The sequence below is a fragment of the Pan troglodytes genome, chromosome 3 (genome assembly GCF_028858775.2).
Source record: "Pan troglodytes isolate AG18354 chromosome 3, NHGRI_mPanTro3-v2.0_pri, whole genome shotgun sequence".
Lineage (NCBI taxonomy): Eukaryota > Metazoa > Chordata > Mammalia > Primates > Hominidae > Pan > Pan troglodytes.
In genome coordinates, this window is record NC_072401.2 from 36,795,472 (window position 1) to 37,083,829 (window position 288,358).

Sequence of the window (288,358 nt, forward strand, 5' to 3'; positions counted from 1 at the left end):
AGCGCACTACTGCACCCCAGCCTGGGAAACAAGAGTGAAGCTCCTTCTAAGAAAAAAAAAAAAAACTCCATATACAGCACAGTGGAACATGTTGCAATTTTGTTGAATGCATTACTTCCACACTAACAATATTTCTTAATTGACAGAAATTTTCATCAGAACTAAAAATGGAGCTAGAAAAAACCACCATGAAATCAATGTGAAAAATTATTTTGCTGTTTGGAATTAAAATTAGCCATTTCTGACTCATTATAGCTAATAAGTAAGAGTGTGACTATCAATTGATTGCAAATCAGTAAGGCAAAAATGGTTTATTTAAATCAGTATCATTGAATCAATCAAAGTTAATCACATCTCAACCAATATGAAAGAGCAGCACCAGAAATGGCCCATTGTAAAGAAGGGCAAATTCGGAATCCTCCTAACTCAAGATCAAATCATGACAAATGACTTTTATCCCTAATACTGCAATTTTAGGGTCTGATTAGAGGACCAAGTAAAAAAAGGGTTAGTGAAGCAGAGAAGTGACACCTAATTCACTGAGTAACTCAACTACAACAAGGCACTATCTCCAGATCATCGGTGCTGCAAGCATTTGCCCTTGGGATAGCACAAAGGTCAAATCTTCTTTTGAAAATGTGTACAGCAGAGGATTCCTTAATGGGAAATATTATTTTGCTCTGAGTGAAGAAGAAAGTAATGTATGCTATTAAAAAGACATTTTTAAAATGGACATTTAGATTATATTTTAAAATCTATATTTTTATAAACAGTGGAATTATACTATTTGCCAATCTAGCCCCAACCTCCTTTCCAGGATTATATACCTAGTCTGATCCTAGTTCTTCCTAAACACACTTTACCTGATTGGTTCATTTTTGTTCCTTTTGTCATATCTGGCCTTTTCATGCACCACCTAAAGATCATGTTTAACACCTGTTCCAGATGTTTGTTGAAGGCCAACTTTCAGCTCCTCAAATTCCAATTCTTCCAGAAAGTCTCCTTAGAAAATGAGTTTAGCTTCAAAAGAACTCTCTTCTCCTGTGATGACCAGTTGGTATCACTTTAACCATATTTATCACATACATAATGTATAGCAATTTAGGGCTGCATCTCATCTCCCACAATAGATAGTAATCTATTAGAAAACAAGGGTGAACTCTTAATTTCCTTTGTTTAACCCATGATGCCTAGGCAGAGGACGTACATAGCTGAATAGTAATGTTGATGTTACTAATTGATCTGTCAGCATCATTACAATCTAATTCACTTTCAAATTATTGAAACTTTTATTACTCTCTCTAAATTTAGCCATAGGAGAAATCCAGTTGGGACAGTAAATTGTGAGGCACAAACTTGGAGAATGGTAGGATGGTCGTAAATTTGTTCGGTATATGTCTTAGTCGATTTCTGCTTCTATGACAAAATACTACAGCCTGGGTAGTTTATAAATAAGAGAAATCTATTCCTCACCATCCTGGAGGCTGGGAAGTCCAAGATCATGGCACCAGGTGAGGGTTTGCATCTACTTGCTGCATCCTCACATGGGCAAAATGAATGATTTCTGTGTCCTCATATGGCAGAGGACATAGAAGGACAAAAGATACAAAGGTGCCCTTGCACCTCTTTCATAAGGTCACTAATCCAATTTATGAGGCTCTGCCCTTATGAGTTAATCATCTTTAAAGTCCTCACCTCTTCAGACTATCACATTGGTAATTAAGTTGCAACCCAAAAAATGTGAAAGTACACAGACCTTCTAACCACAGCAGAGGTTTAAAGGCTAGTTTGTGCTGTGTCCAAGTAATTGAAATGGTTTCCAGGGGGATCTGGATTGCAATATTGCCTTTGCTGGCAATTAGCTGTATAATAATTGACAAGTTCCATATCACTGACAGTATCCCAAATTTTAATTTTCACATGAAATCACTAATTTATCATTTTCATGTACAAGATGCCATACTAGGTCACTTAAATTAAAAGAATAATAAGGCACTATCCTTAAGCTAAAGGAGCTTGAAGAGTAATAAATGTATAACTATATACATCAATAATCAACATCAACTAAGTTAAGAGCATTGACATTAGCTCTTAATTAACTAGTGAAAAGTGCATGAGAACAGAGGGAAGAGAGTGATTTGCCTAAAAGAGGGTTAATAAAGGCTTTACAGAGATGTTATGTACTAGTTCTGGATTCTTTTCTGACAGAGAAAAATGTGTGGTGGTAACACTTTCTATGCAATGGAAATAGCACCTACAAATCCACAATGGTAGGAAACTGCCTGGGCTAATCAGGGACCGCATGTTGTCTGGAATTGTTTGAACCACAGGTATGAAGGGGAAAGATCAGAAATAGGGCCATAGGAACTCAATGAGTTTCCTGCATCTTGCTGAGAAGTTCAGACACTTAGTTTTAGATCATTAGCTTTCAAATGGTACTTCTTGGAGTCTTAATGATCTTTGGAGGATCTCCAGGGCCACTGATAATTCAAGGATGTGAGCCAGGGCAAAAGGAAGTTAGAAGTGAAACTGATAGGGATGGGTTTTTACTTAAACCATTTTCACTTTTCTTTTACCTGTCTTTACTTTGGGGGTCTGCATAAAAATTAAATTTGACCACCAATCTTATTTTTAAAAGTATAAAGGATAAAAAAGTTCTGTTATAAAATATGAGGAATAATAGATGGAGCCCACACATGAATGAGATTGGATGTGTCCTACAGAAAGTGGCCTGGAAGGCAGTGATGGATTCTACAGAAACTGAAGTGATATTAAAGAGGTTGCTGGACACAGTGGCTCAGGCCGGTAATCCCAGCACTTTGGGAGGCCAAGGGCGGATTGCCTGAGGTCAGGGGTTCAAGACCAGTCTGGCCAACATGGTGAAACCCCATCTCTACTAAAAATACAAAAAAATTAGCCGGGCGTACTGGCATGCGCTTGTAATCCCAGCTACTCGCAAGGCTGATGCAGAGGAATTGCTTGAACCAGGGAGGTGGAGGTTGCAGTGAGCTGAGATCACACCACTGCACTCCTACAAGAGAACTTTGACTGACATTATCCTGGAACATCAGAGTTCCTAATAATTTTAATCATCTAAAGAGAAAGAGTCATGGGCTTTATCTTATTCTGGGTGACAGAGCGAAACTCCATCTCAGAAAAAAAAAAAAAAAAAAAAAAAACGAAGGGGTTGGGATGAATACTCACTATTCTCTGACATGGTCTACTCTGTGCTCAGAGACTCAAAGTGATTTTCAGCATTTATTTATCCTCTTTTTGGCCATTTTCACATGCCATTAATTCCTCTCCACTGCTGTTAATGTCCTTGTCTCTGCAGTGTGGCTGTCTAATTGTTGCAGCTGGAAAGTGCTTCAAAGAGAGGCCCGTACTCTGGCTAATTCTTACCCACCAGCCTACATTGGCTTATTCTCTAGGGCACTCTAGGTCTCGCAACATTGATATGAAAAAGTTGCCAGGATTCTTCCTTATAGAACCCCTTTTAGTACAGGTTTCTGTGGCTCTAAGTGAATCTCCAGCCTGCAGATAGAAAGCAATTGTATAATTGATCCTGTAGAGAACCCTTTGGCGTCTCAAAATCTCTACCTGATATTTTCTTAGTTCTCACTCTAGGAACATTTGAATGCTCATACATTTGAATGCTAAAAGTTTTGGCAGCATATTTGAAGGAATACAACTTCACAGGATGAGTCATCAATCATTATTACATAATTACTACTTAACTATAGCAATGTCTTGCAAAAACTCTAAAAGCATCCACAGACCGCCTGGATCTAAACTTAGTCTTCACTATTCACTAGCTGAGTAATTTTGGTCAAGGTCCATGACTTTTTACACTTTTGGCATTCTTTGAAATTTATATGAGATAATCTATGTAACATAGTTTGTACAATGCCCAGTACAATTCGATGTTCAATAAAAATTAGCTACTTTATTATTATTTTCAGATTCTCACATCATTATTATTTTCTTAACCCAACAATTCGCATTGTTTTACCTTTTGAATATAATGGTTTTCTGCTCATATTTTCTCCCTTGCATATTCATGAGGAAAAGGTTTTATGAAGTCTGTAACACACAAACTTAATTCTGTTTTTTTTTTCTTGTAAGATTTTAATTAAGAAAACAACACACACACACACATTAAACAATTCTATCTTACAGAATCTGCTCAGGAAACTCCTCTGTTACAGTGAGACTTTCTCACACTGAGAGATGTGTCCAGCAGGCTTGTCTTGTAAGGTAGTAAGCTCCCCATCATGATCAGTAATTAAGCACACGAGGCTTGCACAGGCCAGGAAGTTTGAGCTCTTGGGGTCATTTTAGGTGTGTCTTCCAGCATTTCAGAGGATCCAGATGAAGCGGGCATTCTTCATGAAAACCCTGCTGCACTGTGCCAGGAGGGGCCTTTTGGAACTGGCATCAGAGCTGGTACTGGATCTTCCTCTGGTCACCTCAGGCCTCTCCAGCCTTGGGGTCTGGAAACCTTTCAGGGACCATTGAGGCAGTATCTATAGCAGACAAACTTAATTCTTATTCATTGCCAGCGACCTTGCCTTACACAACACTTCATGGCCTACACAGCTAGTTTTCTGTTTGATGACATTCCATATGCATGTATGCTTAGTGTGTTAAGACTACCTTTTATACATCAGCTAAAATTAGGAGGCAAACCAACAAAGTTTTATACAATATCACATATTATGACAGTGGGAGAAGCATACTGGGCTACGCTATAAAAGCTCTGAATAAAAGTAATAGCAAGCATTGTTGATAAGCATTGCCGTGACATTTAGGAAACTAGAATTCTATCTTAACTTTCAGTTTTCTGATTTATATAAAGAGTGGGCTTAAGACACTTAACAACTGTAAGTGCTAGTCCAGTCACAGGCCAATGAGAAGAAGAAAACAGAGATCACAACATATGCTGGCATGTACTATGTGCAGGGTACCCTCTGATAGTGAATATTCCTTTAATTCTTACATCAATTATGTGAGGTATTTCTTATTCCAAGTTTATCCATCTGACAAATAGATCTGAGGCAAAGAGTGAAAATAAAGAGTGACGATAATTCAGAGTTAAAAATAACTCTCATAGAAAAGTAATAGAATTACAATTTAAAAACTCACCCAAGAATGAGTTCCAAATTTATATAATCATATTAAATTACATTGCAAATAAACTGGATATCTCATCAATAAAGTTGTATTACTGACTTTTATCTACACATGATAAAAGTAGACAAGCGCCTGGCACAGCATTTACAATATAATCACTCAGTGAGTGTTGAAAGAATGAATGAACCTATGACTAACTCTATTGAACTCGGTACTTTTTTGTTATTTCATTATTTTAGGTGAACAGATGGATAAAGAGGAATTGGCAGGAAGGCAAGTTAGAGTCTCAAGATTACTGAAAATCTCAGTAACAAGCTATGGCCAAAGAGGGAGGAAAGAAGAACCATTTTATGCCTAAATCCATTTGTTCTTGATTATTGGAATGCAGCCATGGTTTTGTTTCCAAGGCACAAATGTGTGTATGTAAAAGCTGAATCCAACTTGAATAAGGTTTTTAATAATGTGCTAGCATAAGGCATTATCCAGGCTCAGCATTCAGTCATGGCTTCTGACTATCGACTTATCAAATCAAAGTAATTTTTGATATTTATTTCATAGAGCAAAACACCTCCATCATGAACTTGTAGAAGCATGTGAGCTACAAATGATTATAATTTCTGACTTATCAGCATTAGTTGGTATTGAATGCCACTCTTTAGTCCCTAATAAGGTTAGACAAATTTCAGAGAAAGGTTGCTAGAGATCAAGGAACAACAGATATCAATAAACTTTAACAATCAATGTATAAATGTTGCTATGATCTGAATGTTGATGTCCCCCGCCCCAAATTCATATGTTAAAATCCTAACCTCCAACGCGATGATATTAGAAGGTGGGGCCTTTAGAAAGTGATTAGGTAGGGGGCAAAGCCCTCATGAATAGGATTAGTGTCCTTATAAGAAGCTGGGGAGAGCTTGCTTGCCTCTTCTGCCATGTGAGGTAAGAGGAAGAAGATGGCAGTCTATGAGGAAGCGAACTGCTGGTGCTTTGGTCTTGGACTTTCCAGCCTCCTGACCGTGAAAAATAAATTTATGTTATTTATAAGCCCCCTGGTCTATGGTATTTTGCCGTAGCCTCACAAGCAGACTAAGACAAATGGTTAAGTTGAAAAAAAAATACCCTACTCTGAGACTCAGACTTAAGAGTGACAAAATAAGAAATAGATGGATTTTTTAGATGTCAGCATGAGGAAATAAATAAATAAACAGATAAATAAATAAAATCCTGAGTTTAAATTCCAGTTCCATCATTTCCTAGCTGTGTGACATTGAATAAGTCATTTGTTATTAATTTCCCCAACTCCAAGATGGGAATGGTAATACCGACATCAAAATGTCATTGTAGGAATTAAATAAATTAAAATATAGTTAAAGCACTTACAATAAAAGCATGTTACAGAAAATAATGGTTGCTGTTATTTCTATTTTTCTAATTATTATGAAAATTCTGTCCACTTCATATTACCCACTGCTTTGTGGATCAAGTATAAGCACTTATTCTGGGAGTAGAGTGTCATGTTGATTTAATTAAATACGGCTAGTTTTCAACTACCGTGGGATTGAGATACAAGTTCCAGGTTTGGAGGACTTTTTGATTCTCATTCTATTCCAGAAAGCCTCTTTAAAAAGGTTAATTTCTCCTTTATATTCCACAGAAAGGTAGTCAGATAACAGAGATGAAACAGATGTCAAACCAATCCTTTGTTAATTAATTACATAATTAATTTTAAAAATAAACTTATTTTTTGAGCAGTTATATTAATAGGCTTATAGCAAAATTGAGCAGAAAACACAGATTTCCCATAAAGCACTTGCCTCTACACATGCATAGCTTCTTCCATTATCAACATCCCATACTAGAGTAGCACATTTGTTATAATTGATAAACCTACATTGATATGGCTTTATCACTGAAATCCACCATTTACATTAGAGTTCACTGTTGGTGGTGTACCTTCTATGAGTTTTGACATTAGAGTTCACTCTTTGGTTCTACCTTCTATAAGTTTTTTAGGACAGTGTCCTAAAAACCCTCTGTATTTGGTCTATTCGTCCCTCCTTCTCTCCAGCCCCTGGCAATCACTGATCTTTTCATTGTCTACACAGTTCTGCCTTTTCCAGAATGTCATGTATGTAGTTGGAATCATGTAGAATAGAGCTTTTTCAGAATAATATCCCCTTATCAGCATGTATCACAATTTATTTATCCACTCACCTATAGAAGGACATACTTGTTGCTTCCAAGTATTGGCAATGAATAAAGCTGCTGTATAAACATCATCTGCAGGTTATTGTATGGACATGTTTTGAACTCCTTTACATAAGTACCAAGGAGTGTTATTGATTGCTGGATTGCATGGTAAAAGTATATTTAGTTTGGAAAGAAATTGCTAAGCTGTCTTTCTATGTTGCTGCACCAGTGTTCATTCCCACCAGCAATGAATGAGAGTTCCTAAAGTTGCTCCATATTCTCATTAGCATTGGTGTTAACCAGTGTTTTGGATATTGGCCATTCTAATCGGTTGTAGTGGTAGTTTACTGCTGTTTAATTATTTACAATTCTCTAATGATATATAGTGTTGAGCATCTTTTCATGTGCTTATTTGACATCTGTGTATCTTCTTTGGTGAGGCAGTTGTTCAAGTCTTTTTCCCATTTTTAAATCATGTTGTTTGTTTCCTTATTGTTGAATTTTAAGAGTTCTTTGTATATTTTGGATAATAGTTCTTTACCAAATGTCTTTTGCAAATATTTTCTACTAGTCTGTGGCTTGTCTTCTCATTCTCTTAATCTTTTGTTAAGTTTTAATAGCTCAAGTAGTGTTGGCAGAGGTAAAACACTGGTACTAAGAACCCAGGAGTTTATTAAGCAGAATGAACTTTAATTTGGAGATTGTTTTCACAAATTCATTTAAAATATCAATGGTTTTTAGGAATTGCCTCTCTCCTAAAAAAAAAATTCTGCTAAACATTTTGATGAAGAGGAAAATCTAGTCAGCTGCATTCTGGCTCAATTAACTTTATCACCATTCATAAAATACTTATTTTATGAAAGACATTCTATGTAGCCATTTAGGATTTAAATATTCTTAGTCATGTGCATGAATAAAACTTGATTGGGTATAGAATTGTTGGATCACAAATTTTTCTTTCAGTATTCTTCAGAGTTTAATACTTTCCTTCTTGAATTTAACATTCATGAAAATCATGCAATTAACCATATTATTACATCATTTTTATCTGCCTGGATGAAGGGATATTTATCCCTTAAATAACAACAGAAGACAAGATGTAGGATGGATTTAGACATTAATCTCTTCCATTGATTTTGCTTTGTGAATGGTAAGAAATTTTGATCAGTAGACTAGGATATTTTGATTTTAAAAGTTGCTACTTTTTCATTTGTTCTGTTTTCTCCTTCAGAAATGCCCATCATACCTATATCTTTTTTTCTCCACCCTTATCATAATTCTCATAGTTTTCTTCTTTGTTTTTGCCTCAATGTGATATGCATCACTGACTTGGATTTCTAGATGCCATTTTGTTTTTTACCACCACTGCAAGTTTTACTTCTTGATATTTCATTTTATTTCATTATTTTATTTTTCTCTTTAAGTTTTCTCCTCCCATCTCTGTCTGTTTCTCTTTCTTTTAATCATCTATCTGTTAGTTTGGAGTCCAAGTTTACTTTAAATGTTTTCCAAAATTTTGTTTGTTTTTAAATAATATATACTTTAAAACTGTGTCTTTTCTTTTGCATAGTTGAGACCACAATTCCTTAAGATATTGCTAGTCAATTATTTGCAGACCTATGCAAGATTATGTCCATTTAAAAATTCTTGTCAGAAAGACCTACTCTTATCCAATGTTTGGAAATAGGGTAAACACAGTGCTCTAGAGCCCTTCACTATCCATTTAAGTTCAAGCAGAATCCATCTCTCCATACCCACCTTTGAATCTTGTATCTTCATAGATGCCCATTTCTGAGCCAAATCACCAATGTAGACCAGTCTTTCTACTCAGGATCTAAACCATACCAGAAAATTCCATGAAGACTCTTTTTCATCTCTCTACATGTGCAACCTCGTAAACCATTTTAGACAAGATTGGGCAGGGTGGTATGCCCGTAGAACTCATAAACCACTTTAAAGTAAATAATGAGTTCTAAATGGCAGTTACAAGATGCTAACTGTTGTTGTTGGATCAGTTATTTAACCTATTGAAATCCCAATTTTCTTCTTTCTAAAATGCGGATAATAATTTTTATGCTAGGGGCTGGTTAAGTAATTTAAGTGAGTTCATATTTGTAAAGCATTTATCCCAGAGTCTGGTATAGAATATGCACTCAAAAATCATTCACTATTTATCATACATATTATTTTACAACATTTAGTTTTGCAACTTACAGAAAGATCATGGATTTCAATACATGCTCCCTCTTGAATTTTATAATTATAAAAATATCTACATTATATGTTGTTAAATATAGCTATAATGAACATTCTTGCTGCATCTATTTCACATGATAAGCTACCACTGATGGAAAAATGGATAATGCAAATGATATTGGTACAATAAAATTAGAGAGTACAAAATCAAGTTAAAATACATAAAGTTATTCAGAAGAACTTAAAAACATAATTTAATATATTAGTTTCAGATCACGATTTTACATATAAATTAAGGACAAGAAAAATTGTGCCTAGATCCATATTCAGGGAAAAAAGTCCACTGCATAGATCAGGTCTGATGTAGTGTATTTCACATCCAAGATGACATATAATAGTATTTTAAAGTCCCATTACTTGTTAGGCTGTAAGTCATAGATACATTTACTCTGCAGTGAAAGAAATGTGTTTTTTAATGGCATGTTGAATTAATTCATAGTGCTGGTTGACTTAGCGATATGACTAAATATGTTTGTGTATCATCCCAATTTTATGGGCTAAGTCTGCCCATAAATTTAAACTTCAATGACTTTCTTAGAGATTTAATACGCTTCTTTGCTAGAGCAGATACTTGGAGAATACATAATAAACATCCACGCTCTAGTTTCTCATAACTATGTGAAGAGCACTGTGCTAGACCACTTTTACTACATTCTATGACAAAAAATCATGGGGAAGTAAGGCTTATAATCTATTTTTAATTCAATTTCAGTTGTGATTTCAACCTACCTGATACATATCAGCAAAAATTGTAGGACGGCTGTCTCTTCAAAGAAAAAAAAAAGTTAAACCCAACATAAGAAATAAATAAAAGGAGAACTATTTTGATGACCTCTGAGTAGACAATTTCAGAATCCTTTTCTGCTTGCCTCACCCAGAAAGCCCAGAGAGAGCTATGCAGAGGAGCTGAAATACAAATTCGTGTTTCTCAATTGAAAATGGGGCAAAGAAAATCACAGAATGCCATTTCCCACTACGATTCTATGTCTCTGGAGTAATTTCAGCTAACATTTATTCAATATCTATTAAAAAATATAATTTACTTACTCTCTAATAATACAAACTCTTTTATCTTTTTTCTTCTTATTAAAAAAACTCATAAAAAGATCATATGTCACTGGTAGACATTAAAATATATTAGTCTTATTTATTTCTTTAGGTAGTTTTTAAAGTTTTCCAATTTTACTGTTGGTGATTTGATTTATTATTTTAAGTCAATTCATGCTAGTTTAATTCATTTAGTAATTCTCACAATTTTTTAACCCGTTAAACTATTGGGCAGGCATTCACTTTTCATTACCAAATTTTCCTTATTCTTTCTAGCACAAAAAACTTAAAAGAAGATTCGATTTACTTATGACCTGATGAATTGCAACCCAGGGCTGAAATATATATGCTGTTTGATACATCAGCTCCAAAAGGTACCAATTATGTTATAAACTATGTACAAACAGAAATGGCAACTTGGCAGCCTCATTTTTCTGTTTTTGTTTGTTTGTCTCTTTGTTACTGGTAATACTGCCTATCTGGAAGGCAGGGAGCCCTCTCTAACCTGTCTCCATATGACTTGTAGTGCATATTCTCTTTTTGTTTGAGCATGTAGTGAGCCACTCAAATGTCCTTTGGCATGGCTGCAGGACATGCTTTTAATTCTTTTTTCAAAAGAAAACAGACAAAAAAAAAACCCCAGATAAATATAGGGTTTAACATAAGTAGAATATCTCAATGAAAAGAATTTGTTACACTAATTTAATGCCATATACAATTGGGAGATATGATATCCTTTGAGTTTTAGGGTCAATATGAGAAGAGGAATGGAAGAGAACCTCAAACACAATGGTGTGGAGGACAGTGATTCTAAGGTAACCAACAGTGGTGATGGTACCAGTAATGAAGGAAGAATAATAACTGTAGCTACCTAGAGGAAACATTTTAAAAAATCACAGCAAAGAAAAGAACATGCAATTGTATTCTAAGTAACAAAGCCAGGTGAGAAGAATCAAAAAATGAGATTGTCATTCAAATCCTTGACTGTCTTTAAATTATGTGTATTCTATGATGAAAGATGACTAACTTGAGTCTATATTAACACACAATTATACGCATACCAATTTACCATATTCCCCATGAATATAAAGATCCCTGAAAAATCTAAGCAAATGTAATTGAGCAATGTATATAAAAAATATATACCATTGGCCGGGCACGGTGGCTCACACCTGTAATCCCAGCACTTTGGGAGGCTGAGGCGGGTGGATCACCAGAGGTCAGGAGTTCGAGAGCAGCCTGGCCAACATAGTGAAACCCCGTCTCTACTAAAAATACAAAAATTAGCAGGGCATATTCCCAGCTCCTCGGGAGGCTCAGGCAGAAGAATGGCGTGAACACGGGAGGCGGAGCTTGTAGTGAGCCAAGATCACGCCACTGCACTCCAGCCTGGGCGACAGAGTAAGACTCCGTCTCATTAAAAAAAAAAAAAATTAGCCAGGCATGATGGCAGGCACCTGTAATCCCAGCTACTTGGGAGGCTGAGGCAGGAGAATTGCTTGAACCCGGAAGGCAGAGATTGCAGTGAGCTGAGATCACGCCATTGCACTCCAGCCTGAGTGACAAGAGTGAGACTCTGTCACACACACACACACAATATATATATTATATATATATTAGTTTATATATAATATATATATTAGTTTATATATATATTATATATATTAGTTTATATATATAACATATATTAGTTTATAAATATAATATATATATTAGTTTATATATTATATAAATTAGTTTATATATATAATATATATATATTGGTTTATATATATATATATTATATATATATTAGCTAAATGGAGTTTATCCCAGGGATGCAAGCCTGGATTAATATTTGAAAATTTATCAGTGTAGTTAACTATATTAATGGCTAAGAAGAAAATATTACTACTGACCTGATGCATGATAATTATATATGATCATATCAATGAATGCAGAAAAAAGATCTGAGAAAATTTACCACTCATTCATTTAATTATGACCTGAGGAAAAAAACCTTAATGACAATATCGCAATATAATCATAATTATAATATGATTATATTTGCAAAGGACTATTATACAGAAAATATAAAGAACTTACTCATCTTAACAGTAAGAATTAAAGAACACAATTAGAAAATGGAAAGAAGACATGACCAGACAATTTACTGAAGAGGATATACAGATATCAAATAAGCAAATGTAAAGGCATTTGATATCATCAGAAAAGTGAAAACTCAAACCATTGAATTCTCATTACACACATATCAGTTTGACTAAAATAAGAAATAGTGACAGAAGCAAATGGTGGTCAGGATCTGGAGAAACTGGATCACTCATGCATTGCTGGTAGGAATGTAAATGGTACAGCTCCTCTGGAAAACAGTTGGCAATTTCTTAATAAACTAAACATACAACTACCATATGATTTAGCAATTATGCTCTTGGGAATTTATCCCAGAGAAATTAAGACTTATGTTCATGCAAAAACCTGTATGCATATGTTTAGCTTTATGCAACCCAGATGTCCTTCAGCAGGTGAAAGTTTGAAAACACAGTAGTATATTCATATGGAATACTTACTCAGCAGAAAAAGAAAGAAACAAACTATTTGATATACTCAACAACTTGGATGAGTCTCGAAAGAATTATGCTGAGTGAAAAATGCCAATATCGAAAGGTTACATACTGCATGAGTCCATTTATATAACTTTCTTAAAATGACAATATACAGGAATGAAAACGTATTAGTGACTTTCAGGGGTTAATAATGGAAAAGGGGTGTGGGAGGGAAGTGGTTGTGGTTATTAAAAGGTGACTGGAAGAATACTTGGGTGATGAGATTGTTCTGTATCTTGACTACATTAGTATCAATGTCAGTATCCTGGTTGTGATATTATACTACAGTTTTGCAGGATGTCACCACTTTGAGAATCTAGGCATAGGGTACACAGTATCTCTCTGTATGATTTATTACAACTTCATGTAAATGTGTAATCACTTCCAAATGAAAAGCTTAATTTTAAAAAGCTTACCAGTTACTAGTTGCATGCCAGGAATATATTTTATGCATAATTTATTTATTTTAAAAATGATTTTGGCATTAAAAATTTTTATATAGTTTGGAAAACTTTGGAGCCCTTACATAAATTAGATGCTTTGAAACTGTGCTTGTGAAAATATTCCTCCTCCTTTTTTTCACCCACCAAGAAAATGTGATGATAGTTTGAGAATGGACTACAGACAATATCCCAATTTTGTATCCTTTTGTTTTATGTATAAAATATAAAATTAAGGTGTTGCAAACAAACTTAAGAGAGTTTGGCCTTCACAACACACGTTATTTTTGGCAGATAATGACAAACCCCCAAAGATGTTTAAGGAAAGGATTAGCTTCTTCCTCCAAACCTCATTCCAGGTATAACAGCAAGGTACAAGAGCAAATGCATCAATCACTAAGCCATTTAATACACAAAATGCATCAATCACAAAGCCATGTATTACACATTTTATTGGTAAGCAAACATTCAACCTGGTCATTCAAACTGTTCTGTGAGTTCAGTGAAGTCTTAACACACACACACTCTCTCTCTCTCTTTCTCTCTCTGTGTCTTCCTTTTTAGGTCTTCTAATGATGGATTATATAGAATTGTTCAATTGGGGCAAACCCAATAACATCCTACAGGCAGGATTTTAAATTCCTTAATTGGTAATCACGCTATTAGAAAGCCTCCTAAACCAATGTTGGTCACGGACCCAATTAAGGATCAAACCTCCTTAAAAATCCAGGTTATAGACCTCACTGTTTTTAAAAACAATATGTTTATTAAAGGGTTTGTAGTATCTCCATACTATCTTAGTTAATCTACCTATCTTGAATATTTTTAATTTTACTAATGCAATTTTTAATTTCAGTATGTCAATTAGCTAAATGTCAGTTGCAGATCAAGAGACATATAGAAGAATTTATAGTTGCTGCTTCTAAAAGGTAACATATTGCAGATCTTTTTCCATAGGATACTTATTGATGTCAACAAATATAAAGGCAGGAGAAATGATACTCTTAACATGCAAATATGTACTTATATAAATTCCATATTGTAATGAGGAAAAGGATCTATATGAGACGTTCTACCAAATAGCATTTTATTGATGCCAATAGAAAAGAGTATATTTTATATTCAAATTATGAAATATTAAAAGGAACAAAAAGGGTAGATAAGGGATTGGAATGCATGAAGTCATAAATCAGTGATTCAGATTTGGTGCTGGGGGAAGAGTCCTTTCAAAACAAAGACATTCTTAAATACAGTGACAAAGACAAAAGAATCCTGAATGTTAGAACTGGGGAAAAATAGGAAACAAAAGGTTAAGAATAGTAGATTTAAGGCTGTACAAAGTCACTGCAAACTTTCTAAAGCAAGAGTCCAGAGGGATAGCCACTTGAGGGATGGTGGATGTAGCTGCAAAGATAATCCTTATTTATAGGCGCTGAAAAAAGCTAAATCTAGGACCAGAAAAAATACTCAATCTGAGACTAGAAAGGTACAAAGTAATGATGTTGGCCTTGTACCAGGGGTTGGAAGCAATAAGCCCTCTTGGGAAAAAAGGCTGTAATTCTGAGAGTCAAATATTAGCAATTTAATGGGTAAATAAGAAAACGAGGCCGGGCGCGGTGGCTCAAGCCTGTAATCCCAGCACTTTGGGAGGCCGAGGCAGGCGGATCACGAGGTCAGGAGATCAAGACCATCCTGGCCAACATGGTGAAACCCTGTCTCTACTAAAAATACAAAAAAATTAGCTGGGCATGGTGGCGGGCGTCTGTAGTCCCAGCTACTCAGAAGGCTGAGGCAGGAGAACGGTGTGAACCCAGGAGGCGGAGCTTGCAGTGAGCCGAGATCGCACCACTGCACTCCAGTCTGGGCAGCAGAGTGAGACTCCATCTCAAAAAAAAAAAAAAAAAAGAAAAGAAAACGAGCCTTCCGGAAGGGTGCATGTAATTAACATCATCTGTACATAATCAGTTTTCTTAAACTTTGCCCATTTCTATTTAGTTCAGTAACTCACCAAAGTTGCTAAGTAATATTCCTTTGAACCAGATGATATTACATAAGTGAAAAAGTTGACTTGGGGTACTTAGCTCAACAGGTGTGGTTTTGGCAGTGTAATCTCTTCCACTTTTATAATGAAGTGATGATAATAAAAAGTTCACCTTAGACTCACCAGGGTGAAACACGACATTTTTGTCTTATAATGTGGCTTCCTGAATGTTGCTTGTATGAAGTATTATGATACTAAATCTTTGAACATGCTTTTGTTGCACTGACAATAGACAGGGAAGATATGTTCTCCTATTGTCTTCATCAGTTTGTACTTCTATAAAAATACCACAGAACATGATAAAGGACAGAAATTTATGTTATCTCAGATCTTGAGGCCATGAGTTTAAGATAAAGGCACTAGTTGGTTTGGTGTCTGATGAGGGTCTGGTCTCTGCTTCTAGGGTGATGACTTATTGCTGCATCCTCTGGAGGGGTGGAATGCTGTGTCCTTACATGGCTGAAGAGACAGAAGGGGTGGAAAATGGTGAACTCCATCCACCAAGCCCTTTTATAAGAGGACCTTATTCCATTCATGAGGGCAGACCAATAAATGTCTCTTAATACTGTTGCATTGGGGGCTATGTTTCAATATGAATTTTTCAGAGAACGAATACATTCCAATTATAGCACCTATTTTTATGAGCATTCTCTCAGTCTACCTGGAGCTTTCAGGCAACCAGCTCTAACTTGACACCCAAAGCATCTGTCCTATTGACTTGAGCAGGAGGAGATCTCTAAATACCCTAGAGTCACTTGGTGTCCAGATAAATATGCCTTCCCTGGACCTGCACTGGAGTTAAGTGCTTGGCCTGCTTCTGCTTTTAATTTTAGACATGCTGTACAATTCCATCATGAGGAATCTTGGAATCTCATGTTTCTCTCGGTTCCTCTAGCTCAGCCAGCAGCAGTTATGGACAGCAACCATTTGGTATCTATTTATTTGAAGTAGACACTGATATTTCCCCTTAAAAAGCATTCTAGGAAGTTGCACATAAGCCTGCTAGATCTCATCCCTATGTCAGGCCTGGACAGCTTGCCTAAACATTCAAAGGAAAGATTTGAATGACAGCATTTAACTAGGCCTCTGTTTAGTGCAGGGGATTTTCCCTTTAGGTCTTTATCTTTTTACATAGGTTTAAGTAGATTAGAGAAACATCTCCAAAAACTATCAGAAAAAATACTAGTTTTAATAATGTGCTAATAGACATTATGCAAAAAAGTGTTCCATTGTTGAATAACTGGAAAACTCTAGATAAAACAACTTTACTGAAAGATTGTCAGAAACTGAGATTGTGAACCTCAAAGAGGGGACTATTCTATATGTGCCACCTGTTACATACTTGAATGACTATAAAATATTTTTGGTGGGAGAGGCTCATAGGATTATATTTCTGAGGAACACATTTTGAGAAAATCAAAGTAAGACTATTGTTGTAATGATGCCATGATATGTGTTGGATCTTTATTTTGTGTGGCTAGAGATCCTCTAATCTTGGCAAGCAATAATGTTAGGGCATGCCATTGTTAAGAATAGCAGTTTGATCATCAAACAATCTATCTCAAATAATGTTGAACAAAATTAAATTCCAACATTGTAAGTCATGCTTCCCATCTTCATGAATCACCGATTCTAATAGGAGAAAGATATAAACAAATTATGGTATAAGATGATAGTGATGTGTGAATAATAAGATGGCTAAAAGAATGGAGTAACTATATGTGTCTGGAACAACTATGAAAACATTTTGGAAGGCTGCAAGAGGGAGTGGAGTTTGTGGGATAATAAATATTCAGTTTTGAACATGTTATGCCTGAAGATGCTCATACATCATTCAAGTGGAGATGTAGAGAAGACAGCAGTATTAATGGGTCTGTAGTTCAGAGAAGAATCAGATACAGAATAAATTAGAAAGCACTTATATGGCTTTAAAGCCTTCAGACTGAATGAGATTACCAACAGAGCAGATGCATTCCAAAAAGGGATACGTCCAAGTACTGTAGCTCTTCAGTATTGAGCAGTTAAGAAAATGAGGCAAGAGCAAAGGAGAACATGAAGGAGCAGCTGGTGACATTGCAGTAAAACTGAGACAACATCGCATGTTAGGAGTCAATCAAAGAAGAAATATTTATAATTATTTACCCTGCTGTGCATTCTAATCCAACTATATTTGGCAATTTCTGCCAATATTGCCCATGTAGGCCATAGGTACCTGTATCTGTTCCTACTGTTCCTAATCTGGAGGTCAGAATGGAGTTCTTATAATTCTCAATTATCTTCAGACATAACAGATAAAGCAACACAGGTGCTTTATCTGCTATCTCTGCTGCAATTACTTCTCTGCCACAATCACTTATCTCCTTTTCCAAAATCCTAAAAGTTTTGAAAACCAAAAAGAGATTTGCCATTAACTTGTTAACAACTTCATCTGTCCTTTACTCTTTTGGCAGCAAAGCCTGTTTGAAATGATATGAGACCATTTATAATCTTCATTTCCTGCTTAAAGGAGATAGTCATACATTTTGCTTCCAAAAAATATTTCTGGATTTGATTTTGGCATTGCTATCTTAGACCGTTCAGCAGGTACCATGTATCTTTGATGTATGAACCTTATTATTTTTTTCCAAACCTGAAAATTTTACATTCTGAATGACATCTGATTTCAGGGGTATTAGAAAAGTAATTGCCATTTTCTATAAAATTATTCTAGCTCTGTGTACATTTCATATAAAACAATGTAGTCTTCCTGGAAATACATTAAGATTGTAATAGGCTGCTGGGTAATAAAATAATTCCATTTCCCACCCTCAACTGGATTTAATCTACTTTCTCTAGGAAGAATAATTTTATAATTGCGAACCCAGAGAAAAAATTTCTTAACTTACAAGGATATTTCCTGAATTTTCTGGCTCCCAGAAGATCATTTGGAAAAAACATCAAACCTTATCCATAATTTGTGTGAGGTCATGTTTGATCAACCTTCTGCATCATTTTTTCAATAGATATTTTGAACCTACTCTATATTAGAACTGGAGGGAAAAAGATTTTCCTGATCCCAATCTGGATGCCTTAATTTACACTTCCTCCTCCATGGGTGTAGGAAAAAAATATAGGGCTCTTGAGAGAAAATCCTGACAGACAAGTTAAGACTTTTGGAAGCAGGTTCATTGCTGCAATACTATAGGGCTTAAGGGCACTATTTCTGTGTAAATGTAGGGCATTTCTTGGTCACCAATTACCCAAACCTGCTCTATACCCTCCTGTTAAGATGGAGGGTGCCTATGATTTATTACTTGAATGAATGAATAATTTTTTATTTTAAAAAGTCTATTTGGGAAGAAATTGTGTTTAAATTATTTAATATTTTATACATATGAAGACATTTGTCAAGGGTCTTTGCCCATAATGCTGATTGAAAGTATTAAATGATGCATGGTTATGAAAATGCCAGAAAACTAAAGCCAGGAGACTTGTATTCTCATTTCAACCTTGTCACTAGCACTGTGAACTATAGCACTCTCATTCTAAATGTCATCCTTTACAAAACAAGAATAAAACCATTCTTTGCTTCTGCACAAAGTAATTAGAAAATGTACATGATAAGATACAGATAAAAGGAGTGAAGTATAAAACAATGCAAAAATAAAATCACAAAACAATTTTTATTAGAATTAAGCAAGAAGTTGGATATATGTTTGATATATTTCTATATTCTTTTAATGTATGAATTCTAATATAAATAAAAGGTCTTGCTTATAGAAGGCTAGAGACAAAGCAGAAAAGCTTTTTCCCCAGATGGATAGCAGAGCACTAGATCACTGGAGATGACAGTCTAGAGGTCATGTCTCTTTTGATGGAGATGGCAGCAGCCTGGGCAATGCATTGACACCACACAGCAAAGCAGAAAAGACAGCAGAGGGGTGACAAGAGCAGTGATCCTGGAGAAAAGGACTGCAGTTCAGCAGGAGGTAGCTCTGATTCTATGAGACATTCTCAATGCCCATCTCTGACCCAGCAATTTTAACAGAGAAAATGATTTTACCTAGGATCTTCTACTGGGAGGGTTTAAAGTCTCTTAATTTAATTAATTTATCTAAGTATCACTGAGGATTCTCAGGAGTATTTGGGATAAAGAACATTAGAAGTTAGGGGGATCTTTTAGTCAAATTGAGTTTTAGATTGTAAATCTATAGGGTTGTACTCAACAATAGGCAGGGTCTGTGACACCCTAGTTATACTGTAATCCATAATAAATTGATAAGCAATTTTGGATTCTGATCATTTATATATGCATTTTCTCCCTTTCTTTTATGAATATAATGTGTTCTTATGTATTTTTTATTTACATTTCTAGCAATTGTAAACTCAATGGCAAAGAACATGGATGTATTTAACTTTCCATCCAAATTACTCATAATAATGCTGACTCATAATATAACTAAATATTTTTCTGGTAGATAAGGCAATGAATCAATTAGTTCTGTATTTGAAATGATGAAAAACAAGTGACTTTAATAAACTCTTTTGTGTGTAAAAAAACACTGACCTAGTTATTACATAGCTGTGGTAAACTCTTAGGATTTTGGTTGTTTATTTGTTTACTAATTATGTGACCTTTAGCAATTCATTTAACTTCTAGATCATCTTCAATTGTCCATGTATAGTAAAAAAATGCAAGCTGGACTAGATATTTTCTAAAATTTTTTTATACCATGAACATTATTTGTTTGTATTTTAAAACCAAATAAGCCTCTGTTAAGATGGATGTGTGTTTGTGTGTGTGTTTATGTGTAGATGTAAGATACTGATATGATAAAATGAAGAGTATAAGAAAAAATCTGCGACCAAATGCTGGGATGTTAGTCTAATCAAAAACTAAATTTCTTACTAGTGCTGTCTCTCTTTTAAGTCTCCCCTTTTGTTGTTTTCAAGATAGCATTGGGTATTTTCATGGTGGCAGGAAGAATCCTGGAACCATATTTAAGTCTCTTGTGTGGTTGAATGACTTTGGTCTCTACTGCCAAAGTTGGTCATCCCTCAATTAGCTTCAGAGACTTCCTTGTTTTGACACTGTACTTACTCAGCCCATTGGTTTATTATGTCATTTCTAAATGTATCATTAGGCATATGAGAATGCATTACATCATATGTAGGTTGTAGGGAATCTGGGACACTCTCTCAGCCACTGTGAAGCTAACGCAGGATGGATACCAGGGGGACTGTGGCATCATGCTGAGTAAATAAGTTTTCCAAACGTTTAGCAACTTTCCCAGGATATGGGAAATAAAGCAAGGAGCAAGCCTGGAAGTTTTTTTTTCTTTTTTTTTTTCACCTCAAAACACACATGCATTAGTTTTTTATATTAAACCTATTTGGCTATGTCTACCATTCTCTCCCATCAGGTTGACCACCAGGTGAGGTTGACACCAGGGATACCCATGTCTGACCTTTTGTTCTGCCAATTTTTACTCTTCTTTTCAACAATAGAAGAGCTTTCAATCATGAATTCACGTTTCATAGAATCTTCATTTACATTATCTTCCTTATCCATCCGTATAGTTAAAGTAAATAGATAAATTAGTCTTGAAAATGGAATAGTATTGAAAGTAAAAAGAAGGGCAAATGGTAAACTGGATGAATGAATGAACAAAATTTTGGCTGAAATCAAGACTGTCCTTGTCATCACACTACCTATGGTGAGATTGTATGATTAAAGTAAACTATGTTTGACTAATATTAAAGAGGAACTTTTAGAGTTTAGAAGACTTCTTTCTTAAGAAAGTATGACTTTCAAAAGTATTGTTTTGCTAGAGACTCTATGAGGTCAGCGTTCAGGCACCAAAATAAGCAATGATGACTTCAGTCTGGGCAGGAGCCACGTTTCCCTGAAGCAACACTCGCCTTTGGTAGTACTGATTGGGTGCCAGTGGGGGTGATAATTATGAGACTGTCATCATAGAAATATCAAAAGGCCTTCATCTGATATTTTAGAATATTTTTCCTTTACATGTAATAAGAGTCTAGGGTAAAAGGCAAGATTTAAACGTAAATTGTATCAATTTTATTGACTGAGAGATTGACCTGTAGTAGATCTTTCTTTTTCTACTTCATTTACTACTTATGTTACAACTTTATCATAATGATTTTGAAACTTTAGAAAATGAGAATGATGCATTTAATTGCACATGTACAGTGAGTTAACTGCGCTCTAAGTAAAGATGAAACCTTAATACTGGAGGTGGTGTACAAAAATATTTTACTCGTGCAAAATGAGGGGTTCTGTTATTTTAATATTAAAGAAAGTAGATGGCCAAATTGCTAATTGCTAACCCATGTTATATTCTGAATTCATGTTTTTGAGAAATGTATTACCAAGAAGTTTTATTTTCTTTCTAATATTAGCAGCCAGAACAATCTGGAATGTAGAATTATAAAGAACACAATTATTTTTCAGTTGCATACACGGAAAGCCTCTAGTGCTCCCAATAGAAGGAAATGCCATAGGTCATTTTAACAATGTTATTTATAGCTATCTAGGTGAGTAAGTTACCAGAGGATGTGACAGGACATTTTAGCTTTCATTATGCAGTTTTCTCATTTGTAAGGTTATGTCATTAGTTTCTAGATGTATGTAGACTGTGTAGGAAGAATATAAACGGGTTGAAATGAGTGGACTCTAAATTCTGAAGTGTCTAAAATGTACTTTAGAATGGGTGAATGGCAAAGGCAGAGGGAAATGGAGGTCAAATGAATAATTAAATAGGGCTTTGATGGTTAACAATATCTAGGTTATTACAATTTTGTTAAGCATTTGGAGTTGGGGAGGATTAAAAAACATTAATGGAAAAATCAAAAGGTACAATTAAAAGCAGTTCAAAGCCCAAGTTTATTTTTTTAGAGTAAGCAAATTAGACTACCAAAAGGTCAAAATAATTTTAAATTAGGAAAAAAAAAAAAACCACAAGTGTTAAAGGAAGAGAATATGAAACGAGCAGTCATCTGGAAGGTACCCTGACAAGCAAAAGATAGGAATATCCAGCTTCCATTTGGACATCTACCAGAAGGGGTACAAGTTTTGTATAATGAACATGCACGGTTACTCATTTAAACAGGCTAAGGCTAAGAAAACCCAGAGAAACAAAAATGTTTGGGATGGGGATGTAGGTTCGGGTGTGTTAAGTTAAAAATTTCGGCCAGGCGCGGTGGCTCATGCCTGTAATCCCAGCACTTTGGGAGGCTGAGGTGGGTGGATCAAGGGGTCAGGAGTTCAAGACCAGCCTAGCCAAGATGGTGAAACCCCATCTCTACTAAAAAATACAAAAAATTAGCCCAGCGCAGTGGCAGGCACCTGTAATCCCAGCTACTTGGGAGGCTGAGGCAGGAGAATTGACTCAGAGGGTGGAGGTTGCAGTGAGCTGAGATCATGCCACTGCACTCCAGCCTGGGTGACAGAGACTCCGTCTCAAAAAAAAAGAAAAAAAAATTCATGAGTTAAAATGGAAGGAAGCTTTGGCAAAAGAAAGTACAAAATTAGATTCTTAATTGCCAGCTTCCTCTATCAAATTGAGGAAAAGATAGATTATACCATTAACAAAAAATAGGCACAAGATGCATACACAAAAAACATCATCCACTTAGAAATGAAGCATTTTGATATAAAGCCCCAGTAGAATTAATTCTTGTCTCCTGTGCAATTATAAAGCCACTTTCTAAAGAAAATTTGAATCATAAAACAAAACTACATTATTAATAAATAAGAAAAAGAGACAATGTTTATTTTTAAGTTTAATAAGATGTTTCAAATTTGCATGAAGGCAGGTTCACCAAGACAGTTTCCACATACATCTGGTGACAAATTTTCAGACCTGATAAGATGTTTGTGAGTCTTTCTTCATTACTGTGAAATGTACAAGGCTTAACTGTTTTCTTTTTAATCAGCAAAGTTAGAACAAGATATTTATCTACTTCTTTAGGCATTTCAGTGTCATCATAAGGTAATAAAAGACAGAAAATGAAAATAAGAAAATGGAAAATAAAATTTACCATGAAATAGCAACACAGGCAAAATGTATACTTAATTTGGATTGTGTATGCCAAGTGATTTTTGTTTGTAACAGTGCTATGTGACTTGTGAAGACAGATTCTCAATAGTAGAATGGAAAATAACTAAATTCAAATGTTTCCCAAGGAGTTTGAGATAAGATATATGGTGCATTAAATTAACTACTGCATATAAAGAAGAATTGATGCACATAAAGCTGGAAACCAAATGATGCTACTAGCCAAGGTCATTGACTAGATCTATGCAGATAGTACTCTGCATAACTTTACAGGATACCATTTAGGCCTCTTTATCCAGGGACTACAAAATAGTAGACTGTTAACTTTTTATTTCATAATTGTATTGGCTGAGCTAAACAGGTTAAATTCAAGACAGCTTAACCCCAAGTTGTCAGCTGGTTATTTGAACAAGTATTCCAGGGCTTTAGTTGAATTCAGGATGAAGTTTCCTCACATCACTTCACTTTTCATCTCTTGCCACAATATCCTAACCTCAGCTTCTGATGTGGCGGATAAGATGACCCCTCCACTCTCTCCAGTCACAATTGCCATGCCCCCACCTGGTGTCTGGAGCAGAAACTCAGGGCATGGGAATCATCGCATTTCCAGCTTTCCACAAATTGAAACTAGTATTGACTTTAAGGAAACAGAAGGTAGGTAAAATGATATGGGAGAATAATAAGTTAAGCAAAAACTACTGCCAATTCCAGATCTGTCTTGGGATCTCTTACTAGACCAGTTCTTTGGTTTATATCAGTTCTATGTCACTTAGGGAAGATCACAGTATCCCTCCCACCCCTTAACATCTAAAACCACTTAGAGTCTGGAAGGTTTCCTTTCTCTTCTCTATCTCCCGCTTCCACCAAGACCCATAGAGCAAGTTTACTCTCCAGCTTTTAAAAAAGCTTGCCAGCTCAAGGTCTTAGTTGTCTAGGATGAATGACAGCAGGAACATCAAATCTCTTAGGGAAAAATATCAGCAACCTAACTTATAAGGATGTGCTCTGGCTCCAGTGCCCCTAAAGACAATTTTAAAGATATTACAACATAAGCACAGTGTCAAATATATCAGCCTTATTCATAGTCTCTTAATGTGGGTTTATGTGTTTATAATCACCCATTTGTTTTTTAATCACCATATCTGTTAATGCAAAATTGTACAAAAGAACAGTTACTTTTATTATCTTTGGGTAGATTTGTACCTCTATTTTACTGAGTACATTATGGTGAATAATATTAACTTGAAAAAATAAAAGTCCAGTTGGCCAAGTTAAGTCCCATTAGTTCAGGAGTCTATGAACACCTAGAGGCTTAAATATCCTATTTCAACATCGTGAAGTTTAGGGAGAAATATTATGTAGGCACAGGAAATAGAAAATAGAAGAAAACCCAATTTGATCTTTGGGTACAAAAATCACACATATGTTTTCTATGCTTTATCAATTATCTAGAAGAGATTCACTTTCTAGCTGAAACAACAGTTTATGAATCTCCCATCATAAATGTTAATTTCCAAAATAATACCTTCAACACTTGGCACTCACTAAACATCTGTTAAATGCAAATGCAGTATGTTTTTAAAGTAATGGCTGTTAATGACCACATCTACTAAGTATCTATTTAACTGAAGGAACATAATGTGGGTTGTGGGGAAATATGATTTGATTTATTTCATGATTATAATATCAAATATGACTTTTATGCAAGGATTAAAGAAATATTTCTGAATTTATTATTTTTGTTTTTAGTTTATTCTAATCTCTATTGTTAATGACTTCTTTATATTCACTTTGAGAGCCTGCAGTATTAGACAATTAAGTGTCTTCATTGAATAAAGACGGTAGTTGCGCACAGGAAAGAGAAGCTTTTGTAGCTCTTTTGTTTCCATATAGGAAAATCTGAATCCATCCACAAAGCCTGGTTTATGGCTCTTCCAGGTTGTGGCAGCAATTTTTTCATAGTTCTTTATTAGAAATGATTGTATTGAGCTCTTTGTAGTTAAGTACTTACCTTCTTTGTTGTTGTAGTGTCTAGGGTGGTGATAATATGTAGAAGATGTTCAATCAATGCTTCTAGGAAAGTAAGAATAAGTGAATAAATGGTTGAATGGATGAAACCTTAATGAGGCAAAAAAAGATGCATTCAATTTTCAAGAAACAAGAGGTTAAGGTACAAAATTCTTTAACGTTTAACCTTTTATTCTTCCATTCCCCAGCACCACCAACCTATTTACAATGATTTAAAATTATGTTATAATATTGTGATGAAACATTAGTTTCATCTTTTATCCTATGAGAAAATGTGTCTATGGAGTAACAAAGGCTTCTGAGGGAATGGACTGAACTGATAGCTTTTACAAGAAAAACATATAGATTCTTTCCTATGGCAAGCATCAGGGACTTGGCAGAACTAATATAAAAAGAAAAAATGAGTTTGAGCTTCTGTTTCTGTTTGTGAAATCCATATTTTATATTACAGTGATTGCCAGGAGAATTCAGAAAAGCTGAGATGTATTAAAAAATAATACATGTAACCTTCGGAAGAGCACTTCTCTAAGAATCTTTTCTTCTACCCAAAGATGTTATTAACTGTAGAGTTAATCTGAAATTGCAGAGATTTCAATAAGAAAGATCATTGTCAACATTTCCATTGCAGAAATAATGTTTCATTTTTCTAGATTTAATCACAACATTTTAAAACCATATGATACATGAAAAGTAAGGATGGAGATTGGGTGGAGATTTGCTCTTTGAAATGTAATTTAGAGACCACATTGGGGTAGATTTTGCCATAAATGTCCCCAATCATATATATTGCATACCAGGCCCTTAATGCAATAAAATTCCTGAATGTTTATCATTATTATGTAGGTAACAAAATAATGCTTGTTATAAATGATATAAATAAGACATATCACTGGATATTGAATGTAAAATTTCCGGAGTGGTTGAAAGAGAAAATCCTGCAAAGTGAAAATGGCCATATGTAAATTGATGTTTAAAGGACTTGTGACCTCATCTGCCAAACCAGGACTTTAGCCCCGTGATGATACTGGGAATGCCCATATGGCAGGGTCTCAATGCATGCTGGGCATCTACGTTTTTCTTCTCACTTTGTTTTCTTGGTAAGGATCTTAGTTTCCTGCTGTTACCATAACTACCCAGTGATAGAGCCAGCTGCTACTAATAAAAATCCCTCTTCAACCCATCAGGTGTATGTTCTCCTAGACCTAAGTTTCCCCAAAGATAGGCTGTGTCTAGTATAAATAAAGAGAATATCCTCTACTTAAGCTTTTTATTGTTTTAATTTAAAAAATTATTATAGTGGACATACAATAATTATACATACTTGTGGAGTACAGTATGATATTTTGTTACATGTATACAATATGTAAAATCAAATCAGAGTATTTAGCATATCTTTCGCCTCATAGATTTATTTCTTTGTGGTGAGAATATTCAAAATTCTCTCTTCTAGCTATTTTGAAATACACAATATAATATTGTTAACCCTAGTCAACCTACTCTGCAATAGAACACCAAACTTATTTTTCCTATCTGTAATGCTGTACCCACTGACCAATCCCTATCCTCTCATCTCTCCTCCTCTCCCCAGGTCCCAGTAGCTACTATTCCACTCCCTACTACTATGAGATCAACTTTTAGATACCACATATGAATGAGATCATCCAGTTTTGTCTTTTGGTGCCTGGCTTATTTCACCTAACCTAATGTCCTTCAGGTTCACCCATGTTGCCACAGATGACCGGATTTTATTGTTTTCTATGGATGAATAGTATTCCATTGTATGAATATACCACATTTTCTTTATTCATTCATCTATTGATGGATACTTGATTCCATTTCTTGTCTATTGTGAAGAGTGTGGCAATAAACATGAGAGTGTAGATATCTTTTCAGCATACTGATTGCATTTCCTTTGGATATGAACCCAGTTGTGGGATTGCTAGAATATATGGTAGTTCTATTTATATATTTTGTGGAATCTGCATACTGTTTCCCATAATGGCTGGACTAATTTATGTTCCCACCTGTGTGTAAGTCCCTCTTTCTCCACATTCTTGCCAACATTTGTTATTTTATATGTTTTCGATAATAGCCATTCTAACAGGTGTGGGGTGATTTTTTCTCTAAAGTTTTGATTTGTATTTTACTACTGATTAATACTGCTGAACATTTCTTAGGTCAGGCACAGTGGCTCACGCCTGTAATCCCAGCACTTTGGGAGGCCGAGGAGGGTGGATCACGAGGTCAAGAAATGGAGACCATCCTGGCCAACACGGTGAAACCCCGTCTCTACTAAAAATACAAAAATTAACTGGGTGTGGGGATGTGCGCCTGTAGTCCCAGTTACTCAGGACGCTGAGGCAGGAGAATCGCTTGAACCTGGGAGGCGGAAGTTGCAGTGAGCTGAGATGGCGCCACTGCACTCCAGCCTGGCGACAGAGCAAGACTCCGTCTCAAATAAATAAATAAATAAATAAATAAAGCTGGACATTTCTTCATATACCTTATGGCCATTTGTAAGTCTCCTATTGAGAAATGTCTATTCAGGTCTTTTATCCATTTTTAAATTGGATTATTATTATATTTTTTTTCCTGTTGAGTTTCTTATTAATGATGAATATTAACCCTTTGTCAGATACATAGTTTATAATTTTTTTACCATTTTGTAAGTTGTCTTTTTACTCTATTGGTTATTTCCTTTGCTGTGCAAAAGCTTTTTGGTTTGATATAATTCTATTTCTCTATATTTGCTTTCATTGCTTGTGCTTTTATCTCATCCAAAAATTCCTTGCCCAGACCAATATGATAAAGTGTTTCCTCTATGTTTTATTCTAATACTTGTATCATTTCAGGTGTTACATTTACGTCTTTAATTCATTTTGAGTTGACTTTTTTTTTTTTTTTTTTTGAGATGGAATCTTGCTCCGTCGCCCAGGTTGGAGTGCAGTGGCGTGATCTTGGCTCCCTGCAGCCTCCACCTCCCAGGTTCCAGCGATTCTCCTGCCTTAGCCTCCTGGGTAGCTGGGATTACAGGCATGCAACAATATGCCTGGCTAATTTTTGTATTTTCAGTAGAGACAGGGTTTCACCATGTTGACCAGGCTGGTCTCAAACACCTGACCTCAGGTGATCTGCCCCCTTCAGCCTCCCAAAGTGCTAGGATTACAGGCATGAGCCATGGTGCCTGGTCGAGTTGATTTTTTTAATATGGTGAGAGATAAAAATCTAGCTTTATTCTTCTGATTCTTCTGCATGTGGATATCCAGCTTTCCCAACACGATTTATAGAAGAGATTGTCCTTTCTCCATTGTGCATGCTTGGCAACTTTGTCAAAAATCAGTTAGCTATAAGGTCATGGATTTATTTCTGTGTTCTCTATTCTCTTCCTTTGGTCTATTTGTCTATTTTTATTGCGACTACCATGCTATTCTGTTTATTATTGCTTTGTAGTATGTTTTGAAGTCAGGAAGTGTAATGCATCAAGCTTTGGTCTTTTTGCTCAAGATTGCTTTGGCTATTTGAAGTCTTTTGTGGTTCCATACAAATTTTAGGATTGTACTTTTCTATTTCTGTGGAAGAATATCATTGTTATTTTGATATTGCTTACACCAAATCTGCAGATCACTTTAGACATTTTAACAATATGAATTCTTCCAATCTATGAGCAAAATTGCCCTATTTGCAGATGACATGATCATGTATATAGAAAACCCTAAATATTTTACTAAAAAAACTCTTGGAACTAATAATCAAATTCAGTAAAGTTTTAAGATACAAAATAAACATACAAAAATCTATAGCATTTCTATACATGAATAGAAAACTATCTGAAAAATAAGACAGCCTCATTTACAATAGCTACAAAAAACACTTAGAAATAAATTTAATCAAGCAGGTAAAAGATCTCTACACTGAAAACTATAACATTGATGAAAGAAATTGAATAAGACACAAAGAAATGGAAATATATTCTATAGTCAATCTCTCTTAAATTTAGCTTTTGTCACAAAGACATAAAAGTAATGCTTCTTATGACTCACAATTGAACTTTCAGTGAATCACATTTAGTGAAAGGAGTTTCTCCATGTTCTTGCTACGGGTGGGTCTCCTTCAGGTCTCAGGCTCAGTTAAGAGGCTTATCAGAGTTCTAATCTCTGAGACATACATTCTGTAGTACTATGTATTTCTCTCCACCTTCTTTCAACCTTATTTTTCTTCCTTACTGTATGGTCAGTCATTCATCAGGGCCTAGAGTTATACTATGTTTTCCAATGCCCACAGTAAGGTTTAGGTTTCACTTTGAAGCTTTTGCTATTAATATTTACATATTGACCTAGTAAATATGGTCTGGTCTAAGTAGAAACTAACATTTGGGCTGGGATTGGCTGGGAGAAATGAGTATATCAGACCTAGGGTACTATTATGATATATTTATTTCCTCAAATTTTTGTCCAAAAATATAATTTTTTTTTCCAGATAGAAGCCTTCTGATTGAATGTACATAGATCTGTATCAGGAAACTCAAGAAATAAAAGTATTATGCTTAATTGTTAATGTGTCAAATGCTTATTCTTTCATATATTTAATGTGTTCTTCCTAATTTTATTAATAAACTATAGAAGATCTTGTCAAAATAAAAGTAAATTTACTAGTCTGTGAAAAGAAAGGCCCAGGCCACATGCTTTGAGTGTTTTCCAGACCTCTCCTAAGGGGTCCTGAGTCCCCTAGTCTCTATTCTATTACGCATTAATTTTGTGGCCATTGTTGATCACACAATTGTTTTGACTCAGTGGCTTCATGCGTAAAACAAAGATACTCATGCAGTATAATCTGACCTGAATGATTATTAGAAATGTCTAAGATCATCACAGATGAACATAAGATGTTACATAAATCTAAGATTTTGAATACTTCTCATTTTCCTAGGCAAGAAAGGACATTTTAAGACACTTATTGTTGTATATGCTTGTATATATGTAAAATGGGTTAATAGTAAAGAGACCCTAGAGTCATTGAAAGGCTTAAATGAGTTAGAACATAGAGAGTGTTGAGAACAGTATTTAGTGCCCAGTACATGGTCAACAAACATTAGCTGTAATTACCAGGCCACATGTTTCACTCTGTGACCCCACCCCAAGACAAGAGTTGACTGACTGAGATGTGGACATCTCAATAATGTGGACCATTCAAATCTCCATCTCTTTCTGTCTCTCTGTCTGTCTTTCCCTCTTTCTTTTGAATGTTCATGTGCATATGGATGTGCTCACAAATTTCAACTTAGAGGAAGGGGAAAAGGCAATGCTACGAATTGGGAGCTAACTTACGTCAATAAAGGTCCAGTTGGAAGTTTCAGAAGTTCTGCTGTTGAGGTCTTGGGAGCTCCTATTACAATACCATCACAGTTTAATTTTTTACTTGGCTTTAATGGTATTCCCCCAGCATGATTCAAATAAATTCTCAGTTTTGGGGATTGTGTGTTAGTTAGCTCAGTGAAATTGCTGTCCTTTGCAATTAAAAGAAACAATGCACACAGATTATATGTGCTATTTAACTGATTCAGTAATTACTCTTTATAGTTTGGTGTACAAGATATAGTCATATGGCAGTACTTTTACCTCATGAGCTACCAATTAGTTCCATTTGGAATACTTCAAAATACTTTTGAAATTGTCCAAGTTAGAAATATGTTCTAACAGTCATATTAATGAATATAGGAAAATACTTGTGTTGCAGAAAACCAGGCCAAGTGACATTTGTGAAATGTAGGAAAGAAACAAATAAGGGACCAGATCATAGATTTCTTCACTCATTATAAGGGCAATTTGATTAAATCTTAATAATTAGTAATTATTTTGTAAAATATCAAACTTGATTTTTAAATTGTAAAGTTTGAATTTGGAATTACATTTTTGCATGGAAATTTAGATTTTTTTCCAGGAAATAAGTGGCTATTTATAATTAACTAAAATTATTCATAAATTATTTTTATGAGTTATTTTGTATATTTCTTGCAGACATTTTCATTTTTGTCAAGTAGGATAATCGTGTCAAGTTGAAGTACTTATAAAGAAATAAACTCTATTGTGGGTTAAGAAGACATTTTCTTCTCAGTGGCTGCATGTCTAGTTATTCTTCTTATAAATACGTTTACTCAAAACAAGGATTATGTGTGATTTCATCTGTGCCAATTCTAAATAGAAATATCATTATAAACCTAATGTCCTTTCATTCTAATCACATTTGAAAATTTTTAGAACAGCTTCATTTGTTTGAAGAAATACAAGGAAAAAATCCATCCCCCCATTCTCTCAAATGCATAGTATTGACAAATTAAAAAAAAAAAAACTTTTGAAAAGGATACAAAATAAAACAAAGGGAATATTAGAGGATTTCTCTAAATGAAAGGAAGGATGACTGATTCTGGTAGTCTTTGTCCTCCAAAGATACACTTCTTATTACTTAGTTCAACTATATTTATGAATTGTCTACCACAATCCAGGTGCTGGGCTTGGCACTGGAGATTAGGGTAGAAAAGAAAGGCTCAGTGTCTGCTTTTACGGCTTCTAAAAGAGATTTTAGGACAGCAAAGATCATTACTGACATTGCCAGAAATGTTTGCTGAGAACATCAAGAATTGGTATCTAAGATTCTATACAAAGGGATAAAACTAAACAGACAGACAAAATCTCAAATATAAAAGATAAAATATCGCAAGTTGGCACCATTGAATGTAGGACGAAATTCTCCTACATCCCAAACACTTTAAGCAAGACTGCTTTCTGGCTAAATACTATAGTGGCATTCATAATAATTCCAAGTCATCACTTTTAAAAAATGACTCTAAGTCATTATCCAGCAACTCTATTCCCTTGGCGAACATTTGTGTAACTAATATGTATTAAGTGACTACTGAATGCCAGAAACTGGTCTAGCAATGAGAATTAGCAATAAACTAGACAGATGAAATCTATGTTCATGGAGTAAATGTTCTAATGCATGTAAAATGTATATAAAGCTTATTTAAGAAGAAAAAATAGAGTCTAATATAACTGTTATCATGAGAACCTGGAATTTTGTGTTGGTTATTTAAAAATTTGCTATTAATTTTCTCCCCCAAATATTGAAAATATGCCCAATTTCTTTTAAGAACATCTTAGCACAGATTGTTAGTGGCTTAAATGACTTAAAATGAATTTTAGAACCAAATTTACACACAATATTTGAAGAGACATGTTTTATGATAGCAATGAAACATTTTGTTTGAAACATTCTTGTAAATATAGGTAAGAAAAAGGGAAGTATTTTGAAAATTTACTCCTTTAACCAATCCAATCTTTTTTCTAAAATACTGCCCTCCACAGTTGTCTGCATAGATTTATTCTTTGTCAAAATTACTTATTGCTAGTCCTTAAAAATTATGTGCCTTCTAATTGTATTAGATTTTCCAATCCCTGGAGCCAAGGTGGTGAGTACTACCAGAAGTGTCTGTCACATTTCTCCCTCCCTCTCAACCACAGTAACAGACTGTGAAGGCCAGTGTAAGTGTTTTGAACTCAAGTAACCAAGAGAGAAGATGTGCTCTTTGATACTACAGACAAGGCAGCAATAGGGCCATGAAAGAAGAGTGTTAAAAGGTGTTTCATGAATAATGAAATCCCCCTGGAAATAATATCAGATGAACTAAGGGACTATGTAAATCAACTTTCACCTGATGTGCATTGCCTTATTTTTAATTACCTCCTTCTGTAGGATATCATGTGTATGGAATGTTTTCAGAAAGCTAAAGGAAGCAATGTCCTTGTATCTGAGAGTTGTGAAGGTTGTGAGTCCTGTGCAGAGTGGTGGTGAAAATACATCCCAAGTGGCTTTACAGATTTCCAGTTTTCCAACACTTTAATAAGATGTCAGACATCAAACAACTACATGGCCTTCACCCTAGATACCTTGAGAGATGGAGAGTACAAGACCATGAGACATTTAGCATTCTAGGAGTCCTAGAAGCTTTGCAAGCATATCCAAAGTTACTAGATGTGGAAACCTCTCATTTGTAGTTGGCAGAGTCCATTTGGACAAATATGGCACATGTTCTGTAGGTTACCTACAGCATAACCTACTGCTGCTGTGGGTTATATTTTAGGGAAATTCTTGTAATGAATGATGAATCATTTCTGACTCCTCCTGAAAATAAACTGAAAATTTCTATGAGATCCAGAATAAAAACTTCATGTTTAGTAGGGGTAAATGTTCCTGAAATTCTTTATAGTTCAACCCTCAGACACCTCTATTTGGAGTAGTTAAAAGTTACTAAACCACTACTGTTTAAAAGCTTTCTGTGCATCAGCTTAAGATCTTTCATCATGAGGAAATGTAAAGGACCCTTAAATTCCTGAAAATACATCTTTTTAGTAACATATTTAGCCTCTTCCTGAAACTAGGAACACCTAGAAATGGTTCCAGTTCCTTTCATTGTAGGTCTCATCTGATATGTAATTGGAGGCAGTTAGAGATCACATGATTTTAGAAATTTGTGCAGTATTGTTTGGGGAGTTTGCAAAAATGCTCTTAAAAAAAGATCTTAGTTCTTCACCCTCACTGCCCTGTAGCTTACATAAAGTTTGAATCCAGCATTCCTGAACCTACAGTTATGTCTTTTTTTTTTCATTAAGATGTCAGAGTTGAAGTTCTACAAGTGTGAAACCCACCATCTGGGATATGTAGATGAGTGAGCTGCAGAGCAGAATGGCTGATGCAGATCTGGTAAAGTATGGTTTGACTGATGTGGTAGAATATCCTGGTATCATCATCATTATAGGAATAAAGGTAATCAATGAAGTTTTTCCTATATCAAATATCTGTAATTTATAACTGTCTTATCTATATAAACCATACTATTGGATCTCAGACCACTCGAGATGGAATTGATTGGTTAATATCAGCCTAGTTCAGTGCCATATACTGAAGCCTGATTCCTTCGGCCAGTTTATTGAATTGTTGCCCAGTTGGAGTTTATTTGACTGGACTATATTGTTTCGTCAGTGCAGGCATAGGAATTTGGGTTTCCTTGGCCCTTGTTAGCAAATAGATCTCCAACAGTAACAATGATAATAATGCCCAGAATAACAATGCCAACATCCCAAGACAACAATCGCCATCACAAAGATAACTCAAATGAGGACAATGACTTTCAGCAAGACCTGCAACCAGGACAGCAGCAGTTTGCACCTGACACGTTGAATGAGATGGAAGACAAGTACAAGAAGATGGAGAGGTGGTGGCTGAGAGTGGAAGTAATACTCCAGCTAATAGGCAATTATTTTTGTGAATACTAATGAGAAATAAGCAGGACCCAGTAGTCTTCAGTATGGAGTAAAACCAACACCAGTTACTGTTCATTATTCAGAGTGATGATGAAAAAGACAACCTAGAACTTCAAGAAGTCTGGACTCTTAAGAAGGGTGCTTATCAATTACTCTGAGCTTAAATTACAAATCAGAGAGTCAGTATAGTCCATAGCATTGTCAGATGTTGCCAAAACAAAGTCACACCATGCCATGAAGCCGAAGTAGATGGCAGATAACCCCATCGGTGTCAGTGATCCTGTGATAAAGGGTGACCATGTGCATGTCTTTGTATTAAAATCCAAAAATCTTGTGGAAATAATTATGACAAACTATGAAGTCACAGATCTAGTGCTGAAAAACTGTTTCAAGATGAGATTCATTCATATTATGAGGCACAAGTTACTGAAACATCTAAAAATAGAAAATGCACAAATTGTAAATTAATTTGACTATGTACAATACAAAAAACTAAATATGTATTACACATTAGACTAGATACTAAGGATGCCTCCTGAAAGAAATCATATCATATACCTATGCCCAATGTAGCAGGTAAACGCACTACCTTTGGAGCAGAAGTTATTCAGTTGTCTCTACCCCTGTCTATCATATCTGTATTATCCATGAATTCAGTAACCTTCCCAATATCTGGAACAAAGAGTGGATTTGCAGCTGAATAGGCACAATAGAAAACATCAATCAAGCATTTGTTAAGTATGAACACTTCCATGAAGCCACTTAAAATGAAGATCACTTCCCTTTCACTGCTCCTGAGTACCCCTAGGAATGAAAAATATATATTTAGTAAGTGCTGTGGTTGGAGCTTCCTGGCTGAGGTCACTATAGCTGCAGAGTCCAACAGCTTTGCCTAATATGAATTTGAAAATAGTGAAGCGAACACCGTCCATGCTCCTTGAAGGAAACTATCTGTAGATTTTTGTATTAAAATAATAGAAGAAGAAATTCCTAAGACCCAGCCCATGAAAATGGTCATGAGCAAGTGGTGGCAATTTGCATCCAATATTGTGTTAATGCAGAGCCAATTGAAATGACTACATTTGATTGGTTCCTTCTGCTTTCCAGCAATTCTGGCAGAAAGCAGATGCCAGCCAGGGTTATCCAGCAGCCAGAGTACAGTAAATCCTCACTTACTGTCTTGATAAGTTCTTGGAAACTGTAACTTTAATCAAAACGAGGTGCAATGAAGCAAATTTTAACATAGACTAATTGATGTAAACAAGAGTTAAGTTCCTACAGCATATTTCTGGTCACAAAAACATCACCAACTTCTAAATGAAGAGCAAAACACTTCTAATATTAAACATTAAAGTAAGCATGTGCTATATAGACATTTAAGACAGATTAATAAAAACAAGCAAGGTAATTATTGCACCCACTTACTCCAGTTTAGAGGTGCAGGTGGCTGGAGTCTCTCTCTATAGCTCAGGGTACAAAGTGGGAACTTACCCTGGACAAGATGCCGTCTTATCACAGGGTGCACTCACACACACCCATATTCACTCAGACAGGGACCACTGAGACACACTAATTATTGTAACGTGTATAGCTTTGAGATGTAGGAGGAAACTAGAGTACTCAGAGAAAATCCTTCAGACATGGGAAGAATGTGCACACCACACAGACAGTGGCCTCAATGCTAATCGATTTATTTAGGTTTATCATCAATGTTATAAGGAAGCAACACTCAACAAAACAGTGTTATTTGAGGATCTGCTGTGTTCCACAGGGACTCGAGTCATGCAGCTTGGAGGTCCTGCCTCAGTTTGTTATACAGAAGATGCATAAGGAGCATTGAAATTGTATGCAAAGGTTTATACATAGAGGAAATAAAATGACATTTCCTAAAGGAATAACCTTATACCATATGTTTATATAATTTAATTTAAAAATTGATTTTAATGAAGGCAGATAATTTGAAAGATTCCTCATATTTTCTGACAGTTGATAAAATGCCATTTTTTGACTGAGTCTGCATTTACTCTGTTCTTAATAAGCATTCCGTTAAATCTGTATATTTTTCTTATAGAGTGAAGCTCAGTAAATCTGATGAAGAGTGAAAGATAAATAAATCATTAAATTTGACAATCCCTATAGACATATAGAGGATTGGATATATTCTTCTTAGCAACTGTTTATGCTTTTTGATGTTTTCAAAGATGATGTAACTGGAAGAAACAATGCTTGAGATATAGCAGAATATTTCATCATTTTCACCTTACAGCACAGAAGCAATTTGTCAATGACTCTATACTACGTACCCTGAATTCAGCGTGACCTCCAATAACAATCAGTGTTTATTGCCAGAAAGCAGATTTGAAATATGGTTGAAAGCAGAAAAGCAGAGATGTTCAGGGTTTAATCTCTTGTGTCCTCTGAATGCAGAAACTTCGTTTTGAATATTCTTTAGCTGTAAGACCTACTTTCCATAGTCTTTCTGCTCCTATGATTCCAATTGTGCAACCTGCATTTTATAAGCATGCTTTAAAAATATGTGTTAAACATTTGGTTAGATATTCAATATGACTTTTATTTAATTATTAGAAGTATCTACCCATCTTTATGGACTGAGTTGCATCTCCCCAAAATTTGTATACTAAAGTCATAACTCCCATTATCTCTGAATGTGACCACATCTGGAGATAAGATCTTTAAATAAGTAAATTAGAATGAGGTTACTAGGAATATGACTAATGACCTAATATGAAAAATATCCTTATAAGAAGAGGAAATGTGGACACAGCATGTGTAGAGGTAAGACTATGAGAAGACACTAGGACAAGATGGCCATCTATAAGTCAAGGAGAAAGGCCACAGAAGAGAGCAACACTGCCCAAACCTTATGGACTTCTAGCATCCAGAATGAAAATAGAAATTTCTATTGTTTAAGCCATTCAGTTAATTATACTTCGGTATGGCAGCCCTAGCAAACAAATACATCATCTTTATTCTATTTTATCCAGTCCCAGAGATGGGTTTTTTCCTCCAGTCACGACCGTGATCTCATTTTCTCCTGTCTCCACCTAGAACATTGCTAATCAGTTATGCCTTCATTCATCTGTCTTCACTTTCTCTCTACTTACATGTTCCTCTCAATTTGCTTAACTTTTCTGCCACCATCTTTTGACTCTATCTTTACTTTCTTTATTATCTCCACTTTTCAGAATAGTAATCTGTACTGAGTAAAACCACTCTCATCACCCATCTACCAGTCAACCTGGTGGAGTCAGGATTATACAACAGCCCTCTATTTATAATAATTTATTCTTGTTAAGGTCTCCAATGATCTAATGGATAAATACAGTGGTTACTTTTTAGTCATTAATTTATTTTATCTTCTTGAAGTTTAGCTTGATCTCCTTAAAACTCTCCAATGGTTACCATATTTTCTTTTCACTGTTTAATCAAGTAATCTATTCTCTTCCGGAAGCCCATCACCTTTGAAGTGTTGGTATCATTCGTGTTTCTCTCTCTGGCCATCTTCTCTACCTTCTTAATACTGTATTCTTAGGTAGTCTCAGCCATTCTAATGACTTTATTGATGGCCTGATCACCAATATGTTAATGATCTAGAACCAGAAATACCATTTGACCCAGCAATCCCATTACTGAGTATACACCCAAAGGATTATAAATCATTCTACTATAAAGACACATGCACATGTATGTTTATTGCAGCACTATTCACAATAGCAAAGACTTGGAGCCAACCCAAATGCCCATCAATGATAGACTGGATAAAGAAAATGTGACATATACACACCATAGAATACTATGCAGCCATAAAAAAGGATGAGTTCATGTCCTTTGCAGGGACATGGACGGAGCTGGAAACCATCATTCTCAGCAGACTAACACAGGAACAGAAAACCAAACACCACATGTTCTCACTCATGAGTGGGAGTTGAACAATGAGTACGCATGGACACAGGGAAGGGAACATCACACTCCAGGGCCTGTCGGGGGGTGGGGGGCCAGGGGAGGGATAGCATTAGGAGAAATACCTAATGTAGATGATGGGTTGTTGGGTGCAGCAAGCCACCATGGCACATGTATACACATAAACCTGCACATTCTGCACATGTATCCCAATACTTAAAGTATAATAATAATAAAAAAAGAAATTTCAAGAGATCTGAATTTTTTTTTTGGTGACTTGAGGAATTAGACATTCTGAACATTGTGGATAATAAATGCTTATCTTCTCAATTTCAGAACATGTTAGAAAAAGTAGAGAAGATTAAAAAACATTTTAAATAATTACACGGAGCAAACATGAGTTAATGTTTCTAATTTCATTTTATTGTTACTGCTATTACAGTAAGAAAGACCACAGTGTAGCAGTGCAACATAATTCTACTAAAAGGTCAAAGTCTTCCCTTTTAAAGTTTGTAATACCTGATATACACTAAATATCTAGTACACTAAAAGATTTCAGGTATGTGTTTGCTCAAAATATATTTAGTAACAGCTTAATATAAATTAAATACTTTTCAGATTGATCCTATTTGTAGTATATTAATTGTATTTCTATAGCAGTTGGAGGAATTGTTCCTCTTTCTAAGGAAATTCTACAGTTAATAAACCATGAAACTGTGAGTTGTTTAAGTACTAATAAGCTCACTAAACAGGGTTTTATGAACAGCTGTTATCTATGTTGTGCCAGATGATACCAAGTAACTTTCTGAGGAATACATTTTTTTATGTAATGAGGCTTAATATATTAAATTACAATTCAGAATGTATAATTATTGTTTTTCCTTTCCCCTGGACAGTACCCTACATCACTACATAGCCCCCTGAGGCGGTTGGGGAGGGGGCGGGGGTGGTATGAGGAAAACGTTTACACAGAAGGAAACATTTGAAGACAATTTTTTAATAAACAGAATAACATGAAGCATGGGCATTAGAATTAGGTGGAACAAGGTCCAATAATTATATCTAGAACATATTCACTCTTTCAACTAATGAAAGCCATTCTCAAGAGGTTTCAGATGGAAATGAGGAACATATTGAAAACTTAAGGAAAGGTCATTCTTGTTATGAATTGTCAAAGAACTTGGCTGAACTGTGTTTATGTTGTAATGTTTTATGAAAAGAATAACTTGTGAGAGACAGAATACTTGCCTGAAGAAACTTCTTTTTTTTTTTTTTTTTTTGGAGACAGTCTTTCTCTGTCAGCCAGGCTGGAGTGCAGTGGCACGATCTTGGCTCACTGCAACCTGCGCCTCCCAGGCTGAAGCAATACTCCTCCCTTAGCCTCCCAAGTAGCTGGGATTACAGGCGTGTGCCACCACACCCAGCTAGTAGAGACGAGGTTTCACCATGTTGGCCAGGCTGGTCTGGAACTCCTGACTTCAGGTAATCTGCCCGCCTTGGCCTCCCAAAGTGCTGGGATTACAGGCGTGAGCCACCGCACCTGGTCTGATTGAAGAAACTTCTAAGCAAATTATTGAAGGTGCAGTTTGGCTTCTATTGAATGCTAACAGTAAAGTATGAGAGAGAGAAAAGCACTTAAAGATGGATTTCTTAATCAAAAGGGAAAGGAGGAAAATATCACCTTTATCAATGAGAAAGGCTATATTGGAGAACGTTCCTTCACATCTGTGATAGAAGTGGATTCAACACCACATGTCAGTCTAAGGACAACTTTCCCCTCAGTCTCAGGCAGCATTAAACAATGGATGCCTCTTACGTGGAAGCTGGATGCTATGAAAGTTATGTTGGCTGGACGTGGTGGCTTAGGACTTTAATTCTAGCACTTTGAGAGGCCGAGGTGGGTGGATTGCCTGAGCTCAGGAGTTTGACACCAGCCTGGGCAACATGGTGAAACCCTGTTTCTACTAAAATACTAAAAATTAGCCAGGAGCGGAGGCACTCACCTGTCGTTCCAGCTACTGGGGAGGCTGGGGCAGGAGAATCGCTTGAACCCAGGAGGTGGAGGTTGCAGTGAGCCGTGAGCCAAGATGGTGCCACTGCATTCTAGCCTGGGCAACAGAACAAGACCCCGTCTCAAAAAAAGAAAAAAAAGTTATGTCATGGAGATGCTGACAACACCACTATGTTCAGGTAGGCAGGGTCCCCAAAAAAGAAGAGTATGAGCTACGCATCCACATTTCCTCTCCCAAACTTACTAATAAAATAAGCTACTTCTCAACTTCTAAAGCAAGGAAGCTACTCCTGTCTCTGAAGCATAGAGAGGCCAAGAATATTACTCCAGGTGGTGTACCTTCAGGTAGAAGTATCTCAGGGGAAAGGCAGCTCCCCTTCCTCCCAAAAGGTTCATACTTTGGTATATTCTGTTATTACAGCTACTAGGCAGCATTCTGGGGTTTTTCTGCCTATTTAAAATGCTGTAGTAGTGAGCTCTTTCTATAACTTCCATAACTTCATTTGGAAAACCCTTTTCATCCCTTTTTGTTCATTGAAACTTGATCAATGTTTAATGTTCTGTCCTCTAAATTGCATGAGACTCTCTCTCCTTTCTCCTGCCCCCAAGAATCTCTGTTTCACCAAAACAAATGCCTATAGCTTAGTCAAGGGCATGGAGCAAGAAGTGGGTGAGCAGATTTTGGCATCAGGCAAACAGGACTGCAAATCCTGGCCCTGCCACTCATTAGCTATGAAAAATGAGGTAAAGAAATAAAAATTTTAAGTTCTGTTTTCCTCATCTGTAAAATAGAGTTGTATTAGTTTTCTTTGATCCTATAACAAATAGTCACAAATTTAGGGGCTTAAGACAATACAATTTATTGTCTTAGCAGTTCCAGATGTCAGAAATCTAAAATGAATCTCACATACAGAAATCAAGGAATGGACAGGGCTGTATTTCTTCCAGAGGCTCTAGGGGATGATTTGTTTCCTTGCTTTTTCCAGATTTTGGAGACCATCTGTCTTCCTTTACTACTGGCCCCTTCCTCCTTCAAAGTTCATTATTCCAACCTCCACTTTTATTATCATCTCCTTTTTTAAACTTTGACCTTCCCTCTTATAAGGACCCTTATGATTACCTTAGACCCATCTGGATAATTCAGGAAAATCTCCCCATTTTTTGATTCTTAACTTAATCACACTAACAATGTTCCTTTTTGCCATGGGGGGGTAACACCGTATTTACAGATTTTGGTGATGAGACTGTGGGCTTCTTTAGGGGTTAGCCTAAAATGAGGATTATAATAGTATCATTTATATGCTTATTACAAAGATTAAATGAGATAGTGCCTAAAAGAAGTGTATAATATGGTAATCTTTCAATTAATATTATTATTTTAACTTTCTTAATTTATTTTTAATTGATAAGTAAAATTGTATAAATTTATTGTGCACAACATATTGTTTTGAAATATGTATACATTGTGGAATGGGTAAATTGAGCTAATTAACTTACATTACTTTGCATACTTATTTTCTGGTAGTAAGAAGAATTAAAATCTACTCTCTTAGCAAAAACTTTGAAGACTACAGTATGTTGTTATTAACGGTAGTCACCACGCTTTACAGTAGATCTCTTGAACTTCTTCCTCCTATCTAACTAAAATTTTGACCAATATCTCCCACCACCCTGACTCCAGTCCCTGGTAACTGACATTCTACTCTATACTTCCCTGAGTTCAACATTATCAGATTCCTTATATAAGTGAGATCATACAGTATGTGTCTTTCTGTGTCTGGTTTATTTCAGTCATTGCAATCTCCTCCAAGTTCATTCATGTTTCAAAAGTGACTGGGTTTCCTTCTTTTTTAAGGTAATATTACTATTTTTAAGAGTCTTGCTGCTGCTGTTGTTTGAAACCACAAAGAATAAATAATTTGAGTCACATAATTCAACATTTCATTTTATACTGTAATATACTGCGTGATTACATTTAATTTGCTTTAGTGTTGTCCAGCGAATATTAGTCATTCCTCTTCAGAAACTCTTTTCCAGAATTTTAGGGAATACCTGGACTTCCATAGTAGGAAGTGGCCATGGAAGGAATTCTACCGAGAGGAATTTCTACGTGAAATTTCCAGTCTCTTTTTTCTGCTAAGGTGAAGGCACATAGTTTAGGCTCTGCCAATCAGATGCATCTGTGCTGAATGTTGAATCAGAAGATAATGAGGTCCAAATGGAAGCTCTGTGTGGGAACCATTTCGGTGAAGCTGATGGCAACCCATTTAGTTTCCAGAGAAACAGTGCAAGAGGTTCAGGCTGGAGAATCCACAGCGCATCACCCTCAGGACTCTAGCCACAAGCCACAGTGTCTGGCCCTGTGGTAGCAGTAGCATCTCCCCACAAACAATACTTCAGTGTGATCTGTGGCACAGTTTCTGGTTTCACAGCCCCCAACCTTGGCATCTCAGGAAATTAGGAAGGGTATCTGATATCCTGCTTAAAACAGATAAACATTGTTTCTTCAAAAACTACAAACTCAGACATTTTAATCTTTACTATTAACGTGATTTATCTCTGAGGGAAGAGATTCTACATTTTTCTTTGTATCTTCTGTATAGCCTAAAAGGTGATTATATAGAATATTAATGGAAATTAAATGCTGGGAGCTTGGAAGTGGATAATATAAAATTGGATCTTCTCTTGGTACCAGTAAGCAAATATAACCCAAATTACAACAAGACACTTTTCTAGATGGCAATATCAGAGTATGACCAAGTCAAGGTCATATTAACAAAAATCAATATGAACATACGATTGTCAAGGTTAGACTCAAAGCCAAGTGAAACTTGATTATGTCTGGGCTTGCAATACAGAAATGGGTTCAAAAGTGTAAAGTAAACGGGTTCCAGAAAGAGAAAAGATACATTACGATGTGGCATTCCCTAAAGCCAGTGCTTTTCCTCTGCATGGCAATCAAATCCTACCTTAGCTGAAGTAGGAAGGGACTATTGAGTGCTTCGGATAAAGTGGCCCCACTTGTGTTATTTTGAGAAATAATCAGTTAAGTGTCCTTTCTTATGATGTTACAAGTTAAGAGGTTCAAGTTATTGATTTAGGGTATTTCAAATTGCACAATATGAAAGCAGGAAATTTCTTTCTACTTTCGCTAGAACATATTTTTCAAAATGTCACTATAAGGTGACATCACCTAACGGCCTACTTCTTACTTTGCTGAATAACATAGAAGTGCTTAAAATACATTCAGTAGAATATGGCTTTTAAACATAGAAGTGTTTAAAATACATTCAGTGAAAGTCCTGATGTTATGCCTATTTTATGCTGCATCATTCAGATCTTTTCTGCTCCCATTTAACACTGGCTTCTGGTTTATTAACACACCTTAATTTTAAGAGAATGGACATTATAACCTGTGTACTAATTAGGAAAAAAATTATGCAACAGAGTTGGTTAGAAATATTATTTAAACTTGGAGAGAAAAGACTTATTTTGAAGAATAACATACCAACTTTGTCCTGACCAGACTTACTTATAAAAATTTGCTAAATTGACCTACCATTAGACCTTAAATTATATCTATAGGTAGACACCTGAAATTAACTTTCAATATCAACTTCTCCTTAACCAGAGTGTTGAGGAAAATGGGTTCAAATAGGTGACTTGGTTAATGTTCCATTTCTGCTGTTTTCCTTTTTTCTTTACATCTTTTCCATCTTTTTTTACAGTTTTGTTTCCTGTTTTTGTGCATTAGGGGAGGAAGGGAAAAAGGATGAGCGAGGACTTTCATACTGTTTCTGCAACAAGCCATGCAAATTAGTTATTGTTTCTAATATGGAGGCTTTAAGCAAATCTTTGTATAAGCCAAAAATTTGAACACCTACCCAGAGGCTTTATGGAAGGAATATATACAAGTCTCCTTAAGAGTTGAAGGAGTTACATTCTGAAAAGAAGGAGTAAATATAACTATCATCTGGGGAAAAGGCACGTCAAGGTCATGAACAAACACCTTGGGATTATTTGCCTGCGTATTTCTGGGTGATGTGGCTGAAGAAATGAGTTGATTATGGGGATTAAGGCATTGAAATTACTTTCCCTCATCCCTTTCCCCATTTTCTTAACCAGAAGACTAGGTTATGTGTAGAAGACACAGAATACATAATAAGGCATGAAGATTCAGTATGCACGAAGTCGAGAACTAAGGCTGTAAATTCAGATAAGCCTGGGTTAGAATATTAGACATAACACTTCCTAGTTAAGAAATTTGGGATACATAATTTCACCTCTGTGCCTCACTTTTAATATCTATAAAATGAGGATGATAATAGTAACTTTAGACTGCTTAATCACTACTTAACATTTTAAATAAATATATGGAAGGTATTATCTTGCTAAAGAAGTAACAATCATAAAAGACACTCAAGTATGAGCAAATGGTGTTGGAGTAACTCCCAGTGCATCTTCTGTTTCAGTAATCCAGTTTTGTTCTTTTCCTTCTTCAGCAGCCCCTTTGCAATAAAGCAAGACCATGAGGATTATTGACCAACGAAAGGGACAAAAGCATCATAGAGTAGAAGAGAGTACCACATGGAGAAACATTCAACCATCATGAAGAGGAAGTTGACAGCCTTTCCTCTACTGCTTACAGATACCCATGGAGAAATCAATAGTGTAGTGAAAAAAACAGACACTAGTTAACTGGTTTCTTTCTTTGAGTAAAAGGCTGGAATTCTTTAAGGTATGTTACAAATAAAAGGAATCATAGGCTTACATTTTTTGAAGAAAAAACTCCAGGGTGACAAACTTGCTATTCATTCATTGAGGGTATTTACCTGGAAAGTCCACCATTAAGCTACATGCTCAGCCTGGTGCCAAACCCAAAAAGACACAGGAAAGTAGGTTAGAAATGGCTGAAGGAGGTGACTACATAGGTGTTGAGTGCCAGTCTTCTCAGATACTTCATGGAATGAGAGTATCCAGAAGTTACTGAGTCCTCCCTAGTGGGCTTTAGTGAGCTGGCTGGAAAACTCGTCAGAGATAACCACCATGAAATATGAAGTGACCCTGGAGCAAAGGCCATTACACTTTCCAAACTTGGATTGCAAGAGAGTCATTGCCGTAACTTGGGGCATCCGAAGTACCAGTCAAAGCAAAAATGGGGTGCCTAGTCAGAGAGAGATGGCCAAGTTCCCTGGAAAAGCACCATGTCTTGCCCTTCTCAAAGAGAACAGACCATGAGTAAATGACTCATGGACGCTTCAGCAGAAAGTGCGTTAACAACAGAGGCTAAATCACAGAGACATGCCAAGTCTCCTGAGGTAGAAGAAGATGGCACACACAGGTCAGCCCCGTACCCAATGCTATGAAGTTATACATACTTCTCCCTATATTCAGACACAGGATTTTGTAAATGAGGATAAGATGAGGCAGCCCTCAAGTGAGGAAAAATAAGCTTGATAAGGAGTTTAAATTTTGAGATGACTGAATATTTACTGGAAAGAAACTGTTGTAAACTGCATGTGATAAAGTCATGTTTAGTTAGAAATTTTAAGTACATTTTGTCTATTAAGAAATTGAAGTTCTAGCACAAAAGGAGATGGATGATGAAAAGTCAATAAAACTGCATTCAATTCTAGTTTATCTTATTCATTTTGATGATAAATGTTTTAAAAAATACCCAATATAGGGCTGGGTGCAGTGGCTCACGCCTGTAATCCCACCACTTTGGGAGGCCGAGGCTGGAGGATCACGAGGTCAGAAGATTGAGACCATCCTGGCTAACATGGTGAAATCCCATCTCTAATAAAAACACCAAAAATTAGTCGAGCGTGATGGCAGGCACCTGTAGTCCCAGCTACTTGGGAGGCTGAGGCAGGAGAATGGCGTGAACCCGGGAGGCGGAGCTTGCAGTGAGCCGAGATCGTGCCACTGCACTCCAGCCTGGGCAACAGAGCGAGACTCTGTCTCAAAAACAAATAAATAAATAAATAAAAATAAAAATACCCAATATGGAAAGAGGAGTCTATTGGTCAGGAACTTAGAGTGCAGGAGATTGGCACAAAGTCACACTTTGGAGGACTGGCTGGGCTCTCCAGCTGCACTGGTCACTGCAGCAAGCACCAGTGAGGTGGAACGAGAATCTCTGGGTGCTTCCTGAGTGTCTTACATATTGTTAATGAGATGATGGAGCACCTTGAAGAAATCTAGCACACAAAGATCAGGACTGCACCTCCTCTAGCAGAGAAGCAAGGATTTCAGATTGGACAGACTTCTGTGGTGACAGGGTACAACAGGTACTATCTTAGTGTACTTTATATTGCTTATAACATGATATCTGAAACTGGGTAATTTATAAAGAAAATGAATTAATTTTTTACATTTTTGGAGGCCATGAAGTCCAAGGTTGAGGATGTGCATCTGGTGAGAGTCTTCTTGCTGGTAGGGATTTTTTTTTTCCTTTTTTTTTTTTTTTTTTTTGTGTGTGTGTGAGACAGAGTCTCGCTCTGTCGCCCAGGCGCTATCTCAGCTCACTGCAAGCTCCGCCTCCGGGGTTCACGCCATGCTCCTGTCTCAGCCTCCCGATTAGCTGGGACTACAGGCATCCGCCACCACACCCAGCTAATTTTTTGTATTTTCTAGTAGAGACAGGGTTTCACCGTGTTAGCCAGGATGGTCTCGATCTCTTCACCTTGTGATCCACCCGCCTCAGCCTCCCAAAGTGCTGGGATTACAGGCGTGAGCCACCGCACCAGGCCCTGTTAGGGACTTTTTGCAGCACCCCCTGGTAGCACAGGGCATTACATGCGAAGGGGGCTGAGTATGCTAACATTCTAGCTCAGGTCTCTCTTCCATTCCTCATAAAGCCATCAGTTCTACTCCCATAGTAAGCCATTAATTTATTAATCCATTAACTATGAATGAATTAATTTATTCATGAGGGCAAAGACCTCATAACCCAATTATCTCTTAAAAGCCCTAATGCTCAATCTTACTACATGGGAGACTAAGTTTCAACATGAGTGTGGGAGAGGGCATTTAAACCATAGCATGCACATGCTAGGAATCAGTTAAGAGTCTAGCTCTCACTATTTCTTGGGGAAAGAAGACACACAAGAATCCAAGAGATAGTCTCCATTGTTTGATTTTTGTCTCACTTCCCTCGAAGTCCTCAACTTATTTAATATATTTCATATGTATTTTTCATTTTCTTCCAAATACAAAATCAAATAATAACATACTCCATTTAGCAAACCTAGAATATAATAAAAGAATAGTAAACAGAGTAAAAACACCTAGTATGATTCACTACCTTATGCTATGGTTTGGATGTTAAACCATTTGGATGTTAGAATTTGATCCCCAATATTGGAGGTGGGGATTAATGGGAGGTGTTTGGTCATGGAGCTGGATCCCTCATGGATAGGTTAATGTCCTCCCTCAGGGGTGACTATTACTTTCTGCAAAAGCTTGTTGTTAGAAAGAGCCTGGCACCTCCCTGATTTCTCTTTTGCTTCCTTTCTCATCATGTGGTCTCTTGCACACACACACCAGCTGCTCTTCACCTTTGGCCATGAGTGGAAGAAGCTTGAAGCCCTCACCAAATGCAGATGCCAATCTTGAACTTTTCAATTATTAGAACTATGAGTCAAATAAGCCTTTTTTCTTTATACATTGCTTGGCCTCAGGTATTCCTTTATGACAACACTAAGTGGATCAGGGCATCCTCATTCCTCATTCCATGAATTCTATTTTACATAACTGAGATCATAATTTGTAGTAATTGTTATGCCATTTAAAAGTCTCATTTCACTGCAAATCAAAATCACAATGCAATACCACCTTACTCCTGCAATAATGGCCTTAATCAAAAAATAAAATAATAGATATTGGTGTGAATGTGGTGAAGAGAGAACACTTTTACACTGTTGGTCAGAATGTAAACTAGTACAACCACTGTGGAAAACACTATGGAGTTTCCTTAAAGAACTAAAAGTAGATCTACCATTTGATCCAGCAATCCCACTGCTAGATATCTACCCAGAGAAAAAAGAAGTCATTTTACAAAAAAGATACTTGCACATGCATGTTTATAGTAGCACAATTTGCAATTGCAAGAATATGGAACCAGCCCAAATGCCCATCAATCAATGAGTAGATAAAGAAAATGTGGTATATATTTATATACCATGGAATACTACTCAGCTATAAAAAGGAACAAAATAATGGCATTTGCAACAACCTGGATGGAATTGAAGACTAATCTTGTAAGTGAAGTATCTCAAGAATGGAAAACAAACATTGTATGGTCTCATTTATAAGTGGGAGCTAAGCTGTGAGAACTCAAAGACCTAAGAATGATACAATGGGCTTTGGGGACTTAGGGGGAAGTGAGGGAGGGGGTGAGAGATAAAAGACTACACATTGGGTACAGTGTATGCTCCCTGGGTGATGGGTGCACCAAAATCTCAGAAATCACCACTAAAGAACTTTTCCATGTAACCAAACACCACCTGTTCCCTAAAAGCCTATAGAAATAAAAAATAAATTTAAAAAAAGTCATATTTCACTTAACAATATATTATAAACATTTTGTCTTTTTATTTCATTTTATAGGAGGCTTTCCCTTGAGGAGAATTTTTAGAAACAAATTCTAAGACAGAATTTTCCTAGGGTATCAGTGCTTGGGTTTTCCCTAGAATTTCAGAAGCATCAAGCCATGAAGCTGAAGAATAAGTTTAAGAATAGGTTTAAGAATAGGTTCTTAGTTTTGGCCAAACATCAAGATTGAATTAACATTCAAGGATAATATTGAGATGCTTTAATGAGAGACACTAGGGAGGGGACTAGGAAAGGCTGGTAGGGCCATGTGAGCAACATTCAGGTCTCACATATGAGGAAGAGAGAAACAGTTGAGGGAAATGTCCTTGACTGCTATAGAGGAGAGTTGTTGGGCCATCAGAGAAACCCTGGTCAGCCTTAGTTTCTCCCCATATCCCCTACCTCCCGCCTCATTGGCTGGTAGTAGCACCATGAGTGGCATGTCCTTTGGGCACACCAGGTGATGGATTTTAAAGCTCAGAAGTTTTATCTCAAAGTCAGTTATGGTCCCCATATTTTGGTCTGCCGGGGATATTCTTTTACCCACCAACTCGTCCTTTAGAGCTGAAGAAAGGGCATTTAGGAGTTTCTCACAGATTTCTCACCAGTTCATTTTTGAACCAAATATCCTTTACTTTAGCAAAATCATCAAAATAATCTTTAATGTTGGTTGAAGCCATTATGTAAAAATATAATATTTGGCATACTAAAAGAATTGAGCAATGATAACTAAAGGCTTACTTTATATTTAAGACGAGAAGAAAGGTGAGTTTTTGAAGCCCTATTCTAATGGCCCCGACCTTCACCTTTACATTTCAAAACTTGAAATACATTTTTACATACTCTCAATCACCTTTGCTTCCCTTCTACAACTTTATCTCAGACATCTTTATTCTTTTCTACACATTTCCTCTATGTTTGAGCAGCTTTTCTGTCCTGCTGACTTGGTGGCTGCTTGTGTTTGTGTATAATTGTAACTCTTACCTGCAAGCACCTCTTTGAGTCTTTAAAGTCTTCTCAGTGTTTCTGCTGCTGTTGAAGTCTATTGTTAAGCCATCCAGTGCTACAAAGCAAAAGCTTCTGGGGGTCTGCTGCTGAGAGGCATTACACACTGCATGCTTTTGTGTATAAGGTGATTTGCTCTTTCAAATGACTTTTCTAGTAGAAATAATGTTTTGAAGCCAGAGAAAGGGCATTTAAATTTTTCACAGATTTCTGGTTATAGGAATAGTAGTACCAACTTATCTTTGGGAAAAAAAACCTCCTTGATTTTGGGAAAATCATTAAAATGGGTATTTTATTTACAATAATATTAAAGAAGCAATGTTCCCTTGTTCTTAGAAAGAATTATAAAGTCAAAACTACTCTGAAGGCAGTAGGTTGAAACTAAAACTATGGAAGAGTTATCCTTAGTCATTTAAATATGATATACATTTAGCAGAACGGTGCCCTTGAAGTTTTAAGAATGTTTCTCTAAATGATATAAATACCTAACACTCTCTGAACTCTCTGAATTCTTAACATTCTCTGAACTCTTCTCTCCTTCCTCCTCCCTCCCTCCCTCCCTCCCTTTCTTCCTTCCTTCTTTCCTTCTTTCTTTCCTCCTATTTTTACAATATGGCTGTTGTGTTAGTCCAATCATTTTCTCAAAGACATTTTATGAACAGCACATGTCTGTGTAGATAGACCTGATGCTACATGTCTCAAATTTCCCAAAACTAGCTGGTAAAAAGAAGATGGACCAGAATGCTGGGATGTTATTCATGATGCTCATTTTGAATGACTCTCTCAGAATTTAAAAATTTTCCTGTCGTATAATATGATTTTCTTCTCTCAGCCTCTTTTCTGCTTCCAAGGAAAGCAATATCTATTCCCACTATCAATCCCTCTGTGGTGGGAAATTAACTGGGTCTTGGAATTGAGAAGTAATAACTGTCATCTGGCTCTAGGTCCAAAGAGACCTGGGAACCATGGATCTCAGTTAAGATGGAGATTTCCCAGAATCCCTATTGGTGAGAATTGGACAGACTTCCAGCAATTGGAAACTCAAAGATCATTTTTCTAGTTCCATATATACACATTTCCCAACATTGTATTTTCTTATCTAACTTTTGGTAAAGTCCTGTATTAAAGGGCCATTTTCCCTGTTTCTTCTGTATAAACCACTGTTCGTTTTCTCATTTGAACACTTCTTCCAGTTATAAGTTTTGATTTTGGGACTTTGACAGTAATAAATATAGTGTGTGTGTGTGTGTGTGTGTGTGTGTGTGCGTGCGCATGTGTATACATGTACATATAAATATACCCACTTAATATGTTCTGATTACATAGAATTTCCATTTGTATGTTAAGTTCGGGTATGCAAATCTAAATCCTTCATCTCACTCTCTTTTCCACTCTTGTATCTCAAGATATATATGCTGGAACAGGTTAGAATACTAAAAAAGAGTACTAATAGATGGTAATATATACAACATGGATTAATATAATAAAACTTTTTTTGTAAATTCAAGATCTAAAGGACCATTCTAACATCTACCTTTTAGTATTGCCTCTTACATAAACATTTTTTATATTGATTGATACATAAAAACTGTACATATTTATTGGGTACATATGAGATTTTGATATGTGCATACAATATGTAATTATCAAATCAGGGTATCTAGGATATACATAATCTCAAACATGTATCATTTCTTTGCATTGGGAACATTTAAATATCCCCTTCTAGCTATTTTGCAATATATAATAAATTCCTGTTAGCTGTACTCACACTATTGTGCTATCAAACACTAGAACTTATTTCTTCTATCTAACCGTATGTTTATACCCATTAACCAACTTCTTCTTATTGCCCTCTATCCCCTTCCCAGCCTCTGGTAACTATACTTCAGCTCTTTGCCTTCATGACGTCAAATTTATTTTAGCACCCACATATGATTGAGAACATGTAATGTTTATCTTTCTGGGCTTGGATTATTTTACTTAACCCAATGACCTCCAATTCCATCCACTTCTCTATAAATGACAGGATTTTATCCTTTTTTGCTTGTTTTGAGATGGAGTCTCACTCTGTCGCCAGGCTGAAGTGCAATGATATGATCTTGGCTGACTGCAACCTCTGCCTCCCAGGTTCAAGTGATTCTCCTGCCTCAGCCTCCCAAGTAGCTGGGACTAAGCGATGTCAAGCCCAGCTAATGTTTATATTTTTAGTAGAGACGGGGTTTCACCATGGTGGCCAGGATAGTCTCGATCTCTTGACCTTATGATCCACCCGCCTTGGCCTCCCAAAGTGTTGGGATTACAGGCATGAGCCACTGTGCCCAGCAGATTTTGTCCTTCTTTACGGCTGAACAGTATTCCATTGTATATGTATATCATATTCTCTTTATCCCTTCATCCTTGGGGGCAGTTAGATTGACTCCGTTATCTTTGCTATTGTGAATAGTATGCAGTAAACATGGGGGTGCAAGTATCCTTTAATATACTAATTTATTCTCCTTTGGACAAATACCCAGTGGTGGAATTGCTGAATCATACAGCAGTTCTATTTTTTTAGGATCCTTCTGTTTTCCATAGTAGCTGAAGAGTTTGAGTAGAATTGGTGTTAGTTCATCTTTAAATATTTAGTAGAATTCAGCAGTGAAGCCATTAGTTCCTGGGCTTTTCTTTGGTGAGAAACTTTTTATTACAGCTTCAATTTTATTATTCATTATTGGTTTGGTGAGGCTTTTAAAAAATATTTTCATAGTTCAATCTTGGTAAATTTTATATGTCCATGAATTTATCCATTTCTTCTAGATTTTCCAATTTGTTGGCATATAATTGTTCATAATAGTCACTAATTATTCATTGTATTTCTCTCATATCAGCTGTAATTTCTTCTCCTTTGTTTCTGATTTTCTTTACTTGGGGCTCCTCTCTTTGTTTATTGGTTGGACTCACTAGTAGTTTATCAATTTTATTTCTCTTTTCAAAAATCCAACTTTTCACTTTGTTGATCCTCTGTGGTTTTTTATTCTCTATTTTATTTATTTCTCCTTTTATCTTTATTATGTATTTATTTGTTTTTTATTTTGGAGACAAGGTCTCACTTTGTTTCTCAGGCTGGAGTGGTGCAGTGGCATGATCACAGTTCACTGTAGCCTTGACTTCCTGAGCTCAAGCAATCCTCCCACTTCAGGCTCCTGAATAGCTAGGACTGCAGACACATGCCACCACACCCAGATAACTTTTTGGTTTTTTTTTTCTAGAGATGAGGTTTCACCATGTTGCCCAGGTTGATCTCAAACTCCTGAGTTCAATCAATTTGCCCATCTTGGCCTACCAATGTGCTGGGATTACAGGTGTGAGCCACCATGCCCAGCTCATCTTTATTATTTTTTTCTTCTATTAATTTGGATTTTTGTTTGTTCTTGCTTTTCTGATTCTTTGAGGTGCATCATTAAGTTGTTTATTTGAAATCTTTCTACTTTTTAATGTGTTCACTTACTGATATAAACTTCATTCTTAGCACTGTTTTTGCTGTGTCCATTGGTTTCAGTATTTTATGTTTCCCTTTTATTTTAAAATATATATTTTTAAATTTTCCTCCTAATTTCTTCGTTGGCCCAGTGGTCATTCAGGAGCATGCTGTTCAATTTTTAGGTGCTTGTATAGTTTCTAAAATTCTTGTTATTGATTTTCAGTTTTGTTCTATTGTAATCTGAGAAGATCCTTGATATAATTTGGGCTTTAAAAAATTTGTTAAGACCTGTTTTGTGAGCTCATGTAAGGTCTATCCTAGAAAATGTTCCATATGCTGATGAGAGGAATGTGTACTCTGCAGATGTTGCAAAGACTGTTCTGTGAATGTCATTTGGTCTAAAGTGCATTTATATCCAATGTTTCATTACTTTCTGTATAGATGATCTGTCTGATGTGGAGAGTAGGGTGCTGAAATCACCAATTATTATTTTATTTAAGTCTATCTCTCCATTTGACCTAATAATATTTGCTTTACATTTGGGTACTGTAGTGTTGGGTAAATATGTATTTATAACTGTTATATTATCTTGCCCTTTATTATTATGTAATGAAATACTTTGTCTCTTTTTGCAGTTTTTGACTTAAAATCTGTTTTATCTCATATAAATATAGGTACTCCTGCTTCCTTTTGGTTTCTGTTTGTGTGGAATATTTTTTTTTCCATCCCTTCACTTTGAGCCTGTATGTGTCTTAGCAAGTGAAGTGAGTTTCTTGTAGGCAGTGTATAATTGGGTTATATTTTTCATTCATTCAGCAAGTTTGTATCTTTTAACTGGGGAATTTATTCCATTCACATTCAGGGGTATTATTGATAGATGAGGACTTATTCCTGTGATTTTGTTAATGGTTTTCTGTTTGTTTTGTATAACCTTTGTTTCTTTCTTTATCACTTATTTTCATTGTGGTTTCATGGTTTTATGTGGTGGTAATGCCTGACTCCTTCCTCTTTCTCATTTGCATATCTGCTCTACAACTGAGTTTTATCCTTTTGTATATTTTGTATATCCTTTTGTCCTTCATGCTGGTAGATATCATCCTTTCATTTCCAGATGTAGGACTTCCAAAAGTATTTCTTGAAGGGCCAATCTAATGGTAATAAATTCCCTCAGTTGTTGATGGTCTGCATAAGGCTTTATAGCTCCTTCATTTTTGAAGAATAATTTTGCTGGGTATAATAGTCTTGACTGACAGGGTTTTTTTTAAGCACTTTGAATATTTCATGCCATTCTGTCTTGGCCTGTAAAGTTTCTTCTGAGGAATTTGCTGTTAGTCTGTTTGGGCTTCCCTTATATATGACTTGACCTTTTTCTCTGGCTGTTTTTAGAAATCTTTCTTTGATATTTGACAGTTTGATTATAATGTGCTTTGGAGAAGACCTTTAGGGTTTTACCTATTTGGGAATTTTCTAGCTTCTGTATCTGGATGTTTATATCTCTTGCTAGATTTGGGAAGTTTTCATTATTTTTTCAAATACATTTTCTAAGCCTTGCCTGTCTCTTCTTCTAGAATTCTCAAAATTTGAATATTTTCACTTTATGGTGGCCTATATATGACAACCATTTATTATGTCTCATGAGTTGATGGGGTGCCTGAGTAGTTTCCAGGATCTAGCTGACAGCTTGTAGGTAGACTTAAAGCTGGCTGTTCTGGCATGGATTCAGAAAGAATGCCTTGGCACTACTGTAGGTGATTTATTTTCTTCTAGCAGTTTAGACTGTACTTATTCACATGTCAGGTGTAGAAATTCAAAATTCAGGTAGGCTTTCTTTATTCTTTTTTATTCTTTGTTTTTCTTCCTACTGGGTTATTTCAAAAGATGTATCTTCAAATTCAGAAATTCCTTCTTCTTTTTGATCTACTCTGTTGTTGCAGCTCTCAATTGCATTTTTTATTTTATTCACTGAGTTCTTCACTTCCAGGATTTCTGTTTTGTTCTTTTTTATAGTACCTATCTCTTTGTTGAATTTCTCATTTAAATCATTAATTGTTTTCCTGATTTCTTTGTGTTGTTTATGTGTGCTCTATTGTATCTCACTGAGTTTCTTTAATATTATTATTTTGAATTCTTTTTCAGGCATTTAATAGGCTTCCTTTTTGGTAGGATCTGTTACTGGAGAATTATTGTATTCCTTTGGGGGTGTCCTGTTTCCTTGCTTTTTTTATGTTTCTTGTGTCCTTACTTTGATATCTGTATGCCTGGTATAACAATTACTTCTTCCAATTTTTATGGACTGGAAGGGGAAAGACTTTTTGTAAGGAAAAACTTTTTCCAATAGATGTACTTATAGTGTTAGTTAGATAGGGTGCTTTGGCTTTGTTTCTGGGTAGGTGCAGTAGTGTAGTCTGCATATGATTTCTTCTGCTGTAATTGCTGTTAGTTGTGTCTATAACTTCCTCAGTGGCTTAGGCTGTGGTTGTTAGTGGAGTCTGTGGTGAAGCTTTGCTGGGGACAAGGATGCCAGACACAGATGGTGTTGATGGCAGGCCAGATGTGCCAGTCCTCAGGCCCCCAGGTGGTGCATGCAGGCACTGTCAGTGGTAGGTCCAGCATGGCTGGTCCTTAGGCCTTCAAGCACCTTGCTCAGGTGCTAACAGTGGTAGCAGTTACCTGGGAGAGTGATCAGACTCTTGATCCCCTGGATGTCATGTGTGATATCAGATGTGGCAGTAGCAGTGATGCACCAACCTTGAAGCCCCCAGTGGTGCACGTGGGTGCCATTGGTGGCAGTAGTGGGCTGTTCTACCTTGTCCCCACACTCCTAGGAGGCACACATAGGTGTTGGCAGTAGATGAAGTGGGCCTACTCCCAGACCCCAGGCAGTGCGTGCAGGCAGCAGTGGCAGGCCAAGTAGCCTTATCCTCAGGCTCCCAGGAGGCATGTACAGGTACTGGTGATGATGAATGAGGTTGGTCAATCCCCAGGCCCCTGGACAACATGCTTGCGTACCACCAGTGGTGACAGCAGTCAGGGCAAGATACATAAGCATTTTTACAGACATAGTGAATTGAATTGAGGTTATTGCATTGGATGCAGAACTCTGTATATCATGAAGCATGGCCAAAAATGTGTGTTGGGAGAATAGGTCTGGTAATGCTGGGGTGACAGTTTATCCTGTTGAATGTAGTACAGTAGTTCTCAATGTGGATGATTTTTAAATCTCCCAGGGATATTTGGTACTGTCTGGAGACTGTTAATTGTGACCACTGGATTCAGGGAAGCATTGCTACTGGAATCTACTGGGTAGAAGTGGGATAGGCTGCCATATGAAACAACCTAAAATGCAAAGAACAGTCCAAACTCCCCCCAAGGAATTACCCAGCATGAAATGTCAATGGTGGCATAGTTGAGAAATCCTACTTTTGTGCAGCACACCTTACTGCAGAAGTCAGGGAAAAGGAAAAGCACAGCCATGTGCTGAAGAAGATCCAAGATGCTCCTAAATAACACAATCCAAGAATGGTGGAGCCTACCCGTCTCGTAGGAATGTCCCGTTTTCCCCTGTATGTTTATGTATTATATAAAGCTGCTTTTCAAAAAGCTAATGTGGTAGTAGTTACTAATAGAAGCCTTAGTGCTGAAGGATAAAATACATACCTCCCACAGAGTTGTCAGACGTATATTTCTTCATATTCCTATAATAATTTATCTGGTACTGTTTTGCTTTTGCTCTATCCAAAATAAGATATTACTAAAATAATATTTGACACTTTGATATGAATTAAATGGAAATTATAGTAAAATGTCCAGGGTCTGAGCCCATGTGATGTTTTCTGAAAGTAAACAAATAAAATCATATTTTTCTAATTTAAAGAAAATTTTATTACTCAGGGAATGGTTTAACTGCCATTAATAAATCACAGTAGATTATCTTTTAATTTCTAGTTTAAGATGTGGCAATAGTCAATTTCATTTTTGCTGTGAGGAGTGTGATTCTAGATTTTCCTGTGTCTACATATAGAGGTTAGTGATTATGAGGATGTATCTGTAATGCCAAAAGCCTGGCAAATTCAGTGAAGAGAGAGCCCTGTCAGTGGAAATCTGAGTCTGTCTGGATATTTAACAACAAGCTGAAATGACATCCCTATGTCTGAACTTTTTGTTAAGTTGCTTGACTTGTTTTGACATTTTCATGACATAATCTACATTTACAATTTAAGATTATCTTTAATATTTGGTTTCTAATCTATTTCAGGGTGAGAAGTAACAATTATGTTAGCAAACAAGGTACTGTTTATTACATGTATTTATCTACTCTGAGTTATAAAAGACAATCCCTGTTTTCATTCATTTTTCAAGTCTTCAAATAATTTGAATTATTGAAGCAGATACTAAATTATTAGGGGAATGAATAAGCTTGTTTTTGGCCAAATTATTAATAGAATTTAGCACCTATGTTGAAAAAAATGTTGCCAGAAGTGTCTCACAGCAGAAAAAGTTTAAGTTAATACAATTAAAGGGAAAACAATGTATTTTTATTATTACTTGTCTCAATAATATTTAATTACCATGTACTAGTCATTGGCTATTTTGTACAACTAATATTATGGTACTATTTATTTACTGCTATGTGCTGACTTTGTGACAGACATTGAGCAACTGTTCTACATGTATCATGTCCTTTAATGTTCACAGTAAGTCAGTTGCAATGCTAATATAGTTAAGAGAACTAAGGTACAAGTATTTAAATGATATTCCCAATCTTACAAAACAAGTAAATGGTAAAGCTATTATAAGTGTGGCATAGATAAGTGAGATACTGCTATTAACCTTTAGAAGTGTTCAGGATAACAAGAGTTTGACATATTGTATTAGTGTGTTCTCATGCTGCTAATAGAGACATATCTGAGACTGGGTAATTTATAAAGGAAAGAGGTTTAATGGACTCACAGTTCCACATGACTGGGGAGGCCTCCCAATCGTGGCAGAAAGCGAAGGGGGGGCAAGACACATCTTACATGGCAGCAGGCAAGAGAGAGTTTGTGTGGGGGAACTCCCTTATAAAACCATCAGATCTTATGAGACGTACTCACTACCTTGATAACAGCAAGCAAAAGACCCACCCCCATGATTCAATTGCTTCCCACCACATCCCTTCCACAACACATGGGAATTCATGGGAATTATGGGAGCTACAATTCAAGATGAGATTTGGTTGGGAACACAGCCAAACCATATCACATATGTCATTTGCCAATTTCCTTACCTTTTCTACTTGCAGAATTTGAATTCACAAAATAGGAGTCCTGGTCAAATTCTGCCACTTACACTCATAAAGTCTGGCACTTAACAAGTCTGTTAAATATCCTAAACCAGTTTTCTTAAAAGTGAAATGATCAATTTCTCAGGTTTATCGTGGGGGAAACATGAACCAATGGTTATAAAAACCTTTAGTAATCTGAAGTCTGAAATTGTTACTGTCAGCTGCAATAAGGCATGATGACACTCTAGCCTGTAAATTAATTAGTGCAGCTCAAATTGAAGAGATAATTAACTTAACTCTTACGTTATTATCAGGGTTTAACCACTGGGGAGTGGGGAAATAAAATCCGCCAAGACAAACACATTAAGTAAATATGAATCGATTTTGGTGTCCCTTTCTTCCTCCTTCCCTCCCTCTTTTCCTTATTTCCTTCTTATTCTCAGTATTCAAATTCCGTATATAAATGCAGTTGCTGGGGAACCAACAACTCTAACCATTGGTAGTTTTAAATGGCAACCATTTATCATGTCTCATGAGTTGATGTGGTGCCTGAGCAGTTCTGCTGATCTAGCTGATAATGTGTAGGTGGACTGAAAGCTGGCTGGTCTGGCATGGGTTCAGAAAGAGTGCCTTGGCACTACTCTAGATGGTTTCTTTCTTCTAGCAGTTGAGCCTGTACTTATTCTCATGGCAGGCATAGGAATTCAAAAGAGAGTGAAACCTCTTTTGAAGATACACAAAACCTGTTGTGCCCCAGGACAGGTCGTCTGCAAGTGTATACAAAACCTGTTGATGTCTAGACTTGAAACTGGCATTTCTGCTGTACCCTGTTGAACAAAAGCAAGTCACAAGACCAGCTCAGATTAAAGGTGTAGATCTCATTTTGAAAGGGGGATTTGCAAAGTCTTGTTGCAAAGGGTAGGAATCATAGAGGGGTGGAGAACTGAGGGCATTTTTGCAATCAGTCTCTCAGGCTTCTGTAGTTAGTGTATACACATTTGTCAATTATCTTTCATGGCTATAATCTCCTGTCTACTTTAAATAGTAAGTCAGTCTTTGGCTGAGGTGTCCTTTGGTTTCAGGCACATTCCTCCATTTTATTACACAATTAGACTGGTATGAGTCCATCAGCATATTTTTGTTGTTGTATGTACTCTGGGGGATATATAATTATTCATGTTCCCCTTCCAGATTGATATTCACCCCTCTGCACCTCAGGGTATCTCCATAGATAGGCTTGTCCTGGCTGCTTTGAGTGCCAAGGCCTCCTGCATGTAGTGGTTTTCAGTGGTCAGAGTTCTGTGAAATCGATTCAGTGGAAATTTCTCTGAACACTTACTCACTGCTGCTGGACACCAGGGACCAGCCCATGGCCACTTTCTTTTATAGACCTTGAAGCTAGACTTTGTTGATTAGACTCATTGAGGTGCAGCAAGCTGCAGAGATGTGGCCTTTACTATATCTGTTGATCTAGTAGTTCCTAGTTTTCTTCTGCTTCATACATCCCACTAGGTCTCTAGAACTTTCTGCCAGGCCAAGGTGGGTTTTTGAGTCAGAAAGGAGTACTAGGACTTTCTTCCTTCCAATGTTGTATTCAATTGGTAGCTATAATAGTCAGGGTTCTTTAGGAAAACAGAACCGATATGATAGATAATAGACAGAGATATAGAAAGATACATGAGATGGAATCTATTAGGGAAATTAGCACACATGATTATGGAGGCTTAGAAGTCCCAGGACAAGTCATCTGCAAGCTGGAGGCCTTGGGATGCTGGTAGCATGGCTCAGTCCAAGTCCCAAATCCACAGAACCAAGGAAGCTGTTGGTATAATTCTCAGACTAAGCCTTAAGACCTTAAGACCAGGGGACCGCTGTTGTAAGACCTATAGTTCAAAGGCCAGAGAGCCTAGAGGTCTGATGTTTAAGAGCATGAGAAGAAAAGCATCTCCACTCCAGGAGAGAGACAGAAAGAGAGAGAAAATAATCTTTTATCTGCCCTTTTTATTTTATCTGGGCCACCCGTTGATTGAATGGTGCCAGCTCACATTGAGGGCAGACCTTCCACTCAGTCCACTGACTCACATGCAAATCTACTCTGAAAACACCCTTCCAGACACATACAGAAGGAATGCCTTACCAGTTCTCTGGGTATTTCTCTTTCTCTCTCTCTCTCTCTGTATTTTATTTTATTTTTTATTTATTTTTTAGACAGGCTCTCACTCTGTCACCCAGGTTGGAGTACAGAGGTGTGAGTGTGATCACGGCTCACTGAAGCCTTAACCTTCTGGGCTAAAGCAATCCTCCCGCCTCAGGCCCCAGCAGCTGAGACTACAGGCATGACAACATGCCTGGCTAATTTTCATATTTTTTGTAGAGAGGGGTTTTGCCATGTTGTCTAGACTGGTCTCAAATTCCTGGGCTCAAGTGATACACCTGCCTTAGCCCCCCAAAAATGCAGGGATTACAGGCATGAGCCACTGTGCCCAGCTTCTCTGGGTATTACCTAATTCAGTCAACTTGACACTTAAAATTAACCATCACAGGGACATTGCAAAATAAAACTACATGGAGTAAGTATTACAAATTTTTAAATAGGTAGCTCTTTTTATTTACCATGCTCAGCCATGTTCCACTGAGATAAATCCATGGAACTGTGGTGGGCAGGCTAGGGGGAACATCAGTACCTGTGTTTGCACCTGGACCCAAAGGCCTGGGTGTTAATGTAGAGAGGGATTCCATCAGATATTGTGCCTTCCTTTATGGAGACATTTAACACCTTTTTGTGATTTTGGTAATACATTTGTAAGTTCAAAAAAATTGATTGCACCTTGCTTACTTATTACCCCAAATATGTAACTACCATTATTGGTTTCTTGCATATTTCTCCAGAGTTTTTAAAAATAAAATACCAAAAAGTTAGGAATATATAGTGCTATTTTCCCTTTTTTAAATAAAAAGCATATTACCTTTTTAATAAAAGGTATATTATACATAATTCTATGCAGATTGTTTTTGTTTTTTACTTTTTATATTTTGAAGATATTTTTATACTAATCTATAGATACTTTTTATTCTTTTACAGTTATAAAATATTACATTATATATTAAAATTTATTTAACCAACTGACCCATTGATAGACATTTAGGTTTTCAATCCATTGATATAATAAGCAATGCCTCATTTATTACTTGATCATAAATTATATCACAGTTGTGCAATTGTGTCTATAGGAAAACTAATTAACTGAATTGTGGTGACTGGATTAAAGATTTAATACATTTTAAAATTTTATATAACTGCCCAATGTACCCCCACAGAAATTGTACAAACTCACATTAACATAATCAAAAAATGAAAGTTTCTGTTTTACTAAACCTTATCAACAAGGTGCATTATCATTCCATTTTATTTTTTCCAATGCGACAGGTAGAAAGCAATATGTCAGTGTAATTTTAATTTGTGTTTCTTTTCTTAGAAACAAAGTTAAGCACCATTTATATGTTTAAAAGCCTGTTTAATTTTAGTTTATTTTCATTAGCTACTTATATTCTTTGAAGTATTTTTCTAATTGATTTCTAAGAGTTCCTTACATGTGAGCCTTTGTGATATGAGCTTTATTTTTTCTTGAAAATTTTTTTAATATCAGTTTTCACAACACAGGAGTTAATTTCTACGCTTTGAATATAAATTGAAGGTCATCACTGATCCAAGTTTTAAAAATATTTTTCAATGCTGTAATATTTAATTTTTAAAATTTTGAATATTTGAACTATTTGAGGTATATTCTGCTGTATAGTGTGTGAGGTATAGACCAGAATTAATCTCTCTAGCTATTTAGCCAATTGTTCCAACACCATTTATTGTCTTTCCTTTCTGAATTGAGGAAGTTTCCTTTTGTTCTTGGTTTTCTGATACTTTTTTTTTAAGTCGTAAATGGGTGCTGGATTTTGTCAATTTATTTTTCTGTAGCAACTGATGTAATCATGTGATTTTTCTTTTCAGCTTGTCGATGTGGTAATTACATTGATTGATTTTCTAATGTTTACCTTGCCTGGTGTTCCTGGAATAAATCCCATTTGGTTGTAGTATACATTCTCTCAATACCTTTTTGGATTTGATTTGTTAATATTTTCTTGATAATTTTGCATCTATCTTATTCATGAGAGATACTGTTCTGTAGCTTCCATTTATCTAATGTCTTCCATTTATCCAATGTCTTTATCTAATTTTGATATTAGGCTAATACTGGTTTCATTAAGTGAATTAGAAAGTATTCCCTCTACTTCTATTTTCCAGATAACTTTATGGAGAATTGCTATGATTTCTTTCTTAAATGTTTGGTAGAATTCACCAGTGAAACCATCTGGGACCGGTGCTTTCTGTTTTGGAAGGTTATTAATTATTTATTCTTTTTTTAATAGATTCAGGCTTATTCATGTTATCTATTCTCCCTTGTGTGAGTTCGGGTAGTCTGTGCTTTTTAAAGGAATTGGTCCATTTCATTCAATTTATCAAATTTGTGGGAACAGAGTGGTTTCTAGTATTTTTAAATTACCTTTTTAGTGTGTGCAGAATCACTATTGATGACCCCTCCTTCATTTGTGATATGGGTAATTTGTGTCTTCATTTCATTGTTCTTGGTAAACCTGGCTATATGTTTATCAATGTTAGTAATTTTTTGAATAACCAGTTGTTGGTTTTGCTGGTTTTCTCTATTGTTTTACTATTTGCAATTTCACTGATGGCTGTTCTAAGTTTTATTTTTTTTTCTGTTTTATTTTAGGCTTAAATTGTTTTTTTTCTAGTTTCCTAAGATAGAAACTCATCTTATTGGTTTAGATCTTTCTTCTTTTCTAATATATTCTTTTAATACTACATATGTCTTTTTTTTTTTTCTTTTTTGAGATGGAGTCTCACTCTGTTACCAGGCTGGAGTGCAGTGGCATGGTCTCAGCTCACTGCAACCTCTGCCTCCCGGGTTCAAGTGATTCTCCTGCCTCAGCCTTATAAATAGTGGGACTACAGGCACTCCCCACCATGCCCTGCTAATTTTTGTATTTCTAGTAGAGACGGGGTTTCACCATGTTGGCCATGATGGTCTCAATCTCTTGACCTTGTGATTCGCCCACCTCGGCCTCCCAAAGTGCTGGGATTACAGGTGTGAGCCACCATGCCAGGCCAATACTACATGTGTCTTTCTAAGAATTGCACTCACTTAACTCTAGAAACTTTGATAAGTCGTATAATATTTTGTACTTTACAAATTTTGATATTATATAATCCAAAATAGTTTTAAATTTTTCTGACTTGTGTTATTTAAATGTATGTCATTAATTTCCAAATGCTAAGGGATTTTCCTGTTATTTATTTCTAGCTTAATTACATTGTAGTGTGAGAACATACTTTGTATAATTTATACTCTTTTAAATTTCTTCAGGTATTTTTAAAGTGCAGAGTGTGATCTGTCTTAGTCAATACTTCATGAGAGCTTGAGAAGGATGTTTATTTTATGGTTGTTGAATGAATTATTCTGTGAATGTTAATGAGATTAAGTTGGCTTATAGCGATGTTCATATCAACTGTATCCTTACTGATTTTCTGCCTGCATGATTTATGAATTACTGAAAGAATTACTTGAGCTATAGTAGTGGATTTGCCTGTTTCATCCTGCAGCTCTATCAGATTTTGCCTCACCTATTTTGATGTTCTTTTGTTAGGCGCATTGAAATTATGTCTCTTTGGAGAATTGGTCTCTTTATCATTATGCAATGCCTCTCTTTACCTTAATAATCTTCCTTGTTCTTAAGTCTGCTTTATGTGACTAACTCCAGTTGTCTTTTGATTAGTAGTAGCATGATATATCTGTCTCCATTCCTTTACTTTTAATCTGAGTCTTTATATTTAATGTGGGTTTCCTATAAAGAACATATATTTGGATCTGACCATCCCTGTCTTTTAATCGGTATATTTAGAACTTTAATATTTTCAATTGGCATATTTAGACTATTCACATTTCTTTAAGTTGTCTCTCCAATTTTTCCCTAAGCTTTTTAATTTGTGCTTCATGCACTTCTTCTTAGAAGCAATTGTTTCATTATTTTTTTCAATTTGTATGAAAAGGATAGATCTTTTTTTTTCTATTTTAAGCAGTGTGTTTTCTGATAAGTGGGTTTTAAATATCTGTTTATACATTTTGTTTCTTTTGTAAAGATTTTAAAAGTCTTTCTATGGCTAAAGTAGCAGTTTTCTTTTTCTACTCAATTGTGAATAAATTAGATTTTTCTGGGTCAGATATTTACAGGACATTGCTATGCATCAGTGAAGGAAAAGTTCTGATTCTTTGTCCAGGTTACCTAAAACAGAGGCTCTTGTCTTTACTGTTTCCACAGAGGTGATGTTTAACTCACCTCCTCTACTGTCTGATTCTAACCATATCCAGGGTACATTTTGCAACTAACCTTGTCAGCCCCAAGTATCTTAATAGCCTTGTCCAATGGACACAACCTATGAACTCTCATGGTAAATCCTTGAGCTTCAGGACATGTATGTGCCTGCTGTGGTATTTTTGGATGTTTGCCGATACTGGTTTCTCCACATACTCTTTGCACCTAAACCTGTAATTCTCCGACACTTGGTTTCAACTATAACTCATTCTTGCCCACCACAGCTCTCACTATGGATGTTATAAATTCAAAATATTGCTTTTGCTCTTTAGAGTAAACCTTTCACAACCAAGGTGCCCATTCTGGGGTCATCTTCTATAATCCATTGCCTCTGAATACCCTTGACCTTCCACATTGCTCTTCCCACGTGGCTCGGCCAATTTCAGTTGTTCTTGACTTTTGAGAATGAAGTCGGCAAAATTTAGTTTGTTTACTTATGGAGTTTTTGTTGTTTTGTTTGTTTTCCAGGAGTAGCAAATTACTCATTCTAGTGTCTTCTGTAGAATTGTATCTCAGAAGTTATATCTGTTCTTCCTTATAATATGGACTTCAGCTTTACTGATCAAAGGGAAATGCTGGAATATTTTGAATTGAAATAGTCTGGGTTTGGAGTGAGAGATGGGGTCTTATTTCTATTTCCTCTTCAACAGGTGTTTTCTCCACCCCTATGGAAATCCACGTATTATAGATTATAAATGTGAGGGAAAAGCACTGCCAAACTTTGATCAAAATGCAAATATGTATGTCTATCCAGTTTGGACCAAACATCAAACTCAAATGTACTAAAAAACACCAAAAAAAAATCTCATGGGAAAGATTTCTAAGCACACTTTAATAATTCAAAATGAGGTAGCACGTTAAGCTGAATAGAGAATCACCTTATAGAGAAATGTGATACACTCTTTAAGCTCAAAATAATTATGTTTATTATTTTGCTTATTATGGATTAAAATCATTAATATTTAAATATTATCAACATTAACTGTCATTTTATCAACATATTTACATAGAAATTAGAGAAAAATATTATTTGTAATATTTCTTTCCTTATCTTCACTCATTTTCAAAATACCCCCTTGTCTCTCCAGTTCTCTTTCAGCTTTTTAAGTACAGTTTCCAATAATCCCAGACATAGAGCAGAATTAATTTGGATTTAGATTAATAAACTCTTGAAAGGACTTATTTTTCTCTTATTTTTCTAAACTTATTTGAAAGTATACTTCCCAGGAGACACATATTGATATCATTTTTGGTTTAATAACTGCTGAGTCTTTGGAGCTAGAAGGGTGATTTATGCAAGCATCCTATAGAAAAAGCAATAATTTTTATTGATTAATGTAGTTTAAGTAAAAGCTTTCCTAAATCAAATAATTCATTGTAAGAAACAGAGATGAACAATCTATTTGAAAATGTGAAAATTCTATGATTCTCCAAAAGAATTATATTTTTTATGTGGGATTTTGCCATTTCACTTTAATTCAACAAATAGGCATTGAATTCACACTCTGAACATTGTTACATAAAAATTTTAAAAATCTACTATGATGATAATTAAAAACTGCAGGTAGTTTTATAGATATATAGATTAGATAGGTATGTAGATTGTTAGAAAAATGGATAGATAGATAGATATAGATAGATAGATAGCCTTCCTATCCTTACATAGATTAGGAGCACCAAAGAGTGATTGATACCACATTATAGATCATGAAGTTACAGAATAAAAGTATTAGAAGGCACCATAGATGTCATATAGTCTAATACCTCACTAAAGTTCAGTACCAATAAGTGATTTCCCCAATTATCTTTTAAGACTTTGCTAATTATCTAAAAGATTTTTTATATAACACTGAATTTTGTTTCTTAGAAACTTTTATCTTTTAACTGTATTTGTACCCTTTAGAGCCATACATACTAAGTGTACTTTCTATTTCCAATTATAATACATAAAATACATGAAGGCAGTCTGTGTTTCTTACTTAAAATTCCTCCTTTTCAGACTAACATATCTAGTTCATTCAGTGATGTCCAAATAATATGATGTAAGTCCATTCTCTTTCTGATCATTTTCTTTTCAGTGTCTTCCAGATTGCTAGTGGTCTACATTTTTTTTATCCTGGTGCCCAGAACTAAAGAAAAATATCTGGGTATGATTGATCAAAGTAAGATTATTTTACATTCATTCCTTGGAAATATTTCTGAAGTTGGGCTGTCTCTGAAGAGATTAGTGCTTAATATTACCACTCTGTCACTGTATTAGTCCATTCTCATACTGCTATAAAGACATACCTGAGGTGGGGTAACTTATGGAGAAAAGAGGTTTAATTGACTCACAGTTCCACAGGCTGTGCGGAAGACATGGCTGGAAGCCTCAGGAAACTTACAATCATGACAGAATGTGAAGGGGAAGCAGGCACAATCTTCACATGGTGGAGCAAGAGAGAAAGCTCAAAGTGGGAAGTGCTACACACTTTTGAACAGCCAGATCTCAGGAGAACTCACTCACTATCATGAGAACAGCAAGGGGGAAAATCCACCCCCATGATCCAATCGTCTCCCACCAGGCCCCTCCTCCAACACTAGGAATTACAATTCAACAGGAGATTTGGGCAGGGACACAGAGCCAAATCATATCAGTCACTTAAAATATTTTTAGAGCATAGAATACTGGGATCTTATTACTCTTGACTAATATACTGATAAGAGCTATATTCTTATCATTATACAGACTTAAAATAAATCTATTAAGTCCCTTGTGATAATAAGTTACTAATTGAACAGGTTACTATTACTATTTTTAATTTACCCTAACATTAAAAAAATGAAGAAGAAAATTGTTCTACAGAAATCTCAGTAACCAGCTGTATTAGACAGCGTTCTCTAGAGCAACAGAACTAGTAGGAGATATAGATAGATGATGATAGATAGATAGATAGATAGATAGATAGATAGATATGAAGGAGAGTTTATTAAGGAGTATTGACTCACAAAATCCCAGGGCGAAGTCCCACAATAGGAAGCCTGCAAGCTGAGGAGCAAGGAAGCCAGTCTGAGTCCCCAAACTTCAAAAGTATGGAAGCCTATGGTACATCCTTCACTCTGTGGCCAAAGGCCCTAGAGCCCCCTGGCAGATCACTGGTGGAAGTCTCAGAGTTCAAAAGCTGAATAACTTGGAGTCTGATGTTAGAGGGCAGGAAGCATTTAGCACGGTAGAAAGATAAAGGCCCAAGACTCAGAAAGCCAAGTCCTTCCAACTTCTGCCTGATTTATTCTAGTCATGCTGGCAGCTGATTAGATGATGCCCACCCAGATTAAGGATGGGTTTGCCTCTCCCAGTCCACTGACTCAAATGTTAATCTCCTTTGGCAATACCCTCACAGACACACCCAGGATCAATACTTTGCATCCTTCAATCCAATCAAGTTGACAGTCAATATTAACCATCACAGAGGCATTTGATTTTCTTCTGCAAAATACATCAATAAACCCAGCCAGAAGAGCAAAACTTCTGTTAATTATTTAAAGCCCTTTCAGTTGATTAAATCAAACATTCTATCAACTGGATTCAATTTAATGTACACTTGTATGACCGAAGAGTATCTACCTGTTGACACCTAAACAATGTAGAAAAATATATATTTAATGACATACTTCATATAGATTTTTTGCCCATGTGATCCATCAAGCCCATAGAGAAACTTTATTTTAACATCTGGTAAAATGAAAGGATGGCAGCTGTTATTATTAATACAACTAAAAAGCTACTGATGGTTGAGGTTAGGAGTTGAGGTTAGGAGTTCAAAACCAGCCTAGCCAACATAGTGAGACCCCTGACTCTACTAAAAATACAAAAATTACCCAGGCATAGTGGCACACGCCTGTAATCCCAGCTACTCAGGAGGCTGAGACAGGAGAATCGCTTGAACCAGGGAGTTGGAGGTTGCAGTGAGCCCAGATTGCACCACTGCACTCCAGCCTGGGTGACAGAGCAGCGAGACTCCATCCCAAAAAGAAAAAAGAAAAGTTACTGATGGCTTTTACTGAAGGCATTGCTTAATTAGGAAATGGAAGCTATGCGTATGAATTTTTCCTGAACTCTAATGGATCCACACAAAAGCCTTTTATAAAGGTTTAAGTGCAAAATGCTGAACTTGTTTTTCTCTAATTTTTATGCCATTAGATTTATCAGTTCACATTAGAGAAGGAATTAACTAGTGCTTATATGTGTTTGAAATTCTGGGAGTAATTTTAGAAATAATGTGTTGATAAAACTAGTCTTTTCTAATTTTTGCTATTCCAAGCTCTCCAAGAAGCTTCGGAAGCTTTCAACTATATTTGTATTTTAAAATGCACTCATTATACAACTTCAGCCCTGCCTCTCTTTCTCCTATTTTTCCTCTTATCCCAATGTTTATTTTTGTCAGCTAAAGTATGTTAGAATAAAAAATAGCTACCACTAAGTAATGCTATCACTATCATTTATCAGAAAAGGCTACATTTGAGGAGTAAAGTAATGGAAAGGGCATAATCTCTGATTAAACAACAATTACCAAACTCATAGGACATTAGAAAATATAAAGATTTTGAAAAGAACATATAAAATGTTTAATGTAGGTAAACACAAAATATTATATCTACAATATTTATGATAATAACTAACATTTACTGAGTGCTTACCATCTGCCAAACACTGTGTATGTTATTTAATTCTCAATCTGCTATGACAGAGTGCTGATATTATTTATTTATTTATAAGAGAAACATTGAAACAACTGATCAGTAGTGTAACAGGGTTTACAAAAATACTACATTTTTTTTTTAACTTCAGAGCTTAAACTGCTGACAAATGTATAATATTTACAGGTTTACTATTCTTTTATTGGTCCAGTATTGTCAAGTTGGGGATCTTTCAAAGAACAACATAGAGCTCAAATCCAATAACTCCTTTTCTTATTTTGGTCATGAATTTTTCAAAAATCAGATTTCACATGAGTAGTTGATGAAACTCAACTCAAATTTTTTACTTTATTTATTTATTTATTTTGTTGTTCCAAACATCTCAGTGAATTAAAAGAAGCTTATTCCAAATACTTCCACGCTTCTCTTCCATTTCCTTATAGGATTTCAAAGCAGAAAATTGGAGAAGAAAGGCAAGATGCCTACTTTTGAAATCTTGATGAAGAGAGGTGGAGGGTGATTTCTACTTTTCAGCTTCATTTTTACCTTGGGACGATCATTACACCTATAGCCTTGGTAGCTCAAATTTTAAAATTAGGACTTTCTGATAAGGAGCCATGGTCAATTGAAAACCACATCTCAAAAACATAGGATTGGATAATTCTAAAAATATCATTTAAGTCCATGATTGCATGCTTATATAACTAGTTCAGACATCTGTTTCTGCTAAGAGAAAAAAATATCAATTTAAACACTTCATTAAATAAGGTGTTCTACTCTTGATGATAACTCTGATGTTCATCAGTAAAAAGAGTAAAACTGGTGAGTCTTGGCCTCTAGAATTTGTCTAGTTTCTCTAAGATTTGTAATGTATTAATGTGAAGTTATCTCACTATTCTTTTATCTTTAAAATCTTTGTTGTATCTATATTTGTATCCCCTTGTAAACTTCTAATATTGATGATGTGTCTTTTTTTCCCTTTTCTTTATCAATCTCTTCAAATATTATCTGTTTTATTAATTTTTTAAGAATTCTATTCTGGTTTATCAATCCTATTTTATCTTTTTTTTGTTTTCATGTATGTTTTTAATTTATTACCTTTTGCTTCTAGTTTCTATGAGTTAATTCTTTTTTGCCTTTCTAATTTCTTTAATTAGATAGTTGTTTCATTGTTTGTAACTTTTCTTCTCTTTCAATGTAAGCCTTCAAGACTAAATTCCCTTAAGGGTGCCATAGCCACTTCATCCTCCACATTTTGCTGTAGTATTTTTATTATAATTTGTTTCTACACATTTTAAATTTCCATTGTGATTTCTTCTTTGATCGTAGATATATTTATGTGTGTTATATAATTTTCTAATATGTAAGGATTTTAGTTTATCCTTGTGTTTTTTTTTCTAACTTAACTGCATTTTGTTTAGAAAATGTTTCATTAGGCACTTTTAAGGTACTTTAAAGCAGTGGTCCCCAACCTTTTTGGCAGCAGGGACTGGTTTCATGGAAGACACTGGTTTCATGGAGAAAGACACCTCCACTTTCCATGGACCTGGGAGTAGATAATTTTGGCATGCTTCAAATGCACTGCATTTATTGTGGACTGTATTTCTATTATTATTATATTGTCATGTATAATGAAATAATTATACAACACAACATAATGTAGAATCAGTGGGAGCCCTGAGCTTGATTTCCTGCAACTAGACAGCCTCATCTGAGGGTGATGGGAGACAGTGGCAGATCATCAGGCATTAGATTCTCTCTCTTTTTTTTTTTTTTTTGAGATGGAGTTTCGCTCTTGTTGCCCAGGCTGGAGTGCAGTGGTGCAATCTCATCTCACTGCAACCTCTGCCTCACGGGTTCAAGCAATTTTCCTGCCTCAGCCTCCTTAGTAGCTGGGATTACAGGCATGCACCACTGTGCCTAGCTAATTTTGCATTTTAGTAGACGGGGTCTCTCCATGTTGGTCAGGCTGGTCTTGACCTCCCCACCTCAGGTGATCTGTCTGCCTCGGCCTCTCAAACTGTTGGGATTACAGGCGTGAGCCACAGCACCCAGGCAGGCATTAGGTTCTCATAAGGAGCATGCAACCTAGATTCCTCACATGTGCAGTTCACAATAGGATTCTTGCTCCTATGAGGGTCTAATGCTGCCATTGATCTGACAGGAGGCAGAACTCAGGTGGTATGTGAGCAATGGGGAGTAGCCATAAATACAGATGAGCTTCACTCCCTCTCCCACCATTCACCTCCTAATGTGAGGATTCCTAATAGGCCACAGACTGGCAATGGTCCATGTCCCAGGGGTTGGGGACCCTTGCTTTAAAGTTTGAGATTCCATTTATGGACTACTATATGATCACATTTTATAAATCTTGTATATATATACTTGAGAACAATGTGCATTCTTAATCCTTGAGTGCAGGGTTCTACATACGCCTATTAAATCAACCTTATAAATTGTATTGTTCAAATATAGCATGCCTTAACCAACTTTTTATCTGGTTTCCTACTTAACAAAAATAAAAAGACAAGTTTTGAAATTCCTCATGATAATAGATGTTTTGTCAATTTCTGCTATTAGATTTAACAATTTGGACTTTCTATATTTTAAGGCTATTTTGTTTTGAACATGCAAATTTAAAATTTGCATTTCTTCCTCCTCATTTAATCTATTGATATATAGTACTTTGTTTCCAAAATAATATTTCTTTTGTTTTAAATACTTTTTTATTTTATTAACATAGTGCAGGTACTTTTCTTGTGATGTTTTCAACCTTTCATATAGTATGGTTTAAGTGTATTTCTTATGAATCAATATAATTGACCTGGTTTTCCATCTAACATTATAATAATACCTAGCTGGTAGCTAGTGAATATACCATAACTACATTTGTTTTCTTATTGCTATTATATTTGTAAGTCACGTCTTCAATCTTTCCTTGTGCTTTCCACTTGACTTGTTGTCAAATAGATTCTTCATCTTTTTGGCTGTTTGACTTTTCTAAAATATTTTTTTTGTTTTATTGTTTGTTTCCTTATTAAACCAGCATTCAGTATTTATTTCTTTTAGTAACCCCCATATTTATTTTCTATTTTTCTATATAAATAATGTATGTTTTATTTTGTTTATTAATTTCTGTGTTCATTATTTCTTCTTGCATCCTAAACATTTGCTCTGGGATACTTATTATTTTAAAATATTATATCCGTTAGAATCTAGTTTAAATTTTAAACTAGAATCTGCCGTCTGCTGGTGACAAAATCAACTTTTCTATATGTGAAATATACCTTTTTTCACTCTCATTCTTGAAAGGTAATTGTTGTGAACACGCAATTCTAGACTGACAGTTTTTCCTCCACCTTCCTAGCATTTTGACAATATAATTTCTTTGTCTTTTTTTCCTGTTGTTTCTATTAAGAAGTCTACTGTTGGACAAACTGTAATTTAGCTCTCATCCTCTTACACCTCATTATTGACTAATCACATTTCTTCTCATTGGTTAAAAAGACTTCAGAGTTTAGAAGTGCATTAAAAGCTTTTTTTCTTTTATCTAGTAACTATATGTCATCAGGGGCCCTTCAAAGTACCTAGTTTTCTCTGTTTTAGAAATATGACATCCTTTAGCTTTTGTTTTTCAAGCAGCAGACTGACTGTGTTCAGAATTTTGACACACTTTAATATCTCTCCACATTAGTTTCCTTGTTTTCAAAAATGAGGGCAATAATTGCAACTACCTCAAGAACAATTTGATTGTTTCATAAGTTAAATGAGCTAACGAATCTACAGGAATTAAAACTGTGACTGGAACACTGTAGACACTCAGTAAGTAAATGGTGGGTGGTTGTGGTGGTAGTAGTAGTTCCTGGTGATATAGTAGTACTTACTAAAGGGACATAAGTCTTCTACTATAGCACTAATGCAACTTTTAATATCATTTTAAATTACTGAAGACAAAATATGATTAATCCTGATACTACTAAATCCCTTGCTTTTCATGATGAAAAAGTGGTATTAGTTTGTCTTCACAATGAGGGTTAAAACACATTGACAGTAGATTTTGTCTCTTATCTTTTATTTGTATTTTCTCTGTAGCTTACACAGTGCATAGTGAATAGTGGATTCTAATTACAGCTTGTATTAGTTCGTTTTCACACTATAAAGAGTTTCCTGAGACTGGATAATTTATAAAGGAAAGAGGTTTAATTGACTCAGTTGCATATAGCTGGAAAGGCCTCAGGAAACTTACAACTATGGTGGAAGGGGAAACAGGTACATCTTACATGGTGACAAGTGAGACAGAGAGTGAATGTGTGTAGGAGGAACTGTCAAATGCTTATAAAACCATCAGATCTCATGATAACTCACTCACTATCAAGAGAACAGCATAGGGAAAATCACCCCCATGATCCAGTCACCTCCCACCAGGTCCCGCCCTCAATATATAGAGATTATGGGAATTATAATTTAAGATGAGAAATGGGTAGGAACACAAAGCCTAACCATATTACAGCTTTACAAATTTTTCAACACTTTTGATTATCTAGCTTTATGGCAACCTGTACTCTCCTTGTCCTACTTTGAGAATTCATTTCATTCTAAATTATCTTTTTTGTTGTCAAACTCATTTCCTTCAATAATGAACTTAATGTTTATCTTGCCTGTTGGGTTTTTGTTAAGAAAATGAAAACTAAATGCTTTCTTTGTCAACACTAGAAATGCTGGTTATAAAGCAAGATAGTGTAAAATTTAAGTGCAGTAAGAGAAATAAGAGAAAGAGTAAGAACCTCACGTTATACATGTTTAATTTGTTTCTCAAAACAAAATTTTTAAAATTTCTTTTTAGATGTATCTGTGGAGGTATTTTGTATCCATGAAGCCAAGTCTAGTGTGCTGATATTATTTTGTGGTCTTTATTCTGAATGAACTGAAAGCCTGAAAGCCTAGATGGTGAGTGAGATAAATAGAAGGTGATAGAAATTTTCAGAAATAAAGACCTGAATATCTTCCCCTATAAACACAGAATTTATTATGTGATTCAATCGTCACTTGTTCACTTTTGAAATAATGAGTATTAAATATTTCTTATTCTTCCAATTTTGATGTTTATATTTAGCATTTTTAATATAGATATGACACAACACTACTTTTCTGTGACCCATCTAATGGAATGGTGCCTGTGAAGCACACGAAATTCAATTTTTATGGCTCTTTTCCTTCCTATATATGATAAATGGAAGAGTGCAAAGCTACTTGCTATAAGTTAAGTCTAATTTTTTTTCTCTCCTGTATATATTATGTCAAAATCTATGCTATTTCGCCAGTGACAGCTAATGTTAGTTATGTCTTCTCTTAGGTTTCCCAAGTTCTGAAAACAGTGCACAACCAGAAAAGTCATTTACTTCCTTCAGCAAAATGGCTGGGAATCTTTCAGTTACTCTATTCTCAACTGTATAAAATTTGTTTCTATCATTTCAGGAAAACCATATTGCTCAACAGTCAGAAATAAGGAATAGTTTTGAGGTAAAAAGAAATGTCTTCGTGTTCTGCCTTCTTTAAAAATTTATTCTCTCTGTAAAATAGGAAAAGCACATAGAAATCTTAAATGCTCCCAATGGTCAAATTATTTTTTAACAGCATACTATTTATTTATATTGTCATGGTTGAAATTATAAGAGTAAGGCACAATTTCTATTTCTGGTCTAGTTTTCCATTTGCTTTACCCAGTAACTATTATATTTAATTTTAAAGATCTTCCAGAGTTTATCTGGCTCAAGTTTTATTTTATTTAAATGCTTTCTTAAACTTGTCAAGATTACTGAGTGTGGCCATGTTGCTATAGACTATAAGTATTATGTGTAGCCAGTATTTACAAGGTATTTATTTTAGTTATTTCTTGACTAACTTCAGGGTTGGGAATAATAATGAAATATCATTATCTCTTCTAAACAAATTAATGCTACTTGAGCTGAACATGACAAATTTTCTAATCCACATAAGTTATCCTCTTTCAGAGCCCTGAGCCCAGGTAGCTTTTACTTTAATTTTATGGGTGAATTTGCAGTCTAATTAATTTTCTAGTATCTTTTAAAAGAGGCCTGTGGCCAGGTAATGACAAGGACGGATTTCCCTTCCACTGTGTTCCATGGATACCAGGATATAGATGACTCTATCAGCAAATGCAGCTTGGCAATAAAGTATCTTGAATCAATCCTAACAGTGACTCATCTTTCTTGACATCCTCTTCAATGGCAATCCCGCCTGCGAGAAGAAGCTCTTGCTTTTTTCTGAATACTGATACATGTGGTCAGAATATTAGAGAAGGAAGGATGGTCTAGAAGTGATAAAACAAAATTCTAGTCTCACTCTTACTGCAATTCCAAAAAAGCAATTATATTTCAGCAATAGTAAAGCCCGTGAAATCTCTATCACATTATAATTTTTCCCTCACTTTTAGAGCCATATTTTACCTTGCTATGTGACCAAGAGATTTTTTAACCCTAAGTCTAATCTTGAGATTTATATTTCATTTTCATTTTATTTCTATAACTCATACTTTCAGAGGCAAGGCTCCTTCAGTGTAATTGATATGCCTGTCTTACAAGAGCTTAATGTTAGGGGAATAAGTTTCCCCTTCCTTTTCAAACATACCTAGTGATAACAATACTCAAAACTAATGTTCGAATACAGCTTTAAAACATATCTTAAGCAATAAAAATATTTGTTCATGCAACCAACAAAGATTATTTTCTCCACTATTCTAGTTGAATTTGTATCTATTTAATAGGAAACGCAGAACTATCATGTGACCAAAGACTGAGTTAGTTTCTCTCACATAGTTTCTTTCATTTTGGGTTACTTCCTCTATATTTCAAAAAAAAAGTACGAGGCTTGGGGTAGTTACAGGACACAAGTTTGTGTTGCTAGAAAATACGGGGCAAAACTGTGAGCCCCAAAATGCTGACTCCACATTTAATGCCATTTTTATTAAGCCCCATTAGCAATAAAAACTAATATTAATGATATTTATGAAGTACTCACTCTGAAATTGTAGATGTGCAGGACACTATAGGCTTTATTTCATTTAATCTTAACAACACTATGACATAAATATTAGAATTGTTCCCACTCTACAGATGAAGAGATTAAAATAAAGGATAAAATAATAAAAATGGCATTGCTTCCTGAGCTAGAATGTATTCAAGTGGCGAGTTCCAGAGTGCCCACAGCTAACCACTTAGCTGTACTGTTCCCAAACACTTCACTTGAAAAAGAAAGGAAGTACCATGTAGAACTTTCTCATATCATAAGTATTTTGCACCAAATTGTACATTACATTCCTCAAATAATTCACAGAATTACTCATCAAAGATAAGTTCTATCTTTCAGGAGCTTCATGTGCACATGTAAATTCAAATCTACCTTTGCATCCACACAATTATTTTTTTAAAAGTAAGAATGAATGCTAGTGTCTTAGTCCATCCAGGATGCTATAAAAAGCACTATGAACTAGGTGGCTTATAAACAACAGAAACTCATTTCCCAGAGTTCTGAAGCCTGGGAAGTTCAAAGTCAAAGTGCTAGTAGAGGTGATGTCTGGTGAGGACCGTATTCTAGGCTGCAGACTGACAACTTTTCATTGCATTCTCACATGGCAGAAAGACGGTGAGAGACCTCTCTGGGGTTCCTTTTATAAGAGCATGAATCTCACTCATGAGAGCTCCACCCTCATGACTTTATCATCTTTCAAAGGCCCCCACCTCCTAATACCATAATATTGGTGAATAAGTTTTAATATATGGATTTCAGAGAGTGGTGGAGAGAAACATTCAGATTGTAGCAGGTAGTAAAGACAATGGGAAAAAGATAGAAGACAGAGATAAATGAAGAACCAGCTCAGCCCCTCTTATTCCCAGACCAAACTGAGGGTCAGGCTGCTCTTTCCTGTGGCCCAATAACTGGATGCAGATGAACTGGGGAGGAAGAGAGTTTTTATTTCTGTAACCAGTTACAGGGAGAAGGCCTGAAAATTATTGCCAGGCCAACTCAAAATTACAAAGTTTCCCAGAGCTCATATAACCTTCTAAGCTGTATGTCTATGTGTAAGTGTGGATTCACCTAAAGACATATGTGATTAACTTCTTTTAATCTATAACTAAGGTCTGAGTCCTGAAGACCCTCCTCTGGAGCCTCAGTAAATTTACTTAATCTAAAGGGGCCCAGGTGCTGGGGTGATTATCTTGTCTCCTGGTAAATCACGGAGGTTTGGGGAGTTCTTTCAGGCTTCCAACAAACTTGTTTTTGGAGGCCTGGGGAGTTTCTTCAGACCCACAATAAAACTTGTTTAATCCTAAATGGATCCTGTTAAGAATTCCTTCTTTATTTTGTCATGCTTTAAGGCCCAGGAAAAGCTTAGGCAAAACTCTTGGTGGGCTCTTTGTTACATTCCAGCCTTTGTATAAGGGCACTGGCTTTTAGTATTTAACTTAACCACTTAGTCAGTACTGAAAGAGTTGTTATGCGTTAGTGAAACCCGGCCTGCCACGCTCTCTTCTCTTTCACAGTGAGTTGAACCAAGGTGATGATTTATAAAGGTATGTGGGAAGTCCCAACATGCTTATGAACATGCTGTTAAAAATGTTTCATTTCTGGGAATTGAACCTCAAAGTCCTGATTAAACTTTTTAGCTTATTTCCTAAAGTCCAGTGTGCCGCAAGGCTTTGTAGAGGTTGTATTTGAACAAAGTCTAAGATGGGCTAGAGAGATAACCAGGATGAAAGGAAAAATGAAGCTTTGCTCTCTTTCCTTTTTCTTAGTTGGGGACAGGTAATTTTGTAAGAAAAGACATGTTTGAAAGATGAATGAGTCATTTTGTAGGTGATATTGGCAAGAACATTTAGCTTCCTGTGACCACATAGCAATGTTCTTAAAACAGGTTTTGATGTTCAGAGATGAAAGCACCTAACATAGAAAGAGGCATGAATATTCTTGAAAAGAGCTCATATTAACACTAAGTATGTTATCAGGATTATTTTACAAATGATCAAGGCTGCAGTTCCCACTTCCCATATTTCAGTTCATTCCCTGCCAGCATTCTTTGAATTAATTGATACTATCATATTCTATCAATTCTAAGACACTTGAGTTTTCCACATATTACCATCTCGAAAATAGAAATGCATTTTGTCGTTGGCATCATGTGATTGTAAATTGGCAGTGTTTTTTTTTTTTCCTTCCTTTTTCAGGGAAACAAAATAATGAAGTCTCATAATCAGTGCTATCTTCAGATTAATGACATTCTCTATTCAGGAGGTAAAAGGAGACAGTGCTGATTTTTTTGTGTTATTTCTATAAACACAATAACTTATATTGTATGATTCAGAGGGCACTAAACAACTGATTGTAATCTCTGATTATCACACATGACGCCTGACATTCCAAGACTAGTAACCGATTCTTTAAAAGTAAATATTGTTTATTCCTAAAGCTTTAACTCTGAATACTATCTCGTTTGGCAATACTTTGGACTAATCTCTAGGATCCAGAAATCCATGGTTATAATTCACAATTTCATAAACCTAAAATTGTGTGTGTTAACACTTTTGTGTGTGTATGTGTATATAGCAGATACTTTTAATTCCCTGCCCATATTCTCTTGGCATTAATTTTCACACACACCTGATTGTTTACATGAAAAACTGCAAATTTTTTGAGGGTTTTTTAATATTATGTGTGCACATTTTACTTGCACCTAAAGCAAGCCACAAGTGCTTGGGAGATAATGATCATAGAAGCAGCCTTTGAAAATTATGGAAGGGGCATTGTTAGATAAATATTTCCATTTCTGTGCTTTTGGTTGGGATACCTCTGAGGAATATCGTATACTATCTCCAGATTTCCTCAGTAGGATTGAGTTCTGATTGTCCACAATGATAGCTGGCTTTATCATGAAATTTTATTGGCTTATTTTCTTTACCTCTCTTATTTCCACACTCCTGTGCCAAATTAACTATTTGCCCTTGAATCCTAATAGTTTATACACATATTGTCTCTCTGTGTGTCTGTGTGTGTGCATGTACATTTTTTTAGAGAAAATGTGCTGTTTAATCAAATATGTTTGATTAAGAACAACTATCTTATTATGAATTTGTTAGCTCTTTTAAAAATAGGATCTGATTCTGAAAAGAGAGCTGTGAAAGAATTAGCCCAGCATGCTCCTTGTATGCCTCCATGGAACCTTGGAACCACAATTTACCTTTGACCAACCTCTGGTAATCTGGGCCTCAGAAGACTCTTTATGTTGACGATTGATGATTCTGTTGTATACACCTGGAGAATAGACTATGCCATGTGAGCTTCTCAAGCTTAACATCAAGATTGATGATGTGTACCTAGTTTTATTGTTGGGGTCCTGAGTTGTTGTTACCATGGCTGGTTGTGCAGCAGGATGTATCTACACCAAGAGCCTACATAAAAGCCTTCTCTTGGCAGATTCTCCTTTTATATGCCCTTGTAGTTCACATCAAAAGAAAAGCACATCCTATATAATGAGGACTAGGAATCGTGTATTTGTCCTCTCTAAACTCTGCCTAATGCCTGCCTTCCTATTGTTCTTGCTCTGTACCCTTTTGCTCTAATGAAACCTGGCTATGAGTACAACCTCTGTTGCATCTTATGAGTCCTAGAGAGTAAACCTACTTGAGAATGTTCTTGAGACCTCTGAAACAAGCGCCAAGTAAATTTTGGTAGGAATGCAGAGAGCGGAAATGTTTACTCCTAGGACACCTTCTAGGGAAAGGCGTGCCAAATTGACGGTTTCACATTTGGGGTAGATGGAGGAAATCTGGAAGGCTGGTGAGTAATTCTGGGCTATTGAATTCTCTCCAAAGAAGAGCCTGTAGAAGACTGTTATACACAACTTCAATGCCTGCACAAATCCTGCTTAAGATTCACATTTAGAATAAAGAGCAAAGAAAAGTGTCTCTTGTTATTCAATTATAGAAGAGATTGGTTAGCTCCTTTGTCATCAACATGTGGAAGACTAAACTGGTCACTAGAGAAAGTGTTCATCAATCTGTTTAGCCTCTAAACCTCAACTTTGAATACGGAAGTCAGAAATGGCAGGAATCTCTGCTGTTCTTATTTGGGAAATAGAAAGTTGCAATAAGTTTGGACAGAATTTAAATAGAGTGATGCAAACTAATAAAAGAATGTACTAAGTCGGGGTCTACCTTGCAGCAGAACTGGCAGACAGGAAAGCCACATGCTCAAGAGTATAAAAAGCATGTAATTCAGACGATGTCTTTTAACCTCCTCAGTATTTAAAGGCCCTAATAGAGGACTTTCTGCAGGTCAAATAAACTAGATAAATAATATTAGGCTGGTGCAAAAGTAATTGCAGTTTCTGCTATCGCATAATGTCAAGAAACACAATTACTTTTGCACCCATCTAATACAACAACTACATACTAATATATAAGAGCAGGTCTGCTATACTGGGTTTCTAAATGAAATCATTTTCAAATAAACTTTATTTTTCTATTTTTCTAGAGCTTACTAAACTTGTGGAGTACAGAATCATGAATTTGGACCCACCATTTTATGTTCAAGTCAGTGTATGCCACAAGAACAGTAGGAAATACTTGAGCAAGATAGCATTTACTTTGTTGAAGTCACCAATGGCTCTTCTTCAGACAAAAAAAAAAAAAAAAAACAAAACCCTTGACGACAAGTGCTATACATAGTGACAGTTCACCTCATTTTACTACTCCTCTGTTTCCTAAAATTTAATTCTCAGAACATTCAAATTACACTTGTCAGAATTTGCTCACCATATTGACAAAAGTAAAAACAAAAAGAAAATAACAAAAGGATTGATTTACTTTAAAAGAAAAAGTAGATTACAGTAGTCCTCGCTTATCCACAGTTTTGCTTTCTGTGGTTTCAGTTATCCAAGGTCAACCACTGTCTAGAAACATAACACACAATAAAACATTTTGAGAGTGCAAGTGAGAGAGAGAGTGAGGGAGAACATTCGCCTAACTTGTATTACAGTATATTGTAATAATTGTTCCATTTGTGAATGGAAAATGAATCTTGGAGCCCCCAAATCACTAAGCTGAAGGGAAAAGTCAAGCTGAGAACTGCTTAAGGTGAACCCGTCTCCCATTCTATTCAAAGTCACCCCTTTGATCACTGAGATAAACGCATATATGATTTCTTTTTTTTTTTTTTGGAGAGGCTAATCAGGAACTCAAAAGAATGCAACCATTTGTCTCTTATTCACCTATGACCTGGAAACCCCCTCCCCACTTCGAGTCTTCCTGTCCTTGGCCTTTGCTTCGAGTTGTCCTCCCTTTCCAGACTGAACCAATGTTCATCTTGCATATGTTGATTGATGGCTCATGTCTCCCTAGAAAGTGTAAAACCAAACGTGCTCTGACCACCTTGGGCACACGTCATCGGGACCTCCTGAGGCTGTGTAACCAACACGCATTCTCAACCTTGGCAAAATAAACTTTCTAAATTAACTGAGACCTTCTCAGATTTTTTGGGTTCATACATTTTATTATTAGTTATCATTGCTGATCTCTTATGATGCCTAATTTATAAATTAAACTTTTTCATAACTGTGTATGTATAAGAAAAAATAGTACATATAAGATTTTATACTATCTGCAGTTTCAGGCATTTATTGGGGGCCTTGGAATGTGTACCCCACCGATAAAGGGGGACTACTTTACTGCAAAGTATGCTGTCACTTTAAAGTGTATTACAATGTGATGTTACTATAACCATCTCTCTAAAAAATGCTTTCCAGGGCTGAATCTTTATATTTATTTGAAGTCATATCTAAACAATTCAAGTTAAAGAGCATACTATAATATGGTTCTACTTATTAAGAGTTAGATTAAGATTTAAATGCAAATTTGTATTATGTATCACAAATTCTATGTTATCTACAGCCACCAGTTAAGTCAAATGTCTTTTAATGTGCATTGAATTATATTCTTATAAATCCTAGCAGTTTCTAAGCCCTTGAGGCCTTGTGTTCACAATTTAAGTAAATTGCCACTAGATGGAAATCTTGCAAATTTGGGGACATGAGACCAGACAGAATATTTCAAAGTTTATTTTTAAATTCATATACTATTGAATTTATTACTAAAGAAAATCAACTCATAAACATTTATTATCGAGATATTACATTGTAATTCATAATAATCAGCTTATGACTTAATCTTCTCCCACTCCCACCCCAGAAAACCACCACCCAATGTTAAGTCCCTTGAAAAAAGACGGTATCCTTCATTCATCTCTGTACATTCAATTCCTAGTACATTGTTTGGGTCATGTTGGGTAATCAATGAATGTTTGATGAACCAAATGCAAAAAGTTTTGTTTAAGCTGAATTTGTTTGATTTGAATAGTTATTTATTTTTAAACTATTTTTTACTTTTATTTAAAACAATAAACATTTTAACATTATAGAAATGAATAAAAAAGAAAAAACCTAGGATTTTGTCATGCAACTGGAACTTCTGCATTCATGTCCTATTTTATAGGTATCATGTGGACTTCACTATACATTTATTAACTTATTTTGGTAAACTCAACCCCCACTGATAGCAATGAGGATTTAGGAGCCCAGTTGAGGCAGTGAGTGAGTAGGCTATCCAAGTTTATTTGCAAAATAATCTCACTGGGAAGTAAGAACCTCTGTAACCCTCAGAGTAAGTAATTGTTCTTATGCAGCAATAGTCCTCCAGGAAAAGCAGGTTAGACAGTATTGATCTATACATTTTAGTCCCTTTTTGCTACCTAAAACAAAGTCATCAAGAGGTACAACAACATTCAAGGGCTTCCCCAAATTGGCAGGCTCAGCAAGATCATCTTTATTTACAACTCAAGACTCTCCCCTTGTGACCTCCTCCCTCTGTATTCACTGTGTAAATTCCTTTCTAACTTATTTGCAAAACTCCCACCAAGGCAGGGCTAGTTATACCATATGTTGCTCCTCCCCTGATAACTGTTGACTTCATTTCCTAAGGACTGTTCTCATTAAAATATTATGAACATGAATATTTCATATAATTATCATGAAAAAGAAACTCTTTTTAAAGGGTGGTATTAATTCAATTTAGACTTTGTTGGGTCATTTGTCTATTTGACCATTCCTCAGTTGTATCTTTGCCTTACCTCAAGCTATTTCAAGTATGGAAATGTAATATCATGCTCCTTCTTTGATTTTCTCTTTTTTTAACTGAGGCAAGAACATTTAACATAAGAACCACCTTACAAATTTTTAAGAGCACAATATAGCACTGTTAACAATAGGCACTATGTTGTACAGAAGATCTCCAGAAGTTATTCATTTTGCATAACTAAAACTTTATACTGATTAAACAACTCCTCTCCCCAATGCTTCTGTTAACCACCATTCCTTTTCTGTTTCTATGAATTGATTATTTTTATAGTGCTAAATGCCTAAATCAAAAAGTTAGAAAGATTACAAATTAACAACCTAACATCACAACAAAAGGAACTAGAAAAAAAAAAAAAAAAAAAAAAAACCAACTCCAAAACTAACAGAAGAAAAGAAATAACCAAAATCACAGCTAAACTGAATGAAATAGAGATTTAAAAATTTATATGGGCTGGGCGCGGTGGCTCATGCCTGTAATCCCAGCACTTTGGGAGGCCAAGGTGGGTGGATCAGGAGGTCAGGAGATTGAGACCATCCTGGCTAACACAGTGAAACCCCGTTTCTACTAAAAATACAAAAAATTAGCCGGGCGTGGCAGCGTGCGCCTGTAGTCCCAGCTACTCGGGAGGCTGAGGCAGGAGAATGGTGTGAGCCTGGGAGGCAGAGCTTGCAGAGTGAGCCGAGATCGCACCACTGCACTCCAGCCTGGGCAACAGAGTGAGACTCTGTCTCAAAAAAAAAAAAAAAAAAAAAAAAAAAAAAAAAAATTATACAAAAGATAAACAAAATCAAAAGTTGTTTAATTGAAATAATAAATAAGATTGATAGACCACTCGTTAGAATAATAAAGAAAAAAAGAGAGAAGATCCAAATAAACACAAGCAGAAATGACAAAGGTAACATTACCATCGACTTTACAGAAATACAAAAAAAACATCAAAGTCTATTATGGAGACCTCTATACACATAAACTAGAAAACCTAGAAGAAATGGATAAATTCCTAGAAACATACAGCCTCCCAAGAGTGAGAAAGGAAGAAACTGAGTTCCCAAACAGACCAATAACAAATTGCAAAATTGAATCAGTAATAAAAATTCTACTAACCGGAAAAAGCCATAAACCACACAGATTTACAGCTGAATTCTACCAGATATATGAAGAAGAACAGGTACCAATCCTACTGAAACTGTTCCAAGAAACTGAGGAGAGACTCTTCCCTTGCTCATTTTATGATGCCAGCATCATCCTGATACCAAAATCCGGCAGAGACACAACAACAACAAAAAGAAAACTCCAAACCAATATCCTCGATGAACATAGCTACAAAAATCCTCAACAAAATACTAGCAAACTGAATCCAGCAGCACATCAAAAAGCTAATCTCTCATTGAGATAAGCTAATCTCTGATTGATGTACTGCTGGAGCACATCAAAAAGCTAACCATGATTAAGTTTTTTCCTGGGATGCAAGGTTGGTTTAACATAGGCAAATCAATAAACATAATGCATTACATAAACAGGACTAAACACTAAAACCACATGAGCATCTCAATAAATGAAGAAAAGGCTTTTGACAAAATTCAACATCCCTTCATGTTAAAAACTGTCAATAAACTAGGAATTGAAGATAAATATCTCAAAATAATAAAAGCCATCTTTGTCAAACCCACAGCCAACATCATACTAAGTGGGCAAAAGCTGGAAGCTTTCCCCAGGAGAAACAGAACAAGACAAGGATGCCCACTGTTACCACTCTTATTCAACATAGTTGAATAACAAAAATAAGTTGAAATAAGTTGAAAAATAGTTGAAATAAGAAAAAGAAATAAAAGAAAGAAGTAAAAGGCATCTAAATAGGAAGAGAGGAAATCAAACTATCTCTCTTGATAGATGATATGATTCTTTCTATACCTAGAAAACCCCATAGTCTCTATACAAATGCTCCTAGAATTCACAAGCTATTTCAGTAAAGTTTCAGGATACAAAATCAATGGACAAAAATTAGTACATTTCTATATGCCAATGAAATTTAAATGGAAAGCCAAATCAGAAATGCAATCTCATTAACAAGAATCAAAAAAAAAAAAGAATAAGATACCTAGGAATATAGCTAAACAGAGAGGTGACATCTCTACAATAAAAATTACAAAACACTGCTGAAAGAAATCATAAATAACACAAACAAATGCAAAAACATTCCATATTCATGGAAAGAAATAATCAATGTCATTAAAATGGCCATATTGCCCAAAACAATTTACAGATTCAATGCTGTCAAACTATGTATCCTATCAAATTGCCAATGCCACTTTTTGCAGAATTAGGAAAAAACTATTCCAAAATCAATATGAAACAAAAAAAATGGTTTTGTCTAAGCAAAAGAACAAAGCTGGAGGCATCACGTTACCTGACTTCAAAGTACATATCAAGGCTAAAATAACCAAAACAGCATAATATTAGTACAAAAATAGACATATAGGCCAATGGAATAGGATAGGAAACCCAGAAATAAAACCATATACCTACAGCCATTTGATCTTTGGAAAAGTTAACAAAAATGAACAATCAGAGAAGGACTCCCTATTTAATAAAAGGTGCTGGGATAACTAGCTAGTCATATGTAGAGGTTTGAAACTGGACCCCTTCCTTTATACCATATATAAAAATCAACTCAAGATTGATTAAACACAAATGTAAAACCAAAGACTCTAAAAACCCTAGAAGAAAACCTAGGAAATACCATCCTGGACATAGGCCTTAGCAAATATGACAAAAACTTAACATTTCATGACAAAAGCAATGGAAACAAAAACAAAAATTGGCAAGTGGGACCTAATGAAACTAAAGAGCTTCTACATAGCAGAAGAAACTGTAAACAGAGTAAAGGGACAACCTACAAAATGGGAGAAAATACTTGCAAACTATGCATCTGACAAAGATCTAATATCCAGAATCTATGAACTTAAATAAATCAACAAGCCAAAAAAAAAAAAAGAAAACTCATTAAAAATGGGCACTACCCTGGGCGCGATGGCTCACGCCTGTAATCCCAGCACTTTGGGAGGCCGAGGCAGGCGGATCACGAGGTCAGGAGATCAAGACCATCCTGGCTACCACAGGGAAACCCCGTCTCTACTAAAAAATATACATAAAAAATTAGCCAGGCGTGGTGGCGGGCGCCTGCAGTCCCAGCTACTGGAGAGGCTGAGGCAGGAGAATGGCGTGAACCCAGGAGGCGGAGCTTGCAGTGAGCCGAGATCGCGCCACTGCACTCCAGGCTGGGTGACACAGCGAGACTTTGTCTCAAAAAAAAAAAAAAAAGGGCACGACATAAACAGACACTTGTCAAAAGAAGACATATACACACAGCCGATAAGCATATGAAAAAAATGCTCAACATCACTCATCATTAGAAAAATACAAATGAAATTCACAATGAGATACCATCTCACACTAGTTAAGAATAATTATTTAAACATCATATTTCAATCTTTAATTTTTTTCTGAATTCCGGCAGGAAATGGAGTATTATTAAATCCCTTCAACCTCAACAAGTTTGTTTGCTATGTACCTTGAAAACCCTATGAGATTCTATTTTCAGGACCAAATACAACCTGCAGAATGCAAAGTTTCTTGTATAGGGAAGATAGTTATAGTGTAGGACCACCATATTTTAGTAGTTGAGTGTATTTTTGGCTCTGACTTTGAAGGGTCACTCAGCCTCGGGTGGCTTTGTCTACAGGTAAAGAATTGCTTTATCTAAGCAGATTTTCTTTTTCTTTTTTCAATAGATACGGAGCTTGGCGAATACAGAATATTGAGTCTCTAGCAAATGCAGAATAATCAGTTCTTACCAAACATGAACTTCCAAGACATTAGAAAATGCTGACCTTTTGGAGTCAGCAATGTGTGCTAATGTTAGTTTAAGCATATGAACTATTACAGTTTGACCTCAACTATGCAGTATGTCCTTGCAAGTGAGGTCTTGGTATGGATTAAATCGTTTTGTAACAGGGGAAGAGAAAATATTTGCCATTTTATAGTGTATCTCAGCTGTGAAGGCATGAATTTAAAAGTTGAAAATGTGCTATGTTTTGTATCAAAGGTCACAATCAATAGAGTGAAAAGACAATGTACAGAATTAGAAAAATATTTGGAGATAAAAATCTGATAAAAAGTTAATATATGGAATATATTTTAAAAACTCCTACAAGTCAACAATAACAAAAATCAATAACCTGATTTTAAAAGTCAGCAAAGTACATAAATAGGCATTTTCCCAAATTTGACATATAAATGGCAAACAAGCAAATGAAAAGATGCTCAACATCACTAATTGCTAGAGAAATGCAAATCAACCACCAGGAGATATTATCTCACAACCATCACAATGGCTACTATGAAAAACAAAAACCAAAATAAATGTTTGAAAGGATGTAGAGAAACTAGAACCCTGTTCACAGTTAATAGGATTGTGAAATGGTATAAGTGTTCCGGGAAACAGGATGTAGATTTCTCAAAAAATTGAAAATAGAATTACAATTTCTGGTTATATATCCAAAGGAATTGAAACTCAGGTCTTGAAGAAATATTTGCACACCCATGTTCATAGCAGAAGTATTTACAATAACCAAGAGATAAAAGGAAACCAAATGTCCATCGACAATAAATAATAAAGTGCGGTATATACATACAATGAAACATTATTCAACTTTAAAAAAGAAGAAGTTTTTATCACATGCTACAACATGAATGAACCTTGAGGATGTCATAGTAGGTGAAATAAGGGAGTCAAAAAAAGACAAATACAGGCATACTTTGGAGATATTGAGGGTTCTGTTCCAGATGACTTCAATAAAGCAACTATTGCAATGAAGTGAGTTGCACAATTTTTTTTGTTTTCCAGTGCACATAAAATTTACATTTACACTATAGTATAGATTATTAATTATGCAACAGCATTATGTCTAAAAACAATGCACACACCTTAATAAAAATGTTTTATTGCTAAAAATGGCTAACAATCATTTGAGCCTTCAGCAAGTCATAATTTCTTTGTTAGTGGAGAGTCTCACCTTAATGTGGATGGCTGTTCACTGATCAGGACAGTGCTTGTTGAAGTTTGCTAATTTCTTAAAATAAGACAACAATGAAGTTTGCCATATCAAATGACTGTTCCTTTCCTGGAATATTTCTCTATAGCATGTGAAACTGTTTTTCATTTTTTTTTTTATTTTTCCATAGGTTTTTGGACTAGAGGTAGTATTTGGTTACATGAGTAAGTTCTGTAGTGGTGATTTGTGAGATTTTGATCCACCTATAACCCAAGCAGTATACACTACACCCTATTTGTAGTCTTTTATCCCTCATCCCCATCCCACCCTCCCCCAAAATCCCCCAAAGTCCATTGTATAATTTTTTTTTTTTTTTTGAGATGGAGTCTCACTCTGTCACCAGGCTGGAGTGCAATGGCATGATCTCAGCTCACTGCAAACTCCGCCTCCCGGGTTCAAGTGATTTTCCTGCCTCAGCCTCCCAAGTAGCTGGGATTACAGGCATGCACCACCACTCCCAGCTAATTTTTGTATTTTTAGTAGAGACAGGGTTTCACCATGTTGGCCAGGCTGGTCTTGATATCCTGACCTTGTGATCCTCCCACCCTGGCCTCCCAAAGTGCTGGGATTACAGGCGTGAGCCATTGCACCTGACCCGTTGTATAATTCTCATGCCTTTGCATCCTCATAGCTTAGCTCCCACATATCAGTGAGGACATATGATATTTGGTTTTCCATTCCTGAATTACTTCAGTTAGAATAATAGTCTCCAATCTCATCCAGGTCACTCTGAATGCCATTAATTCATTCCTTTTTATGGCTGAGTAGTATTTCATAGTATATATATACCACAGTTTCTTTATCTAATCATTGATTGATGGGAATTTGGGTTGGTTCCATGATTTTGTAATTGTGAACTGTGCTGCTATAAACAAGTGTGTGCAGGTATCTTTTTCAAATAATGACTTATTTTCCTCTGAGGTGACTCCCAGTAGTGGGATTGCTGGATCAAATGGTGGTTCTACTTTTAGCTCTTTAAGGAATCTCCACACTGTTTTCCACAGTGGCTGTACTAGTTTACATTCCCACAAGCAATGTAGAAGTGTTCCATGTTTACCACATCCACACCAACATCTATTGTTTTTTGATTTTTTGATTATGGCCATTCTTGCAGGAGTAAGGTGATATTGCATTGTGGTTTTGATTTTCATTTCCCTGATCATTAGTGAAGCTGAACATTTTTTCATATGTTTGTTGGCCATTTGTATATCTTCTTTTGAGAATTGTCTGTTCATGTCCTTAGCCTACTTTTTGATGAGATTGTTTGTTTTTTTTTTTCTTGCTGATTTGCCTGAGTTTGTTGTAGATTCTGGATATTAGTACTTTGTCACATGTATAGATTGTGAAGATTTTCTCCCACTCTGTGGTTTGTCTGTTGACTCTGCTGACGGTTCCTTTTGCCATGCAAAAGCTCTTTAGTTTAATTAGGTCTCAACTATTTATCTTTGTTTTTATTGCATTTGCTTTTGGGTTTTTGATCATGAAATCCTTGCCTAAGCCAATGTCTAGAAGGGTTTTTCCAATGTAATATTCTCAAATTTTTGTAGTTTCAGGTCTTAGATTTAAGTCCTTAATCCATCTGGATTTGATTTTTGTGTAAGGTGAGAGATGAGGATCCAGTTTCATTCTCCTACATGTGGCTAGACAATTATCTCACCATCATTTGTTGAATAGGGTGTCCTTTCTCCACTTTACGTTTTTGTTTGTTTTGTCAAAGATCAGTTGGCTATAAGTATTTGGGTTTACTTCTGGGTTCTCTATTCTCTTCCATTGGTCTATGTGCCTATTTTTATACCAGTACCATGCTGTTTTGGTGACTATGGCCTTATAGTATAGTTTGAAATCAGGCAATGTGATGCCTCCAGATTTGCTCTTTTTGCTTAGTCTTGCTTTGGCTATATGGGCCCTTTTTTGGTTCCAAGTGAATTTTAGAATTTTTTTTTAATTCTGTGAAGAATTATGGTGATATATTCATGGCAATTTGTAGATTGCTTTTGGCAGTATAGTCATTTTCACAATATTGATTCTACCCATCCTTAAGCATGAGATGGGTTTCCATTTGTTTGTGTCATCTATGTTTTCTTTCAGTAGTGTTTTGTAGTTTTCCTTGTAGAATTCTTATGCCTCCTTGGATAGCTATATTCCTAAGTATTCTACTTTTTTTGCTGCTATTGTTAAGTGGGTTGAGTTCTTGATTTGATTCTCTGCTTGGTCGCTATTGGTGTATAGGAGAACTACTGATTTATGTACATTAATCTTGTATCCAGAAACTTTGCTGAAAACTTTTATCAGCTATAGGAGCTTTCTGGAGGAGTCTTTAGGGTTTTCTGGGTAAACAATCATATCATCAGCAAACAGTAACAGTTTGACTTCCTCTTTACCGATTTGGATACCCTTTATTTCTTTCTCTTGTTGGATTGCTCTGGCTAGGACTTCCAGTACTATGTTGAAGATAAGTGGTGAGTATGGGCATCCTTTTCTTGTTCCAGTTCTCAGAGGGAATGCCTTCAACTTTTCCCCATTCAGAGTTATGCTGGCTGTGGGTTTGTCATAGATGGCTTTTATTACATTGAGGTGTGTCCCTTTTATGCCAATTTTGCTGAGTTTTAATCATAAAGCAATGCTGGATTTTGTCAAATGCTTTTTCTATATCTATTGAGATGATCATGCAATTTTTTAAAAATTCTGTTCATGTGGTATATCACATTTATTGACTTGCATATGTTAAACCACCCCTGTATCCCTGTTATAAAACCCACATAATCATGGTGGGTTATCTTTCTGTTATATTGTTGGATTCGCTTAGCTAGTATTTTGTTAAGGATTTTAGCAACTATGTTCATCAGGGATATCAGTCTGTAGTTTTCTTTTTTGGTTATGTCCTTTCCTGATTTTGGTATTAGGATGATGCTGGCTTCATAGAAAGAATTAAAGAGGGTTCCCTCTTTCTCTCTCTTGTGGAATAGTGTCAATAGGATTGGTACCAATTCTTCTTTGAATATCTAGTAGAATTCTGGTGTGAATCCGTCTGGCTGTAAAGTTTTTTTGTTGGTAATTTTTAAATTACTATTTCAATCTCTCTGTTTGTTATTGGTCTGTTTAGGGTGTCTATTTCTTCGTGATTTAAACTAGGAGGGTTGTATTTTCCCAGGAATTTATCCATCTCTTCTAGGTTTTCAACTTTATATGCATAAAAGTGTTTATAGAAGCCTTAAATGATCTTTTGTATTTCTGTGGTGTCAGTTGTAATATATCTCATTTCATATCTTATTGAGGTTATTTGGATTTTCTCTCTTCTTTTCTTGCTTAATCTTGCTAATGGTCTATCAATTTTGTTTATCTTTTCAAAAAACCAGCTTTTTGTTTCATTTACCTTTTGTATTTTTTTGGTTTTAATTTCATTTAGTTATGCTCTGATCTTGATTATTTCCTTTCTTCTGCTGGGTTTGGGTTTGGTTTGTTCTTGTTTCTCTAGTTTCTTGAGGTGTGACCTCAGAATGTCAGTTTGTGCTCTTTCAGTCTTTTTGATGTAGGCATTTCAGGCTATGAGCTTTTCTCTTGGCATTGCCTTTGCTATATCCCAGAGGTTTTGATAGGTTATGTCACTACTGTCATTCAGTTTGAATAATTTTTTAATATCCATTTTGATTTCATTTTTGACCCAATGATCATTCAGGAGCAAATTCTTTAATTTCCATGTATTTGCATGGTTTTGAAGGTTCCTTTTGTAGTTGATTTCCAGTTTTCTTCCACCGTGGTCTGAGAAAATGCTTGATATAGTTTCAATTCTCTTAAATTTATTGAGGCTCATTTTATGGCCTATCATATGATCCATCTTGGAGATATTTCCAGCACTGTTGAATAGAATGTGTATTCTGCAGTTGTTAGATGGAATGTTCTGTATGTATCTATTAAGTTGATTTCTCCAAGGTATAGTTTAAATCCATTGTTTCTTTGTTGACTTTCTGTCTTGATGACCTGTCTAATGCTGTCAGTGGAGTATTGAAGTCCCTCACTATTATTGTGTTGCTGTCTATATCATTTCTTAAGTCTATTAGTAATTGTTTTATAAATTTGAGAGCGCCAATATTAAGTGCATATATGTATAGGATTGTGATATTTTCCTGTTGGAAAAGACCCTTTACCACTATGTAATGTCCCTCTTTGTCTGTTTAAACAGCTGTTGCTTTAAAGTTTGTTTTGTCTGATATAAGAATAGATACCCCTGCTCACATTTGGTGTTCATTTGCATGGAATACCTTTTCCCACCCCTTTCTTTTAAGTTTATATGAGCCTTTATGTGTTAGGTGAGTCTACAGAAGGCAGCAGATAGTTGGATGGCGAATCCTTATCAATTTCGCAGTTCTGTATCTTTTAAATAGAGAATTTAGGCCATTTGCATTCAATGTTAGTATTGAGATGTTAGGTACCATTCCATTCATTGCGCTATTTGTTGCCTGTATACCTTGTTTTTGTTTTTGCTTTTTAAATTGTATTTTGTTTTATAGGTCCTGTGAGATTTATGCTTTAAAGAGGTTCTGTTTTGATGTGTTTCCAGGATTTGTTTCAAGATTTAGAGCTTCTTTTAGCAGTTCTTGTAGTGGTGGTTTGGTAGTGGTGAATTCTCTCAGCATTTGTCTGAGAAAGACTGTATCTTTCCTTCATATATGATGCTTAATTTCGCTGGATACAAAATTGTTGGCTGATAATTGTTTTGTTTGAGGAGGCTGAAGATAGGGCCCCAGTCCCTTCTAGCTTGTAGGGCTTCTGCTGAGAAATCTGCTGTTAATCTGATAGGTTTTCCTCTATAGGTTACCTGGTGCTTTTTTCTCACAGTTCTTACGATTCTTTCCTTCATCTTAACTTTAGATATCCTGATGACAATGTGCTGAGGTGATGATCTTTTGTGATGAATTTCCCAGGTATTCTTTGTGCTTCTTGTATCTGGATGTCTAATTCTCTAGCTAGGCCAGGGAAGTTTTCCTCAATTATTCCCCCAAATATGTATTCCAAACTTTTAGACTTCTCTTCTTCCTCAGGAGCACCAATGATTCTTAGGATTGGTTGTTTAACATAATCCCAGACTTCCTGGAGGCTTTGTTCATATTTTCTTATTCTTTTTCCTTTGTCTGTGTTGGACTGGGTTAATTCAAAGACCTTGTCTTCAAGCTCTGAATTTCTTTCTTCTACTTGTTCAATTCTATTGCTGAGAATTTCCCAGAGCATTTTGCATTTCTATAAATGTATCCAATGTTTTCTGAAGTTTTGATTGTTTTTTCATTATGCTATTTATTTCCTTGAATGTTTATCCCTTCACTTCTTGTATCGGTTTTTGGATTTCCTTGCATTGGGTTTTGCCTTTCTCAGATGCCTCTCTGATTAGCTTAATAACTAACCTCCCGAATTCTTTTTCAGGTAAATCAGGGATTTCTTCTTGGTTTGGATCCATTGCTGCGTGAGCTACTGTGATTTTTTTGGGGTGTGTTAAAGAGTCTTGTTTTGTCATATTGCCAGAGTTGGTTTTATGGCTTCTTCTCATTTAGGTAGGCACCGTTAGAGGGAAGGCCTAGGACTGAAGGCTGTTGTTCGGATTTTTTTTGTCCCACGGGGTGTTCACTTGATAGAATACTCTCCCCCTTCTCCTATGGATGTGGCTTCCTGAGAGCCGAGCTATAGAGGTTGTTATCTCTCTTCTGGGTCTAGCCACCCAGTGAGTCTACCAGGCTCCGGGCTGGTACTAGGGGTTGTCTGCATAGAGTCCTGTGATGTGAACCATCTATGGGTCTCTCAGCCACGGATACCAGCACCTGTTCCGGTGGAGGTGGCAGGGGGGTGAAATGGACTCTGTGAGGGTTCTTAGCTTTGGTGGTTTAATACTCTACTTTTGTGCTGGTTGGCCTCCTGCCAGGAGGTGGCACTTTCCAGAGAGCATCAGCTGTGGTAGTATGGAGAAGAAATGGTGGTGGTTGGGGCCCTAGAACTCTCAAGAGTATATGCCCTTTTTCTTCAGCTACCAGAGTGGGTAGGGAAGTGCCATCAGATGGGGGCAAGGCTAGGTGTGTCTGAGCTCAGACTCTCCTTGGGCAGGTCTTGCTGCAGCTGCTGCGGGGGATGGGGATGAGGTTCCCAGGTCAATGAAGTTGTGTACCTAGGAGGATTGTGGCTGCCTTTGGTGAGTCATGCAGGTTGTCAGGAAAGTTGGGGAAAGCCAGCAGTCACAAGCTTCACCCAGCTCCCACGCAATCTGAAGGGCTGGTCTCACTCCCTTCATGCCCTGGCTAACAGCAGCAAGTCTGTTTCAAGGCAGTGGACAAGCAGAGCTGAGACCTTGCTCCAGGCTACCCACCTCCCAGCTGTGAAAGGAAAGGGCTTTAGTTCTTCCCCCACCTGTGGAGTCTGCATGCCAGACTCATGCCCTCCTCAGAGTTCTGGCCAAGAGGCTTCTCCACCAGTTCAAATTGTTACAAAGTTCAGCTGGAGACTTCCTTCTCCCTGTGCCATTTTTCCCTGTGCCACTGGCCACCCTCCCAAAGGATCTCTTTGATGCCAGGCAGAAATGGCCTGCTTGGGGACCCAGCAAGCTCCCAGGGCCTGTCCTGCTGCTTCCTCTACCCCTGTATTTTGCTCAGCTGTCTAAATTGATTCAGCTTCAGATAAGGTCGGAATCTTCTCCCACTAACTAGACCTTCAGTGTCCCCAGTGGGGGCATGTGTTTGGGGGTGGAGGATCTCCCTGCCCCACTTCCGCAGTTTGTGCACCCACAGTACATGGGGTGTCTCCTGGGTACTGAAGGAGAAGTCCGCTTCCTTCAGAGAGTCTGTAGGTCCTCTCGGGATTCCTGATTTATTCCTGCAGTCGTTCTGGAGCTAAAATTCACGATGCAAGCCTCTGCACAGTGCTCTGTCTGAGTTGGAGCTGCAGCCTTGTCCTGCCTCCTCTCTGCCACGATGAACCACATGTAATACTGTTTGGCAACATTTGACCCATAGCACAGTATAACTTTTTTCCAGATTGGAGTCAATACTCTCAAATCCTGTTGCTGCTTTATTACCTAAGTTTATCTAATATTCTAAATCATTTGTTGTCATTTCAACAATGTTCATGGCCTCTTCACAAGGAGTAGATTCCACCTCAAGAAACCACTTTATTTGCTTATCCATAAGAAGCAACTCCTCATTCATTAAGTTTTGTCATGAGAGTGCAGCAATTCCGTCACATCACCAGGTTTCACTTCTAGGTCTCTTGCTACTTCCACCACATATGTGGTTACTTCCTTCATTGAAGTCTTGAATTTCTCAAAGTCATTCATGATGGTTGGAATGAACTTCTTCAAAACTCTTGTTAATGTTGATATTTTGGCTTTCTCCCATAAATTGTGAGTGTTCTTAATAAAATCTAGAATGATGAATCCTTTCCAGAAGATTTTTAATTTGATCAGAGGAATCACTCTCTATGACAGGTATAGCCTCATGAAATGTATTTATGAAATAGTAAGACTTGAAATTCAAACTTAATTCTTGATCTGACATACTGCAGAATCAATGTTGTGTTAGCAGGCATGAGAACAACATTAATCTCCTTGTACAACTTCACCAGAGCTCTTGGGTAATTAGATACATAGTCAACAAGCAGTAATATTTGAAAGGACCTTTTGTTTTTCTGTGCAGTAGGTTTCAAGGGTGGGTTTAAAATATTTAGTAAACTATGCTGTAAACAGATGTGTTGTTATCCTGTCTTTTTTGTTTCATTTATACAGCACAGGTAGAATAAATGTAAGGGTTCTAAAAAGCTGGGCACAATGGTGCATACCTCTAGTCCCAGCTACTCAGGAGGCTGAGATAGGAGGATTGCTTGAGCCCAGGAATTTGAGAACAGCCTGGACAACATAGGAAGACCTACTGTTAAAAATAACAAATGAATGAATGAATGCATAAATAAATAAAAGTCCCTAGGATATTAACAATAGTAAATGAGCATTGGCTTCATCTTGAAGTCTCCAACTGCATTATCCCCTAACAAATATGTCAGCCTTGTTAATTAAACTTTTGAGGGTTTGAGGCCAGGAATCGACTTCTCTGTAGCAATAAAAGTCCTAGACGACATCTTTTGTCAATAGAATGCTGTTACATCTGCATTGAAAATCTGTTGTTCGGTGCAGCCACCTTCATCAGTGATTTTAAATAGATCTACTAGCTTCAAAGTTGTCTTCTGTGGCTTTCTCACCTCTCTCAGCCTTCATAGAATTGAAGAGAATTAGGGCTTTGCTCTGGGTTAGGCTTTAGCTTAAGGGAATGTTGTGGCTAGTTTAATCTTCCATCTACACCAATAAACTGTCTCCCTGCCAGCAATAAGGCTGTTGCATTTATTTGTCATTTGTGTGTTCAGTGGAGTAGCACTTTTAATTTCCTCCAAGAACTCTTCCTTTGCATTTGCAGCTTGGCTAACTGTTTGATACAAGAGGCCTAGGTTGCAGCCCATCTCAACTTTCAACATGCCTTCCTCACTCAGCTTAATCATTTCTAGCTTTTGATTTACAGCGAGAGAGGTGGGATTGTTCTCTCCACTTGAAAACTTAGAGGCCAGTGTAGAATTATTAATTAGAATTATTTTAATATTGTTGTGCCTCAGAGAATAGAGAGGCCCAAGGAGAGGGGGAGAGATGGGAGAATGGCCTGTCAGTGGAGCAGTTAGAATGTACACAATATTTATGGATTTGTTTTCTTACATGGGTGTGGTTCGTGGTGCCTCCCTAAATAATTAAAATAGTATCATCAGAGATCATTGATAACAGATATGATAATAATGAAAAAGTTTGAAACATTCTGAGAATTACCAAAATGTGACACAGAGACATGAAGTGAGCACATGCTGTTGGAAAAAAAAAAAATGACAATGATAGACTTGCTTGATGCAGGGTTGCCACAAACCTTCAATTTGTAAAAACTGCAATATCTACAAAGCACAATAAAGCAAAGAGCATTGAAATGAGGTATGCCTTTACTGTGTGATTCTACTCATATAAGGTAGCTAAAATAGTCAAAATCATAGAAACCAAAGGTAGGATGTGGAATACCAGGAACAGGAGGGAGGGAAAAAGTGGATTTGCTCTTTAATGGGTATGGAGCTTTAGATTTGCAGGATGGAAAAGTTTTGGAAATCTGTTTTGCAAGAGTATCCATACACTTAACAACACTACTCAACTGCACATTTAAAATGGTTAAGATGGTAAGTTTTATGTCATATGCGTTTTACCGCAATAAAAAAATCTGCTCCATTCCACATAGACTAAGAAGTACTAATATTATAATGGAGGCTCTGGCTATAACCATATTGGTTCTAGGCCAAGACTGGCTGACCATATGCAAATGCTCTCTATAGTTTTGAATTAAATTTAGATAAGAAGGAGGAATTTATTCTTGGATTTATATACTTAAATATAGCCTCAGGAGTCACCTCTTATTATGTGTTCTTCAATCAATTCTGAATTTTTTAAATTACTTAAACACATTGATTTAGGTATTAGAGATCCAACGTTTTGCTTTACCCACAGGAGATGTTGAATTTTATAAATGCATACACAAAAAAGTTGAGAGACGTTTATTTTTTAAATTGACATTTTCTCATGTTGAAGTTGTGAAACAACTCAATAAAATCATTGTAAATCCTTAGGCTAAGGTGGAAACTTAAAAGGCTCATGCTTAAAAAACCTGAGGGAATCTAAGAATCAAGACTGCTCAGAAAAACAAGTAGACATAATTGAAAAATGTGCTTCACATTAAACATCTTACTCATAAAGTTTTATTTTAAAAGAGAAACTGTGAGTGAATTAAAACAAATAAAGAATGATAAGTTGTTTAAATGGGAGGAAGCAGTTATCTCAGAAGAAAATTGATGAATTAGAGGATAGAAATTTTGGAAATTTAGAGAATGAACTTTAAGGGCCTGGATAGAAAAATAAAAAGGGGAGAAGAGGAAGCCAGGTCCAGATGTTCTTAAAGAACTTAAAAGAAAAGGAGAGAACTCTTCTAAGCATTACTGGATCAAAATTGGTGATGGGGCTCAACAAAGGCAAGGTCATTAGAGACCTAACAATGACTCTACTAAATGAAATCAGGAACCAGAAAATTCTAAAGCAGTGCTTCACAACCTTTTTCAGATTATGGCACATGATATTTTTGTAGCACATTCAGACTAATGGACAAAGCTTCTCATATCAGAGGTGACAAATCTAGGAACTCTAGTTACCTCTAACCTTTCCCATCTACCCCAATACCTAAAGGGATCAAATCTAGGCTTTGTGCCGTCCATTTTACCTTATGATTGCCACAATTTCATCAGTTGTTTACAGAACATCTGAGTAGATTTATGAGGGAAGATGGGATAATTATCGCAAAACAAAGATTAATTGGTAAGTTCCAACTAGATACAGTTGTAGGTGAAGTATATATTGTAGGTGTGACTGTGTGTATCATGCTCAGGACATCTATGGATTTAGGATTCTAAAGGAAAGTATAAATAAAATGAAGCATTCTCAAGTGGAGCCAGGGAGAATAATTATTTATAGATTCCAGACAAGGGAATGATGTCGCTGCGTGGAGAGTTTATTGTCTGGGTGGAGGCAAAGATGGGCAAGATTGTCAGAACAATGTTCTGCATTTGGCAGGCCCAGAATCATTGATTTTATATATTTCCCTGCAGGAAATAAAAGCTAGAGGCATATGGTAGGAAAGAAAACATCTGAGCCAACAAGCAATGGGTAAGTAAAAGAAACAAATTTTCAGATTCAACAGCAGTGTCAGCTCTCTCTGTATTAAATCAAGAGATCAAATTAAAAAACAACTATTAGATGCTTATGGGTCTACAGCAGAAAAGGAAGAGGGACACAGTCTAGGTAGAGAAAACATTAAGTATATCCCACGACGGAAAAAAATCCATTATTTCCGTAGAAATAAATCCATTAAGATTGAGAATATTCAAACTTGAGAAAAATAATATCTTGAGAAATAAATGTCAAAAATATTGGTCTTAATTAGCCCCTAAGGGCACAGGCTTCTGAAACACCAGTAGAAGTCACAACAGTTGAAGCAGCTGGTGGGAATTTCCAGTTGTCATAGATATGCGTGCTATGAGAATCTTCTCTGAACGTCATGTTTCATAGGCCTATGTGATCCCATCACCACAATAACTGAGGCCAAGGACTCACACAAAGAAATGAATTTTCTACTGGGAAAGAAGCCCCCTGAAACAAAGGTTTAAAGCAGGAATGAAAGTTAGGAGGTTTTGGACATTCAATTTTTAAAATGGCACCTTGAGTAAACAAGATGGTGGGATTCAGATCCTGGGATTCTGAAGCCTGGCTTCAGAAAATCCATCCAGCAGCTACCCACAGACAAGAACACCTTTGTAAAAATTCCAAAACCTGGAAATGAGACTAAGACACTGAGAAATGAGACTAAGCATGGACACCGTAGAAACTGAACATAAAAACAAAAACAAACAAACAAAAAACCACAGATGAATAAAAGGAACAGCCTCACGTTGACTATATTGCCCCTTCTCCAACTTGGCACTGCACCACACATCAAGCATTCACCATGGTTTCTACACTGGGAAAAGAGAACCCAAGGCAGACATCTAACATTGCCTACATTCTGTGGCACTTCCTAAGATGCCCATTCCTATCTCACATCAAAATAAATACTGGGGATAACAACAGGAATAGACTGCCTGAGGTCAGCTAGAAACAAAGAAAAAGGTCAGGGCACAGAGAAACCATCATGCACATCTTTGTGGTAGCTCTAAGTTCCTGCCAGCAGTGGTGCCCTATCAAAAATATCAGTGAATGATATAACCTAGTCACAAAACTCAGTTGGTTGCTCCAAGAAGCACAGTGAGGTCTACGTGGTTTGATTCTCTATTCATCCAGCCACCCTGTCTACCCTCAGAAACCACCTCAAAGTTCCATCCAGGCTGGGAGATACCTGCCACTGCACACCACTGTGGAACAGAGGCATTGACCCTGACCAACCCAGGAGTTCAAACAGTGACTTTGTTCAACCTCAGAGCTTCCCTCAAGGCTCTGCCCAGGCAGGGAAGACCCCCACAGCTGTGAATTTCTGAAGAACATAGGCGCTGGCCCTGCCCAGCCCAGGAGTCCAATAAGTGACTTGACCCAGCCTCAAAGCTCAACCCAACACTCTGCTCAGACAGGAAGGCAAGCCTCAACTATGCCGTTACTATGCAGCATAGACACCCATCCCAAGTTGCAACCCCACCTGACCTGGGAGTTCAGTCTGCAGCCCTTCCTAATTGAAGATTTGAAACAACAGTACCATCTGGCCAGGTAATACAGCCTGTGACCCTGCTTGATCCAAGGCAATTTAAGTGCCCAGCCAGCAGCTCTGTCTTATTGCAGAGTTTAGCCATGGTCTCACTGGATAGCAGAGACAAGGAAGCAGCCCCATCTGACCTCAGAACAAAGGCAGTGGCTCAGTCCAACTAGAGAGCCTGACAGCAAGATCTGCCTGCCTGTGGCTTTTACCAATTGGCTCATCTTTAATGCCAGACTAGACTAAATATGTAGAATGACAATTATTAAAAAGTCAGGAAACAACAGATGTTGGTGAGGCTGTGGAGAAACAGGGACCCTTTTTTTTTTCCAAGACAGAGTCTCGCTCTGTCACCCAGGCTGGAGTGCAGTGGTGTGATCTAGGCTCACTGCAACCTCCGCCTCCTGGGTTCAAGCAGTTCTCTTGCCTCAGCCTGGGATTATAGGCATGTGCCACCACACCCAGCTAATTTTTTTTTTGTATATATATATATATATATATATATATATATATATATAAAATATATATGTATATACACAGATATATATACACATATATATGTGTATATATATATATATATATTTTTTTTTTTTTTTTGAGGCAGAGTCTCACTCTGTCACCCAGGCTGGAGTGCAGTGGCGCGATCTCAGCTCAGTGCCACATTTTCTTTATCCAGTGTATCATTGATGGGCTTTTGGGTTGGTTCCAAGTGTTTGCTATTGTGAGTGCTGCAGTAAACATATGTGTGCATGTATCTTTATGGTAGAATGATTCATAATCCCTTGGGTATATACCCAGTAATGGGACTGCTGGATCAAATGGTATTTCTGGTTCTAGATCCTTGAGGAATCGTCACATTGTCTTCCACAATTTACACTCCCACCAACAGTGTAAGAGCATTCCTATTTCTCCACATCCTCTCCAGCCTCTCTTGTTTTCTGACTTTTTAATGATTGCCATTCTAATTGGCATGAGATGGTATCTCATTGCGGTTTTGATTTACAGAATACAGAAACAGAAAACCAAACACAGCATGTTCCCACTCATAAGTGGGAGCTGAACAATGAGAACACATGGACACAGGGAGGAGAACAAGACACACTGGGGCCTGTTGGGGGATGGAGGTAAGGGGAGGGAGAGCATTAGAACAAATGCCTAATGCATCCAGGGCCTAAAACCTAGATGATGGTGCAGCAAACTACCATGGCAAATGTATAACTATGTAACAAACCTACACATTCTGCACATGTATCCCAGAACTTATAGTAAAATAAATAAATAAATATTAAATAGTTACGTTTCTTCCTTGCCAAAGAACACCTTTGAAGGCTGGCAGAGGTGATCTATTTTTCTCAAATGTGCAGACACTAAGGCAAAGACCAGTGATTATGAAGAATCAGGGAATTATGATACTCCTTAAAGAAAACTAATAAAGCTCTAATCATGGACCTTAAAGAAATAGAGACCTATAAAATGACTGATAAGAATTCAGAATAATTCTTTCAAATAAGTTTAGTGAACAACAAGAAAATACAAATAGAAAACAAAATAAAATCTGAAATTTGATGTATAAATAAAATGAGAAGTTTGACAAAGAATTAGAAACAATTGAAAAATATCCTAGAAATGGAAAGTACAGTGACAGAAATAAAAAAATTAATAAAAATCTTCAACAGCACACCCAATCAAGAAGAAAGAATCAGTGAGCTCAATGACATTATATTTGAAATTATTCTGTCAGAGCAGCAAAAAGAAAAAAATGAGAAGAATAAAGAAAGCCTACAGGAATTATGGGACACCATCAAAGAACTAACTTTAGCACAATAGAAGTTTCAGAAAGGCTAGACAGAGAAAAAAGACCGGAAAGCCTATTTAAAGAAATAATGGCTGAAATCTTCCCCAATCTGGGGAAAGATACCAACTTCCATGTGCAGGAAGTGCAGAGGTCTCCAAACAAATCAGACCCAAAGTGGAGTTCACCAAAACACATCATAATCAAACTATCCATAATCAAAGACAAAGAAAAAATTCTGAAATCAGCAAGTAAGATGACACATATTACATATAAGGGAGTTCTAATATGGCTATCAATATACTTCTCAGCAGAAATCCAGCAGGCTTGGAGAGAATGAGATAATATATACAAAGTAGCAGAAGAATAAAAACTGCCAACCAATAATACTTTACCCTGATATCTTTGTGCTGCTGTAACAAAATACCTGAGAATGGGTAGTTTATAAAAACAGAAATTAATTTTCTCAAAGTTCTGAAGGCAGGGATTCCAAGGTTAAGGTACTAGCACCTGCTGAGGGCCTTCTTGTTGCATCCTCATATGGCAGAAGATAAAAGGGCAAAGGGACAAATGCTGTGTCCTCACATGGCAGAAAACCAAAAGAGCAAACTAGCCAAATGCTGTGTAAAGCTTTTAAAATAAACGTATTAATCCCATTCAAGAGGAAGAGGCTTTCATGGTCTTATCACCACTTAAAGGTACCACCTCTTAACACTATCTAATTATGAACACCTGGATTTCAGATGGGGTACATTCAAAACATAGCACCGGGCAAATCTGTTCTTCAGGAATAAGGGAGAAACAGAAATTTTCCCAGACAAACAAAAGCTAATAGAATTTATCACAACTAGCTCCACCTAATAAAAAATGCTAAAGGGAGTTCTTTAAGCTGAAACAAAAGACTGATAAATAATAACATAAAACAGACAAAAGTACAAAACTCAATGGTTTAAGTCATATGTAGTCATATTTAGAATACTCTAATGCTGTAACTGTGGTGTGTAAATCAACTTTATCTCTAGGATTACAGTTCAAAAACAAAATAGCTATAATAATTTGTTAAAAAATCCAAGTTGCAAAAATACATAAATTTTGACATCAAAATTATAAAATATGGGTGGCAAACAGTAAACCTGTAGAGTTTTTTATGTGATCAAATTTAAGTTGTTATCAGCTTAAAATACACTGTGAGATATTTTATGTAAGCCCAATGGTAACCACAAAGCAACAATCTATAGTAGATAAATTAAACAGAAAAAGAGTGGAATCAAAGTTCACCATTGCAGAAAACTATAAGCCACAAAGGAATATAGCAAGAAGAAAGAAAAAAAAAATCACAATCAGAAAAAAAATTAAAAATGGCAGTAGTAAGTTTTTATTTATCAATAATTATTTTGAATGTAAATGAATGAAATTTTCTATTCAAAAGGCACAGAGTGTCTGAATAAATTAAAAAACAAGTCCCAAACTATAGTTTCCCTACAAGAGATGCACTTTACATTTAAGAACACACATACACTGAAAGTGAAGGGATGAAAAAATACATTCCATATAAATGAAAATCAAAAGAGAACAGTAGTAGTAACATTTATATGCAATAAAATGGCATTTAACTCATGAATGGTGTAAAAAGAAGGTCATTATATCAGGATAAAGGGGTCAATTCATCAATAGGATATAATGATTGTAAATATATATAACCTAACACTTGAGCACCTAAATATATAAAGCAAATATTAATAGACATGAAGAGAAAGATTGCAATATGATAATAGTAGAAGACTTTAATACCTCATTTCCAACTATAGACAGATCATCCAGAAAAACAATCAATAAAGAAACATTAGAATGTAATTACATTTTACATAAAATGGCAAACATTTTATATGTCTGTTAGCAAGAGCATACACATCTTCTCAAGCACATAAGGAAAATTCTCCAGGATAGATGATGTGTTAGTCCACAAAACATGTCATAACAAATTTAAGAAAACTGAAATCATATCAAGTATCTTTTCTCATCACAATAGTTCAAAACTGGAAATAAAAATAGGAGAGATCTTGAAAAATTCACAAATATGTGGAAATTAAACAACATCCTCCTGAACAACCAATGGGTCAAATAAGAAATCAAAAGGAAAATCAAAAACCTATTGAGACAAATAAAAATGAAAATACAGTATACCAAAATTTATGGGATACAACAAAAGGAGTTCTAACAGGGACATTTATAGCAATAAACACCTACATAAATAAAGAAGAAAGAAGAAGATAACATTGGGAAACCCTTCTAGACATTGGCGTATGCAAGGATTTCATGATCAAGAACCTGAAAGCAAATTCAATAAAAACAAAGATAAATAGTTGAGACCTAATTAAACTAAAGAGCTTTTGCATGGCAAAAGGAACTGTCAGCAGAGTAAACAGACAACCCACAGAGTGGGAGAAAACCTTCACAGTCTGTACACCTGACAAAGTACTAATATCCAGAATCTAAAACGAACTCAAATAAATCAGCAAGAAAAAACAACCAGTCCTATCAAAAAGTGGGCTAAGGACATGAATAGATAATTCTCTAAAGAAGATATTCAATTGGCCAACAAACAAATGAAAAAAATGCTCAACATCAGGGAAATGCAAATCAAAACCACAATGTGATACCACCTTACTCCTGCAAGAATGGCCATAATAAAAAATAAAAAAAAACAGTAGATGTTGGCATGAATTTGGTGAACATGGAACACTTCTACACTGCTGGTGGAATTGTAAACTGGTACAGCCACTATGGAAAACAATATGAAGTTTCCTTAAAGAACTAAAAGTAGAACTACCATTCGATCCAGCAATCCTACTACTGAGTAGCTACCCAGAGGAAAAGAAGTCATTATTCGAAAAAGATACTTGCTCACACATGTTTATAGTGGCACAATTTACAATAGCAAAATCATGGAACCAACCCAAATGCCCATCAATCAATGAATGGATAAAGAAACTGTGATATATATATATATATATACACACACACACACAATGGAATACTACTCATCCATAAAAAAGAATGAATTAACAGCCTTTGCAGTGACCTAGATGAGATTGGAGACTATTTTTCTAAGTAAAGTAACTCAGGAATGGAAAATCAAACATCACATGTTCTCAATGATATGTGAGAGCTAAGCTATGAGGATGCAAAGGCATATGAATGATACAATGGATTTTGGGGACCTTAGGGGAAGGGTGCAAGAGGGGTGAGGGATGAAAGACTACAAATATGTTTCAGTGTATACTGCTCGGGTGATGGGTGGACCAAAATCTCACAAATCATCACTAAAGAACTTATGTAGCCAAATACCACCTGTACCTAATAACTTATGCAAAATCTATAAATAAATAAAAATAAACAATCTAATATTACACTTCAAAGAACTAGAAAAACAAACTAAGCCCAAAGTTAGCAGAAGAAAGTAAATAACAAAGATCAGAAATAAGTTAATTAAAGACTAGACAAACAATAGAAAAGACTAATGAAACTGAGAGTTGTCTTCTTTTAATAATAAAACAAAATTGACAAAACTTCGGCTAGGCTAATTCAGTAAAAATAGAGAAGACTCAAATAAATGAAATCAGAAATAAAAGATGATCTATTATAATTGATAGCACAGAAATACAAAGGATCGTAAGAAAATACTATAAGCAGTTATATACCAAAAAAACTGGATAACCTAGAAGAAATGGATAAATACCTAGAAACATATAACCTACCAAGACTAAATCATGAAGAAATAGACAATCTAAGTAGACCAATAACCACTAAGGAGATCGAGTTAGTAATAAAATGTTTCCCATCAGAGAAAAACTCAGGACTGGATGGCTTTTCTGGTTAATTATACCAAACATTTAAAGAAGAAATACCAGTTCTTCTTGAACTCTTCCTAAAAATTGAAAAGCAGGCAATATTTCCAAACTCATTTTACAAGTTCAGCACCCTGATACCAAAGTCAAAGCCACCACAAGAAAAGAAAACTATAGGTCAATATCCCTGATGAATACAGATGCAAAATCCTCAAAATAATACTAGCAAATAAAATCCAAAAGCATATTAAAAAGCTCATTTACCATGACCAAGTAGGATTTATCCCTGGGATACTAGGATTGTTTAGCACACACAAATCTATAAAACACAGGGGAAAGCTTTACAGAATTGGTCTGGGCAATACTTTCTTGGATATGACCTTAAAGGCACAGGCAACAAAAGCAAAAATAGACAAATGGAATCACATCAAACTAAAAATTTTCTACATAGCAAAGAAAATAATAAACAGAGTAAAAAGACAATCCATCGAGTGGGAGAATATATTTACAAACCACGTATTTGATAAGTGGTGAATATTCACATGTATAAAAACTGAGTCAACTTAATAGCAAGAAAAACATATGTGATTTAAAAATGGGCAAATAACTTGAAAAGAAATTTCTCAAAAGAAGACATAAAAATGGCCAAAGCGTTCATGAAAAAAAATGTTCAACATCATTAATCATCAGATAAATGCAAATTAAAAACACAATGAGATATCACCTCACACCTTTTTAAAAAAGAAAGAAATTCTGTCATTTGTGACAATATGGATAAACCTGAAGGACAATATCCTAAGTGAAATAAGCCAGAAAGACTAATACTGCCTGATTCGACTTGGGGAATGGGGAGGCTGCACATAGTTACTTTCTTCCAAAAAGTAAAATATGGAAAGGGGAAAAGTGAAAAAAAAAAAAAAAAGGCCTGAAAAACATTACCCCAGCTACAAGATCAAGGTTACCATCAATGGTAATAAGTCACATTGATTTCATGTGCTCCTGATATGATGAGTGTAAAATTTTATCTCTGTGATCTTCCTCCACAAAACTCATAGCCCCGGGCTTACCATGAGAAAAACAACACACAAATCCCAATTGAAGGAAATTCTACAAAATATCTGACTGTTACTCCTCAAAAGGTCATTAAAAACAAGGAAAATCTGAGGAAATGTTATGGCCCAGAGGAGCCTACAGAGACATCATGACTAAATATGATGTCCTGGATGACATTCTGGAACAAAAAAAGAGATATTAGGTAAAGGAAATCTGATGAAACTATGGGCTTTAGTTAATGTGCTGATTGGTTCATAACTTGTGACAAGTGTTCTATACTAATGCAAGATACTGACAATAGGGGACACTGATGTACAGTATATAGGAACTCTGTAATATCCTCAACTTTTCTGCAAATTTAAAACTATTCTAAAATAAAAACCATATTTTAAAAAGTAAATATTCACTCAGTCTCTTTTTGTTGAAGGACAACTTCTAGTTCTAAGTCCTGAAGTAACCACACCTATTTCAGTGGAAGACATGCAGACTGCAACTGCTGCAAAAAGCTCAACTATCCCAAAGCATCAAGAATTTTCTATTATTGAATACTCAAGAATGAGAAATTGAGGATACTTTTGTGCTATAATTTCACTGGACTTTGAACTCACAAGAATAAGAGTTCATAATGGCTTTGAACTTTCATAGAACTTGAATTTCACTTAAATTTAGGGAATCTCTAGGCATTGGCATTTCATTGTCATTTTCATTTTTCATAGTCTTATTGCAGAACTGTGATGAGTGATGTAGCCTGGGAATAACTTGGAATTGAAAGTACAATAGGGCGTGAATTCTTGGCTTTGATATAGAGTGACATTGGATTTAGCATAATTAATGTGCAGTCATGTGTCACAATAACAGGGATACATTCTGAGAAATGCATCATTAGGTGATTTTGTCATTGTGCAAACATTACAAAGCACACTTACACAAGCCTAGATGGTACAGCCTACTACAGCCTGATAGCTATATGGTATAGCCTATTGCTCCTAGGCTTCAATCTGGTACCTCCTGTTACTCTACTGAATACTGTAGGTAACTGTAACACAAGGATAAGTATATTTGTGTCTAAACATAGAAAAGACACAATAAAAATACAATATAAAATGTTTATAAGTGGTACATCGTATAGGGCACTTACCATGATTGCAGGACTAAAAGTTGTTCTGGTGCGTTGGTGAGTCAGGAGTAGAGAAGTTTTTATATTCTATTTTTCTAGTGCATTAAAGAAAAGAGAGGTTTAAAAATCAGTTAAGTCACCACTTAAAAAACTCAATAGATATCTCTTTTCCTTCACCCACATATTTGATCCCCAACCAAGTTGTGCCAGCTTGGCTTGACATATATAAATTATATCTTAAATTGATACAGTTATTTCCAGTATTTCTGCCACTGCCCTAATAAAATTCATTATCATCTTTCCCTTGGAAATTGTATAGTCTCCAAACTGAACGTGTTAGTTTTTCTTGCTATACATGGAGTATTTGTGTGTGCAAAGCAATCTCAAAATCATGTTGAAGAGTTGGGGTCAGGAAGCCTTCCCAGAAAGTGATATTTTATATCAGTTTTGAGGGATCAACAGGATTTGGCCAGGCAGAAAATATACGAAAAATATTTCATGAAGAAAAATGTGAGCAAAGACTCAGATAACAAGATATAAGGCAAGAGTGGCCAGGTAGAATCTCAAGGACTGTGTGGGTGGCAACCCATCTGGGATTATTAGAGAAGCATTGTAGGCAATGAAGAAATTTGATTTAAATTGGAAATACAATATTTTGAAGTCTGAATTATTCTAGTTATTATATTTTTCCCACACTGTTGGAAAATGATAAATATAAAATTCCAATTTAAGTAAGATTGTGGTTATTTAGAAATGTAAGTTTCTTCACTTAGATTTGCCTCATATTCTTTTGTTCTCAAATGCACAAACATTTCTCCTTCCTTTAATGAATCGCTGGCCCTTCAAAAGACAGAGGAACTGTATATACTTGAACAGCAACCAACCTTTAATTCTCTACATATCAGCTTTTGGGAAGGGATAAAGGGATATTTTATCCACGTTGGCTTTAAAGGACTGTTCTTCATAGTAAGTCACTACAGTAAGAACAGTAATTTGGTACCATGGTAATGAAGAGGGAAAAGGTGGGGGGTGGGGGCGGAAAGCTTGACATTTCTTAACAGAAAAATGTCTTCCTAAATAACTAAAATGTCAAAAGTGCCATAGTCTCTGACTATTGCTGGAATTCTTGGTGAATTTAACATGTAAGTGCAAAGAGAGAACTAAGAAGTCCTCCTAGATCTGTGGTTTTCAAATGTCATAGATTTTGCTCCCCCACCCCCATCCACCCAGGGAACATTTGACGACGTCTGGAGATATTCTCAGTTACCCAGGGGATGCTACTGTCATCTAGCAGGTAAAAGACAGAGATGCTGATAAACATACTGCAAGATAAAAGCAGCCTCTCATCACAAAGGATTATCCAGCACACGATAGTGTTACATTTCAGAATCTCTGTTCCAGATCACACCTTCCGTTTGCAGTTGGTGAATAAGATGCACAGAGACAGCGTGGAGACCAAAGTATCAACAGCAGGAGAGATGTGAGACTCCCTCCCTGCCTCATCTGCTCAACATTTTATGCCCCTAACAAGTCATGCAATCAAACTATTGGATCCAAACAGCAGAAAAGACATGGCTCTTACAAGAATCCTACTGGTGTAGGAAATCAAGGATATCAATCAACATAATCATTAACTTCCTTTTATGGAGATGGTAAATCTCACTGCTTTTACTTCATGGAAGAAAAAAAATACGAAGAAAGTGCTCTGATTTCGGGAGCAAGATATAGTCAAGGTTTTTCTTAAATTAAGTTTCTCGCAAAAAACCAAACAACTCTGAGAATATGGAGTTTTCTTCTGAGATATAAATAAAATTCATACGAGCCTTGGAGAATTTGAATCACCCACTCTTTGGCACCTAAAATTTCACTTGGCCGAACAGCATCTGTAGTGTGTTTCTTAAAAACGCTAATCAGATCTTATCACTCCCTTACTTAAAACTTGCCAGTAGCAAGTTATTGGAATCCCAATAAACCCCTGATTCTTTTATCAGTGCCCACAGTACCCTACTGAATCCAGGTCTTCTCACCATTTTGACCTTATCTCCTTTGCCACAGAAGTTTGAACTTATTCTTCCCGCTCAAGAAAATGCTGTTTCCCCAGAGAATTTCATGTTTGGCTCCTTCTCATCATTCATTCAGGCGTTGGCAAAAATGTCACCTCTTCAGACAAAAGAATTACCATATTTAAGGAAAGCCACTCTTATGATGTATTATTGTACTTGTTTGTTAATTCTCTTCATAATGCTAAGAAAATCTATAGTTATTTCATTTATGCCTTGTTGACTTACTTTTTTCTCTTACTGGAATGTAATTTCCAAGAGGGTAAAACTGCTTCTTGTCTTGTTAAGTGCTATATTTCATAGCATTTATAACAGCCTGTGAAACTCAATGGAACTCAACAGGTTTGGGAAGTGTGTGAATAAATTAATTCAATAACTGAGAAAAGGGGAAGAGACTTTATTGTGAGATGTCAGGGAGAAAAATTTTTTTAAAAAATAAATAAGGGTCAGAATAAGTTGTATTTCCAGGAACAAGAATAATCACATGAAGGGTTAAGGATGATCTCATCAAGACAGATGTCCATAAGGAGTCAGTCCTGAGACTGCAGTCTGACCCAAGCACTACTTAAATTTGAACAAAAACAGTCAAAATAATCTTACTGTTACATCAAGATCTCCTGCAGTTCTGTAACTTTGGTTCTGTTACTGTCTGTAACTGACTTGGGTTCCTCCCTTGTGAACTGAAGTAACATAAATACTTACCACAGGAATCATTGTTAGGATTAAATTGGATGTCAAACATAGGAGTCTTATTCCAAAGCCAGGCACATAGAGTTCAATAATTGTAGTCATAATTATTAGTTAGTGATATGATTTATTAATGGTTTATTGCTGTCTTTCATTTAATTATTATCAATAACAAAGAAAAAAATTGAAGAACCCAGAAGGATTTGTTGTGGCTGTTTCAAAAATAGCAGAATAGAGAAAAGTTAGAGTCTGGCACACTGCTCCAAGCAGAGCCCAAGTGGAATATAACACAGATGGAAGCGTTGATGATGATAGCAGGGAGGAAGCAGACAGGAGAAACCCTGAGGCTGTAGGAGGGAAGAGAGAGGAAGGAACATCATGCACCCCTGGAGGCTTCTTGCCCACTGAGGAGTAAAGAGCCTGGCCTAGAGTTGTGAAGGCAGTGGATGAAAAAGGAGAGAAGACACTGAATTTGAGAAACTTTGCAGGGAAAACAATAACCAAAATTTGGAGCTAGCTTTATTTTTGAGACTGAAAAAATAAGTGACTAAAAGATGAAGTTAAACACACTGCAAAGGTTTGAAATATAAAAGTATTTTGTTTTTTCTAGTTCTTTCTTCAACTTTTCAATTTAGATACACTTTTATCTTCAGATCACAAGTGTTTTCTCTATCTCTTCATTGTAGCTTTCCTTCTCTCCTCCCCATACCTTTTCCCTTCACTCTGTCCCTATTTGTAGATTTTTCGGGTTTTGTTTTGTTTTGTTGGTCTATTCTTTGTCTTTTTGACATTTTGAAGATGTTCTCAGATGGTGATATAGTTTGGTTCTGTGTCCCCACCCAAATCTCATCTTTAATTGTAGCTTCCATAATTCCCACATGTTCTGAGAAGGACCCAGTGGGAGATAATTGAATCATGGGGGAGATTGGTTTTGGTTCTGTTACAGTCTGTAACTGACTTGGGTTCCTCCCTTGTGAACTGTAGAGTGGGGTGCTGTTGTAAAGATATCCAAAAATGTGGAAGTGACTTTGGAACTGGGTAACAGGCAGAGGTTGGAATATTTTGAAGGGCTCAGAAGAAGGCAGGAAAATGTGGGAGAGTTTGGAACTTCCTAGAGACTTGTTGAATGGCTTTGGTCAAAATGCTGATAATGATATGGAAAATGGAATTCAGGCTTCAGTGCTTTCACATGGAGATGAGGAACTTGTTGGGAACTGGAGTAAAGGTGACTCTTGCTATGTTTTAGCAAAGAGACTGGCAGCATTTTGTCCCTGCCCTAGAAATTTGTGGAACTTAAAACTTGAGGAAGATGATTTAGGATATCTGGTGAAAGAAATTTCTAAGCAGCAAAGCATTCCAGAGGTGACTTTGGTGCTGTTAAAACCATTGAGTTTTAAAAGGGAAACAGAGCATAAAAGTTTGGAAAATTTGCAGCTAAACAAACAAACAAAAAACATTTCTGAGGAGAAATTCAAGCCAGCTGCAGAAATTTGCATAAGTAATGAGAAGCCAAATGTTAGTTGCCAAGACAATAGGGAAAATGTCTCCAGGGCATGTCAGAGACATTTGAGGCAGGCCCTCTCATCACAGGCCCAGAGGCATAGGAGGGAAAAATGGTTTCATGGGCAGGGCTCAGGGTCCCCCTGCTGTGTGCAGCTTAGGGACTTGGTGTCTTGTGTCCAAGCCACTCTAACTATGACTAAAAAGGGCCAAAGTACAGCTTGGGTTGTGCTCCAGAGGGTGCAAGCCCCAAGCCTTGGCACTTTCCAAGTGGTATTGAAACTGTGGGTGAACAAAAGTCAAGAATTAATGTTTGGGAACCTATGCCTAGATTTCAGAGGATGTATGGAAACATCTGGGTGCCCAGGAAGAAGTTTGCTAAAGGAAGAGTGACCTCCTGGAGAACCTCTGTTAGGGCAGTGCAAAAGGGAAATGTGGGGTTGAAGCCTCCACACAGAGTCCCCACTGCGGCACTGCCTAGCGGAGCTGTGAGAAGAGGGCCACCATCCTTCAGACCCCAGAGTGGTAGATCCACCAACAGCTTGCACCATGTACCTGGAAAAGCCACAGACACTCAACACCAGCCCAGGAAAGCAGCTGGGAGGGAGGGTGTACCCTGAAAAGTCACAGAGGTGGAGCTGCCCAAGACCATGGGAACCCACCTCTTACATCAGTGCACCCTGGAGATGAAACATGGAGTCAAAGGAGATCATTTTGGAGCTTTAAGATTTGGCTGCCCTGTTGGATTTTGGACTTGCATGGGGTCTGTAGCCCCTTTGTTTTGGTAAATTTCTTCCATTTGGAATGGCTGTATTTACCCAATGCCTGTACCCATATTGTATCTAGGAAGTAATAACTTGCTTTTGATTTTACAGGCTCATAGGCAGAAGGGACTTGCCTTGTCTCAGATAAGACTTTGGACTGTGCACTTTTGAGTTAATCCTTAAATGAGTTAAGACTTCAAGGCACTGTTGGGAAGGCATGATTGGTTTTGAAATATGAGGACATGAGATTTGGGATGTGCCGGGGATGGAATAATATGGTTTGGCCCTGTGTTCCCACCCAAATCTCATCTTAAATTATAGCTCCCATAATTCCCACATGTTGTGGGAGTATCTCCAGTGGGAGACAATTGAATCATGAGAGTGGTTTCCCCCATACTGTTCTCATGAAAGTGAATGGGTCTCATGAGATCTGATGGTTTTATATTTTCCACTTTCACTTCTCTCTCATTCTCTCGTCTGCCACCACCACGTAAGGTGTGCTTTTCACCTTCCACCATCATTGTGAGGCCTCCCCAGCTATATGGAACTGTGAGTCAATTAAACCTCTTTTTCTTTATAAATTACTCAGTCTCTGGTATGTCTTTATCAGCAGTGTGAAAATGAACTAACAGAGATGGTCTCCATGGGGAGTTACTAAAGTCAGAGCCACATTTCCACTCTAATGCCTTTCTAACAGCACTTCTTTTAATTTTTCTTTTTTAAAAAATATTTTTCTTCAACTTTTAAGTTCAGTGGTACATGTTCAGAATGTGCAGGTTTGTTACATGGGTAAACTTGTGCCATGGTGATTTGCTACACAGATGAACCCATCACTTGGTATTATGCCCAACACCATTAGCTATCCTTCCTGATGCTCTCCCTACACCTACCCCTTTCCCTGACAGGCTCAGTGTGTGTTGTTCCCCTCCCTGTGTCCATGTGTTCTCATTGTTCAGATCCCACTTATAAGTGAGAACATGCAGTATTTGGTTTTCTGTTCCTGTGTTAGTTTGCTAAGGATAATGGCTTCCAGCTTCCTCCATGTCCATGCAAAGGACATGATTTCATTGCTTTTTATGGCTGCATAATAGTCCATGGTGTATATGTACAACATTTTCTTTATCCAGTCTGTCATTGATGGGCATTTGGGTTGATTCCATGTCTTTGCTATTGTGAATGAATAGTGCTGCAATGAATGTACCATGTGCATGTATCTATTTTTTTTTTTTTGAAACAGAATCTCACTCTGTTGGCCAGGCTGGTGTGCAGTGGCATGATCTCAGCTCATTGCAACCTCCGTCTCCCAGGCTCAAGCAATTCTCCTGCCTCAGTCCCCCGAGTAGCTGGGATTACAGGCATGTGCCACCATGCCTGGCTAATTTTTGTGTTTTTAGTAAAGATGGGGTTTCACCCGTCACCAACCAGGCTGGTCCCGAACTCCTGAACTCAGGTAATCCACCTCCCTCAGTTTCCCAAAGTGCTGGGATTACAGGCATGAGCCATGATGCCTGGCCCATATATCTTTATAATAGAATAATTTATATTCCTTTGGGCATATACCCAGTAATGGGATTGCTTAGTCAAATGGTATTTCTGCCTCCAGATCTTTGAGGAATAGCCACACTCTCTTTCACAATGGTTGAACTAATTTACACTCCCACCAACAGTGTAAAAACATTCCTTTTTATCTGAAATCTCACCAGCATCTGTTGTTTTTTGACTTTTTAATAATCACCATTCTGACTGGCATGAGATGGTATCTCATTGTTGTTTTAATTTGTGTTTCTTTAATGATCAGTGATGTTGAACTTCTTTTCATATGTTTGTTGTCAACATGTATGTCTTCTTTTGAGCAGTATCTGTTCATGTCCTTTGCCCACTTTTTAATGTTTCTTTTTCTTGTAAATTTGTTTAAGTTCCTTGTGGACTGGATATTAGACTTTTGTCAGATAAACAGATTGCAAAAAATTTCTCCCACTCTGTAGGTTGTCAGTTTACTCTGAGGATAGTTTCTTTTGCTGTGCATAAGCTTTTTAGTTTAATTAGATTCCATTTGTCAATTTTTGCTTTTGTTGCAATTGCTTTTGGCATTTTCATCATGAAATCTTTGCCCATGTCCTGAGTGGTTTTGCCTAGAATTCCTTCTAGGATTTTTGTAGTTCTGTGTGTTACATTTAAGTATTTAATCTATCTTGAGTTACTTTTTGTATAAGGTGTAAGGAAGGGGTCAAGTTTCAATTTTCTGCACATGGCTAGCCACTTCTCCTAGCACCATTTATTAAATAGGGACTCCTTTCTCCATTGCTTGCTTTTGTCAAGTTTGTTAAAGATCAGATGGTTGTAGGTGTGTGGTCTTATTTCTGAGTTCTTTATTCTGTTTCATTGTTCTAGGTGTCTGTTTTTGTACCCGTACCATGCTGTTCTGGTTACTGTAGCCCTGTAGTATAGTTTGAAGTCAGGAAGTATGATGCCTCCAGCTTTGTTCTTTTTGGTTAGGATTTTCTTGGCTACTCAGGCTCTTTTTTGATTTCATATGTATTTTTAAATAGTTTCTTCTAATTCTATGAAGAATGTCAATGGTAGTTTAATGGGAATAGCATTGAATCAATAAAGTACTTTGGGCAGTATGGCCATTTTCACAATACTGCTTCTTCTTATCCATGAGTATGGAATGTTTTTCCACTTGTTTGTGTGCTCTCTGATTTCCTTCACCAGTGGTTTGTAGTTCTTTTTGAAGAGGTCCTTCAATTCCCTTGTTAGCTGTATTCCTAGATATTTCTTTATTTTTGTAGCAATTGTGAATGGGAATTCCGTCATGATTTGGCTCTCTGCTTGCCTGTTACTGATGTATAGGAATGCTAGTGATTTTTGCACATCGATTTTGTTTCCTGAGATTTTGCTGAGGTTGCTTATTAGCTTAAGAAGTAAGATACTTCTAACATGAGATTCACGGATCCATAGGATTAAAATAATTAATCCTCTTTGCTTCAAAATAGTCATGAGACCATAAGTATCTCCCACCAGGTTGTAAATAACTTGAAAGTAAGAACTTGTGGTGTTTGCTTTCCATCCCCAGTGCTAAGTATCCTGTCTGGCATATTGCCAGTGTCTAATAAATGAATATGTTAATATTACGTAAATAAGTAGTATTTGTTTATTTTCAAAATAATATCTACTAAAGAATCCAATACATTGGTAGAAATAAGGGACAGAACAATGATGTTGTGGTCTACCTATGTGATATATCCCCTTCCTATGGCCTTCTAGCTCTCCAGTGAAGATTCTGAGTTGATGAAATGCCTAGGCAGATCTTTTTTAGAGGCAAGTGAGAGAGCTAACAAGTGGAGATCCCACTGACATTTGCATTACTGATTTGTGTATGGCAAATAAACAGTGAAACAGCACCCAAACTCCTGAGGAAAATTAATAAATTAATATTTTAAAACTTTTTTATTCATTGATCTCTAGGGTTAGAATATACCTTCAAACACTAGTTTTGAAAATGAATATTGTTAATTTTTTGAAAAATAAGTTGACAAATTATGTATTTAATATGTAAAATTCTTTGACCAGAAAATTCTACTTTTAGAAATCTAACTTAAGCAATTGGGAGGGGAAACCCAATAGTAATAACAAAAGGGGTGGAAGAAAACTTTGGAAAGTGATAGATATGTTTATGGCCTTGATGGTGGTGATACTTTCATGGGTGTATACTTATCACCAGATTTATAGATATGTATACATTAAATATGTACAGCTTTTATATGTCATTCATACTTTAATAAAGTGGCTAGAAATAAGCAATTAAATATAAATCAATTTTTTATTTAAAATGTTAAAAATTGAGGATACCTAAATATTTTACTTTAGAATTATAATTAAATATATGTTCTGCATCATATAACATGTAGTAATTATAAAAAATGTTTATAAAAGGCATTTAATGACAGAAAAATGTATATTACTTAAAAGTAATAAAAAAGAATATACATATAATTATATATTCATTTTGAGCCATTTACATATATATAAATGTGTACATGTGTACACATTTCTCTACTTTCTAAATCATATATAATAAGAAGCAAGAAGGAGAAACGGAGGACAAAATACTTTAAATAGACTCATTTCTGGTCTCTATCAATTTAACTAATTATAAAAATGACGGGTGGCCCTAGTATCATGGTTGCAACTCGCAACCACATCATGGTTTTTAATATCTTCCCAAGAAGAAATAAGGTTGACCTACGATTGGATCAGGAAGTGTATGAGATGAGCTTAGAGTGTCTTGTAGTGCCACAAAGTAAGAAAGTGCTAAAAATGAAAACACAAACAAAAGACACATTAATGGATATATGTTAAAGTGACACAAAACTCAATTGAAAGATCCCAATAGCTAAAGCTGGAACAATTTGAGCCATAAAAGAAAATAGTATCAAATTATATGCCAAAGCATAAAATAAATATTAGTGAGCCCATACTCACATAAATAAATGATTGAATAAATAAAAGAACTGGGGAGAGGAGTCAGATGTCTCTTACAGAAAAATTTCCATTCTGTAGATTGTCTGTTTATAACATGGGAGAAAATATTTGCCAACTATGCATCCAACAAAGGTCTAATATCCAGAATCTATGAGGAACTTAATTCAAGAAGCAATAATCAAATAACCCCATTAAAAAGGGGCAAAGGATATGAATAGACACTTTTCAGAAGAAGACATACGAGTGGCCAAAAAATAAATGAAAAACTCCCCATCATCATTATATCATCAGAGAAATGTAAGTTAAAACCACAATGAGATACTGTCTTACACTGGTCTAAATAGTTATTACTAAAAAGTCAAAAAACAACAGATGCTGATGAGGCTGTGGAGAAAGGGGAATATTTATAAACTCTTGGTGGGAACGTAAATTACTTCAGTCACTGTGGAAAGCAGTTTGGAGATTTCTCAAAAAACTTAAAACAGAGATACGATTTGACCAAGCAATCCCATTAGTGAGTATATGCTTAAAAGAAAATAGATCACTATGCCTAAAATACACATGCACTCATCTGTTCATCACCATGCTATTCAAAATAGCAAAAATAGGGAATCAACCTAGGAGCCCATCAATGGTGGATTGGATAAAGAGAATGTGGTACATATAGGCCATGGAATATTATGCAGCCATTAAAAAGAATAAAATCATGTCCTTTGCAGCAACTCGATTGGAGCCGAAGACCATAATCAAGAGCATATTAACTGCAGTATAACAGAAAACCAAATGCTGTATGTTCTTATTTATAAGTGGAAGCTAAACATTGAGCACACATGAACATAAACAGGAGAACAATGGACACTGCAGCCTGCTGGGGACAGAAGAGGAGAAGGCTAGAAAAACTACCTATTGGGTACTATGCACTACCTGTGGGCAATATACCTGTGTACCAAACCTGCATATGTACCCCCTGTATCTAAAATAAAAGTTGACAATTAAAAAAAAGAAATATTCTAAATAATTATATATCTCAGCCTTCAGGAGGGGCAGCATAAATCTGTAGTCCTTAGATGTAGGTCTTGCATTGTAACTTCCTTTCAAAGAGAACAATATGGTAAGAGGGAAAAAAAGGGCAACTTTCTAGTGAACAAACTTGACAAATGCTCCCTCATTTAAATGATTATGGTCAGTATTAATGGAGAAAAATCATGGTGATAGCATGTGCCCTTGATGTATTGTGATACAAATCATACCTTTTTGGCCTTCCTCCCAGAAAACCATAATCCCATTCTAATGAGGAGAAACGCATCAGACAAATTTTAATAGAGGAACATCCTACAAAATAGCTGAGCAGTACTCCCCAAAACTATCAAGGTCATCAAAACAAAGCAAGTTTGAGACACTGTCATAACCAGGAAGTTCCTAAGGAGACAAGATAAGTGAATGTGATTTGATATCTTGGATGGGATCCTGGAACAGAAAAAGACATTAGCTTAAAAACTAAGGAAATGTGAATAAACTATGGACTTTAGATAGTAATAATATATCAATATTGGCTTATTACTTTAAAAATGTACCATCCAAATGTAAGATGGCAATGGACAAAACTGAATATAGAGGGTCTATGGGAACTCTGAATTACCTTCCTCAATATTTCTGTAAGTCTAAAACTACTCTAAAAATGTCTATTAAAGGCCGGGCTCGGTGGCTCATGCCTGTAATCCCAGCACTTTGGAAGGCTGAGGCGGGCAGATCACGAGGTCAGGAGATCGAGACCATCCTGGCTAACACGGCAAAACCCGTCTCTACTAAAAATACAAAAAATTAGCCGGGTGTGGTGGCAGGCACCTGTAGTCCCAGCTACTCGGGAGGCTGAGGCAGGAGAATGGCGTGAACCCAGGAGGCAGAGCTTGCAAGGAGGCAGAGCTTGCAATGAGCTGAGATCGCGCCACTGCACTCCAGCCTGTGCTACAGAGCTAGACTCTGTCTCAAAAAAAAAAAAAAAAGTCTATTAAAAATGAGTGAAAGCTTTATGTTAAAGGTCTTTTTCCAATTAAACTGTCAAGTGTGATGCATCTCGAAAGAATAACCTTCCATATATCCTTTCTTAGAAAAAAGAATGCTCTGCTGACTAAAGCTTGGCAAAAAAGAAAGAGGCAAAATGGAATTCAAGAAAAAGGATACAACGAAGTGATGGCATAAGAAAAATCCTAAGATAAATTCTGAGTACCCAACATAGACAGCATCCACCCCAGACCTGCTTCCTCACTGCCTACTCCTTCCAAGTCTCATTTGGTAGTTCCTCCTCATCAATTTGATGTCTACACTTGATCTGGCTACCTGCTAACTCACTGACCTCATGTTCTACCAAGTTCATCTTTGCTCGCTCCTCTCTAACCAGAGAATCCCTTCCTCAAGGCCATTACACTTGTTCTTCCTCCTACTTGAAAATACATTTTTCTCATAAAAATAACCACTCCTAACCCCAGCCCTTTCAGTTTTAATTTTTCCATATCTTTTATTACCATCAGACATCACATATATTTACTTTTTTTTTTTACTGTCTCCCCCTACTAAAATGTAAGCTCCATAAAAATAGAAAGTTGCCTATATTTTTCACTGCTGCAAACTCAGTGCTTAGAAAAAAATGACTGGCTCAGAGGAGTGACTCAGTATTTCTTTAGTGAAGGAATAAATAAAATTTTAATGATACAATTAACAAGTTAGAATAATATATATTTGAGTATATAAAACTTTATAACTAATAGAAGATGTATTTCGGTTTCATGTAATCATAGGATTTTTCTTCAAAGTGAACATGTACTAGGATACAGCAGAAAAAGTCTCAAAAATTGTAAAACAAGTATAAAACAAGTCATATTACATAACCACTTACAATAAAATGAATTACAAAAATCTAACTAAAAATAACATTCTTTAAATCATGGAATAAACAGAAAATGTAAAGAAAATTTAATTATATTTAGAATTAAATATCTTTGAAACACTATATATCAAATTGATTGAGATGAAGCTAAAAATCACACTGGAGAAAAATATGTATCCTTAAATATTGATTTTGGCAAAGAAGAAATATTGATAAATAAGAAATAAGCATCCAACAAGAAAAATAAAAAATAAGAAAATAAAAGCCAGACAGAGCTGTCAGTAAAATACAATAGAAAAAGGCAAAAAGAAGAGATCAACAAACCCCAACATTTGACACTTTGAGAAGACTAATAAATGAAACAAATTTTGGTGAGATTATCCAGGAAATAAAGAAAGGAAGCACCCACAAAAGCACACACAACACATCAACACACACATCCCCATGCTATTAGAAATAAAAAAGATAAAATATTCACTGATATACTAAAGACTTCAAAATATCATAAGAAAATACTATGCATCATTTTCTTGCAATAAAGTTAAAAATTTAAATAAAATGAAAATGTTCTGGGAAAAATGTGATTTACTAAAACTCACTCAAAAAGTAGAACTGGATAGTCTTATAATCATTAAAGAGAATGAAGATAGAATAAAATCTACACATACACACAAATAAAATCCTAGTTGGTGAGTGAGTGGGTAGGGGGATTTAAGTCTAGGTAGTTTTATAAGCAAGTTTTACCAACTTCTAATATAAAAATAATTGTTATTTTATGCAATTTCCAGGAAGGGGGAAGAAAGAAAAATAAGCAGTGTAATATATATGCCAATATTTGACAAAGACAGTACAAGAAATGAACAGATCGATACAATTTCTTAACATACATGCAAAATTTTCAAAGAAAATCTGAGCAATATGTAATTCGTATACATACAAGCCTTCCATATATGAAGCCTACCCTATTCTGTCTTGTCTGTGACTAAGTCAATATATCTGCCAAACTCTGAGGTTCACCATATATGGGCATCCTAGTTTGCTCTTATAAACTATGCTCTTTAACTCATCTTTAATAATAAAGGTAATGTTTTGGTTGCCACCTTACTCTTTCAGCTATCAACATATCATGAAATGGGGCAGGGAAAGAAGAGTGTAATTTGCCGAGGTGCTGTTTTGGGTTTTTTAGATGTCAAGAACTCATCTGAAAATTTTATGCCTGCTAACTCATTTAATTTTCACAAAGTCCCTATGATGTGTGCATTATTTGTAGCTGTGTATGCCAGAGGTTAAACAACTTGCTTAAGATCATACTGCTTAATAAGGATAAAGGCAGGATTTCAATTCTGATAAAACGAACTAACAAACTGGCCTTACAAATCAGTGGCAAAAGGAAGGTATATCAAGTAAATAGGGCTCTAATTATGCAGAAAATATTCCTTATTTCATATAATACTCCCAAATTGGTTCCAAATGGATTTTAAGTACAATATAAGGCTGGGTGTGGTGGCTCATGCCTGTAATCCCAGCACTTTGGGAGGCCGAGGCAGGCGGGTCACTTGAGGTCAGGAGGTTGAGACCAGCTTTGCCAACATGGTGAAACTTCGTCTTTACTAAAAATACAAAAATTAGTCAGACATGATGGCATGTGTCTACAGTTCCGGCTACTCAGGAGGCTGAGTCAGGAGAATCGCTTGAACCTGGGAGGCAGAGGTTGCAGTGAGCTGAGATCGTGCCACTGCACTCCAGCCTAGATGACAGAGCGAGACTTCATCAAAAAAAAAAAAAAAGTACAATATAAGAAATAAAACTCTATTTTTTAAAGAAAATAAGCATGAAACTATATTTTTATGGTAGAATAAAGAAGGTTTACATACACTTGAAAAGAACTCATAAAAGGTTAATACATTTTACTACATTTAATGAAATCCTCTGCAGGACAAACTATATTAGAAACAAAGACGACAAGTCAAAGACAGGAAGAAGATACTTATATCACATATAACAAATAAAGAATTGTAATTAGAAAATGCAATGGGCAGTTCTAAATAAAAATAAAAACACAGCAAATCCAATAAAATTAATCCAAGGATGCAAACAGGCAATTCACAGTTGAGGAAATCATCATGGACATAAGCATAAATACACTAAATGTTCAACATCATTAGTAAATAGTTGAATGCCAGTGAAAACAACAGTAAGAATCTCTCTCACATCCAACTGACTATCAAAATTATCAACTATGGGAACATTAGGTATAATGAAAATGTAGCAGGGGCTCATATTATTAGCAGAATACAAAATTTTAGAGTCATTTGTTTAGCAATTTGCTTAAGGTGGGCACATTCCATAACCCAGAGTTTCTCTGCAATTGACTGGCTACCTTGGAGGCAGCGCCACACACATGTTCCAGGATCCATGTAGAAGAATGTTTTCTGCAGCACTATTTATAATACCAAAAACAACCCAGCATAAAAACTTTAAATGCTCCTTAGAAGAAGAAGAGAATAATTAAATGTTGTTGATTAGTACAATGTAATACTTAGCAATTAAAATGAACAGATTATATCTACATGTGTCAACACAAGTAATCTCAAAACAAAGTTGAATGAGCCACTAAGGTTTTAAAAATATACAGACGGATCTATTTATGTAAAATATGAATACACACAAATGAAGGCAGATTTAGGATGTTGCTAGTGAACCTTTAGTTCTGGGAAGTTTCAATTACATATGCCACTTTCCAGAGAGGAAGTTTTCATTCTGAGTATTAACTCCAGGTTGTATATAAAATCTTTAGTTTTAAAATGCTGAAGGGTAGGCCATATAGAGAGAAATTATTGATGATACACAAACTTGATTAGTGCAATATTTACATTTATGTCTCTTAACAAGATAAGTAGGAAGTAAGATAAGCATGTGCTACCTTCCTGCGGGAGGACAGTCTCTTTCTGCCTGGGCAGCTGCTCCTGACTCCAGCAATGCTATAACCTCAAACCAGCAATGCAAGAGTTTCTTTCTCCTCAATCCCTGTGTGTGTTGGGCATGCACCTCTATCAACACTATAACAAGAAAGCTCACATATGAAGTAGTAAGGTTAACGCATACAGTTATCAATAATTGAAAACAAATTTAGTTCATCCATGCTAGAGGGAAAACATTTTTTTCTAATCCCACCATAGGAATTAATATTTAAGAATGTCACAGGAAGAGGTAATCAAAGGCTATGTGGTCACAAATATACAGAAAAATTTATTACAGAGGTAGGTTGGGAAATTTTAAAATATTAGATTTTGCTTGTATATTTTTGATGCTTGTGGCATTTATCACCTATTTACATTTTTAAATGTGTTATGATTTCTTATTCTAAACAAATATTCTTGCATCTCATTTTATTTTTGTAATTGTGTACTTTTTTCTTAAATAAGGGCCCCAGGGCATACATACATAAAACATAGTTATATTATTTTTAAATACATGACATGACATACACAGGAAAGACATACAATAACTTTAAGATACTGGTTACTGGTGGGGAGGAAAGGAAACAGAAGAAGGTAGGGATTTAGCTGTATCTGTAACATTTTCCTTCCTATTTTTAAAGATAGATTTAATGAACGTATGGCAAAATGTTAACATCTGTTTAATCTCAGTGGTGAGTACACAGATGTCTGTATTTTTAATTCTTCTTCTACATATTTGAAATTATATGAAATTTTATATAATAATTTTTTCAAAAAATCATGCTACTAGTAGAAAATTACTTATGTGAATATCTCCAGCTACTACGTACAACTAAATAGTGACATATTTGATAAGGTAATCTTATTATGGGTCATTTATCCTAAGGTAAAAATAAAAGGAACATTTTACATGCATAAAATATTTGCCATTTCAATGATTATAATTTTAAACATCTAATATCGACCAGGCAATGTGCTAAGCTCTGAAAGCATTTGCTGATTTTTATATTTCTTTTGCTTCTAAATGTCATGTGCTCATATTTACATTATTGATGTTTTGAAAAAAAAATCCTTAGAATGTGACAGGTTGAATTTAGGATGCAGTGGGCTGCACATCACATCTCTCTAACTATCTAACAAATATCTACTGAGATTCTATCATGCTCTAATGCTAGTTCTGGGTACAATGACCTGGTCTCAGATTTTACAGAGCTTATAGTTTATTGTAGAAGACAGACAACAAGCAAAACAGAATGTGAGCCAATATTGATTATACACTATGATAAATGATAAATATCCTAAAGGAAGGAGGAGCATGTTGCTGGAGTAAGGTAATCCATGGGGTCAGGAGACAACTTCAGGAATGTCTCTCTTAGGAGATGACATTTTAGCAAACTCAAAGGCTGACAAAGAGCAAGTATTCAATCAAATGCTCAATAATGAAAATAATGTATCAACATGATCCTAAAGATTTGAAGCGGAAAGATTTGGGGGTGTAAATACCACTGGCCAAACCGAGGAGGTCAATTATAAAAGCTATTGTGAAGGGTCAGGAGAAATTACAAATTTAATTATTAGTATATTGATTTTGAGATGTTACTGGAAAATCAATCCTTGGAAACAACCTCAGGTTTGAAATGGTATAATCAGCCAATGAAAATCATACATAAGTTAAAATACATGAAATGGACCTACATACATAAAAATAGAAAAATATTAGTAATATAACACTGATTGAAATAACTAGTGAAATGTGTGTGATTTATGCAATACGAAACCATGTATGTAAAGCATAAAAATACAAAAAACTACTACATATTGGTATGAGCTCATAAATACATAGAGTTATATCATAAAAATATACATGGGACATATACACAAAGCACTATAAGACTTTGGGTACCTCTGAGTTAGGATAAAAAGGAATGAGATTGTGGAGGGATTTAGATATACCTGTAATATTTTAGTCAAAAAACAAGATTGGAAGCAAACATACAAAAATGTCAACATTTGATCTATTGTGCATTGGCTACTCAAAGAACTGTTATAATACTTTTCATATTGTTTCTATGTACTTGAAATATTTTATAATTTTGAAGAGTAATAAATAAAATGAAAACAAAACAAGTGAAGCAATAGCACGACACTATATTTTACATTTAATTTCTTTTTTTTTTTGCAAAAGAGTAAAGAACTTTATTCAATAAATGTTAACCAATATAGAATTTTTTCTCCATAGAAGATAAGCTGCATGTTGCTTGACTTTTATAACAGTATTTATAACATTAGTTTATCATTGCAGGCAAAATTTCTTTTTAAAAAATGTATAGGAAAAATATATAAAATTTACCCTTAACAATTTTTAAGTATACAGTTCAGTAGTGTTAACTATGCTCACATTGCTGCGTAACAGATCTCTAGAACAGGCAAGATTTCTTTTTTTTTTAATTTTATTATTATTATACTTTAAGTTTTAGGGTACATGTGTACAACGTGCAGGTTTCTTACATATGTATACATGTGCCATGTTGGTGTGCTGCACCCATTAATTCGTCATTTAGCATTAGGTATATCTCCTAATGCTATCCCCACCCCCACCCCACAACAGTCCCCAGTGTGTGATGTTCCCCTTCCTGTGTCCATGTGTTCTCATTGTTCAGTTCCTACCTATGAGTGAGAACATGAGGTGTTTAACAACCCCATCAAAAAGTGGGTGAAGGATATGAACAGACACTTCTCAAAAGAAGACATTTATGCAGACAAAAAACACATGAAAAAATGCTCATCATCACTGGTCATCAGAGAAATGCAAATCAAAACCACAATGATACCATCTCACACCAGTTAGAATGGCAATCATTAAAAGGTCAGGAAACAACAGGTGCTGGAGAGGATGTGGAGAAATAGGAACACTTTTACACTGTTGGTGGGACTGTAAACTAGTTCAACCATTGTGGAAGTCAGTGTGGTGATTCCTCAGGGATCTAGAACTAGAAATACCATTTGACCCAGCCATCCCATTACTGGGTATATAACTAAAGGATTATAAATCATGCTGCTATAAAGACACATGCACACGTATGTTTATAGCGGCACTATTCACAATAGCAAAGACTTGGAACCAACCTAAATGTCCAACAACGATAGACTGGATTAAGAAAATGTGGCACATATACACCATGGAATACTATGCAGCTATAACAAACGATGAGTTCATGTCCTTTGTAGGGACATGGATGAAACTGGAAACCATCATTCTCAGCAAATTTACATTTAATTTCTAGCAGCCAGGCAAGGATGTAACTAACTCTATGTCTCAGGTTTGAGAACGACTGTTATCTATCAGGATTCAGTTGCAGATAACAGGAAGAAACCTAGGTATTTTAAGCAGAATAGCATTTAATGAAGGGAATTAAAGTCTTACAAAAATCACTGGAAGGCAAGGAGGCTAGCCCTCTCTGAATGAGGCTCAAAACAAAACTACAAATCTAGCCTACCAGGAGAGCTGCTACCCCTACTTCAGCAGAGAAGATGAGGAAGTGGGAGCTTACTCCCAGGAACTAGTAGGTCCTCAAATGCCTTGGCTTCCATCCAGGAATCACGAAGTCAATACTTCAATATCACACTCTGCCTCTCAATTTACAAACCTGATGACTGTTCACTGAAATTTCTGCTAACTTAGCTGCAGAAAATCTCTTAACCATGTTTTGCAGCAGTCACAGCAGCAGTTGCAGAAATATGACTCTTGCTTCCTTTAACATTCCAATCTAACTGTGCAAACCACATCATATCAAGAATCCTGAAAGTAAAAGGGTCTTGGAAATGCAGACTTAAGTTTCTAAACCTCAACCGTGTAGAGGCAAGCACAGAAGAAAAAAAGTGGAATGGCACCTTAGTCTCCTCAATGGGAGCCTCCAAGCTCTTCATTTTGCCCTATAGAAACACCAGGGAGATTTTGCCATTTTCTAGTAGGGTCAATCCAGAAGCCAGTAACAGGCTAAACAAGGGGTAATATCTGGAGTATCCAGAAAGAAGCACGTATTCCTTCCAAACTCAAATGTCAGCAATAAGACCAGGTGGCTGCAGAATAGGGAGCAGCTGCTGGTCAGTGTTGGTTGGTGGCCAGGCAAATACAAAGTATCTTCGAAATAACAAAACAGATTTGTTGCTATGCTCATTAGGAAATTCCATTTGGAGGTCTAGCAGCTGCCTGTGGTGATAAGTAACCTCAAAATTGTTTTCTTTTAAAATGTATAATAAGCTGAATTTATATAATCAACCTAAAAGATTTTCACTTGTTTGGTTTGGGCACTGAATTTTAATTATCTAGAGGTCTTATTTTCTGGCTCATTTCTTTTGTCATTTCATTTTCACTTTATCTCCTTGTAACATTTCTGAATGCAAGAGAACATTATTCTATACTTGTCATTAAACAATGTCAGCTAATACTTCAAGTCACTTCATAAAAAGAGAGCCAAACAAAAATCACGCCCTTCAAATTCCTGCATGAAAAAAGAAAGAGGGAAACGTAGGCGATACTCATTTCTGTAAGCAACAATAGAGTCAGGAAATTCTTCTTCCATGGTAAATATTAATTAGCAAATTATGTATTACTGGACCGATGAATCCTATGAGACCATGGACTGTATCATCCACCAGTCCTGTAAAGTAGCTAGAATAAAACTCTATGGTGCAACCATTGCAAAATGGCCCTCATTTTTCACCCTCCTCTATATCTATTTTCTTCCCCACATAACTTTGTAGTGTCCTTTTACTATGACTTTAACTTTGGCCATGTGGCTTGCTTTGGTTAGTAGGAAATCAGCAAATGTGACCAAAATGAGGTTTGAAAGATGCTTTCCCAATTGGGCTTGGCTTCTTTTGCATCTATGCCATTGTTGAACATGCCAGGGCTAGACTGCTAGACAATAAAAGATACATGGAGTTGTGCTGGCTCACTGAAGTCTTTTCTGCCAAGGCCATCATAGATCAGCTAACAACGAGACGATTTTTAGTATATATTTGTGTCTGTAAGTCCATATAATAATAGTAAAGCTGTTCAGATGACCTGCAGCTGATGCAGACTCATGAGTGAGTCTGGCCCAAATTAGCTAAACCTTACAGCCACGTGAGTTTAAGTGTCACTTCTCATATGCCACCAAGTGGTCTGTTGTATACATTTACATGGCAATAGATAACCAATATAGCAACCAATGAGAATTACATGATGTTGAATTGATGATGATATGTGAACATACAAGATATCTAAATTTTAATTATAAATTATTAAACTGACTAAAGTATACCAAGAAATCATATCTGAGTTGATCTTACAATGTGCTTTGAACCACAAGCTATACAAAAGCTACAAGATATTTGATTGTTGAATTGTTTTATTTTCTTGCATTTTAAAACAATTCTATCATTGGACGTAGTCATGGTCATACTTTCCAAAGTTCTGATGTTTGAGAAGAGCAGCTCTATTAACAACTAATTTTGAACAAATGCTTTGAATTTCTATATCCTTTTAGGCAACTATATATTTACCATCATTCTTCTTAAAATGGAGGTAATGTAAAGATTTTTGTGTGGGGAAAACCCAGGTTGCCTTGCTATTTTTACTTTTGAAGCAGCAGAATAAAATCTAGGCAAATTGTTTGGGTACAGCTTACTTTCAGTTTTCTTCCATTTCACGTCTCTCTGTACCATACTTCTTATTTGTTCACCAAGGAAAACAATTTAGTAGTACCTGGCAAAGAAGACTTCCATTCTCTGTGTCTGTCCCCTTTTCTTGACCGCCATAAAAATTTATTAGTTTTGTGCCTTTATGGTTGTTCTTTGACTTTTAAAGTTTGTCTATGTGTAGAATTTTGTTTTGTATTGTTTTGTTTTTATTATACTTTTAAGTTCGGGGATACATGTGCAGAATGGGCAGGTTTGTTACATAGGTATACACGTGCCATGGTGGTTTGCTGCACCCATCAACCCGTCATCTACATTAGGTATTTTTCCTAATGCTATCCCTCCCCTAGTTCCCCACCCGCTGACAGGCCCTGGTGTGTGATATTCCCCTCCTTGCATCCATGAGTTCTCATTGTTCAACTCCCACTTATGAGTGAGAACATGTGGTGTTTGGTCTTCTGTTCCTGTGTTAGTTTGCTGAGAATGATGGCTTCCAGCTTCATCCATGTCCCTAAAACTCCAAGTATTCTGAAGCATTTTTCATATTAACAAATTGTTTCATTTAAAAAAATTGAAGATACTTATCAAAAAGCATGAAATGAAAATAACATGATGGTGAAATAATCAGAGGGAAAAGATAATAACAGAAAAATCATGAAATTAATTCAAAGTGTGCTATGCACAGAATGGCAAGCCATTGAGCTATGCTTAATAATTCAAAGTCGGCAAGAAATTTGACTTTAATGGTACCAATTGCCAAAGCAAGAGAGAACTATGCTTTATAAGACTAGCATGTCCCTTAAAACAAACAGACAAAATGTTAGTTATTCAGCATAATTAAACTTACTAGAAATGGTCTGAGACAAAAATCTTCTGTGTACCATTATTTAAATAAGTGACCTCAACTATATCCCTACAATAGAAATTACAGTAAGACTTTTTTTTACATGAATGCCAAAGTAAAAGCAATAATTTATAGGGTGAAAAAATGTAGTCAAATTGTGCAGCTTTCTGGCTTTAAGAGTTATCCAGAAACTAAACTTGAGATTTCCTAGAGAGATGCACGAATTGTTTATCCTTCAGGCAACCCGTTATAAATATAACTTTTCATAATCTAACTTTTGTTCCACATCGGCTCATAAACATTTTGAGGTTGTATTCTCAGATGCTGAAGTAATTTTCACTGATAAGAAATTGCAATGTCAGTCATCACACTGAAAAATGGCACTGTCTATTCCTTAATTTTTAATGAGCTTGTGGAAGTAACCTCCTAGTATAGGATAAAACTCACACAATTTGAAATGTTTCTGGAAAGAGGAAAATCCTTTGCCATACATGCAGAGTGCATAAAATCTCATGTATTCCATGTTAACTTTTATGACATTAATCAGGATTAGTTGGTATATTTTCCAGGGCCTTTTGGAGAACTGTTTATTTCTTGACTTTTCATGATTTGTGAGGTTTGTCTTTAATTAAAGGTAAGAAGTTTTTTTAGGGTACATTTTTCTTAATTTGCTATTTATTTTTAGGGTTGTAGGCAAACATTTTCTTAGGAGAAAATCTTTAATGTCTATGAAATATGACAAACTAGCATTTGACTGAGAATGTAAGGTTAAAAAATATTAGGTCTATATAGAATTATACTTGGCAGTATAATAGAGCTATTCCTATTGACTTAGATTGCTGATGTAAGAAAAACATTTCCTGTCTTGAGTCAATGTATATGATGGGTGAGACTATACTGGAGAAACATTTCTTTAAGATGAGTTATTTCATTTTGACATATTTGCAATAATTTATATAGCATACACTTAGCATGTAGTGCATCTGTGTAATTATGTTCTCTACACTGTGTTTAGTTCCAAGTCAGGTATTAAGATTTTTAAATTTTTTTAACTTGATCTCATCTCTAAAACATACTAGCTCTTCAAAACCATTAATTGGATTTATCTCAGGAAAGAGAGGGTGATTTAACATGGAAAAAATTAATCAGTAAAATTCACTACATTTGAAACTTTAAAAATACAATTCATATCACCTTAATAGATACAGAAAGAACATTTGAGAAAATGTAATATCCACTCCTAATAAAATGTATAGCAAAAAAAGAATAAAAATTTTCTTAACCTGATAAAGGGCATTTATGAAATATCGTACTTACAGTAAAAGACTTAATGCTTTCCTTCTTGTATGAGGAACAAAACAAGAATGTTTTCTCCTATCTCTTCTATTTGACATTATAGTAGTGGTTCTAGCAAGCACAATATGACAAGAAAAATAATTGAAAGACATACAGATTTTACAAGAAGACGAAAAAATTCTTTCATATAAAACATGGTCATCTAGGTAAAAATATCAGGGAATTTACAAAAAATATACTAGAATTAATAAATAAATTTTGCAAAGTTACTGGATAGAAGGTAAGTATAAAAATGTAATTTTTCTATACAATTTCCAAAATTTAAATTACTTGTGTGTAATTACAATGAATACACATAATATATAAGAAAATATAATGTAATATATATACAAACAAATGTACCCAAGAAAACTTGGATAAAAAAGACTAATATGGGGGTGCTTATCTTATCTATCAGCACAATATACTTTAAAACCGTTATATTCAAATCAATGTTCCTGACATAAGAATTTAAAAATAGATCTGTCAAAAAGAATAGATAATATGTAAAAATATTACAAAGGTCAGTAAATTAAAAGGAAATAAGTTATAGTCATCTTTGCCACAAAAAAAAAAAATATTCTAGACATGCACTTTCCCACACAGTAACCAGTAGCCATGTATGCATATTGGTTAACTAAATTACAATAGCCATATGAGGCTATTGAGGAAAAGCAAATTGAGATGTGTTTTCTAAGATGCAAATGAAATTTTAAATGCTCAGTTTGAAAAAAATGATACATACCATTTGACCCAGCCATCCCATTACTGGGTATATACCCAAAGGACTATAAAATCATGCTGCTATAAATACACATGCACACATATGTTTATTGTGGCACTATTCACTATAGCAAAGACTTGGAACCAACCCAAATGTCCAACAATGATAGACTGGATTAAGAAAATGTGGCACATATACACCATGGAATACTATGCAGCCATAAAAAAATGATGAGCTCATGTTCTTTGTAGGGACATGGATGAAATTGGAAATCATCATTCTCAGTAAACTATCGCAACAACAAAAAAACAAACACCGCATGTTCTCAGTCATAGGTGAGAATTGAACAATGAGAACACATGGACACAGGAAGGGGAACATCACACTCTGGGGACTGTTGCAGGGTGGGGGAAGGGGGGAGGGATAGCATTAGGAGATATACCTAATGCTAAATGACAAGTTAATGGGTGCAGCACACCAGCATGGCACATGTATACATATGTAACTAACCTGCACATTGTGCACATGTACCCTAAAACTTAAAGTATAATAATTATAAAATAAAAAAAAGAAAAAAATGATAGATACCTAATTTATAATTTTTATAAGGACTGTGTTGGAAACAATAACATTTCAAATATGTTAGGCTTATAAAATATATTATTAAATTTAATTTTATTAGTTTCTTTTTACATTAAAAAATACATTTGACATGAAATTTAAAATTTCATATATGGCTCACATTTGTGGCTAGCATTACGTTTCAGACATTGCTGGTCTAGAGAAGATAAAACAATAACAAAGTTAGCAAGAAAATCTAAGGTCCTGATAATATATTCTAGAAACAGGAAATTTCTGTGATTAAGTAAAAAGTCAGAAAGTATAAATTAGATTTTTTAGAAAAAAATATTAAGTTATCCAAAAAAGGTACTTATCAAATGTATTAAATACAAATAAATTTTGTGGAAAATTCTCTCTTGCAGAGTGAATAGTCATAAAGGTGATATTAATTCTGAAGCTGGGGGAAAAATCCCTATAGATAAATGAGCAAAGATTTTTAAAAACAAGTTCAAAGATGAGAAAATTCCAGTGGCCAATAAATACATAATAGGCTGTCCCAACCCCCTACTAATGTACTATAAATTAAAGTAACAACAATATACCATTTCTAAAGTATCAGATTTTAAAAATTGTTTGGTAGTACATGTTGTTGTAAGAATAATGATGTATGTGAGAAACAGAATGATAGGCAATTTCATATATCCCTGGTGGAAATGTGAATTGTCACAACATTTTTGGTAAGAAAATTGCACGGTGACAGAATTAATACAGGTGAATAAGAATATTCATATAAATATATCTATTAAAGCATCATTTCAATGTATTTATTACCAATGAACTGTACACTTAAACCTGGTAAGGCTGATAAATTATATAGATGCATGTTTTACCTCAATAAAAAATAGGAGGGAAAAAAGCATAGTTCATAATTCCATAAAACTAGAAACAAAGTGAATATACATTAACAATTAAATAATTGAATCAACTATAGTCTATGAAAACTATGACATGCATTAAATACAATTAGAGTTGTGAAAATTACATTTCAGGGATTTTAATAAGATGTAAGTATTGCCAATTGAGAACAGTAAGTTAAGGAAAAGTGAGTATAATATGACACTTTTATAAAAAACACAATTGCTTTAAAAAGTCTATCTCTTACATATATGTATATATTGATGTGTACATACACATGTATATTATATGTATATATTTATGTGTATATACACATTCTTACATGAGCATGAAGAAAAACATGAAAGGATACATATTGAGCTGTAACATAGGTTGCCTGGTGTGAAAAAAGTATGACAAAGGACGAGATTGCAGTACTGAACCAGGAAAAAAATATGAAAAAGTCTTCATACACAAGGCACAAAAAAAGAAAAATTTATATGATCACATTCAAAATGCATTTATATAAAATTGCATGTGCAGATAAAATAAATTTTTAAAGGTTAATTAATGCAACACAAACATGCTGATGACATTTAACAGTTTGATTCTGATTATTTTTCAATTTTTACTTAGCTTGTTGGTTTGATTGCCAATAGAGTGTTGTGTATAATTCAGAAAGACCTGGGTTTCAGACCAACTTCTCCAACTATAAACTGTGGGATAATAGTCAATTTACTATTGTACTTAATGCAAATTCCTTGTTAATAAATGGAGCAACAACAAATAAGTAAAAAAGGATGTTACAATAACTAAATGAAATAATGTGTTTAAAAAGTCTCATACACAGGCATTCAATGCAGACAATTAGCTGTATTGGCTGTAATTATCATCAACATTGGGATCACTGCCATTATCACCACCACCATTGCAACCATTATTATCATCATTGCTTTAAACCGCATTGTATAAGGGCAGACACTCCCTTAGTAAGGTATCCAGTAAGTGCATGACTGCATTCAGAGAGCCCATAATTTGTCTTTTAAATAGCTTATGCCATCTAGAGCTTTTAGCATTCTCCCTGGCCCTCTGTGATAGGAGAAAAAAAAAACCAATTGCTAAGCTACTATTTCAAAATCACATATTATATTAAAAAACAAAATCTACCTATGTAAAAATGAAATTAAATTGTTGATTGTTAAGGATTAAAGGGGAAAATGGTTTAGCAGATAATGCCACCATAAAAATATATTCTTTACTTTTTATCTTTTGTGTGTTTGTTTGTGTTACCTAGAAGTAAGATTGTATACATTATTCTAGGGAGTAAAAACCTCTTTTTCTAACTATCCTTCTCTAAAAATGTCTGTTCACTCATTAATTTATTCATCCAAACCATCTCTTGAGTGTCAATCTATGTGAAGAAAACACCATAGATAAGAAGGCATGGTAGGAGTAATAACAGCAACATGACAAAGTAGGAAGCCCTAGACCATCTTTCCCTTGACAAACACCAACTGAGAAACAACTCATGGGCAAACTCCCTTTGTGAGAACTTGGAAACTGTTGAAAGGCTCAAATACCCAGAGAGGATGTAAAATCAATTCATTGAAGCACGTAGAGAGATTTGGGAAACTCACTGAAAACCTTGACCCTGGGGTAAGCACATATGATCAGGAAAAGTCTCCCTAGCACCCACCTTCACAGAGGGGAAGGAACAGATTTGTTCACTCATTCAATGTCCCAACTTTTTTTAAGGGACTTCCCAGATGACTGGATTCTGTCTTTTCAGCCTCACAACCCTGATGAGTTCATCACAGTCAAGCTGCCTAGGAGAGAAGGGCAGCAGTGGCTTGGGCTGGTAGGCACTATCAGCGCTTCTGACTGCTCAGCACAGAGTGAGAAGATTAAAAAATATAATTTCTCAGCTTCTCCCTAGACAGTAAAAATGTTGATTCATGCATCTAATGCTTTCCAAGGAATTAACATCTGTCTCACTATTTTTGGAGTTCTGACAGGTCCAGCATGGGTTAGCTGCCTGGAGAAGAATAGATGCCAGAGCTCCCATTCTTGGCTCAGCACAGAAAGAACAAACAAAAACCACAGCCACCTGCCTTCTGCCTGGGGAGGGAAAGAATTGATAGAGGCCCCCAGAATCTCTGACTAAGCTGATTGATAGGGGTCTTTTCCTGTATGAGGCCAGTCAATGAAGAATGGGAGAAGTCTTTATCTAAAGTGCAGACATCAACACAGACTGTCAAGGAAAATGAAAAATCAGGCAAAGATGTTCCAAACAAAGGAATAAGATGAATCTCCAGGAATCAATCCTAATAAAATGGAGTTATATCATTTACCAAACAGAGAATGAAAAATTACTCTCATAAACGTGCTCATCAAGGTAAAGAGAAGAGTGCATGAATGAAGTGCACTCAATAAAGAGATAGAAAATATAAAAGTATCAAACAGTAATCGTAAAGCTGATGAAAACAATAACTGAACAAAAAATTCACTAGAAGGATTCAACAACAGACTAAATCAAGTTGAAGAAAGGATTAGCAAACTCAGATACAGGTCACTGGAAATAATTCAGTCAGTAGAACAAAAAGGAAAAATAAACTAAAAATAATAAATAAATGTTAAGGGGTGTAGTAGTCCATTTTCATGCTACTGATAAAGACATACCCAAGACTGGGTAATTTATAAAGAAAAATAGATTTATGGACTCATGGTTCCATAAGGATGGGGAGGCTTCACAATGATGGCAGAGGGTGAAAAGCGTGTCTTACATGGCAGCAGGCAAGAGAGAATGAGAATCAAGCAAAAGGGATTTCCCCTTATAAAACCACCAGATCTCCTGAAACTTACTCACTACTATCAGAACAGTATGGAGGAAACCACCCCTCATGATTCAATTATCTCCCACCAGATCCCTCTCACAACACATGGGAATTATAGGAGCTAAAATTCAAGATGAGATTTGGGTGGGGCAACAGCCAAGCTGTATCAAGGGAGTTATAGAAAATGTCAAGCAGACCAATATATGCATTATGGGCATCCCAGAGAGAGAAGGACCAGAAAGCTTACTGAGTGTAGTAATGGTTGAAAACATCTCAAATCTGGGGAAGGAATAAATATTTTGATCCAAGAAGCCTGAAGCATACCAAATAAGATGAAAACCAAACATTATATTATATTTATTACATTATATTATAATGAAACACGTTGTAATCAAATTTTCAGAAAACAAAGACAGAATTTTGAAAGCAGCAGAGAAGACACTTGTCACATACATGACAAACTTCATAAGACTATCACTAGATTTTTTTTTTTTAGCAGATACCTTGCAGGCCAGAAGGGAGTGGAATGGTATATTAAAAGTATTGAAGAAAAACAACTGCCAATCAAGAACACTAAGTCCAACAAAAATCTCCTTCAAAAATGAAAAAGAGATACGGACTTTTCTAGACAAACAGAAGCTGAGGTAATTTATCACCACTGGGCTCATAATGCAGAAATGTGAAACCAAGTTTTTCAAGTTGAAATGAAAGGATGTGTGATGGTTGATACTGAGTGTCAACTTAATCAGATTGAAGAATACAAACTATTGATCCTGAGCATGTTTGTGAGGGTGTTGCCAAAGGAGATTAACATTGAGTCAGTGGGCTGGGGAAGGAAGGTCGACCATTAACCTTGTTGGCACAAGCTAATCAGCTGCCAGCAAATATACAGCAGGCAGAAAAACATGAAAAGGAGAGACAGGCCTAGCCTCCCAGCCTACATCTTTCTCCCTTGCTGGATGCTTCCTGCCCTTGAACATCTGACTCCAATGTTCTTCAGTTTTGAGACTCAGACTGGCTCTCTCCTTGCTCCTCAAGCTTGCAGACAGCCTATTGTGGAAACTTGTGATCATGTAAGTAAATACTTAGTGAACTCCCATATATAAACATACATATGCTATATAGCATATATACATGCTATTAGTTCTGTCCCTCTAACAGAACCCTGACTAATACAGATTTTGGTACCAGGAGTGTTCTAGAGGAACAGAATATTAAGGATGGAGTTCCTTCATTGGTTTGGGGGTTGCTGGAGTTGGCTGCTTAATATGAATAGACCCCAAAAATGCTAAGGACTCTACTTCTAGTAGTATGGAGAGCACTGATAGTCCTTGGTGTGAACTGTTCGAAGAGTTATGCAAAATAAATGCATTTGACATTCCTGATTCACCATTTGTGAGAGGCAAGTTTAGTGACTCTGTGAGTAATACCTTTGACCATATGTGGAGAACCAAGGAAAATAATAAAGCTTGTTGTTTGCTCTTAAGTTCAGTGGACAAGTGATGAAAGACAATGATGAACTCAGGGATTCTGTCTCCTGGCTTCAGAAGCAGATAATGAGCCTCAAATCTGCCAAGGTTGCCCTGAATGAGAGTCTTGTCTCCTGTAGAGAAAGAGCTGAAATTGTGGAAAAACAGACATAAGCACTTATGTGAGTGGCTGACCTGCAATAAAAGGTGCATGCAGAGCCTTGCCCAGTGTCTACTGTTAAAGTGAAGGCATTGATTGGGAAAGAATGGTACCCTACAATTTGGAACATGGACATGTAGGGGGACCCTGACAAAGCTGGAGACGTTGAGTTTGTAAACTCTGATGAACCTTTTTTATGCCAGAAAGAACAGCTTCCCCATCCCCAGTACTGGCAATATCTGCTCCCTGACCCATACTGCTATCAGTCTTTCCACCTTTGTCTGAAGAGATAAACCCTATGCTGCCTGAGGCAACAGTGATGGCCTCCCCTGAGGTGGTTGCCAGGCAAAATAGTGTTGATTCTCCTCAGGAGCCACCCCCAACACCCCTGTTTGCTACTAGAATATAACTAGATTAAAGTCCTGGTGGGTCCCTAGAGGTGTAGTTGGGAGTGTGACCCATGAGTGGGTGCACTACACTCAAAAAGAACTGTTTGAGTTTTCTAATTTATATAAACAGCAATCTGGAGAACAGGCACGGGAATGGATATTAAGGGTATCAGATAATGGTGGAAGGAGCATAGAGTTTTGTATCAGGCTGAATTTATTGATTTTGGCCCACTCAATAGGGACTCTGCTTTCAATGTTGCAGCTCAGGGCATTAAAAAAGGTTCTAACAGTTTATTTGCTTGGGTAGCTGAAATACAGATTAAAAGATGGCCCACTGTGAATGATCTGGAAATGCCTGATCTCCCTTGGTTTAATGTAGAGGAAGGGATCCAAAGGCTTAGGGAGATTGGGACGATGGAGAGGATTAGTCACTTTAGACCTACTCATCCCAGCTGGGAAGCTCCAGAAGATAAATCCTTGAGCAATACCTTGCAAAATAGCACCTGCATTTTTGAAGAGTCCTGTAATTGCTCTTCTCTGTATGTCAGATCTAACGCTGGGACACTTTGGGCTCTTCCTACCTTTATGTCAAGAGTTTAAGCAGGGAGTTATGCTGTTGGCTGGGGTGATTGACCCAGACTATCAAGATGAAATCAGTCTAGTACTCCATAATGGAGGTAAGGAGGAGTACGCATGGAATACAGGAGATTTATTAGGGTGTCTCTTAGTATTACCATGCCCTGTGATTAAGGCTAATGGGAAACTACAATATCCCAATCCAGGCAGGACTACAAATGACCCAAACCCTTTCAGGAATGAAGGTTATGGTCACTCCACCAGGAAAAAAAAACATGATCTGCTGAGGTGCTTGCTGAAGGCAAAGGGAATACAGAATGGGTAGAAGAAGAAGGTAGTCATCAATACCAGCTATGACCACATGACCTGCTGCAGAAATGAGGACTGTAATTGTCATGAGTATTTCCTCCTTCTTTTCTTAAAAACATGTTTGTGCCTGTATACACTTGTACTAAGAAAATACCTTCATTTTATTTCCTTTCTCCTTTATTACGTGACATAAGATTTATTGACTTCATATCAGCATTTAAGTATTGTTAACTTTATGAAATAGTATTTGGGTTGGGGATTGGTGTGTTTCCAGTTGTCCGAAGGACAGTTGTGTTATGTTAGGCATAATTATTACCCTATTTTTGTCTTTATTTGAAGATTATGTATGATCTCAGGAGATGTGTATGGGTTCAAGTTGACAAGAATTGGACTTCTGATGGTTAATACTGAGTGTCAAAGGATATTCATCCTGGGTGTGTCTGTTTGGGTGTTGCCAAAAGAGATTAACATTTGAGTCAGTGAACTGGGGAAGGCAGCTCCACCCTTAATATGATGGGAACAATCTAACCAGTTGCCAGTGAATAAAAAGCAGGCAGAAAAAACGTGAAAGAAAGAAGGGCCTAGCCTTCCAGCCTACATCTTTCTCTCATCCTGAATGCTTTCTGTCCTTGAATATCGGACTCCAAGTTCTTCAGTTTTGGGACTCAGACTAGCTCTCCTTGCTCCCCAAGCTTGCAGACAGCCTATTGTGGGACCTTGTGATTGTGTTAGTTAATACTTAATAAACTCTCATATAGATATAGATATAGATACACACATATATATCTCTATATATAGATATAGATACACACATATATATCTCTATATAGATATAGATATAGATACACACATATATATCTATATATAGATATAGATATAGATACACACATATATATCTCTATATAGATATAGATATAGATACACACATATATAGATATATATAGATATAGATATAGATACACACATATATATCTATATATAGATATAGATACACACATATATAGATATAGATATAGATACACACATATATATCTATATATAGATATAGATATAGATACACACATATATATCTATAGATATAGATATATATACACATATATATCCTACTAGTTCTGTCTCTCTAAGAGAACTCTGAGTAATACAGAATGCTAAACAGAAATGCAACGGCATAAGAAAATATGACAGTTTTGGCGAAGGTAAATATATAGACAAATACAGGTAGTTAAATCACTTTTTATTACATAATAACAGTTAAATGTGTTCAAAATAAGCATAACTACAAATGTTAAGAGATATACAATATAAATAGATGTAAATTATGACTATAACATAAGGTGGTACGGTAGTTAACATATAGGGTTTTGTATGTGGTTAAATTTATGTTGTAATAAGCTTAAAATAGACTATTATATAATATTTTATGTAAACCTTCAGGTAAACAAACAAACTACAGAAGTTACAGAAAAGAAAAAAGAAAAGAATCAAGTAATATCAACTAAGAAAATCCACAGATATAAATAAAGACAAACAAGACTAACAGAAAAACAGAAAGCAACAAACAAAAGGCAAGAGTAAATCCTTTTATATCAATAATTATTTAAATGTAAATTGATTAAATTATACAATCAAAAGACATAGATTGGCTACATGAATTCAAAAACAAGATTCAACAATATGCTGTCTATAAGAAACTCACTTCATGTATTAGTCCGTTTTCACACTGCTATAAAGAAATACCTGAGACTGCCTAATTTATACAGGAAAGAGGTTTAATTGACTCACAGTTCCACATGGCTGGGGAGGCCTCAGGAAACTTACAATCATGGTGGAAGGTGAAGGAGAAGCAAGCACCTTCTTCACAAAGTGGCAGGATAGAGGAGAGAAGGAGAAACTTCCAAACAATTACAAACAATCAGATCTCGTGAGATCTCACTCACTATCATGAGAGCAGCATGGAGGAAACCACCGATAATCTAGTCACCTCCATCTTTTGACATGTGGGGATTACAATTTGAGATGAGATTTGAGTGGGGACACAGAGCCAAACCATATTATTTCACTTTGGCCCCTCCCAAATCTCATCTTTTCACATTTCAAAACCAATCATGCCTTCCCAACAGTCCCCCAAAGTCTTAACTCATTTCAGCACTAACTCAAAGTCCACAGTCCAAAGTCTCATGTGAGACAAGGCAAGTCCCTTCCACCTATGAGCTTATAAAATCAAAAGCAAGTTAGTTACTTCCTAGATACAATGGGGGTACAGGCATTTGGTAAATATACCCACCCAATTCTTGTCTTCTGTGCACCTGCCAAATATCACATGTAACCTGTCAAGGCTTAGGGTTTGCACCCTCTGAAACAACAGCCTGAGCTATATGTTGGCCCCTTTTACCAGGGCTGGAGCTGGGGCAGCTGAGTCACAGGGCACCAAGTCCTGAAGCTACTCAAAACAGTGGGGCCCTGTGCCAGGCCCACATAATTATTTTTCTCTCTTAGGCCTCCAGGCCTGTGAGGAGAGGGGCTGCTATGAAGGTCTATCTATGACATTCCTTGGAAAAATGTTCCACATTGTCTTGGTGATTAACATTTGACTCCTTGTTACTTATGCAAAATTCTGCAGCTGGCTTGAATTTCTTTTCAGCAAATGGGTTTTTCTTTTCTATCACATAGTCAGGCTTCCAATTTGCTAAACTTTTATGTTGTGCTTCTTCTTTTAAAACATTAAGTCCCAATTTCAAATAATATCTCTCAAGTTCAAAGTTCCACAGATCTCTAGGGCAGGGGCAAAATCCCACCAGTCTCTTTCTAAAGTGTAGCAAGAGTGATCTTGACTCCAGTTCCCAAGAAGTTCCTCATCTCTATCTGAGATCACCTCAACCTAGACTTCATCGTCAGCATTACTATCAGTATTTTGGTCAAAACCATTCAACAAGTCTCTAGGAAGTTCTAAACTCTCTCACATCTTCCTGTCTTCTTCTGAGTCTTCCAAACTATTCCTCTGCCCACTACCGAGTTCTAAAGTTGCTTCTACATTTCGAAGTTTCTTTATAGCAGTACACCACTCTACCAGTACCAATTTACTGTATTATCCCATTTTCACACTGCTGTAGATAATACCTGAGACTGGGTAATTTATATATTTAAAAAAGAGGTTTAATTGACTCACAGTTCCTCATGGATGGGGAGGCCTCAGGAAACTTACCGTCATGGTGGAAGGAGAAACAGGCACATGTTACATGGCGGTAGCTGAGAGAGAGAGAGAGTGAAGGGGGAATAGCCCCTTATAAAACCATCAGATCTCATGAGAACTCACTTACTATCAATGAGAACAACATGGCGGAACTGCCCTCATGATCCAATAACCTTCCCTCAACATATGGGGATTACAATTTGAAATGAGATTTGGGTGGAGACACAGAGCCAAACCACATCATTTCATATTTAAGGTCACACACAAGCTAAAAGTTAAGGGGTGGAAAAAGGTATGTCGTGCAAATGGTAAGTAAAAGAGAGCAGGGGTAGTTATATTTACACCAGGTAAAATATTTAAGAAATTTAAGCCAAAAACTGTCACAAGAGACAATGAAGGTCATTATAAAATGATAAAAGGGTCAATACACTAGGAAGATATAACAGTTACAAATATTTATACATAGGTGTGTGTGTGTGCCCTACATCAGAGCACCTAAATATATAAAGCAAATGTTGATAGAACTGAAGAAATAAATAGACAAGCAATACAATATTACTTGGGAACTTTAGTATCACACTTTCAAAGGTGGACAGAACATCAAGATGGAAGATGAATAAGGATACAAGGCACTTAAATAACAGTACATACTGAATGAACCTAACAGACATGTACAGAATCTTCCACCCAGCAACAGCAGAATACACATTCTTCTTAAGAACACATGAATCTTTCTCCAGGATAGATTACATATTCAGTCACAAAACCAGTCTGAACAATATAAGAAGATTTTAATTATACCTAATATTCTTTCTGAGCATAATGCAATGAAACTAGAAAACAGTACCAGAAGGAAATGAAAAAATTCACAAGTAAGTGGAAATTAAACAATACACTCTTGAACAACCTTTGGGTCAAAGAAGAAATCAAAAAGGGACTTAGAAAATACCTTTAGACAAACTAAAATAAATACAACACACCAAAACAAATAAGCAAACTCATATTACACAACTAATCAGAAAATGAAGAATAAACTATGCTTAAAGTTTGGGATACTTCCTAACTGGAGATCTTGTCCCTGGTGGAAGGCCATAAGATCCCCTAGCACCAGCTTCACCCAGGGGAAAGAAAGGGTCAGTTTATATATCCAGTGCCCCAACTTTTCTGAGAAGGCTTCCCAGAGGACTGGTTTCTTCCTTGCGAGTCCTGGAACTCTGATGGGTTTAGCACAGTCTGGCCACCCAGCATAAAGAAAAACACAACAAAAATTAGTGCAAATAGAAATAAAACAGAAAACAGAAAAACAATCGAAATAAACAATAAAAGTAAGAATATTTTTTGGAAAGATAAACAGACCAATCTTTGGCTAGACTAACTATAAAAGGAAAAGAGAAGACTTAAGTGAGTTCAGAAATGAAGGAACAGTTATTGCAACACATACTCTACAAAAAAAAAAAAAAATTAGAAGGCCAAGCCCAGCAGCTCATGCTTGTAATCCTAGCACTTTGGGAGGCTGAGTGGGAGTATTACTTGAGCTCAGGAGTTCGCAATAAGCCTAGGAAACATGGCAAAAACCCCATCTCTACAAGAAATAATAATAATAATAAGCTGGGTATGGTGGCATGTGCCTGTAGTTTCAGCTACTCAGAATGCTGAGATGAGAGGATTACCTGAGCCCAGGGAAGTCAAGGCTGCAGTGAGCCCTGATCACACAACTGCACTGCAGCCTGGGTGACACAGTGAGACCACCGTCTCAAATAAATAAATAAATAAATAAATAAACAAACATAAGACAATACTATGACCAATTATATGCCAACAAACTGGATAACTTAGAAGAAATCAATAAATTACTAGAAACATAAAACCTACCAAGATGAATCCTGAAGAAATAGAAAGTGTTAACAGATTTATAGCTGGTATGGAGATTGAATCCCTAATCAAAAACCTCCAAAAACAAAAAGCACAGGAGCAGATGGCTTCACTGGTGAATTCTACTAAACATTTAAAGAACAAACACCCATCATTCTCAAACTCTTCCAAAAAACTGAATAGAAGGGAAAGTTCCCAAACTCATTTTACAAGTCCAGTATTTTCCTGATACCAAAGCCAGACAAAGATAAAGAAAACAACAAGTCAATGTCCCTGATGAATATAGACACAGAATCCTCAACAAAATACTAGCAAATTGAATCCAAAATTACATTAAAAGGATCATCAACCATAACTGAGTGGGATTTATTTCTATGATGCATGGATGATGGTTCAATACACAGAAGTCAGTTAATGTGATACGCCACATTACCTGAAAAAGTAAAATTCCCATGATCATCTAAATAGAGGTAGAAAAATATTTGAATATTTGACAAAATTTAGTACTCTTTGATCATAAAAGCTCTCAAGATACCAGAGATAGGACCAGGTATGGTTGCTCAAGTCTGTAATCTCAGAATTTTTGGATGCCGAGGCAGGAGCATCACTTGAGCTCAGGAGTTTGAGAATAGCCTGGGCAACACAGTGAACCCTCATCTCTACAAAAAAAATAAATAATAAATAAAAAATTATCTGCATACGGTGGCACGCACCTGCAGTCACAGCTCCTCTGCAGGCTGAGGCACGAAAATCACTTGAGCCTAGGAGGTCGAGGCTGCAGTGAGCCATGATTGCACCACTGCACTCCAGCCTGATTGACAGACCAAGACCGTATCTCAAAAAAAAAAAAAAAAAAAAAAGGAAAGAAACTTGGAATGTAAGGAAATTACCTCAGAGCTAAACATCATACTCAATGATAAAAAAAGATTTTCCTATAAAATCAGGAACAGGCAAGAATGTTTCCTTTCTCTGTTTCTATTCAATAGAGTATTGGAGGTCCTAGCCATAGAAATTTAGCAAGCAATAGAAATAAAAGGCACCAAATTGGAAATGAAACAGTAAAATTGTCATTTTAAGAGGTTATGATCTTATATATAAGTAATTCTAAAGAGTCTACTTAAAAATCTATTAGAACTAATAACTGAATTTAGTGAAGTTTCAGGATAAAAGATCAACACACAGCAATCAGTTGCATTTTTATACACTAAATTGAAATATCTTAAAAGGAAATTTTTGTACAATTTCATGTACAATAGCACTAAGAAGAATAAAATAACTAGGAATAAAATGTAACTAAGAAGGTGAAAAACTTGAATACTAAAAATTACAAAACATTTATGTTAGACAAGACACAAACAAATGGAAATCTATCCCATTCATGGACTGGAAGACTTAATATTATTAAAATGTCCACACTACTGGAAGTAATCTACAGATTCAATGTAATCCCTAGCAAAATTTGAATGGCATTTTTCACAGAAATAGATAAAATTCTAAAATTTTTATGTGATAAGAAAACACATGAATAGTTAGGCCAATCTTGAGAAAGAAGATAAAAACTGGAAGCATCACACATTCTGAATTCAAAATGTGTTACAAAGTCACAGTAATTAAAACAGTATAGTACTGACATCAAGACAGATATATAGACCAATGTAACTCAATAGAGAGTCCAGAAATAAACCCAAGTATGTATGGTCAACTGATCTTCCATAAAGGTTCCAAGAATAGAAAATGAGAAAAGCACAGTCTCTTTGACAAATGATGGTGGAAAAACTGGATATCCACATGCAAAATAAAAGGAGAAAGAAACTAGACCTTTTTATTACACCATATACAAAAATCAACTGAAAATGGAACAAAGGTTTAAACCCAAGACAAGAAACTATAAAACTCCTAGAGGAAACCCCAGGGAAAAACCTTTACATCAGTGGTCTTGAAAATGATTTCATGGATATGCCACCAAGACCACAGGCAGCAAAAATAAAAATAAGCAACAGGGACCACATCAAACTAAAAAGCTTCTATATGTCAAAAGAAACAATAGAATGAAAAAACAAGTAAAGAATGGGAGGAAATATCAGATAACTATATATCTGATAAAGGTTGAGTTTCCAAAATATATACAGGAACTCCTACAACTCAATAGTAAACAAAACAAAAACCCTAATAACCCAATTTAAAAATGGGTTAAAGAGTGGAAAAGATATTTCTCTAGAGAATACATGCAAATGGCCAAAAGGTACATAAAAGGTGCTCAACATCACTAATTATCACAAAAATGCAAATCAAAACCACAATGATATATTACCTCTCACCTACCAGAATGGTTATTATATATATATTTGATATATATGATATATATATATGATATATGTATATATAAATCAAAAACAGAAACAATACCAAAGGCAACAAATGATGGTGATTTCCAGGTTCAGTTCAGTTTTAATACATATATATAGCAAATGCTGGTGATGATAAGGAGAAATTAGAACCCTTGACCATTATTGGTGGGAATGCAAAGTAGTGCAGCCACTACAGCAAACAGTATGACAGTTCCACACACACAAAAAAGACACCTATCATCCTACCATATGATCTGGCAATCCCACTTCTGATAATTTTTCCAAAATATTTGCAATCAGAATCTTTAAAATATATTATCAATCCTATATTCATTGCATCTTTATTAAAATAGCCAATATGCGGAAATAACTTAAATGCCCATAAACAGAATGAATAAAGAAAAATGTGGGATATACATAAAATACGATACTATTCAGCTTTAAAAACAAAAAAGGAAACTCTGCTATATGCGACAACATGGATTTCAAGTGAAATAAGACAGTCACAGAAAGACAAATGTTGCATGATTCCCCTTATGTGAGGTATCTAAAATAGTCAAATTCAGAATCAAAAAGTGGAATGATGGTTACCAGGGGCTAGGGAGAGGTTAAATGGGGAGTTACTACTGATCAACTGGCATAAATTTCAGTCAAGCTAGATGAGTAAGCTCTGAGATCTGCTGTACAGCATTGTACCTATAGTCAACAAAAATGAATTGTACACTTAAAAATTCCTTAAGGCTGGGCACGGTGGCTCACGCCTGTAATCCCAGCACTTTGGGAGGCTGAGGCGGGCAGATCACCAGGTCAGGTGATCGAGATCAGCCTGGCCAATATGGTCAAATCCCGTCTCTATTAAAAATACAAAAATTAGCCAGGCGTGGTGGCACACACCTGTAGTCCCAGCTACTCGGGAGGCTGAGGCAGAAGAATCGCTGCCACCCAGGAGGCAGAGGTTGCAGTGAGCCAAGATTGCACCGCTGCACTCCAGCCTGGGTGACAGATCAAGACTCCATCTCAAAAAAAAGAAGAAAAAAATTATTAAGAAGGTAGATCTCATGTTAAATGTTTTTATCACAAGAAAATAAAATAGAATTACATTAAATTTTTAAAAAAGACAAAAAGGAAACTAGGTCCTTCCCTAAAGGAACTCACACTGCAGGGTAAACAAAGGACAGAGAACTGTACAAGTACACTACTACAAAGAGATGATTACCGTAATAAAGGTATGGTTAAAGTGCTATTAAGAAGGACAAAGCTAACAATTTATAATAGAGAACGGTGAGATGAGAAGTCAAATAATTTTTAAGAATTCTTGTGAAGTTTTTTATATATAATTCACTGCCTGTACTTAAATGGATGTCTTTCTATATATTCAGAGCTGTTAAAAGCATGTGTCTGTTTTCTATCAATTAGATTTTTTGTTTCCCAGGAAATATGAAATGCAATAACATCATAGAAATTTAGAGACAGGAGTGACCTTAAAAAAGAGTTTAGCACCGAATTACAGTTGATTTAAAAATAGAACAAAACTGTTTCCAGATAGTTTGGGATATGTTCAATTTGGGGACACAAATTTGGTTGTTAGGAGAATAATGCTATCACCCCTGTCTCTTGCTTCAACTTCCAATCCAAGATTTTGTCTAGAGCATGAATCTTTTTATTCTTATTTTGTTCTGTGCCTGTTATTGTTTCTGTGTTTTGTTTGTCTATTTTTTATTCAGTGCATAGCAAAATCCTAAACTTCAGAAGATATAAAGATGCCTGTAACATAATGAATAGACTTCTTTTGGCCTCTAGAAAAAATTCAGAACAGTACCACAGCACTTTATTAAAGATGTGCGGTTGTTCTGAAACAGTCAGTTTGGCTCTGAAAATCATACTTCATGCCTTAAGAGAAATTTATGCACTGCCAAATCTTGTGTAAATCTCATTTCACAAACTGTGTTTGAGGAATACTGAAATCGATGCTATTCACACAGACAATATTAGCAAATGTATTTTTTCTATGCAAAATATATGCTTGTCATTTTTATTATCTACTAGTATGCGTATGCTTATTACTGATGTAAAAGATTTATTTAAATATTTCCCTATGGCCTTCAGCTCTTCTGAGGCCATGTAACAAAATTATCTTGTATTTCATTAATTTTTTCTCTATCTTGCTATTATGTTGGTAGTTCTATTACTATTGATTTTGGTAATCATCCCAAAATGTCAGTTAGGCTTAGCTTTAAAAAGAAAAAAGAAGAGATTGACAGAGTCAATGAATCTTCCCAAAGTTTCTTATGTTTATAAATGTCTATTTTATAAAGAAAAAGCTTTTAAATTCATTAGGTGTGCTTTGTGGAAGATGTTATCCTAAAACTGTATTATTAAGCTGTATTCTAACAGGCCTTTTTGTTTGAGCTACTCAGTTGATTTCTTAGCTTCAGTAAGTAAATATGATCCTACCTACCAAGTCTTACAAACAAATTTTTAATATTCACAAAAGATACATTATCTTAATTGCCCTTCTTTAGTCAAATGGCTGCACATTTAACATAGGCTTGAGAAGCAGTCACTTTTCTATATCTTTAAATGAAAAAGAGCTATTTATTGCTATGTTGAAATTATTGCTTGGCTCAATATTCCATTTTTATACTTCAGAAATAAGAAATTTCACTTACTGTTAAAGAAACTGTTCCTTACATGTTATCATTTGAAAGTCAACAAGAAATTGTATTTATTGATTGTGAAAACTGAACTCAAAGTACATTTCAAGAAAATTTACATAATAAGTATAAATACTATATATGATCTTAGAAAACATTATTTGCACATTGATTTCATAGTACTGCTGGAATCATGGAGAGATTTTAAAACCATTATTCAGAATTGAATCTGCTTCTGAGAATTGTTTTGAGTACATCATTCTATCTTTATAACTTGTCCTTTAGTAATTATGCTTGTATAATATTTGTACCCTTACAGATGTTTATATTTTAAAATTCTCATACCAACATTATTTCAATATTACTCTTTCATAATGTATTAAAAAGCCTTATAAATATTTCATTATATATTTTTATTTCAAATTGCTATAAACTCTATCAGGACATTTTGGTTGTAACAATCTAAGTTCCATACAACTATATCTAGTGTAAGTGAAAATGAAATTTGGAGGCTTATAAAACTGAAAGCTCCAGGGTAGATTTGACTTAAGACATATTGGTATTCAAGAACTGAAAACATCATCAGGCCTCTCTCTTCATCCCTGGGTAGTCTTTGGTTTTAGGAATGCTTTTCTATCTTGTTGGCAAATATGATCCCTGGAAGCACTAGAATTACTAATATTTCCAGAGGTAAGAGTTGTATTTTACTCATGAACCCAGAAAAATAACTCCCAGAGATGGCTTTTATTGGCTCAACTGGAGTCATCAACCCATTCTTGAATCACTAACTGGGGCGAGGGTATGAACTACTCTAGTGAACTGGGCTTGGACTACATGCCTGCATTGAAGCCAGAAGTCAGCCTCATTGAAGCCACTATAACAGATGGCAGATACAGGCATGACTTCTCAATATAAAAAAGTATAGAGTCTGCAAACTTATTAATTCACATAGCTTTATATAGCTACAAATAACACTCATACTTTCATCTATATTTCCATTTTTAGAGATATGAAAAATAATATGCTAGTTTCAAGATATTCAGTAAGTCCATAGGCATACCTAACATGGAATATATTATGACATTTAATCAGCCTTATTGAAAATCTGAGCTTTTTACCAGGTTCTCTGAATCCTGTCAAAATACCTGAATTTCAGAGCTAACATTTAAGAACTAACAGTAAAAAAAGAGGAGTATAGAAGGAAACAGTCATATGAACTTTGCGACCTAGACAGTTGCTTGCTTAATGTTTTAGTCACGCTTATACTGTCAGAACCTGAATACTTGAGTTAGGAGATGAAACACATACAATGAATGAGAGTAATTGAGGATCAATATCCAAGTTTTGACTAATGATTGAAGTTCAGTGTGCAGTCAACTGCAAGTCATCTATCACTCAGTATCATAACAAACTTAATACATCCCTTTTACTCTCTCAAGGCAATACTGAGAACAACTAACAGAATTTCAGCAGCTATATCAGTTGATCAAATAACACACTCTACTTCCAGGGAATACAACAAAGAAAAGAGGTCCATTTATTAAATAATTACATATTGAGTGACTGCTATGTGTCTGGTACTAGGAATATGTCAGTCGATAAAACAAACAAATATCTCCACCCCTATACACCTGATGTTCTATTAGACCAAGGTATACTGATCCTATTTTTAACTTTCCTCTTCACTAAGAGGGAATTTGATTTTTTTTATCTATTATTACATATTGGGTATCTTGGCTTGTTAAATTGGTTAGTATTGAGTGAAGTACTGTTTGAGGTATGATCATGGCATGATGCAGACTAATTTGAAGAGGCCATGACTTTAGCTATGCTGTCACACAGAAAGCCCAAACTTACAAGAGTAACTTTTATGCTGTCCCATTCCACCTCCGCCCTGTTTGTCAGGCTTGGCATATTTTTGTAAATAACAATTCTGTAAAAATCATAGTTAGCTGGACAAGTGTTGAATTTTTCCCTTTGGTTGGGGGGGAGAAACTTTTTTGTTTATATGTAGGATATTTAAAATTCATTAAAGGGGGACATTTTAATAATCTACATACAAAAGGAAGAGCAAAAGAGAATGTATATTGGGGTTGATTGAGAGTCAGTATGGGAGTGTGCTGTACAGCTCAGCAGAGAATGGTGGTGAACATCTTCACAATGTCCTTCTGGGAAGCACTCTTCTCCACTTAGCAATATGATTCCTTCAAGGCTGTTGGAGGCTGAAAGGTTGAGGGTCGTGATCAACTCAGTATTAACACTGGAGGCTGTATGAGTAAACAGCAAACTCTTCTCATAAATGCAGAATGTTGGCAAACTGACAAACTGCATCTGCCACCCAGAAGGAATGCTGAGGGCAGTCACAACCCAGGCACAAGTGTTTCTTGTTATTAGGCACATCTGAAGCCTGTTAGCAATAATGTGAACTGTGATCGATTAAGCAGCTGACCAATCATTACCTCCTCCACCCTGCTCTTTCTACCCAATAAATAGGAAGGGCTGTGGAAGCTCAGGGGCTGCCTTTGCTCACTAGAAGCAGGGAGCTCTCTTCTTCCCCTGGCCCGTTCCTTTAAAACAGTTTCTTTTGTCTTAAGTTTTCATTTCTACGTTCATTCCCCTTTGTTCAGTCTCGTAATGGTGGTCTCAAGCAGTAACAGTAGTAACTGCTGTAATGACGGTCTCAAATAGTAGCAGTGGCAGTCTGCCACACAAGGCTGCCATGTTGTTATGTGAATTAGTCCTTTTCCATGCTGCTGATGAAGACAAACCCGAGAAGGGCAATTTACAAAGGAAAGAAGTTTGATGGGCTTAGAGTTCCACGTGGCTGAGGAAGCCTCAAAATCATGGCAGAAGGCAAGGAAATGCAAATCATGTCTTTCATGGATGGCAGCAGGCCAAGAGAGAGCTTGTGCAGGAAAACTCCCCTGTATAAAACCATCAGATCTCTGCCTGGTGCAGTGACCCATGCCTGTAATCCCAGCACTTTGGGAGGCCGAGGAGGGCAGATCACGAGGTCAGGAGATCGAGACCATCCTGGCTAACATGGTGAAACCCCATCTCTACTAAAAATTCAAAAAAATTAGCCGGGCGTGGTGGCGGGTGATGGTAGTCCCAGCTACTCAGGAGGCTGAGGCAGGAGAATGGTGTGAACCCAGGAGGTGGAGCTTGCAGTGAGCCAAAATCATGCCACTGCACACCAGCCTGGGTGACAGAGCAAGACTCTGTCTCAAAACACACACACACACACACACACACACACACACATCTCATGAGACTCATTCACTATCATGAGAATAGCATGGGAAAGACCTGACCCCATGATTCAATTACCTCCCACCAGATCCCTCCCACAACACATAGGAATTCAAGATGAGATTTGGGTGGGGACACAGCCAAACCATACCATTATGTGACCCCCAACTCTGGCAGCAAATATTTTGCCTCAGAAATGGCTGCATGATCCAAAGTAGGAAAATGGTTCTTTTCATGGGATTTTAAATTTTGGACTAAAATAATCAATTTTTTTTCTATGACTTCAGATATAACATTTAGGATGTATTTGTTTCCTATCTTCAGCCATGTAGAGAGAGGCAGCCTGAGAGAAGAATAATGCCACAACAAAGAGAAGCAGTGATAAGAGGAAGCAGCTTCTAATGGCGTCCATGCCCTTCTTTACAAGTATTTCTGATTAATTTTTCCTGTTGCTGAGGATGGTTCAAGTAGATTCTTTTGTCACTGACAAACACAGCGCATTAACTAATGCACAATTAAATGTTATTAAGTGTCATTAAATGTCCTCATACTTTGTCCTTATAATTTTTAGTTTCTTTTTTTCTCTGTCAATTTCAACTCTTGATTTCTTTAGCTACTTCCTTCTTAGTTGGGAAGCCAATTAAACAAATCCGTTATAATTGCCTCTAAACTAAGGTCAGATGCACTTTGTGATAGTGTGGACTGTTCCTTTTTAATTAGAATGCCTGAGCATTAGTGAGTGGATCTTGTGACATATATTTTAACAGCTTAGGGTCTTTTTGTTTTCTTTTACAAGCCAAACTTTATTAAGTGAGATATGTTAGGGTGATCCAGATGGGTTCCCAGGATGCAGGACTTTCAGTAACAAAACCAAAAAAAGTTCTGGTTTAATGGGACAAGATGGCCACACTAATGCTGGAATTGGCTTCTTGAAAATGTGAGGCATCATTTTATACTTAAGTGCTTAGGCTCTGGAGCTAGCTCCTCTGGGTGAAAATTCTGGCTCTGCTGTTTAATGCACCATCTTGGTAAAATTCTTTACCTGTTTGTATGTCAGTTTTCTCCACCTGTAAAATGGGCGTAATAATGATGTTTGCCTCTTAGGTATATTTTGAGCATTAAGTTAGTTAATATATATAGTCCTGAATATAATGCCTTACAGTAAACACATTAATTTTAGTTGCTATTGCTATTCTTATTATTGAGTTTTTAGTTGCTACAGCCAAATAGATGGCAATGAATTTAGAGTAAATTTGAGTACTGGACTTCCCACAAAGTTTAAGTAGAGCATATATCCTAAAATGCTCTGAACTATTACTATTATCCAGATATTAGTTCTTCCATTAGATTTGCATATCATTTTTTTTCTGTTTTCCCCAATCTTCACATTATCATTAAGCATTATTCTGCATTTGATTTGTAAAATGAAGCTATGCATTTGCCCTATAACTTTTCCCACTCTTTCCTTTCCCTATGTCCAGGCATAAAGAAACAGGAAAAGAAGTAAGAAAAGTAGGAGGAGAGAGAAACAATCACCTTGTCATACAATGTCACAGTGGTCATATCCTAGTCAGAATAAAATTTGGTATTTGCTCTATATCTACATCCAATGAAGTTTTCACTCAATCTATATCCAATGGCTTTCTTTTTATTTATTCTTTCCTAAAACGAATTCTTTTAGAAGACCATTTTATAGAATATAGCAGTTTTTAAAAAATCAATAAAACATGACAGAGTATATTTTTAAGTGCAGTACCAATTGAGATCACAAATAATAATAATAATAATAATGGCTCTTACCTTTTATTAGGGGACTTAATTCAGGAAAAGTATACTGGATCAAACGTTTCACATATGTCACAACTCATTTTTGGCCTTACAACACTTTTCAAGGTAAGTAAGCACCCTTTTTATTTCATTTACATAAAGGATAGAACTGTGGGATAAGTTGCAGCTCAGAGAAAATAAGCAGTTTCTCAAGTAATATAAAGAGTATTAGTATGTGTTTGTGTTTTATTTTGCTCAGACAAAATTAGTAATTTTCTTATTCTTTTATTTCTGGTCATGTTCTAGTTCATGTCATGTTCTAGTTCCATCATTCATCTAACCTTCCAGAGTTGCTGTAACTATACTTGCCTTAGGACTAGATGAGATGCACAATTTTGTACATTTTTGTACTCAACTAGATTTGAGTACCATTTCTTTTAGTCTGAGCAGGGCGTTTTCTAAGAATCTGCCAGCCAGTATACCCCAGTAGTTCAGCTTATCCGTCTTACCATGGATTCTGTTCTGAAATTGTATTTTGGATCTAGCTAACTGACCCAATACTCTGTGACCTCACACCTAAGTCCTTTATGCATACTCTGGTTTATCTTTGACTAAGTCTAACATTTTATTGAAACATAGCCACATTCATTCATTGGCATGTCAACTATCACTGTTTTCATGCTATAATAGCAAAGTTGAGTACAGTACTTGCAAAAGAGACCATATGACCTGCAAAGTCTAAATTATTTACTATTTAGATCTTAACATAAAAAGTTTGCCAACCCGTAGACTAGTCTTTCAACTCCAGACTCATTGGGTACCTCTAATGGGGTTTTCCATTCACTATGTCTATACCTACTGTTTTTTGCCTATAGTTGAGAAACCTGCCTGCTGGACCACCTCGTTAAATCTCTTAGTTAAACCTCTTATAATTGACTCATGTCTGTGTATACTCCATGTCCTGCTTACACTGAATCTGGACCATTGAAAAGCCTTAAGTATGACATATTTTAATGAAGCAACTCTGTTTTATCTTTATCAGTCCATTTGTTCTAATTAGCTCAACAGGAAGGTGAGTTGAAATGCATTGGCACCCTACAGATAGGACAATGACAACACAGGTAAGGGGTTGGGGTCATCAATTCTTTTTCTTTTCCCAACCACAAGTACCATTTCTAACATACATTATGTTCATACTGTTTTTATTTCCTTGTTTTGAAATGACATTTAGGACAAAAAAAGTACAGAGAATTTTTTGAGGGGAGGCATGTTCTGACCTTTACTTTATATAAAAGGGAATAAGAGCAGAATTATGAAAAAGACTTCAATATCCACATCCTTTCACAGGAGGGTAGGAGTTCACCAAGCAGGGAAGCGATTAGAAGATAATCGCTATTATATCAAATTAGAGCATTTTCAAAATCATAGCTACAGCTATAGAACTCCCACTGAAAATAAGCTAAAATTAAAAATTCTCAGGTCTATAACTGTGGCTCCCCATTGGTGGAATATACTTTGGAGTACAGTTTGCATGACTGTTCTTTGAGGCAAGAAATTTTCCCTCCTCTGTTAATCCTAACTGGGCTAGGCTGTCGCTGATTAAGACAACTCTCTAAGATTTGGAGCCAAGCGATGAACTGTGCAACCCAAACCTGGTGCTCATGGCTAGAAAGTATCAGGGACATGGATGTTTCCAGAATAAGCACCAGAAGCCCCAAATTCTTCAATAAAGTCTCTGCTCCTGTGACTTTCTTATATAAAATAACTGTGCTGACACAGATTATAGGAAGAACAGGTTCCCACTTGAACTTAGGGAGCTTTCTATTTACTGCAAATTGAGAAAACAGGGGAAGCAGCTGCTTTATAATCAAGGATTTGTATTCCACTGCCATTGTTACCAGGGAGAGAGCAAACCACATTTTATTTCTGGTTTCATACAGAATGCTCCTTGAAAAACGTAAGCCTAGGAAGCAGCACCTGTTGTACATAGGTGATTTCCCCCACTGATAGATTCAAACTGCTGGCCTGACTTTCTGATTACCTAAAGCTGTTTCTCGTACATCTGTCATAACTTATAACAAGACATTTAAAAGGATGTCTGACAACCAATGTGAAAAGCTATTTAGTCCTCAGTCTAGCTTTTCAAATGGTAGTACATTGATCAGTTAGGCAGTTTAATGAATCTGCCATCTTGTATCAGCAGTTATTCTCTAAATTAAGTCATATTCCATATAAAAACCTTATTGTTATTCAAGGCACTTCCCAGCTCCAGCTGTAAGACTGGATTAAATCAATATGTTCCTATGAGAAACAGCTTCTTGGGGAAGGCAATGTTAAAGTGCACAAGGTAACAACAAAAGAAAAATACAGGATTTCATTTTACTAATGAAGTTCCAAGGTGTGTTTTCATACACTTATAGTAATTTCTCTTTTCACAGGCTCTTCCTTTGGAGTCACTGCCCCAGAATAATGTGTATAATCTCACTCACTGAAAACGAGAAGGTAGGTCGCAGGAGTCTTCTTAGCTAATGTCAGCATATCTTACACATGGCCTGGGATAGTTGGATGACTGAGCAAGCTGCCCTCTTTTATCCAATGATATAGATATAGAATAGAGTTAGATTTTCTCTCCCCTTGTCTCTGCATTTACATTATGGACTCTAAGTGGCATTCTAATCCTATCATGATTATAGGTAAATTAGAAAATAGTGTAGACTTTATTTTTATGACAAACCAACCTATGTTCAATTCTAGGATCTCCTATTTACCATGTGCATAAACGAAACCAAATCACTTAACTCTTTTGTAAAATAGGTCACTATTTTCCTGTTTGTTTTACAATGTTATTGTGTCTTTTAATCATTTTGTATCCTCATGAGCTAGACTAAGGCTTGACACATGGTAGGAACTCTAAAAAGTTTTGTGGAATGAATGAAAGTGCTGTGAAACCCTGTAAAGCTCCACACTCCATGCTCTGGTATAATGATCAGACATTTTAAGCCAATGAATGTGGCTGATCACATTCAATGTATGTGACATTTTTAGCCCATGTTCTTCACCCTGGCCTATTTTTTCATCTTTTGTCATTTGATTCTATAGCTTTTCTACCAGTGACAGACAAAGTGCATTTCTTTGCCCATTGTCTTCTGGCTTAGACCTGGAATTAAAAGAAAGTGTGTGCAAACGAGTTTTCTAGGTAAGCCAAGGCCATCAGAGGCATTGTACAGTTCGGCTTGCTCTCTTGCTTTCTGCCATTACTGTGGCAGGCCAGGTCTCACTAATGCAGGCCTCCATAACAACTGTTTCAGTACTGAGTGGTTAAATTAAATATTAAATATTAAACGCTAAAAAAAGCCAGTGCCCTTATAAAAAGGTGGAATGTAATCAAAGCCCACCAAGAGTTTTGCCTAGGCCTTTCCTGGACCTTAAAGCATGACAAAGTAATGAAAGAATTCTTAACAGGACCCATTTAGGATTAAACAAGTTCTATTGGGGGTCTGAAGAAACTCCCAATAAACAAGTTTACTGGAGATCTGATGGCACTCCCCAAACCTCTGTGATTTAGCAGCAGACAAGATAAGGGTAATCACCCCAGCACCTGGACTCATTTAGATTAAGTAAATTTAATGAGGCTCCAGAGGAAGGTCTTCAGGACTCAGACCTTAGTTACAGATTAAAATAACTTAATCACGTATGTCTTTAGATGAATGCACACTTACGTGTAGACACACAGCTAAGAAGGTATATAAGCTCTGGAAAACTTTGTAATTTTGAGTTGGCCTGACAATAATTTCCAGGCTTTCTCCCTGTAGCTGATTACAGAAATAAAACTCTTTTCCTTCCCAGTTCATCTGCATCTTGTTATTGGGCCATGAGAAATAGCAGCCTGACCCTCAGTTTGGTCTGAGAACATTACCATGAGAACATAGCCCAGCTAACTTATTGATCCAAGGCGGATGAAAGACATGTGGAACATTTTCAAGCTGAACCTACAGGTTATAGCCTCCTAGCCAAGCCCAGACTGCATTAGCTGAACCCCTACTGAATTGCAAAAGCATGAGCAAAATACTTATTGTTTTGGGTCCCTGAGATTTTGTAGTTATTTTTAAGGCAGTAACAGCTAACTAATATACCATGCAATGTAAATGCTCACTGATTAAGTACCTTGTAATGATACATTCTTAGAGAGGGAAAAGTGAAAAAGGCAAACATGGAATAGATATAGCCCAACTCTCAAGAGTTGAAAAGTTATTCTGTCTCCACCAAATACTGTAAGAATTAATAGACAAATTCAGTAAAGTTACAGAATTCAAAATCAATATACAAAACGAGTTGTGTTTCTAATACACTAACAACAAAGCATCCAAAAAGTTTAAGAAAACACCACCATTTACAATAACATCAAAAAGAATAAAACACTTAGGAATAAATTTAACCAATTAGGTGAAATATCTGTACACTGAAAAGTATAAAACACTGATAAAATAAATTGAGGAAGACACAAATAAATGCACAGACATTCCATGTTCATGGATTGGAAGAGGTAATATTGTTAAAATGACCATAATACCCAAAGTAATTTACAGATTCAACAAAATCCCTATCAAAATTTCCATGGCATTTTTCACAAAAAGAAAAAAATTCTAAAAATTAATGTGGAACCACAAAGACCCAAAATAGCCAAAGCAATCTCAAGAAAGAAGAATAAAGCTGGAAGTATCATACTTCTTGATTTTTAAATATCTTGCAAAGGTATAATAATCAAAACAATATAGTTCTGGCATAAAAACAGACTATAGACCAATGAAACAAAATATAAAGCCCAGAATTAGTCACACATTTGTAGTTAACTAATTTTTGACAAAGGCACCAAGAATACACAATGGGTAAGGATAATCTCTTCAACAAATGATGCTGGGAAAATTGGAATATCCACATACGGAGAATGAATTGAACCCTTATCTTAACCATATACAAAAATCAAATCATAATAGCTTAACACTTGAAATCACAAAACTTCTAAGATAAACCATGGAGGAAAAGCTCCTTGACACTGGTCATGACAATTAATTCATGAATATGACATGAAAACATGGACAACAGAAGCAAAATAAACACATGGGACTGTATCAAGTTAAAAAGTTTCTGCGTAGCAATAGGAGAAAATATGTCCAAGTCATATAGCTGATAATAGTATGATAATAGCCAAAATATACAAGGAATTCCTATAACTCAATAGCAAAAAAAAATAACTCTATTAAAAAATGGGTTAAGGACCTGAAAAGACATCTTGCCAAAAAAGATATCTAAAAGGCTAACAGGTATAATAAAAGGCATTCCTTTAAGTAATTACTAATCATCAGGAAAATACAAATAAAAACCACAATGAGATATTGCCTTACAACTGCCAGGTTGGTTATTATCAAAAAAATAAAAGATAACAAGTATTGTGAGAATGTGGAGAAAAGGAAATCCTTATACACTCTTGGTGGGAATATTAACTGGTGTAGCAATTATGGAAAACAGTATGAAGGTTCTTCAAAATTTAAAAGTAGAACTACTGTAAGATTCAGCAATCCCACTTCCGGGTATATTTCCAAAGGAAATAAAATCAGTATGTCAAGAAGATATCTGCACTCCCAAATTCATTGCTGTTTATTTACAATAAGCAAGATAGGGAAACAAGCTAACTGCCCATTGATGGATAAATGAATAAAGAAAATTTGTTATGTGTACATATGCGATGGAATATTATTCGGCATTATAAATAGAAAAAAATACTGTCATTTCTGACAGCATAGATGAACCTGAAATATATATACTAAGTGAAATAAGGCAGACACAGAAAGACAAATACTGTATGATATCACTTATATGTGGAAAATGAAGGAGTCAAACTCATAGAAATAGTGGAATGGTAATTACAAGAAACTGGGAGGTAGGGAAAATGTAGAGATGTTGGTCAAAGTCTATAAAGTTTTATAAGGTGAATAAGTTCTGGAGATCTAATGTACAGCATGGTGACTATAGTTAATAATGTATTGTGTATTTGAAATTTTCTAAGAGAATAGATCTCACATATTCTTGCAACATAAATTAAGAGGTAATTATGTGAAGTGATAGATATGTTAATCAGCCTGATTGTACTAATCATTTTACAATATACACCTATACCAAATAAGCACATTGTATGCCCTAATATATATATAATTTTTATTAGTCAATCAGAACTCAGTAAAGCTGGAAAGAAAGAAAAGTTATTGTGGATATGACAAATACATGTCATTACAATAATACAACACAAGAAAGAGCACGAGAAATATACCATGAAATAAAAAATGGCAAAGTGGTAGTAATATAAGAGTCAGGGAAGATTCACTCATTCATTCAGCAAATACCTATAAAATGCTTATTTCTATTTTGTAATGAGTACTGAAGAAGTGGTGGTTTGCAAAACAGATTAAGTGTCTACCCTCATGGAGTTTATCATCTAGTTAATGCAAAGAGGAGGTACTGTTTGATCCTGGACAAGGAAGATGAGCTTATTTTCCCCATTTGTAAAGATGGAGGAGTTACTATTTAAGCATAATAGACAATTTGTATCCAGCAGCAGCACAGAAGTTTGATGAGATGATCTGAGATGAGAGAGGGTGGGTATCTTTTTCGAAATATATAGTTGAAGATTCAGATTCTCAGAGCTCATTAATCAAATGCCCAATTTAACTTTATTTTGTGGTTACTAAGAATATAACTGAATGCCCAGAATACCTGCAAAGATGTTCACTAAAGCTTCTAGACCTTGAAATCTTTTTTCTGAACTTTAGTGTCATAATTCCTTACATCCTCTGCCATTTCTATTTTCTTTCTTAAGTGTTAACCTTATTTTCACAACTAAATTTTAAGCTTGTTTCATCCATTCATGTGTTCATTCAACATTCATATTTTCTGGCACCTACTATATGCCAAGCACTGGGAGTATAGCAATGAACCAAACAGATAAAAATTTCTGTTCTCAAGGCGCTAAAGTACAGTAAGATAGTGAAGAAACAAAGTCAATCACAAGTACATTATATAATATGTCAAAAAGTGATACGTGTTACAGAGAAAATAAAACAGCGCATAGAAATAGGAACCTCTGATGAAGTGTAATATTAAATAGTGTGGCCAGAAAAACCCTTATTAAAATGTTGATTATTGGCCGGGCGTGGTGGCTTATGCCTGTAATCCCAGCACTTTGGGAGGCCGAGGCAGGCGGATCACGAGGTCAGGAGTTTGAGACCAGCCTGGCCAACATGGAGAAACCCCATCTCTACTAAAAATTAGCCGGGTGTGTTGGCATATGCCTGTAATCCCAGCTACTCGGGAGGGTGAGGCAGGAGAATCATTTGAATCCAGGAGGTGGAGGTTGCGGTGAGCCAAGATCACACCATTGCACTCCAGCCTGGGCAACAAGAGCAAACTCCATCTCAAAAAAAAAAAAAAAAAACTTGATTATTTTCTGAAGAAAGTAAGGAAGCAGGTCATAAGGATATAAGGAAGGAAAGCATACCAGGGAGAGAGAACAGCAAGTGCAAAAGTTAAGGTGGAACCATATTTAACTGCTCACAAGCAACAATAAGAACCAGCCCTGCAGAGGGAGTGGAGAAATAATTCATGATGTCCCTGCTGTAAGAATGAATGGGGGCTAGATTCACACATGGGCACTGTGTGGATTTAAGCCATTGCTCTAAATTAAAAGTGAAACTGTTAGGGTTTTTAGGCAGTGGGGTTCATGATCTGTCATTTTAAGAGGCTCCATGTTGATAACAGACGGAAGAACTATAAGCACAGTTTGGAGACTATAATCTGGGTGGCAAATGAGGGAGGCTTAGATGTGGTTAGTAGCAGTGAAGGAGTTGAAAAAAAGTCAGTGCTGATTATATTTTGAAGGTAGAGTCAACAGAATTTGATCATAAATTGAATATATGCTGTAAAGAATACATTCAAGACTCAGTTAAATATGTCTAGCCTGGGTAGATGGAAATACAGAGTTGCCAATTACTGAGATAGAGAAAGCTGTGGGATGAACAGCTTTCATGGAGAATATTAGAAATTAAATTTTAGACATATTATGTTTAAGATACTTATCTCCAAGTGGGGATGTAAAGTCATCAGTCAAATTTATTATTCTAGGGTTCAGGGAAGAGATCCACCCTGGAGACATAAATTTGTAAGTTGTTGGCATACTGGTAGAATTTAAGGCCATGAGACTAGATGGGATCAACACTTACAGAACTGAGGTAGAAAATAGAAAATGTCTAAGGACAGAGCTCTGGAAGTTTCACATTTTAAAATCAGAGCGACGAGAAGTAACAGAAAGAGCCGTCTGTGAAGTAAAAGGAAAAAGTATAGAGTGTGGTGTGTTCTGAAAGCCAAGAATCAAGCAATGATCAATTGGGTCAAATGCTGCTGATAGTTCAAGGTGAAACGGGACAGTAGCATCAAGGGAAGGTTCTGCATTTACAATAAGATGACGGCATGTTTGTGAGTTGAAGGGAGATAGTCACTAGAAAGAAAACAATAGGATGCAGGAGAGGCAATGGTTAACTACCTGCCAGAGCTATGTCTTTGAGTAGCCAAGACCGGATGGGACCTTAAGAGTTGTTGCCTATGCCTATATTTCCTTGGCCTAGGCCAAGGCTCATTGGAGTTCAAAATACTTGTTGGCAGACCAATTTCCTCCATGGGTTTAAAAAAAAAAAAAAAAACAGATGATAAGACTAAAAAAGAACTCTTTAGAAAATAAATTCATTATCTACTACTTTCCAGGTATATGAACAAATTTGTTCAGCTTCCTTGGGATGCAGAGGTTAAAAACATCATTGTATCTTCCCCCAATATCAGGGCACAAATTCTCCTATGGAACATAATGTAATTTTAACAAAAATGATGCATTTTTCTAACTAGTTATTCATGATACTATAAATATCTAAAGCTAATCACCATTATGTTGAGTACTGTTATACAAGTTGATGAATATTAATTACTAATTAGTATGCATCTAGATTTCAGTGTTCACATGGAACATCCACATAAAAGGATAAAACAAAAATCCATATCAGAAATGGAATTATTTTTTTATTACCTAATTTTATCAAACTCTAGCCCCACTATAATTTGTCTCAAATGCAGATTTCTTCTTCGTTTTATTCTTATCTGATTGATCACATTGAAATGAAAAAGAGTAATGTTACTGCATCTTAAAATGGCAATTTTGCCACGGTAAATATTCAGTAATAAATGTTTACTTCTATGGCTATTTTGGCATCTAGAAAAATGTGGGAATATTTTACTTTATTTTTTTGTAATATCTCCACATTGCTCAAGTCCTTTTGGCCCACTCTAAAGGAATCTATAAAAACCTTTCACGAGAAAAAGCACTAGTAAGAATCTCTACAGGTCTAGAGCACTTTATAGCTTTTAAAGTGTTTGTAAATAATATGCTCTCTGTTGATTGGATCTTTATAACTTTCCTGGGCCTCAGGAGTCAGCCAAAGAGAGTTTGAGGAGCAGCTGTTAGAGTAGGAGCCAAAGATTTATCAAGAGTGCCTGCTGGGGAATTATGCTTTGGAAAGTTAAGTTGAAGTCTTAGGTTGTGGGATAGTTACTGCAATTTGCTTCATCAGCAGCTGTACCAGAGAAGTGGGTGGGTTGTTAATGTAAGATGCCATAGCCAGAAGGGCTCCTGAGAAAGGGAAGCCTGGGCTGGACCCAGGGAGGTATAGGTTGTAAAGAAAAAGGCTCAGATTATCTCCCTCTACCTAAATTTTTATAAGTGGAAGACTCCTAGTGCTGCTCTTAGAAATTGCTTCGGATAAGCATAACAGGAGGTGGTTTCTTTGTCTCATAAGAGGTTCAAAGGTGCTTAACAAAGAGTTCACTATGCTGCTACTGAGTTGTGACTAACATCAAACACTATTTTGTCTCCTGCAATTTCCTCCCTGACATATGGAGATAGTTCTGTGGTATGTTTTACTAATTTTAATTTTGAAAACTTTAACAAAAAATGTTTTAAATGTTGACTCAAAACATTCAAAGAGATTCAACTTTTATTCAGTTTCATATTTTTTAAAAGGGCTGTAGTCAGATATAAAAGTAGTTAAATGATGTCAGTGAATTTATTCTATAATTTTAAACTTCTTTTTAAATGAATTTTTAAATGCCAGATTTTTTCCAAGCTGTAAAGGAAGAACCCTAGCGTTTTGATTGTCCATCTTTATGTTCCTGGACAAACGTGGTCTGGCTGCTTGTTCTGAGAGGAGGCCCAATAACGAGATATAGACAGACTGGGAAGGAAGGTATTTTATTTCTGCAGTGGGTTACGGGAAGAACGTCAGAGTAACTCACCAGACCAACTTAAAGTTATACGTTTTTCTCCAGGCCTTATATACATTTTAAGCTCTACGCCTACATGTGGAAGGTCACCTACAAGTGAAGTGTTTCATTCCATCTATATCTAATCTTTAACTAGGGTCTGGGATCTGGAAAATTTTCTCTAGAGCCTTGGAAAGTTTCTTAATCTTAAGCGGGCCCTGGTATAGGTGTATGTGTAAGAATGCTTTTATTATTCTATCAGACTTTAGGGTCTGAAAAAACCCAGGTGGGGTCTAAATGGGTTTGTATTCACCTTCCAGCCCTCCTACTCAGGCACCCGTTTCTCCAGTTCTTTAATGTGTAATTCACACATTCATCAGGATTATATTAATAGTAAAGGGTTTGTGGAAACTAGCAGCTCTGGCTGCTTATGGACACCTGGCCTGGCAAAATTACACATATGGAATACTATTTTTTTCAATGTAACATTTAGGGTGCTTATAGATTTTCTTTCTCTCTCTCTTTCTGTGTGTCTGTGTGTTTTATAAATGTGACTTTAAGAATGATATTCGATCCAAATCATTAATCTATTAATTGAAAATGTGGCTATATTGTAATAGTAAATAAAGTTGGCTTAGAACTGAATTAGACTTTAGAATGATTATAGAAGTCTTAGCCTGGAACCACACAAAGAGATACTCAATAAGCTTCATTAGGTCACAAATCTACCTTTTTCTACAAGAATTATCTGTGTGTTATAGTAACAGGTCAACTCAAGTCAAGGCAGAGGCCTCCCACCAACTGCATCTTTGCTGCATAATGTAATAATATCTATGTTCTTCCAAGCCAAATAAGCCCCCTGAATCCATTGACCTCTATTATTTGGCAAATTAAAAAACAAAAACAAACTCCTCCCACAATGCTTTTCCATTTTCTCTCTGAAAAACAAAAGCACAAACAAGAACATGTTCAAGTTACTAAAAGCATTGCTAAATACTAGCCAATTTCCTGTGAAAATCTTCCCAAAGAAAGCCCAGGAAATTGCAATCACTTAAACACTTAGAGACTACAACATCTTGTTTGTGACTAAAATGTGTTTATATTTCTGTCTGTCATCTTTTTAGCTATTTTAATTCAGGGAATGCTCTGTTTTATCTCAAAGAAACTAATTTGGGGCCAAGTTCCTTCTATTACATAGTTTTTTTTACTCCCCACAGTAGTACATATTCTCCCTAAAATGACTATTTAATAAATAATCTTACTTAAATGACACTACCTAGTGTTTCCCAAAGTTATCTGAAGGTAAGAATCACCCGGAGTGTTCCTTAAGATGCAAATTCCTGAGCCCTCAACCCAATGCATTGAATCAGAATTTCCAAGGAAGAAAGCTTTCCAAATGTTTCTTCTCATTAGGAAAGTTTAGGAAACTCTAATTCATCATGGAAAACAGACCTAATCTGCTTTCAGCAACCCAAAAGGGCTGGATAAAGTTACAGAAAAAATAAATAAAATGTCTATTGACCCCTATTATTTTGCAAATTAAAAAAAACTACCCCCACAATGCAAAAAATGAAAGTTTTCTTTCCAAACTTCAGAGGAAACCCTTCAGAGGAAGTTTGAAAAGAAAAAAGTGAGAAAGAATATGTGATCCAATAAGTTTGTGTGTGCTGGGGATATGATGGGAAGTTGAGATTGCTACTGCTTGGTGAACTTTATTTTCTCTGTGAAAAAGGAATATGCAGCCATCTGACTGAGGGAAAGACAGGGAGCCATCAGGGGCTCAAGGAATATGGTGAAGGTTGGACATAGCTGAGGGGAATGGGAGAGGGGACAGGTAAGAAACATAGAGAAGAGTGCAGAGTGACAGTTGAGTAATCTTCTGACAAAGCAATCCAAGAACCTGTACATATTATGATGGATTTATGTTTATATAGTGGCCATGATGGCTCCAGAAAACTAAACAGAATGGCACATTCCCTAATGAGAGCTAACAGGTATGGCAGGCAGCTTCCAAGATGGCCACCAGTGATTCTTGCTACCTGGCAATTCTCTCCCCTTGTTTGTGGATTGGACTTATTAATTCACTTCTAATGAATATAATATGTCAGACGTAATGGAATATCACTTCCAAGATTAGATTATAAAAAGACTATAGCTTCCGATTTGGGTCTTTCTCTGACTGTCTTTTAGATTGTTCATTCTGGGGGAAGCCAGCTGCCAGGGAACCCTGTGGAGAGGCCACATGAGCGAGCTTAGCATTGGAATTTTTGAATCCCGGCAACAACTTTGTAGCCATAAAAGTGCATTTTCCAACTCCAATTGAGTCTTCAGGTGACAGCATTTCTAATTAACAGCTTGACTGAAACCACACTACAGATATTGAGCCAGTAATGGCAACGAGCTAAGTTACAACTGGCCTTCCACCCCACAGAAATCATGAGATCATAAATGTGTGTTGCTGTAAATCACTAAATTCTGAAGTAAGTTGCTATATCACAGTAAATAACTCATACAATATGTATGTAAGGACAGACTGAGGAAAACAAAAGAAATGACAAGACATTAAGCCTTAAATATATTGAATATTGTTTGTAATTGTAATTCTATTTCTTTACTTTTAAAAAACATTTTCAGCCGGGCGCGGTGGCTCATGCCTGTAATCCCAGCACTTTGGGAGGCCGAGGCGGGCGGATCACAAGGTCAGGAGAGAGAGACTATCGTGGCTAACACGGTGAAACCCCATCTCTACTAAAAATACAAAAAATTACCTGGGCGTGATGGCGGGCGCCTGTAGTCCCAGCTGCTCCAGAGGCTGAGGCGGGAGAATGGCGTGAACCCGCGGGGGCGGAGCTTGCAGTGAGCCGAGATCGCGCCTCTGCACTCCAGCCTGGCGACAGAGCGAGACTCCGTCTCAAAAATAAAACTAAAATATAAAAAAAAATTTTTTTCATGGTTAAGTGATAATATTTTTCTATTGCTCATTAAATGCACAATTAAATTTCTTATTTATAAGGCATGTATTGTTATCTTTATTTTTTTCTTCAGGTGAAAAAAATTTGGCCTGTTATGCCTTCTATACTCTCCTATTAAAGCACTGATGAAAACAAACTGCCAGAAATAAAGGTAAGGTATTGATAAGCTCTAAATCTTTAATTCTTTATTCATAGCAATAATACTAAGACGATTACCCCTTAGTAAGGACAATTATAAAAATGTATTTCTTCAGTATACACATTTATCAATTCAAAACATTCAGATTGTCTTGAAACTCCAAGTATCTAAAACAGAAGTATTTTTTACTCTGTATTTTAGTCAACCAGTTGATTAATCAAAACTTGTTGTTTTCTATATGCAGTGATGTTTATAATAATAGCATGTACATATAAGATATGCACCTTGTTTTCTGTACATTAAAGAAAATGAAATTAATAATTGTCCTCAAAATTTCAAGTCAATAGATAAAAGAAAATTCAGGAATGACAGGATATATTAATATTTATACATATAGCTCTTCAATCTATCACTTACCTGATTTAGATAATGTGATTTTCTGAACCTTGCCTGAATATTAGCAGACTCTTATCCATTACATCAGAGATACTGATTAGATTGGCTTGAGGAATGAGTGGTCTTTATAGAATTATAAATATTTATTCACTAGCTATTTATATTACCATGATGCCCTTTCTTATGCATCCTACGTGCTCATATGTCTTTGGAAATTATCCTTGACACTTGATTTATGAAATAAAAAACACAGACTTCATAGGGTATATTGTAATAGTGCGTGCACACACACACACACACACACACAGAGTTTTACATTTTAGAATTGTAATTTGTCTGTTGCTACAAAATAATAAAGGGAATTTTTTGTTTGTAATAGAGAATATAAAAATATATTTCTTAAAAGTAATCTACTAATTATATAAGCTACCAGAACTTTGAATAGCAGCAATTTATTTTCTATATATTAATGACAAAAAAGGAGCAATTTATAAAAATTAGAACATCAGTATTTTGAGCAACCAGTTGGAACAAGAAGATGCAACCTTGTGTTCGATTAATCAGTTAAAAATGGTAAAAAATGAAAAAGAACCCTTAATTGCAAAAATTAATTTGTGAAAATTATTAATAAGTGGGACAAAAATTAATCTAATTATATAAGTCTTCTTTAGACGACTGAAGCTGGCAAATTTGGTTTATCAAATATCTGCTTGAAAAATATCCTAATTTTCATTTAAGTTAGAATAATCTACTCAGTTGCATTATAAAACAGTATACTGAGTCTTAAACAGTTTCAAAAGATATTTCATATCGGAATCACTCTTTGTAGTTACCTTGCAACATCATTTTAAAATTTTAGAGTTTGGTGAAGTTAATTTATCAAATAACTTGAACAGGGTCAACTGACTTTTGCATCATTTCAGGTGATTTCAGTTTGGAAGAAAGCGATCATATATGTATTCACATGAGCACACACATATACCCAAGTATACACACATGCATATACATATGGACACACAAGACCCCACACACAAGCACACATACACATACCACACATACACACAAGACAGGATCAGACACCTCAAGTCTCAACACAGGTTGCTTTAGAGCCCAAGGCTCAGCCTAAAGCAGTATGCACCTGCAGGTGACTGTGCCAAATTGGAGAAATGCAGATCCTGTTGGGGACAACTCTGTATTACTCAGGCTTATACTTCCACAATGGAAGAACTTAGGACTGTCTATCTACTCACTGCCACTTAAAGAAATGTTAATAACTATAAAACTCTTCTTTCTTTGAAACAAATTCATACCTCCATAGGTATGAGGGGGAAGAGACAAATAGTCAGTGCTCTAGTCTTCCAGGATTCAGTAAAATCTCTTCTCTCAATAATTTCCTTTATAACACTTATATATTGTTATATTTCTTTTAAAAATATATCTAGATAATTTTTTGCATTAAATTATGATATCTTTGACTTCTTCAGTTTTTATTGTATACCCTGTTTGGAAATTTGTATCTAATGTCATACAACCAGCTAACAATTCTGTTGATATTTCTCAGCTGTGAATCTCTAGCAGTTATATTCACCTCTGTGCTAAACAAAAGGTCTACATTCCCAAACACTACATTCTAACATTTGTTAGAAGCATCCATTGCAAAGTACTGTAAGAATAAGCGATGTAAAAAGGCTAAAACCAAATTATCACCTTGTTTTCCTACTCTTATCCCCCATTCCAATTTTTCTTATATATGACCCTTTTTCTTAATCAGTGGCAAAATCTTTGATTCTTCATATTGTTTGAATCTGTATTTTCTTCTCCAGCCTACTGACAATCTTGGTACATGCCTGTGTTATTTCTTACGTTAACTATTTTAATCACCTTCTAAGTGGCCTCTTTTCCTGCAGTATCAGCCCCTTCTGCTTATCCTCCAGATTACAAGACAAAATCATTTATCTCAATGCAGATCAGAGCATGTCCCTTCTCTACTTGGAAAAGTTTTCAGCGGTCCATCATTATTTTCAGAATAATGTAGAGTGTGGCAAATAATTAGTTGTATGATCTTGTCCTTCTGGCTCCCACACACATCTTGCCACGAAAACCAGTTGCTATTTCCTGCCTGCAATGTGTACTCTCACAGAACCCTGAATTCACACACCATGCTCCATTGCCTTGCTTAACCATGCCTTTTTGGGAAAATCAGATCCTGAGGACTCTTTTCAACCCTCCTTATTCCCATTGAGCAAGCGGAGCTCTATGCATTTATCTTCCTCCTTCTATAGCATTTTCAACATACCAAAATTAAAGATTTGTTTTCTATTGGTTTGTACAGGTCGTGAGAAGAGTTATTATTTTAGGTCCTGAGGCTGTGTTGATTTTTATTTAAGCCTTTCTCTATACTTATGTTAAAAACAAGTACATAATGGGAGAAATTTATTACTAAGAAAAAGTAAACCATGTAAAATTCAGACATTTAACCATGAGTAAGTCTCTCACATGCAGGCTTTCATTCCCATGCTCTCTCATCTTTCTCTCTCCTGCTTCACCTCAGAATTTATTTTATTTTCTCTACTGCTTAACAAGCTTCTGCACATGATGAGGTGCATGGGGTCATGGTTTCACTATGTTATTATTGTTGAGGCTCAGAAAGCAATACCCCAATATGAAGGCCTCAGCATCAGTCTAAGAAGCACAAGTTTTCCTCTGCTCTCCATCTCTCAGTTTCATTCTCCCCTGAGGCCAGTCATAGAAACTAGAATCCCTGTTCCCCAAGGGGGAATCATACAAACCAGAACCCTTTTTCCCAAAGCCAGCCATAAAACATAGAAATATTACTCTAATTTTCTTTTTGCTCCGTCTGTGTAAAAACTGGTCATAAAGAAATGATCTGATCTACCTCATTCGACTATAGGTCATAAGACCTTTATTCCAGAGGGTTCCTGCCCCACATCCAGAAGGAAGGAGGCATGCTCAGAGAGGCCAAGAATCTGAACAGACAGAACTCGCTGGCTTTTCCCATTTAGTCTATGAGCATTAGGCCACACTCTTGTGAAAGGAAAATATCTTGGGCCCCTAAAATCACTAAGGAAAACTCAAGCTGGAAACTGCTTAGAATCAACCTGCTTCCCATTCTATTCAAAGTTAGCCCTCTGCTCACTCGGATAGATGCATATCTGATTGCCTCCTTTAGAAAGGCTGATCAGAAATTTACCTGTGACCTGGAAACTCCCTCCCCGTTTCGAGTCTTCCTGCCCTTGCTTCAAGATGTCCTGCCTTTCCAGACTAAACCAATGTACTTGTTACATATATTGATTGATATCTCATGTCTCCCTAAGATGTATAAAATCCAACTGTGCCTCCATCACGTTGGGGTGTCATCAGGACTTGCTGAGGCTATGTCATGGTTGCATCCTCAACCTTGACAAAGTAAACTTTCTAAATTAACTGAGACCTGCCTCCAATTTTCTGGGTCCACGCTCTCTTGTCCAATAATATTCTACATGGCTGTCTATACTTTGTTGAACCCAAGCATAAAAATGGAAAATTGCCCCTGTATCTTTGGTCCTACCCTCTAAAGGTGTAACCGCCCGACGGGCTCACCTTTCCCGCTGCCTAGACAGAGCCAATTTATCAACACAGGGGAAATGGAATTGTGAAAGGCTAATTCACACAGAGCCAGCTGTGCAGAAAACTAGGGTTTTGTTTTTACTGAAATCAGTCTCCCTGAGCATTCAAGGATGGGAATTTTTAAAGATAATTTGCTGGGTAGGGGCTTGGGAAGTAGGAAGTGCTGATTGGTCAGGTTGGAGATGGAATCATAGCGGGGTTGAAGTGAGGTTTTCTTGCTGTCTTCTGTTTCTGGGTGGGAATGGCAAAACTGGTGAAGCCAGATTACAGGTCTGGGTGGTGTCAGCAGATCCATCTAGTGCAAGGTCTGCAAAATATCTCAAGCACTGATCTTAGGTTTTACAATAGTGATGTTATCCCCAAGAGCAATTTGGGGAGGTGCAGACCCTTGCAGCCAGAGGCTGCATGACCCCTAAAATGTAATTTCTAATCTTGGAGCTAATTTGTTAGTCCTACAAAGACAGATTGGTCCCAAGGCAAGAAGGGGGTCTTTTTGGGAAAGGGCTATTATCAATTTTGTTTCAGAGTCAAACTATAAACTAAACTCCTTTCCCAGATTAGTGCAGCCTATGCCCAGGAATGAACAAGAACAGCTTAAATGTCAGAAGCAAGATGGAGTCCATTAGGTCTATCTCTTTTGCTGTCATACATTCCTCAGTTATAATTTTTGCAAAGGTGGTTTCAAAGGCTCCCATGTATACCTGTTAAATGTATTTGTATGTCTTTCCTCCTATTAATCTGCCTTTTGAGAGTTGGTTTTCCTGTGAACTTTCAGATGGCCAAGGGGAAAGGTCTCACTTGGCCCCCATGCTACGAAAATGCAAGATCCCAAAGCAAAAGATTTATTCTCCAGGTCTATTAAAATAAAAAAAGATTCTCAGAGAACAGCCATATTGGTTTTCTTGTGCCATATGCTCACCCTTGAACTTGTCACTGCAGTCAGGAAAACTTGGTCCCAGGATTGATTGTTCCTGACACGCATCCCTCCAGGAATGTGACCCAACATTAGTATGTCTTCTGTGCTAGTTTCAACCTTCCTCTGCAACAGGTTATGCTGAAAGATGCTATGATTATCAGTAACAGTTTTTTCTTCTGAAGCTTCCATTGGATTCGCCTAAACAAAGTAGAAAAGATTAGTTACTGAAAAAGAGGATCCTCCATCTTCAAAGATGGTAGCGCTTCTAATAGGTACTTTCTCTCCCACTGAGTTCAGTGAAATGTTGGAAGAACTCACGTTCCTTTCAATCCTGTGAACTTTTGAATATTGTCTATCTAGTGGGACAAAGGCATCCCTCACACATTAGCAATGTTTCTGTCTTTTGACAAAGTGCTGTTAATGTTTCTTTTATTCTGTTTAAGATTTTATCTATTCAAGCCTTTAAAAGGTGATGAAGGCATTAACATGGTTGCTTGGTTTGGGAATTTAAAGTAAAAACTACATCTTTAATACAAAGTATGAACTCAAAGACGATAATTATGGTGTTATATGTGTGTCCAAGTGCCAGGGAAACAATAAGTATTTCAATAGTGAAAAACAATTTTCCTCAAGTAATGCCATTTATAAATAGAGCAATTGTATAATCAATTAGAACTGCATGAAAATAATTTGTAAAAAGAAGGCAGCAAATAAAGTATTTATCAAAGATCTGAAATTTTAAATGTATAATTATTCATTGCCCAGTGTTTCTTAGAAAGATTATTGTAGCTGCCTAAAGGAAAAGGAACATTAAAATGCAGGTGAGTTCTCAATAATAGGTATTAGAGTTGTAGTTTCTCTAATTAAAACCATTAGGGTATCTTTATATTAGTGGACAGTTTCAGAAAGGCAGTAATGACTTCCAATTAAGAGTTCAGTCTGGCTGGGCATGGTGGCTGACACCCGTAATCCCAGCACTTTGGGAGGCTGAAGAGGGCAGATCACCTGAGGTCAGGAGTTTGATAGCAGCCTGGCCAACATGGCAAAACTCCGTCTCTACAAAAAATACACAAAAAGAAAAAAAAATTAGCCCAGCGTGGTGGCAGGTGCCTATAATCCCAGCTACAGGGGAGGCTGAGGCAGGAGAATCCCTTGAAACTGGAAGGTGGAGGTTGCAGTGAGCCGAGATCACACCACTGCACTCCAGCCTGGGCGACAGAGTGAGACCCTGTCTCAAAAAAAAAAAAAAAATTCAGTCTAAAGCATGCCTGGCTTTAATTTCAAGTCTACTAAAACCTTTTTTGTTTTGCAAATTAAAGTCAAAATTGCCAATGAAGCCGCCCTCAAGCTAGAGAAGGACTCTCAGTATACTTTATCTTCTAGAGTCAAATGCTCTGTAGGGCTTGGCTTCCTCCCATGACTTGTAGCAAATTCACCTGACAATTACTGTGCCAGGAGGAAACAGGTTTACCACATTGTTTGAAGGTTGGCTTTAGATTCTCTTTTATTTTTTAAAAATTTATTTATGTCTTTAATTGACAAATAATAATCGTACGTACAATATGTATGGGATACAATGTGGTGTTTTGACATATCTGTACAAATGTAGAAAGATGAAATCAAGCTAGTTAACATATTCATCACCTCTCCTCCTTATCATTTTTTTTCATAGTAAGAGCATTTAATGTTTGTCTCCACTGTTCCATGCAGTCAATTACCTAATATATCTTTAATTCACTCTAGATAATGCTATCCAAGTTGATGCATCAGATAGCTAAGACCTTTCATTTTAGAGCCACAGTGGGATTTTCAGTGTTCCCAATGTTGGGAGGGGACAGCATGGCTGTCCCATAGCTCATGTTTCCACATGGGAACATGACTTGTACTTTGAGCCATGTTTTGCTTATTGCTTCTCAGGGGAGGAGGAGTCATTTTTCTAATAGGTGTGACACTTTATTTGTGTGGCTCCACTTTTTCTTTCCTCCTTTTGGCTTGTGTACATGTATGTGCATGCATGTGTGTAAGACCACAGTTATTTGCATCAAGGTGCACTGTAGTTTGCTGTCTCCGAAGGTGGTAGCATTATTGGAATAGGCTATACCTATGTGGCAGAGTCTTGAATCTATTTTTGGGGGGAGGGCAGGGATATGGAAGCTACATTGCCATTTATAAATAGAGCAATTGTATAATTATATGGTAAATCTTGGCAATAATTTGGCATTTTTATCTTTAACTGCTGAACCCTTGTGTTTTTTAAATAGTTCGGAATTCAGACATAGAACAAACAAGAGTTTTATTTAGTAGGTCCTTGAAGAGTCAAACATTAGGACATAGGCTGGAAACTGAGAAAGGCCAAGGTGTGGACTTTGAGGCCCAAATAATTGGCACAACCTGGGGTTGTAGCTTTAGGAATTAGCTTAAGTAAGATCAGTATTGAGCAGTTTTAACCTTATCAATTTGCAATGGCCCTGTTGTCTCAGGTGGCTAATTTTACAGTTGTGAAAATGTATAATTGTACAGTTATGAAAATGATTTCTAACTTGTACCACCTGGAGAGACAGGTACACATTAGAATCTGGTAAATATGGTTTATGTGACTTTTGAAATTAGCAGAGCCCTGCAGCTTTTGACAGTGTTGATCACAGGCTGAAGGTTGATGTATGTGGTATGGGCCTCAGCACTTTCAGGCACCAGGCACAGAACTTGATAGGCCTGGGAATCAGGGGTCTTGATGTGCAGTCTCTGCAGTGTAACCTTGACCTCTATAGGCACCTATGCTGCAGGCACAGAAGCTTCAAGGATTATTAACAATAAGACTCTTGTAGTCCCAGGAAAAGCTTATTTTGAAACAAGTACAGTCTCAATTACTGCTTTTGTTGGGTTTTTGGCCACATATGCAGGTCAGGATACTGAGAGTTTAAACTGTAAAGGTGCCTGACATCTATAAGTGTTACAGGGCATTAGAAGTTGAGGCTTGTACCAGATAGAAGTAAATGATGCTAGACCAGCTGCTCGAAGTTTTGCTTCTTTTCCATGTTGTTTTTACTTACCTCCAGGACCAAGAGAAGAAACTGTGATTTTCTCCACAGGTTCCTAAGGGCAATGCTGAAGCAGATAGCCTCAAAGGTGTTCATTACACTCAAATCTTATCATCCTTTTAGATTTCAGTGGCTGGAGATTAAGACTTTTACCCACAGAAGGGTAGTAGCTTTTAATAATTAATAAATAGTGAATGGATAATCTAATTATTAAGAGAATATACAAATTGCTCAGAATGAAGGAAAGAAATAACTCAATAAAATTGTTACAAGTGCAGAAGTTAAGAAGACAACTTAATAGGCCCATATCTCTAGGAATCAGATCTGCACAGAAAATCAACGAGAAGCTGCAGCATTGGGAAAATACATTTCATTGTCAGATGAAATGGGAGCAGTGGAAGAATGTAAGTACAATAAAGGCAGGTAGTCTGGCTAAGCTGGAAGAAAAGATATTCCTCAGGAAATGTTGACATTATAGAGAACAGACAAAAAAAGAAAGGAAGTGGAAAATGAGAACTTGAACATCTATATACACAGAAAAAAGTTGTGCCAGATTTTTTCTTATCTATTTCAAATTGATTCAGCGCTCAGGCCTGGAGGTAAAGAAAGTTATAGTTTATTGCATAGCCTGCCTTCTCACATCTAAACATTGGTTCAGCTACCAAGTTATTTTTTTCAAATGTAGACATCCTTGTTTTCTCTGCACAAAATCCTCAGTATGAAATTTGTAGCCTTTCTTAATCCAGGCCCAGCCTGCTGTCCTAATATCTCCTCATTTGTTTATTTATTCAATAGTATTTATTTGGAACATAGTAGCTGCCAGGCACTCTGCTAGCAAGTGAAATGCAATGGTTAACAACATATGTAGTTTCCCACAACATGGGCTTACTAACTAGATGGAAATACAAGTATTGCAGACCATTTCCAAAATTGGTTTTTAGTTGAAATTTTAATGACAGTAAAGGAGACATACAATGGTCCTGAGGTCATATAACCAAGGGACTTAGCCAAGTCTTCACTGTCAAGGAGACGTGCCCTGAGAAGGTTAGGCTTAACTTTAAAAGTGAGTAGGTATTAGCTTGGATGGTAGAAAGATAGTGGCTTTTGAGGTGGAAGAAGTGAGATCATTCGAGCAGAAGGGAAAAGCATGTGAGAAGTTCTTAAGGTAGTCAGGAGCAGGCATAGGCCACTTGACAACGAGAACTGTGCTTACTGTGGTGCAGTTAAGGCCCAAGATAATCCTCAAGGGTTGCCAAGTCAGGATGAAAGTGAACAAGAGGAAGCTGAGTCATCTGTGCAGAGTCAGGTGAAAAGGTGATGATTAGTGATGAGACCATGTGGGTTCTGTACCAACAGAAATCAAGGCATGAGGTGGTTTAAAGCAGGTTATGAAGATTCCTAATGTAGACGGAAATAAGAGATGAGCCTAAAAGTTTTAACAGGAGCCAGCTCCTATAGGTGCACTAGGACATTTTAAAGCTTGTGGTCTCCATTGAGAGTAACTGGAAATCATTGAAGATGTCTAAGGTAGGGAAGGACAGAATCATACTTGCATTTGAAAAAGATCACCATGGCTCTTCAGAGAAGAGCAAGCAGAGACTGTTACTCTCGTTCACCATCTCCTGAATGTGCCTCATGCCTGATCATACCCACATAACTACTCACCGTTCCTACTATTGAAGTATGTTGCCCTTACCAATCCCTTTTCCTACCTCAACATATCCAACTTATCAAAATCTCAGGTGTCCTTAATTGCTCAACAAAAATTCTGCCTGCTTCATAAATCTAACCATCAGTTCACAGATGGTTCTGAGAGTTCATTTTCTCCTCTAGCAATTAATTCCTCTTACTTTCACCTGATCCATTTACAGTTAGAACATTTTACAAAGTATGACTGCTTTGTCTTACTTTGGATAGTCTACCTTTTTATTCTGTTTTAGATACAAGCATTTTCCCACCCTCAACATTTTGAGGACATTTGTCACATCTTATCATCTCTATGTATCTACCCTTCTAGCATTTAGAATAATGACTTAGACATAGCAGATGGTATTTTTTTTATTGTAGCAATCTATCACACAGAGATTCTTAATGCATGATTTTGAAGGAGGTTGGGGCACTTAACAGAGAAATCCAGATGCGGAGTTCAGCAAAGAACCCGAACTGGTTTCTGCAGTGATCATCTCATTATTCCCTTGTTGGGCTGCCAATATCACCTGATCCACATTTTAAGACCTGGTTTCTAGATATTTCTTTTCAATTATTGTTTGCCTCTCTCATTAAGAAATAAATGCAAGATTTTAAATGTTTCACTGCTGGAGTTAATAGATGCTATTTGTATATTTGATGGATGTGATTAATAAGATCCATTAGAACAAAAAGAATATAAATAATTGCTTTGAGAAATAGAAAATGCTAATTGCTAGAGACAATCAAGGAGCATCCTTGTGCTTGAATAGGCGGCACCAAACTATGTAATTGCTTACTGCCCTCCCTTTGTGTTTTTACAGGAGTGAGAACTGGTGTTTAATTGTTATTCCATAGTTTCATTTGTACCATACACCTGCTGCTTTTGAATATAATAATTAAATCATTCAGTTTACAATTCCACATCGTCTTTAAAAAATTATAACTGTTTAATTAAAAAGAATAAAAGTGACAGCTTGCAAAGTATCATTTTGCATTGTATTGTTTAGTCACTGGTATATCTCAGCTACCACATGCGAGAAACATCTCATTTTCCTTAACCACTGCTCAGAAGGACAGCCTCTTTAGGTACTCATGTCTTTTCCTCCAAACTATTTTATCTGACACCAAACATAGGTTTCAAGTTTCCAAGTAAAGTATGACATCTCTCTAGGTTTGTTGACATGTTTCCAATCCTGTGGGTGTCTCCCAAGCAACAGAATTTTAGGAGGACTAAACATAGTACATGAAAAACAGATGGAAATTGAGATGTTGATCAAGTGAACAGTAAAAGTAGAAATCAGAAAAAGGACAGGCTTTACCTAGATGCTTGTAACCTAGTGATACTGCAAGAAGCTAGTAGGAAAATCAACAGCAGATATACTAGCCTCCAACAGGCAGAGCTAGAGGTGAGCTATAAGTTTGAGCCTGATGTGATAGGCAAAATATTACTCCCCATACCCTAGAAAACAGCCATTTCAAATTCCTGGAACCTATCAATATGTTGTTACATGACATAGGAGAATTAAAGTTGCTAATCAGCTGACTTTAAAGAGGAAAACTATCCTACATTATCTAGGTGGGCCAAAGTAATAACAAGGGTCCTTAAAAGTCTTTAAAAGTGGGAGAGGGCAGCAGAAGAGGTCAGTGGGAGCTGTGACTACAGAAAGGCAGCCAGAGAGAAATGCAACATTGGTGTCTTTTATGCTGGGAGTAGGGGTCCAAGAGCTAAGGTAGGCTGGTGGCCTCTAGAAGCTGGAAGAGGCAAAGAAATAGATTCTTTGCCCTAAAACTTTCAGAAGGAAATGCAGGCTTGCCAGCATCTTAATTTTAGCCCAGTGGGATCCAACTGTGGCTTCTGACCTCCAGGATTATGAGATAAGTTTGTGTTGTTTGGAGCCACGAAGTTTGTAATAATTTGTTACAGCGGCGATACAGAACTAATAAAACCAGCATTGTCTGTTTCTGTCGCTGTTGTGGGGCTTGGAACCCAAGAGGTAAGGAGTAAGAAGATGAGTCACTGTATCTGTGCAGAGCCAGGTGAGAAGATGGACCTATACTAGAAAGTCCAGGAGGTTCTAAACAGAGGGGACTGATACTTGTAGTGGTTTGAGCTGACACAAAAATATAAGTCAGGAATGCTCCCTTGACGCAGGGACCTCTATGCAGTTAACACCATCCCTTCTTTAAGATTCTCTCCTAAAATAGAGGAAAGCCAGTATTTGCCCGAAGCATCTGAATGGAAGGTCCTCACACATGTGGGTGAGTATCTGAGATCAAAGGACATTTCTCACAACTCACTGCTCTCAGCCATTCCCTTTATATATACCAGACACTGTCCGTGGCTAATGAGCTACTGATATTCCAGCACCTCCTCTATGTCATACATCAGTCCTCATCCTGAAGACTGTGGCAGGTTGCTCTGGTATAAGGTGATAATGCAGAGTCTCAAGGAGCTAGAAATAGCCTGAAATAGTGAGCAGTGAGATAGTGAGACTGGATTCAGCGGATCATAGCACTGACACACACCATAACCTCAAGTGTCCCCAGGTAGCAGTCTCTGTATCCTTGGACAATTGTATATATATGATGGGGTGAAATCAGGCTACACATCCCACTCAGAATTTCTTCTAAAGAATCTATTGTTCCTAGAAGTTCTTCCAGGTGCTCTGTGGTTCTCCCAGATACTGGCCTTTAGTTGTAGAATGGAGATGAAAACTAGAGTTGAAGGGAGTCTTTCATTTGGAACATCATGCTCCATTATAAGAAATCCTAGCCGTGAATTGAAAAGTGTATCAGTTATGCTGTGGCAAAAGATGTAATAGTAGAGAGACTCTTCTATTATACAAAAATGCAATTTCATTAGGCCATCATCAGGGGACAAGTAGACATGGTCCAGGAGAGAGGTGGCCATGAACCTGAAAAACATAGATTATAACCATCTAAAATGATGATACAAACAAGTCTCTGCAGTTGGATATCTGTGTGCTTGGAAGTCCAAGGAAGCTGCTTTCTCACTTTGTACACACACACACACACACACACACACACACACACACACACACACACAAGGTATCTATATATGAAGGCAAGATAACATTACATGTAATATTCCAATGAGTGTATTCACACTAAACATGGAAGTAACTGTGAAAAACAGTAATATCTGGGACTCGGTATAACAGACCTTTGGGTCACTGTGTTAGGCTGTTCTTGCATCACTATAAATACCTGAGCCTGAGTAATTTATAAAGAACAGAGGCTTAATTGGCTCAAGGTTCTGCATGCTGCACAAAAAGCATGGCGCTATTATCTGACTAGCTTCTGAGGTGGACTCAGGGAGCTTTTATTCATAGTGGACAGTGAAGCAGGAGCAGGCATCTCACACGTCGAGAGCTGGAGCAAGAGTTGGTTGGGGGGAGGTGCCATACACTTGTAAACAACCAGATCTCATTAGAACTCATTATCACAAAGGCAGCACCAAGCCATGAGGGATCCACTTCCACAACCCAGGCCCCACCTCCAACACTGGAGATTATATTTCAACATGAGATTTGGACAGGACAAATAAATATCTAAACCATACCAAGGCTTGTGTACCAGATCCAGATTTGTGCATTGGACTACAAAATTTTATTTATATAGCATTCTGTGTTTGAATGGAGAAATGTAGGCAGCCAAAATGTTATGCATTACAGGTTAAAGTGAGGGTTTTTAAAAAATTATTATTATCATTGAGCTAATTTTTTTAAAAATTGACAGTCTTATATCTAAAGTCTAGGATGCAGTTGAATTCTGCTTTGCCTATCACCTTTCCAAATCATGAGATTCCCAAGGGAAGTAGACACCTAAGATACATAGAGAATGGAAGGTAAATCAACCCTTTAGTGTTAGCTGAGTCTCCTGTAGTATTTACCATGGCAGAACTCTGATAAAGCTTGATTAGAAAGCTTAGTTCAATTTTGAGACCTAAGTCAAAAGTTTAATCATCAAATATTATTATTTTCTGGCCAGCCATATTGTATAGAAACAAGAAACAATGATCATTTTCTGAAACAATGATCATTCTGAAACAAAGTATGGCTAGGCCCCAAAAGGGTCTTGGCTCTAGATCAGTTTAAATTTCAGCACATGAAAGAAAGAATAAGAAACAGAAGTCAGGCTTCTAAGTTGGCTGAATAGAAACAGTTCCAGTCTGCAGCTCCCAGCAAGATTGGCACAGAAGACAAGTGATTTCTGCATTTCCAACAGAGGTACCTGGTTCTTCTCACTGGGACTGGTTGGACAGTGGGTGCAGCCCATGGAGGGTGAGCTGAAGCAGGGCAGGGCATCGCCTCACCCAGGAAGTGCAAGGGCTTGGGGGATTACCCTTTTCTGGCCAAGGGAAGCTGGACAGACTGTACCTGGAAAAATGGTACACTGCTGCCCAAATACTGTGCTTTCCCCATGGTCTTAGCAACTGGCAGACCAGGAGATTCCCTACCCTTGCCTGGCTCAGTGGGTCCCACACCCACAGAGCCTTGCTCACTGCTAGCGCAGCAGTCTGAGGTCAACCTGTGAGGCTGCAGCCTGGTGTGGGGAGAGGTGTCCACCATTGCTGAGGCTGGAGTAAATAAACAAAGCTGCTGGGAAGCTCGAACTGGGTGGAGCCCACTGCAGCTCAGCAAGGCCTGCAGCCTCTATAGACTCCACCTCTGTGGGCAGGGCACAGCTAAACAAAAGACACCAGACAACTTCTGCAGACTTAAACATCCCCGTCTGACAGCTCTGAAGAGAGCAGTGGTTCTCCCACCATGGTGTTTGAGCTCTGAGAACAGACAGACTGCCTCCTCAAGTGGGTACCTGAACCCTGTGTAGCCTAACTGGGAGACACCTCCCAGTAGGGGCCAACAGACACCTCATACAGGCAGATGCCCCTCTGGGGTGAAGCTTCCAGAGGAAGGATCAGGCAGCATTATTTGCTGTTCTGCAGTATTTGCTGTTCTGCAGCCTCCGCATGTGATAGCCAGGCAAACAGGGTCTGGAGTAGACCTCCAGCAAACCCCAACAGACATGCAGCTGAGGGGCCTGAATGTTAGAAGGAAAACTAAAAAACAGAAAGGAACAGCATCAACCAACAAAAAGGCCATCCACACCAAAACCCCACATGTAGGTCACCAACATCAGAGACCAAAAGTAGATAAAAACACAAAGATGGGGAGAAACCAGAGCAGAAAAGCTGAAAATTCCCAAAACCAGAGTTCCTCTTCTGCTCCAAAGGATCTCAGCTCTTCACCAGCAATGGAACAAAACTGGATGGAGAATGACTTTAACAAGTTGAAGTAGGCTTCAGAAGATCGGTAATAACAAACTTCTTCGAGCTAAAGGAGCATATTCTAACCCATTGCAAGGCAGCTAAAAACCTTGAAAAAAGGTTAGACAAATGGCTAACTAGAACAAACAGTGTAGAGAAGACCTTAAATTACCTGACGGAGCTGAAAACCACAGCATGAGAACTTCATGATGCTTGCACAAGCTTCAATAGCCAATTCCTTCAAGTGGCAGAAAGGATATCAGTGATTGAAGATCAAATGAATGAAATAAAGCGAGAAGACAAGATTAGAGAAAAAAGAGTAAAAAGAAACTAATAAAGCTTCCAAGAAATATGGGACTATGTGAAAAGACCAAATCTATGTTTGATTTCTGTACCTGAAAGTGACAGGGAGAATGGAACCAAGTTAGAAAACACTCTTCAGGATATTATCCAGGAGAACTTCCCCAACCTAGCAAGGCAGGCCAACATTCAAATTCAGGAAATACACAGAACACCACAAGGATACTACTCAAGAAGAGCAACCCTAAGACACATAATTGTCAGATATTCACCAAGGTTGAAATGAAGGAAAAAAATGTTAATGGCAGCCAGAGATAAAGGTCGGGTTACCCACAAAGGGAAGCCCATCAGACTAATAGCAGATCTCTTGGCAGAAACCCTACAAGCCAGAAGAGAGTGGGGACAATATTCAACATTCTTAAAGAAAAGAATTTTCAACCCAGAATTTCATATCCAGCCAAACAAATCTTCATAAGTGAAGGAGAAATAAAATCCTTTACAGACAAGCAAATGCTGAGAGATTTTGTTAGCACCAGGTCTGCCCTACAAGAGCTCCTGAAGGAAGCACTAAACATGGAAAGGAACACCCGGTACCAGCTACTGCAAAAACATGCCTAATTTCAAAGACCATAGATGCTATGAAGGAACTGAATCAATTAACAGGCAAAATAACCAGCTAACATCACAATGACAGGATCAAATTCACACGTAACAATATTAACCTTAAATGTAAATGGGCTAAATGCCCCAATTAAAAGACATGGACTGAAAAATTGGATAAAGAGTCAAGACACATCAGTGTACTGTATTCAGGAGACACATCTCACGTGCAGAGACACACAAAGGCTCAAAATAAAGGGATGGAGGAAGATCTACCAAGCAAATGGAAAGCAAAAAGAAGGAGAGGTTGCAATCCTAGTATCTGATAAAACAGACTTTAAACCAACAAAGATCAAAAGAGACAAAGAAGGCCATTACATAATGGTAAAGGGATCAGTTCAACAAGAAGAGCTAACTATCCTAAATATATACGCACCCAATACAGGAGCACCCAGATTCATAAAGCAAGTCCTTAGAGACTTACAAAGAGACTCAGACTCTCACACAATAATAATGGGAGACTTTAACCCTCAACTGTCAATATTAGGCAGATCAACAAGACAGAAGGTTAACAAGGATATCCAGGACTTGTACTCAGCTCTGCACCAAGCAGACCTAATAGACATCTGCAGAACTCTCTGCCCAAAATCAACAGAATATACATTCTTCTCAGCACCACATCACACTTATTCTAAAATCGACCACATAAGTGGAAGTAAAGCACTCTTCAGAAAATGTAAAAGAACAGAAATCACAAGAAACTGTATCTCAGACCACAGTGCAATCAAATTAGAACTCAGGATTAAGAAACTCACTCAAAACTGCACAACAACATGGAAACTGAACAACTTGCTCCTGAATGACTACTGGATAAATAATGAAATGAAGGCAGAAATAAAGATGTTCTTTGAAACCAATGATAATGAAGGCACAATGTACCAGAATCTCTGGGACACATTTAAAGCAGTGTGTAGAGGGCAATTTATAGCACTAAATGCCCACAAGAGAAAGCAGGAAAGATCTAAAATAGACACCCTAACATCACAATTAAAAGAACTAGAGAAGCAAGAGCAAATAAATTAAAAAGCTACCAGAAGGCAAGAAACAACTAAGATCAGAGCAGAACTGAAGGAGATAGAGACACAAAAACTCTACAAAAAAACACAATGAATCCAGTAGCTGGTTTTTTGAAAAGATGAACAAAATTAATAGACTGCTAGCAAGACTAATAAAGAAGGAAAGAGAGAAGAATCAAATAGAAGCAATATAAGTGATAAAGGGGATATCACCACCGATCCCACAGAAATACAAACTACCATCAGAGAATACTATAAACACCTCTATGCAAATAAACTAGAAAATCTAGAAGAAATGGATAAATTCCTGGACACATACACCTTCCCAAGACTAAACCAGGAAGAAGTGGAATCTCTGAATAGACCAATTACAGGTTCTGAAATCGAGGTAATAATTAATAGCCTACCAACCAAAAAAAGTCCAGGACCAGATGGATTCACAGCCGAATTCTACCAGAGGGACAAAGAGAAGCTGGTACCATTCCTTCTGAAACTATTCCAATCAATAGAAAAAGAGGGAATCCTCCCTAACTCATTTCATGAGGCCAGCATCATCCTGATAACAAACCTGGGCAAAGACACAACAAAAAAAAGAGAATTTTACTCCAATATCCCTGATGAACTCCAATGTGAAAATCCTCAATAAAATACTGGCAAACCGAATCCAGCAGCACATCAAAAAGCTTATCCACCATGATCACATCAGCTTCATCGCTGGGATGTAAGGTTGGTTCCACATATGCAAATCAATACATGTAATCCATCACATAAACATAACCAGTGACAAAAACCACGTGATTATCTCAACAGATGCAGTAAAGGCCTTCAACAAAATTCAACAGCCCTTCTTGCTAAAAACTCTCAATAAACTAGGTATTGATGGAACATATCTCAAAATAATAAGAGATATTTATGACAAACCCACAGCCAATATCATATTGAATGGGCAAAAACTGGAAGCATTCCCTTTGAAAACCAGCACAAGACAAGGATGCCCTCTCTCACTACTCCTATTCAACATAGTGTTGGAAGTTCTGGCTAGGGCAATCAGGCAAGAGAAAGAAATGAAGGGTATTCAATTGGGAAAAAAACAAGTCAAATTGTCCCTGTTTGCAGATGAGATGATTTTATATTTAGAAAACCCCGCTGTCTCAGCCCAAAATCTCCTCAAGCCGATACGCAACTTCAGCAAAGTCTCAGGATACAAAATCAATGTGCAAAAATCACAAGCATTTTTATACACCATTAACACACAAACAGAGAGCCAAATCATGAGTAAAACTCTCATTCACAATTGCTACAAAGAGAATAAGATACCTAGGAAGCCACCTTACAAGGGATGTGAAGGACCTCTTCAAGGAGAACTACAAACCACTGCTTAACAAAATAAAAGAGGACACAAACAAATGGAAGAACATTCCATGCTCATGGACAGGAAGAATCAATATTGTGGAAATGGCCATATTGTCCGAGGTAATTTATAGGTTCAATGCCATTCCCATCAAGCTACCAATGACTTTCTTCACAGAATTGGAAAAAACTACTTTAAATTTCATATGGAACCAAAAAAGAGCCCACATAGCCAAGACAATCCTAAACCAAAAGAACAAAGCTGGAGGCAATCACACTACCTGACCTCAAACTATACTACAAGTCTACAGTAACCAAAACAGCATGGTACTCATACCAAAACAGAGATATGGATGAATGGAACAGAACAGAAGCCTCAGAAATAACACCACACATCTAAAACCATCTGATCTTTGACAAACCTGAGAAAAACAAGAAATGGATAAAGGATTCCCTGTTTAATAAATGGTGCTGGGAAAACTGGCTAGCCATATGTAGAAAGCTGAAACTGGATCCCTTCTTTACACCTTATACAAAAATTAACTCAAGATGGATTAAAGACTTAAATGTAAGACCTAAAACCATAAAAACCCTAGAAGAAAACATAGGCAATACCATTCAGGACACAGGCTTGGGCAAGGACTTCATGTCTAAAACACCAAAAGCAATGGCAACAAAAGCCAAAATAGACAAATGGAATCTAATTAAACTAAAGAGCTTCTGCACAGCAAAAGAAACTACCATCAGTGTGAACAGACAACCAAAAGAATGCGAGAAAATATTTGCAATCTACCCATCTGACAAAGGGCGTATATAGAGAATCTACAAACAACTTAAACAAATTTACAAGAAAACAAACAACCCCATCAAAAAGTGGGCAAAGGATATGAACAGACATTTCTCAAAAGAAGATATTTATGCAACCAGCAGACACATGAAAAAATGCTCATCATCACTGGTCATCAGAGAAATGCAAATCACAACCACAATGAGATGCCATCTCACACCAGTTAGAATGGTGATCATTAAAATGTCAGGAAACAACAGATGCTGGAGAGGATGTGGGGAAATGGAAACGCTTTTACATTGTTCATGGGAGTGTAAATTAGTTCAACCATTGTGGAAGACAGTGTGGCGATTCCTCAAGGATCTAGAACTAGAAATACCATTTGACCCAGCAATCCCATTACTGGGTGTATACCCAAAGGATTATAAATCATGCTACTGTAAAGACACATGCACAGGTATGTTTATTGCAGCACTATTCACAATAGCAAAGATGTGGAACCAACCCAAATGCCCAAGAGTGATAGACTGGATTAAGAAAATATGGCACATATACACCATGGAATACTATGCAGCCATAAAAAAGGATGAGTTCATGTCTTTGCAGGGACATGGATGAAGTTGGAAACCATCATTCTCAGCAAACTATCACAAGGACAGAAAACCAAACGCTGCATGTTCTCACTCATAGGTGAGTGAATACTAATGGAAAGAGGGAGAAAGATTTAGAAATTTCCAAAATGTGAATTCCCGACAAATAAAATAATAATATTATAGCAGGACCATACTAAGAGTTGTATCTATAAATAAGTTCAGTGAGGACAGAACTTATTGGAGTTGTCTGCCTCCAACTGGAGAAGAAAGAGAGAGGAAGGCATCCTTACTTCTTGAAAACTTTGGTCTTGAAGTGACTTCGTGTCACTTCTCACCTTCCACCGGTGAGAATATGACCATAGCTGCATGGAAGCATGACCAGAAAATACTGTCCCTGGCTGGGCAACCACTTCCTAATGACAATTTCACACCATGCAATAGGAAATACCAAGATTTGGTGGACAGCCAACCAACTGCCACGCCCACATTTGGCAACTCACCAAGCAATTCCTAGAGATTTTTTAGTCTGAGCATTTCTCTCCTGGGTGTCTGACATCTATTGCTAACTTCACGGTATCATTCTGACTCGTATTGCCATCTTCAGTTCCTTTCTATAATTGAATACTTGCTAAAATATATCTTGGTGGAAGCTTCTGTTGTTTTCCTCTTAGACATAAACATAGCATCTAGCACTTTACTTCAGAATCTTCATGTAAAATTAGTCATTAAATTGAAAACAAGAAAAGACACTCCCCAATGTATCCTTCTTCCCTAACTGGTCAAGGATCCTATTAAATGTCAGGATTATCATTTCAGTGAGGGAAAGAAGGGTCAAAGTCAGAATAATAAGCTCATCCTCTGATGATCTTTCTTTTATTATTATAGTTTAAATTTAAATCTGAATCTGAAAGAGAAACCTCAGACAAACTCATACCTATAAGATATATGCCCATGAAGTTACATTCAATGTAACATGGTAGAGGGGTCTATGTGGATGAAGGAGAGGCAGTCCCATCTCTTTATCTCTTGGCCATGTTGGCAAGGGTTATGAGGTTAATTCTGTTTGATTTGCACAGAATGCCAGAGCCACCTGCCATCTCCTACTACAACCTGGGGAAATTCTAGAGTAAGTGTTCATCACTGCCCAGATATTGTAGAGAAATTCTGATACCTGAAGAAAAAACAAGATATATTTAACACACAAAATGTTAAAATAATTTAGGGGAATAAAATGGCATTTACTTTCAGACCCAGAGTTCATGATTTTTAATACTCTTTTTAAATTGAACTTTAAGCAATATAGTTCAGTATGGAAACAGTGCTTTATTTAGGAAAATGTCAGTTCTACTTTATTCCTTCATAGATAGATAATGTTAAAGTTTAATATGTATATATCAAACCCATTGCTAAGGATTTCCAATCAACCTGAGCCTTAGTATATACAGCAAAATGATGTCGGTTGCTATGAAAAGATTCTGAGAAACAATGACAATGACAGTTAGCATTCTAATCTTGGGATTCAATGTCAACAACTTCAGGGACCAGATTAAACATTAATAATTGATTTCTATCATGAAGGACAGGGAAAACAGCTTCACCTGAAAGTCATTTAAAATTTACTCTCATAGTGCATGTGCTCTGAGGAAATGTGTATGCCAATCTTTCAATAAAACCTAAAAGATCTTCCTCCTCTTTTTCTCTTTCTCCTCTACATCTGTCAATTTCTTTCTCTTTCTCGTTTTCTCTCTCTCATTATATCTCTCAAAATATTTTTTAGTTACAGCTTATATGATGGAACACAAAATGTGAAAGTACTCTTCTTCTATCGTATTTTAGTAGTTACATACAGAATGTCACACATGCATAGCATCATGATGGTGTGTGTGTGTGTGTGTGTGTGTGTGTGTGTGTGTGTGATTATCTTAAGATAAATTTAAGGAGCCCTTAGCAAAAGTGTTCATTCATTTTGTTTTAATTAGAAGATTAATTTCATTAATTTAAATGGTGTATGTGAAACTGAAGGTGCCAGCTTTGGTCCCACTATAGAGAGGCAGTGATGCTCACAAAATAAGCACTCAGTCACTTCAGACAGTTAAGACTTGGCTCTTCCATTTGCTAAGTATATGAACTTGGACACTTAATCACTGTGCCTCAATTGTCTCATCAGATAAAGTAGAAATAATCAGCACCTACCTCCTAAGCTTGTTTTCAGGATTAAATAAGTTAAATACACAAAGCACTTGGGACAATCCCTAGAACACACTAGGATTTACATAAATATTTATTCTTTTTCTTCTTATAACTACTGCTGCTGTTGGTACTACTGCATGAGCACCAGACAGCTTCAGGGGAATGCTAGTATCACCCAATAGCAACGTAAGGCAAAATAGAGTGGAAATTAAAGTTCCAGGGAAGAAATCAGTAATAAGAAATTACCCAAGAAAATATGAATAATTCAGTCCAGTTTCAGGGTATAGAACTAATGGAAAGAGGGAGAAAGATTAAGAAATTTCCAAAATGTGAATTCCAGACAAATAAAATAATAATCTTATAGCAGGACCATACTAAGAGTTGTGTCTATAAATAAGTTCAGTGAGGACAGAACCACCTAGCTACCAGTACCATGAAATAAATAGAGAACATGACCCTGACAAATAGGCTCTTGTCAGCTGTCTCTGGTAATAATGGCAATGGGAACAGGGAATGCACATTCTTCTGGATTGTGACAAAAGGGTCTGTTATGCAGGCTCTGTAGGCAGCCTGATTTTTCCTCGGAGGGATTTAATGGTAGAGAAGAACACAACCTGCAGACTTCACTTTGCCCCCTTGGTTCTTCATTTGTTCTGGGCCATGGTTAAGAAGCTGAATTTCCTTGGACTTTCCTTTTGAAAATTTAGGGTGAAATTAACATAAGAAGCTACTGACAGAAGGAAAGGAGGCCAGCATAAATTGGAAATAATCAGTAAACTGTTTTCTGAGATGATTTTGGATGAAGGTAAGAAGAACCCATTCGATTCCTCTGTCTCATGTTGTTTGTAGAAAGAGCTACATTTAAAAGACATTTCTATTACTGAACAAAGGGAAAACTTAAAGTAGAATCTACTTCAATAATCAATTTTCAAAACTACATATTTAAGGAGGAAAAAAAGGCTAGAAACACATCATGTCATGATTAAGAGAGTTTTCCCTGTTCTATATTAATACTTTGATTCAGAGAGTTGGTGGGCAGTGGACAGTGGGCATTGTCACTGGTGACTCAAAAGGCAGAATGCAGGAAGAAGGTGATGGCTTTGCTATCTGATGCTAAAGAATAAAATTTTAACAGTAAAAATACCCAGCAAATAATAAGTTCTACTCTGTGCTCCACCATTACCTGTATCTAGATAAAGGCATATTTTCCTTGCATACAGATATTTCGGTTTGCATTACAACATTTGGGACCACTGCTCCATACCATGAGTATTGTTTTATTTCCATAAAATCTTTATGTCAACATGACCAGTGGGTAGAGGTAGTGTGATTGGTCCAGACCCCAGACTTCTTAGGGGTTTTACTTTCATCTTGTCTTCTCTTTTCTCTCCTCATTTCCTCCATCACTCCTTCCCCTTCCCCTCCTTTCCCCTTTTCCTCTCTTCTCTGATTTACTTCCCCTCTCTCTGAAAACTGCTTGGTGCCTCTTTCCAGAGAGGGCATTGTTACTGGACTTTTCTGTACTTTTGTTCCCTCATCTATAAAATGGAACCAAGAATCATCTCTAGGTTATTGTAGGGATCCAACAGGACACTCTATATTAATGGACTTAGCAAAAAAATTGACATGTGGTAAGTGTTCTAAAAATGGAGAAGTAAAAATGATACTTGTCAAAGAAAAAATGTAACCAGAGAGAGTTAAATGGACAAGAAAGACTTTATTTAAGACTACCTTAGTGGTAGAGACAGGTCTAACTCAATGCCACTGAATCAAAAGGAGAGAGGAGGGAGCAGGGAGTGGGAGATCAAGGTGATTAGCATGGATGTTTGCTAATAGGCACTTATTGAAGTTAAGCTTCTAACCTCCCATGGAGACTGAGAGATGGGGGTGCTGTCTCATTTGATGATTACATTCCAAATGAATACTCTCAGGTTCTCAAGAAAGAGATTCCTAGGTGGTAAAACTGGCAGAGGCAGAGAGAACATCTATGCCTCAAAGATGCAGAGAAAGAAATTACAGTGGAAAGTTTTCTAAAGTAAATGCTCTAAGAAAAGGGAGTCAGGAGACTACAGTCAGGAAGAAGTTTGTCTAAGATTGAGTCAAGCTGAATGGAACGTTAAGGCCATCTTAGTCATCATGTTTAAGATGAAAGTTAAAGTAACTGCAATGCACATGGACTGTGGGGACAATGAGTTAACGGCAAAATGATTTGTATTTCATATTCATTTTCTCTTAGATAAAAATAGTGTCATTCGAGCACAGTGGCAGAGAATCCCTAAGGTCCAGCTGTGAGCACTGGTGGAACATTAATTACATAGGTTGAAAGACTCTTCAATAAATCAGATTTCTGTTCTTTGAACTTTCTAAATTTAGAGATTTAATATCAGCATCAGCAAAAGAGCATATATATTATGGGAATTGAGAAATAATGTATAACTCATTAGTGTCTAATACCTGGGTTAAAATATTTGTACGTTGAAATATAAATCCTCTTTATTCACCTCCAAGTTCATGTGTGAATGTGTTATTAGGGTACCTTCAATATGAATCCTACGTGTACAGCCTCAGGCCCCCATGGAGGAGAAGAATATCAAAATAACTACTCATTATTCCAAAAGGTTGACAAAATTTAAGTCTGAAAATGGTTCCTCTTTATACTCTGTAAAATCCCCCTTCTTGAAGTGTGTTGAAGCTGAACTTTATTCTAATTATAGGTAGGAAAGGCCACCCATTTTCAGCAACTAGATTAAGGAATACATGTAGATGAATTGGATATGCTGGCAAAATCAGATATGAAAATGCAAATGACCTGGCAATTAGGTATTTAAGTCAGAGAAAAATATGCAAATCACCTACTTTTTACACTAGAAAATTTTGTTAAAGTTCTGCTTTTGAATTTAGGAATCTGTTCAGTATTTCTTTCATGTTTAAGATGTGGAAGAGTCTTGTACTTCCTGGTAATTATATTCATTATAATTGTTATTAAAATTTACTAAACAATAACATAATAATGGAAAACAACTGGTATGGAGAATAAGCAAGGCTGGATTCATAAACAACTTCATCCTTTTAGTGTGTGATTTTTAACAAATCTATGAATCCTTTTCCTGTAAACTAAGAATAATGATACCTTGTCTACTATTATCACAGAAATCCTTCTCAGGAGAGTTAGAGGTGTATTACATTTGAAAATGGTGTTTAACTTTCAAAATACTGAGAACTTTTTACTAAGTTCATTAATTATTAGGTGCCGTGTGAAACACAATTGAACTACACTAAGTTCTCACTTACTGGATAGGTTCCTGGAAATGGACTTTAAGCAAAATCACATATAAGAAGACCAGTTTTCACTATAGACTAATTGATATAAACAAAAGCTAAGCTCCTATAGGATGTTTCTGGTCACAAAAATATCATCAAACTTCTAAATAACGACAAAACACTTCTTATATTCAACAGCGAAATAAATATGACATTACATACATTTAAGAAAGGTTGATAAAAAAAAAACAGGTAAGATAATAATTTACCCTCTGATTGCAGTTCAGGGTCGAGGGTGACCAGAGTCTCTATTGGCAACTTGGGGTGCAAGGTGAGAACCAGCCCTGGACAGGACACCATCCCATCGCAGGACAACTCACAGCCCGCTCACCCCCACAACCCCCCCCCATCCCCCGCCAACACACACACACGCACACAGTCAGATAAGGACAATGTAGAAATGTCAATAAACCTGACAGGCACAGCTTTGGCATGTGGAAGGACGCTGGACTACTCAGAGAAAACCCATGCAGATATGGGGAGAACGTGCCAACTCCACACAGACAATGGATGCAGCAATAATCCTTTTTTTTTTTCTCATTAATATAACTAAACGAGGTTGAAACAAAGGTTGTTGTTTGAGGACCTGCGATCTACGTATCTCTAGTCTTGATTTTTCTGTGAAACTATATTATAGGTGAAATCTAGGGTCCATCTTCGTGAGACAGACTTCAACCCCAGTTCTAACCTGGAGGGCAATTGAAAGTCCTATCTAAGACTTCTAGATGGATGGAGGGGTTACATTCTCAAGGTCACCTTTGCTTGTACGCTTGTACTTCTGCCTGTGCTGTCTGTGTTCCTCACTGAGAATTCCTGATGTTAAACTAACCCTCCTTTTATAGTTTCCACAAAAAAGATGACAACAACAAAGAAACAAGCACAAAAAGCATTTTTTATAGGGTTTACAGATTTCAATTCCTACAATTTAAATGGCATATTAGACATTTTAATTTTTTAATTGCCATGTTAGCTATGCTTCCATGGAGCTTTCTTACTGACTTTTATTGCCTACACTGAAGCATCTGATCATCTTGCTGCAGTTTGCTCCTCTTTTTTCTGTTCTCGTCTTTCAGAAGCCAGCAACAATATTGAGAAACAAAGACAAAATAATTCTTTTTCTCATGTAGGGAAATTTAAATTTTCTTTTTATTGATTTGGCTGTAGTTCATACACAGGCCTTATGATCACACATTATATTCTGGTAGATCATTCTGTTTATCAAATAGCACTGGGCTTTTTCCAGAAAGAACTCTGGTGCCAATTATGACAATTAAAATACTATTTCATCTTGCTACCTAAGGAAGAATTGTTATACTTAAGACAATTTGTTAATAAACTTACTGTTGTCCTATAATAAGGATAGTGGACTATAGCATCATTTTGAATAGTTGTAGCTTGATCAAGAGCTTAGAACTCTCTTGATGTCCAGCATGCAATGGCATTCTTGGGGTCAATTCTGAATAATATGTGTGGGTTGTTTATATAGCAATGTAAGTCAATGGTTTGTAGATGACTTTCTTGATAGAGCTGGAGATCTATTCGATAGAAATTTTTTTATAGAAGCAATTGTAAAATGACTTATTAAGTTACATATAAGACTCTATTCTCAGGACCACATTCATTGCCACCACTGAGTAAGGATTCAATAAAAACAGGTCAAATGATGTTGCAATGAACAAACAAGGTAAAAAGTGAGGTGCAGAAACAGAAACAGAGTTTTATCAGTAACTATATGTCAGTGCCTTGCTCTGGGAATTTTGACCTTCTATTTCTCTACTAATCTTGCCTGTTTCTCATTTTGCAGGTATTTCTTATTGCAATTTTTGTGTCCTCCTAAATTCCCCATTCATTTAATCCCTTTCTATCATTCTCTTTTTCTTGCTGTTTTTTTCATGTTTTCATTTGTGAAACAAACATTAGAAATGTTGGTTCAATCACCTGGAGTAATAAAATGACCTTTTTGAACCCAGATAAATCATTTGAGGGCCTCTATTAGACATGTGTCTTGATATTCAGTCTCAATAACCACAGACATTATGAACATGTGCAGGAGGAACGGGAAGTATTGCTGTGTGGAAGGGTACGAGTGGCCTGTGAATCTACCTCACTCTGTCTTTTTGCTGAAATAGCTCTTAACTGCAGATTCAGCATGAAAATATGCCAATTCTAATAGGCCTTCATTAAAATTTTTAGCTAACATAGTCAGAATATTTGTTTTCGATGGAGTCATAATGAGAGCAACGCAGGCAGGGCTACTAAGAATCAAATATTTTCAGATGAAAAGAAAAAGGGCCCATGAAACAAAAATATCTAATAGCTCATCATTCTGATTTTTGACAGCATAAACACATGTTCAATGTAATTACCAAGAAATGAAATGGACTATTATGCAATGACATCATATATTTGGAGGAGAAATTATTCATGTTGGTTTTTATGGTAATGATCTTCACAAATTGTTTTTTGTGACGGTTATCTCTGGTCCAACAATTTTGTTGATGATCAGAGATGATCCAGAGATACCACGTCAAGGCGATTAATCCTGTACCAGGATCTTTTCGGTAATTATTGATCTTGATCTTGAGTTAGAGATGTCTGTATAGAATTTGTGTTTGCTGGTGAAGGGTTTTGTAACAAAGTCTTTGTAGGTGATAAGGGGTAGTTGGTGGGGAGAAGGAGTTATTACTAGCTCAGACAGCTGGGAGGTGGGTTTCAAAAGAGTATAATGAAAGCCCTCTATGGTTTTTTTAATCAACTAGACAATTTTTCAAAAAAGCACAGATTTCAAGTCTCCTATCTTTTGATTAGACCATGTGTTGTACTTTTGGTTTGGAGAATGTGATTACTACGCACAGAGAGAGAAGAAGAATTCCCTGGGTTTGAGAATATTATAGCCGTAATGTAAATATATTTCTATTGCAGTCCGTTATACAAATACATATCAGGATCCCAAATAGCAAATTGGAAAAGAGTTAAAAGTGTGCCCCAGATAGTGAAAAATTGTGTGTAGGTAATTAAGTTTTTTACAGCTGCTATTTAAATTTGCAGCAAACATCTCTTGACACCTCAAATCCATGTGGACGATTGAATTTGTACAAATATGTGTTATTTTTCTAGCAGTTTTTTTTTTTACCTAAATAAAGTTAATAAGACTAATGCTAAAAATTTGATTTAGATTTTGGTAGAATAACTATCTGGGGTTTTACTTAAAAGAGATCCTTAAAGGTATCAAAATGAAGATTTATAAAACTAGGTTGAAAAATCCAAATAACAATGATTAACGTTTTCAGCTAATTACTTTGCAAAATAGAATTAAATAAATTATTTTATGGATCACTAATTATGCTCTATTATAATAATTGAAAGGTTGCATATTTTGCTTGTTCTAAACAAGATTTGAACCCAGGATTCATGTATATGGCACCGGGCACATTGCCTAGATTTTCTATGTCCCAGTTACCTCAAGTATAAAGTAGAAATTAATAATAATATTTACTTTTAGTGTCTTTGTGAGGAAAAGTCTAATACATAGCATGCCCTTACACAACTACTTTTTAAGCAATTGAGAAATAAGACAGGCGGGCCTATAGTCCCAGCATATTGGGAGGCTGAGGCTGGCAGATAGTTTGAGCCCAGGAATTCGATATTAGCCTAGGCAATGTAATGAAACCCTGTCTGTACAAAAAGTACAAAAAATAAGTTGGGTATGATGGTGTGTGCCTGTGGTCCCAGCTACCAGGGAGGCTGAAGTAGGAAGATCGCTGGAGCCTAAGAGTCAGAAGTTGCAGTGAGCCAAGATCGCACCACTACACTCCAGTCTGGGAAATAGAGGGAGACCCTGCTTCAAAAAAAAAAGACAAAAAAGAGAGAGAGAGAGAGAAATAAGACAAAAGAGTCAGCAGAGAACCCAAATATTATAGTGTCAGCAGGAAGAGGCAGTTTAGGATGGGAACCAGATCAGAATTGTTCCTGTCTGTCCACCTAGGCTAAATCTTGGAACAGGGTATGCCTTGGGAGAGTGGTAAAGGCGGGGAATTAAATCTGCAGAAAAGTATCACTTTCATAAATTGCTTCAGTTTACTGATTCCTAAAAAGGTAAAACATCAGAAATCAAATACTTTGTTCAGAAATTTTGAAAGATGTACTCCATCTGTTTGAATACATGGATTAGTGGCTGTAGCCTAATGACCGGGTAATTCACTGTACTTCTCGGGAAAGAGTAAAGGGTCAAGAAGATAGACATGTTTCATAAAACTGCCTCTTCACAGATCTCCCCAGCCCGTCGAAACTAACTTTTCAGGTTATGCTGATGCAGGAGTACGGCTAGTTTCTTAAGGAGGTTACTATCTTCATGAGGTCACTCCCCCAATCCCAACCACTCTCCTACAAGTATTCTTCTAGGATTACTGGTGGGCCATGTAGATTTTGCCCACACACACTCTGGAATGAATCAGAACAAAGCATTAATTATATCCACTCTTATCCCAAAGTATGTAAAAACTTTTTTTTTCCCACGCAATAACATAAAATGAAAACATTGATGAATAATAAATTATATGTAGAATTGCATTAATGTATAGTAAATTCCATATGGATTCTTCAGCACTAAAGTTCCAACAGTACAGAGAAGCCCCAAATTTAAATATAAATCCTATCCTTGATGAAATCCTTTCCTAGCCTATGATCAAACTCTCAAGCTGAACTTAAGTCCAAAAATTAAATGTCTGGATTTGGGCTGAATTTTCTGAATTTTTCAAAAAAGCACAGGTTTCAAGTCTCCCATCTTTTGGTTAGACCATGTGTTGTACCTCTGGTTTGGAGAATGTGATCACTATGCACAGAGGCTCAGTAGGCATTTATAGTTTCATGCCCCCAACTAGATCTCATTTTCTGTGAGCTGTCTGGGACCTATGTCTGGTAGGGACTTTTGGTGTTTGAATATTTGGGTAAGAGCAGTTTCGGAGTGTTTTACACACCTCTCCTTTCCCACTAGTGTAAACTTACCAAGACAAATACGAGGAGTGAAAGGAGGATCAGAAATACAATGTCAAGGTTAATCCTACAGCAGTCAGGCCCCAGGCCATGGTAAGACCTCTCTTTCCTTTCTTAAACTGTGATCCCTGTGTGGCTGTGCCCTAACCAGTCAGCTGAAATACTTGTAACTGAAATAACATTGTGTAAAGTATCACAGATTAGCCAAAAATTAAATATGTGAGTCTATGAATTTTGGGTTGTTTCTAACATGCAGAGAGTGATGCACTGCAGGCATTTTGAAAATTTAATGTTTTTTAAGCATGTTTTCTTGCTTTTTAGAATTTGGACTTGGAGGATTTCTACCTTTAAATTTCTAGCTTTATTCCAACTCATTTTGCCTGTTTGATGAATTATTTTTAAAAATAACATATTAAATATTAAAATGGCATAGAATTATTTATGTAAATGCTAAACTTTCGTGTGATCTTACACAACTATTAAAAATATTGTAAAAAGAAGAAAATGTAAAAGTGCTGTAAAAAGCTTTCGTAAATGTGTATTTCTGACTTGATGTTTGTAACATATAGCTAAGTGAGGAAAGCATGTTATCTTATAATATGAAGAATTTGAATTCTCTGAAAAGTATCACATATACATGCCTGTATTATTCATGAATGAGAGCTGGCAAGTATCATATCAGTAGAAAAATATCTGGAAAAATATATTTCAAGCTATTAACAATGATTGGTTTGGTAGATGGAATTTTGTACATGTATGTTTTCCTCCTGGTTTTTCTGTAATGCTTCCATTATGAGGAAAAATAATAAAACAGACAACGAAATAAATAAATAAATAAATAGAGCTATTTCTTTGTGGGACCAGGAATGCCAGATCTTCTGAATTTTATTTATTATTATTTTTTAAACTTCTATTTTAGGTTCAGGGGTGCATGTGCAGGTTTGTTATGTAGGTAAACTGCCTGTCATGAGAGTTTGGTGTACAGATAATTTTGTCACCCATATTTTCAGCTTGTATTAGGCCATTTTCACATTGCTATAAAGAAATACCTGCAACTTGGTAATTTATAAAGAAAAGAGGTTTAATTGGTTCACGATTCTCCAGGATGCACTGGAAGCATAGCAGTTTCTGCTTCTGGGGAGGCCTCAGGAACCTTCCAGTCATGGTGGAAGGCATACGGGAAGCAAGGCATCTCGCATGGTTGGAGCAGGAGCGAGAGACAGCGGGGAAGAGCTACACTTTTTTTTTTTTTTTTTTTTTTTGAGACGGAGTCTCGCTCAGTCGCCCAGGCTGGAGTGCAGTGGAGCGATCTCGGTTCACTGCAACCTCCGCCTCCCTGGTTGGTGCCATTCTCCTGTCTCAGCCTCCTGAGTAGCTGGGACTACCGGCGCCTGCCACCTCGCCTGGCTAATTTTTTGTATTTTTAATAGAGATGGGGTTTCACCATGTTAGCCAGCATGGTCTCGGTCTCCTGACCTCATGATCCGCCTGACTCGGCCTCCCAAAGTGCTGGGATTACAGGCCTCAGCCACCGCGCCCGGCCAAGAGCTACACACTTTAAAATGACAAGATCTCATGAGAACTCACTCAATGTCTTGAGGACAGTATAAAGGGAATGGTGCTAAACTATTAATGAGAAACCACCCCTACCTCCTAGCATGAATCAGTCACCTCCTACCAGGTCCCACCTCCAACACTGGGATTACAATTTGACGTGAGATTTTGGGCGAAAACAGATCCAAACAGTATAACAGCTTAAAGATACTTTCTTGCTTAACTAGTTTATATTTTCTATGAAGAAATGATAGACATTATCAGAAGAAATTATAGACATTATCAGACAACTATGACCACACCATTTGTTTTGCAATCATTTCATGAATTTTGAGCCCATGATTTTATAACCACTTAGGGCCACAGAAAAGTTCTAATATGATGAAAGTTCATGTACAATTTTTGTTATTTGAGATGAAGAATGTGAAATATATAAGTGATATATATTACATATGTTATGTTATATAATATGTATGTGTATATATAGTTCTAAAATTAATTATGCATTTTCCCAAAAAAATTTAAGAAAAATCCCCCCTCCAATAAAACCTTGCTTAGAGGCAATTTGAAGTTCGTCATGATTTATCTCAGTTTTCATGATATCCCTATATCGTCCATATGCAAATGATCAGTCTCTAGGTGTAATTATTTTTGACAATTTGATTGCTTCAAGGAATTTTTTTCTCAGCCATCTGCATCTACCACACTTTTTAAGAGTATTAAGAAAAAAGTAGAGTTATGATGGTGCATGAGATTCTTAAGCCCTGTGGACATCCAAACCACATTAGTACCAATCCTCCTGGTCTAATTGGTCTGTGCTGTTATTGTATCATCTGGCTCTCATGCTCTCTCTATATATCTCTTGCTCTGTCTCTCTGCCTCTCTCTCTCTCTCTCTCTCTCTCTCCCCCTCTGTGTGTGTGTGTGTGTGTGTGTGTTTTGTTGAATAGCAGACTTTACAGCAGCCCAGTCACCTTCCTTCACCCTATTCAGCCTTGTGACCCTCACATGTTTGTGAGATGTCTGGCTGCATATGGACAAATTCTGAAACTAAAATTATCAGGGGTGAGCAAAGGCCACAGTGGGCAACGACGCAGGCAGGAGCAGGCTAACAGAAGATGCCCAAGCATGACTCTTGACCCACAGTGCCCTCAAGGACTGCTGCCCTCCTGGCTTTTCTGCTGATCAGACAACTCGGACTTCACTTCTGACTTCTTTATTTTCTTTTTTAGAATTAACCTCTATCACCTGGCCTGGTTTTTTTTTTTTTTTTTTTGGATTCTATGCTGAGTATTTTTCATTTTATTTAATCCTCTTCAGGCATCTTAGATATCCAACTCACGTATGTCTCCTGGGATAGAATGAAGTTACTGGACCTGGCAGGCCCAGCATACAAAATTTGATGTCTTACAATCTTGCAGAAAAAGCAATAAAGTCAAATTTCATAATAAAGTCAAATTATTAAAGTCAATAAAGTCAAATTATTAAAGTCAAATAAATTCAAAATTCAATCTTGGAATTTATGTTCATTCTTTCTTTTAATTATCCATTTAGTCAAGATTTAGTCTCTATGCTGCCGTGCCCTGTTCTAGATGCTGTGGATAAAGTAGGAAACAGCACAGCCAAGACAAGCTCCCTGTTCTCATGAAGGTTACAGTTGAGTGGAGTACACTGAAAATGAGTAAACAAGTGACCGTATGATAGGGTTTCATGTGGTGATAAGTGTCATGAAGAAAAATAATGCAGGAAAAATGGACAGAGGTTGATAGATGGTCAGGGAAGGGCCCCTGGGGAGGCAAGAGGAAGAAAAAGAGAGAGTAAGCTAAGCAAAGAACTATGGGAATACATTTTCTGGTAGATGGAAATAGCAAGTCCAAAGGCCGTGCAGCAGGACTCAACATGCCTAGGAATCTGGAAAGCAAGAAGGTGGCCAGGATGGCTGGGGAGGAGAAAGCAAGGGCTGAACAGTAGGAAATGAGGGCAGAGATGTCTTCAGAGGCCAGATGTATGGGGCTTTGGAGGCCTGGTCTATGTGGAGTTTGGATTTTCAAATAGTGTAATAGGAAGGTACTGAAGGAGAGGAGTTGATATGGGCATGACCTAATCTGATCTATATATTGAAAATAGAGCCCCGGTTGCTGAAAGGAGACTATATTGTGGGCAGGTAAGCAGGAAAGAAGGGGATCCATAGTTGGGAACAACAAAGAACCTGGCTTACATGATTGCAAATGAAGTGATAAACATAAAAGTGACTTAGGTTCTGTGGGACTATTCAGTTGTAATAAGAGTGTTATATATTTAGGATAAGACAACTGAAGTTCAACATTGATCTATTTTTTTAATCCTCCATAAACCCATTATCCATATTCCTGACAAGTGAAAAGCTCTGGCATATGACTCATTTATTTGTGAAATAACTTCCTTAGTCCACACAGATGGTGTTTGCAGAGGCTGTCATGGGGGCGGCCTGTTGGAGAAGCAGGGATTCTTAGAGTCACATGTGGCTATCTCACCTGTGGGGGAGAATGTGAAAATGCTATCCCTGCAAGTCAAAGCCAAATCACAAGCCTTTTACTGTCCTTTTCTCTGGTCTAACATTTAACATGTTTTTGTGGCCGTTTTCTTGTCTTCTCCTCTACATAGCTTTGTGTAACTGTTGTCATAGCAACAAGATAGTCTACTTGGAAGAAATAGTTTGAAGAAAACTGCATTATAAATCAACACCATCGACAATATGGTTCTTTTTACATTGTTTTTGTCCACTTGGGTAATATTAAGGAGCCATGCTTTTATTGAGGCTTACATACATAAGACCCATTTTGTCTAATGCAGGAGTCAGCAAAGTTTTCCATAAAGGGCTGGAGAGTAAATATTTTAAGCTTCGAGGGACAAATAGTCTCTACCACAGTTACTCAATGTGCCCTTGTAAGATGATCCAGCCATAGACAATATATGTAAATGAGTGGAAGTGGCTCTGTTCCAATAAATCTTCATTTGCAAAACAGGCAGCAGACTGGATTTGGCCAGTGAGTCATAGATTGCTGATCCCTGATCTAATAATTTTCTCCCTCTCACTTTTGAAGATACTGCTCAAAGTATGTTCACTGGGCCAACCACATCAGAATTTCTGGGTCCTACCCCAGAACTCCTGAATTCAAATCTCTGAGATTATAAATTTGTAAGAAGAGACCCAAGTGTGAGTTCAAATGATGAGGTCTTTCAAGCCTTCATGAAAACAACCCTAAATAGAGTGGAATGCAAATTACCACAAAGCTTCCCACATTCTGAAATCAATACCCATCCACTGTTAAGCGAGGTAACATATGAGCAGCCTGAATACTATAAAAAAAGGAAGAAGAAATTTGCCAACATTTTCAAGTCAGGAAGATTTTACTTGAAAATATGGATTTCCGGCTCCTCTTATAAGTCAGAAAATCTGGCAACAATGAGCCCACATTCTTGCAAAGCAAAAATCTGCTAGAGTTGAGTCATGAGCACCTGATTCAGAGAAATCACATATGGTCAGATTTCTACCACTCTAACCACTTTAGATAATTCTACTTTTTACCATCTCTTATATTGTCCCATTTTCCCATTCAATCACAAGTCTGCCTTCTGTGGTCATTTCATTCTGCAACCACTGATTTAATAAATATGGTCTCAGTTTTTAAGTATGGCTTACTATTAACTAATTTATCCACCTCTCTTAGAACTTGACGGCATATGTCATAAGCCGTACATATGCAAAGTTTTAATCTGCCCATTTTAACAGAATGTCTGTAGAATCCAAAAGATAAACCTTTCTTATGTTTTCTGTTGTAGTGCCTATAAATTTGCTATTTCTAGAAAAATGACAGAAGGGACCTGGATAATAAATGCTGAAGTCAAATGCACGAATTTTTATCAATAGCTGAAATGTTTCAGTGAAACAGGAAGGATCAAGCTGCAGTCTTGGTTTAAAGAATTAAAGGCTATTCAATCATTCCACTTTTAAACCTAGAATGTGTACTCTGGCTGCTCCCCTTTGTTTCCTGGGGGATACTTTCAGATGAAGCCTAGAAGAGGGGAGGAAGATGGAGTGTAACTGGAAACATATGCATTTCCAGCTTGCTAGCAAATGTTGCTTTTCCCCTTTTGTACTTGCTGAAAAAAGTTAAAGTATAACTCTTATCCATTGACATTTCCTTTTATTCTGTGCCCTCTCACTCTCTCCACTTCCTACTCTGAGCCCCTGGTAGGAGAAGGCTGGAGGACGTGGAAGAAAGGGGAGGGATCACTCAAAGATAGAAGGCAGTTGTAAGAAAGATGCTTCTACTGGAGACTTAATGTTAAAAAGAAAAAAAAAATCACTTGAAAAGGGTTTATTGCTGTCTTTTTTGTAAGAGGAAAAGCATTTGTATTCACTCACAATAGTTCTAATTTTTAAATGCTCTTCAGGTTATGAGGAGGATTTAATGAGATCATACCCATGGGACATTTATCAGAGTGCTGTTCACATGGTGAGTCCTTGATATGCACCAGCTGTTGTTATTAAAAATTTATTACTGTAACAATTATTGTTCATGATCAAAATAGTCATAATCATTTGGAAAAAATAAATTCACTGTGGAAGGGATTGCTAATGGTTATCTATTTTTTAAACTACAATCTGAATTGTTATATGCTATGTAGGTATATAATATCTATTTATAATATCTATATTAGGTTCACATATTTATAATAATGTATTATGGTATCTGGTCACCTCACAGTTTGTGTTATTTGTCAGAACACCCCAAAGTCATTTGAGTTTATTTATAAGCCCTGATCTCTATGATAAAAACAATTTACTTAAATGAATGTAATTTGCTGAATTTGATGAAACATTATACATAGGTGGACTAGGTAGCTGACAATATGATGTAATATGAAAGCTTTATTTACCTCTCTTGCATGCAAGATTTATCTTCCTTTTGATTCACCAATGACGAAATATCAATGTTAAAAAGTATTACATTTTAGATAAAGCCACAGAGGTTTCATACAATGAATGTAGTAGCCCATGATATCTTACCAGCACCAACTATATGTTCCTAAACAGAGTTTATCACTTCTTTCTCTAAAGCACCTTCTGATGGTCCTGAGAAAATAGGAACAGTAAAACAGTGTATTAGTCCATTTTCACATTGCTATAAAGATACTACCTGAGACTGGGTAATTTATAAACAAAAGGGGTTTATTTGACTCATAGGTCTATGTGGCTGGGGAGGCCTCAGGAAACTTAAAATCATGGAGGAAGGTGAAGGGGAAGCAAGGTACGTCTTAACAAGGTGGCGGGAGAGAGAGACCATGCAGGGAAAACTGCCACTTTTACACAATTAGATCTCATGAGAACTCTCTTGCTATCATGAGAACAGCATGCGGGAAACTGCCCCCATGATCCAATCACCTCCCAGCAGGTCCCTCTTCTGACATGTGGGGATTACAATTCAAGATGAGTTTTGGGTGGGGACACAGAGGAAAACCATTTCAAATTAAATTGAACACTATTTACTTATTTTTATTTATTTATTTTTTGAGCTGGAGTCTCACTCTTGTCATCCAGGCTAGAGCACAGTGGCACAATCTTGGCTCACTGCAACCTCTGCCTCCCGGGTTCAAGTGATTCTCCTGCCTCAGCCTCCCGAGTAGCTGGGATTACAGGCGCACGCCATCACGCCCAGCTAATTTTTGTGTTTTTAGTAGAGACAGGGTTTCACCATGTTGGCCAGGCTGGTCTGGAACTCCTGACCTCAGATGATGCACCTGCCTTGGCCTCCCTAAGTGCTGGAATTACAGGCATGAGCCACTGCATCCGGCCGAAATTGAACCCTATTTAAACTTCACTATTAAATTGAACACCCAACAAGGAAAAGTTGAAAAATACCACTGATCAGGGAGGTTCAAAAAATGAAGAGGAAATGAAGGAGAAGTTAAGAATATCAGAAATAAATGTTGGCTTTGGTTTTTCTTAAAGAGACAACTGCCTATTCCTTACTTAGTCAATACCCTATTTTGTTCACATCCTCCTTTAATTTTATCTACATGTATCCATCCCACATTGTTTGGGTGTTGAAACTTATCTTCACAAAAATATGAAGTCCTCTAAGATTAAGTAGGGAAGGGTTTGTTACTGAGGTCATTTTTGCTGTTGATGTCTCATGGTCCTTCTCAAGCCAAAGACCAAATAATTCCTGTTTGTTTGAACTTCTGGTCATCCACAAAACACACAAAACACAAATGCAGTTTGTTCCTAAAATACTTGCAATATCCTGGCTCTTACTTCCTTGTCGGAAATTAACACTGCATATCACCATGAGTTCTCTTTATTTGGGTTTATTTTACCCATTTTTAATTTATATGATTTTCCCTTGGCCCATGGTAGACTTTTCTCATGTCCTTGATTGACCTTCTGACAAAAATACTCATATCTTGATGTCAGTATGGTGTTTCATCCTAGACAGACACAATTTTACCCTTATTTGGTATATTATTTAAGCTTATTGTAACCCATGACTATTTTAAAGTGATAAATACTATGTGTGGTTTTCAAGAAACACAGATGATTATTGACAAAAAATTGTACCTAAATCACTTGTTAACATATTTTTGTGTGAATTTAAAGGACAATTTTTTGATGTATTTTCTCTACCTAAAAAGAAAAATCTCAGAGAGAACAGGCATAAGAAAAGTACAATCCTTAGTTATGGCCTGGATTTATACTATAATAAAGTATATGTACCCATGACTTTCTATTATTTTGTGCTGTAAAGAGGCAGCGATCTTGCTTTAGATACAATTGTCAAGTTGAAACATACTAATAGGCATAAACTAGAAATAATGCTTTTTTAGCTACCTAACTATACCCTTTAAAAATATTCTGTTTATGAATACTCATTAGGTTTTTTTCAGCAACAATGTATCAGGCTAGGAAGATGACCAGATTCCTATAATCAGCCATACAAATGCCTCTAATAGAAGCCTTTTAATTGCTTTGAAGCACAATCCTTCATAAGCACATTTTCTGAGAACAAACTTATCATACCTTAAATTATAAATTTCCCATATACTGAAGAGTAATATTTTATTTTATTTTTATTTTTATGTCTCCCTAACCCTCTATTGATATTTCTGGCAGGAAGAATATACATACAAGAGCTATCCTCTTTTAAATGACTAAAACCAATTTGAAAAATGCCCTATGTTAAGAAGCCGTATGGAATGCTATTGAAAACACACATCTGCTGGGTAATTTTTTCATGTAATTATATAAAGTCAAATCTTCATAAACAAAGTAAAAGACAATTATAATCCCCAGTACTAGGTTTTGCAAAAATAGCACAATGAAGATTTTTTTATCCTAATGAGTCAATCAGAATTAAATTGAAGAAATACCACCACAAATATTCATTTTTTTCCTCCTCTTTTATAAAGGATTCTAAGGAACTGCTCTTTGGCTGAAATCCATCACTGTCTGTAGTGCTACATTTGACCCAGCAGTAAGTACTATCTTAATTTTCAAAGCCTGATTTGCTAAAATGCCCTTGGTGATTTGCCTGTCAACACTCCTTCCCCTTTTACTCCCAACAGACCTTATTGTTTCATCCCTGCTGCACTTCCTCACTTAGCCCATTCTGTTTTCATAGCTGCTCTTCTAAGGTCAGTGATATGGGCTGAGATGTGTAATGGTTAGCTGTTGCTGCCTAACAAACCATCCCAAAATTTAGCAGCTTCAAACACTTATTATTTATTTGGCTCATGATTCAGTGGGTGGGCAATTTGGGCTGGTTTTAGCTGATGGTGTTTTGGTTTCAGCTGGGCTCAAGAGTGTGTTTGAGGAGAGCTACCTGTTTGGCTGGGCATTGATTGGGCTAGAATGGTTTCAGCTGGAAGAATTTCAGTTTCTTGTGTCTCCCATCTTCCAGCAGACTAGCCCAGGTTATTTACATTGCAGCTGGGCAGATTTCCAAGAAAGAGAGCAAGAGAGCTGAGGCATTAATGGCCTCTTGAGGCCAAAGCTCAGACATGTACACTGTCACCTGCACTACATTCTGTTGGCCAAAGTAAGACACAAGGCAAGCCTGGATTTAGAATGGGGAAGTAGAATCCATCTCTTGATGGGAGCAGCTGCAAAGTCACATTGCAAGGGGCGTGGACACAGAGAACAGAGAAATTATAGCTATTTTTCCAAACACTCTACAACAAAAATATGTGATGTCTGTGGGAATAAGTTCCTTTTGTTACTTAAGAGGAAATTATTCTTTTCCTCCAAATATATTTTTGTGAGGATGTCAGATCTTTATCTGGAACAGCTAATTCAATATCAGCACAGTGGAAAGCCAGCACAGAGAAAGAATGTGTCCAAAAACATGAAGGAGACGCAATGCATAAAGTTAACTTTAAAGACTATTCTTCCTCCCACTTCTCCCTGGCCCCCATTGTCCCTAGGCAACCAGTGACCTGCTTTCTGCCACTATAGATTAGCCTCAAATTTCTATGAATGGAATTATACAGCATGCATGCTCTGTCTGGCTTGTTTCACCCAACAAAATTATTTTGAGATTCTTCTGTGTTTTGCATGTATCAATAGTTCATTTATTTTATTTCTGAGTAGTGTACCATTGTATACTACATTTTGTTAACCCATTTACATGTTGCAAGTTATTCGGGTTGTTTTCAGTTTAGGGCTAGGACAATAGAGATGCTATGATCATTTGCATATAGGTCTTTGTGTGGACATCTGCATTAACTTTTCTTGAAACTATCTAGAAGTAGAATGGTTTGGTCATATGGCAGCTGTACCTTTAACTTTTTAAGAAAGTGTTAAACTGTTGTTTGGAGTAGGTGTACCATTTTACAAACCTACCAGCAATGTGTGAGTGTTCCATTTTCTCCACATCTTCAGAATCATGTATTATGGTCAGATTAGTTACTTTTTGAGATTCTAATAGGTGTTTAGTGGTATCCCATTGTGCTTTTAATTTGTATTTCCCTAATGTCTAATGGTGTTTTCATGTGCTTATGTGCCATGTACATACCTTTTTTGGTAAAGCGTCTGTTCAAATATTTTTCCAATGTTTAAGTTGGGATGTTTGTTTTCTTGTTGTTGACTGTTACGAGTTCTTTACCCACTCTGGACAGAATTTCATATGGAGAAACAATGATCGATGGGTGACTCATATTTTTGCACATCATCTGTGTAAAGGCATTTATTTGTTTATGTAACAAACATCCTTGGAAAATGGAAGCAGTGTCTCTTTTCAGAGTGGAAGACATATTCGCTTGCTCTCCAGCATAATATAAGTAATTTTTCCTTTGGGAAATTGTTTGGCAGATTATGTAGCAGCCTCTCTAGAAGATTGGGATTTTGTAAGGTCAGGGATCCTCAGCTGTCATGCAAGCCCTCTACCTGTGTGGCATCACTGGGCTTCTCTGTATCATCTGTGGGAATTGGGGAAGGAAGGAGAAACCAATGGGAATGTGAAGCTCATGTTGCCTTTTGAGGCAGGTCAATTTTTTAGCTAGGTTAACAAGTAGGTTAAAATTTCAGACCTTTCACAGTTCTCAGGGCATTATCAGGTACGTGATCTTCTCATATTTTCATAGCCCATGACTTTTCTTTTCACTCAGCAATGTCTTTCAAAATGCAGATATTCATAATTTTATGTGCTCTAATTTATTAACTTTTATTGATAATGCTTTTTGTGTTTATCTTATTGAGTGACTTGAAACCTTTATCATTATAAAAGATTATAAACCTTTATCATTATAAAAACTAATAAAGTTTTTTCTGGTAATATTCTTTGCTCTGAAATCTACTTTTATAATATAGTAATTCTAGATGTCTTTTGAATAGCATTAACAGGGTACACTTTTCACTTATTATTATTATTTTAAAAAAATGGAGTCTCACTCCATTGCCCAGACTAGAGTACCACGGCATGATCATGGCTCACTGCACCCTGGAACTTCTGGGTTGAGGCAATCCTTTCACCTCAGCTTCCTCCTGAGTAGCTGGAACTACAGGCCTACACTACCAGGCCCAGCTAATTTTTTATTTTTTACTTTTTGTAGAGACAGGGGTCTTACTATGTTGCTCAGGGTGGTCTCTAATTCCCGAACTCAAGCAGTCCTCCTATCTTGGCTCCTAAAGTGCTGAGAGTACAGGTATGAGTCACACAACCAGGCTCTATTTCTTTAATTTTAACTTATTTGTGTTTTTATATTTAAAGTAGACTTCTTGTAAGCAGGGCAGAGTTGTGTCTTAACTCTGTATTCAATGTGACAATCTCTGCCTCTTAATTGAAGTGTTTAGACTATATGCATTCAACATAATAATGATATGATTGAGTTTAAATCTACCATTTTGCTCTTTTTTATTTGCTTTTTTGGTTTTTTTTTTTTACCTCCTTATCTGCTTTTTAAAAATTATTTGCGTATTTCATAGTTAAGGAGTATTTTATGTTTTGTAGTTTATAATTTCATCTCTTTTTCAGCTTATTAGCTATAACTCTTTGTTAAGCTATTTTAGTGATTGCTTTGGGGTTATAGTATACACATTTAATTTATCACAATATATTCTTAATTGACATACTTTTTTTCAGAAATAATATAAGAAACTTAAGTAGTATATTTCCATTTTTTCCCTTTTAGTTTTTATAATATTGTTATCATAGTCCTATATATGTTAAAAATTCCAAAACACATTTTAAATATTCCTACTTTATACTGTGTATTATCCTTCAAAGAAGTTTAAATAATAAATAAATTATTCATGTTTCCCAACGTAGTTAGCATCCCTGGTACTCTTTATTAATTTGTATATATTTATGTTTCCATCTGGTGTTATTTTACTTCTGGCTAAAGAACTTTCTGTAACATTTCTTGTTGTGCACATTTCAGTAATGAATTCTTTTAGCCTTTGTATATCTGAACTACTCCTTAATTTGCCTTTATTGTATTTAACTAGGTGAATAATTGTATTACTTTTTTTGTTCTTTTAGTACTTAAAAACTGTCATTCCACTATCTTCTAGCTTGTATTGTGTTCTATGAGAAATCTGCCATCACCCTAACGCTTGTCCCTCTCTATGTAATGTATCTTTCTTTTGGTCTGCTTCTGTAAGGTTTTCTCTTTGTTTCCTCACTGGTTTTAAGGAATTTGATTATTATATGCCTTCATGCAGTTTTCTCCTTGTTTTGTTTGCTTAATGTTTGTTGAGTATCTCAAATCTGTTGGTTTATACCTTTACCAACTTTGGAAAAAGTTCAGCCATTATCTATTCAAATATAGTTTTAGTTTCCCAACTTTTCTCTTTTTTTAAATGACTCCACTTATACATGGATTTGACTGCTTGAAGTATTTTCACATAACATTCATACACTGTTATTCTTGTTGTTTTTTTTTAAATTTGTTTCCCTTTGGATAGTTTCTAACCTCTTTCTTTCTGCAGTGTCTATTTGTCTTTAGTCATACACAGTGTATTTTTTATCTAAAACATTTTCTTTCTACCTCCAGAAGTTTGATGTTTGATTTGTTTCTAATATTTTTCATTTTTCTACTTAACATGATCAATCTCCCCTAATTTCTTGAACATATCTATTATAGTCAAAATAACTATTCTGATGTTCTTGTCTACTAATCATAGTGTCAGCATCATTACTGGTTCAGTTTCAATGGGTTGATGTTATGCCTCAATATGGGTTGTATTTTCTGACATCTTTACATGGCTGGTGATTTTTGACTAGGTGCCAGGCATCAAAGTTTTTATCCTGTTTGTTGCCAAATAGTTCATATTCCCTTAAGTATTGAACTTTGGAACAGGCTTACGTTACCTTAAATTTGACCCTTTTAGAGCTTATTTTTTAAGCTTTGTTAGACTGAACAAGAGCTACATTTAGTCTGGGGCTAATTTTTCCCCCTACCAAGGCCAGATCTTTATTATTTTCACTGATGTCTCCTGAATTATGAGATTTTTCTATTTACTTATGGTGTTGGAAAGAGGCCATATTCCCAGCTTTGTGTGAACTTCACAAACAATTACCTCTAGTCCTTTTGGTTGCCTCTTTTTTGGGCCCTCAGTTTACTAACACATGTGCACTGATCAGTGCTTAAATGAATGCTTGAAGGGGACCCACTCCAGGTATTCAGAATTCTATTTCTACAGAGTTGTCACCTCTGCAGTGTTTTTCCCTTACTCTAGCTGCTTTGGCTCCCTAGATCACAGGGTTATTTCCTCAATTTAGGGAAGAGGGTTGCCACTCTGTAACTCCGCCTGGGTTCTTAGTGCTTGGAAACATTTTCCATGAGGTAAGTCAGGGAAATTTTAGGGCTTTTTGTTTTTTAAATTTTTTTCTTTAGAGTTAGAGTCTCACTCTGTCACCCAGGCTGGAGTGCAGTGGCACAAACATTGTTCACTGTAATCTTGAGCTCCTGGGCTCAAGCAATCCTCCCACCTCAGCATCCCAGGACCACAGACGTGCAGCACCACACCTGGCTGTCTTTTGTTTTATTTTCTATAGATATGAGGTCTCACGATGCTGCCCAGGCTTGCCTTGAACTCTTCGACTCAAATGGTCCTCTCCCACCTTGGCCTCTCAAAGCACCAAAATTATAGGCATGAGCTGCCATATTCACCTTAATTTTAGGGCTTTCTTCATTTCTTTCTTATATCTCAGGGATCACTGTCCATTTCCTAATGCCCAATGATTGAGTGCCTATTTTCATCTATTTTGTCTATTTTTCAGTTGTTTCAGGAAATAGTATAAATCTGATCCTAAGTATTTTATGTTGACTGGGAAGCATCCTAGTAATACTGACATATTTAATGCAATATAAGGAGCTTACATTCAAATAGTCATTTCAATGAGTGCATGAATAATTGCTTTATTGATCATCCAGGAAAAAAAAAGATGATTATTGCTTTATCAATGAAACCTATAAAAATTTTTCCACCATAACGGGAACTGGGAAAAAGATTTATCTGGTTTTCAATTTGGGGGCTGAAATTTTTTAAAAAACAGTTTAGGAAGGATATGATGATTACATTTCCTAGCATTGCTGTGAAAGTTCAAGAAATGAAATTGATAAGAAAGATGCACAGAACATCTAGATGAAGAATGATAAAGAAAATATCTTATGTTTCTTTATTTTGATTAATCCAAACTATCATCATTAGACAGATGACCATCCTTCTATTGCATACAGAATTATAGATTCATAAATAGAGATACAAGAAAGAAAATCATAAAATAACACCTTCAAACAAAAATAACATATGATTGATTATTTAAGAACCTTAAAAAGCTTTCCGCTAATTATGTTTTATTTTATTTTACTTTCATTTTCAACTTTTATTTTAGATTCAGGGGTACACGTGCAAGTTTGTTATTTGAGTATATTGCATCATGCTGAGGTTTGGAATACAAATAATACTGTCACCCAGGTACTGAGCATTGTGCCCAACCATTAGCTTTCCAGTCCTGTGTCACCTCATTCCCTCCCCGCTCTAGTAGTCACCAAAGGCTATTGTTGCCATATTTGTGTACATAGTGCCCAATATTTAGCTCCCACTTACAAATGGAAAGATGCCATATTTGGTTTCCTGTTCCTGTATTAATTTGCTTAGGATTATGGTCTCCAGCTGCATCCATGTGCCACCATGGACACGATTTTATTCTTTTTTATGACTGCATAGTATTCCATGGTGTATATGAGCCACATTTTATTTATCCAGTCCACTGCTGATGGACACCTAGGTTGATTCCATGTCTTTGCTATGGTGAGTAGTGCTGCAATGAACATGCAAGTGCATGTGTCTTTTTGGTAGAAGGATTTGTTTTCTTTTAGAAATATACATCATAATGGAATTGCCAGGTCAACAGCAGTTCTGTTTTCAGTTCTTTGACAAATCTCCGAACTGCTTTCCCCAGTGGCTGAACTAATTTACATTCCAACCAACAGTGTGTAAGTGTTCTTTTTGCCACAACCTTATCAACATCTGTTTTTTCTTGACTTTTTAGTAATAGACATTCTGACTGGTATGAGATGGCATCTCATTGTGGTTTTGACTTGCATTTCTCTGATGATTAGTGATGATAAGCCTTTTTTCATATTTGCTGCCAGTTTGTATGTCTTTTGAGAAGTGTCTGTTCATCTCTTTTGCCCATTTTTTAATGGGGTGGTTTTTTGCTTGTTTAATTAATTTCATTATAGATTCTGGATATTAGATGTTTGTCAGACGGATAGTTTGTGAATATTTTCTCCAATTTTGTAGGTTGTCTATTTGCTCTGTTGATAGTTTCTTTTGCTGTGCAGAAGGCCTACAGTTTAATTAAGCCCCACTTGTCAATTTTTGTTTTTGTTGCAATTACTTTTGAGGACTAAGTCATAAATTCTTTCCCAAAGCCATGTCTAAAATGTTATTTCCTAGGTTTTCTTCTAGGATTCTCACAATTTGAAGTCTTATGTTTAATGTTTTTTTCTCCATCTGGAGTTAACTTTTGTATATGGTGAGAGGTTGGGTCCAGTTTCATTCTTCTGTGCATGACTAGACAGAGCATTTATTGAATAAAGAGTCCCTTCCCCATTGCTTATACTTGTCAACTTTGTCAAAGATTAGATGGCTATAGATGTGCACCTTTATTTCTGGGTTCTCTGTTCTGTTCCATTGGTCCATGTGTTTGTTTTTGTACCAGCGCCATGTTGTTTTATTTACTGTAGCCTTGTAGTGTAGTTTGAAAGTCAGGTAATGTGATGCCTCCAGCTTTGCTCTTTATGCTTAGGATTACTTTGGCTACTCAGGCTCCTTTTTGGTTCCATGTAAGTTGTAGAATAGTTTTTTCCAAATCTGACAAATGATGTTGTTAGCTTGACAGGAATAATGTTCAATCTGTAGATTGCTTTGGGCAGTATGACCATTTTTACAATACTGATTCTTCTCATCCATAAACATGGAATGTTTTTCCATTCATTTGTGTCATTTATGATTTCTTTAGTAGTGTTTTATAGTTCTTGTAGAGATCATTTACTTCCTTGAATAAATGTATTCTTAGGTATTTTATCATTTTTGTGGCTATTGTAAATGGGATTGCATCTTGATTTGGCTCTCGAGTGTTATTGGTGTATGGAAATGCTACTAATTTTTGTACATTGATTTTGTACCCTGAAACTTTGCTGATGTCATTTATCAGTTTAAGAATCCTTCTGGTGGAGTCTTGAGAGTTTTCTAGCTGTAGAATCATATTGTGAGTAAAGGAAGATAGTTTGACTTCTTCTCTTATTTGACTTCTTCTCCTATTTTTTTCTCTTGTCTAAATCCTCTGGTTAAGGCTTCTAGTACTACACTGAATAGGAGTAGTGTAAGTGGACATCCTTGTCCTCTTCCAGTTCCCAAGGGAACTGCTTCTAATTTTTGCCCATTTAGCATGATGTTGGCTATGGGTTTTTCATAGATGTTTCTTATTATGGTATGTTCTTTTGATGCCTAATTTCTTGAGTTTTTATCATGAAGTTTTGTTGAACTTTACTGAAAGCTTTTTCCACATCTATTGAGATTATTATATGTTTTTTGTTTTAATTCTGTTTATGTCATGCATCACATTTATTGATCTGTATATGTTGAACCAACCTTGCATCTCGGGAATGAAGCCTACTTGAACATGGTGAATACACTTTTAGATGTGCTGTTGGATTCATTTTGCTAGTAGTTTGTTGAGGATTTTTGCTTCTATGCCAATCAGGGATATTTGCCTGTAGTTTTCTTTCTTTGTTGTGTCTTTGCCAGGTTTTGGTATCGGGGTGATGCTGGCTTCATAGATTGAGTTAGACAGAAGTTTCTCCTCTTTGATTTTTTAAAAAATACTTTCAGTAGAATTGATAATAGCTCTTCTTTGTATGTTCGGTAGAACTTGGCTGTGAATCCATCTAGACCAGGCTATTTTAGTTGGTTGGTTTTTATTCCTGTTAATTTCAAAACTCATTATTGGTCTGTTCGGTGTTTCAGTTTCTTCCTGACTGTTCCAGTAATTTATTTTTCTAGGTTTTCTAATTTGTGCAATTTGTGCATAGAAGTATTTATAATAGTTTCTGAGGATGTTTTGTATTTCTGTTGAATTGGTTGTAATGTCACCTTTGTTGTTTCCGATTATGCTTATTGAATCTTCTCTTTTTCTTTGTTATACTAGCTAGCAGTCTATTAATGTTGTTTATCCTTTCAAATAACCAATTTGTGGTTTTGTTGATTCTTTTGATTCTTTTTTTTCATTGTTTTTGGCGTATCAATTTCATTTAGTTCTGCTCTGATTTTAGTTATTTCTTTTCCTCTGCCAGCTTTGGTGTTAGTTTGCCCTATTTTACTAGTTTCTCTATGTGTGATGTTAGATCATTAATTTGAGATCTTTCTAACTTTTCAAGATAGGTGTTTGGCACTATAAACTTTCGTCTTATCATTGTTTTTACTGCATCCCAGAGATTTCAGTATGTCTTGTGTCTGTTTTTATTTATTTCAAAGAATTTTTTTCATTTCTGCCTTTATTTTGTTGTTTAATCAAATGTCATTCTGGAGCAAGTTGTTTAATTTCAATGTAATTGTACGGTTTTGAGAGATTTTCTTGGTATTGATTTATATTTTTATTCTACTGTGGTCCAAGACTATATTTGGAATAATTTTATTTTAAAAAAATTTAATTGAGACTTGCTTTACTGCTGAGCCTGTAGTCAAAATCTTGGAGGATATTTCATACATAGATGAGAAGAATGTATATTATGTGTTTAGTGGTTGGAGTATTCTGTAGATGTGTACTAGGTCCAATTGGTCAAATGTTGATTTTAAGTCCAAAATTTCTTTGTTAGTTTTCTGACACAATGATGTGTCTAATGCTGATGGGGGTGGTAAAGTCCCCACTATTATTGTGTGGCTAAGTCTTTTCATAGGTCTAGAAGTGCTTGCTTTGTGAATAAGGGTGCTCCAATGTTGGGTGTAGATATATTTAGGATAATTTAGGATAGTTACGTCTTCTTGTTGAATTTAACCTTTTATCAATATACAATGCCCTTCTTTGTCCTTTTTTTTCACTGCCTTTCGTTTAAAGTCTCTTTTATTCGATATAAGAATAGCAACCCTTGCTCTTTTTTGTTCTCCATTTGTGTGATAGATCTTTCTCCAACTCTTTACTTTGAAACTTCACTTTGAACCTAGGTGACAGATCTTTCTCCAACTCATTATGGATCTCTTGAAAAGAGCAGATAGATGTCTCATTTTTTTATTCAGCTTGCCATTTTGTGCCTTTTAAGTGGGGTGTGTAGACCATTTATTTTCAGGGTTAATATTGATATGTGAGGCTTCGATACTATTGTGAAATTGTTACCTTGTTGCTTTGTAGTTGCTATTGTATTTTTGCTTTACAGTGTCTGTGGGATATGTACTTAAGTGTGTTTTTGTGGTAGAAAGTATTGTTTGTTTGTTTCCGTGCTTGGAACTCCCTTAATGATCTCTTGTAAAGCTGGTGTAGCAGTAACAAATTCCCCTAGTCCTTGCTTTTCTTGAAAAGATGTTATTTTTCCTTCACTTATAAGGCATAGTTTGGCTGGATATGAAATTCTTTTTTTTTTTTCCCAACGTTTTCAAGTTTTATTTTTAAAATATATTACAACATCACATTAAAAACAGTAGAGGAAAACAAGCAAAAATGATAGAATTACTTTTTTCCAACTCAATAGTACTTAGCTTTACCTAGACTTTTCATACAGTTGATCCTAACTTCTTCTGAACCCTTTCTGACTAGTATTTTACCTTATTATTATTTTTTTTAATTATACTTTAAGTTTTAGGGTACATGTGCACATTGTGCAGGTTAGATACATATGTATACATGTGCCATGCTGGTGCACTGCACCCACTAACTCGTCATCTAGAATTAGGTATATCTCCCAATGCTATCCCTCCCCCCTCCCCCCACCCCACAACAGTCCCCAGAGTGTGATGTTCCCCTTACTGTGTCCATATGATCTCATTGTTCAGTTCCCACCTATGAGTGAGAATATGCGGTGTTTGGTTTTTTGTTCTTGCGACAGTTTACTGAGAATGATGATTTCCAATTTCATCCATGTCCCTACAAAGGACATGAACTCATCATTTTTTATGGCTGCATAGTATTCCATGGTGTATATGTGCCACATTTTCTTAATCCAGTCTATCATTGTTGGACATTTGGGTTGGTTCCAAGTCTTTGCTATTGTGAATAATGCCGCAATAAACATACGTGTGCATGTGTCTTTATAGCAGCATGATTTATAGTCCTTTGGGTATATACCCAGTAATGGGATGGCTGGGTCAAATGGTATTTCCAGTTCTAGATCCCTGAGGAATCGCCACACTGACTTCCACAATGGTTGAACTAGTTTACAGTCCCACCAACAGTGTAAAAGTGTTCCTATTTCTCCACATCCTCTCCAGCACCTGTTGTTTCCTGACTTTTTAATGATTGCCATTCTGACTGGTGTGAGATGGTATCTCATAGTGGTTTTGATTTGCATTTCTCTGATGACCAGTGATGATGAGCATTTTTTCATGTGTTTTTTGGCTGCATAAATGTCTTCTTTTGAGAAGTGTCTGTTCATGTCCTTCGCCCACTTTTTGATGGGGTTGTTTGTTTTTCTCTTGTAAATTTGTTTGAGTTCATTGTAGATTCTGGATATTAGCCCTTTGTCAGATGAGTAGGTTGCAAAATTTTTCTCCCATTTTGTAGGTTGCCTGTTCACTCTGATGGTAGTTTCTTTTGCTGTGCAGAAGCTCTTTAATTTAATTAGATCCCATTTATCAATTTTGGCTTTTGTTGCCATTGCTTTTGGTGTTTTGGACATGAAGTCCTTGCCCATGCCTATGTCCTGAATGGTAATGCCTAGGTTTTCTTCTAGGGTTTTTATGGTTTTAGGTCTAACGTTTAAATCTTTAATCCATCTTGAATTGATTTTTGTATAAGGTGTAAGGAAGGGATCCAGTTTCAGCTTCCTACATATGGCTAGCCAGTTTTCCCAGCACCATTTATTAAATAGGGAATCCTTTCCCCATTGCTTGTTTTTCTCAGGTTTGTCAAAGATCAGACAGTTGTAGGTATGCGGCGTTATTTCTGAGGGCTCTGTTCTGTTCCATTGATCTATATGTCTGTTTTGGTACCAGTACCATGCTGTTTTGGTTACTGTAGCCTTGTAGTATAGTTTGAAGTCAGGTAGTGTGATGCCTCCAGCTTTGCTCTTTTGGCTTAGGATTGACTTGGCAATGCGGGCTCTTTTTTGGTTCCATATGAACTTTAAAGTAGTTTTTTCCAATTCTGTGAAGAAAGTCATTGGTAGCTTGATGGGGATGGCATTGAATCTGTAAATTACCTTGGGCAGTATGGCCATTTTCACGATATTGATTCTTCCTACCCATGAGCATGGAATGTTCTTCCATTTGTTTGTATCCTCTTTTATTTCCTTGAGCAGTGGTTTGTAGTTCTCCTTGAAGAGGTCCTTCACATCCCTTGTAAGTTGGATTCCTAGGTATTTTATTCTCTTTGAAGCAATTGTGAATGGGACTTCACTCATGATTTGGCTCTGTTTGTCTGTTGTTGGTGTATAAGAATGCTTGTGATTTTTGTACATTGATTTTGTATCCTGAGACTTTGCTGAAGTTGCTTATCAGCTAAAGGAGATTTTGGGCTGAGACAATCGGGTTTTCTAGATATACAATCATGTCGTCTGCAAACAGGGACAATTTGACTTCCTCTTTTCCTAATTGAATACCCTTTATTTCCTTCTCCTGCCTAATTGTCCTGGCCAAAACTTCCAACACTATGTTGAATAGGAGTGGTGAGAGAGGGCACCCCTGTCTTGTGCCAGTTTTCAAAGGGAATGCTTCCAGTTTTTGCCCATTCAGTATGATATTGGCTGTGGGTTTGTCATAGATAGCTCTTATTATTTTGAAATACGTCCCATCAATACCTAATTTATTGAGAGTTTTTAGCATGAAGGGTTGTTGAATTTTGTCAAAGGCTTTTTCTGCATCTATTGAGATAATCATGTGGTTTTTGTCTTTGGTTCTGTTTATATGCTGGATTACATTTATTGATTTGTGTATATTGAACCAGCCTTGCATCCCAGGGATGAAGCCCACTTGATCATGGTGCATAAGCTTTTTGATGTGCTGCTGGATTCGGTTTGCCAGTATTTTATTGAGGATTTTTGCATAAATGTTCATCAAGGATATTGGTCTAAAATTCTCCTTTTTGGTTGTGTCTCTGCCCGGCTTTGGTATCAGAATGATGCTGGCCTCATAAAATGAGTTAGGGAGGATTCCCTCTTTTTCTATTGATTGGAATAGTTTCAGAAGGAATGGTACCAGTTCCTCCTTGTACCTCTGGTAGAATTCGGCTGTGAATCCATCTGGTCCTGGACTCTTTTTGGTTGGTAAACTATTGATTATTGCCACAATTTCAACTCCTGTTATTGGTCTATTCAGAGATTCATCTTCTTCCTGGTTTAGTCTTGGGAGAGTGTATGTGTCGAGGAATTTATCCATTTCTTCTAGATTTTCTAGTTTATTTGCATAGAGGTGTTTGTAGTATTCTCTGATGGTAGTTTGTATTTCTGTGGGATCGGTGGTGATATCCCCTTTATCATTTTTTATTGTGTCTATTTGATTCTTCTCTCTTTTTTTCTTTATTAGTCTTGCTAGCGGTCTATCAATTTTGTTGATCCTTTCAAAAAACCAGCTCCTGGATTCATTGATTTTTTGAAGGGTTTTTTGTGTCTCTATTTCCTTCAGTTCTGCTCTGATTTTAGTTATTTCTTGCCTTCTGCTAGCTTTTGAATGTGTTTGCTCTTGCTTTTCTAGTTCTTTTAATTGTGATGTTAGGGTGTCAATTTTGGATCTTTCCTGCTTTCTCTTGTGGGCATTTAGTGCTATAAATTTCCTTCTACACACTGCTTTGAATGCATCCCAGAGATTCTGGTATGTTGTGTCTTTGTTGTCGTTGGTTTCAAAGAACATCTTTATTTCTACCTTCATTTCGTTATGTAGCCAGTAGTCATTCAGGAGCAGGTTGTTCAGTTTCCATGTAGTTGAGCGGCTTTGAGTGAGATTCTTAATCCTGAGTTCTAGTTTGATTGCACTGTGGTCTGAGAGATAATTTGTTATAATTTCTGTTCTTTTACATTTGCTGAGGAGAGCTTTACTTCCAACTATGTGGTCAATTTTGGAATGGGTGTGGTGTGGTGCTGAAAAAAATGTATATTCTGTTGATTTGGGGTGGAGAGTTCTGTAGATGTCTATTAGGTCCGCTTGGTGCAGAGCTGAGTTCAATTCCTGCGTATCCTTGTTGACTTTCTGTCTCGTTGATCTGTCTAATGTTGACAGTGGGGTGTTAAAGTCTCCCATTATTAATGTGTGGGAGTCTAAGTCTCTTTGTAGGTCACTCAGGACTTGCTTTATGAATCTGGGTGCTCCTGTATTGGGTGCATATATATTTAGGATAGTTAGCTCTTCTTGTTGAATTGATCCCTTTATCATTATGTAATGGCCTTCTTTGTCTCTTTTGATCTTTGTTGGTTTAAAGTCTGTTTTATCAGAGACTAGGATTGCAACCCCTGCCTTTTTTTGTTTTCCATTTGCTTGGTAGATCTTCCTCCATCCTTTTATTTTGAGCCTATGTGTGTCTCTGCATGTGAGATGGGTTTCCTGAATACAGCACACTGATGGGTCTTGACTCTTTATCCAATTTGCCAGTCTGTGTCTTTTAATTGGAGAATTTAGTCCATTTACATTTAAAGTTAATATTGTTATGTGTGAATTTGATCCTGTCATTATGATGTTAGCTGGTGATTTTGCTCGTTAATAGATGCAGTTTCTTCCTAGTCTCGATGGTCTTTACATTTTGGCATGATTTTGCAGCGGCTGGTACCGGTTGTTCCTTTCCATGTTTAGCGCTTCCTTCAGGAGCTCTTGTAGGGCAGGCCTGGTGGTGACGAAATCTCTCAGCATTTGCTTGTCTGTAAAGTATTTTATTTTTCCTTCACTTATGAAGCTTAGTTTGGCTGGATATGAAATTCTGGGTTGAAAATTCTTTTCTTTAAGAATGTTGAATATTGGCCCCCACTCTCTTCTGGCTTGTAGGGTTTCTGCCAAGAGATCCGCTGTTAGTCTGATGGGCTTCCCTTTGAGGGTAACCCGACCTTTCTCTCTCGCTGCCCTTAACATTTTTTCCTTCATTTCAACTTTGGTGAATCTGACAATTATGTGTCTTGGAGTTGCTCTTCTCGAGGAGTATCTTTGTGGTGTTCTCTGTATTTCCTGAATCTGAACATTGGTCTGCCTTGCTAGATTGGGGAAGTTCTCCTGGATAATATCCTGCAGAGTGTTTTCCAACTTGGTTCCATTCTCCCCATCACTTTCAGGTACATCAATCAGACGTAGATTTGGTCTTTTCACATAGTCCCATATTTCTTGGAGGCTTTGCTCATTTCTTTTTATTCTTTTTTCTCTAAACTTCCCTTCTCGCTTCATTTCATTCATTTCATCTTCCATTGCTGATACCCTTTCTTCCAGTTGATCGCATCGGCTCCTGAGGCTTCTGCATTCTTCACGTAGCTCTCCAGCCTTGGTTTTCAGCTCCATCGGCTCCTTTAAGCACTTCTCTGTATTGGTTATTCTAGTTATACATTCTTCTAAATTTTTTTCAAAGTTTTCAACTTCTTTGCCTTTGGTTTGAATGTCCTCCCATAGCTCAGAGTAATTTGATCGTCTGAAGCCTTCTTCTCTCAGCTCGTCAAAGTCATTCTCCATCCAGCTTTGTTCCGTTGCTGGTGAGGAACTGCGTTCCTTTGGAGGAGGAGAGACGCTCTGTGTTTTAGAGTTTCCAGTTTTTCTGTTCTGTTTTTTCCCCATCTTTGTGGTTTTATCTACTTTTGGTCTTTGATGATGGTGATGTACAGATGGGTTTTTGGTGTGGATGTCCTTTCTGTTTGTTAGTTTTCCTTCTAACAGAGAGGACCCTCAGCTGCAGGTCTGTTGGAATACCCTGCTGTGTGAGGTGTCAGTGTGCCCCTGCTCGGGGGTGCCTCCCAGTTAGGCTGCTCAGGGGTCAGGGGTCAGGGACCCACTTGAGGAGGCAGTCTGCCGGTTCTCAGATCTCCAGCTGGGTGCTGGGAGAACCACTGCTCTCTTCAAAGCTGTCAGACAGGGACATTTAAGTCTGCAGAGGTTACTGCTGTCTTTTTGTTTGTCTGTGCCCTGCCCCCAGAGGTGGAGCCTACAGAGGCAGGCAGGCCTCCTTGAGCTGTGGTGGGCTCCACCCCGTTCGAGCTTCCTGGCTGCTTTGTTTACCTAAGCAAGCCTGGGCAATGGCGGGCGCCCCTCCCCCAGCCTCGCTGCCACCTTGCAGTTTGATCTCAGACTGCTGTGCTAGCAATCAGCGAGACTCCGTGGGCGTAGGACCCTCCGAGCCAGGTGTGGGATATAGTCTCGTGGTGCGCCGTTTTTTAAGCCGGTCTGAAAAGCGCAATATTCGGGTGAGAGTGACCCGATTTTCCAGGTGCGTCCGTCACCCCTTTCTTTGACTCGGAAAGGGAACTCCCTGCCCCCTTGCACTTCCCAGGTGAGGCAATGCCTCGCCCTGCTTCGGCTCGCGCACGGTGCGCGCACCAACTGGCCTGCGCCCACTGTCTGGCACTCCCTAGTGAGATGAACCGGGTACCTCAGATGGAAATGCAGAAATCACCCGTCTTCTGCGTTGCTCACGCTGGGAGCTGTAGACCGGAGCTGTTCCTATTCAGCCATCTTGGCTCCTCCAGAACTGGATATGAAATTCTTGGTAGGAATTTCTTTTCCTTAAGAATGCTAAAAATAGGCCCCCAGTATCTCCTGGCTTATAGGTATCTGCTGACTACGTTTTCTTTAAATAGCCAATCTCTACCATTTTGAAAACACAAAAGAGCTATTATTACCTTAACCTTATGAGTCATTTTTAGTCTTTTTAAATTATCCTCAAACAATTTATACTTTATGAATTATATTTTCTAATTAGACCAGTTCTTTATCAATACCTTAAAGCAGTTATTTTTAAAAAATACAATGGGATGGGGTATTATATTTTTTATCTGACTTTATCAAGCACCACATAATTTGAAAATTCACTAACAAACAATAGCTTGCATCCAATATACAAGATTATGCAAGTTTATTTTCCCCATCTAGATACTTGTAAAAGTACTCAGAGCTAGGCTGGGTGCAGGGGCTCATCCCTGTAATCCCAGCTCTTTGGGATGCCAATGCAGGTGGATCACCTGAGGTCAGGAGTCTGAGACCAGCCTGGCCAATATGGTGAAAACCCATCTCTAGTTAAAATACAAAAAAATTAGCTGAGCGTGGTGGTGCACATACGTTGTCTCAGCTACTTGAGAGTCTGAGGCAGGAGAATCGCTTGAACCCAGGAGGCAGAGGTTGCAGTGAGCCAATATCACACCACTGCACTTCAGCCTAGACAAGAGAGTAAGACTCCATCTCAGGGGGAAAAAAAAGTACTCAGAGTTAATTTAGTGACTCTTCCAGCTAAATCAATTCTATATCATTGAATTCTGATGGGGACTGAAACCATTTCTGTATGCTTTCTTTAAGGTTAGTTTCCTCTGTTTAACTTTCAGTTGTTCCTCTTCAGCAAAAAGTCACATTTTCTCATATTTTCCTAAAGCCTAATTTTATCTTCTTCTTCTTTACATAGTCAAGCATCTCTTGTAATTGCTTTGGCAAAAAGAGAAGGATTTTTCTCTTGGTTCACTTAATAAAGAGTCATATGAGAAAGCTACAAGTGTTCCACTTAAAATGTACCTTATTACATTATACCTATAATAGAAGTTCATCATGAGCATTTTGAGAATTCATAATATTAGAAAGAAGTGGAGAAAATCAACATACATCATTTCACCACCCAGTGATAAAAATAATTAACATTTAGAATATTTGCTTCTAGTATAAGAATTAAATTGAGTTTTGACTGCAGTTGTGTTATGATTTGTTTCTATCCTACCCATGTGGTTGCACACCAGATGGAGAAACTCCACTAATTATCCATGTTTCCTCCGGTGTCAAATTTACCAGTTGGCAACCTCATCACAGCTCTTCTGAGCCCTTCTACCCTGTTACAGTATACAGCCTGATGTCTCCACACTGCATTACTTTCCTTTGCTCATTTTAGCTACCCGCAGCCCCTCTCTGATAATCAGAGAGAGAGAATTAGTAACTACCAAATTTACTCAATCTCTTTTAGTTATTGGTTTTGACATATTTGGAAAATAAAGATATATTCAGAAAATTTACTAAGAGTATTTGTGATGCAGCATGGTATAAAATAAAACTCACTGGTATAAGATAAAATATTACTGGGACACCCACTCCCTCCTCCTTCTGGTAAGAGAGCTAGATCTAGACAATCTTAGGTCTGCTTCCCTGTAGCCATGAGCTGCAGAAAAATTGAAGCAGAACTGAGAGAATAGATTGCAAGAGAGTGTTTAAGTTCTACTTCTGCTGCCATGTCACACTCACTTGTTATAACAGTTGCCCTTGTACAACAGAAATCTGCAATAATGGCAGAGGAACAGGTTTCTGAGGTGAGGAGTTGATAAAGAGAGGTGTGAGGGAAGAGACCAGTGGCTTTGGGAACTTATTTCTCTCTGTTCCCACTCTCCAACCCCTCAAAAAAAAGCGTCTTCCAAATATTTCTCCTAAGAATTTCAAAGCAAGTCCTGACCAGAGATTTTTCCTGGAGGAATAGTAACCGTGGTCAGCACAGTTTCAGGTGGCCTGATACTTTTTGCTCAGGACTAATCTCTTACTCTTCCTTAAACTTACCAGGAGGGGCACAGGATTTTACCTGGTTTTCAGCCTTTGTCCCACATATATTATCAGATAGAGAAGCTGAGCCACACAAGAAAACATACATTCACAGGCTAAAATGTCTATATACTTAAGCAATACAGCTACTATAAATGAAATGAAACAGCATATGCCACATGGATCATATCTAATATAAGAATTATAAAAGATAATCAAGAGGAAATGTTTAATCTGAAAATTATAATAAAGAACAATTTAATTGAATAAAGAACAGGCGAGAGAAAGTTTTAGAATTAACTGTTGTGATAGAAGTGGACACTGAGAGACTCTCAAGTAAGTAGTAGAAAAGGATAAAGAGATGGTAAATTTTTTTTTAAGCTAAGAGGTAGGAAAAACAAAATAAGAAACAAAAAAGTCAAAATCATGTAATTGAGTCCAATAGGGGTAAAGAGAAAATAAAAACCAGATGAAAATATATGTAGTAGTAACAGAGATGTAGATAGGATAGATCTAGATAGGATATTAAAGGATAGGTGAAAATGCTCAGATTGAAATAATTCATAGAGTGTCAAATAAGAGAAGCAATAATCATAATGACAGTAATAACTCCCCACACAATCTAGTGAAATTTAAGAACATCAAAGCAGTCGCATTACTGGGTATATACCCAAAGGAATATAAATCATTCTACTATAAAGACACATGCACTTGTATGTTCATTGCAGCATTCTTCACACAAGCAAAGATGTAGAATCAACCTAAACGCTCATCAAGGATAGATTGAATAAAGAAAACATGGTATATATACACCATAGAATACTATGCAACCATAAAAGAATGAGATCATGTCCTTTTGCGGAACATAGACTGAGCTAGAGGGCATTATCCTTAGCAAACTAACACAGGAACAGAAAATCAAATACCACATGTTCTCACTTATAAGTGGGTGCTAAATGATGAGAACATATAGACACATAGAGGACAACAACACACACTGGAGCCTTTCAGAGGGTGGAAGGTGGGAGGAGGGAGAGGATTTGGAAAAGTAACTAATGGATACAAGGCTTAATACCTGGGTGATGAAATAATCTGTACAACCAACCCCCTTGATACAAGTTTACCTACATAACAAACCTGTGCTTGTACCCCTGAACTTAAAAGTTAAAAAAAAAATAGAAAAAAAATAAAATTCCGAAAGCTTCTAGGAAGTAAAGACAGATTACCTACAAAATATTAATATAAGAATCAGATTGATACACTACTGGATGTATACTGGATGTAAGAATATACTGGATGTAAGAATATACTGGATGTATACTGGATGTAAGAATATAATAAACTAAGAAATTTAAAACAACAATTTTATATGAGGAAAAATATTTTTATTTAAATAATTTTAATTTATTTATTTTTAATTGAAAATCATGTATATGAGATACAATGTGATGTTTGAGGTATGTATACACTGTAAAAAGAAAGCATATTTTAAAAATGTGGAGCATAACACAATTTTTTACTTGTGTAAATGCTCAGAAGTTTGGCCTCAACCAGCTCCATATTGAAAACACTCTTAGAGGAAGCAATTATATTAGAAGAGAAAATGTTCAGGATGATGTTTCAAGATAATTGGGTATTAAATATAAGCAAATTTTAAAACAAAGTTTACTGTCACTTAAAATTTCCATAAACATAAAAAAGCAAAAAATTATGTTCTTAACAGGGCAGAATTAATATGTAAGAAAATATCAATGTAAAAAATTTGTGGTCGTATTGGGAAAAGATTAAGGAATCACATTAGGGTAAAAATTATGAAAGCTATATTTATTGCTGCACTATTCACAATAGCAAAGACTTGGAACCAACCCAAATGTCCAACAATGATAGACTGGGTTAAGAAAATGTGGCACATATACACCACGGAATACTATGCAGCCATAAAAAATGATGAGTTCATGTCCTTTGTAGGGACATGGATGAAACTGGAAATCATCATTCTCAGTAAACTATTGCAAGGAAAAAAAACCAAACACTGCATGTTCTCATTCATAGATGGGAATTGAACAATGAGAACACATGGACACAGGAAGGGGAACATCACACTCTGGGGACTGTTGTGGGGTGGGGGGAGGGGGGAGGGATAGCATTAGGAGATATACCTAATGCTAAATGACGAGTTAATGGGTGCAGCACACCAGCATGGCACATGTCTACATATGTAACTAACCTGCACATTGTGCACATGTACCCTAAAACTTAAAGTATAATAATAATAAAATTTAAAAAAAATTATGAAAACTATATTGATAAACTTAAAAACTCAATAGGGATAAAAAAAAGTTGCTTTTAAGTTAAACTTCAGGGAGACTATAATCAAAGTTCCAATCAAATTATTGCACCATGATATAGAACATGCTAATTAAAATTACCTGTGACTTTCACATTACTACATCTCATGGTCACTTACTAGTTGTCATCTTATTTTACCTATTAGCTGCATTGTACAGTTTTTTATTTCATATTCCTGGAAACACATTTTCCACTTGCTATCTAGGACACCATATTTTCCTGTTTTTTTAATCTATCTCTTAAGGTATTCTTTATCAGTCTCTGATATTGATCCCATTTCATTTTCATGATTTCTTAATGCTGGAAATGGAATACACCATGTCCAGTATGTGAATGTGTTCTCTCTCTGTATTCACTTCACGTTTCTTTCAATGTCATAGTTTTAAATATCATCTTTCTCTCTCTCTCTCTATATATATATGTGTGTGTGTGTGAGTGTATATATTATATACACTCCCCATATATATTATATATATATATGTATATATTATATACACTCAGATGGCTTCCCCATCTGAGTAAATGTCTATTACTTTCTACCCTTGGCGATCAAGACAAATTCCTGAGAATCAGCTTTTCTTTCTTTTCTCTCACTCCACATTCAATCCATCAATAACTCCTATTGGCACTGCCTCCAAGATATATTCAAACTAATACATGTCTTTCCAACTCTACTAAAACTATCTTTTTCTAAATTTTGTCATCTCAGATTAATTATTTCAATAGTCTCCCCTTTTTTTTCTGCTTGACTTCCCTTCCTCCAGTCCATTTTCCACTCTTTAGATAGAGCAATCTTTTTGAAATGCAAATCAAATTACACCATTCCCCCATTAAGACCCTCTAATGACTTTCCCATATCTTTACAATAATACCTAAACTCCTGTTTTGGTCTCAAGGCCTTTGCCTTCTTCTCCAACCAAATCTTTTAATTTTCTCCCTGACTTTCACTACCTTCCTATGTTTCAGACACACCAGGCTCATTCAGACTAAAATATCCTTGCCCATTCTGCTTCTTTTGACTGAAACACCCTTCCCATGATGTTTGTCCTACTGACTCTTTCCTATATTTAGGGACTAGTTCAGAAGTCATCTCTTCATCTCTTCAAAGTAGTTTGACCTGAGAATTCCTTTTAATTGACATTATTTCCCCAAGTCACTTGCTTTCACGTCACCTTATTTTACATTCTTCATAGTAATGGTAACTTTTTGACCTTATCTTATAAATGTACTTACTTATGTTTTGCCTCCCCAACAAAAATGTAAGCCACACAACACCAAGGTTCTTGTCTTTTCTTGTTTACTACTCTGTCCCTAGGGCCTAGAACAGTGCTTTGCATAGAGCAGACACTTGGAAGCATTTGTTGTTGCTGAATGAACACAGGTATTAAATATCCTACCAATTTTAAAAGGCATAGTTGAATTTGAGCACATTTATGAAAAGAAACAAGTTGGATATATGGAATGGCCACATTGGGCCTATTTCATTGTGTGAATAAAGTAAGAATCTTTTGCATGTTTATCACGATGATGAAGACAACACTGAATCTTGCTTTTCTCACCAATATCATAGTGATATTGTGAGAAATGAAGAGGAAGAATGCATTTAAAGCACTTCATACAACCCTGGCACTCAGCAAAAGTTAACACTATTGTCATAATAGCTAAGCTTTCTTCATAGACTGTGTAGAATTGAAGAGTTCATCTATACAGTGGACAGTTCAGCTGCTGAGTTTCCTTTTATCTCTGTTATTTTGTGATTATTTTATTATGTTAAGTGATCATCTTTATGTGGAGCAGTCAAGTCTTTCCTACAGTCTTCTTTCTAGAGTTTCAAAAGATTTATACCTCACATCATATTAAGTGAAGGGCATCCGTGATTCCCATTTATAATAAAAGAGAATGAGATCACCTTTGTAACATTTTCCTCACTTCTATAGCCTGTTACTTACCATATTTCAGTTTCAAATTCTTTTACCCTTAATCTCATGGCTACAGATAGTTTCTTCATGCTTGTTCATTTCATGTAACCTCTTTCCTTTAGAATTTGCTTTTCTCCAGTTTATATTCTTATATTTTTCTTGGTTTCTTATCCTGTGAAATTGTAATAAACATAATCCCTGCCTCCATAGTGAGAACATTATTTGTTAACAGATGGTAAGCTTTCAAAATCTGAATCACTTAAAAGTAGAAGAGACTGAAAAAGGTAATCAAAGGTGAACTCTGCTTAATACTGGAAAAGGAAGGTCATTTTTACCCTCAAGAAGTAAATAAACTCTTATACAATAAGGAAAGTTACCAACTGCTAGGAGCATTAAGGAGAGCTTGTAGAAAGGCATGGGAATTCATTTGTCTCTCTCAATTAGTTAATGGATTTTGAACATTAGTCATTAGGTTTCTACACTTTAATTAATTTAAGTAATTTGAATAATGAAATTTCTAAACATAACGTGTTTCTAATAAGCATTTCATCATTTATCCCGGAAGGATTTCAAGTAAATTAGTTCAAGTAACTCAACTCTGCTTCGGGAAGGAAGTAGTAGGAGCTGGAAATCAAGTGTGGTACTGAAATGAGAAAGCTAAACAAAAAAGTGCTGCAGGAAGGAGTAAGACGGTTGAATGAGTAAGTCCCTTAGGCCATAACAAGCCCCTAGGCAAAGGACTGAAAACAAAATGGCCGTGGTTTATATAACATTTAGTTTCTATTAAATCTATTTTTGTCTGTGCACAATTTTTGAAAATTTGCCTTGTAATAATTCTTGTGTAGCTTTCTCTAGATATGTTTTTAAACTAAATATAAGATGCTTGAAATCAAAAAACATTTTTTCACTATTATAACTTTTTATTTTAAGAATTATTGCAATGTCTATAAGGACATGTAATAAGTGGTAGTTGTGGTTACTTCTAGCAATGAAACTGGAATAGGGAACCACTTTTATTCATTCTGTATTCTTTTTATTATGTTTAACTTTTTATTTTCAGATTATTATAGCCTTACAGTATAGAGAGTTCCTCCAGTTTAACATTTTACATGATGATAGTAAATTATCAAAACTAAGAGACATCACTACAATACTATGAGATAAACTATAGACTGTTTCTATTTTACCAGTTTTTCTGCTATTGTCTTTCTGTTTCAGGATCTAATCTAGAATCTTTTTTTTTTTTTTTTTTTTGACAGAGCATCGCTCTTGTTGTCCAGGGTGGAGTGCAATGGTGCGATCTTGGCTCACCACAACCTCCACCTCCCGGGTTCAAGTAATTTCCCCTGCCTCAGCTTCCCAAGTAGCTGGGATTACAGGCATGTGCCAGCACACACCACAGCTAATTTTTGTATTTTTAGTAGAGACAAGGTTTCTCCATGTTGGTCAGGCTGGTCTTGAACTCCTGACTTCAGGTGATCTGCCTGCCTCAGCCTCCCAAAGTGCTGTGACTACATGCATGAGCCACCAAGCCCAGCCCTAATCTAGAATCTTAGATTGCATTTAGTTGTCAGGTCTCCTTAAACTCCGCCAATCTGTGATAGCTCCTCAGTTTTTCATTATCTTTAGTGATCTCAAATTTGAAAAATATAGGCCACTTGTTTCATACACTGTCCTTTAATTTGGATTTTTCTGATACATAGTCATGTGCCTTATAATGCCATTTTTGTCAATGATAAACTGCATATACAATGGTGATCCCATAAGATTATAATACCATGTTTTCACTGTATCTTTTAATTGTGCCAGCTATTTTAGTTGGCTCCTTTAGATATGTGTAGATACACCAATACTTACCATTTTGGTATTATTGCCTATGGTATTCAGTACAGTAACATGCTGTACAGGTTTGTAGCCTAGGAGCATAAGCTATACCATATAACTACATAGTCTAGGTGTGTAGTAGGCTACACCATCTAGGTTTGTGTATGTACACTCTATGATGTTTGTGCAATGACAAAATTGCCTAATGATGTATATCTCAGAGTAATCCCCATCATTAAAATATTTATGACTATTTTTCATGATTATAATGAGGTTGTGCATAAGTGGAAAAAATGACACAAATGTAACGTTCCCTTCTAAGAGTGCATCATATCAAAGGACACATTATGTCAACATCTCTTATTACTGGTGATTTTAATCTTGAACTCTTGGTAAAGGTAGAGTACACCAGGTTTCTCCACTATAAAGTTACTATATTTCTCTTTGCACTTAGTAGATATTTATTTTGGTACAGTTACTTTGAGACTTTGTAATTTAACTTTTACCCATGAGTTTTAGCTTAAATTGATGGATCTTGCTGCAACAACTATTGGTATATTAATGATTTTCTATTTCCCTCATTCTTCCTACATTGATTAATTATAATTATTCTGTAAGAAAAAGCTGTCCATTCTCCCCCATGTATGTATATCATATATACTCAAAAATATTTATTATTGGGTTGATATTTAATATTGACAGTTGTAGTAAATTGTGCTGGCTATTTCAGTTGGCTCCTGTGCCTCTTTGCCATGTTCTCTTTTTATTTGCTTTTTTTTAGGACACTCTTATTTTCTGGCACCTTAATATGTTCCAGGTTTGCCTTGTATATTTTCTGCCCCAGTCCCAGGATCAACTACTTTTCCAACAAGCCCTGATTCCTTTTATGGAATATGGAAACTAGGGTGTCACTACTTCTAGGCTCCCACAATAAACGGAAGCTAGGAAATATAAGTATGTATAGAAAGCCATATGCACATACACATATGTCCACACATGTATGTACACACAGATAAATACTGAATAAATAAATTCTGCTTTTGCTTTTTCAACCAAATCCTAATTCTCCTCATTCTACACATCATTGATCATTCATTACTTTGTGTAACATTATACTAGTTCATAACAATTCTCAATACTCATACTTGATTGCAGCCACAACTGCAATCTCCTTAAGATCTTGCTTCTCAAAGTGTGGTCCATGGACTAGCAGTAGAAATTGGGAGCCTGGTAGAAATGCAGAATCTCAAGTTCCACCCTATACCAACTGAGTTAAAATTTGAATTTTAATCATATTCCTCAAGTGATTAGAATTTGAAAAGCACAACTTGAGAAAAGAAAAGTGACTCATTCATTTAGAATCCTCACTTTGGAGTTTCTTAGATTAGGCCCCTTCAGAGCAAATCTTGAATGACTTAGAATGAGTCCACCAACATCACTGAAATTTTAAAATGATTAAATTTCAGTTTAAAATAAATGGCAAGCTCTAAGTTAAGGGTCAGACAGTCAAAACAATAGTGTTAATGGGGGCAGTGCAACCAAATTTAAATAGAATTTTCTAAAAACTCTGTGCAGGGCAGATATAAAACACAGCCACAACATGGTTGGGGTGGGGCACTGAAAAATTTTCAAACTATGTTTTATGACTGACCCTATTACAGAGGATAGGTGAGCTCTAACATTCTGTTAGGTTGGTGCAAAAGTAACTGTGGTTTTTTGCCGTTTAGCGATAGCAAAACCTCAATTAGTTTTGCACCAACCTAACATGATTGATTTATGTACTTCAGAACCATCTACAAGCCCAAAGATATCTACAGCCAATCCTGATTCAGCCCCTCATAACAATAACAAAAGATTATAACAATTTTAAAAATACTAAGTATAATTATGATTATAATATTTACTGAACTTTATTGAGAATTTGTTATTATCTATATGCATTTTTTTCATTTAGCTCATACATCCTGATATGGTTTGGCTGTGTCCCCACACAAATCTCATCTAGAATTGTAGTTCCCATAATCTCCATGCGTCATGAGGCAACTAGTGGGGGGTAATTGAATCATGGGGGCAAGTTTTTCCCATGCTTTTCTTGTATAGTGAATGTCTCACAAGATCTGATGGTTTTATAAAGGGCACTTACCCTGCACATGCTCTCTTGCCTGCTGCCATGTAAGATGTGCCTTTGCTCCTTCTTCACCTCCTGCCATGATTGTGAGGCATCCCCAGCCATGTGGAACTGTGAGTCCATTTAACCTCTTTCCTTTATAAATTACCCAGTCTCAGGTATGTCTTTACAGCAGTGTGAGAACGAACTGATACAATAAATTGGTACCAGTACAGTGGGTTGCTGCTGTAAACATACCTGAAAATGTGGAAGTGACTTTGGAACTGGGTAACAGGCAGAGGTTGGAACAGTTTGAAGGGCTCAAGAGGACAGGAAGATGTGGGAAAATTTGGAACTTTCCAGATGCTTGTGGAATGACTTTGACCAAAATGCTGCTAGTAATATCAACAATGAAGTCCTGGCTGAGGTGGTCTCAGATGGAGATGAGGAACTTATTGGTAACTAAAGTAAAGGTCATTCTTGCTATGCAAGGAGACTGTTGGCATTTTGCCCATGCCCTAGGGATCTGTGGAACTTTGAACTTGAGAGATTATTTAGGATGATATCTGGCAGAAGAAATTTCTAAGTGGCAAAGCATTCAAGAGGAAGCAGAGCATAACAGTTTGGAAGATTGGCAGCCTGACGATGCAATAAAAGAGAGTACCCCACTTTACATGGAGAAATTCAAGCCTGCTGCAGAAATGTGCACAAATAACAAGAAGCTGAATGTTATTCACCAAGACAATGGGGAAAATATCTCCAGACATGTCAGAGACCTTTGCTACAGCCCTTCCCATCACAAGCCCAAAGGCCTAGCAGGAAAAAATGGTTTTGTGGGTTGGACCCAGGGACCCCCTGCTCTATGCAGCCTCGGGACATGGTGCCCTGCATCCCAGCTGCTTCAGTTCCAACTCTGGCTAAAAGGGGCCAATGTACAGCTCAGGCTGTTGTTTCAGAGGGTGCAAGCCTCAAGCCTGGGCAGGTTACACATGATGTTGGGTCTGCAGGTACACAGAAGACACAAATTGAGGTTTGGGAACCTCTGCCTAGGTTTCATCAAGGACAGAAATGCCTTGATGTCCAGGCAGAAGTCTGCTGCAGGGGTGGTGCCCTCTTCTGTCCAGGCAGAAGAAACACTGAGAGGGCAGTGCAGATGGGAAATGTGGGGTTGGAGCTGCCACACAGAGTCCCCACTTGGGCACTGCCCAGTGGAGCTGTAAAAAGAGGGACACAGTCCTCCAGACCCAGAATGGTAGACCCACTGACAGCTTGCACTGTGTGCCTGGGAAAGCTGCGGACACTCAATGCCAACCCATGAAAGCAACCAGGAAGGGGGTTATACCCTGCAAAGCCACAGGTGCAGAGCTGCCAATGCTGTGGGAGCCCACCTCTTGCATCAGCATAACTCGGATGTGAGACATGGAGTCAAAGGAGAATACTTTGAAACTTTAAGGTTTAATGACTGCCCTATTGGATTTTGGACTTGCATTGGACCTGTGGTTCCTTTGTTCTGGCCAGTTTCCCCCATGGGGAACAGGTGTATTGACCCAATAACTGTACCTTCATTGTGTCTAGGAAGCAACTAATTTGCTTTTGATTTTACAGGCTCATAGGTGGAAGGGACTTGCCTCACCTCGGATGAGACTTTGGACTATGGACTTTTGAGTTAATGCTGAAATGAGTTAAGACTTTTGGGGACTGTTGGGAAGGCATGATTAGCTTTGAAATGTGAAAACACATGAAATTTTGGAGGGGCCATGGGTGAATTAATATGGTTTGGCTCTGTGTCCCTACCCAAACCTCATCTTGAATTGTAGCCCCCATAATCCCCAAGTGTCATGGGAGGGACTTGGCGGGAGTTAATTGAATCATGAGGGTGGATTTTTCCCATGCTGTTCTTGTGATAGTGAATAAGGCTCATGAGATCTGATGATTTTATAATGGGTGGTTCCCCTGCACATGCTCTCTTGCCTGATGCCATGTAAGATGTGCCTTTGCTCCTCCTGCACCTTCTGCCATGATTGTGAGGCCTTGCCAGCCATGTGGAACTGTGAGTCCATTAAACCTCTTTCCTTTGTAAATTACCCAATCTCAGGTATGTCCTTATAGCAGCATGAGAATGAACTAATACACAGCCATATTTTGAGGTAGGCACAAATACTGTCCTTATTTTATAGATAAAGAAACAGATTTATAGAAGCTAAGTGACTAATTTTAAAAGCCTCTAGCTTAACTCAGGTTTGCCTGCCTTCACAGAATCAATTCTCAGCTACTGCAACATGCAAATGTTAGCTAAGAAGAATACACAAAGCATTTGTAACTACTATCTAGGAGAAAGAGGATGAAGTCGGACAAACAGCAAGCCTCCTTCCCAATCCTAACTCTGATACTTACTAGTGGTGTGAGCTTGGAAAAATTATTTAAACTCTATGTGTAAATTTCTTCAACTAGGGCTAATACATACTTATCTGTTGAGTTTTTAAAGAGTAACCCCTTAACTTGTAATAAATGCTGAATTAGAGAAAGATATCCTTATTTCTTCCTGTTATTAATATCACATTAGGTAGATACATCTTGAAGCCAAAGTCAAGGGCTCTAATGTAGAAACATATTAAAGAGGTCCATTGTGATGAGGGATTTAAAAAATCCAGGCATATAGAGTACTTTTATGGGGATCTCTTGGTAATTGCTAATTTTACCTGCACTAACTTAAGAAAGCAAAACAATACTCTACCAAGTAGACTCAGCTGCCTTTCAGAAACTGAAAGCATTTCAACAAGCAACATAGTCCTTCAGCCCAATCCCCCAATATCACCTTAACCTTCATTACAGTAATTCACAGTGCCAAATTTTACAGAAGAATACATTTTATAAAAAGGAATAAAATCCATATTTTTGTTGAAATGCTACCTATCAAAATTAAACAACTAGCTTTTTGAGTTAATATATTTCCCTTTTTGTTCTAATGTAAAAGTTTGGAAAAGCCAGAGCTATTTCTTGTTGAGCTAGATAGAGGACCTTTTAATTAGTGACTGCTTTGAACCTTGACTGGTTTAATATATTATACATTAAAAACTTCTGAAGTCAAAGGACTCAGCAAGTGTGCAAAATTATTTGGTCATTTGTATAGCTGCCCTTTACACATGCTGCTCAGTTATTTATAATGTATTAAAAGAAAAAGAGCATAAAATGAGGGCATGGTGAAATTAATTGCCCAGCCAAAATAGCAAGCTCAACTGAAGAGTGGTATTTTGTTCTAGGTTATGTACACATACAAAAAATGTACCAGACCCCAAATGGGAAAATGGACACAGAAGAATAGGAAAAGTATATGGTGCAAAAACTACATAGCAAATAAAAATAAAATGACCTTAATATGATCTTGATTCTTTTCTCACTGAAAAATAGAGAGTTTTTAATAGGCCCAAGGCCAACTGGAGTTAGACTGCCTGAGCTCAGTGCCTGATCTGTCTACCTACTAGCTGAGTGATCTGTGGCAAAAAAATGTCAGATTCCTCATCTGTAAAACAAGGCTTATTGATACTTACCTCAGTACAATATTGCTATTCTAATGGCACCTCTTCAAAAAAGCCTTTCTAACTCCCTTAATGGAACTAGTAGCTAAGCATTGCTTTCTACCCTGCTTTAGTTTTCTTCATTGCCTGGCATTCTCATTACCTGAAATCATAGTAAATAAACAATATTTGTTTATTTATTTTCTTTCCACTAAGATGCAAGCCAAATGGGGGCAGAGATCTTTTTCCTCCCTACTGTATCCTCAGAACCTACAAGAGTTTGACGCATAAGCACTCAATAAATAATGTCCATATTATTGTTATTAATAAGTGGATTTATTTATAAAATATTTATAATTTATATTTTGTGATTTGTAAAATATAGCCTTATATATTTTAGAAATTACAAAATATTTGCTCATTTATGAAAAAATGTCATTTATCTTAAAAACTAAATTTATCATTTTGAATTGATGAGGAATGAGAACAAAGTTACTCATTTGCAGCCAGTTGACTCCTGTTGTAAAGTCTTTCTTAGCTGCATGGGAATTTGATTTTGATAGTAAACATATATAAGGAGAGTGAGCTGAATTGGCTTGAATAAAATACCAAAGGCAGCCTCCTCCAGACTATTAGTTAAAGTTGGTTTGGTTATAAACAACCAAAAACCATTATGGTTTAATATGGAACAAATACAAAAGTGCAGGCTGTTAATTGGAAGGAACACCCCTCAGATTCCCAGTAACAGCTGCCACTTGTCAGGTGTCCACTGTGTTACAGGCACCATTCTAAGTTGTTTACATAATTACCATATTTCATTATCCTATGGACTCTATAAAGTAAAGGCAGCTATCATATGTCTTTTATAGATGAATAAACTGTTGCAATCAGGAGTTATATAATCTTTCTGAGGATACCAGTTAATAAACAACAGATCAGATTCAAACTTAGCCAACCTAATTCTTGGTCCTTTGCTGTTATCCACTCTGCTCTATTGAATCCCAGATGCTCATGATTAGTGCATGTCCAGGTTTCAGGAAGGGCATGTACTGAGTTAGCTTCAGGGATCTCATATTATTTTTCAGGTCCTGGCATCAACACAACTCACTCTACTGACTGTCAGTTTCAAAGTCCTAAGGTAAAGAAATAATTGGCTTATTATTAATAAGCTATGGCCAATGGTTCAGAGATATAAAATAAAGACATGTTATTTGGGGGTAATTCTTGTGGTATGAATCCATCACCAGAGAAAAGATAATTGTTGTAAGCTGAAAATCCACTCTAAGAATTATTTAATACCTAATATGTGAAATATTAGAGACATTGTCTATAGATTTAGGAATATGAAAATATTAACAAGCAAAAAATGAGAGAAATGTCTTCTGTTTAATTTGAGCAACAACCTTGAGTGTACATATTATCATTCCCACTTTATAAATTAAAAAACTGAGGATAGATAGATTAATTATACTCAGAGATAAAGATCTAGTAAATAGCAAAGTCAGGTCTTTACACACATCGATTAGTTCCAGTTTATTCCTTCTCTACTACACTATGATTTCTAGTTCTTGGTTTTCTCAAATTTAGCTCATAAGAAATAGAAAAGAAGCATAAAGATGGAGAATTTCTGAGAAAATTTTAATTTTTTTTGGGCAGCCAGTAGAGATAAATTCAGGAGGTATACAACAATTTAAAGGACTTTTCTCTCATTTGTATAAAAATTCAAATCACCCTACAATTTGAAAAGTATGTACTTTTCAAATTCCTCATTAATAGGATTCAGATCCAGTCAATAACTCTACAGCCAGTGAATAAAGAAGTTAAAAAGTCAATCAACAAAGAGGCTGGGTGCGGTGGCTCACGCCTGTGGTCCCAGCACTTTGGGAGGCCGAGGTGGGTGGGTCACTAGGTCAGGAGATTGAGAACATCCTGGCTAACATGGTGAAACTCTGTCTCTACTAAAAATACAAAAATAAATTAGCCAGGCATGGTGGTGGGCACCTGTAGTCCCAGCTACTCAGGAGGCTGAGGCAGGAGAATGGTATAAACCCAGGAGGTGGAGCTTGCAGTGAGTGGAGGTCACATCATTGCACTCCGGCCTGGGCAACAGAGCAAGACTCCGTCTCAAAAAAAAAAAAAAAAAGTTAATCAAAAAAGATATTAAAAATGCATAGAGACAAATGGTTGATGGCATTAAAAGAAAGACTTTAGACAAACTAAATTTAACAAAGTTTAACTGAGATAAGAACAATTCATGAATTGGAAAGCACCCAGAACCAGTGGAGGTTTAGAGAGCTCCACTCCACAATGTGGGCAGGGAGTATTTACAGAGAGAAAACAGAAATGACAGTACAGAAAAAGCTTCATTGGTTACAGCTCTGCATTTGCCTTTTTTGGACATAGTCTGATTGGTTAGCAGCCTGTGATTGGCTGAAGCTCTTGGCTGCTATGATTTGCTGTAACTTAGCTATTTGTTACAAAGCAAACTCTTACATCAGGCTTTCAGAATGTTTACATACTAAGTTATTTTGCATTTGGTTATGTAGGGACTCAAGTTATGGAGGCAGACTCAGGTCAAAATGAATTTAATTTAAAAGTAGGACAAATTCAAGAGACCTTGACACACTGATTATATAAATCGTATTTCTACCTGAGAGATTGAAATGATAGACCATCAGTGGTGAACTTGGTTGTATTAACAATCTTTTTGATTCCTAATTGGAAATAGGATCATAATCTATTTTTAAGAAATTTTTTTTATGAGAGATATTCAGAGGAAATTCGTCACCTTCCTCTCCTTCAAATATTAAAGTAATTAAAAACAGACATTAGAAAAAGATAAGAATAAAACTATCAGCTGTATTACTAGTGAAACTGAATTACGTAACAGATTTGCCTTGAGGTATAAAATGGCCTCTCTACTCCTTCCATTTTACTTGAAATTATTCATCCAGTCAGGGGCAGTTGCTGGACGTGAGCCTGCTCCTATCCTGCCCTTCTACATCCTCACAAAACACACACGAAAAGTCTATACATGGGCCTACTAGAAAGGGTCCCTAAGCTATCCACTGACAATGACATTTCCCATTTTTCCATTTGATAATATTAACAAGAGCTCTTTATACCAGGAGAAGCACATTAAAAGGGTAGAATATTTATTGTCACTCGTTCTAGGTGAAGAGTAGTTACTATCTTTATGGTCTGTGTAGAGATAATTCAGTAATGTTCATATCTATCTATCCATCCACTCATCTATACATCTATCTACATCTATGTATCTGTAAATCCATCTATCTATCTATCATCCATGTCTGTTGTACAGTCCCTCTATGCCTAAAACTATCACATGGATGTTTTTATGTATAAAACCTATTCTTTAGATGTAAAACTATTATGGCCAAATATTGAAAATAACTAGAAATATGTGTGGAGATAAATATAATAAGTAAACATTTGAGGTCTGGATTTGAGGGATTTCAAGCCTCCTTTTGCTGACTATATAATCTAGTCTAGTCATTCAGAGCAGGTGAAAATTATTTCAGGGACTACGCCTTTCATATTTAGTCATCTATGGACTTCCTTTAGAAGTGAATATAGTCCACTCTAGGGAGAAGGAAGCACATGACAAAGTAATTAGTTTATAATTGATCCCCTTTAGGATCCCCAGACTCATTTCACATGAATATTTTTAATATCACATTAAATAACAATTAGCACAACACTTTTCAAATATAAAAAATGTGTGAAGCACCAATCAGATGGAATAGATGTTCTGCCAGGTGTCACTGAGCATCCGTCTGCATGTCTTACAGACTGCATGAGAAATCTCATTTAATAGAATAGGGCTGAGATTCTCCTTACCTCGTAAATAACACCTCACAATTCTTCAGCTGGGTACCAAAGTATGGATGAAGGGGAAAAATGCCTATAGAGATATGATTAGACTTGTGTTGTTGTCATTGTTGCCCAGGATATATTAAATTATCTTTTTATGGCTACTTTCTCTGTCTCTCTCTCTCTCTCCCCACTCCCCCCATCCACCCACCCCCATCTGTATCCAAGTCAGAAATTTAAGGACTAAATTTTTTTGTTGTTGTTGAATCTATAACATTAAAGATTCTTCTGGACTCCCAGAAACCTTTCACAAGATTAAAGGGGGAATATTCCTTATTTTTGTTGCTGCTTAGTAAACAAAATAGCAGAAAGATTATGCTATTATTTCATTCAAAACTTTAATTAAACACTACCCTGTGTGACAGCATAGCTGTATACCAGACTCTTTCTGAGAAGTATAAACAGAAATGCAGCACCCCATATCATCGCAATCTGGGCAGAGAAAATGAATATTTTATGGAGGACTTAAAATACGCTATCCATACATTTTTCTAGGATGGTGCTACTTAGCCAAGGAGGAGTTTCAGATTTATCTGAGAAACTTTTATTAAAGCACAAATAATGCCTGCCCAGTTGCAATACTTGGAACTTCTGTTCATGCGAGTGCGACAGAACAAAGTTATTTCTAATTTAGAAAGTGATGACCAGTGTGATTACCATGCCCACCTCTGCAAACTCCTTTTCCACAATGCATAAGTTACCCCAAATTAAACAAGACAGCCAAAGAGAAGCATACCTGGATTATATTTATTGCAATTGTCTTTCTTCCCCATACTCCCTGACCACAAATCATGCCATTACCCTCTATATCAGGATTTCATTTTGGATACATTCTTTCCTGTCTATTGTGTCTTGTTTAACTTTCAGACTTCTGTCCTCCTTTCTTCAACTGGAGATGCTTTTCAACATCAGTACCAGAGTGCATGCTGCTTTTTCCTGCTGAGCATTGTAAGAGGAGTGCGTTTTTTCAACAAACAGACCCTTTAATGATTTTTTTCGAAGCCCAGGATTGGCATGCACTTAGCTGCCTCCATCTGCTGTTGTTCCCTGATACAGCATGACCTCTGTCAATTCACAGTGAGTTCCATATGCCCGAGGGCATTTTCTCCTTCCATTTCAAGGAATGTTAAGTGTTTATCAAAGGGCTGCCATTTTGGGTGGAATCCTTGTTCATTTGGAAACTCTTACTGCAGCATAGTCTTCCTGCCTTTATCCACTAAATGTCATTAGGCATGGTAAAAATCAAAATCTCTCCACCTATCTTCAAAGTCATTTAATGGAGCAGCGTCATTCAAATTCAGAACAATTGTGCATGAATGGACTTAGACACCCCCACAGGTGTGTCCCAATTCCATTTTCAATAGGTGTCTCTGTGTCCTCCAGGGAGATGTAAAATCCTCTTCACATCTCCCTGCAGGACACAGAGACACCCATTGGAATTGAATCCCAGAGGAGTTTTCAGTATTATTAAGTACTTCTAATACTTGAATTCTCTAAGAGCACATGTGTAAGACATACAAGTAATAAACACTTGGTAACATGCTCTCTATTCTAATAATGAGAGGTTTATTTTAAGGCACAGTTTTTTATTATATAGTAAAAGAAGATGTAGGCTGGAGGAAAAAGTATTTAATTGGAAAAGTTATAAAACATAGAAATTGTAAGTAAATAAACTATCAATTCTATTAAAACCTATTTTACAAACACCTTATAAAAACTCAAGAAACAGCCTTTAAGACACTATTACTTATTTATAATACCTATGCACTAGTGATCTCAGCAAGTGTTTTCTGTAACATATTCACCATGCTTTCAGAGCCTTACCCAGCTATCTATCACAGTTCTGCTTCAAGCAATTCTTCAGTTTCTATGTTGTAATTTCTGTGTGAAACTCCTGAAAGAAAGTGTAATTATTTGACTAATGCAGGCCTCTGAATAGCTGCATCACAGAAAACACTTCAGAATAGGTGATGGTTTCTTCATCCCAACAAGGATAACAGCAGGCTGGGAGCACATCCATTCCATGAAAGAGACAGCACCTTGGATTATTTTAAATCCTCCTAGTACCATCTTGAAATGCCAGGAAAAAGAATGGGTATTAGAATTAGGATAGACTTTTATTTCTGGTTTTCAAACCTTGGGCAAGTAATTGAACTTCTCTGCAATTGGTTTCTCCTCTCTTTAGAGCAGTGCTTCTCAACATATTTTCATTTGTCACCCCCTTTTGTGCCAAGGAAACTTTTTAGACATTTTTCCTGATTCCTTCTCTGAATAACTTAATCAGACTCTTCAGAACTGGGGATTGAGCAGGTACATTTTCCTAAAATTCCACAGGGGTTTCTGATTTGTACCACTGGTTCAGAAACACTATATTTTTCGACAGTGGTACTCAAACTTTCACATGTCTCAGAATCACCTGGAGACTGAAAGATCACAAACTGCTGGTTACTATCTCCAGAATTTCTAATTCAGTAGTCTATGGTGGGGCTGGAGAATTTGCATTATTAATAAGTTTGCAAGTGATAGTGGTAATGTTTGTTTGGGGACCACACTTAGAAGCACATTATCTTAAGACCTTTTAACTCAAAGTGTGATCACCTGGAAGCTTGTTCTAACTGTATTATTTGGAACATTGTTAGAAATGCAGAGTCATAAACACCACCTCGGAATTACTAGATTAGAATCTACTTTTTTAACAGATCCCTAAGTGATTCATATGCACACTAAAATTGAAGAACAACTGGACTAAGATTTCTCAAATTTTCTATGATTTGAATTTTAATTAATAAACTTTTTAGCCTGCTTAATAATGGCATATATTTTCTTGATATAGTATAAAAGCAATCATTAGTTTTTGTCTTTAAAATGCTTACAATCAAAATTAGCTTTTATTAAGTTATTATAAAATCTTTCTATCTTTTCACTTTTCTTTGACCTCACCAATATTTCCTGATCTGGTATTTGAACATAATTTAATTTTAAATTGAAGTTCTTAAAAACTGTTTATTTCACAACTTGGCTTTTGGCACACACAAGGTTCAGCTTAAATGACTCATTCATTCACATAGGTCCTGCTGTGCCTTACAGTGTATTTATATTTTATGTTGGTGCATTTATCCTTTCTTTGTCTACTTCCTGCTGAGGATTTAGGGAGATTAGTTTACAAAATGAGTGTAGATAAGATATTACCTTCCTATAACAGATATTTCAAAACATTTAAGTAATGAATCACTCTTCTGCCTTCTGTTTTCTATCCTAACAATATAATTTTCTAAATTTCCCTAAATACGGGTGTGTATAGTGCTGTGTAAAACCTTGTATTTCCTGTTTTTTTCTGACTAGTTTTCACTTTTAGCTGAGTTCCCAGAGTACTTATTGTAATTTTGACATTAAATAGTAGCAGAATTGAGCTATCACAAAATAGGTGTGATATATAGTAGTTTAGTAGATCCATAATCAAAGCTCTTGTCCCTCCTCCTGCAATTTCACCTTAATGCTTCAGTTTTGAATATAGTGGTATCTCCTGAAGAGCCAAACCAGGAGCTGGAGAATGAAGAAATTGAAAAGCCTTAAGATTACAAGTGCTTTCTTAAAATGTGTGTTCTAAATACCTCACTCACCTCACTTTTGTCCTGGCCCTTATCTCCTGTATTAGTGATCAGTTGCTCTGTAACAAATTGTCTCAAATCTTACTAGTGTAAAACAACCATTATTACCATGGATAGGAATCTGGGTATAGTTTAGTTGAGTCTTCTATCTCAAGGTTTTTTTAAGTCCAGAACCAAGAGGTTAGCCAGGGCTACAATTATCGCAAAGCTTGAGGAGTGGGTGATATGCTTCCCAGTTCACTCATGTCGTTGCTGGCAGGATTCTGTTTCTCATGGCTGATGAACTGAGTGTTTCGGTTCCATGCTGGCCGTCCGTTGGAGGCTTCCCATGGTTCCTGCTCTCTGGGCCTCTCCATACGGAAGCTTGCTTCATCAGAGAAAGCAAATCCAACCCAAGAAAGAGAGAGTAAGCAGGATGGAAGTAAGTCTTTTATCATTTAACCTTAACATTGACCTCTTATCATATTTGTCATGTTACGTTCCTTAGAAGCAAATCACAGGGTCAAGCCCACATTCAAAGAATTACTGGGAGTAATCTCAGAAAACTCCTCACATCTCCTTTATATTTCCTAGAAAGCCACCCTTGTTGTTACTGCTGCTGCTGCTGATCTTCTTCTTTTTCTTTTTTTTTTTTTTGAGATGGAGTTTCGCTCTTGTTGCCCAGGCTGGAGTGCAATGGCATGATCTCCACTCGCTGCAACCTCTGCCTCCCTGGTTCAAGTGATTCTCCTGCCTCAGCCTCCCAAGTAGCTGGGATTACAGGCATCCACCACCACGACCAGCTAATTTTTGTATTTTTAGCAAAGACGGTTTCACCATGTTGGCCAGGCTGGTCTCGAACTCCTGACCTCAGATGATCTGCCCATCTTGGCCTCCCAAAGTTCTGGGATTATAGGCGTGAGCCAACAAGCCCAGCCTGTTGTTGTTGTTGTTCTTCTTCTTCTTCCTCTGCTCCTACTCCTTTGTCTTTCTTTTCTTCTTCCTTTCCTTCTTGCTTGCCTTGCTTTAATCAAACAATTATCATTAGGCTTGGCAAAAAGTAACATTATAATTAATGAATGAATTGATTTGGAGTTTTATTATTTTATTATATAAATGTAGTATATCTGAAAAAATTTTTATGAGCTCTAAAGATGTTTGAAGTAATGGAAAAGCAGCCCACCTGTGATATCTGAGAGATGTCCAGGCATTATCAGATAGGCCTTGGTGTTGCTAGGAGCTGACCCAGAACTTCAATGTTGATATAGTTTGGCTCTGTGTCCCCACCCAAATCTCATCTTGAATTGTAATCCCCAGGTGTCCAGGGAGGAACCTGGTGAAATAGCCATTGGATAATAGGGGAAGTGTCCCCTAGAGGGACAGAACTAATATATATATATATATATATATATATATATTTCCTGTATGGAGGATATATATATCCTTATCATATGTATGTATGTGTGTATGTGTGTGTGTGTGTGTGTATGTGTATATATATATGGGAGTTTATTAAGTATTAACTTACATGATCACGAGTTCCCACAATCTGCTGTCTGCAAGCTTGAGGAGCAAGGAGAGACAGTCCGAATCTCAAAACTGAAGAACGTGGAGTCCAATGTTTGAGCGCAAGAAGCATCCAGCATGGGAGAAAGATGTAGGCTGGGAGACTAGGCTAGTCTCTCCTTTTCACATTTTTCTCTCTGCTTTATATTTGCTGGCAGCTGATTAGATTATGCCCACCGGATTAAGGGTGGGTCTACCTTCCCCAGCCCACTGACTCAAATTTTAATCTATTTTGGCAACACCCTCACAGACACACCCAGGATCCATACTTTGTATCCTTCAATTTAATCAAGTTGATACTCAGTATAACCATCAAAAGTCTACCCCTTGTCAACTTGATGCCATACCCATCTCCTGAGATCATATATAATCTTCAAATACAGACAAAAATAAGGTCATAATTTTGCCTAACATAATACAACTGTCCTTCGTACAACCGGAAACGCACCAATCCCCAACCCAAATACTGTTACATAAAGTTAACAATACTTAAATGCTAATATCAAGTCAATAAATCTTATGTCATATGATAAAGGAAAAGGAAATAAAATGAAGATTTTTTTTTTTAAGTACAAGAGTATCCATGCACAAACATGTTTTTAACAAAAGAAATAAGAACTACTCATGACAATTACGGTCCTCATTTCTGCAGCTGGTGACATGATCGTAGCTGGTATTGATGACTACCTTCTTTTACTACCCATTCTGTATTTCCTTTGGCTTCAGCAAGCACCCCGGCAGGCTGTGGTTTTACTTCCTGGTGGAGTGACCCAAACCTTCAGTCCTGAGGGATCTGGGTTATTTTTGGTCCTGCCTGGATTGGGCTGTTGTGTCCCATTGACCTTAAACATAGGGCATGGTAATACTAAAAGATGCCCTAATGGATCTCTTGTATTTCACACATACACTTCCTTACCTCCATTGTGGAGTAGTAGACTGATTTCATCTTGATAGTCCAGGTCAATTACCCAGCCAACACTGTAACTCCCTTCTTAGCCTGTTAACTTAAAGGTAGGAGGAGCCCAAAGTGCCCAGGTGGCAATCTTAACTTCCAGTTTAATGGAATCGTTGTTGTGTCTCCTGAACTAAGACCTCTAGGCAAGCAAAATGTAATGTCGTGGGAACAGGAAGCACAATTTTTGCTAGTGGATCACTAGGGGTGATGTTAAGTGGTGCCACTTCCACTTCCACCCCTTTATTCCTGGACCCATAAATCCTGGCTATGGGAGAAACAGTACCATGTATTGTACACTGATTTAGAGCTTATTCAGCCTTCTGGAGAACTTTTCCCCAGCCGTGCAAAGTATTACCACTTAGTTGGCATTGTAATTGTGACTTCAAAAGGCCATTCCACCATTCTATCAATCCAGCTGCTTCAGGTTGTTGGGGAATATGGTAAGACCAGTGAAATCCATGAGCATGAGCCCCCCTGCCACATGTCTTTAGCCATAAAGTGAGTGCCTTGGCTAGAGGCAATGCTGTGTGGAATACCATGATGGTGGATAAGGCATTTCATGAGTCCACAGATGGTAGTCCTGGCAGAAGCATTGCTTGCAGGATAGACAAACCCATATCCAGAGTGTCTATTCCAGTGAGGACAAACCTCTGCCCTTTCCATGATGGAAGAGGTTGCATATAATGAACCTGCCACCAGGTAGCTGGCTGATCACCCTGAGGAATGGTGCCATAGTAAGGGCTCAGTGTTGGTCTCTGCTGATGGTAAACTGGGCACTCAGCAGTGGCCATAGCCAGGTCAGCCTTGGTGAGTGGAAGTCCATGTTGCAGAGCCCATGCATAACCTCCATCCCTGCCACCATGGCCACTTTGCTCATGAGCCCATTGGGTGATGACAGGAGTGGCTGGGGAAAGAGGCTGACTGATATCCACAAAACAGGTCATCCTATCCACTTGATTATTAAAATCCTCCTCTGTTGAGCTCATCCGTTGGTGAGCACTCACATGGGACACAGGTATCTTCACAGTTTTTGACCTCTCAGAGAGGTCCATCTACATACCTCTTCCCTAAAATTCTTTGTCACCAATTTTCCAATCATGCTTCTTCCAGGTCCCTGATGATCCAGCCAAACCATTGGCTACAGCCCCATGAATCAATATATAATCGCACATCTGGCCATTTCTCCTGCCATGCAAAGTGCACAACCAGGTGCACTGCTGGAAGTGCGGCCCACTGGGAAGATTTCCCTTCACTGCTGTCCTTCAGGGATGTCCTAGAAAGGGGCTGTAATGCTGCAGCTGCCCATTTTCAGGCGGTGCCTACATATCGTGCGGAACAGTCTGTGAACCAGGCCCTAGTTTTCTCTTCCTCTGTCAACTGATAATAGGGAACTCCCCCTGAGGCCATCGGTGCAGGCTGCGGAAGAGAAGGCAGGGTGGTAGGGGTGGAGACTATGGGTATTTGAGTCACTTTCTTATGTAACTTACTTGTACCTTCAGGACCTGCTCAAGCCCGATCACATATATACCATTTCCATTTGATGATGGAATGAATGCTGCTGTGCATGACTCACTTTATGACTAGACATGTCAGGAAGCAACCTATTCATGATAGCCAGTTTAGGTTGCATCATGACTAGATGACCCATGATCAAACGTTCAGTTTCCACCAAAGAGTAGTTATCTGTAGAAGATGGCAGGGTGTTGCTCCAAAATCCTAGAGGCCTCCACTGTGATTTACCTAAGGGAGCCTGCCAAAGGCTCCAAAGAGCATCCCTATCTGCCACTGACACCTCAAGCACCATTGGATCTGCTTGGTCATATGGCCCAAGTGACAGAACAGCTTGCACAGCAGCCTCAACCTGTCACAGAACCTTCTTCTCTTCTGGACCCCACTCAAAACTGGCAGCCTTTCAGGTCACTTGATAAATGGGCCAGAGTAACACACCCAAATGAGGAATGTGTTGCCGCCAAAATCCAAATAGGCCCAGTAGGCATAGTGCCTCTTTCTTGGTTGTAGGAGGGGGCAAATGCAGCAACTTATCCTTCACCTTAGAAGGAACATCTTGACAGGCCCCACACTACTGGACCCCTAGAAATTTTACTAAGATAGCAGTTCCGTGAATTTTAATCAGATTTATTTCCCATCCTCTGGCACGCAAAAGTCTCACCAATAACTCCAATGTGTTTGCTACTTCTTGCTCACTGGATCCAATCAGCCTAATGTCATCAATGTAATGGACCAGTGTGATATCCTGTGGAAACAAAAAGTGATCAAGGCTCTCTGAATAAGATTATGACACAAAGCGGGAGAGATAATATACCCTTGAGGTAGGACAGTAAAGGTATATTGCTGGGCTTGCCAGCTGAAGATAAATTGCTTCTGGTGGGCCTTATAGACAGGAATGGAGAAAAAGGCTTTTGCCAAGTCAATGGCTGCATACGAGGTATCAGAAGATGTGTTAATTTGCACAAGCAATGAAACCATATCTGGTACAAGAGCTGCAATTGGAGTTACCACTTGGTTAAGCTTACAATAATCCACTGTCTTTCTCCAAGATCCATCTGTCTTCTGCACAGGCCAAATGGGAGTGTTGAATAAGGATGTGGTGGGAATCACCACCCTTGAGTCTTTCGAGTTCTTTGTGGTGGCACTAATCTCTGCAATCCCTCCAGGGATGCAATATTGTTTTTTATTTACTATTTTTCTAGGTAGAGGCAGCTCTAATGGCTTCTATTTGGCCTTTCCCACCATAATAGCCCTCAGCTTACCAGTCAGGGAGCCAATGTGGGGCTTCTGACTGCTGCTAAGTATGTCTATGCCAATTATGCATTCTGGCACTGGGGAAAAGATCACAGGATGTGTCCAGGGAATCACTGGGCCTACTGTAAGTTGGACCTGAGTTAAAACTCCATTAACCTGACCTCCATAAGCCCTTACTTTGACTGGAGGACCACAAAGATGTTTTGGGTCCTCTGCAATCAACATCGGCTCAGAGCCAGTCTGATCAGTCTGAAATGCCTGATTATTTCTCTTTCCCCATTGCACAGTTACCCTGGTAAAAGGCTGGAGGTGTCCTAGAGGAGGATGGAAGAAAGATTCACCGCATAAATTGTTGGTAATGTAATGGGGTCTTTCCTCAAGGGGACCCAGCCTCCCCTTTATTCAAGGAGTTCTGGATCTATAAAGTGACTCAAGTCTGGAAATTGATTGAGAGACCGTGATTCTCAGTTTTAATCATTCAAATTAGTCTTTTGTCCATTTGACCTAGATGTTTTCTCCTCATATAAATTACGTAGGAATGCAGTAGTTTTCCTACCAATTTCATTTCTAGGAACACCATTATTAATTAGCCAATGCCAGAGCTATACACAAGTCAGACTATTCTGATTGCTACTTTGTCTCTTCTGTCCATTATACGCCCACCTTGCCTGTGAAGGCTGAGTGCTGCCACTTGGCCTCTGCCACCTCAAGATCTAATTATTCCCACTGTATTTAAGTTTTGTAGCTGAATGATTGTTGTTCCTACTGTTAGATCTGACATACCGAGAAGAGCAATTACCGGGCTCTTTGAAGATGCAGGTGCTACCCTCACAAATCTATTTCACAAGGGATTGCTCAAGGGTATATCTTCTGGACTCTCCCAGCTGGGATGAGTAGGTCTAAAGTGACTAATCCTCTCCATCACTGCAATCTCCCTAAGGCTTTGTACCCCTTCCTCTACGTTAAATCAAGGGAGATCAGGCATTTCCAGCTCATTCACAGTGGGCCATCTTTTAATCCATATTTCAGCTAACCAAGCCAATAAACAATCAGAACCTTTTTTAATGCCCTAAGCTGTACCACTGAAAGCAGAGTCCCTACTGAGTGGACCCAAATCAATAAATTTAGCTTGATACAACTCTGTGGTCCTTCCGCCATTATCTGATACCCTTAATATGCATTCCTGTGCCTGTTCTCCAGATTGTTGTGTTTATAAATTAGAAAACTCCAGCGGTTCTTTTCAAGTGTAACACACCTCCTCACGGGTCACACTGTCAACGTCACCTCCAGGGGTCTGCCAGGACTTTAGTTTAGTTACAGGTCTAGAAGCAAACAGGAATGTTGAGAGAGGCTTCCGAGGAGAATCAACATGAGTTTGCTTGGCAACCACCTCAGGGTAGGCCAGCACTGTTGCCTCAGGCAGTACAGGGTTTTTGTCCTCAGACAAAGGTGGAAAGGCTGAGAGTAGCATGGGTCTGGGAGGGGATACTGCCACTACTGGGGATGGGGAAGCTGTTCCTTCTAGCAAAAAGGATTCATCAGAGTTTACAAACTCAGTGTCCCCAGTTTCGTCAGGGTCCTCCTACACATCCCCATTCCAAGAACGTAGGGTCCCATTATTTTCAGTCAGTGCCCTCACTTTAACAGTAGACAGCAGGCAAGGATGTGCATGCACCTTTTGTTGCAGGTCAGCCACACACATAATAAGAGCTTGTGTCTGTTTTTCCACAGCTTCAGCTTTTTCTCTACAGGAGATAAGACTCACTCAGGGCAATTTTAGCAGATTTGAGGCTTAGTATCTGCTTCTGAAGCTGGAAGACAGAATCCCTAAGTTCATCATTTTATTTCATCACTTTGTCCACTCTACTTAAGAGCACCAACTAGCTTCATTATGTTCATTAGTTCTCCACATATGGTCAAAGGTATTATATATAGAGTCACTAAACTCCTTGCTTCTCACAAGCAGTGAATCAGGAGTGTCAAATGTATTTATTTTGCATAACTCTCTAAATAGTTCACGCCAAAGACTGTCAGTGTTCTCCATACTATTAGAAGTACAGTCCTTAGCATTTTTGCATCTAATCATATTAAGCAGCAAACTCCAGAATCCCCAAAATTAAAGAACCCCATCCTTAATATTCTGTCCCTCTGGAACCACTACTGGTACCAAAATCTGTATTAGTCAGCATTCCCTAGAGGGACAGAACTAATAGGAGATATATATATATCTCCATATATATATATATATATCCATATATATATATCTCCATATATATATATCTCCATATATATATATCTCCATATATATATATCTCCATATATATATCTCCATATATATATATCTCCATATATATATCTCCATATATATCTCTCTCCATATATATATATCTCCATATTATATATATCTCCATATATATATCTCCATATATATAATCTCTCCATATATATATCTCTCCATATATATATCTCCATATATATATCTCCATATATATATCTCCATATATATATCTCCATATATATATCTCCATATATATATCTCCATATATATCTCCATATATATATCTCCATATATATCTCTCTCCATATATATATCTCCATATATATATATATCTCCATATATATCTTCATATATATATATCTCCATATATATATCTTCATATATATATATCTCCATATATATATCTTCATATATATATATCTTCATATATACATCTCCATATATATATCTTCATATATATATCTCCATATATATATCTTCATATATATATCTCCATATATATATCTTCATATATATATCTCCATATATATATATCTCCATATATACATATCTCCATATATATATCTCTTCATATATATATCTCCATATATATATCTTCATATGTATATCTTCATATATATATCTTCATATATATATCTTCATATATATATCTTCATATATATATCATCTTCATATATATATCATCTTCATATATATATCTTCATATATATATCTTCATATATATCTTCATATATATCTTCATATATATATCTTCATATATATCTTCATATATATATCTTCATATATATATATCTCTCCATATATATCTCTCTCTCCATATATATATATCTCCACATATAAATATAAATATATATATATATATAAAATCCAGAATGGGAGAAAGGCTAGGCCAGTCTCACCTTTTCTGTTTTTCTGCCTGCTTTACATTTGCTGGCAGCTGATTAGATTGTGCCCACCAGATTAGATTGTGCCCAGCTGGTTAGATTGTGCCCACCAGATTAAGGGTGGGTCTGCCTTCCCCAGCCCAGTGACTCAAATGTTAATCTCCTTTGGCAACACCCTCACACACACACACCCAGGATCAATACTTTGCATCCTTCAATCTAATCAAGTTGACACTCAGTATTAACCATCCCAGGTGTTTTTCCTCATGCTGTTCTCGTGACAGTGAGTGAATTATCACCAGATCAGATGGTTTTATAAATAACAGTTTCCCCTGCTCTTCTCTCCCCTGCCACATTGTGAAGAAGGTGCCTGCTTCTCCTTCACCTTCCACCATGATTGTAAGTTTCCTGAGGCTTCCCCAGCCATGCAGAACTGTGAGTCAATTAAACTTAAACCTTTTTCATTTATAAGTGACCCAGATTCCAACATTGCTTTATAGCAGTTTGAAAATGGACTAATACAAATGTCCTTCTGTTGAACATAAGATTTTCACAGGACATTATCATATGAGGTCATCCTGTGATTTTTATAGATTAGGCTAAATAGTTCATTGTCTAAACTATAGAAAATTACCATCAAGTCCCCTATTCTGGCCAATTATGAGTAACTGCTATTTACCAATTACAGCAGTAGCTCTGTCTCACATTCTTACTTTCCAAATAAGAAATACAAAGATAAACAATCATAGAATTATTCAAATTCCTGACAACATCCAACGCAGTACAAAGCCCCATTTCCTTGAACTCTCCTCCAAATCGCCTCACCCAAGCCCAAATCCTACAAAAAGTCACTTGTAACATGCTCTTATTGAGAGATACTTTATTACTTTCAATGGTGGGCTTTCCACTGTCTTGTCAACACATTAATAAATTAACTTTCCTCAACTACAGGTGATTCTAGTGGCCTTTGGCTTGAGGGCATTCATTGGCTGTTCTAAGAATTCATATTAAAAGTGATATAAATTAATCATATTGTACTGTTTGGGAAGAAGTTGTTTGCTATTATATAATAACCTTTGTTCCTTTTATTCATTTTTTTCAGAACTGGATTTATGAAAACAAAATAAAGATAGCAGAATTCTATTTCATTTGCTGTAAATTATACAACAAAGCCTTTGATGATGGGTCATCTGGTTCTGTACAGCTACTAAGCCAATACTATATCCAGAGGGCAAGGATTAACCTTGTTCTTCTTTACAATGCCAATGGACTAGTAAGAACTGAAATGTACTGCCCTAGCAAGTCAGACCACGTTTTTCTACCATGGAAAGTTCAGTCTGTTTTCTCCAAAAGCATCCTAGGTGGTGGCCTCTGATTATGCAATAAGTTTAGTAGTTTAGTTGGAATCTAATTTCTCCAGGCTTTCAGATCACCCCTGATAGAAAGTTCAGCACTTAACAGAGGTAGGTTATCCTTCTTGTATTTCCAGGATATCGTTAAATGTAAAGTTCTAATGAAAAACAAAATGCTGCCAATTGCGGTGGCTCAGGCCTGTAATCCCAACACTTAGGGAGGACGAGGTGGGCGGGCGGATCACTTGAAATCAGGAGTTTTAGACCAGCCTGGCCAACACGATGAAACCCTGTCTCTACTATAAAAATACGAAAATTGGCAGGGGGTGGTGGTGTACTCCTGTAGTCTCAGCTACTTGGGAGGCTGAGGCAGGATAATTGCTTGAACCTGAAAGGTGGAGGTTGCAGGGAGCCAAGATCATGCCACTGCACTACAACTTGGGGGACAGAGTGAGACTCCATCTAAAAACAAAACAAACAAAACATAACCTAAATGCTATTAAACTAAATTCCATACCTATATTTCTCTGAGCCTTAAATCAGTCATAAGTCATAAAGAATAAAAGTTGACATAACAAGGTATTTACATTGATGTGAGGCAGCTAGTTTTTTCTGGTGTTGGATTGAATATAAATTGATTTCATAGCTAGACATCCAGATAGTTAAAGAAAAGCATAACAATGCAATTGTGTTAATAACACTACTGGTTTAGTCATTTTCAATTCTGTTACATTATATTAGATCTTTAAATATGTATACACACACACACACACACACACATATATATATATAGTTGAACAATCAGTCAGAAGGTGAGTAGATGAATCCTGCTATTTTCTTTGTACCAGAGGTGATATGGATCTATAATTCAATAATTTTATAGCTAGTCAGTCCTTATAAGTGTATTTTATTAAGTGTATCTTCTCTTCTAAATGTCAAATTTATTAGATTGTAATGGAAATAAACTTGTACTTATTAAATAGTCTTTGTACTTTCTTGTACTTTTTGCATAAGAAGTAGGTAGTTAAGAAGTAGTATAAATTCTAGAGAAAAGAGGTAGAAAAGAAGAAAAAGATACATTCTCTCAGTATACAATAGCAAACACCATTTCTGTATAGTAAGCTTGTCCAACCCGCAGGTGGCAGGCTGTATGCAGCTCAGGACAGCTTTGAATGCAGCCCAACACAAATTCATAAACTTTCTTAAAACATTATGAGATTTTTTTGCAATTTTTTTTGTTTTAGCTCATCAGACATTGTAAAATCAAAGGTTAGCATGTTTTCATATCCTAGGATTTAAAAAAGAAGAGGGTCAAAAACATAAATCTGATTAGATGTTGGCACATGATACCAATGAGGAAAAAAAAGAGTGGTTATGGTATCTTAGAAATCATCAATAAGGCAACTCCTACAGGCCTAAATTCAATAACAGTAGGTAAAAAAAAAATGATGGAGAAAAAGATGCATAATTTAGGATGAATATAGGAGAGGCACAGATGTCTCAGAATAGTGTCTGGAAATAGAAATCCTAGAATAACCAGAGGTTTGTGAAAAAAGGTAAAGGCAAGAAAATGGTATGCTTTTTCTTATGTTTGGAGAAAGAAGAAAGAGACATAGCCATTGCTGGGCATAGATGATGTGTAACATGATGGAGGACAAAATAAGTTTTCAAATTTTGGTTTTTTTCATTCTCTCTATCTAAGTAGCACAATCTTTAGTCCAAAAAACTTTAGGTTGAACTTTGAAATAAGGGAAAAGTTACTGAAAATAAGTAGTTGGTAGCAGTAGCTCCTAGTACTCCTACAGTTAGTGATAAATCCTAAAAAGTCTATGGAAATGTATTTATCACTTCATGTGGTACCTTATATTTGAAATATTTTTCCTTAACAATTTAATGCTGGTTGTTTTATCACCCATAGCAAAAATCTATCTGTTTTATAGCTACATTTAGATGCTTAGTTACACACATTTTTTCCTCTCCTGTAACAATTTAATGCTGGTTGTTTTATCACCCATAGCAAAAATCTATCTGTTTTATAGCTACATTTAGATGCTTAGTTACACACATTTTTTCCTCTCCTGTAGTTTGGTAATTTCTCAGTAGAGGGATATTACCTGACTTATGACATTAGTTTATTTTTCCATGTCGGAAAAACCATTTGCTACTCCACCTTTTATTGTAAATGGTAATTACCTAGTCAATCCACTTTAGGTTTCATATAGATCAGTTTTATAAGCCAGCATAATCCACATATATCCTCTATTAAATAAAAACAGAGTATGTGAAATACTACATATGGGTTTTAATATATGATAGTCCTTCAGTAAACCGAATCGAATTTATTTTTATTACTGTTTTGGTTCCAGTGTATAAACTAAAATTTGGCTATTACATATCCAAGTCTAGTCCATCCACTTCATTCCATGCAACACAGATAAATAATTGTAAACCACTGGCCTCTGCACAGCTTTTCTTTGAAACAGTCTTGAGTGGGTAGTGAGGAGAGCCAAGAAAGCAAACAGGACTGCAAGAAACAGAGAATGGTTGATTCGCCTCAGTGCTGACATGCTGGATAAAAAGATGGGTGACCTGAAGTGAGGAATGAGGAGGGGCTATAACCAAGTCAATGAGACAGTTGAGGAGCTTTTTCAGAATCCACTGCTGAGTAAGTGTTAGGCAGATGCCTGCTACTAACAGGTTTTGCCAGAAAAGGAAGGAAGAGCCAGTGAAGGATGTAAGGAGACAGTAAGAGGAAAAGAGCTTCATGAAGAGGCCAGACCTGCGCGGAGCTTGTGATAGAACTACAATGAAAGTGTATGCGGCCCCAAGTCCAGCTCAGACTATTTTCTAAAGGAGGGAGAAATGAACTACTTGATGAAACAGATTGATAATTTTCTGTGTATGAGGATGAGGGGAATCCAGGAAAGTCTTTATTAAAGCCACTTTGTTTTAACCAGATATTGTTCTTCCCGTTGTGGTCCTCTTGAAGCCTGGGGCTTCATCAGTGCATAACACAAAGCATCTCTCATTGTATGGGTGTCAATTAAGCATGCAATTGGAATCTTAAATCTAGTTTGGCAAGAGCAGAAAATTTTAGAAATACAGAAATTCCCAATGAAGAAAAAGAAACAATTCTCCATGCAGAGATAAGGTTAGCTATATAATCAGTGCAATTCTTACAGTTATTTTCTGTGCATTTATATATAATTTTATGTTTTTTACAGCCTAGATAATTAAAGAAAATTATAATTACCTTCTGACTAAATGCATTGTCAGCATTTATTGGCCTCAGTCTTTCTCTAAAGCAGGAATGTAATACAATGACTGCATACTATTTCATAAATGAATAATATAATAGTGATAATCTAACCTAATCTAATAATGATGATGATAATTACAGCAGTGTTAAAAGTGGTAGTTACAATAGTAGAAGGGACAATAGTAATAATAGCAGCAGTTGGCAAAAAATCTGAATAGATTACACACTTACTACATTTACCATGTGCAAGGTAAATTCTTAAATTACCTTGTATAGATTATCTTATATAACCCTCTAGTAATGTTATAAATAGGTATTATATGTCATTCACTTTATAGATGAGAAACAGACTTTTAGAGGCCAACTAATTTGGAAACTTAAGTGTGTTTATATAAACCACATGTGCAGCTTGTTAAACATATCGATGCCTGACTCCAGCCCAGACCTACTGAATTAGAATTTATGAGGTCAGTTCCAGGCTTCTGTATCCTTAAGAAGCTCCATGGGTAATTCTCAAACTCTGCTCATTTGGGGAAGCACTTTGTCAGTAACTTAGCCAGATTTACACCTGGTCTGTCTGATGCCGAAGTTTGCACTCTTAGCATCTCACAATGTGGATGACCATACCATTTAACCAGCCTTATATTTTGGTACATTTAGATTGTTAATAGGTTTATTATAATGAAAGTAAGACTGAGACACAATAAAAAATTTAAAGAGTTTATTTGTGCAAACAGTGATTCGTGAGTCAGTAAGCACCAAACCAACTGACGGTGTGGGGTCCTGTTGAAAAGCATAAGGGATGGCTTTTATGAGGTGAAGGCAGAAACAAAACAAAGACTACATCTGATCGATTAGTTACAGAGTTGCCTTATTTGTTCTATTATGCTGGAAATTTCCTGGTTATAAAATTGTAAGTTAGCAGCATCTCATTGGTTGAGCTTAAGTTTTGTTGTTGTTTTTTTTTTTTTTTTTTTTTTTTTTTTGCTAAACAAGCATTTACCAAAAAAATAGCCTAAGTTATGTTTCACTTATATTTGCATTTCAAAGTTAAGGCTACTTTTAAGTCTAAATGTTTTCATCTGCTCAGGATTTTTTCAGGCCTGGTTTTTTTTTTCTTTGAGATGGAGTCTTGCTCTGTCGCCCAGGCTGGAGTGCAGTGGTGTGATCTCGGCTCAGTGCAACCTCAGCCTCCAGGATTCAAGCAATTCTTCTGCCTCAGCCTCTCGAGTAGCTGGGACTACAGGTGCGTGCCACCAAGCCTGGCTAATTTTTGCATTTTAAGTAGGCACGGGGTTTCACAATATTGGCCAGGCTGGTCTCGAACTCCTGACCTCGTGATCCACCCACCTCGGCCTCCCAAAGTCCTGGGATTATAGGCATGAACCACTTTGCCCGGCCCTGGTCTCCATTTTAATTTGCTTTAACAATTATAACTAGTGCTGAGATTAGCAAGCTTGTTTATTAGAATGTTTTCTAATTGTTGCTTAGCATCAATTTCTGTAATTAAAACAAAAACCTAAACTAACATAATAAACATTACAATTTAGCTATTTGCCATGGTATCAGATGAGATCTTAGGAGCTCACTACAAATTTTATTTATTTCAGCCAAACTGAAAATTATAGTACTGTGTGTGTGTGTGTGTGTGTGTGTGTGTGTGTGTGTGTTGTGTGTAATGGGGAGAGAGAAAGGACAAAAAGAGAAAAAGAAAAATTAATTTGGTACAGAGATTTGGCCAAAAACTAGAGTTGGGTCAGTTTTGTACATTTTAATATATTCTGAGTCTTCATCCTTAAGTTACCTTTTCTTTTTTCACATTTTTAGAAATGAAAACTCAGAACTTTTGAAGATTTATGTTTATTTAACATACTATTTAAAGAAAACAACAATTTTAACATTAATGATAAGATGCATGGGAAAACTAAGAGAATAACTAGAAATCAAGTATGTACCTCATTCTTAGATCTTCTGAAAATATAAATGGCAAAGATCTGTGGGCCTAATGAGGTAGAGTAGTGTAGTTGTATATACATACACAATAAGGGAAGAGTAATGCAAGGCTATTTTGTTCTTCCACTCAGTGCCTCCCTTTTACCAAGTGCACAGACACAGGCGTACACTGGAAGCATATACAGACAAGCAGGCCAGATAGGCAGTAATAGCATTCTCTTAAGGGACAATAAATACTACAAGAGTAGAAGGCATTTATTCAATAAGTGCCAAGTATGAATCTGAATGTTGTAATGGAAAAAGAGCCTTGGTTACTAACTAGAAAGACCCAGGTTTCACTCCTGTCTTAAAATGAGTTAGTTACTGTCGTAAGAAAAATAATTTAGCTCCATCTTTGTTTTCTGATTTTTAAAGCTAAGGAGTTGAGCTAGATTATTTTGAGGTTTCATCTAGGTTTAATGTTCTCTGACTTTATAATTTTCTGTCATAGTCTTCTGACATAGGGAAATGAAAAAAGATCAGATCACAGATTATAATACAAAAATCATAACTTTTATACACAGATTCTATTACAATAATGCTGCTTCATGTTTTGAAAGGCCTTATATTCTTTAAAATATGTACATCTAACATAATTATTTAACTTGATAATTGTCTTTTAAATAATAAATAAAGATATAATTATATATCCCTTTTCAATATACGAATCTTTATACAAAAGATTTCTAAATTAAATGTTAGTGTTGTCTTTAATTAAAGCAGTCTTTCCACAAATCTCAAAGTAATATTTGCAAGACTAAAAAAAGATAGCATCAGAATATTTCATTAATGCATAAAAATGTTTAAATTGCAATTTTTAATTCTGTGATGACTTATTGCAATAAAATTGAATTATGTCTTCTCAGGGAATGACAGCAGAATAAGAATATGCATATATTTTATGAACACCATTTATACAAAATATTGTAAACTTTTTTTTAGTGAATGGACTTTTCTAAAGTAAGCTAAAAATTGCATTTATTTATTTGCTGATCCATAACAAGTATTTTGTTTATTTTATTTTATTTTATATTTTTTATTTTTTTTTAGAGACAGAGTCTTGCTCTGTCGACTAGACTGGAGTGCAGTGGTGCGATCTCGGCTCACTGCAACCTCCGCCTCCCTGGTTCAAGCTATTCTCTTGCTTCAGCCTCCTAGTAGCTGGGACTACAGGTGCATGCCACCACGCCAAGCTAATTTCTTTTGTATTTTGGTAGAGACGGGGTTTCACCGTGTTGCCCAGGCTGGTCTTGAACTCCTGAGCTCAGGCAATCCGCCCACCTCGGCCTCCCAAAATGTTAGGATTACATGCACGAGCCACTGCGCCATCTCCATAACAAGTATTTTCTATTTGTTAAATCAATATATATTTAAATGTAATATTTACTGAGTGGTATTTAGATATTTATAAATTTGGTGTCTTGGGGAGTAGCTCGTTGTTTCCTTACACTGAAGCATATATTTCAGCACACCCTAGAAATTTAATTAAAATTCTATCAATGGGTTCATTTTCTGCAATATAGTAGGACAGATGTTCAGAGGAACCCCACCCAATACAATGCATTTAAAACTTTTTCATGTATTGTTGAGCTACTAGTAAGGTAAGACAAATGCATAGAGGCCAGAAAGTAGGCAAGTCATAGAGTCGGTGTTTTTCCTGGGATTCAGCTGATCCTGGTGGCTCAGAGGCTCGGTTTTAATATGCCAAGCATGTCAGGTTTAGGAGATGAGGCCTGGGGTTCTCTAGTTAGTGGAAAGATTTTTTAGTGTCTCCTTCACCAACTTAGGACTCCTGAAAGTCAATATATCAGTGGTAAATTGGGGAAAAAATCATGCTCCACAAAGAAATATAAAAGTTAGTGTAAAGAGGTCTTCGTTTGGTAGTGTCTTTAGGAAACTGGCAGAAGCAATCAGAAATTTTTTTTTTTAAGAACAATAGACTTTCAAGCCAACACACACACACACACACACACACACACACACACCCCTGTTGCTATCATAAAGTACCAAGGACCTTCTAGAAGATCACCAATAGATACATACATACATATATACATACATACATATATACGTATACAAATAAATGAAGAAGCTAATTAGGAAACAATGAAGAATTATTATGGTCACAAACCGCAAGATTAGATGCAGAGAGATATGTTAAAGGACACAAATTATAGCTAGATAGAATAAATATCTTCTTGTTATATACCAGTATATGATAATTATAGTTAACAATAATATATAGTTTCAAATAACTACAAAGAGGATATTGAATGTTCCCAACACAAAGAAATGATAAATGTCTGTCATAATAAATATGCTAGTTACCCTGATCACTATACAGGGTAATATAGTATTTGAACCATCACTATGTACCCCATAGAATGTACAATTTTTATGTGACAATTAAAAAAAATAAAGTAGAATAAAGTATATAAAAAGAAACTGCAAGATCGGATCTCAAAATACTGCTGATGTTAAAATTATCAGACACAGAATACAAATGTTAAAATTATCAGACACAGAATATAAAGTAAATATACTTAAGGGACTTGAAGAAATAAGAATGGGAATTGATAGTATGAAAAAGGAGAAAGATAACATAACAATTTACCTGGTAGCTTTTAAAAACACAAAATAAGTCTTCTCAAAATTAAAGTGACCATCCCTGAACGTAGTAAATGAATGGAAATGTGAAACATCTATTAGACACTATTGAAAAGAGTATTAGTTAACTGAAACATAGATATTTTTAAAAATCCAGAATGCAGAACAGAAAGAAAGGAGACAAAGATACTCAAGTGAAAAAAATCAGTAAAAAACAGCAACAACGAATAATTCCTGCCTCATGGAGCCTCATGGAGTAAAGGTCAGCAGAAAACAGTAAACATACAAAATAATTATACACACACATGCATGGATACAAGTGTATAGATGGTGATAAATGCTAATACAAATATTGAATGAGGCTGAGATAGTGGAGGGAGTCTATGGGAGGGCACAGTGGTAATTTTAAATGAGCTGGCTAGGGCTTTGTTGCCAACTAGTATTTGGGTAAAACCATAAAGGAGTGCGGAAGTCGTTCATGCAGATATCTGGGGAAGAACATCCCAGAACATTACAAAGGAAGGCTAAGGAACTGACATGCTGGAAAAGAAGCCTAGAAGCCAAGATTGAAGTAGTTTGAGCCACAGGAGCCCAGGAAGGGATCAGGTGAGAGAGATAGCAAGCAACTGATCAGGAAGCACCTTTGGACCAGTGTAAGGACCTTGGCTTCTATGCTAAGTACAATGGGAAATCACAGGTGCATTATGAACATCAAAGAAACATGATTTGTACTGTAGTTTTAAAGGAAAAATTTGGTCTTCTGCTGAGTATAGATAGTAGCAAAAAAGATAGTATAGAGACTCAACAAACATAAGCCATTATTACTGACTTTATTATCTTATGGTACATTTTGTACAACTGCCATGGAACATATCCAGAACTTCTGGAGTCACATGGTGGAGGAGCAGAAAGAGTTCAAGATGTTCTCTAGATTTCTTATTTAATATAAGGCCGAGTGTCATCCTAGGGCATCAGTAGAAACATGCTAAGTGTGCCAGCTGAGGAGCACAGATGGGGTAGGTAGAGGTGAGATGTAAAGAATTTGATTGTTTTCCAAGACCAGAGTAGAGATTTAGCAGGAGTATTTCTGTGGACCTAAAGAGAATTGATCCAATCAGGGTTATAGCACTGTTCTAGAACTTTCTGGCTTTAAGACTTCAGTAAATCTCTAAATTTAGATTTGTCTTTGTTTCCTTTATAAAAATTTTTATTGTATAATAAAAACATCATATGCACGGAGAAGTATATGAAATATAAATGAACATTCCTATAAGCATCTCAGTAGTAGAGACCTTGTAAAGTACCTTGAAAAGCCTTGTTATGGATCCCTCTCCAACAACACAACCTTTAATAACCCTTCCTCAGAATAGCCTCGATTCTGAATTTTTTAAATAATCCTACTTCTGTTTTAATTATACTTTAATTTTATCACCTTTGTATAAATTCCTGAACAAGAAATATTTCTTCTTTTTCTCTACTCTTTAATTCATTCAATAAATATTCATTTTTTTGTATTCTTTTGGAATTTACCATTTTTACTTCGCATCATGTTTGCGAAATTCATCTATGTTAATAAAAGGAGCTATAGCTCATTAATTTTCACTGGTGTATAATATTACATTGTACAAATAAATATATGTTCATAATACATACTTAATGAACATTTGAGTTGCTTTCAGAATTTTTTGCTATGATCATTTTTGTACAAACAACATACAGAAAACATTGTGGAGTGCATTTTCTGGATCAATATATCAAACAGCTTTCAAAAGTGTTTGTGCCAATTTACTCTATCAGTGCAGAATGCAAGTTTCCTTTATTGCACTTGGCTAACAAGATTAAGTATTGTCAGAAATTTTAATTTTGCCAATATAAATTTTGTGTTTTTATTTCTCATTGTGTTTTTCTTTTTATTTCTCTGATTACTAGTAAAATAAAAAATTTTCACAAATGTATTGGTTAATCATATAGCTTCTTTTTTGAAGTGTTTATCTTCTGTCCCTTTTCATTTTAGATTCTTTTACTTTATTACTTTCTATTATAATTTTTGAGAAAATAAACATAAATATAAAAATAAACTTAAACATAAATATTAATATAAATTAACATGCATATATATACATAGATATTCTAGATAATACTTCCTTGCCAGCTCTATCTGTAACAAATTTTTTTTTCTCTCACTCTAGGGAATTATCTTTTTATACTAATACAAATGCTGTCAATGACAAAAAGTATTAAAATTTTTTAGTTTGTTTTCATGATGCTGGTAAACACATACCAGAGACAGGACAATTTACAAAAGAAAGGGCTTTACTGGACTCACAGTTCCACGTGGTTGGGAAGGCCTCACAATCCTGGTGGAAGGTGAAAGGCACATCTTACATGGCTGCAGACAAGAGAAGAGAACTTGTGCAGGGAAACTTCCCTTTATAAAACCATCAGATCTCATGAGACTTATTCAATATCATGAGAATAGCACAGGAAAGACCCACCCTCATGATTCAATTACCTCCCACCAGTCCCTGCCACAACACATGTATATTGTGGGATCTACAATTCAAGATGAGATTTGGGTGGGAACACAACCAAACCATATCAGCATTTATAATTTAAAATAGTAAAATCTATCAACGTTATGTCTTATTTAAGAAAGCCTTCCTTTTTCAAAGTGATGAAAGCAATTTTCTGTATTACATTCTAAAAGCTTTTGAGTTTCATTTTTATTTCTTTAGACCACTTGTGATTGATTTTTATAGTGTGATATAACGTAAAGGTATAATTGTATTTTTCCACATAGATAATTAATTATCTTAGCATCCTTTACTTGCTAAACTATCATTTTCTATCTTTACTATTGAAACTCTATAAAAAAACTAATTATTCATATTAGATAGGGCATATCTCCTCAATTTAGCCTTCTTCAAGACTATCTTGGTTATTCACTACATTTTACAATTATATTAAAATTTATCAAAAAATGTATGGGAATGATTGAAATTGCTTTGAATCTATAGATGAATTTGAGAAAAAAATATAATCTTAATGTTGGATGTTCAAAACCATAAATGTGATTTCATACAAGGTATTTCACATTTTGATAATACTATGATCTTTCAAATTTTTCTTTTTATTGTTTTATACAGAAATATAATACATTTTATATTTTTTCCCAGTTACATTGCTGAACTCTCTTATTACTTCTAAGATGTCTATAGATTTTTTCCCCCTTTACTGCAGTGAATAGAAACATCAGTACAATGCTAAGGAGAATTTATTGTATCAGGCTTCCTTATGTCTGATGTCAAACAAAATTTAACAATACTTACAATATTTCATTGTTAAGTATAATGTTTGCTATATGCTTATGAAGACATTCTGTTAGGGGAACTTCTTTTTCTTCCCACACTGCATCTGATTTTAAATCATGAATAAATGTTGATTTATGTCAAACCTTTTCTGCATCTACCCAGATGGACGTATGATTTTTTTGTCTTAATCTACTAATTCATCTAGTATTCCTTGGATAAATCTACCTTGATAATGATGGTTAATCTTTTAAAAAATTAACTACTGGCTGGGCGCTGTGGCTCATGGCTGTAATCCCAGCACTTTGGGAGGCCGAGGCAGGCAGATCACAAGGTCAGGAGATCAAGACCATCCTGGCTAATACCGTGAAACCCCGTCTCTACTAAAAATACAAAAAATTAGCCGGGTGTGGTGGCACTTGCCTGTAATCCCAGCTACTCGGGAGGCTGAGGCAGGAGAATTGCTTGAACCTGGGAGGTGGAGGCTGCAGTGAGCCAAGATTGCGCCACTGCACTCCAGCCTGGGTGACAGAGTGAGATTCTGTCTCAAAAAATAAATAAAATTAAATTATTTACTAATGTTGGTGTGTTAATTTTTTATTTTTTTAAAGACAAGGTCTCACTCTATTAACCAGGCTGCAGTGCAGTAACATGATCACAGCTCACTGCAGCCTCAATCTCCTGGGCTCAAGCAATCCTCCTGTGTTAGCCTCCTGAGTAGCTGGGACTGCAGGTGCACACTACCATGCCCAGCTGATTTTTAAAATTTTTTTGTAGAGACTGGGGAGAGGGGTCTCACTATGTTGCCCAGGCTGGTCTCAAACTCCTGGTCTCAAGCCATCTTCTCACCTCAGGCTCCCAAAGTGCTGGGATTATAGGTATCAGCCACTGCAGCTGGCCTAGTGTGTTAATATTCCCTGGAGATTTTGCATCTTTTTATGTGAGACATGTTTTAAATTTGGAAATTTTCCTTTTTAATGCTGAAGGTTAAAATGTCTTTTTAACCAACACTGTATTAGCCTCATAACATGAGATGTATTTTAGTACCCCTATCCAAAAGAAATTTTGAATAGCAGAGTTAGCAGCCTCATAAAATAAATGGCCAAATGTGACCCCTTTTTACATATTTTTTCAGTAATTTATTCAACAACTATTTATTTAGAACCTACTGTGTGTCCGGTATTCTCCTAGATACTGGAGAGAGAGTGGTGAATGTAGTGGCCATTAATCTTTGTCTTCTGGAAACATATTCTAGTAAGATATGATAAAAATAAACACTTAAATAAAATGTGTAACTTAGCAGATGCTGATATGGATTACATGAATTATATGTATGAATACATATACTGCAGACAAAGGAAGTAGGAAATGCTGGGGATGGCAGGGCTCACAATTTTCAAGCGGTATTTACAGATGCTATCTCTACAGAGGTAACCGTTTTAAAAAGGCCTGCTGGAAGCAAGGGTGGACACTCAGTGATTTCCATACTTAATTTGATACATTGTACTCATAAAAATATGTGGGAATGACAATGACTGCCATCTCACTCCTCAGCAACATACATCATTCCTATGTAGTTTAATCCAGGCACCCTCCGCACTCTGTTTCAACTAGGATCTCCCTCTAAGTACTCCATACATTCTCTGAGTCTTTGTACCTTTTCTGAGGAGCTCAGTACAGTTTTCTCTACCTAACTTGGAAAGTATCCAAGCACATCTTAAATTATTTGATAACTTTTATAGTAGTTTTTTTTCTAACAAAAATAAGGCTAAGTGTTCTTCAGCGGAAATGAAATTCCGTATAATATTAAATGGGCATACTAGAGGCTTCACAAGCCATAGATTATGGTGTATTATTCCTATGGCCTTAAAAAAAAGTCAAGTACATTTTATTTTCTCTGGATTCAATCCTTATGAAGCATTGACATTTAATTCTTTCCCCAAGAGGTCCAGAAAATTCAGACATTGGGATGGGCTGAGACCCATAATAGCCAAGGTTTTAAGTATTACCAGACACTGAAAATATGTCTCTGGCCATAAAATTGGCCTGAATCCTTAAAATTGTATTACTTTAACATTTCTTATTTATTAAATTTTGAATGTTGTAGGTGGGAAAAGAAAATATTAGGCATGCACAATATATGTGTCTTTAAGATCTTGAAAATAACTGGTTTAGTTTTGTTCTTTAATGAGATCATAGCTTTTTTTTTTTTAGATTTTTCTCAGTTTTAGGTTGCATAGCCAAGCACACTTGTCATTTTTTATTTTAATCCTGAGAAAGAAATGTTAATCTAAGTGTCTATCTCCAGCAATGAACTTTTAGGGCATCTGTCTGGGAAGAGATTATTATTAACACAACATTACAAGAATGCTGGCTGAACTGTTGTTAGTTCTTTTTTTCTTCTCCTCTTGTTAAATATGTTTGAAAATAGATCTTGAGTGGAAAATCTCTGTGCATGCAAAAGCATTTATCAAAGTTAATAGACTCTGCTTAGGATGTTTGTGATAACACCAGAGGAAAGACAAATAATAAAATAAATTTGTCTTGTGATATTAATTCTTCTTTTTGGAAAGCACAGCTCTGGGATTCTTATTGTGCCTTATTGTCAAAGATAACAAATGGAATTTGGAGACAATACACCTAAGCCTATATCCAACCTCTCCCATTATTACCTGAGTGACCTTGAGCAACTTGTATTTAACTCTCTGAGTCTTGATTTTCTTCTCCTATAAATAGGTTTAATAACACCTACCTTACAGTCCTGCAGTGAAGATGAGCGTTAAGGTGCACATCTGACACAAGTAAGTAATCACCAAATGGTGACAGCTTTATTTTACAAAGAAAATTAAAGTAGGCCTCTTGCAAAATATTTATAAAATAATTATTTTGCCTTCGAAAAGATACATCATTTGGGTAAAAATTTTCCTTTTCTGTCTTTTTTTTTTGCTTGTTGTTGTTGTTTGTTTGTTTGTTTTGTTTTGAGATGGAGTCTTGCTCTGTTTCTAAGGCCAGAGTGCAGTGGCATGATCTTGGCTCACTGCAACCTCCACCTCCTGGGTTCAAGTAATTCTCCTGCCTCAGCCTCTGGAGTAGCTGGGATTACAGGCTTCAGTCACTATGCCCGGCTAATTTTTGTATTTTTAGTAGAGACGAGGTTTCTTCACGTTGGACAGGCTGGTCTTGAACCCCTGGTCTCAAGTGATCCACTCGCCTGGGCGTCCCAAAGTGCAGGGATTACAAGTGTGAGGCACCACACCTGGCCCAAAAGTTTTGTATTTCAACAGTAAAACTGGCATAATTCAATGACCGCAGAATTAGTAAGACTTTCATGAAATAATGGATGTAAAGTGTTTATAACAATGTCTAAAAAAGACATTCTCAACAAATGTTTACTGCTATTAATGTTATTATTAATAATAGTATTGGCCGGGTGCTGCAGCTCATGCCTGTAATCCCAACATTTTGGAAGGCCAAGGCAGGTGGATCACTTGAACACAGAAGTTTGAGACCATCCTGGACATCATGGCGAAACCTCGTCTCTATCAAAAAATACAAAAATTTGCTGGGCATGCATCTGTGATCCCAGCTACTCAGGAGGCTGAAGTGGACTTGAGCCCGCCAGGCAGAAGTTTCAGTGAGCCATGATCATGCCACTGCACCACTGCACTCCAGCCTGGGTGACAGAGCCAGATCCTGTCTCAAAAAAAAAAAAAAAAAAAAAAAAAAAAAAAAAATATATATATATATATATATATATATATATATATATATATAATCACACATAGGCTTTCTTTTCCACAAGAAACTCATTCATAAAAAGCAGTTAAATTGAGTTACTAATCATTGAGTAAGGAGTCTTGTCAGGAGGATTGCTTAAAGTTCTGAGGCTAAGCTCAGCCTTTAGAAAGTGCTCACTGTAGATGATTTAAGATTAAGAATACAGTGTAAAGAAGATCAGTAAATGAGATTATAATGTAGATGATTTAAGATTAAGAATACAGCTTAAAGAAGATCAATAAATGAGATTATAAGTGACTTAAAATAAATTTGCCCCAAATTTCCAAGGATACAACATTTATAACATTTATATAAACTGGAATTATGGCCGGGCATGGTGGCTCACGGCTGTAATCCCGGCACTTTGAGAGGCCGAGGCAGACGGATCACGAGGTCAGGAGATTGAGACCACCCTGGCTAACACGGTGAAACCCCGTCTCTATTGAAAGTACAAAAAATTAGCCGGGGGTGGTAGCAGGTGCCTATAGTCCCAGCTAATTGGGAGGCTGAGGCAGGAGAATGGCGTGAACCCGGGAGGCGGAGCTTGCAGTGAGCCGAGATCGCACCACTGCACTACAGGCTGGGCAACAGAGCGAGGCTCCGTCTCAAAAAACAAAAAACAAAACAAAACAAAAAAACCGGAATGATAAGGCATTGACTGGAAGACCCTACCCAATGTTAGGAAGAGGTCATGAGATCAGAAGTAGAAGTCAACAGAGACTTTTAAAAAATAATTAATGATATATTTCTTAGATTATAAAACAAAAAAAGACTAGAACAAACATGACAAAATTTTAACAATGATTAACTCAGAGTTTTGGACATTGTTCTCTGTGTTCTAAATTTGTGAAGATAAATTTTTCAAGGTCTTAACATTTTAAAAGAAGAAAAGTCCAGCACTCAGGTATGTTCAAGTCCCAAGAAAATACAATGGTGTCCAGAGAATGCTCTTGAGACAGTGGCAAAGATCAGAGCATTTGGATAGACAGGGTTCAGACAGAATGGCAGGCTGGTCCCACGGGGAAAAGGAGGATTGTGTGTTCTCAAAACTTGCTTGCTCCCGGCAGCTGGCTAAATCTGCTCAAGGGCCAGGCCCTTGGGTATCATTGGCAGAATCATTTTAAATACACCCATCATTAGAGAACCAGTTCACAGAGGTGACAACATAAGGGGAATCATCTCTCCCTGCTCTCATGTTCTGCATCTCTTCAAATAGAAGAGGTCAGCTTCAGGTCCCTTGGATGACAGCCTCACTGCTTCACAGATATAAGTTGCATTCCTGAATGCTGAGGAAAAAATAAAGCGTCCATCTGCCTCGTGTAGCCCTAGCTTTTTCTCTGAGGCGTTTTCTTTGGATGGTACCTAGCCCCATGCATTGGCTTGAATTTGACATAAACAAGGTAAGGAAATATTGTCTAAGAAAAAACTAATATCACATAGCAGGCCAGGTATATTGTATGTATTTCCTTTCCCAAGGATTCCAATGTGCTTCTTAATTGGTATATTATTTCCCATCATTTTAGCAATTAAAATTCATATATTCAAACTTTTATTTTCTAGCAATGAATGTAGGCTCTGTGCTATGACAAAACACAACCATGTTTTATTTATTTCTCATTTCGGAGTTGAATTAGTTGATTTGTAGTAATCGCTTCAATAAAGTGGCTCTAGGCCACCTGTCATTTTTTTCTGTTGCCTTCCTAGGGATTTGGAAATCTGTATGATAAGCCATCCTTAGTTTTATCAGCAGTTTACTGGGACTCACCATCAAAGGCCTCCACCTACTTCCCTTATACATGAGGGAGGACTGATAGATATTTCTTTTCAGTGCATGAACAAAGCCTTTCTGCTATGCATTGCTTAAGGAAATTCAATGTATAAAACAGTCTACTCAAAATATAGACTTAACAGCAATTGTTTATATTTTCTTGAGGAATTCAAGGGTAAAAATCTTAAATAGGTAAATAGGTCTTGATTGATTGATAAATAGATGATAGTTACATAAATGATAGGCATGGATTCATATATATACAGATGATAGATGACAGAAAGATGATAGAATCAAGCTTCTCTATTAAATAGAGAATCATATAAATTCTCTATTTATATGATTTATAAAATCTGTTTGACAGATTTGTTCTGTAAAAACATCTATTTCATAAAACAACAGACATGTGTACCAAATATGTCTTCTGCAGTAGCCACTTTTGTCTCCTCAGCAGGGAGCATTCCTACAGACAACCAATACTTTATCTCAGGGATAACCTTTTAGGAATATTAACAAGTTAGGACATGATGTTTCAATAAAGATAATTAACACCTCCCCTCAACTCTGAAATTATTCTTTAGAAGCTGAAAAAGACATGATATTGTGTGAACTGACAAAATTAAATACCAAAATAATGCTGATTTGTTCAGGAAGATTTGACTTTATTAAAACTGGTTTTATTATTGGTTTTTCCCACACTCATATAGTATTTTAAATTGGCCGAAATATTGTAATACTCAGACAGATCCTAATCACCTTAGAACTTTCCCCTTTCCTAGTGCCAAATATAATACATGACCCCAAAACTCCTACACAATATGATTATTTTTACGCTTCACTCATCTATACATTATAAAATAAGATTGCTGTGCAGATTCTCTTCCAGCTTATTAATTCCTTATCTTGTATTTTTGCTGATTGCTTTCCAATGACAAGGAAAGTGCCAAATGCCTTCCAAACATACTTCTCTGAGAATATTTTGACCATTTCCCATCAGTTTATCAAATTCATCCTCCATTTTCCAATGAAGAGATTGATACTGAAAGAAGGTTCCTCTTATTAACATTTTCCACATTACAGTCTCACGAAGAGATTGCATTGACAGTGATGTATAAAGGAAGGCAGGAAACTAAAGAAGCAAAGCATTGGAAGGCAGAGAGATCAGAAAGGAGGCTCCCCTGGTCTCATAAGTTTTCAAATGTGCAAATATAAAATGAGCACAGTAATATATGAGATATCATTTTAAAAATTCAGAGGGTAAAATAACAAATCCCCTGTAATCAGAGAAAAAACTAACTGGGGTTAAAGCAGCACCAACATGGCAAAACATGTATTATCAAGCAAAGTCGGTTCAGTTCTCAAACTTGCAGGATATCCAAAATCAGTTTGCTCATCTTTTGTACATTTGTTTTTGTTCATTCATCATTCATTCATTCATTTGAACATTTGTTGAAAGTTTACTATGTACAAATCCATGTCCTGAGAAATGTGAGAAATATTAATAGAGGAAGACATTTTTCTGCATTAGTCTCATCACTGCAAAATTGAGAATGAATTTGGTGAGCTGGTGGTACTGTTTACCTTAGCTACTCTGAAAGTCTATCTATGAAGTAAAGAAGACTTTAATCACGTAAAGAAGACTTTGATCCTTGCTGACACTGAAGATAGTTAATCACCAGCACTCTCTGGCAAAATGTCAGATAATATAAAATGGCCTCAAAGGAAAAAGTTCGGGGATATGTTGTCTGTCAAATTGTATCACTGTGTAATGACCTGCTCTGTTTGTAATCAGGGTATGTGCTGTTGTGTTTGGCTAAAACGTTTATTTTGAAGTTTCTATCTTTCCAAAGCACATTTATAGGGAACCCAAGGTAGGGGATTCTGGTCTTCTATGGAATGGAGAAATAAAGGCTTTCTATGAGATTTGAAGTCAATTGTGAAATAAGTGAGACTTTTGGATGCTGTCATAACTTGAGTCTTTCCAGCATCACCAAGGAAAGGTGAGGTTTGTTCCTTCCTATTGATTTTGGGGAAACAGGATCCAGCTATTTACCAGGATGTCCTGGGCACAGTTTTCCAAGAGGCAGAGGTCTGGACTTGATGAAGTCTGGAGGTCCTTCCTGATTCTATGAACAGATGCCACGAACTAAAACTTGTTTCCTATTCCAAGCCAAGAAATTAAATATTTATAGTTTCGTTTTTCATCTAATGATCTTGTTTCCTTTTATATTTAATTCCAGCAGTTGGCTTGAGAAAGCCTAAAGGTTCTATTCAAAATTTTATGAATCCCTAGGCCCACCAGATTGTTAATTGGATGGTGTATTACTATAAAGGAAGTGAGAAATGCCTAGCATAATTGTATAACGTTTGTTTTCTCTGCGCTGTGGGAATTCTCAGGGGTTTCATTAGCAGATGGTTACTGAAAGCCAGAATCCTGGAGTCTGGACTGGTGAATAGCATTCTTCTTAATTATTCAGTAACTAGCCTGCACAGGTCGGGTCTAAAGCACAGATACTAAATTCAGAGCACGCTGGACAACAAATTTCCTTATCTTGAATTAGGATTTTATTCTCTTCAATTAAGCAGTGCTAGGGGTACATAACACTAATTCATCAAAGACATTGGGTGTCTTATTTACACGTGAGTCACCATTATATGAGATTTATAGACTAGATATCCTTTAAAAGCTGTCTAGTTTCCATTTATATACTTAACTTGGTAAACAAGCTAAGTAGCTAAATGAAGGCACTTCTCCAAAAATGACTTGTAGAGAAAAATTCTTCCTCCAGGGCTATGACAACTAAGTAATAAGAAAAAACACGTAAATGGTATCATGATAAACTTCTTGGTAATATACCAAACCCTGGGGTTCATCTAAACTGATGAGTTTGCTTGATCTATCCCTATCAGATCAAGATTGTTATGTCCCTGGTCACATTCTAATTCTGACTCATGACAACTAAGCAAAGGATACAATAATTACGTAAATAATATTGCCATGTGTTGGGCAGGGAAATTTGGTGATAGCTATATAAGAGTTCATTATTCTACTTTTTTATTTTAGATTTTCAATTTCCTGAAATAGAATGCATTTAAAATTTATAAGAGTTGTGTCCTGATTCTATTGAATAAAAAATAAGTGTGGTAAAAGTTAGTAAATATTTGTAGATGTTGAATATATAATCCAGGACTTGGCTGTCATGCCACCTTAGGCAACTTGATGATTCTGTGTTCCGTTTTTGGTGATGTTGTTTTGAGATGGAGTCTCACTCTGTCACCCAGGCTGGAATGCAGTGGCATGATGTTGGCTCACTGCAACCTCCGCCTCCCAGGTTCAAGTGATTCTCCTGCCTCAGCCTCCCAAGTAGTTGGGACTACAGGCGTACATCAACACACCTGGCTAAATTTTTTGGTATTTTTAGTAGAGAAGGGGGTTTCACCTTGTTGCCCAGGCTGGCCTTGAACTTCTGGCCTCCAGTAATGCACCCCCCTCAGCCTCCCAAATTGCCAGGATTACAGGAGTGAGCCACCACGCACAGCTGGATTCTCTGTTCCTTGAACTTCATCACATTGATGCCAAAGTCCATATGGAATTGGCATAGCATACTAGAGCCCCAAACTCCTGAGGTCAAAGGATCCAGCTCTCTCAGCCTCCATGTAGCAAACATCTGTACTACAACCAATTTTATCCAGGTTAACCTGATTGCACCAACTCTCCTGCTTAATTCAAAGGAGCAGCCAGCTTCACAATGCATCCTCACGTTGTTTCTCCTTTCTCCCTATCCTCAATCCTTTTGTTCCCACACATATTCTTTGAGATTAAATCTCTAACAAAGAACAGTACAGAAATTTTGCCACAAGCACTTCAGATTTTGTTCACAGCATTGACGGAAATTCAATACAGATGGAGATAACAAAGATAATATTATGTTTAAAAATTCATAATTCCTTTTCTTCAGCTTTATTGAGAAATACTTGACACAATATGTATGTACTTAAAGTGTACAGCTGGATGTTTTGATACATGTTATGCGTTGTGAAGTTATCACCAAAACCAAGCTAATGAACACATCCATTAGCTCACATAGTTCACTTTTCTTTATGTTTTTTTGTTTTGTGGTAAGAACACTTAAAATATACCCTCTTGGCAAAAATACTTCCTTATTGCTATTTTTAGTGGATACCTTGACAGTTGGTATACTTCGTCACCCAGATAAAGAAAGAGACACAGCAAATGTGGAAAAAAATGATTGAGTTTTATTGGGGAAGAAAGATGTTTCTAAGTTATCCTATATGGTATTGCTATAGCTTGAATATTTATCACCTCCAAAACTGTTGAAATTTGATGCCCAATGTGGCAATATTGAGAGGTGGGACTTGTAAGAGGTGATTGGTCATGAGGGCTCTGTTGCCATGAATGGATTAGTCCATTGATCAATTAGTAGATTAATGAATTAATGAGTTAATAAGTTAACGGGTCATTAAGAGACTGGGACTGGAGCTTTATAAGAGGAGGAAGAGAGACCTGAGTGAGCATACCCAGCCCCGTTGCCAGGTGATGCCCTGCACTACCTCAGGACTCCACAAAGTCCCCACCAGCAAGAAAGCTCTCACCAGATATGGTTATGGTTCCTTGACCTTAGACTTCTCAGGCTCCATAATTGTAAGAAATAAATTTATTTTTTAAATAAATCACCCCATTTCAGGTATTCTGTTGTAAGTAACAGCAAACAGACTAAGACAAGTAGGTAAATCATTATGAAGAGAACTATCTAGTAGTATTTTTCAAAATATTGTCCTGAACATATACCAAGGTAGATCGCATTCTGGGCCATAAAACATACCTTAATAAGTTTAAAATAATAGAAATCATACAATGTATGCCCTCAGGCCGCAGTGGAATTAAACTAGAAACCGATGACAGAAAAAGAACTGAAAAATCCCAAAATATTTGGATAGTCAACAATACATTTCTAAATAATACATAGGTCAAAGAACAAATATTGAGAGAAATAAAAAAGAATATTTTAAGCTAAATAAAACTGAAAATACTACCTATCAAAATCTGTGAGATGCAGCAAAAGTAGTGCTCATAGAAAAATGTATAGCGTTAAATAGATATATTAGAAGAGAGATCTAAAATCAATTATCTAAGCTGCCAGATTAAGAAGCTAGAAAAAGAAAAGTAAATTAAATTCAAAGTTAGCAGAAAAAGAAATAATAGAAATTGGAGCAGAAACCCGTGAAATTGAAAACAAGAAATCAATACAGAACTCAAAAGAATCAAAATCTGGTCCTTTAAAGAAGATCAATAAAAAGTATAAGTCTTTAGGTAGGCTAACTAAGAAAAAAAAGCGATACAAATTAATAATATCAGAAAAGAAAAAGGGGGGCATCACTGCACTGCAGAGCCCATGGATATTAAAAGAACAATAAAATAATACTATACAAAACTTCATGCCCATAGATCCGTTAACCTAGACGAAATAAATCAATTCCTTGAAATGCAGTCTGTGAAAACTCATACAAGAAGAAACAGCTAATATGAAGAGCCCAATATCTATTAAAGAAATTGAAACAACAATTAATAACCTTCCAAAACAGAAAGCATCAGACCTAGATGAGTTCACTGGCGATTCTACCAAACATTTAAGGAGGAAATTATGCCAATTTTCTACCATGTCTTTCAGAAGACAGAATTAGAGAGAATACTTCCTAACTCATTTAGTGATTCCAGCATTACCATAATACCATAACCAGACAATGCCATTACAAGAAAACTAGACTGGTATTTGTCATGAACATAAATGCAAAAACCCTCTGACAAAATACTTAAAAAATCATATCCAACAGTGTATATAAAGAATTATATGTTCGTTGGCTCCATGTATGTCTTCTTTTGAGAAGTGTCTGTTCATGTCCTTTGCCCACCTTTTAATGGGTTTTTTTTTCTTTTAAATTTGTTAAGTTCCTTATAGATGCTGGATTTTAGACCTTTCTCAGATGCACAGATTGCAAAAATTTTCTCCCATTCTGTAGGTTGTCTGTTTGCTCTGTTAGTCTCTTTGGCTGTGCAGAAGCTCTTTAGTATAATTAGATCCCATTTGTCCATGTTTGCTTTTGTTGCAATTGCTTTTGGTGTCTTCATCATGAAATCTTTGCCAATGCCTATGTCCTGCATAGTACTGCCTAGGTTTTCTTCTAGGATTTTTAGGTTTTGGGTTTTACATTTAAGTCTGTAATCCATCTTGAGTTGATTTCATCAAATTTAATAAAATTATGAAATTATTAATTTCATAATTAGAGAAATGCAAATCAAAACCACAGTGAGATATCATCTAACACCAGTCAGAATGGCTACTACTAAAAAGTCAAAAAATAACAGATGCTGGCGAGATTGTGGAGAAAAAGGAATACTTTTACACTGTTGGCAAGAGTATAAATTAGTTCAATCATTATGGAAGACAGTGTGGCAATTCCTTAATGACTTAGAGGAAGAAATACAATTTGACCCAGCTATCCCATTGCTGGGTGTATACCCAAAGGAGTATACATCTTTCTATTATAAAGACACATGCATGTGTATGTTAATTGTAGCACTATTCACAATAGCAAAGACATGGAATCAACCTAAATGTCCATCAACGATAGACTGGATAAAGAAAATGTGGTACACATACACCATGAAATACTATGCAGCCATAAAAAGGAATAAGATCATGTCCTTGGCAGGGACATGGATGGGGCTGGAGGCTATTATCCTTAGCAAACTAATGCAAGAACAGAAACCAAATACCATATGTTCTCACTCATAAGTGGGAGCTAAATGACGAGAACACATGGACATGGGGAGGGGGGAACAACACACACACACTGGGGCCTGTTGGAGGGGAGGAAGTGGTAGGAGGAATAGGGTCAGGAAGAATATCTAGTGGATGCCAGGCTTAATACCTGGGTGATCTGTGCAGCAAACCATCAAGGCACATGTTTACCTATGTAACAAAAGTGCACATCTGTACATTTAACCTTGAATATAATATAAAAGTTGGAATTTTTATTAAAAAAGCCAATTTAAATAAAAAACTGTAACTACTAAAAAAAATTATACACCATAAACCAGGTATCCAAGGCCAATTCAACCTTTGAAAATCACATGTTCCATCACCTCAACAGTCTAAAGAATAAAAATCCATCCATCAATAGGCTAAAGAAGAAAAACAGATGATTGTATCAATAGATGTAGAAAAAACCTTTGACTAAACCCCTCAAAAAAATTCATGATAAAAACTCTCAGTAAACTAGGAATACACCAGGACTCACTCATCTGTGTAAAAAACATCTAAAAGAAATTTTAGCTAGCATCATAGTTAATGGTGAGAAAATCAAAGCTTTCTCACTAAGATCAGGAACAAGGCATGGATGTTCCCACTCACTTCTCCTTTGTAACATCTTACTGGAAGTCCCAGCTAATGCAACAAAATAATAAAGAAAATAAAACATATGTAGGTTGGGAAAAAAGAAATAAAACTGTCTTTGCAGATGATATGATTATCTGCGCAGAAAATCTGAAAGGATCAACAACAACAACAAAAAACTGGAATAAGAGATTACAGGAAATTTGCCAGATACAAGGTTAATATACAATAGTTCATTGCTTTCCTACATACCAGCAATGAACAAGTGGAATTAAAATAAAAAAAATGCAGTACCATTTACATTCGCACCCCCCAAAATGAAATATATGTGTAAATTTAATAAAATATGTACAACCTCTATCTGGTAACCTACAAAAGCCTACTGAAAAAAATCAAAGAAGAACTAAATAAATGGATAGAAAAAAATATTGTCAAGATGTCAGTTCTTTCCAACTTAATCTATAATTGAGCACAATCCCAATCAAAATTCAAGCAAGTTATTTTGTGCAGATATGGACAAACTTATTCTAAAGTTTATATGGAGATGCAAAAGATGCAGAATAGCCGACATAATATTAAAGGAGAAGAACAAAGTTGGAGGCTGACAATACCTGATTTCAAGACTTACTCCAAAAAGTACTCAAGACCCTGTGGTATTGGTGAGAGAGTAGACAAATCAATCAAATAAAATAGAGCGTCCAGAAAAGACCTACATAATTATAGTCAACTGACATTTTATAAAGGAGCAAAGGAAATACAGTGGGGAAAAGATCGTCTTTTCACAAATGGTGCTGGAGCAACTGGACATCCACATGCCTAAAAATGTATCTAGACACAGATTATTCAAAAAATAATTCAAAAAATATCATTAATCTAAATACAAGATGCACAATTACAACCTTTTAGGAGATAACATAAGAGATGACCTGGGGCATAGTGATGACTTTTTAGAACAAAAGCGCACAATCCATGAAAAGAAAAATATTGATAAGCTGTATTTCATCACAATTAAAATTAATACCCTGTGAAAGACACTGTCATCAGAATGAGAAGACAAGCCACAGAATAGGAGAAACTGTTTGCAAAAGGTATGTCTGATAAAGAACTGTTACAGAATACATAAAGAAAATCTTAAAACTCTATGATAAAATGAACAGCCCAAGGAAATCCTGTCATTTATAACAATGTAGGTGAAACTGGAGGACATTACGTTAAGTTAAATAAGGCAGATACCAAAAGATAAATACCCCCATCATACCCCATGATCTCACTCATGCTGGCTGCAGCAGGGAGGCGCTGTGGGGCCACACACTCCATGGAGCCGGTGGGAGCCCTGCCCCTTCTGAGTTAAGGTAGGAGCTCCTTGAGTGCTGCTGCAGCCGACCCAGGCCTCCCGCTCCATGGACCAGGCAGAAGCTCCACCCTCCTGGGCGGGGCTGTAGCTGCCCAAACTGCGGCTGTGGATCCCAGCCTCCCTGTGCTCTTGGGGAGGGTGGGCTCAGGCAGGATATCCGCCCTCCCAGGTGTAGCTGCAGCCCCTGGACCCGGCGGCTGAAGACCCCGGCCTCCCACTCCACAGAGCAGGCAGGCAGGAGCTGGGGACAAGCGGGAGCCCCGCTCCTTCTGAGTTGGCAGGGCAGGAGCTCCCCTGGTGCAGCTGCGGTTGCCCTCCCAGGTGCAGGACCTGGGCTGCTCTGCAGCCTGCACCCTCAAGGGGCGGGGAAGGGCAACCCACTGTCCCTTCAGGCTCTGAGGTGTCTGCTCCTGCTGCCTGGCCTCTCTCCACTCCCAGGGCCTCTCCATCCCAGAGCGGGGTCTAAGGGCAGAGCCCCTGGGCACACCAAGCCCTGGGGCCATGAATGGCAGTGGGAAGCAGGCAGATTCCTGGGCAGAAGAGGGTGGGTCCCTAGTACGGCCCAACCTTCAGGCCAGGGAGGGCCTGAAGGCTGGGGGCTGGGCCACCAGTCCTAGAGACTGGAGTAGGGATTCATAGATGCAGCCCACCAATGGCCGCCAATGGACAAATCCACAGGCCCTTCCTCCCCTCAGAAGTCCATGAAAGCCTGGACCAGCCAGACCAGAGGAGGACAGCCAGAGCAGGGCAGGGGACAGAGAGAATAAAGAGATGACTGATGGTATGAGAGGAGGAGCTGCAGAGAGGAGCTACCGTCTCCTCTCTGCTGATAGCAGCAGACAACGGGACTACCAACAGCACAGAGGAGCCACCCTCTCTGCTGAGAGCTTCAGAGACCTGCAGAGATATCCAACCAACCTGCCTACAGAAAGAAGCCACTCTCTCCAGGGCCTCCTCCTCTTATGAGCGCTGAGCACTCAATGGGACGACCTGCCTGTAGAGAGGAGCTACCCACTGCAGTCTCCTCTGAGCTGTTTTAACACTAAATAAAGCTCCTTTTCGTCTTCTTCACCCTTCACTTGTCTACACGCCTCATTCTTCCTGGACGCAGGACAAGAACTCAGGCAAAGGTGCCACCAGCCACAGAGGTTTCCAGGAAGCAAACTGACACCCCAAAGATCCCGGAACAACATGTTAAATCTAAAGAGTCAAACTCATGAAAACAGATTAGAATAGTGGTTGTCAGAGGCAGGGTGGGGGAAAAATAGGGGGATTTTGGTCAAAGGGTACAAACCCAGTTATAAGATGAATGTCCTGGAGATCAAATGTATAGCATGGCAACTATAGTTGAAAATAATGTGTTGTATACTTAAAATTTGCAAAGAGAGTAGATCTTAAGTGTGCTCACCACACACAAGAAATACTAACTAGGTGAGGAGATCAATCTGTTAATTAGCTTTATTGTGTTAATCACTTCACAATGTGTACATATATCAGAATGCCTTAAATATGCCTTATGCCTTAAATATGTACTATTTGTAATTTTATCACAATAAAACTAGGGAAATTTTTTCAAAATCTGCAGAAGACCTGAATAGACATGTCAGCAAAGAAGATGTACGCATGGCCAATGAGCATATAAAAAGATGCTTCACGGAATTTCAGAGCTTAAAAACCAGTCTTTTGAGCTAACCCAGTTGGACAAAAATTAAAACAAACAAACAAACAAACAAAAAAGAAACTAATTTTTAAAAATGAACAAGTCCTTGAGAAACATTAGATAATATAACTAAATTTACAAATTATTGGCATTCCTGAGTGAGATGGAGAAAAAGTAAATAACTTGGAAAACATATTTGAGGGAATAATTCAAGAAAATTTCCTAATCTTGCTAGAGAGGTAAACATTCAGATACAAGAAATCAAGAGAACACCTGTGAGATACTACATAAAATTAACAGCACCAAGGTATATGGTCATCAGACTGTTCAAGGTCAAAACTAAAGAAAAAAATCTTAAAGGCAGCTGGAGAAAAATGTCAGATCATATACAAAGGGAACAAAAGGAACCCCATCAGGCTACCAGCCGACTTCTCAACAGAAACCTTCCATCTAGCAGAGACCGGGGACTTATTTTCAGCATTTGTTTAAAAAAAAAAAACGAAATTCCAACCATGACTTAATTTTAAATTAACAAATTCTGACTAAGCCAATGGAAACTTAGTGAGGGTGTGCTCCTGACGAATATACAAAGAGGGGTTAGGCAAAATAATATGACTTTAAGCCCAGCTGTCTTCAGGGAGCTCCTGAACTTATCTGTCATGCCTGAGGGAATGTTCACATAAAAGAGATGTAGTCTCAAGGTGAATATGTCATAAAAAAGGATAAGGACATTTGTTCTAATATAAAATCAGCCATGGAAAGTAGTCATTTGACAACTTACCCCCTGAGACTAATTCAACAGACCCATCATGAATGATACATGAAAACTAACTTGCCTGTCTTAACTAAGTCCTGGCTAAAGAACAAAGAGAAAAGAACAGGCTATAAGAAGTAAGGCCAAAAGTCAAGTTAAAAGAGTCATACTGCAAGAGTTGGAGTGTTTATCTATACATGCATATGCACATGTGTATGTTATACTTCTGGGTTTATATATACGTATGCATGTTTATATATACATATGCATTGTATATGTATGAATGTGTATATATATACACCAATATGCATGTTTATACACATTTATATATATGTTTGTATATACATATACCTGTTTATATATACATATGCATGCATATGCATTACTTATATTTCCAAATGTATAGACACACCAATATACTTGATGTGTATATTATACATCGTGTATTATTAAATATATATAATCTTATTATTTATATATTAAATTGCTTTGCTAAAAATCTATTGGATTCAGAGATCTTTGATGTAAACTTTTAAACTACACAAAAACTATCTTTGAATAAAATATAGCCAAAGGAATAGGTAATTCAGAAAAGTAAAAATAAAGAAATGGGTAATAAATATTTGAGAAGATGCTCAACTTCATTAATATTCAAAAATGCTAATAAAATGAGAACTATTTTACTGGTAAAATTGGTTTAAAAATGATATCAAGTATTGGTGAAAATGCAGGGAAACTGTAATTCCCATCATTGCTGCTGGGAATATAAATTGGCTTAACCACTGTGGGAACAGTTTGGAAGAAACTGTAAACTAGCAAAATTTAAAGTTATGTATACTCTCAATCTAGGAATTATACTTACAAACTCACTGGAAAAACCTTACCTGGAGTTATATAGGAAGTGGTTTACTGCTGAATTATTTTTAGTAGTGAGAGTTGTAAATAATGTAATTCCATCAACAGAGAACAATCTAAATATTTTCATGTGCTAGACTTTTGGTCCAGATCTCTTTAAATGTTTATGTTAGTAGATGTTAAAAACATAATACTGAATGAACAAAGCAAGTTATAGGCTATGTATGCTATAGCACAATTACATATATTTTTTTAAATCCAAAAAACACTGTGTCATATGTATATGTGTTTTTATATAAAAATAGGATGGAGACATATAAACTAAATTCTTGGTAGTTGATGACTCTAGGTAGATGGAGGAAGGGAGTAGGAATGTGAATAGGATGAGAAACAGAGGGATTTCCTTTCTATTTCCAATGCTTTCGTTCTTTTAAGACAGACAAATCAAATATAACGATATTAACAAGAGTTAATTCTGGAGAGTGGTTTCATGGACTTTGATACTTCAATACATTATATTTCTGTATGTTTTGATGTCTTTCTAAAAAGCAGACGTAAGTTATCTTTGAGAAAATGTAAGCACTAATGATGGTTGATAAATGAAGACATAGCTTCATCTTTGTATCTATCTTATAATTATCTCAATTATGGCACAGTGTCTCCAAAACATACTATGAATTTCTGTATCAGTGCAATATGTAATTCTCCTTCATTTTCTTAAAATATGTTGTGCATCTTGTAAGTTAGTAAACTGAAATTACTGAAGACGTGAAACCATGCTAATAACAGACCGTGAGCATAATTAATCTTTGTGTGCTGGGTAAAATTGCATCCAGCCTTGTGTGACATTTAATTACAAAAAAAAAAAAGCCTAATCAAGTAAAGCATATAATCTCAGAATTACTGCTTAGGTTCAATTTGTGAAATTACAGAAAAAGATTTCAGTCCTATCCCCACTCTCCTATGCTATTAATTGAGGCAATAGTTTTCATTGTTTAAAATTGTACACTTAATATTAGTTAGAAAAAATTAGAGAGTATGTATCATCAGTATATTTACTTATTCATTCATTATTTTATCATTTGTACATATGTGCTATATCAATTGGTATTAAATACCAGAAAAAGTTTAATGTTTTTCTATTTTTATACATAAACAGACATTCCAGTAATGTCATTCTAAACATGCCAATGAATCATCTCACACTATTTTGGAGACCACAGAACTATAGAATCATGTATAAATTTATTTGCATCCATTATGCTCTCTAATCTGGCTCTATGGATATTGTTCAACATCTCTTTTGTCCTGCTATTTCTACTGCTACTAATATTAGGTTGGTGCAAAAGTAATTGTGGTTTCTACCATTCCTTTTAACGATGAAAATCACAATTACTTCGGCACCAACCTAATACTTAACACTTACTGACCCGTATGAAAGTTGGTGCTTTTGGCCACTAGCCTACTTAGCTTTGCACTAATTCCTGATGTAAAACCTATGCTATAACCAAAACTTTTTTTGTATCGAATGGTTCACCCTACCTAACATATTTTACTAAACCTTTTTAATCCACCCATAGGCTAATTTCCTTGAACCTTCTTCCTATAAGACTTCTGGCCATGATGTTATTAAATTGTGAATCTAATTCATATTACGTGGCATTGATTTCCCCCTCCTTTTTTTCATATTTTGAAGCCATAGTTTGCACATTCCTGGAAAGCTCCCTTCAATAGTCCCATTTCAATGTGGTCTTGAGGGTGCATGGGCCATGTCAGTTCTGCTCAGGATTGAAAGTGTAGCACACAGTATAAGGACTAGCTGCTCCATAAATATTTCTTGAAAGAATAAATAAACCTAAGACTATATGTTTATAGAGAATATTTAATAAAATATAGATACATGAATTTTTAAAATGCAGATTCAGATTTACTGTACTATGAGTTTTATGGTTTGAGCATTTCATATCTTCTAGATTTCTTTGGACATCTTTTAGCTGAAGGTCAGAACAACAGTAAAAAGTATTAGGATTATCTAGAGAAAAGTGCTTTGCTCCTTGGCAAACACAAGCTTGAATTCAATCATTCCTGAGAAGAAAGAGTGAATAGAACTAAAAGACAACTGCTAAAGCCAAATCTTTAGTTAAACTTCAAGAAAAAAAAAAAAAAAACAGAGCTAAATTTACATTTTAAAAAATTGGCTATAATGCAATCTGGAAAAAAGTTGTGTATATTTAAAATTCTCTATGATTGATCAGTTTCTTTTGGTTTTACTCAATACTTTCTTTAAAATATTGCAAATGATAAAACTCATCTGCAGGTGACACTTTTTGCCCAAGTATCATTAAAAAAAAGGTGTACTTCTGAGTAAACTAATTGTGATGATATGTAATCTGTTGAAACCGGAGAAAATGTATCCTCTTGACAATGTAATATATAGAAAACTAAATGAGTTTTCCAATTATGATTAATAAAACTTGATTCTTTTTTTATGAATTCTATAGATAAAAAGTAGCACACACTTTTTTTTTCTTTCCTGTTTTTGCACCATTTAGTACTTTCTGTAAGGATGACTAATTTCTGTTTAACCTCTGAAGTAACTGAAAAGTGAAGTATTTAGGGAGGGTGGTGCGGGGGTGAATTGCAAAAACTCACGGTGCAGATGTATTACCCTTTGAGATACTGCTTTGACCCTATACTGGAGATTGTATGTTAGAAAACGGGAGCCAAACAATGTGCAGATAAAAACTAAGAACCTTGTCTCACAGCATCTACATTCTGTGGGATTCAGTTTTGTCCTACTGATTCTCCTTGCGTATTTATTTTACACAGGAAATCTGTTGGAAGTCAGACCCTAGACTTTCATATGACAGCTCTGTGCCTACTGCCTCAGAAAATACTTCCCCTCCCATTAGGCAGGATGGCTGTATTCAATAACATTGTTTATACTGGAATCTATCTCACCCCCTCCTATCTCATGATAGTCTGTGGCGATACATGTTCCATTTTCTCAATCAGCCTTCCCCTGAGGGAGTCTCAATCTTCTAACACATGGGATATTTACAGATCTGTGGTCTCTTGCCTAAACTTCATCAAGGTGAGAATTTTTTTTCTCTTTGCACTTTGTCCAACAGAACCCAGGCTCAAAAAGTGTTGAAAATTCTTATGTCCACACACACACGTATGTTTATTGCATCACTATTCACAATAGCAAAGACTTGGAACCAACCCAAATGCCCAACAACGATAGACTGGATTAAGAAAATGTGGCACATATACACCATGGAATACTATGCAGCCATAAAAAATGATGAGTTCATGTCCTTTGCAGGGACATGGATGAAGCTGGAAACCATCATTCTCAGCAAACTATCACAAGGCCAAGAAACCAAACACCGCATGTT

At 36.5% G+C, this 288,358-nt stretch overlaps 2 long non-coding RNA genes across 2 annotated transcripts; one reads left to right on the plus strand and one right to left on the minus strand.

The window, feature by feature from the left end:
- Positions 1–21,039: 21,039 nt before the first annotated feature.
- Positions 21,040–169,362, minus strand: LOC129143712 (uncharacterized). Its single transcript, XR_008547481.2, has 3 exons — positions 169,276–169,362; positions 109,976–110,049; positions 21,040–25,843 (listed from the first exon to the last, which is right to left on the minus strand). It is a non-coding gene; the product is annotated as an uncharacterized LOC129143712 (long non-coding RNA).
- A 36,373-nt stretch (positions 169,363–205,735) lies between these two features.
- Positions 205,736–243,894, plus strand: LOC104006022 (uncharacterized). Its single transcript, XR_679553.3, has 3 exons — positions 205,736–205,835; positions 208,789–208,853; positions 243,691–243,894. It is a non-coding gene; the product is annotated as an uncharacterized LOC104006022 (long non-coding RNA).
- The last annotated feature ends 44,464 nt before the right edge of the window (positions 243,895–288,358 follow it).